Genomic DNA, 288,358 nt, shown 5'->3' with positions numbered 1-288,358 from the left:
TTCTGCTGGTATTTATATTCATTTCAAAAGACTGCAAGTGCTCAGCTCCTTATGAAGCTAGTTCTTATTGAAGGCTGCTTCATCTCAGCTGTTCCTGTGGAAAACTGAAATATAGCATAATGATGTATTTTGCAGAAAGTGTCTCCGGACCAAAGAAAGCATATATTTTTAACCAAAATTATTTGCCAGGGGAAAATAGTTGTAGACTTTTCTTCCAAAACTTTGGGGTTTTTTTTCAACACATGATAAAAGTTTGTTCTAGGTAGGCTTTTCTTTTCTTTTTCTCACAAAAGTTTCGGTTGTTCAAGGTGAAAAATACTTTTTCTCAACCAGCTCTATCTTCACAGTATTAAATAAAAGCATGCCTTTGACTTCTGTGAATAACAGTAAATTAATAGATTCTGGCTGCTGCAAACATTTCTGTGGATGCATGTTCTACTTCTGAAAACTGAGATTTTAATAAGAGGATATAATTCTTTTTAATTATGGCAGACTACTGAAAAGAAAGAGATAAGAACACAACTCTCCCTTGCACAGACTCTTTGCTGAAAATTAGGTGGCAGTCTTAAGTTTCAGCAGGACTGACACTTTCTTCAGAACACTATCTAAGATGACTAATATACATTCTTTCTCTCCCTCTGGCCGCAAAATATAAATGCAAGTTAGAGATGAGGCGTAAAGGATCTTTTTGACAACTTGACTCTAAACAGTTTGGTAGAGCTACCATAGTGCTAAAGAAATGATGGGACCCAGAAACTGGGAATGGGAATGGGAAAGAAAATAAGTTAAAATTATTTTCTTTGGGGGAGTGAAAGCTGGATTGTTTTTCTTTTAATATTTCATATGTATATTGTACAACTTGGGTTTTAGAATTCCCAAAACTCCCAGATCTGTCTAGGTGTATGAATTTTCTGATCATCTGATAGAATCTTACCTTTCAGTCTAAGATACGTCTAATTAGACTTGAAGGCCACATCTGCTTCATGGCTAGGGCATGATAGCACTTGTGGTTATTCAGGAACACAGACTACTGTCTGCCACTTAACCACTGCAGTCTGATTTAATTCAATAAATGTTGCATTATCAGCCTTTACCCTAATTAGCAATGTCTTGTGATTTATTTCCTTTAGTCCCATATACTATCAGAATTGCAGCAAAGAACAGTATAGAATTTTCTGCATACAGTGATTTGTTCTAGAAGACTACTTTCCTATGACAGGTTGTATCAACTGAATACTTGCCTAAGCTCATTACCTTTTGGAGCAAAACTATTAAACTTTGCTTTTTCCTTGTTGTTCTGTGGTTCTACAAATTATAATTAAACTATTAATTATGGTAGCTACTTAAGTGTGACAAATTAAGTTGACTATATGGCAAAGTCACTCAGTACCCTTGAGAAGAGCCGCCTTGGTTTAAAGATATTGCACTGAAAATGGAATGTTTAACAACAAGCTCCATCCCCTGGTGAAACTGTGATTAAAAAACACTTGCTTCACACAGTGCGAGGCCTACACATAACCTCTTCCTCCTCTTTACTCTTCTCACCTACCCTGTTCTGCACCTCGATCAAGATTTTCTAAGCCTTTCACGTCTTCTTACAGCTATTTTTAAGGCACAACCAACAATCTTAAGAGGTTAGTGTACTGAGAAGGTGACAGCCAGATGAAAATCAGCATTATTGCATGGAAGCAAGTTAGAACAAAAAATTCATTTTCACACATGGACAACTGTGGATTTTCATGTTTGTTTTCTTTACCATTTTTCTGAAAATTTTGGCAAGACTTTTCTCTGTAAAGAGATCAAAATTGGTACAAATTGCAAAATGTAATACTATTTGCTTTTAAAGAAAGGAAAATTTTAAAAATTAGATTTATCTTTATGTTCTTGTAATTAGTTCTGTTTTTCTTTGAACAGTAAGGACACAATCACTATGTTTTAAAAATAATGAAAAAAACCCCAAACATAGTTCCCAAAAATGGGAACAGATATTTTTTGGTAATGTACAATTTCACTGTACTTTTTTAATGTCTGATTTTCAGAGGCCAGTAGAAATCTGTGTTACAAGTTTCTTCATTTTTTTAAAGGAGTTGGTAGCTTCAGTATTATCAAAGAATGTGGTTTGCAGTAAAAATGTTTCCTGCAAACATTGTGTTACTTAATGTGTACCAAGCCTGAAAAATAAGCTCCACAGAAGTAAGAATTGTTTTAAACGCTGTTTGCTAGGAGCCCACACTCCACTTCTACTGACAATTGGCATTTATCGCTTTGGTTTGATTGCATTCTTTGCACTAGATTCAACGTTGAATTCAACCTTGATTCAGCCTCAGGTCACTTCTGGAAAGGCACTGGACCAAGATTCAGTTCCAGAAATTCAGTTCTGTGGTTTAGTTCTGTTATCTTTTGAGGTTCCAAATATAGCTTTGAATCTCTCTGACTCAGTTCTCCATCAATAAAGTTGGTTGATGGCTTTTTGTTTTGTTTTTTTTTTTTTTTTTAAAAAGTAATTGCTTAGATTTATTGTATTTTTTTAGGAGGATTTTTTGTCTTGAGTAAATGTTCTCATTTTATTTCTGTTCTCTAAGTGTCTGCAATAGGAGTTTAACCTGAACAAGGAATGAAGAAATTGCTCTGTTTTAGAGAACAATTTTTAAAATGGTTCTGTTATTTCTGCCCCATTTAAAGTTCAATAAAGCTGTTGAAGTAATTTGATTTTCAGCTGAAGACGAGCAGAAGGCTTATACTTGGACAACAATATATCATTCGGTAATTGTTACTTTATTGAAAATGCTGATTATATGGCACTATCTTACATGTTAAAGTCAGAGAGGAAAAATTCATCTTTTTACTTCATAAGTATGTAACAGAGCTCATAAATAAAGAAGTCTAGTAGACAGCTACAAAATACGTCACATTTCAAATCTTATCTTTCTCTAGAAAGCATGTAGTCCAACCACCCTGCTCAAAGCAGGGTCAACTAGAGCAGATCAACCAGGACTGTGTCCATCCAGGCATTGAATATCTCCGAGGATGGAGACTCCACAATCTCTCTAGGCAAAATATTCCAGTTTTTGACTAAGTTAAAAAAGGTAAAATAAAAATAAGAAGGTGTTTCTTATGCCTAAATGGAATTCCCTGCTTTTCAGTTTGTGCTCTTGTCCTTGTCGAGGTGAGGCTGACTGGCCTGTAGTTCCTCAGATCCTCTTCCTTGTCCTTCTTTCTTTCTTTCAGTCCTCAGAAATGTCCCCTGATCTCCACAGCCCCCTGTGTTTTCTCTTTAGAATCGGTAGCCAACTTCTGTTTGAGATAATTTCTCCTGATAGGTTAAAAGCTCTTCTGGTACTCTGGGTATTCATCCACTGTAATCGTGCTGCCTCTTGATCTTCCGTTTGAAATCATGTTTTTGAATTTCAGGAAAATTCATGTCTTTTGGGGGCAAAAAGGGGTGGAGGAGTCAATCCCAGAATGTTACTCTTCTGGTTTCATGCTGCCAAGTCAGGAAAAGCTCCCACTGACTTCAGTGAAATGAAATGTTTTTCTTTATGGTTCCATTCTCTCCCTGAACAAGTTTGTCTGTCATAGTGTTAGTCTAAATTTGGATTTCTATCAGCAAAATCTGTTTTCTTCCCTATTCCTTTTGGGTGACATTTTTCGGAATCTAGAATCCATGAAATTTTGAGGCTGGTTGCCTTAAGCCAAGCACTGTCATTACGTGTAATAATGATTCATCATCCCCCAGAAACCTGTAATATAAACATCTGTCTGTTAATGAATTGTTTGGCTAAGTCACAAACTTATCAGACAAGATGTGAATCCTTTTGTGGTTAGTTGAGTAATTAAATTCTTTGTTCACTGCACAACCCTCACTTAGCTTTTGCACGTCAGAAGTCTAAGCAATGCCTTCAAAGACCTCTCAAAGAATGAATAGCCTGGGATGATATGTCAGTGGGATGGAGTATTTGTTGAACCATGCCTAATATTTACATAAAAAGAAAACAAATAATTACAGAAAACATTTATATAAAAAGAAACCAGAAAGGATACCATTAGGATTAATCAGTTGACCAGTACATGCTTGGGGCAGAGCATAAGTGGATGAAGGGAATAATCTGTTCTGTTTTTCCAGTGTTTAAGGCACCGTGTAATGTACATTACAGCCAGCCTTAAGCAATCCAAAGTTATAACATTGTCTTTTTTAAAATAGAGCATTTAGGATTCTTTCTTCGATCAACTGTAAGAGTAGGGGGTTTTGTCTTCTTTTTGGTAACAATGAGGGTAGAATACTTTGCCTTGGTTTTAACAGAAGGATACCCAGAAATGGCCTTAATGGGGTAAAAGGCCATGATGTTGACAATGAAAACAATGATCAAACAGCCTTGGAAAGCAATCAAAACACTAAGTATTTGATCCTCCATTACTGAATGGCAAGACGGTGTACATATGGGGGGGGAGCTGCTCGACTGTTTCAGTGTCTGACAGTGGAATCACAGTGTAGGAACTGACTGGCTAGAACCATGTAATAATGTGTTGGTCTGATGTATGTTGGGAGGGAAAGCTTTAAAGTCACAGTGTGGGTGAAGCTCTGCTTGCCCACACTAGTATCTCAGTGACTGATACTTTACTTGTGTTGGTATCATTCACAAAAGTGGCATGTTTGATTTACATGTTGCATTCTGCTTGTACATTCAACCGAGTTGTTGCATGGCCAGGTTTGTTGTTTAACTATGCACAATTCTTACACTTCACCTTTTAGAAAACCTTTCTTTAGATATCTACACAGTGTGACATCCATAATTGTATTTCTATTCAAACTTCTATATTGATTTAGATCTGTTAGATAAACTGATGTTAAACTGAATTTACTTAAATTTGTGAAATAAGTAATTTCAAACAGACACACATTACTTACTTGCTTATCCATATAGTTTCATTAAAGAATGCAGTGGATCAAATTCCCTTCTCACAGAAGCAGTAGCAAATTAGAATAATGCCGTTTAAATCTTTGAAATAAATAAATCTAGCATAAATAAATCCCCAGGCCAGAAATACATCTCTGAAACCTGATCTTATCCTTTCTTTTCCTTGTTTAAAATAAAATTAAGCAAATGGTTGAATGCCTTCCTCAATCAGGGCAGAAGATTGAAGTCTGATCCACTTAAGCTACTCGTGAGGGTAGAAGTAGAATATCTAGCTTCTTTTTCAAAGTGGTAAGTCTATTATGAAAAAGGAAAAAAAAATATTTTTTTTTTTACTTTTTTCCCTGCTTAATTCACTGTAGGTGTTTCCATATAACATATTCTTAGCATACATGTATGTACAGAAGTGAATGTTTGTATCTGTGTTATCCTATCTAGTAAGAAAAGGCTTTTATTCCTAAGAGTGAATTATTCTTGAGGGAATCTGACATCTTATAGGAAACCTAACTGGCAAAAGTAATAAGTAGTAATAAAACAGAATGAATCTTTGTAATCTCAAGATTAAGGGATAAAATGTTTATGCTGAGGGTTCTCCTCATCAACAAACTGCTGTTTCCACCTATTTGCATTTTAATGGTTACCCTAGTTCTGAAGTTAAAATTACAGACTTTTCCCAGCTGCTCTTTAAATGCTACATTATAATTTTGAGGAAGCATCATACGTAATTATATTTAATAGACACAGAATTGATTGAAACACTTAACAAAAACAAAAAGCCCAGACCTAATTTTGTAAACATGTTATTGTACAGTAACCCCCAATGAGTTTATTCTTAAATCTCCTAATTAATTTTTAATTAAAAAGCTCAAAGATGCTGTTACACTTCTTGTTGTAAATGGCAGCCTTATGTAAGCATAAATGACTTAGCTGCTTAGACAAATATCTTCTATTAAAATCCATGTTAATGAGAACTCCTGAACACAGTATTTCAGAGATTTAAACAGTGGCAACACTAAAATAGCCTAAATATCACATGGGAGTTTGTTCTTCTTTATTGCTCCTTTCTTTTTTGTCCAAGAGATAGGTTTGTACAGAACATAATAAGTTTGCACATGACAAGCTGTCCGAATTTCCACTTAGGCTCATCAGTCCTCTCCCCATTGCTACTACTGGACTATATATAGCATTAACTAGCAAATGATAGGGCTGATCCAATGAATCTCTACTTATGTGAGGGCAAATGGGCACCATGTCAGTAAACTTTTATGCAGATTTGCTTCATTAAATAGATGAACACTCCTTTTACTAATGAAACACTAATCTACTGAAGTAAAACACAGACTAGCCAATTCCCAACCTCACATGTAAAAAGGATCTAGCTTTCCATGATTTTAGTCCATCTTCTCATTAGAACCAGCCAGAGGATCTAAGCCAGTAGCTGAAACACAGTGTGTTGCTGTGGGGATGGGCTGATGTCACAAATAGAGGATTATTAATAGCATAAAAACAGCAAGTGCTCCTTTCAGAGAAGCATCTTTAATAGCAGGGGGAAAACACTTCAGACAAAATCTCATTTGCTATGTTTTTCTTACATTTTTAACCAAGAAGGGATGGGAGGTGGAAATGGAGTGATTTCTATGGTTTAATTATGTCTTCTGTATGATTATTAACGCTGCACAGAGAAGAAGCAGAATTTAGAAGGCTGGAAGTTGTAAGCTCAGTTTTGCAAAGCTGCAGTTTTCATTTTAAAACATGCAAAGTTTTGTTGTTAGGACAAGGGATTAAAAATAGTGATGTTTCCTCTTCAATTCACAGTAGCTTCCCCCTCATACGTTTTCTTATCAGGTTCTTGATATTTTAGAAACGGAAGCTGGTGCAAAAATCACTCGGGCTATTTAGAACCAGATTTTTTTAACCATACCAGGAATAAATGACAATACATACCTTCAAATCCAGGAATACTCATCCAATTAATTTAATGGCAAATATCAGCTCATGCTCTCCTTTGGGCACAAGCCAATATTTATTGTAATGTATGCCCCTATTTTTAAAAATTACTATTTTTTAAAAAATTATTATTATTTCTCTTGCATGTCTGTTTTGGAGTGTCCACTTTGGGGGGGGGGTGGTGGTGGTGGGGTGTGTGGAACCTCAGACCTGCATTCTAAAAGTGAAATATCCCATACAGTCAGTTTTCGTGCAAGATCTATAGTTCCATTTTTTGGTGTTGTCTGGAAATAGACTGTTGGATCATCTTGTGGAAAGTAGCACAAGGAGGTGAAAACAAGGTGACGATAGTATCTGCAAGGGAAAGAGCCCTAGAAAGTGCTGGTCAACAAAACTGCTGTTTATATGTATACAAAGTACATACCCAACACATTTTTTACCTTTTTGCCCTATTTGTAAAGAGAGGGATTCTCTTTTTTGAGCAGATTATTTGTACTGATGCAATAATCAATCCAACTGCTATGCTGTGAAACATGTCTCAGAGATATTTAACTACCCGATAAAACCTTTTAGCATCACTACTTCATGGGTGATTTTTTGTGTCATTCTTGCTTCAGTAAAAAAAGTTGAAACAGCTGGTTTAATCAGTTTCTGTGCGCTATACATTTTCATTTTGTGCTTGACTGAAATATAGTTGTATTGGTGACTTGGTTGTTTTGAAAAATCATATTCAGAACATTTTTCTGCTGAAATTAAGACTTCTCTGGTGTCGAAGGTAGCAGTTCCAAAAACAGTCAAATCTTTTTCAGTTCCTAGAATGCTCCAGCTACTCTGATATAGCTCAGTGTTTAAGATGTGATACTATAAATCAAATCTGTTACAGTAAATATTTCTAGTTGCTAATGTCAGGCTTTTACAACCATGAATAGTTTCGTCATTTCATATTTTTGGGGGGTTAAGATCTGTAATAGTTACAGATCATAAGTCTGAGATGTAAATGCTATTCAAATTACCTGTTCTTAAATTACCCACAGGAGATGTGTGCCTTGAAGAGAGCTTGATTATGAGAGCATATAACTCATCGCACTCCAAAATAAAATTTGTCCTCTCTTTTTCAGAAGTTGCTGCAGCAAATGCAAGTAAACCAGTACTAGAATACTGTGTGCTGTAACTTGACTGTATTTTAGATCTTTATGAAATTAAATTGGCTTACATACAGAAAATCAAATCTTTTTATCACTTCTTATATTATCCTAGGCTCCTACAGTTCTGGAGATTTGTAATTCTCTTCCTTAACAGACCTCAGACAAAACTTTTTTTCTGTTGGCAGAGAGAGAGAAGTGAAGCAGGAGCCTCACAGGTGCCATGCTTTGTACTTTCCAAACACCTTAAAAACCCTGTTTCCCTCAACACTTCAGGACTTACTTAGAGTCAGTTTCTCATAGTCCTGCTCTTTCCAGTACATAGATAACTCTGAAGAAAAACAAAGGAGATCTGGGTGGGGTGCTTTTTTTTGACTGTTTCTTTAGCTTTTCTCCTGTTTCTCCCAAAAGACAGACACTTGTCATCATTAATCTGTGCACAGACACTTGGGTTTACCACTGCAGGCTTTCAGAAAATCCTTAACTTGCATGGCAAGCCAACTACAAAGGCTTGTGTACAATTGTGGTTTAGATGGTGGCAACTATTTGTTGTCTGTAGCAAAGATGTTTAAGTTTCTAAAGGAAGGCTATTTTGGATTACATTTAACTTGTAACAATGCCTGTTGCTAATCTGTGTGAGAAAGAAGTTCACTTCCCATCTTTCCATAGTAGAGGCCAGAAGATGTGGTGAAAATCACAGTAGAGTAGCAGCCAAAATACTTGAAGTACTGTGTATTCACTTGAGTATCTCTTCTTTGCCAGTGCTTAGAATCCCCCATAAGAACACCAGCTGTGCAACTTGTCCACCCAGCTGATAGTACTTCAAATCTGCTTAGCTTCAGAAATTACTTGCCTGTGTAATCTAATTTTACCCAATGTTCTGTTTAGAAATAAGTCCATTTACCACTCACAGATTGTTAGTTTCCTGATTTAATAGTGAAATGTTGAAGAAAAAGCCGTGTTTCTCCCTCATAACTCATGCTTTCATCCCACTTGTTCATACTCCAGTAATTGAAATTATAGTCTTATAATTGTGCAGACATTGATGATTTTGCAAATGGAGGATTATTAATAGCATAAAAACAAGAAGGACCTCTTCTCAAAATGTAATTCCAGCAAAAAAGAACCAGAAAAATATGCTTGATTATTTCTTCATTTTTTTGTGCATTCTTCACATTTTAATTAGGCAGAAAAAGTAGATAAGATTTTCTTTCATCAGCATGAATATTAGTGAATCATAGCGGAAAAGAATCTTATGGAACATATGAACTTAGATTTTTGTAAATTCTATTGACTTTAAGATTTTAAAAAAACTTTTTGAGAAAAGAAATACAAACTGGAACCAACTCTTTGTTAGTGTTTCAATATAAATTGATTTTTTTTTTTACATTTAAGTAAAAAATATGTACTTTGTTTAATTTTATAGAAAAGAGAAAATTTTGCAGGTATTTCTGTATATAGATGCTTTTACTGTTAGTTTACCAAACCTGACTTTCCTATATACTTTGCAACTGACAGGATCTTCTGCTAGGATCTTTTGGTCTTTTAGCAAATCACAGGAGTCATATCTATGTATTTCCTAAGAATTTGAGTATACACTTTCAAGTGAAGAGCTGGACAGGAAAACTTTGCTTCTTACTTTGCTTGGGAGATCTTGGGGCCACATCACAGCTTTGGAGTTCCTGTTTGCCAGTGGTGCTGCCACACTGTCTTGCAGCTGAAGGTCCCAGCTAAGCACCTGCACTGGAGATGCTCCTGTGTACCTCCTTCCTCTCTGCACAAGCCAAAACCCTATGCCACAAAGTGGTTCAGAGGAGACAGTTTTTTAGAGTACAATGCCTGAACTACTGGTTAGAATTAGGTGAATAAGGAACAAAGAGCCGGGGGACAATGAGATCACCAGGATGCAGTTTTAACACAAACGAAGGAAGTATTTGTAACACATTGCATGACTGCACTGAGAACTAAAGGAGCATACTTCCATGAGAATACAGTAATGATATGGATGCACTTTGTGGCTCAGCAAGTCCCGAAATTGCTGACACAATTAAGAGAGAACACCGTGGAAATGACCACTTTTCATACTTGCCACGTTTCTTATACTCTTTTCCTGAGTATTTACTTCGTTGGATACCGGATACAGAGAGAAATGGAATTTTTGGCCTAAGTAATTCCATTCTTAGGAATGCAATTTTACTTTTCCATTGTACTTGAGGTGGTTTTATCTTTGTTTTGTACGTGTATATTTAGCAAAAGCTTTTAAAAATCAACCATGCTATGAGCATCTCATTGCTAAGCAACAATGTATTCTTCCCTCCTACATGCCTTCTTGCTGTTCCGTGAAAAATAAGTATAACAAATGTGTAAAGAGTAGGGTGCTATCCTCTTGATAGAATAATCCCTGGAGAGGCTTAGCACTGAGCAGTTCTGGTCACTTACTTCTAAGACACTATTGCTGCGATCTGGTTACTAGCTAAAGCAGTAATGGTCTGTATTTACTGCTGCATTCCTGAAAACTTTTCTTGAGATTTCTGCTTGGGCATAAATTCTTCTACACAGAACATTTTTGTAGTTTATATGTATGGTGACCATGTACGGTTTGGGATGCTTTGAGATGACCTAATACTGTGTAATCTGCAGTATAGGAAGGTGGACCCTACTTCACTTGCAGAAGAGGAGGCTTGTGGCAGCTCTATTACGAACACACCTTATAAATGCATTGGCACACAGCGTATTGTTTAGAGGCTCTCCTTGTGGAGTATTACTATTAGCTCTGTTGTTTTCACGTTGATCAGAAGACAGTAAAGTTGTGGTGGGCAGGGGAGGGGGAAGAAATGTGTTTTGTCAGCTAACTGCACTTCTGGAAAATGTTTGTCAAACCATCTGTTGTTTTAGTATCATTCTGGAATTAAAGCAGTTTTAAAGCTCTACAGTTCAACAGCCTTAAATATTTTTTTGGTTTTCTGTGGTGCTGCTCTATTGATTCAGTGCTCTTGTGAATGCCTTCAAAAGCTACCAGTCTATTCCATGAATTGTAATTTTACTTTGTAATATTAGTGTTGTCTGAACACCACTGAAACTGCTGTGGCAAGGTCACTTTGTAGAACTAAATGCTGGCTAAGTGTTAAATATGATCATGCAGTTGTAGAACAGATCGAACTAGAAATACTCCCTGGCTTACAATTTGTGCCTGAACTCCTGCTATACATCAGTTTAGGAAAGCTGTAGTAGTTGTAGTCAAGGGTCCCATAGCAAACAACAAGAAAGCAAAACAGTTGCTGTTTGGTGACCATCTCTTTCAGAGTACTTGGAGTGCAAACTGGTCTTTCTAACATTTTGCCAAGATTCTCCTATGCTAAGATACATCTAGCTACCTGAATTTTCAGTGGTATCGTCTTAAAGGCATCCTCAATTTCCTCTTTACCACAGAGGTATGTAAAGGCTGTTTAGTTACATATATCTTAACTCTTTTAGAGGATTGCCTGAATTCCTTTGTGAATTCTGCTTATCTGTGTGAGAAAGCAGTTGTGAAATGAGCACGGGTGTGAACTTGAACAAAATATTGCACACTAAGGCTTGATGTGATTGTCCTTATTCCTTCTTCAAGGAGGAAAGCCTTTAGGCTGTTAATTAGTGTAGTGTGGGATGGCTATTTCAAACCTATGTTCCTTTTTTGATTAGTCATTATAAACTTAGATGCAATGCAACAAACCATTTAAGACATTGCTATCCCAAAGATGGCAGCAGAACTATTCTGCAGTCGAAGTGACACATTTTGTACCTACGTACTTCTCTAGCTAGAAGTTCCTGTGGTAATACTAGTATTGGAATAGTAATCTTGCATAATGTAATATAGAAGTCAGTGGCAAAACACAGTGATCTTTTCATGCACTGGCTTTAAGATCAGATTGATAAACTACCAAACACTTGCATATGTGGCAAAAGATTGCAAAGACCATGCTGTACTACTGTGTGTACTTTTTTCACGGGTGGGTAAAGAGCAGGCAGGCAGTTAAGAAGTAGAGAGTCATAGCTCCACCTAATGTGCCAGGTAACAACTGAGTTAACACAGCATGGAAGTAGGTTGCAGAAGAAAAGATACATAATTCCCTTCCCCTGGAGCAAGGGAGAAGCAGCAGCCACAGTATTGATCTCCCGTTCAGAATTTATTCCTCAGTTGTTCCTCCCGTGCAACTACATAATGCACTTTAATCAGAGCAAATAGTTAATATTCTGTTTAACCTACAGCAAAGTAAAAAAAATGTCATGTGCCAACAAGGATACAGTCCATTTACCCATAATTCTTCTATCCACACTCTTCTCATCCATTTTTAATGATCATTTTATGTTTTCCCCTTATTTCTTCTTCCTATATTATTATATACACAAGGGGGAAGAATGAACAAAGTTAAATTGTTTCTTGGGTTTTGCTGAGCTGCCTGGTGGGTAGATAAAAATAGCAAGTGCCAGTGGCAAAGTCTCCCAAAAAGTGCTAGCACATTGTGAAAGTGCTAACACATTGTGCTATTGAATCAGCACTGAGAAATCGGATTTTCCTCTCAATGTTTCCTTTAAACTTAAGGTGACCTTTAGGAATGCATTTGCATCAATGTAGAGAACCTTGTTACTTTGTCGTATCAAAGAGTAAGCGCTGTCATCCCGAAAAGAGTTCAGCTATGGGTCCTGGAAACTCCTCCTTTTTTTCCTAGGCTTGATAGGACATTTTTGATTCTGGTACCAGAACAAACAAGCCACAGACACAGAGTGATGAGAGGTATTGTCTTTGGGAAGATATTTTTATACAGTAATTAATAGTTCAGTATTGCAGAAAATTCCTATTTATGAAAGGCTCCATATCGTTTCTGAAAACCATTTCTATATACTTGAGAATTCCACCTGCTTTCCTGAAATTCCACAGAGCCTAAGGTTATCTACAGCAAAGACACTGATACAATTTTTAAACAGGGTTTAGGGCAGCAGAGCTATCTTGGATATGGCTGTTGTCTTGCATATTGATTATGTAGAAAAAGTTTTACCTTATGGGGTCAAATTCTTAAGCTCTTACTTGTGGATCAAATTAACAGAGATTGAGAGCTGCTGTGCCACCTATTGATTTTGAAGCAAGCAAGAATTGCTCAGAACTTCTTACAGGCAGGCCTGAATTGATCAAACTTAAAGACTTAAATTATTTTACACAATAACCCTAATCCAAAGCTTACTGAACTCAATGAAAATATTATCTGCTTCCATGGACTTTGAATGAAGGTTTATATTGCAAGTTAGACCCAGAACAGGTCATGACCAATAGAATTGGACAAATATGTAGAAACTTGGGTGCTAAAAATTAGACTCTCGAGTCAAACACGGTATCAAAGAATGAAATATTCACAGCAAGATAGAGGAGGCAGTAGATTGCCAGTGACTTTGAAAACAGTAAGACTTAAGCAGCTGCTTAAATGTGGAATTTAAAGAAGCCAGAAGAAGGCTGGAAATGTGCATTTTTTAATGCATTTTAACTGGTTTGTATGTGTTCTCTGTAGACCAAGGGCAGAAGGAATATGATTTTCAAAAGGCAAAGACATGTTTTCAGCACAGCAGGTAGTGGTTCAATCCCTGTTGTTGCCCAAGATCTCTGTTGCAATAATGTACGTGTGCTTATAGTATACAGTAAGAGGCACAATAACATCAAAGATTAGCATAGAAACAGCTACAGTGAGCTGGAATAAAATTGTCTCTAACTTTTATGAGACTCCCCATGCAATATTCCTTTACTCAGAGATTTTATTAGTATATTTTGGTCTAATATGCAGAGCAAAACTTGCCCTGAGAATTCACTGTGGGAACTGTATATGTAGCAGTTACTGATCCTATCTCAGTCTGATATATTACTTTAAATAACCAAATAATAGTTACAGAAGTTTAAAGCAGGTGGCATCAACATTTCATCTAATTTGTGACTAAAAGCCACTGCATTTTGTATTTCTATTTAGAATTCAATAATACCATTACTGACTTGTAAGAAATATTGATGTTAACAAATCAGTATTTTTCTTTGTCAAGACATTACTTTTACACTGATCAGGGCCTCTTGGTTTCTTGTTTAGTGATATTTGCTCCTTTTTCTTTCTTGTAGTTTAATTCAAACATTAAAAAATTAATATATTGCAAATATATTAGTAAGTATTATTTTTCAGTATCTTCAGTTTATTCAGGAAATGGCAGATATATTGAACAATTACTTAGCATTTATCTTTACAGAGCAAAACAATGATTATAAATAACAGTGAAAAGGCTTATTGAAGGCAGAGGAGGTATGAGTACTGAATTATCTGATGATCAGAGCAGTTGATGAATAATTCATTATCCTTGGCTTTTCCAGGAGCCAAACTCATGAGCAGTGGCCACTGTAATTGCGGACACCAGGTGTCATGTTATTAAGCTATTAATTTGCTTATGCAGTGTCATGCCACATTATATCACGTCAAGTCTCTGTGTGGCCCAGCATAATAGGGATATTTAAGTGTTGTAACGTGGTACAACGCAACAGGGACACAAATCAAAACCAGCAGCACTTCAGTAGATCAGCTGTTCTGTAATGTGTATACAGGCTATCACTGTGGACATCCATCTGTAATGAAACTGTTAAAATAGAAGTGGAATGGAGAGAGAGCTGTCTGCTAGGCATCTCCATTAAACTCTGGTACTTTGGCACATCTCTAATTAAAGACACGGAGTCTTGAGTTCCAATTGACAAACCACTAGATCTAGACAACATACTCTCAAGAGTGCTTGAAGGAGTAATGCAGAGATCTGAGGTGCTAGTCTCAATAATTTCATGGGTGATTTCTAATTAGCTTATACTTGAGAGGTTAACTTGCAAGTCTGATGGGAAACTGGCCAAAGAATAATGTAGTTTCCAGCACTGCAAGTGTTGTTTGTATGACCTTACATGGATTTCATGCTCCTGAAAAAGGGCAGCCTGCCATTTAAAGAAGGATGTCTTTGCCTGATCCCCTGGATTGATCAGGAACTGCCCCTCCTGACACAGCAGACAAGCAGCCATGTTGTGCAACTAGATGCTGTTAAAGAATAGACATAAGTCAAAACAAAGCCCTAGTTCTTTATTTAGTAGGGAAGGTAAAGAAGATCTCAGGATGTTATTTTGTTCTATTCTATCACAATCTAAATTAAGCCTTTGTCAATTAGCACAAATATTAGAGTCTGTGACAAGGACTCTGTAATAAGCATACATAGGCAAAACATAACTGAGAAGCTGGCTTTTGCTTATACAAGTGTTTATAATCAATAAGAACTGGAATCGTATTGTCACAGATGTAGCTGCCTCTAATCTAGTACAGGCATTCCAGTAACAGACCAGACACCATGTGTAAATCCTAGAACACAGTATGCTGAAGGTAGGAATTTCACCCACAATTCATACTTTCGGTGTAGATTTTTTAATTTCTTTCATACACGAAAGAAATAATGCTGCTTATGTAGAAATCTTTCAGATTTGAGTGAGAAAATAAAGGCTTGGAAAATTGCAAAAGTTGTGAGAAAAGTTTATTCATGTTAAGTTTATTGTCATGGGGAAAAGGAGACTTTATTAAAGATTTAAATTTAATAAAGTAGTAACTCAAGGAAGAAATAAAAATCTTGATAAAGTTGATCCAAAAGAGCCTAACAATAAGAGGACTTAATCTGAAGGCTTACGAAATCAGAAGTCAAATACAAACTATATAGAGCAGGTTCATGTAGCAAGTAATGAGCCTGCACCCCTGCGTAACGATGTAAGAGAATATATTCAAGATGCATCAGGATGTAGATGAAAGAATTAGATGAGATTCTTGACACCAGGGATTAAGGGTTGTAGCATGAAAATAAAGGGATCTGAATCAGTGAACACGTGATGCATCTTGAGCCGATAGCTTTCTCATTCTTAAGATTTTATTTATTTTTTAGTACTTACTTTCTTGAAGGTAAAACACCATTGTGGTTTGTGACCAGGCTTAGCCTACTGCCTCTTTTGCTGTCTCTCAGTCCATTTTCCTGATTGTCTGGGGCTGAGTTCACTATTCTGCACCACAAGATTTCTTATTCTTCCAAAGTTACCATTTAGGGAAGTTAGCTCTAAGTCTGAGCACACTGGACCTTATTTTCAGAGGTACTTATTGCATCCAGATTCTGTAGGAGTCAGGCTTCAGAGTTTCGTCTGAAAAGAAAGGTGCCAACAGTCAGAGAGATCTAGTTTGAAACTGTTCATGCTGAAAATGGCTATTGTGTTACCTATTGATTGAGCACCTCTGATCCCAGTCTGTCCCTTTCCCTCCTTGCATTTTTCATTGCACTCTTTACATTTGCCATGGGAGAGCTGAAGTGGCTCTGTGGCAAGGATAAACCTGCATCTTTTTCTCTGTGTGCGTCTGCAAAAAGTTTACAGAAAATACTTGACCTTGAAATATAAAGATGTAAAGGAAGTGGATGAACATGATTTCCTTTGATTTAGATTACAGTAAAATTTTCAAAGCTTCCTGACCCTTCTTTCTTGTGGCTCTCCCAGCTGAGAAACACTGGTCTGCATGAGCCACCTGAGACCTGCACACTGCTAACTCAAACCACGTTGCAGGCATAAGAAAGCACATTTAGAGCAGTTTGAACAGGGCACAGTTTTTCCTGTGTTGAGTGAGGGCGAGAGTTAATTAAAGCTAGTCTTTCAATGGAAATTCTTTTAGTGCATTTCTGGTATCTGTGGAGATAGTGATTGATGAGGACATAAATAGGCTGATTTTACTGCAAGTTATTAACATTCCAGTCCTTGCTGCATCACCACTGATCCCGCTCAGCAGAGACCACTCTCGAGTGATGTCACAGCATATTTCTCTGCACAATCAAATCAATAGGTAAAGAGTATGATCATTGCAATTACTACTCTGGTAAGCCCACACCGCTACTTGAGGTAGTAAAAAATAGATGTTTCTTTCGCCTAGTGGCAAATCCTCATTGCCAGCCTGTCAGTAGCAAGGAAGCAATATTTATAGTTGTCTTTAGGGAGCTCTATCCCATCGTGCAGTTAATTATGATAAACTGTTTTATTTGTAAAAGAGCTTAAAACTGCTTTGTATTGCGGCAATGTGTGGCTATAAAGGAGCTGCTTAATTAGGATGGTCAAACCAGCAAATGTCTATTGCAGTATGGCAGGAAAAACATCAAGATGTGTCTACTCTGAAAAATAAAGGTGTGATTCTAGCAGACTCTGATAATACACTTGCGTAGTGACAACTGAAGAGAAAGGCAGAGTTTTCAGTGTACCAGCACTGCTAACTGCACAGAGCAGGCTCACATTTTCTCAACAGTGTAGGCAAAATTGGATTATGACTCCTCAGAGGAGCTAAGGCCATCACGTGGCAGGTTGAGACATGGGCTTTCACCTGACAGGAGTAATGCAGAGAGTGAGGCAGAGACCCATGGAAAGCTGGATTGTCTGTATGGAAATCGAAAGATTGATGGTGGCATTCACTGATGCTGGCTGATGCTCAGCCCCCTCCCAGTGATAGTGGGTGCCCCCGCAGCACAGTCCATATGGATGTCCTGGTTTCAGCCGGGATGGAGTTAACTGTCTTCCTAGTAGCTGGTACAGTGCTATGTTTTGAGTTCAGTATGTGAAGAATGTTGATAACACTGATGTTTTCAGTTGTTGCTCAGTAGTGTTTAGACTATGGTCAGGGATTTTTCAGCTTCTCATGCCCAGCCAGGGCACCTGACCCAAACTGGGCAACGGTGTATTCCATACCATGTGACGTCCCATCTAGTTTAGGAACTGGGAAGGGGGGGGCAGGGATTTTTGCCGCTCGGGGACTGGCTGGGTGTCGGTCGGCGGGTGGTGAGCAATTGCCCTGTGCATCATTTGTACATTTCAATCCTTTTATTACTTACTGTTGTCATTCTATTAGTGTTATCATTATCATTATTAGTTTCTTCTTTTCTGTTCTATTAAACCGTTCTTATCTCAACCCAGGAGTTTTACTTCTTTTCCTGATTTTCTCCCCCATCCCACTGGATGGGGGGGGAGTGAGTGAGCGGCTGCGTGGTGCTTAGTTGCTGGCTGGGGTTAAACCACGACAATGGACTATGTCCAAAGCCATTTGGGTTTGCCTTGCTTCCCGGGGCTCTAACACAGACAAAATAGGTAGCAGTATCACTGGAATTTTGTTGCTTCCTGACACCTGGCTCCTGCCCTAAGCCTAGGGGCGGCCCTGCAAGTGTCTTAGCTAGACTGGGTGTGCGAAGTCCAAGCTGAACTGGCATCTCCATTTCACCATAGATCCACTGTCATTGTTTAGACTCTGCACAAACAAACCGCTGAACTCGTGTAGAGTCCATGGATCTTAATGCAGAACCAGTTTACAAACATGGATTCGTGGCAGGATCCAGGCATTAAGGACTGCTACAGCACCCTCTGAAACCAGTGTGAGTCTTTAGGCTGACTTCAGCAGATCCCAAAATGTTCTGATATTCAGCACGAGCAAACAAATGGATAATTTATGGATGTTATAACGGAGAGTCTACATGAGGGAGCTTGCTAGGGCCTTTTATTGGAGGAGATTCATTAGCATTTATACAGTAATAGTTGAAAAGCCCCAGTACTGCCTCTGCTGGCCCACATCAGTGTCTTTCATCATGACAGTGCAGAAAGGAGGACTTGACAAGCCATCTAAATTAAGGCTGTGTGAGCAAAAATATTCTTTATCTTGGGGAAAGAAAGAAATTATATTAATATATAATGCCCTACATTTAACATTCCCTCAGTACACTCCCACTTCTGAGTTACTGTACTTGGAGATGTGATGATATATTAAACACTGCGAATTCAAGATCTTTTTATTTCTGGCAGTTTGTCTAGAGCTATTCTATAGAATGTGTTCAGCTTTTATATTCATCTCAAAACTGAAATTTATTGGAATGATATATTGGTTAGTATGTCTGGGAATATTTGAAAATATTGTACTTTTACTCTTCTCTTTTTGTGTTTCATATACCTGTCAGAGGAGCACATGCACAGACATACGCACTTTCCTTTGCAGTCAACAATGAACTAATTAGAGCATAATTAGAGCAACCATTGCTTTTCATTGCATAAAATCATAACATCTCAAATGTGAGTCACAAGCTGTCTAGTATAAGATGCGCAGGTAGCTGGGCCTGTGCTTACTGGTGGTTTTCCTGAAGCTTTAATTCAGGCTTCTTGCTGGCTCTGGGTTTCAGAAATGCGAAAGTAGAGTTGTGGACAAAGGAAATTGTTTTCCTAGTCAGCTGCTAAATCAGGGACAGAGCCACAAACAGGGCTGTGAACTTAAGGAGTACAGTCTACAGCCCAGTTTCTTGGCCCTTCAGTTATAGGCAATCACAAAATTAAGAAACTTTATAATGCTGCAAAGGAGCACTTTTAAACATAAATATTTGAGTTGTATTTTCCAAATACTGTTTAGTTTAAAATACTGGTACAAGTTAGTATGGGCCCAAAAACATTTTGGAAAGTATAGGAATTAGAGATAGACTTTCCTTTTTATGAAGAAAGATGAGGTAGATAGACAATGAAAAGTTAGGGCTTCTTCATAAAACTGTCAAAGTTTATGAGGCTGGCTGTCTAGGCTAGATGGGATTTAAGAGTATGTTACTGAGCTGTCTGTACAGGGTAGTATTTAAGAAAATCAACAGCAAGAACACATTTAGAGGACATGTCTCTTCAGGTTAAGGTGCCAGACTAGCTCATGATACAAAAGAACTTGGCACAAACTCAGGTTGGACTAATCTAGGGCAATTTTTCACAAGGCAACCACTTGCATGGCTGCAGTGATATAGAGAAAAAAACCATGCTGAGATAGTCCAATTAAAAACTGTCTTTTTTTAGGGGAAAAAAAGTATAAATCCAAGTCAAAAGAGAAAGGGTAAAGAGAAATTAATTTTTTTTTTAGCTGCATGACACTTGAATGGCTTTGAAGGGCTCTGTGTGCACAGGCAAAGAAAAGAAATTAATCTTACATAGCAATGAATATTTACAGTATTGGAAATTCCATGTAGGTCCAGCTTTTGTTTCCTGTGGAGACAGATGCATAGTTTGTTGTAACAAAATAAACAGTGAAGTTGTTCTGGAGATGTATTTTCTTTCAGTTCAAATAAAAATTGTATCAGCAAGAGCATAAAGGTGTAGTTTGGGATGAGTGGGAAAAGCCCCAATTCAGCAACCCACCACTGTGAACAGTCTGCTATTAAAATGACTTCAGGTGTAAGCATGTTTCAGTTCTTTGCTCAGTAAAGATAGATGGAAGAATTTACTTAAATAACTAGCTGAATACCTGGGGTCTAGTCACTTAGAATCATCCTTTCATGCAGAAAAGGTAGTTTTTAAACACTCGGCTAACAGTGGCTGGGGTGAAATCTTAGTTTGTTCAGTACTCATTCCATGTTAAATATTAACCTTTGGAAAATGGGCTTAACTTTACAAAAGGTTAAAATAGTTCCCTTTCATTAAACGTTGTACTAATGCATTTTTCCAGCAGATATATGCAGGACTAAAACTTCTGAGATGAGCTTTTGAACAAAAATGAGCATGGCACTGAATTGTGAAAAATTGCGGTTTAACACTCGATTAAAGAGATGAACAAACTATATGTCTTAACCAATCATAGGCATTTCTCCCTCTTTTTACCTATCACTTGAATTTCGGACAATGAAAAGGCAGTTGTAAAGTTTTCCTTTTAATAAAATTATAAATTAATTGCACCAATTAATAGCCAATATGAATATGTTACCTTGTTAAAAGCAGTATTTGTTATTCCATTCATTGGGCATGCTTAAATAACTTGATACCATTTCTATGAGTTGGATTTTATTATAGTTGATTTATGTAGGCTTGCACACAACTTGACATGCACAGGAAAATGACAGGCAAGGGAAAAGCTAGAAATATTTTTTTTTTATTTTATCACTAAATTATATTACCTTCTTCAAATCAAAAATTCTCTCCTTCTCTACCCTTTAGCTCCAAAATACCCTCTCACACCAAATATATATTCCCTAATTACATGCAGAATCTGTTTAGTTGTTCATTAACTACTCTGAATCAGTATATTGGACCTTTTCACCTGAAAAAAAAAAAGTTCTTATGTCTGAACATCTCAAAACTCTTCTCCTTGAAGCTGAGAGATCCCTCTGTAAGGATTTAATACAATTTTTAGATTTATTCCGAGACATCCCTATCAAGAATGCAGTTGCACTTCCATGTTAGTATGTAGATCCTTAGAAATACCTATGTGAGATAAATTACAGGATCATTTAATTAACATTATTGTCCTATTACCACAATTAAGAGCCATGCATTGAGCAAAGGTTAATACACAATAAAGTTGCCAGCTGGAAGTTTCTGATTTATGAAACTATAAGCATGCACAGCTTTGCAAGTATCTTGTTTAAAACATATAGCTATGATTTCTTCTCTAATTGTATTCACATTTTACATGCTTACCAGATCCTGTATTGCCCAGGATATTTACCACTTTCTGCTAAATCTGGTTCCTTACATATTTTAGGATTTCTGCTGCTGTCCTGTATATGAACAGCTGTGTGGTTCATGGAATCTTTAGGTTCTTTATATGACCAATGGAAAGTTCTGTTATAGCCACATAAACCTATGAAGTATACACTTCCTTCTCAACTTGCCATGATGTGGCTTCACAAAAATTAGCATTATTGTAATCCTTTCAGACTACAGAGAATAAGAAATAATGCAAAGAGCTCAGCTGTCTGCATCATATGGGATTCTCCATGTCCTGTTTTTAATTCATTTTCTCATATTTGTTGAAGATGCTTTTAAACCAGCATGAGTTATAGTCTGCTCAGCTTCGACTGGGGAAGTAGCTGGAGCAAAGGGCAAGTCTTTGGAGATTTATATCATGCTGAAGACTCCTTTGTAAATCCCTAATTCCCTTTACTCTTAGCGGTAGTGAAATCCAGTTGGCGATTATGATATTTAAATGCGAATGTCCTTTTCCTTTCCGTCTTCTTCCAAAGGGATGGATCACATGCTGGGAACCTTTGTATAAGAGAAATAAGGATGGCTTTGATATTAGTGATGCAAAGATGTTTTGTGGTAGGATACTGCAGTCAGCTGATGCCTCACTGTTTTCTCACTGCAAACTGTGTGTATATTTCTCTCGTGACTTGTTTTCTTCAAGCTTCTTGCATGTAATTTGTCAGAGTTTTATGAAAAGACAATTCAGAAGTTTAAATGGTCAGAAACTAAAGTAGCACAGGCCAAAGTTAAAATCCACATGCATCCAGTTGCACAGTTGATCATGTAGTGCCAGGACATGACTGATTTGCAAGTAGAGTCGTGACCATCAGTGGTTACATTCAGAACGCAAATAAAAGTCCATTTGTGAAATTTTGGCACATCAGTGCTCTAATGACATACATGAACATGAAATTAATTTGACAAACTAAACTGTACATGGGATGCATGTTGACTGAAGTCCTAAGACAGGCTTCCATTACAATGATGGAAGCTGAAAGCATGCTCTATGTTTTACAATGTTTTATGGAACTAGAAGCTATATATATATATACATATATATATATTTGCCTTTATGAGTAGGTATGTTGTTCTTATAAACATTTGCATTGCTAACTATGAAATCTATGGTGAGCCAGGGCATTTATATATGTGTATAATTTCTTTTTCTCACAATGAAAAGGCCCTTCCTTGTCTTTAAAATCAGGTAGTCTTCACACCTTTCTCTCTTAAAATAACACATCACTATTCACATTCAGTGTAATTCTGGAACTGTTTAGTCAGACTGAATGGATATGTGTATGTGTGGGAGTGTATGTGTGTATGCATAAACTTATATACATACATATAAAAAATTTGATTTCAGGCATTAGGAGAATAAACACCAACTTGGACGACATTAATCTCTTTTTTTTGGTATGCAGTGACTACTTCCACCTTCATAATCCTCAGCTTAAAGTGTAAGTAAGAGTTGCTCTATCTCTTGTAGCAAACAATAAGCACAAAAGGATTCAGAAAGTAATAACAAAGATAAATAACTTTGCAATAAAATTTCAGCTCCAGTAATTTCCCATTTATATTTTCTCACTGAATCATGTAGTCCCAAGCAATGCACTTTTTTACGTCTGGGCTGCATCATACAAAGTAATTTTATATCTAATACTTCCCAGTGTGTCCAAAATGTAACATCACATGCACAATGCATGACAGGGTGGTCGATGAATTATACAGAGCCTTCAAATAATATCACTGTGAATGTGATTTCATAGGCTTTCTAAGGCAATCAATCTTCCCATATTATGAGGAATGAATTGTCAGTCAGGGGTTTTTTTTATTCTACCAGGAAGATTTCAGAAGCTGTTACTTAATGCTACTTATTGTTGAAGGCTGCCTGCTGAATATGTTTTTCCTGTGTGAAATTACTGATGTGTTCTGTGTGCCTTAAAGTTTAGATCTTGGTTAGCATAGCAGTTTGCCAGAGTGCATTACCTGAGGCTGTAGGAGATGTTAACAAGTGAAAGGAAGTGGAAACTTCAGAGAGAAGGAGGCGGAATTAGTAGGAGCAACAGAAGAATAGGTTTCGTGTATGAAAAGCTTGTCTTTGTCTTAGATAAGTGTAAGTTCTCTTATCTTTCCTCGTCTCACACATACTCACACACAGCCTGATTTAAAATATGATTTGAAATGACAGCTTCACTGTGTCTTCTGAGAGCAAACAGATGAAGCTGGGCCTCCCTCTTTTTTCCATGTGAGTGACTGGGATGTTTCTCCATATTGTTCTTCAGACAGCTGCAGCAAAGAGAATACCACACTGGCAGAGATGTGATTTAGTCTTAGTCAGGTTTTTCACTGGTGTTGCTTTCATTGTGGTCCAAGTCAGCTGAATAACCGGTATGAGATACCTGTGTGTTCCTGACACAATCATGAAACCCTTTGGGGTTACAGCTAGCTCATTTTCTTTAACAGAAGTTTTATCTGGGTATTTTGAGCAGTTATAGCTGGGCTCAAGACTACTGATTCATTTCCTATAGACAGCTGAACAGATGCTCTCTTCACTTAATTATTAATGTTATCTAGAGATCCCGTCATGTTGCATCAATGAGCCAAACGTAGTAAGACAAACATGTCAGTCTTCAAATTTGGCTCTTCTGAACATTGATCATTTCAGTCACTTCTCATTCTGTATTAGGTATTCACCTGGAAAGAAGTGAAGGCTTTATTGACCTCTGAAAACCAGACAGTTTCACAGGCAACTGATAGTATCCACTCACCACCAGTAGATTTCAAAATAAGAAGTAAAAGTGACAGAGGATGAACCAGCCAGTTCTCCATCTCATGCCAGCCCCTGGAAATTGAGGTTGGGGTTCTAATCTTCTTTTAGATTCTTTTCCTGAATTGAAAATTGATTAATTGAAAGGGAAAAAAAAAAAGGATAGCACAAACTGTCAGAAAACTTTTTAATAAAGATGATTTTTTTCCCAGTGGGGCAAATATAATCTTCAGCTGGTTGCAGCAAGCTTACAGATTACTGAGATGGAAGAATCCTGTAAGTGTGAAATTCTGCTTAGTATTTACCTAGATGCTGTCATCTTATTCTTTCTCTAGAGAAAAATGCAAATGTGTGCCACAGATTTTAAATATGCCATTAATTACTGAACACTGCTTCCCTTGCACATAGTCAGTGAATTCCGTAAGTTCTCTTCAGTGTAAGGGATACAGAGAAATCGTGCCAACATTTTTCAGTTTGCAACTTACCGTCATTTCTGGAATCAGCTTGTGACAGCAGATGTTAATTCTCTGCTCAGTAGAAAGCCTCAGCACTGGTAAGCAGCAAAGTTAGCAGGAACAGTTGTCATAGTTCAATGCAATCTTAATGTTTCCAGAGTCTTTTATATTCCTGCTCTATTGTACAGAGGGAAATTTAACCTTGTAAATGGAAAATCTGTTGTACCAGCACCAAAGACACAAAGCTAACCCTAATACTGGCAGATGTGTGGAATGCCTATGGAAACAAACAAACAGAAATTAATTTAAAAAACCAACCAAACAAACAAACAAAATCAGAAACCAGAAGAAAACATTCACAGATTTAAATTATTACATAAAAGCAGGACATGCTTCAGATGCGTATTATAGTACAATCTTTACATGTAACATCTTTCAGAAATGCTTTCCCAATTGCTTTTTATTCTATTTTAAGGAGTTCCTCCTTACCTGCTTCCAAATGTTTGTCTCAAGCCCACAGCATAATGCTGTTCAATCACCAAGTATCTCCTATTTATTGCTGGAGGAATGAGCATTTTAACATGAAGACATTACTTTCATCTAGCATATTCATTGTTGTTACTTTCCAAAACTGGAGTATACCCCAGTGGTTTCAATACTTGCACCATATATGTTGCTTCATTGAACTGCCCGCTGTTGACAATATAACACGTAATTTCAGATATATTCTGCTTTTTCCCAGCCTCCCCCAAAATTACCTGTTTCACACTAACAGGCCACATCTCTGTTAGCCTATCCATTCAGAGCAGCAGTGCAGTTTGTAAATGAATGCTCCCATTGTCCACACTTGCCATGTGTTGGTTCAGTTGCAGAATGGTTTTGGTAAGTCCAAACTAGATTCTTTTCCGAGAAAAATAAATCAGAACCTCTGCTACTGAAGTGGACCACATGCCATCCAACAATCGGTGGGGATGCTAAGTCCAGACCAGCACTTGCTCCTTTACATAGCTTCAGTCTATGTGCATGGTGGGAGGGATCCAAAAGGTTAGACTAAATTCAGTCCAAAGTAAAACCCCAAAATACATACAGTTTCAACAAGTGAACCTTAACACTGACAGCTTCATTCTGCTGATGCTTTCCTTTTGCACCCAATTATTTGTTGTATAGACAAAGCCCTTGTAAGCAAATAACTTTTAGTAGTGGTAGAGGGGAAGGGATGGGGAAGTACTGCAGGAAAGTCAGGTAAACACCTTGGTCTGCACAGTCTTGCAACTGAGAAGATATGTCATCCTGCCTCGTATGCAATGCACTCTTAAAGACAGGGTGATCTCTCTGATTCCAGAGGGGCAAATGGTAGGCAAGTGACCTTTTTTTTTCAGTTGAGGTGCAAATGTTAGTCACTACGGTGCCTTTTTGCATATATGTTGTAATATAAAAAGCTATGTAATGATATAAAATTGGACTGTAAAATCGGACTGTATTTTTTCTTTCTTCATATATTTCCTTTAATCTGATTTATGCAGTTTACTAAAGAGTGTACCTTTTCTTTGGAAAAATGACACAAAGTAGTTCATCAGGCTTATGTTTAAGACCCCTTGTTAAGTAGCCAATATTTGAGACTGATGTTCTGCCTCTGAAATAAGTGTGTTATTTTCTAATACTTAAGAATTGTACATTTTGCTTTCAAAGTGCATTGTGTGCAAGAGGCTTCTGTTTATGACGCAAAGCGAAAAAAGGCCAGATTGTGTATCTAGAATTAATTTCAGTGACTAGAAATCGGGACCTATATTTTCCCCCAAAGCAGAAATACTTGTTTATTTCACACACAGTTACACTATACACACAAATATTCACTAAAACACACTATCTGTCATTTGAATTATTTTTCTCCCTCTTCTTGTTAAATAGTCCTGCAGATGTGCACATATTGAAGTAATATTTGGCTGCTAGAACACAATAAGAAAATATGTAAATTATGATCTAGTTTGAATTAAGTATACTCAAAACTTTTAATCTTATGCTATGAATTTATATTGGTTTTATAGGCTATATTTTTACATGCTTAATCTTCTGTTAGGTTACATAAGTTTCCAAGTCTTTTTTAAGAGTGGTTCTGATGTTCGAATTTCCTTGATCTTTCTTTAAACATTTTGTATTGATCTAACATATATTTAAATAATTACAGTAATCACAGGAACAAATGCACAGTCATGATGTAAGAAGTGTTGCTTAAACGTCCAATATATTCCAACAGCCTATTTCATACTCTTATTATCGGAATAATATTTTCTTCACATAAATGAAAATGTGCAACATTTATTGTATAATGTATTTTAAGACACTTTAATATGTACTATTTTCCTTGGTGTTAGACCTTGGACTTAGACTTAAAATAAGATAGCTTTAAAAATTGCTGGTTTGAATATTTGCTCATTTCTCTAACATTGGAATGGTCTTCTGAGCTCAAACTAGTTAATTTAAATTCGTTAATTTGAGTCAATATTTAAGTATTATTTATTTATAGTATGGTATCATTAACCCAAGATTATTGCCTTGCTATCCTAAGGTCAAGGTATAATGAGAAACACATCAGGCTCACAGCATCATACAATCTAAGTAGTCAAAAGAAATAGAGGGCAGCTGCCTTCACTCATGGGCGAAGGCCAGTAATAGCCGAGCCCAAAGCAAATTTAAGCTCTCCTGAATCTAATGCTAGAGCCTTCTTTAATATTTCATTCTGTCTCTCAATAATTTTTTTTTTAATTTCTACATTGTCACTCTTAACTAAAAATGAAAGCATAGAAGTCACAACATTGCTATCCTTTCTGCCCAGCTGTAATTAAAAGTACTGGAAATGTCACAAGGAAACACAGTTTCACAGGGCATTGCCAACCTAGGTTTGTGAACAAGAGTTGTTCAGACAGCACTGATGATTTCTGAAATGCAGCTCAACATTTTGTTACTCACGTGAACAGGGCAATAGCTTCAAACCTGCAGAGATTTCCCCATTGTGCCTGCAAAATACGGAACGGTAGCAAGACAGAAAATGAAATAATTACAATATTGAGTCTAAAAAGCTTCTTTAATATTATACTTTAAAGTTGATATACTATCCTTTATTGGGGTTTGGAATCTGTTTGAATATCACAAGATAACTGAAGATTCCTGAGGTATAAAAGAAGGTTATTTCAGAAGGTGAGATGTGATTTTACAGCAGTTACATTAAACTGAGTGGACACTTCAGAGTGGATACACTCAATGCAGTATAGGAATATCTCTTTCAGCTTGGAATATTTCATTAAAGAAACCAATCAACCAATAACCATTTTTTCACTGGAAAAAGGGAGAGAAGGCAGTTCTCATACACATACAGCTGTACATATAATAGTGGTTAATCTTTCCAAAACAGAGAATATCCAAGGGTCAGAGATCATTCATCACTTTAATAAATATTTTAAAGTACATTTTCAAATTACCATTCCTGGGAAGTTACTACAAATAAAACACTAGGTATTACTTTGCATAATTCAGTGGGGGGTTTGTATCTCTAGAGCATTCTCTAAAATAGAGTTCAGGATACACAGACTAACATTCAGATCTGTCAGGTTTGCTCTTAAACCTTAGACCTCAATATTATTAGGATTCACTGATCATACTATGTGACCAGGCAGTTAAGAATATACTGAATACTTGGGGGTGTTTTAAAATAGCTGTGCCTAAGTACTGACTGTATCAGCTGTATTACTCTTTCACAAAAATTGTTCTTTCATTCTTTTCAGTCGTAAAAGACCACAGATTACTGAGCGAGATGACACTCTATCAGATGCAATCCATTTTGCTGTAGCTGTTTGCTTGTCAGATTTATTTGTAGCAGTATCTCATACCAGACAACTCGTACAACTGCAGTTTCTTACAGGGACGTTTCAAGAGAGCATGATGAATCTTCATGGCAATTTATATGGATCCAGATGCTGGGTATTTGCACTGTATTAGAGACAAAGTAGTTCTCAATGGGAGCACCTTTTAAGAGTACAACTTCCGTATTGTTTCACTGAAGGATTTGAGGTTTTTTCTGTCTATTGGCTATTTGTAATGTGGTTTCTTACCATAAAGTTAGGGAATCCTGAACTTGTTCTCAATTAGATTGGAATTATTTCAGGTTTCTAGATTTGAAATATAATGTATTAGTGAAGGAGTTATCATATGCTAAAATTGGTACAAATATCAATTTTAGCAAAGCGTACTCAGTACCACTCGAATTTTAAAGTGTTGAGCACTGTTGAAAATCTGGGCCAAACTACTTGCTACTGAAACACTTGCAGGCTGTAGTGTCCAACGTTTCATCCTTCACCCCAGCTAACTGAGAATACTTTATACACCTTTGTCCATGTGGAGAATTTTATCTTTATCACCAGTTTTTAGATATGAAGAGAGTTGAGTACATGAAGTACATTGGATTTTGATTCCCATTGTACAGTTAGTTACCTCAGAAATTATAGGCTTTGCCTTTCCTAGTCTACACTGTACCTGCATTCACTAAGAGTTCGGCATGACAGCAGGAAAGTTATGTCACTGCAGTGTATGTCTGTACACTATTTGGATTGCTGAACAAATTCATGACAGTGGTTAACATGAAAACTGAAGCAAATGCTTTTGTTCTCTGGATTCATAGCTCCAAAATTACATGGAACTATGAATTGTAGGATTTGTCTATATTGTGCAAAGCATTTCTGTCTTACAGTTCTCCAAATTAGCTCAAATACCAGAAGCGTGGTACTTGATGGCAACTTTGATAAGACAAATTAGCCTGCTAGTGACACCATGCTGACTTAACTGTACTGCTTTTGTAGCTACACCATAATATTCTGCAAGGCATAGGTATGCTCATAGTCCTATTAAAATCAGGTAAGACTTCATGGGGTCTCGCACAAGATAGCATTTTTAACTGCATACAGCGTGTTATAACAACCGTCATTAGTTCAGCAATGAATCTACTTTCAGTTCAAATATACAGCACCAGTCCTGACCTCTGCCTCCATATTCCAAGATCGCTGGGACTGAACGACACAAGCCATGCACAAATCTGTAAGGGTCAGTCAATTCTGAGGAGTGCTGCCCAGCTAATTTATCAACAGTTCTTTGCCAGATTGTGACAATGCAAACACTTTTGTCCTGATTTTTTTTTCCTAACAAATACCATTTTAACCTGAATCCTGAATACAAAAAGTGCTGAAAATTACTCACATCCATTATATGCAATACCTTCTAAATAAGTAGTCTCTAGACAGACACTTGTAACATGATTTTAACTCTGCCCAGCAATTCTACTAAAAGGTATGGTGCAAGAAAGAAACCAGATTAATTAAAACTATTTCCAAGTAAAACAGGAGTGGGAAATAGATAAGGCATAATTATGAATAATAGAATTGCTGTTTCCTACCCTACAAAGAGCAGCAATACAGACCATTAGCATGAACTGGCAGGACCTGTGCTTTGTGTTTTATAGACTTTGCAATTTTTTCCCAGATACAGATGAGGCAAGGAGATACTGAGTAACCTGTTGTGGCATCATGATTTTCTTACTGGACCTGTACCAATTCTGAACTCAACTTGAAAACTTCTCCTATTATTTTTCTTTTGCACTGCTTCTACAAAACTCCCCTGGTATTTTCCATGGACTTGAGTATGCACTGTGTTAAACTCCATGGAAACCGTATTGATAACAGCTGAAGTGCTGGGGCTCATAATTAATAACTTGTGCTACCAAACTAGAATGGTTTATACTGTGTCCAAACAAGGCAGTCAGGGTTTGGGCCATGAGGGTTTCTCAGAGAGTTATTTCCCAAAACTTTACATTCACAGGCTACCTCATCACATTTTAATGAAGGTTCTGTTTTTACCAGTTTCAAGAATCTCTGAAACATTAAGGAGAGGAAAAAAATTACATGGTCATTACAGTCCATCGGATTTTACTCTGTCATTCTTTGTAAGACTGTGAAAAATTTTGTTCTTCAAGTAGAAGCCTGTTGGTGGTATAAAAAAATGCAGTTTGAGCACTTCAGTGGATTGCTGAGGTGCCCAAAGGTATGTGCATCCGATGTTGAGAACCCAGGAGCAATTCTGACCTTTCTACCTAGAACTGGGTATTTCTTCAGTAATGGATTTTCCCCCTACTGTTCTGTTTGGTTTTTTTATAATAAAGGGAATTCTTTGGTCACACTGGCTAACATTAGTTGCTATAGAAATGCATAACTGTTTACAGGTGCGATATTGAATTGTGCTTGCTTCCTGGGACTAACAAGTTAGTTGTATTTATCTGTTATGGACAAAATAGCCTACAGCATTAAGGAGAATAGGGGACATACAGGTTAAAGGGGACAGAATGCCTTGAAGCTATTCATCTGCCTTTGTCTTTAAAGATAATGTCTTTTCAGCTGCAATGTCTTACACAATTCATTAAGAAACTTCAGCTATAAGTGCTCCTAAAATGCAAGCTTCACACTCATTGATCTGTATATATGAAGGAAAGAGCACAAAGCTTTCTAAAGTATATGTTTGCATGTGTTCCCTGTTCCACCCACAAGGAGAGTATGTAGGCATCATTTTTCACGGCACATAGAATTGCTGTTCGTATAGGACCATGTTCTTCTATGTACTTCTGAGAGAACACACTACAGATAGATGTTGCAAACTTATTATTCCAAACTTTGTTATAATGGAAGCATATCTTCTCCTTGGTGTTCAAAACATATTTAGTAAGATGTTAGGGTTACATTTTAGAGCCCAACAGTCTGTTTCCAAGGCTTCAGGAATCCACATTTGATGCTGCAATGCAGTTGCTTTCCAACCACAGAAGAATCACCTGTTACTTCTGTCTGCCAAAAAACACAGATTGCTTTCCTATACCTGCTTAGTCCATGATACATTTCAGCTTTAATGACAGTAGCCTACTGCCATATAAAAATTTGTACTTTTTTATGCAATCATTTTTCTCAGTTCTTTGGGAAAAAAAACCCCTACTGCTTGTTTGGCAAAGCTGTTGCTTTTAAAACACTATATATGTTTAATGGGATAGGTGTATGCTAAAAATTATGCAAACCATGTATGATTCTAGCATAGTGATTTTATAAGCAAATTCTTAATAACTTTAATTTGATAAAACTTTGAATTAATGTCTCTACTCCACAGGAGGTATTTCTTTTAAATAGGATGAAACTGCGGATCTGGTCCTTCAGAGCAGTTAATCGGGTATTTAATTTTTGTACACTGAGTTGTAACAAAGAGCTGCTATCAGTCTGTAAATGCCCCACTAAATCATATTTAGGAAAAAAGTAAGCATATGTAAGCAAGGAAAAGTGTGTCCTCCAAGGATTTAAATACTTTTAACTGAGTCATATCCTGGACTTGGCTGTACAAGGTCACCTCATCACTGAATTCCTTTTTAAATATAAGGCTACAATGGTACATTTTATTTAAAGAAAGTCCTTGAAATAACTGTACCTGTGCAGATACCTTGGCTCAGTTGAGACAGTTGAGCTGATCAATTCATGCTCACAATATAGTCTCTTCCACTTGGCAAATGAACTCAGTTTTACCAAGGTAACTAACAGACAAGCCACAAAGTCCAATGTTGCTTTCCAGAGAAGCAGGCAAAAGCAAGATCTCACATGATCTGCTCTGGTTGTTTGCTATGTCACTTTTATTCATGCAAACCGAGAGGCAGAGGTCCGGGTTTGATCCTTCCTCTTTCTGAGAAATCAGCTTGATTTTGGGGACTTCCCCCACTGTTTTTGTTATCTACTAGTTTCTAACTCTGGCACGTTTCCTTAGTTGTATGTATCAATCAGCCTGTTCCTGCCTGTGAAGGACTTCCGAGTACGAGCTGGGTGTAAGAGCAAGGCACGCGATGGGAATACCTCGATATCACCTCAGTTAGAGTGAGGACTTTGCTGTGTAACCAGTTAAGTAGGTGCCTACTTCCAAACGGAGAGTTTGGAAGCTCACAGAACAAGAATCTAAACTAAGTTTGTGATTTATGGGTTTCAGGAGCTTAAGTTTTAAGTTTTGATTCTGCATTGTATTACATCTTGTTCGGTCAGCCACTAAATGACACCACCAAGGTGGGAAGCTTAAGCTCCTGGTGTTCCTCAGTGTCTCATATTTAGTGTGCTCAGTCAGTATTGCTCCCAGAATGTAACACTTACATGCCCACTCCCACACATGCATAAAAATAAAATGTAATGTCTAAATCAGTAGAACAAATGTAACTAGAGTCTTGGTATTTAAATTCATCTTTCAAAGTTAGGGTTTTTTCATATAAAAATTAAACTTAAGGTAATTATTTGCAGAAATTCATTTTGCAAAGAGCAAAATGCCATAGTTAGTTACACAGTCAAATATAATAATTTCCTTTTTTCTTAGTTTAGGTAGACCAACAAAGTTATCTGACAGGAAAAAAGGTGAGGGGATTTTGATCTTTAGGAGCAACTTAGCGTTAAAAATACTGTAACATGACAGTTGATGCATAGTTTAATTTCCTTTCTCCCCCCAGTTAGGACTTTTCCATTACCAAACTGCCAGGAATCACAGAAATGCAACAGTGCCATCTCTAGGACAGACTCAACAACCTTTTCATTGTAGGATATGTCAAGAAAGTTCAGTAAAAGATGATAGAGGACGCATATGAATTCACCCTTACACTTTTACAGAAAAGTAAGATGATTGCAAAAAAAAGGCTCATGTGGGGTTTTTTTTTCCCCACTTGTTCTGAAGTCTGATGAAAGTGTTCAAAGTTTCATCTGAGCTTAGCTTCCCAGACCTCTTGGTCTTTGTGAGCCCTTTGCATTCCCTGGGTGTTTTCAATCAGTAAGAGCAGACCTGCAGTTTTCAGAGCAAATCCTTCCAAGTGTTTCAGAATGCAGCCATGGATGACAGTGAAAGGGAAGCCCAGGCTTATTTTTCACATTCAGATACAGCTAAAACACCACAAATATTGTTGGACTGACATGATTATACATCCTTCCCATCCCAACTCTGTTCTTTAATGGTTTCATTAGTTTTTCCAACCAGCATTTTTGTTTGTTTGATTAGAAAAGCAAAATGGCTGCACTGCAACACCAAAGTATTTGATCAATTCTGTTTGAAATCTTTAATTTCATTTTCTTGTAGTATATTTTTAGTTTTCCTTGCTCTTTTATAAACTGTGTTATCAAAAGTAAATACAATATTTAAAAATAAAATTCAGAGTTATGTGATGATAATTTTTATTAAGTATATGTTTGCAAAAAAATTTAATTTTGAAATTGATATATGAAACAAAATTTATTACAGAAGAATCCATAATTCTACATTTCTTTATCATTCAATGGATGGATATATCTGCACTACTTCTCTGTTAGGTTCAAATTTTCTGTTTCCTACACTGTGCACATTATTTCAGAACTTCTGACACAGATTTATAAGAATTCTGATGCTTATTATCTATGTATGTCCTCAAGTATACTCTTGAAATGCCCTGCCATATGCTTAATTTAGAAATGGTGTAGATTTCTGATTCTAGGCAGCCACTTTCTTAAAATTCAATTGCCATGGTACTAAAGAGCACATTTGCTGTGGAAGCTACAAGAATGTAGGACAGTTACAGTATCACCTGCATCGCACATTAAAAAGGCTTACTTGCTTGAAAATACAAATGCTGTATATGGGCTAAAAAGAGAATAATTTGTATCTAGGTGACTTTTCCCACAGAGAAGGTAGATGATACAATTAACCTCTCATTTACTGTATATGGGAAGAAACAAACTTTGAGCAAATTATATTTAAGAAAGATAATTTCTTACTTGTCTCTGTGTCTGAAGAAGTTGCTCCTGGCAGCTTTGCAGACAGAATATTGTGCCAAATGGACTCCTCTTCTGGAATTCCTCTTTTCTTACCTGCTCTAATCTACATCCAAGAATAATAAGTATTCCTTACAGAACTTCATATTGTTGTTTTTATTTCAAGAAACGGCATGAGAGAAAGAGTAACGAAAGGAGTGTTGACTCAGTGACTGTATAGAAAAAGTATATAGTAAGAATCAAAAGGTGAGACCAAACAACTATTTCATAGGTTCTCTTAAGCTGCAAAATGTCTTAAGAAACAGGAAACTAAGTGTTGTATAAAACATCTCGCTATAGTCTTGATATATACATATGCTTATATAATATATATGTTTCTCCTGTTTATAGAAAACTCTGCTAATTTGTTTGAGAAGTAAATATTTCAAAAATTAAATAAATTTCCTATATAAGCTTTTCTACAAAACTTGGAAGCCTTCCTATTTAAAAGTGAGTACTACCATAGTCTATCTGCCTTGATTTTAAACACTTTTTAAAAAGAAAAGATCTTGATCATCTCAGCTCATCAGTCCATCAAAGTCATTCCCCAGTTAAACTCTGCAAGGACTATGGAATATTCTTGTAGCCTTTCTTTCCTTGGAAAGAAGAAAAGAAGGATTTGTTTCTGCTTCATCTAACTTTTTCCTGCCCTTAGAAAACTAAAGCATACTGGTTTCTCCTCAAAAGCTTCTATTTCTCCTCCTTCCTTCTATTAGTATTCTCTTCAGTGAAAAGACTTTTTATTTTCTCCAATCAAGTGGACCAGAGAAGACTAATTTACTCTTCATTTACTATCTTTTTTGCTGAGCCTTGGAGTCACAGTCTCTTTTATTTTTTTTTTTCTTTTTTGACATACAATACAAAGGGAATACAATTTGTTCCTGGTCAATACCAAGAACAGGTTATTGGATCAGAGAGTTAATTCATCTCTATGACACCACTCCTGTTCCATCTAGTTCTGCCTCTATCTCACCCCCAAGAGATGGCTCTCATTGATTCATCTCTTGTTTAAAAACACCATAAATGAAAGAAAAGGCAGACAAATGCAGTATTTTAATCTTTTCTCTTCTGCCTGATCTTAAGGAGGTGGAGAAAGAGGTTATGCGGCTCTCTTCCATTTCTGAAGAGCACTAGCAGAATCCAATCAGGGTTCTCATCTTTTCTTCCCTTCCTCCCACCCTGCCTTTAATTTAGTGTTATTTTGTTGTACAGAGTCCTGGTTTCTGGTTTGCAGACTTATGACCACAACTATATGTGACAGCCTGAGACTACCCAGACGCATTCTGTCTTATGCCTTTAGCCAAACCTTAATACAGGTCCTATAGTTTATTGTGGATCTAGAGAACTTGGAGGACTTAAGGGCATTAGAAAAGGACAATGCTGATTTCCTCTGTCTGAAGGATTACATTAATATTTTCTGCCAGTAACAGATTAAAGTGTTGGGAACACAGAAGTGTAGTAATGAGCTCAATAAAACAGAATTATTCTATGCTGCCTCAATATATTAGAATCACTGCTGACTGCCATTTGAATGTTACTTGGGCTATGTGCTGACAAGACTTCTCCACAAAATGGATGAGTTAATTGTTCCTTCTACCTTTTTTTATTTCTGAACTGGAATTCCTTCCAGACCTCACCATTCTTTTATGACTTTCTGTATGTTTCCAGCCATGCAATACTGGCCGATGTGTGTCTTTGGTAGTCTCATGGTTGATCTCGGTCTATAATCTAGTGTCTTTGTAAGCTTACAGTTCTGTTTTTACTGTGACGCTTTGTCCATTTATTTAAAATGTTTCTGCACAACATCTGTCCCCTTATTTTTCCTTCATCTTTTACTCCAAACTGTCTAAGTGCTCATTTGTCACTTGGTTACATACCATATTTTCATATGCATCACAATAATTAGTGATGCATACAGGGGCATGAGCAGTCAAGCTGTATCTGAAGAAAACATTTGTATGTGTTATTGACAGTAAAATGTTATTTGGACAGCTCTCCAAATACTTATATGCGTGCTTAATTGCCATGTGAATTTTATTTTTTCTGTCAGTTGACATCAGTGGAGCTGTTCAGGGTAATGAAGTCACATGAGATTACAAGTTAGGAGCTAATGAAATAACAGGGTTCCTGGCTATGCAGAGGGATGCAGGCAGTGAGCTCTGCACAGTCCGCCCTTTCTCCTTGCCTGGAACCCACTGAAGTGTCGAGTTTGCCCATATGACAATCTGTGTGAAACCATAGACTCAGACCACAGCAGAAAGAATTCCCTACCTTCACTGGGTATACATACCTTTACAACTATTTGGTGGACAGGATGGTCTATGTTTTTCCTGGAACAGTTGCAATGTCTGGACCAATGAACAATGACTTTTAAATACTTTTGACATCCATATAATCTTGAACCCTCAGCAGAAGCAGGCAGTGATGGTGACATGTCTGTATAGCATCTGTGGGATGATCTTTTTAAAATGCATATTTTCATTATCTTCCTCTTCTACAAGAGCTTTCAGGAATTAGTTTGAATGACAGTGTACCAATTTAAGCATCTAAATAGTGTCATGTGAGAGTTAACTGTAAGTTCATTGTAGATGTTAAGTAGAACACAGAGAAAATGTGAACTGTGTTCAAATCTAAATAAAATGAGGCACCTGTGTGATATTTTTGGTATAATATTTGCAAAGTCTATGTAGTGCTTATTACTCTGTTATGTCCCTTCGCTCTCCTCTACACATGAATTCCTAGCTTTTTTGGTACTTAAAATGTTTCTTCAATATCAGGAGGTTTTGCTGACATGATGCTGATACTCTTAGGTGAAATTCTCATATTCTACTAGTAATTTGAAAGTACAAGAGAAATGCATCTAAATCATTGCAAAGAAAGCTATAACAGTGCATCCTGATGGCACAGATGAATGCAAAACTTAATTTCTTATTTCTTCTCATCTTGCATACAGCACATGCTATGTTGGTTTCCACTATAGTATTTCATATTGTCATGTTCTTCTAAGGTCTAACAGACCCTTCAAACAGGAGAAGGAAACATTCTGCACTTGCATTTATGTTTGGGGGGGGGGTGACCCTGGCTCGACACCAGGTGCCCACCAAAGCCATTCTATCACTCCCCCTCTTCAGCTGGACAGGGGAGAGAAAATATAACAAAGGCCTTGTGGGTTGAGATAAGGACAGGAGAGATCACTCACCAATTACCATCACAGGCAAAACAAACTCGGCTTGGGGAAAATTAACTCAATTTATTACAAAGCAACCAGAGTAGGGTAATGAGAAATAAAACCAAATCTCAGAACACCTTCCCTCCACCCCTCCTTTCTTCCAGGGCACAACTTCACTCCTGGATTCTCTACCTACTCCCCCCCCCAGCGGCGCAGGGTGACAGGGAATGCAGTTTATGGTCAGTTCATCACACGTTATTTCTGCTGCTTCGTCCTCCTCAGGGCCAGGACTCATCACACTCTTCCCCTGCTCCAGCGTGGGGTCCCTCGCATGGGAGACAGTCCTCCACGAACTTCTCCAACGTGGGTCCTTCCCACGGGCTGCAGTTCTTCATGAACTGCTCCAGCACGGGTCCCTTCCATGGCATGCAGTCCTTCAGGAGCACACTGCTCCAGCGTGGGTCCCCCACGGGGTCCCAAGTCCTGCCAGAAAACCTGCTCCGTGGGCTCCTCTCTCCACAGATCCGCAGGTCCTGCCAGGAGCCTGCTCCAGCGTGGGGTTCCCACAGGGTCACAGCCTCCTTCGGGAACCCACCTGCTCCGGTGTGGGGTCCTCCCCGGGCTGCAGGTGGAGATCTGCTCCACCGTGGACCTCCCTGGGCTGCAGGGGGACAGCCTGCCTCACCAGGGTCTTCACCACGGGCTGCAGGGGAATCTCTGCTCCGGCACCTGGAGCATCTCCTCCCCCTCCTTCTTCACTGACCTTGGTGTCTCAGGGTTGTTTCTCTTACATGTTCTCACTCTCTCTCCGGCTGCCGTTTCTGTCTGTCCCGCAACTTTTTTTCCTTCTTAAAAATGTTATCACAGAGGCGTTACCACTGTCGCTGATGGGCTCGGCCTTGGCCGGCGGCGGGTCCGTCTTAGAGCCGGCTGGTATGGGCTCTGTCGGGCACAGGGGAAGCTTGCAGCAGCTTCTTACAGAAGCCACCCCTGTAACTGCCCCCCCGCTACCAAAACCTTGCCACACAAAGCCAATACAATGTTTTACATGTAGAATATGCCTTCAAAACCTCAACACTTTAATTTTACAATTGAAATACATATAGGAGATGTCATCCATGAAGGGTGAGTATTATGTTTCTTTCAAAAGTGTGAAGGACCTGTAACTCACAAGACCCTCAGGTATGAATGAATTATGAAGGCCTTTCTCATGAGTGAAAGAAACATAATCACTCTTCAAGGGTGAGATATCCTATTTACTCCACAGGTATTCACTTTAGTCTATTTAAAACAACAACAACAAAAAAGAATATCTGTTTAAATTCCAGTGTGTGTCTTTAAGGGCAAAGGATGACAAATAGGTTAGATGCATCAAAATATCTTTTTTGCCTTTTCTTTTATTTTTGAATTCCTGAACACTATGATGGAAGCAGTGGATTAACCAGGTTTGTCTACTGAATTAATACAAGCCCGTTGAGATGGACCACTGACTGACATGAAAAAGAGGAGCTGTGTTTTAAAAATAGTTATCTGTATCTTGTACCACTCATGAAAATATGATGGTGATATTGGGCTGTTTTCTGAACTGGTTTAGAAATTAGCTATGTTGGTCTAGATAAATTTAGAACCACTGATGCACTAAGAATTTATTTGTTTTTATCTTGGTTTGATTGTAATTTTGTTTGTTACAATAATAGAGGTGCGTTCAGCTACCTGTAGACCAAAGAATATGCATATACCTGACTACACTGAAGATTTTAAACTATAATTTTTAGTCTCATTCTACAGATGGGGAAGGTAAAGAACACTTGATTGACAGGTGGATTGGTGTCAGAGTTAAAAATAGATTCCAGGTCTCATGTGTCTTTATCCAGTACATCACACACCAGACCACACTTTCAGAGGAACCTTAAAATTGAATTTAACTCTTGTTGGTACTAAGCATTTTACATAATGTAGAAAATGTCCCAGCTTTGTTGTTGTTAGTGGAAGTTGCCTTTGCTCAGTCATGGATGGAACTGATCTTTAATTGAACATAACATAGAAAGAAATGTTAAAAAAAAAGATGTAAATGTGCAAACAAGTGATTTATGAAGGCCATGAATTTCATAATCAGAGTCTTAGGGAGGATCTTAAGGCTTACAAGACTTCTGCCATTCCGCAGAACATCACAAATCCCAAGGTGTTCTGCAGTTTTGAGAATCAGACCCTTAAATATGTATCTACAAGCTAACAGTAGTTTCCTAGTACTAAACAATTTAACCTACACTGCATGGTGAGATCCCCTTCCAAGAGTGATGACAATTCTGTGAAGAAACCTAATCCTATTCCGTTTTATCCAGAACTTTGTACATCAGTACCAAATTAATACAGAATGAGTGTAAAACTCTCGTACACCTGAATAGCATTGATTTACATATGGTTTGTAGTAATGAAAAAAGTAACAACAGAACAATGAATAAAAGAGTCCTCAGCTTTTAAAGCACTCCATAATCATTCATCTTAAGTCATATGCGATGTACATACTATGCACTGCTCAGTTGTGTGTATGACCTGCTTATAAGCTACCATGTTGTTGAATGATGGGTCATAAAACTCCCAGAAAAGGCAGCAAGCTCATCTAAATCATCTCTCTGTTCTTAGTCTAGCTAAGACCATGTAATAGACATGATTTACAACATTTTGTACAATATGTGCGGATTAGGAAGAGGAATCTTCATAATTATATAGGCTTGCTGTTATTTAAATATTTACCAACATTAAACACCAAAGGGGCTGTGCAAATGATCCAGGGGATTCATATTGTTCTAAGCTAATATCCGTTGTACAATATTATGCAAATTGCGTAAACTTTATTTTGTTGCTTCTGCTCTGAGCAGTGTATCCCAAGGCAGCTATTCACTAAGTTGAAACAGATAAAGTTTTAATAATAAATAGTGATGATGAATAAGTCAGAAAGTTTGTGCAATGCTAATGTACTTCTTGGCCCCAGGGTAGTTTATTAGATAAACAAGTAACATTTTATAAGTTGCCTGCACATAAGTGGCTTTTGTTTTCCAGGAAATATTTATATGATAAATTATTTCAAAACATTAGGTGTTAACGAACAAATTGTATTCACTTTCAATTTGCCACAACTTTCCTGAGACTTAAGATTTAAACAGAAAAATTCTACTTTTGTTTTTCTTTATCAGAATGATAGTAGCATGAGAAATTAAACTTTGCTATGGCATGAGGGACAAACTCATTCTGCTCTTTAATGCAGAATTCTTATGCCAAGAAACAGAGCTGCAGCTCTTTTCATTAGTATTTAGGGCATTTTCAGGACTTAGGATCACAGGATGTTAGAGAGAGTAAAAATTAGATAAAATAGTCTGAGGAATACAGAAGTCCCAGTATGCCTGTATTATACTTTTGGCCACTTGACAGTATTGACCCATGGTAGATCAGCTGTAAGGCATTTGTATGATTGGGAAAGAAGCCCCGCTAAATTAAAAAGGAATGAAGCATAAACAAGCTTATTTAACCAGCATGTTGTAATGAAAAACCAGCCAAATGTATTAATGACTCTTTCTACTCTGTGCAGTATGTTCCTGACCCATATAGGGTTCTCTTTCTAAAGTACATTTTGAGCATCTGCATTCTAGTTATGTTGAAAATCCCCCTGATGATACATCAGATCTTAATAAACACAAATCACCATCGTTTGGATCTTTGCTGGATTTTTTTTAATGTAAATAACAAAACAATTTTATATCCTTGCACAGAAAGAACAGATGGTGCACTGGTGAGAAGGGTCTCTCATTACATTTTCTTGGATTTTGCAGCAGTGGTCTATAGTCTGTCTAGTTACTGCTGGACTGCTGTGAATCAGTCATGGAAACGCTTATGACATGGGACATGGCTGCAAGGTTTTTGGAAAAAGACTGTGTTTCTCTCTACTTGCTGTCTTAGTCGACAGCATCAGTCACAAATTCCCTTCATTTCTACCATTCTTACGGCTGGATGGATTCTGAATCACTGCAAAATTATCAGGAATACAAAATCTACAAAATGAGTCAGAAAAACAAATGGATAAGCATTAGGTTTAATGGTTAGAATTTTGCACTACAGGAGACAAGACTCCTATTTCTGCCTCTGCCAGTTTCTCACGACTAGTTAAGATAAGTCATTTGAATGCTAGTGGGTTCAAATAATCGTGGGGTATTTTTTAAGAAATATGTAGCAGAAATCACATTTTAATTTTAAAGAAAATTCTTTTAGCCTCATAGATGAGAAGTAGCATAGAAAAATCCTCCTTTTGGCTGTACCTCAACACACCTGTGCTCAAATTTATTTCAGAATGAAGTATAAAGATATGCAAAAAATAAACTAAAAATATGGATTAAGTTTTTTAAACTCAAAAACTGTTTGAACTTCATAGAGTTTGGGCATAGTTGTCAGAACAGTGAAAAGGACAGATAAAATTTTAAGTAGCTATCTGCTATCTGTTCCCCAAAAGTAATCTGATCATTGAGATATTTGGCTCATGCACATATTGGATCCAACATGTAGCCTGCTCTCCCGCTATGGGAAGCCTCTTTCACTCACATCCCTATTCTACACTGAGGTGAAGTACCTGGTGTTCACATTCTTGCTATATAGAGTGATGTTTGGCTTAAAATTAGGACATAAGATTTCTATGAGAGCAGGAGCTGAAATTGGTTTTGGGGGGTTTTTTTGTTTGTTTGTTTGGTTTTTTTTAACTTAAACAGTTGAGGAACTTCCTATGAGGTCTTCTAGAATATCACTTCAGTGCTTGTCAAGCGTCTTTTTTCTGTTTGAATTTTCCACATTAATGGTTGTTGCTATGATACATCAAGCCCGCTGGTAGCAGCATACAACATGATTCATTTCATGGGCAGGAGATCCCATGACAAAGACTTATCGAAGCGGGAAATTAGAAAGATGCTGTTCCTGAAAGCCATTAGCATAAGAATGCACTTAAGTATAATTTAAAATAATTTACCCTTAGAAGAAAATAGAAACATTTTAGGTAAAAGAAGTCTGGAAAAAACATATCCAACTTGTTGTACTTTTAATATGTGTTGTGGAAACCATCTTTCACCACACTTGTGCAGTAGATGAGCATTAAAAATTTCTTTTGAAAACGTTACATACCCAAATTGTTTCTTCTGGAACCTAAGTATCTTCTCTGAAGAAAATGGAAACTAATTATGCACTTCCCCCTACATTCTTTCAACATTACTCTTTGTTGGTAAAAGACATATCACTTTCATTCATCCATCTTCCACATCCTCCTAACTACATTAAAATAGTCAATTACAGTCCTTAATTTCTAGAGTGAAAGGTCCATTAGTTTGCAAATTTCTGCAGAACAGCTGAGCATACTAACTTTTGTTTTGACATTTGAGAAAAAGATGTTCTTCAGCAGATAATGAACCAGATCCTCAACAGATATATGTCAAAATAATTGTTTGGCATGAGCAAAAAAGAGGTGGAGGGTATGACATGGCTTGGGTAATAAAGTGAGGAAACCAGTATTTTTAATGAAACTAAGATGGAATTAAAAAGGTTAAACAGAAACTGAATAGTGAGTTTGCACTGGAACTAGCAAAAGATTGCTCAAGAGATGGCCACTCATAACATCTGAATGGATATAGACTAACCTAGATCTTCACCTCAGTAGTGTAATATTTTCCAAAAATGTCTGTGGATTTTAAAATATGGTCCCAATACTTGATTTCTGGTTTGTGACCTTGATCCTTTTCTTGTTAGATCACCAGTTACACTGTGTGTATTACATTCATCCAGCATTGCAGTTCTAGGAAACACATTAGATGGTTACGTGTAGCAAGGAGTTGACTTATTCCTGAGTTAAACCATAATTCTCATGGTTTATGAAGGTTATAATTTCACCAAGAAATAACATAATTATGTAAAATAAATGTGTGTGCATGCTTATACAGGCTTACGTGTCCATGACCAGTATGCTTATAGACACAAGATGAAGATAAAGAACTGCAAAGAGAGTTCTTTTCCACAGCACTCCTGTAACAGCTGATTAATTCCACTTCCTTTCTGCAAACAACAAAGGTGGGGGTTTTTAAATATATAATATTACAGTCTTTCTGTGACCTCAGTGATAGGAAGCTACTTAGACAAATTATCTGAGTGCCAGTTTGCACAAGGCTGCTAACTCCACCAAGAAAAAAGGGAGTTTACAATCTTCTTCAGAGGATTTACTCAGCACTCCAGTGAAAGCAGATAAATTTGGGATTAGAATTCACATTGTTTTCACTAGTGAGATGCACTCTTGAAATAGCTGATAAAATGTCAGTTATGCTGTATTAAGTGTAGTATATAAATTGAATCAATCCCATACATAATTGCTCCCTTCTTTCAAACCAAACGAAACATGTACAAACCTCAACACCCGGATGCATGCCTTAGGGCTCTGTTTTAACAGCTTGCATGTAATTTGCATTTAGCAAGCATCAGCTATGACAATTTTTGCATTTGGAAATACCACGAGACAAGTACACTGGATAAAAGATTCAAGATAAATTAGCACATCTTACCAATGATACAGCAATAAAACCTGCATTATGTCACTACCCTACATGTGGTACAAAAATTTAAAGCCATTTTTTCAGCTACTGTCAAGATAGATTCTTAACTTACTAGCCAAATCCTTGTTTCCTAGAGTTTATATGTATAATCCAAAGAAGCACAATCAGACTGGCGTAACTGTTTGACTACCAGATTTCAATGCACGAAACTAGCATAGATCTTTACGATCTATATAATTTTAATTATCACAGCTACCTTCACAAAGTCCTTGCTGCAGAGAAAGATATTCTGCAATTTTGGGCTGTAATTTCTCTTACAATACACTGGCCTCTCCCAACATGCATGTAGACTTATGAAAGGAGAAATTCAAAAGGCAATGTTTTGAAAGAGAACCTACTGAACTTGTGTATGGAAAGAATGAAGAAGAGAAAGAAATAAAAATTATTTAGTAACTGTAAAAGTTACATAGTTTGAATTCTCACTTTGCTGCAGATTCTTTTGTTGTCCTGGCAAATTGGAGGGGTAGAGATGGGGGGCATCCTCAGAGATACTTAATCCATGCATCACCCAATTCTTGCTGTCCTGCCCAGAACAGTCCACAGGCAAAGAGGTAATGTTCAGATCTCAGCTTTTTATTTCTTGCCTGGTAACCCATCCCTCTGCTCTTGCTCTTGAACTGTGACCCTCACCAGAGCTAGAAACTTAATTTTTGCATTTGAAAAAAAAAAAAAAAAAAAGAAAAAAAAAGAAAAAAAAAAAAAAAAAAAAGAAAAACACCAAACTCATCAACCACAAAATTCAGAGAAAGCATGCAACTCCATAATAGTCAATTACTTAGTGGCTAAAGAACTACTGAAGTTTACACTGACTTTTTTCCTCTTAATTAATGCAAACATCAAATACAGGTAAATGTGTCCTTGCAAAGAGTTCTTTTGTGTTATCAATGGGATATCTTCTGCAGCTGAACTTGATTGCATCCACTAGTTTGTACAATGCTGGTATTTGTCAGTGGCAGCAGCATCTCATGGTCTGTGTTATTCATCCAAACTGAGTAGTAACTTTGGGGTTCAGTTCTGCATATAAACTTAATCAAGACAGCTCCATTGGTTTCAGCATATACTGGATAAAATATTGGTCATATACCTTTTAAGAATGTTTCATTACAGTTTCGTATCTTCAAATGATTCTGTTTCTTAAAAAGACCTTTTTTCCCTTGGGAAGTTACATGTGAATTATTCCTCTTCCAGTATTCATTCTTCTGCTAGCATGGTTTGCATGAAAACAACAGCCACAATATTTATAAAGTGCTCTTGTGATAGTTCTAGAAAAGCCCAGAAAGGCCTGGCAGTTATATTCACTACCAATAGATCATCCATGAGTAGGTTACGATGAAAATTAGTTCATTACAAAATTATAATGTCATGGTGAAAACAACATCCTTTTCTGCATAATAAACTTACAGCATATGTCTAATGTGGAAAATGCAACCCACAGACAATCACTTGCAGAAATCTGTATTGCATATTAAACAACCAGAACTGCCTCCTTCTGGGCTATGTGTAAATAAATGATCACAGTATTAGGCTTCAAACAATCTGACTTTAGAGAAGAGAAAATAAAGGCCGTGTAATGCTGACACACAAACCTTACAAAAGGCTCTTGGCTCAGCTCAGATGCAGCCTTTTTACTATTAAACCAAAATAACTCCAAAAAATCGTTAGTGGAGCACGGTTCCCTGGTGGCTACAGCAAGGCTCTTAGGGCTCTGTGAATAATTGATTTTTTTGGTTCAGCTGCCAAACTGAGGGGAAAATCAATTCTGCTTGGATTGACCCTAAATAAAACTTTTTTTGTTAACATGGAATATTGAAAAAAAAAGTTTTATTTCCACCCATGAATGTTTGTTCAACACTGCTTGGGTCCAGAATTTCAGTGCTTTAGTCTCTACTCTGACTCCAGAGCTTACCATGTGGCAAGATACTAACATGTGGACAAGAAGCAGGATAAGCACTGTGTCAATAGGATGTTGAAATGGTAAGAAATGTGAGTCTAGGCAGGTAAGTGGGAGTAGGTGACCTGTAAGACTACATAAAGATTTAGTGTGAGCTGCACAAAGGAGCAGCACTGCAGCTTAATATTTTACTATTATTTTCTGTATTTCGTTATTATTTTTATCTTTTGAAAAGTATGGGTTACCTTGAAATGAGGCTGCTTTATATTTGGACATCATAGCAGTTTGTTATCTATATTAACTTACTAATGCTGCTGTATTGATCCTGGACCTGAGCTGATACTGTGTTCTAACATGCCAGCCACTATGCTACCATAGTTGCCAAAAGTGATGCTCTTTGTGTACTCAGAGCTATACACACTTCAGTATAACCTCAAAAAGAGGACTGCAATCAAGTTATTGATTGATTTGCTGTATGATTTTGAAACTGATTCTAAATAGAGTTTACTCAGTTCATTGTCTTAGGTACAAAGTATGACAAGTATCATATAGTTTTAGATGTGATTTATTGCCCAAAACTGGTCTATAGTCATACCATGTAACCATTGTAATGGCAAGCTGTTTTCTAAGGGTGTCTAAATACAGAAAGGATGGCAATAGCAGGATATCTCCACTCACTGCAATTGCTTCATGATATAAAATTTGCTTCCAGACAGTTTCTTTTAACCAGCTGATCAGAAATTTGTGGCCTTTGGTATAGATTGTGAAAATGGCAATAACCATAATCACCTCTATCAGAGGATTACATGTCCACAAGGCCATATTCTCATTTTGATGATACTGGAACAAAGCAGCATTCAAGACAGAAAGTCCACCAGAGGGAGGTTAAAGTAGCATCGGTTTGGGGACCAGCATGGGGATGCTTTGATTGATCACATACACATTGCAGCTTCTACCCGCCAGGCTCTTACGTCCCCAGTAGAGGGAAAACCTCTTTATCCTTCAAAGTGTTACCCTTCTGAAAAAGTGACTCTGTAGGGAAAACTCTACCTTCGTGTTTGAGCAGTTCTGAATCTAGCTGAAAGGCGAAACATATATGTCCTTCCTTTTTAATACCAGGTTTAAGAGAATACTAAATGGAAAAGGGAAATTTCTGAGCCAGCAAACAGAGAAAGCCAGATTATCAGGCTGGCCTGGTTTGATCCGAGTCATAAAAATGACAGTTGAGAATGACTTGATGTTCATGGCCTTGTAGTGTTTACCTAATAATATTTGCATGTTTTTGGAATTGTGAATTAATATCAAACCTACTATGTGATTTTACAGTAAAGTCCTTCCTTTCTGCCTCCCTTTCTTCCTCTCTCTCCCCCTTCCTCCCACTGCTGACTCTCTTACAATCCTAATAGCTTCCAAGACACTCCTTCTCCCTCTAGATCAAAAATGGATCCCCAATATTGTTCCCAAACCTAACAGGGCACATCCTATTGTGTGCATAGATGATTCATATCAGAAGTTTATATATGTCATCTGCATGTTCCTTTGCACTTGATAACGTGCACATTTACTGCTTGCTGGGAAAGACTATCACAGTGTTTTTCACCTTTTCACAGCATCTCAAAAACATATTAAGCCAGAATGCTCTCACAACAACCAAAAGGCTCTTTTCATGCTGTGACGTTCATTCTCATACCTTTCTGCACAGTGCGTCCTGTGGGGCTTGTCTGCTTCACCTGCAGTGATTTGCAGGCACTGCCCCTTTTGTGTTGCTGTGGTGGGAAGAAAGCATGAAAGTGAGAAGTTTCATGTGCAGTACTGCATATTTGTGATTTTGATACAAAGAAGCTGACAAAATCTTACTGATACCTATTTATTTTGGCAGAGGGGGAAGACTTCTCAAGCTGTAAGAGCAAAACAGACCAAAAGATCAGCAATTGTCCCATTACAGATATGTCAATATCAACACTATAAATTTCCTTTCAGGGTCATCTGCAATCTAGTGTTTTACATAGCAGATAAGACTTTCCCAAGGGCTCATCTGTAGTGTTAAAGGGGAATTTTCACTTGTCCAGGCAGTAAGTCACAGTGATCGCGTACATGAATACTGCATGTTGTTGCTTTTAACTAACCCTGAGTAATACTTAAAGATTCTCCTAAACAAAACACTGCTATTTCCCAACATGATGTTCTTCCTCACTTCCCCACTCACTTTTACCTTTCTCTTTTGTAGAGAGAAACAAGTAAATCAGGAAAAACATAGCACTTAAGTGAGACTGAGATGAATCTTTGTACTTTGTTGGTTTATTCCAGAACGCTTACACAAAGGAAAGGACTTCTTGAAAGTTATATATAAACCCATCACTTTTTCTTCTTTTACAAGGCTTCACTTGAGCAAAACTAGAACTAAATGTAACATAGAAAGGCAAATAAAGTGGAGGAAAAACTGTATCTGAGAATGGAAATAGAAGCTGAAAATTTAGACCAGATCCTAAGTTTGTAAACCACGATCCTTTTTTTCCAGCTAGTTTGAAGTAAATGTTATAGTATTCATATGGCTGCTAAAGAAAAGCAAATGTCAACAGAGAGTGGAGGGAAGGGAGCGACAAAGGCAAAAAGAGCCTTTCACGGATTTCTGCCACAGGATCCTCTCCCAGAACACATTCATACCACCAAAGAGGATTCATGCCCATACTTCGAGAGCCACTGTTCAGAAACTACCATTTTTTAATCTACTTCCAATTCCACAGTAACCTGCAGAGGGATTCTTCAAATAGTTGGGGGGGCCGGGGGTAGTAGAATTGATTGCTAATATGTAGTATTTTAAAACACCAAGCTTTTAGAAAAAATGCGTCTGCAATACCATCAGGATTTTTTGAACATTCCCCTTCTCTCCAAAGTTAATGCCTTTCCTCCACACATATCGACTTCAAACTCCACTTCTCAGTTCTGTATGGGAATATCTCAGTGACACTGCATTTGAGGTCTATACTCCCGTCTGTCACCTCTTGCATGTTCATAATGTGTTGGCCCAGGACAGGTCTACCTTGCTTGGAACTCAGTACCATTACACTGGAATGCTTTAGGTCTCATCTGTATGTATAATAAGAATTCAAAATATGAGAGAACATGTAGATAGCTAGTAAGCATAGTCTTCTACTTTTCTTATTTATCAGCAGTTTTACTGTTTCCTTGAACTTTGCCATCTACCTGTCTCTAGTAATTTCTTTTATCCACTGTTTAGATTGCAGACTCCTTGGACACAGGTGGTTTTTCTACACTTATACAATAGCTAGTGTGATAATGTTGTAGCTCATGAAAGGGTCCCAACCCCAGGACAGCACAGATTGTTAAACAATATTTTTATCAAAATTTTTACCCCAGGTGTGAATCTCTTTCAGTTTCCTTGAAACCCAAATTTTACTTTTCACTTCCCATACTGCAACAACCACAGCAGGGACTGAGCATCAGCTAGTCCTAATTTCTAAATTTACTTTTCATTCAGCTGGTATAAAATTTTGTATGGTGGCCTTTCCATGTCATAAATATTAAATGTTAATGTGTAAGCTCCATCTGGAAGACTCTTCATTCTCGAATTCTCAGCTCTGTTTCCCCACATAACAACCAATAACAGAGATCATTAAATTAGAAGATTTTTATTTAGGAACACTGAGAATGTAACATAGAGTAGGCAACATATGCAAAAAAATGAAGGAGTAATGTTTTATTGACCATTTTTTCTTTATTGCTGCTTATCTATGAAGAAACAAGAAGATAAAATCATTAGAGTAGTAAAACAACTACCATACCAAGTATACTGCTGCAACAAAATTTACTTTACTTTTTTTGTGTGCTTAAAGTATAATAAGGAAAATATGCATATAAAACATTTCTTACTAACTTCTCCAGTGTTGCTTACTGTAATATGGAGCTTTCAATATCTTGCGGTCCTATTTGACACTAATTATTCCCCTTAGAATGCTCCATTATGCTCAGTTTTCTTTGCATGTATATGTGCTTGCATGTGTGAAAGAGATGTAAAGTCTGTTGTTCACTGTAAATTTTATTCAAATTCAACAACATCAATTTATAATCACTTGCATTTACAGAATGCCTTTCATTCTGGATGATTCAAATGCGCTTTTCAGACTTCTATATAAAGAAATGAAGAATGCAGCCAACTTCATGTGAATTGTTGTACTATTTGGTAGCATCCAACAGTATTACACATATGGTTTCAAACTGAAAGTGAGTATCCAGTAGCAACATCATTGCATGTTTGTAGGGTGGATATAGCACCTCATAATTTCCAAGATAATGCCTTTCTAATACAACTACTAATAAGTAAGTCTTTAGTGGTGATCGTACTGAAGGTGTGACTTCACAGCAAGGACTAAATTCCCACAAATCACTGCCAAGAAAAGCAGAAACCTCACTAATCATAGATTTTTTGTTCCTAATCACATACTTCAGCAGTGCTACCTTTATATTGGCTGGGATGCCTATCTACCCCTTTGGTGAGCCAATCAAGTTCACGGAGCTAATCCAGAAAATCAATCCAAAAGGAAAAAAAAAAAAGTATAATTTTCTGTTGGTTAGGTGAACTGAGTTAACTCACTAAAGGTCACTTAAGAACTGCAGCCAGGACAAGAGGAGCCTGACTGTGTGGCTGGGAGCCAGGGGAGGGGAAGCAGCACATTCTACGTGTGGGGAGCAGAGAGCTGCTAGATTGGCCTGGGTTTGATGTCAGTCTGCCTGGAAGAGTACCTGCAGCAAGGTATCCTTTTTAGCACCTGCTTCAGAAATTAGACAGTCAGGTTCCTATCTAAAAATCACCAGAACTGCTTCCTACAGCACACTTGTCTTTTTCTGATGAGCCCCCAGTAGACAGATTGATTTTACTCTCCTTTGGCTGCAAGATCTTCTGTAAATGCACAGTGAATGCTGAGACACAGCTGCAATGGAATCATAAAATATGTGTCTTCAGAGTTTAAGTCCACTTCTCATAACCACAATGATCCAGATATCCCACTCCAAGCAGTTCTAGTGCAGAACTCCAGTACCAGCGTGGCTGGGGAGTGGCAGATGAAAAGGAATACACTTCGTGGCCTTATGAAAAAATAATATTTATCGTATTTTGGTTTCTCTTGTAGAATGAAGATAGTTTTTTGAGGGAGAAAACTGTCACTCTGATGTAGATTTATCATTTATCTTTGTAAAAATTGAGTTCTTCTGAAGCTATTATATAAAATTCATTATTTTCTAATAGCCATATCTAGCTGACAAGTTTTGCAAACTCTTCCTAATACAAGATCAGATATTCACATGAGCAGGCAGAGCTATGGAAATTAATGGAAATATTAATAAGACTTGTGGTAAAAAAGGACTTTTCTCAGCCCAGAAGAGCTGAGATCTGATCATATTCTAAACATCAACAGCATTTCTTTTTGTTTTGGGAGGGGACTCAGGAGATATTAAAAGCCATATTGTTTCCTTACTGTTTATAAAACTATTATATCTGTAACTCTAGAGGACTTCTCCAAGTCTTTCAAAATATTTGAACGTATGTTATATACAATCATATAAAAAGTCCTTTTGAAGAAAATGGGGCTAAATACAGGCATGTGTTAAATATGGTAACTGCTTTGTTGTGGAATCTAGTCCCACCATTGATTGTCTTTTTAATTCATATATTCCTTATATGTTATTAGTTGCATTTATTTAGAAGCAGAATTGATGCCTTTTTTTCCTACTGTTTTAATTCATCCTCTTTACTTTCACAGAAATAAAAGCAAATAGAAAGCAACTCCTGCTGATTTTCCAGTGGATAGACTACAAGTGTTTGTCATTATTTTTTCTAAATATTTTCTGTAATTCCCTGGACCAGCTGTTAGTTTTAACATACATCACAATTCCATTAAGCATGACACATAACTGTTGCAAACCACCCATCAGGCTGATGTTTACCTGAAGGCCTTTGAATAGATTTTGTCAAGATCAAAAGTAATTACTTTGTAAAGTTCATTTCCCACCCCGCATCTCTTTTCTGCTGAATAAATATTGCAAGAGGATGAAATATGGATGGGTCGTTTACATCCATCACTTTTAAATATTAGTGCTAGGCCTATGCTGCTCATTGTTGTGTAAAAATCATTTGGATACATTATTCCAAGTTGAATAACAGAGTATTTCAGATAAAGAACTAAAAGAAGGCTCTCTTTGTCATCTTGTATTGAATAAAGCAAAGGAAAGGGACTGTCTATTAATTTTATGGCTAATATATCTTCCCTTTAAATGGCTACACCTTGTAAACATTTTTGTTAACAAATATTATTAAAGTGCATATCTGATTCAAACACCTCTTATGCCTTATTAAAGTAAACATACTAAATTACCTACAAGGATTCATAATAATACATCATTTCATTCAACTAATAGATATTTTAAAATTATACTCACTTTCCATTTAAAGACTACTTGGGAATGTAACTTTCCTCCAAGTTTTGGGGGGTGATTTCATTCTTGAAGGCAGATGAAGGCATCAATGAGCAGTCTCTAGTGAAGTATTCTTCAGCCGTGCTATGGAAAAGCAGAGAGAGAGGATTGGGAAAGTTTAATGCCAGCCATTTTTGTCCATTTTTTTGAAGTTTAAGATCATTTCTGGAAAAGTGTCTCAAGAGGAATCATAAAACTATCAATCAGAGAGATATGGCAGAAAAAATTTCTCACAAATCACTAGAAGGTTCTTCGGCTTTATTGTGCTGTTGTTTTGTTTCCTCTAACTACTCTTATTCTAATAAGCTTGGAGTCACTTTACTCTCTTCCATGGAGCAGTATTTATATGTATTTGTAAATTAAGTCAAACAGTGGTGGCACTGACATGACTGGCTTCTAGGAATTGCTATATATATGTCATGACATTACAGTGAAATAATATAAAGGGACTAGATAACTATCAATACAGTTTCCATCTTCAAAATGTGTTCATAGTTCACACAACTGTATATTCAGCGTTTCTGTTATGAATCTTTTACTAACATTAAATCACTGCTTTCTACTAGAGCTAGGGAAACCTTAGTCTTTGTGTGGTTTTCTCAACATACCAGCTATGGTTAGTATATAGATCTGTCTTAGGTGGAAAAAATTTTGCACTTCAGCCATCAAATAATGCATTTCAAATAGGGGAGCTCAAGGTCTACGGACAAAACAGTGTTCATTTTGCTATTTCAAGCTCTGCTTGAAAACAGGGAAATTGATAGGATTCTGAAAAAAACATGACATGAAGTGGTCTGAGAGGGTCATTCAAGTCTATACTGCTGATTCAAAGAAAGATAACGTGTATCATGGCCATTTGAATTTCTAGAGCCAAAGAGTAATGAACACACAGTGGAATGATTTGAAGGTTCACACACATATCTGCTTTAATTTTTTTTGCATGCAGACTTCCAGCATGATGTTGAAATTTTGTTTTCACTTTAATTGAGCTCTAGATGAAGATAACCCAGCAAAACTGATCCTAAAGTGTTTGTAATGGGTTGTCTTCTTTTTTCTTCCCTCCAAGTTAGACATTGGTGTCTAAAGTAAAAATAAAAATGCCACTGGGGGAGGGCTAGAAGGATATTTTATGTATGAACTTGCTTCATAAATATCTTCTGAGAGATTTTCAAAAACCCCAAATCATGGAGGATTTTGCACATGTTCTGTCTTATAACAAAAGGTTCATCCATAACATTTGTTAATCTAGCTTGGTGTGACAAATTCAAAGTGTTTGAAAGTCTCTCAGGACAGTTCTTTAAAATGTGTTTTGCTCTCTTTTTCATTAAAGAACTAGGCTCCTATTTGAAGACGAATCCTCAGCTGGAAAGTTACTTTTAGTTTTAAATGGAGAATTGACAGATTTTCTTCAATTAGGTTTTGGCTGCAATCCATCCTTGTCTATCAACCTTTCCAGAACTCCAGTTTCCTTCTCTCTTATCCTTTTCTTTTTGAAGAGAAGGGTTTTAAATTAAATAAATAATGTGTGACATTCATGAAAAGGTAGACTAATGTAAATTTTACAGCAAAGGGGAAGAATTTTTAAATTGGAGAGTGAACAGTGCTGAGGAATGGTCTGTTACAGCAGTCTGTGCTTTCAGAGTCTAAGTATCCTTAGGGAAATTAGAAGTCTTGCCATGTTTGATATCCATATCCAGAAATACAATTTTGTCTGCGCAAGCATTAATTAGCAATTTTGGGAATGCTTTCAACAAGGCCAAGGATTGACTGGAACACTGAATTTATCCATTCCCATTAAGTGCTCTGGTTGGGGAAAGAAAACATTATATGCATACTTTTTCCTGAGTTGGGCAGGAGCCAAAACAAATTATAGTCTTCAGCGGGCCGCCAACTCAAAGTAGGTTACATCTTGTAGGTTGTGGTAAGACTTTCCAACAAACCCGATTCTGGGTAACAACAAACTTCCAAATGCATAGGAATTCAGATTGAGCTCTAAATTAAGTGTCTTAGCCTGTCATTTCTTGCAACTAAAGGTGTGGACACAACAGTTATTGGATTGCCAGGAGAATTTGAGGCTTTCTTCAGCAAATTCTTTGTCCTTTATTGTCTCTCTCTCATATACATACAGTAAGCACTTCTGCAGAGATTGGGAGAAAACAAAGCTAAAACTGCTAACTCCATAGATTTCTCTGCTTCATTATTAAACAATTTTGGAGCTTCTTGGTTCATGCAGTTTTGACTGAAAGTCATTCAGAGACTTCCTTGTCTCAGTTGCCTCACTGACCGTATATTCATCTATTACCTGTTTTGTTTTCTGCTGACATATTCGTCTGTCCAGCCTGAAGTAAAATGGTTTATCTTTAGTCATTACATGAATTCTTATAGCAATAACATTCAGAGGAGCCTTTTACTGGGAAATAAACTGTAGGCTAAAATGTCACAGAATTTTATTAGACAATCTAAACTTAATTGCAGATAAGTTGATGCACCCATAAAAGATGATGCAATGTTTCTATTAACTCCAACATATGGTAACTATTCATGGGAGGACAGCAAATAGAGTTATCACTAAATGTTGCTTTAAAACGATCAAATTAGGAAGCTAGTTATTTTTTAAAATAGAAACATCTAACGTATTAATTACTAGTGAGACTTTACCTAGCATTAGAAGTATTCAGAGGATGTTGCTTATTTAAAACTGTGATAGGAATTTGATTATTCCTGCGGAGGCATTGGGTTATTTAGAATATTTTCCCATGATCTGGGATGGAAATGGTAGAAGAGCTCTGTTTCCCTGAAGAGCTGCAAGGCTTACTTAACACAATGATCTTTCAACCACAGTAATAAACTACGGTGCAAACAAACAGATGTACCTGTTTTGGCATTTCATCTCTTAGACAATATTCAGCAGAGTTATACTGATGATTCTTGAGAACTGAATACTGCAGTTAGAATTAAATGGCCTTTGTTCACTGGAGTGGTAGGTTGGACTGGGAGCTATGGATTTTGGCTTCTGCTCTCACTTTTGCCACCAAGCTCTCAGATAATCACGTTAACCATATAAGCTCCCTGTGTTTCAGTAAAGGTCTTGAACACATTTCCCTTCTTTCACTGAGGTTCATGTGAGGTTTAATTAATTAATTCTACAGTGAATGTGATACTTGTAGGTAGAAAATATTGCAGATAGCATAGTTTAATTATTTGTGTCATTACTGCCCCTATCTTTAGAAATTTTAGTGATAAGCCCTAACAATTAAATGAACTATATTAATTACAGTGCAAACTTTATTCCATCTTCTTCTCATGCTGACGAGTTCTGTACCATCCCACTTTGCCTTGACGTACAGCTTAAATGTGCCGTGGTGACAGGTTAACTTTAAAGCTGTTCCGAGTTAATCACATGCTGCTAGAGACCATTGCACACAGACAAGTCCTGTGCTAGCAATTCTAACAAAGCATACACAATTATATTTTGTGTTCGCCTCAGCTAAGATATCGACTGAATAAAGAGTGAGAACTAAAGCCAGCTCCAAATGCTGCAATCAGTAGATGGTTAAGCAATTTCAGGTTTTTTCTTTCATTGCCAAAAATCAAGATGGTTTCTGAAGACATTTAAAGTCTATAAAGACTTGGCTAAATTACAGTTGTTCTACAGCAAGTGTAATATGTAAGGGAGGACTGGAAAGAATCCAGGGAGCTTGTTTTCACATCAAAGATCCTTTATAGGATATGAAATCATACTGGAAGGGCAGTGTGCCCTGGAGGATCAAACACCATGGTGTGAGTTCATATCTGATTCTGTGATTAGTTTGACGCTGCATAATATTTACATAGCCACCTCTATAGGAGTTCTGATTAAAGCTCTCAAATTATATCATAGATGTATTCAGCAGAGCGGAATATCCCCAGTCTGAACAATTGTGACCATGACACACTTGAGTTTTCTCTTTGCTTACCCAAGTAGCCAAAGGACACCTTTAAAAGGTTTAATAGAGTACACCAGTAATGTCACTATGGAAACATAATCTTTTAGAGACTGCTACTTTAACAGAGCACCATCTTCCCTCATGCAGTCAGGATTTACAAATCCTGGCTGGAAATTCCCTGCAGTGTCAGTGAAAAGTATAGGATTCAGGACTGTCATAACCATACAGGGAAAGACAAGCTCCAGCAATAGGACATCAGTGAAAAAGAGTACTAACAAATGCTGACCAAATCCATTAACTAAAAAAAAAAAGAGAAGTAGGTTGCTAATGGTATGGGGTTTTGTTACAAAACAAGTTCAAAGGGCAAAAGAAAAATTTACAAGTTAATGGATGGTGCGGGAAGAATATCTTCCATACTCATGCTGAGGAAGAGGATTGTAATCCTTCAGGTAGATGGTCAGCACAGAGGATAAAGAGCCTCCCACAGTTGCTACCTAAAAGATTTATGCCCTTCACTCCACAGGTAGTCATACTCTTGCTACCAGGGGCCAAAACTCCAGTATCCACTTCCAATACATGTTTGTGTTGTCCCATGTTTGTTCTATTAATAATATTTATCATGTTCAGTACATACATGTTTCTGTCATATTTCTGAAGAAATACTGTATTTGGAAAGTTTTTGTAGCTCTTGAGAAGCACTTTCTGGACTACGTCTTTTTTTTTTAATTAGTACAAATAAAGACCTTAGATATTCTATGTCACTATGGAAAGAGGTTAGAATTTCGTAGCCACTTTTTGAAAGTATTCTCTTTGAATTTATAAAACAATGCCTTCCATGTAATATATGATAAAATATTATGTGATCTGGAATATAAAGCTCAGAGATTCTACTCCTATTCACATGTGTTAGGGATGGGTAAGGCTGTTTCTTCTGCTATGCTCTTTTATTTCCCTACCTAGTCTGTTTGCATGATGCAGTGTGCCTCTTCTTCCTCAAATGAGACTTGTGCAAAGGTACTGAAGACTAGCTGCATTTGAATGCAGCTAGGCCAGGTCTAGTCTGCTTGATGCTTAGGTAAACTGCTGAGAAGTTGTGCTTAATGAGGCTTTAGTTCATAACCTTTCTTAGGTCAATCAATGCAAGTCAAAAACACTTAGGCTTAGGTACGTTGTGTTCAGAGGGGAACCAAACAAGAAGCTATAAGCTGAGTTATAGTTTCAGTTAACTTAGCATTGGAGACAAACTCTAGACAGGACACTTGTATATAAAGCCCAGCACTAGAAAACTCATTTAGACAGGAAAGTCACTTGATACTAATCTATATGAATAACAAGCAGTTTTCTCTGTGGTGTACCTGCATGTCTTCCAAGAAGGCTTGGTTTTTTGTCTTGTGTGCTCCTGGAGCATGCAACTGTGCATCACCATTACTCAGAGCAGATCAAGTTGTGTTGTTGCCCCAAATTCTCAAACAAATACCTGCAAACATTTTGGTTGAAATAGGGCATTCAGCTATTCAGAAAAAACCAAAGACACATACACAACTTAGTGACAAGTGATTAGAAATCAGTGAAGCAAAGAAAAAGAAAAAAAGCAAGCTGTTAGTTATTAATTTAAAGTGACTTCTAAAAGCAGTTGCTGCACCTCTAGTGATATTTTCTGATACCCACCCAGGCTACAGGTGGTTGGTAAGTACTTAATAAAGCATCTGCTCATCAATTCAGTTTCTCATTATTTTAACTAAAAGAAATTCACTACAATAATTTAAAAACAATTTATTTTTTTAAATGTCCTGCCATATGTTTCTGTACAGTAATGCCTGACTGCACAGAAACTATAATGGGCAAATGTTCATAGTTTTCAAGTGGATTGTTTTAATAATTGATCCATCACTATAGGCCTGGGTTACTGTGAATAAGCAAAAAAAAATAATGGATCTCGATCTTCCACTGTGAGACACAGGTCTCAGGCTGTCTCTGCCTAATCTGCAAGATAGTACCAGCAGGATGAACATCTAGAAAAGTGTCTCATTAATGTAAAAATTATAATTAGAGTTGGTCAATTTATTTCAGGGGAAAAATGGTTGCTTTTAACAAAAACATATTTTGCAGAAACATTTTTTGTCAGATGTTGAAATTAGAAAAATAAGGTTTAGAAAAAACCCTCAGTTACTTTCCATGTTTACCTACTTTCTACTGAGAAAATGGGTAAGCAAGCTTTTGGAATCAACAATTTTCATATAATTTTAAAAAAAATAATGTAAGTTTCAAATGAAACAAAATCATGATTGTTTAAAAGAAAATTACAGAGGAAAGAAATTCCAGAAGTTTTTCTCATCATTAAGTGTAAGACTGACTCTAAAATAAACCTTCTCTCATCATGCTTTATATCCAAAGGTTGGAACACCCCAGGAGTCTTTACTAGCTGAAGAACTGAGAGTTTACCTTTTCCCCAGGAGGAAGAAAAGTGGAAGAAATTATGACACAATCACAGTATTCTCCCTTTTCTTCTGGATAGCTACTTGCTGGCATGGACTTCAAACCTTTTAGTATTTATGGCACAGGAGCTAGCCAATGACTTCGTAAGTGCAGGGTCACATCCTCAGTTCAAACTTAAATGTCATTTGTAAACAGAAAGGGTATTTCACTTAAATGGTAGAAGGATGTGAGGAGGAGGGAAATGGTAGTAAAAACAAGAGGAAAATGGAGGACAGGGAGTACCAACTATTATAGCTTTAATAGTGTGCCAAGATAGGAAATTGATGTCTACATGACTATGTAAAAATACAGCAAGTAGAGATAAATTAAGATGCCAGAGCTAAGGGCAGTAGTGACAGTCATGATAATTACTATTATTGTACTACTTCTCAGTCATGCCTGAGCCAAACTCATTCAGTAGAGCAGCATGAGGCATAACCTGGTGTGGATAAATAAATAGACTTGAAATGAGCATACATGCACCTAGTGAGAATTTTCCATAAATGTTTGTAAACGTTGCTAAGTAGTTGCAGGTAGTTGCCAAGAGTGCCTGCTTTTGTTTAATCCTGTTGTGTTCTCAAGATACTGTGTAGGTCGTTAAATTGACATTTCTTTTCTTTGAATTACAGGTAGAACATAGCTGGTATGATTATACTAGATCTGGGCAGATACTTTGTCACAGTTCCTGCCAAAGCATCACTTTCCCCCCCCTTCTTACAGAGTAAGCACCAGGAAGTGGTTATTTCCCCACATTACTTAAGTTGCATGTTTAGTGAGGCATTCCTAAGGAAATACAGCTAATGCAACTACATTGTATCTGTGTAATGTGAATTCATGACCCCTAGTAACTTTTGAGTCCATTGTCCAATTTCAACAGAGTGACAGAGGAATAAGGTTGAGAATATCACTTGTTGGAAGCTAAGAAAATATACTGGGGGAAGCATCTTTGTCTTGCATTGTTCTTACCTTCTTCCTCAGTTGCTTATTATTGTTCACTGTGAGAAACAGAATACAGAGCTAACTGGGCTTTGGACTGGACTGGTAGAGTTTGTACGAAAGAATCATTTGCAGTTGCACTTCTCAGACTGTGGAGCAGTTGTTTGTAGAGCTTTGGAGTACTTTGAGCAATTTTTACCATCCATTCTTTTACTCATCCATTTTCGCCCATCTCTTCATTGTTAATTGGGTATTTTCTAGCTAGAGTTAAAACACAGTCTCATATCCCAGTTGTGCATGCAGGCATAATGGTCAAAGTGCAATAACATACATTTGAAGGTTTCAGGTAAGTGAATGTTTAGGAGAGGAAGATGAGTTAGAGCCTTGAGGTCCTAGTGGTTTGTCATGTAGCTCCACCAACAGACCATCATGTGCCTCAGTTACCTCTCCTGTAAAATGAAGTGTCTTTCTTATCATCTTTCATTAAGGCTTTAGAGATCTATGCAATTTGTATTTGCTATTGCTCTTCTGCCCTTCACTTCTGTTATCTTTTCTTGTATTTTAAAAGCAGAAGCATTAGACCCATGCTACTCAAGTAACTACAGCTTTTGAAGGGTCCTTCACTTGCTACTGATAATAAAAAGTGAAGTAGTGGATATTTTGATTCTGTTCTGTCTTGATAAGGTTGCTGTGATAGGTGAGTTAACAGAAAATAAGTAGACCAGATGTAGTAATAAATTACTATCCTGACAGATTTGACATATCTCCACCCATGTACTGAAGATGAGTTGAGAGATGTGTGTATGATTAACGTTGCTTAAATGGGTGGTGTCTGAATTAGCATATTGTGCTGTAGGCGCTTGGAAGCTTCTATATTTTGTAGTAATACTTAGCAATTAAATTGCACTTTACATCGTCAGAGTGCTCAGAACTGAGAGATGATGTTCCATTAAAAACAGTGATAGATTGTCCATGCATGGGAGACAAAGAAAATACACAATGCTGACCATGAGCATCGAAGTGTTAGTGGCAGAGAGAGATGCTAGAAAGACACTGCAGTTCAATATTTTATTTTTGATGGTGAATATTGTTACACAAGAGTTGCTTGGCTGTTGAATGTACTGTAAGGAAGAGCTGCTTATTCTGTCTAGTCTGAGGAGTAGTTACTGCAAACATTTAGGTATGTACCTAGCTTAACTTTAAGCAGAGGGCTACTTCCATTTGATTTCCACAAATATGAACATGGATCAGGGAGAGAAAGAAATGGGGGGGTTCTTTTTCCTTGATATGTGCACTGAATGCAACACATGTAAGTAGCCAATATGCCCTAACAGAGACAGACAGTATGTTAATATTTTTTCCTTTCAGATTAATTTTCTTTGTGTTTTGTTTGTGCAAGGTGTGTATTTTTTAATTGCTTCTTTGTGTGGTCTCGCTCGGTTTCTTGATTTATGAAAACAGGACTGCAAATGTACTGTCAGGTGTTGTAGCAGCCATGTCTTGGTGAGGAGAAAGCATGTTTTGGTAAATTTAAGTGGAATCCAATGGCAAACTGGTAGACCAGGGAGGAGATAGTGAGCTGAAGAGGTAAAAACAAGAGTATAAAGGGGATTTCAGATACCTTATCTACCCTGGGACTTTCTTTGTCTCTTTTAATGGTATGTACCTAGCTGCACAATAATAAACAATGTGATGCTGTTTGTTTAAAATAGGGTTATATCGTGTGATGCTATGTAGTGCACCTACACAAACAGAGGGAATCTGGCTGACTGTACAGTATAAACATGAGACAGGCTAGACACAAAAGTGCTGTCAAAGGTACAAAGTCAGCTGACAGGCACAATAGATAGTTTCCCCTTTTTCAATTTCATTTAGGGTAGATATTGTTTGTAACCATAACAGAAATATTTTTTTGAAAGAATTGCAATTTTAATCATTTCTGTTTCTGTTGAAATATTTCATACCAGCAAGCATCATTTCAAACAATATCATGTGATTTTAACCCTGAACAAATGAATCAGTGGACAAATCTTGAATGATTCTAAATATTAGCTAAGAATCAGCAACTCTCACTGCACACAGTAACACTGCAGGAGCTCAGCACTTCATTATGTTTGAGATCAACTGCCTTTAATCCAGACCTATTTCTGACACAGTTTTAATAGAATCAGTTACTCTAATAGACGAATGTATTGCATTCTTTTTTCTTTACTATTGTTTCCTATTTTTTCTTCAAAGAAACTTTTTTTTTTTAGGTTTACAAGAAAGAAACTGAAGTTCTTTGATCTCTACAATGTATGTACTATTTATACCAGAGACAGTGAAACTGCTTTTGTCTAATTATTTTTGACGTCTTGCAAATATTTGCAAAATTCTTCATGGGGAGTAAAAAGATCCACAGAGCTCAATCTCTCTATGACAAAGAAACAGTGTTCTCAAAAGGCAAAACAATTGTTTGTTTGTTTTCTCTTAGAGACATCCTAGACATTTATCTTCCAACATGGCACATTTTATCGGAGATAGCGAATGAATGCATCCCATTTTTAGAAGATCACTAAGTTTCCATAAATAGAACTGTTCATTACAAGATCAAAATAAAATAGTGCTAAAAATGGAGTGCATTTGGAAAACATCAGTTCCAACATTTTAGAAAGTTTGACTCCAGCTTTGTAGAAACTCTTCTTTGCAGAAGCTCCCATTTCAGCATGCAATATCTTTGAGCTTCTGTTAAGTTACTTACTAGAACAAAGGTTGTACAGCCATTGATGCTTTCCCCTCCATTGGCTTCCAGAACATCTATTAATTTACATGTATTTATTTATTTATGCAAAATTAGTTCCATGTGAGTAATTACACTTCCACTTCAAAAGAATAGCCAGGGTTACCAACTCTCACTATGACTGAAACTCATGATTTTGTTTCTGGGTTGGTTTTTTATCCCTAGTCCCATGAGTCAAGTGAACGGGGGGTTTATCAGCTTTCATGAAAAAAATATTCTAGTCTTCACAGTTTCAGAATCTTGAGAATATGGTCCATATGATCAAAAAATGAGTATCTGAAGTTCATTTTTTAAAGCTCACTATTTTTTGCTTCCTTGTGGAATTTGTAACGCTTGGGATAGGCAATAGTAATGAAGTCCACAGAAATCCCCTAAGACTAGGCAGGAGGTTGGGAGAGCATAGGGAAGCTATCAGATAGATAGGTGGTCTCTGTCAGGAAACACTACCAAAGCCAGGCAGAATTGCCAGTGGGTGCTATCTTGGTTAAGAGTACTTCAACAGATTTGGAGACTACTGGATACTTTCCCCAACTTTCAGCTAGGTTTTTTTTCTCTGCTGAATTTTCTGAGAGGTTTTGTCCACTTAAACAAGTGTGCACTGACAGATCATAATAAAATAATAATATACAGTTTCCCATTAGTTGCCAAAATTGTCCTTTTAAAACTATTGTACGAGGCGTGGAAAAATTGAGTCATAAGTGGGTTTGCACTGTGGAGTAGATATTTTGCTACCTTCTTTAAAACTTTTATATTTTATACATGGAATTGAGAGAAGCACTATAAAATTAAGATGTTTAATTTCTTTAATAATACAGACATATAGACTTTATTTCCTTAGTAAATCTTTTCAGTTTCTTAGAAAAGTTGTGTTTCTTGGACATGACATGAGTCATACAGTATGAGCGCTGCAGCAAATTCTAGGCAATCTATTAAGAATGTCACACTGTGTTCTTCATTTCATGTCCTTTCCAAGGTGAACAGAAGTGTCATCAGCAAGTGGTTTGTGAAGGTGTCTGTGAGTGCTGGCAGGTAAATAATTTTTTTAAACCAAAGTTAACAGTCCATGTAATCATGTGCATCAATCTGATTTCTGTAGAGGCAGCTGTTCTGCTTAGTCTGCTCTGGTAAGAAGTCCAAAACGTGCAAGATGAATGGGAGCACAAGGCTGGCAAAGGAGCATAGTGAGAGCATTCAGTGAAGCAGGAAGGAGGTGTTATAAACCCTAGAAGTGTGTGAGATAGAAGGGCTAGGCCAGATCTATGCAAAAGGAAGGAAAGGTATCAGAGGCCTCACAGGTTTGCAGGTGGCTGTTTAGATAATTCTCCTATGATTGTTGGAAGAGCTATAATGCTCCTTTCAGAGAGGAAAAAATAGCAAAATATCTAAGATGCCAAAACTGTGTACAAGAAATCTAGCTGTAAATGCCTTTCAATTCTGATGTCTGCATCAGCTGGTTAACGTGAATCTGGATAGGTGTTTGCTTAATGACAGTTGGGTAAGTAGAGCCAAATCCTGCAGAAGAACAATCTTAGCTCTCATCTATTTTTAAGGGTTCCTTTAGGCCCTGACTAACTTTCGTTTGTGTAAGTCATTAAAGGGGAATCTTCCTTGGCATAATGAGTCTATTCTGCTGCTTTGAAAGGGCTAGCATAAACTACACAGCAGTCCCTGATATTTCTGTGATGGTGAGGTGATTGAGGTGATGCGTCACATCTTTCTAACAAAGACCACCTTGAAGAAACTTCCATCACTACTATAAGAGGTTCCTTCAGCACCAGGCAGAGTGCTCAATGTTATATTCTGTGATCAAATAGGTTCTAATGGCAGCCTATGGCTATGGATAGGTCCATTGAGTCTTCCAGTGCATTTTTACAATCAATTGTATTAAAAAAAAAAAAAAAAAACCATTTCATATCTCTTCCTGAACCCTAATACCTTGCACTAAAGACTATTCATCTCTAATTAAGGTCCTTTTTTTCCTCTTTGTATACTACCTTTCAGTAGCACAGTCCTCCTGTTATGAGGACTAATAGCCAAAGAGACCACTAGCATCTCATGTCCTTTCGGTGGATTTAGACATCTCTCACACCTTCTACTGGCAGTCTACATGAAGACTCAAAACTCTTAACACTGTTTTGAGAATCTGTTCTGCTATACTTCAGATGACATTTTGCTGCATTGCCTTCAGCAGAACTGCAGGGCTTCAATCTCCTCTTGCAGCCCATCAGAGCTACAGTTTGTGTGGCTTTTACAAGTGAGTGATGGCCCAGTGCTGTCACTCTAAGGATGTATTACTCACTCAGGGTATTTACATCTTGAGCTGGACTGACAAGAAGATGAAAAGGAGGCTTGGTTGCTTGGCCAGCTTTTGTTTTATAATTTAAAAGAGCTTTTGTATTCATGCATTGCATCCCTGTTGCAGAGTGTCTCTATTTCATCCAGGAGCTGAAAAAATTTATAGCTCCCAGACCTCACATTGTCTTTAAAATACTATGTAATAGTCACAATCAGGACACTGATAAAGAACAATTAATAGCTGTTTCTTATTAACCACTTGTAGTTTAAAATTGTGTATTTCAATAGTAGGATAAACTAGGCACATGGAAAATATAAGAAAAATTAGTTTTGCCACTTTGATTGCAAGCCATCCAGGTCAAATATTTCACATGATGTCAGAAGTTAGTAAGATTTTCCACAGATGCTTCTGTTTTCTGCTTGGAAGATAGATACCTAAAAATAGTCTAGATTCATGCTTTGTGAAAACCCAGTGACTATAGCTACTGTTTGTAGTATATCCCACTTGTAAACCATCAAGGGCCCAGAGATCATTGAGGCCATTTGGAAAGGCATCAGTTTCGTTTTAAAAATCAGTGAACAAAAACCTGTAGTCAGTCATCACTTGTACTGCAGTAGCACTCCAAGGTTCTGCTAGTGCTCAGACTCCAATATGCTAGGTGTGCTGTGAGTACACAGGAAAATGTGATCCATGCAAAGAAAAGGTTGGTGTCAATAAAAAACCCAAAACTTTTCACTTTGTGGTATGTTATATCAGCAACTCGCACATTTTTGTAAACATTCCCCGAAAGTCTCCTTGGCATAGACCATACAAATGCAGAGAGCAGCAGACGGCACCCAGCAGGTGTCTGCATGAAATGCTGCTCCTGAAGAGATTTCCAAAAGCAATTGCACTGCCTTTACCTTTGATCTTTTCCCCAACCAAAAGCATGTTATGCTTTTGTTTTATTTTATTTTTTTCCCTCTCTTACTATCTCAGCCTCAGCCACAAATGCATTTTACAGAATTCCTGCCCTTCATGTTTTTCAGCTACCATGAGGTATTTGAAATCTGACTGGCAAGGCTAAATATCTTATTTCATTGTCTATACACCCATTATTTACAGGAATCTTTTATTCTTCAAGTCATATCGCATGGCTCTGAATATTAACACAAGACCACAATCTCCTTGTCAACTTCCTGTTACTGAGTAGCATAGCTAATTTTAATTTAAGATCATGACCTGACCAATATTCATATAAAGTTCTTACTAACAAAAATATACATTCCTGTGTACTGAAAATCTTCAAGTACTTACATAAAAACATATGTCTCATGGTACGCTTTAGGTGTGCCATCTGTCCTGCTACCTTGTTAGCAAATACAAAGATGCAATATCTGCTGCAAAACATTTACCATCTGAAGTCAATAAAGAAATTATGGTAGTAATGTGAAAGGAAAGCTTGTCCACACAGAAGGAAAATCAGGTTGCAAGTACTGGAGAACGACAGTGTTTCTCCTGTGTCACACATCTCTTTCTTCCCACAGCAAGGGCGAACTGCCTGCCCACGTTTCTATAATGAACTGAGAGAGAATAACAGGCATCAAGCTTTGCATTTAGGTTAATGTTTAAAAAGAGGTGGTACAGAAGTTCTCAAAGCCTTGATCTTGATGATGGCACTATTTTACTTTGTTTCTGTGCATTCATGTTCATCATGGTAATGAAGAGTCCATTTTTTAATTGAAACAACTGGATTTTAAGTACCACCTTCTTGGCTGCTTTTAAGCAGCTGCTGTAATTGCCAGAAACATCTGAACAGTGTCTTCCCAAGAAGAAGGGAAAATGTAGTCCATGCAAGGAAAAATAAAGAAATAAGTGGTCCATCAGAAGGTTTTCTAGTAAGAACTGAGCCATGGTATGAAAAATGTGACAGCACCCAGGATGGAAAGGAAGGTAACAGGTTCCAGATGACAGGGCATGCAAATAAGTCTCTCATGCTTTTAGGCACCACAGTAATTCTCATTTTTTAATCCAAAAAGAATAGTCACTCACATAATTTCCTTCCACAGCAAAGAGCTGACTTGATAACACGAGCTTGTACTACCGCTCAGGTCACAGATTCGCATAGGCATTTCCTTCCTTTCTTGTTCAGCCCTCATGCCTTGCCCTTTCCCCATCAGCAGGGAGTCCAGGTCACTTTACAAGTCCCTTCACCTTTCCTGAAGACTGCCCAGTGAGCTGTGGTCTGCTGCTCCTGTTTCACCCAATTAATGCCTCTCAATGCAGCATCTCCTGTCAATCATTCTCATGCCAGTAGTGTTGCTCCCAGCAATGCCAGTTCAACAAAGAAGAGACAAACAGTCTAATGGTTGCCGGCAGCTGAAGTGAAGCTAAGGCAGAAAAACTGTTTCAAGTATTTTAGGCATTTCTGAAATCACTATACATGTATACGAATGGCAAAATGACATCTGAGTTTAGCTCTTTGGTACCAGCTGTAGTTCATTCCTGTTGCCAGCGGCAGGGATGTTCACTAATTGAATGGAAAGCTTCAGGATTTGTCTGTGCATCCTCTCCTCCTTGGAAGCCAGAGTCAGTCAAGCACAATTCCATTGCAATGACTTTCACAGCTCTTCAGGTTCAGCAGGAAGAGTGCTGTGTGGCAAGAGGAGTCACGCTGCCAGTCTGGCCCACAGAGACTGCAGGGCCCCATCGCTGCCATCAGGTCATTAAAAAAGAGGAGCAGCAGCTGTTTCACATTTAAGAGACAGAAATTAATCATTCTTGGAAGGAAAGAAAAATAAATGAGTCTCTGAACAAACCCACCGGCAAACACCACTAAGTGCTTCACACAGGTTCTTGTTCCAAGCAGCCTCTGGGCTGCATGATATGCTGTGAAAGAGATGTTACTTCTCTGTTTCTGCAGCTCTATTGCACTATTTAACTTGTCAATTTACAGCTCCAGCACAAACTTTTGATTTCGTTTTCTTAGAAGTGTCTGATGAGAAAAAAAGTGTCTCCTACCTTACCAAGACTGACTTTGACTCACTCACCTGATATTTAGGGGCTGACACACTCCTTTCTTCCTACATTGTTTAGAAATTCCTGATCGTAGACTCCCTAACTAGAACATAAATTCTGAAGATAGGGTGGCGGTGTCATACATTACATGCTGTCTCACACTGACATGCAATCCTTCATCTTCAGGCATGCAAATTTCCTGCAGATATATGATCTGGTTTATGTGTGTGCACACTAAAAACACGGAAAAGAGTTGAGTCACTGCTGGCAAAAATCCATTCAAAAAGTTAAAGAAAAAAAAATCCCCATTGCCAGTTTCCTGTCCTAACAACAATTTCTGATTCCTAACATTTATTTAACCTATGTTATAACTAGCAGTATGAAGTCCACTACCAATGAAAAAAATCTTTGCACTAAAGGACATCAAAAATTCATCTTTGCTCCGGGATTCCATATTTAAGCCACTTGTAGTGGCCTTGCATATTACAGGCAACTAACAGTTTGGGTACCTGTTATCTAGTCCATTCTCCTCACCTGATGATCACATATATGTTGACCATTCTAACCACATGTGTTTTAAATTATTCAAAGATGATGATTCCACTGTATCCTTAAGCAATCTGTTCCCATACTAACATTAGAATTGGAACCCTTTTCATTTTCCTTTAATGAAAGTGAAATGATATACTTCTTGTCCTAGTCTCCATAGACAGGGAGAACAATTCTGTGGCAACATATTTGAAAAATGTTGTCGTCCTCATATCTCCTTCAGTCTTCTCTTTACCTCAGCAAACCGGTCCAGGTGTTTTGTTAACATCTACTGCAATTTTTGTCCCTCTCCTCTGGCTTCTCTTCATTTTATCAACAGCTTTCCCAAAGCATGAATTTCAGATCCAGAGATAATATACTTCAGCTGAAGCACTTCTGCTAGTTGGAAATAAATAATTACTACCTGTATTCTAACTAAATTGTATTTTTTTTACATTTTTCTGTAATAACATGGCACTACTGGCTGCCACATAGTTTATGGTCCACTGTGACTCCCACAAATCCTCTGCATTATGATGCCTGGTATATACTTTTCTGACTACAATACTTAGCAATTATTTGATTGGATATAATCTTTTACTTGTCTTGTATATGACTGGCCAATCATTCAGAGAAAATCTCAGCCTCAAACTAAAAAGCTGTATGATATGTAATATCTCACATGATCATGTTTGCTAAGGGAAGGAAATTGGTACAGTAATGGTACACCTGATATGAAAGACTTTGGATTTGCATTCCAGAATTCTTAATAATTTCCTATTAGAATAATACTTAGAACGAAGAAAAAGATAAATATTAAATGCTAATAGAAAGTGTTACAACTTATTTGGTGGAATGTGGCTCATTGACCTGGTTAATTTTATATCAGTGTCAATATATGTGGGATTCTGAAGCATCATTATATACTGTATTCCTGTTGATGCTTCTCTACTTATTGCTGTGGTAATACATTTGGCACAAGGGACATATATAATGCTAACATTTCTATGATATACATACCCAATAAAAGCTTTTTCAATTTCATTATTTTGACAGGCAGATTCCATTAATACATCCACAACAATCATGTTCCTTTTCTTCAGAATCTGAGAGTAGAGGATTATTAAAAATTACAGACAATACCCCTATACACTTAATCTATCCAAATTCACTTTACAATTGCTGTCAACATCAATAATGTCAGACAGTATAATCAGGTTTGTACAAAACATCGAACTTGGGTATTCTCCAAAGGGGATTTCTTTCCCCACCTAACAGTACAACTGGTGGGGGTTTTTTTCAGTCAGAAAAAATGCTCCTAAATTCCTGTGGAGAAGATATGTGCTGTACGATAGCCAGGTTGCAGCTCCTTCATCTCATCCCATTCTCCATACTGTACCTTTGGTCCACCTTTCCATTTCAAAAACCATGTCATAAATAATGAGAGGAATAGGTCTTCCAATAGCACAGAAGCTTTTCTTTAGGAAAGGAGAGAGCTTAGAGAATCCATGTGCTGCCTTCTTCAGCTGTCATAAGTTGCTTGTGAGTAGCAAGAAGCACAAGGCTACTAGCCAGTGAGGAAATTACTTAAGAGTTTGTTGAGAAATCATTTGTTTGCACTGCTGGTTTACTCCACAATATAAGATGGAAGTTAAGCAATATCTGTATACAAATAATATGGCAAGTAATTTTTTCCTGGTTTTAGTATGAATTTTAAAGAATGTTTGTTGCACTGATATTAGGCTTTGTATTTACAGTTCATGAAAAACATTCTTATCACCGACAAGTATGCTGCATGTCCAGCAGCTCTAGTGGCATTCTTAAACACAGTTAAAGCTGGTAGAATTCAGCTCTTAGTAATTTTGATACACAGAGCAATTGAATCCTTTTGAAAATCCACATTTTCATTAAGACATTCTGGGAAAAAGAAATCATATTATCTTCATGTACATTGCTTTTAAATCAAACTATGCCTACTGATTTAATCTTTATTTTTATTGATACTAGCTTTTCAATATCAGTATAAACTCTCATTCTGACCAACCCTGTATGAAATATTTATAAAATCAGTTTCTGTCGTGACTTTGTACAAAACAACTGTGCACACCCATACCCACCAGGCTTATCAGTTAATCTATCAAACAAAATACAATTTAGTTTTTCCATTAGGTTCCTGAAAAGTCAAGCTAAGTGTGAGCAACAGGAGTTTGTTACTGGTCTCTGATATGTTTTTCCAACAATTCTATGAGTTATCAGGCAAAGATTACTAAGATACAGAGGTGTTTGTATCTTAAATCAAAAGTGGTTCAAACTGGGAAGTAACATACACTGTTAAATGTCTGTACAGGTTTCCAACAGTGCGTTGTTAAGTAATGGTTGCTTAACGGCACCCACTTTATATTGAACAAAGGGCTTTTATCCTTTTATATTCTGGTGTTGTCTAAATTTATTGCAAGTATCTCTGACAGGGGAGACATATAACAGAGAATGACTCTAATGTTTGAGCAATAATACAACATCAATAGCATATATGTTTAATAAATTTAACATGAATGGTGACCCCTAATCCCAGCACAGTCAGGGCTTCAGCCAGATATTCTGATTCCTCTTTTCTTAATGCCCAGTTTGTAAACCATAAGATAGGTACGTCAGATACATGCATATGGATATAGATCAAAAGGGTGACTGCACACGTTGACAGGACACTAATTAAATTGATCCACAGTTAGTGATTACCTATTCTGAGCTGTTAATTTTGCAAGTGATAAGATAGGCTGCCTTCTTTTTTCTAATTAAAGAGGCACTGATACTGTCTGTCTCCTCAAGACAGTGAGTGCCACCTACTGTATACTCACTGCCTCAGAACTGCCAAGAATTCATAACCTGAGTACCTGAACAAAGAGAATACTCTGCAGTAGTACAAAAAAGTGCTTCTTCATCAGGTCCAATGTCTTAGTTCTGACCTACAGTATGCAAATCATCTCATAGAACAGATAGAAAATAAACTGAAATTTCTATGCAAGTGTATGGAAATTTGATAAGTAATGGTTCTTCCATCAGCTGTCCTACATGGTCATGTGAATGTTTTAATAGAGGTGAAGAGCTTCAGGGAACATAAAAGCTGTGACCATGACACCTCCCAGTACCGAGGCACTGGGTTTTTTTTGCTAAAGGTGCCATAGATATCCTGTGGTCAAACCTTGATTGAGATCAGAAAGTAAAAGTACTGAAGTAGTTGACAGTGCTGGTATTTAGAAAAATAAAACATGGTTATATTTCTGATAATCACCTCAGTGAACCAAAGCAGGAAAAAGAGATTACAAGGCACCTTGTCAAAAATTCCTTACCAAGAGAAACTTCATGGGTAATTCTCAGAAAATGTGCTTTGGGGGGTTCAACAAGCCCTTAAGTGACTGTGTGAAGACATAGTAGAAGAATACTGTTAGGAGAAACTGGATTTAATAATGTATTTAAGATTCTGTAATATGCCAGACAGAACTATCATTTTGCATCCTTAGAAAGAGCACTGTTGTCTCAGAAAATAATACTGAGAGGATTTCTTGACAAACTGTTACCAAAGAGGTTATGCAAATGCACAGTGGTTTGCATGCAGTTCATTTTTCACAGCAAAATGGCATCTCCTTGCCAAAAGGAGATAGGCATGACTTCCCTGATGGATGGGACAGGACAAAGTGATTCCAATCAAAAGGCAGAAATGCTGAAGTTTGACTAAAATCAAAACAAATTCAAGAAAGGAATTCTAGTCAGTCCATTGTCCTTTGAATTTCACTCCAGTGGGAGATTAGAAGTGAAAATGTACTTCAAATGACTACACAGAAAACTTTGCAACTGTTCTACAAGAGGGATTTGCCCGTAAGCAAAAAGATACAGGTTTACGTACCTTGCTTAGAGTCTGAGCCAATGACCACAGAATTAATAATATTATTTTTCACATTTCAGAGAGCTTTGATTCAGGTAGTTGGCAATAAAAAAATTTAAAAAGTGAAATTAAAAAGTAAAAACAGTTCAAGGTCAAAAGATTTTACAAGTGATGAGCTAACACAATAGAGCTGTGTGTATTTAATATATATTGATCAACATCTCATGAACAAAGGATTTAGGATGGATCCATACTTTACTGCAAACCTTTCTTTCAGTCTAATAGATTTTTGTGTTTATAGGCCAGATTTGTAATTTAAGGGAAGGATTTACAAGAGGAGTCTGAAGGATGTAAGCACTCAGCTGTTTATGAAGTTCAATGGCATTTGAGTGTCTGACTCCCTCAGGCTCTATTATGAATTCTAACCGTAACTTATTGACAATAGTCTTTCAGTTCAGAAAGCACAAAATGGTTACCCTTTACAATAAGAGAATTTTTGTTTTGTAGCCATAACAATAATCTAGTCTGTCTTCCAGGGACTATTTTGCGGTCAAAATCAGGATAATTGACGCAATTTACCTCAATGGAAAATTCAGCTTTCTGTACGTGGTCCTGCTGAATTTACTATAGATTTAGAATCACACATTCCTGCCTAGAAGATGTTATTGCCTGCTCCAGCTTCTCACATCCGAAAAACTTTTCCCCTCTTGTTGCTCCCTGACCACATCTATTCAGCAGACCTTCAGCCCAGCCCAGAAATGCTTCTTCAGCATCTCTAACCTGGGCCTGATCCAAGGCCTCACAGACTTTATTCCCAGCTCTCTTTCCCAGGAATTGGTCTCATTCCAGAAAACACCGCAGTCCATTATCTCACTGCTGCTGTCCAGCTCTAAGAGTCTAAATTACATGTTAGGACATAAACCCACAAGTTAGGGGTGATGGAGATGGATCTGGAGTGTTAGGTAAAGATCCCGTTCATCTTGCGGTCTTTATAAGTAGATTTTGCATGAGCAAATTCTAATAAATACCTGTATTTGCACAAAAGGCAATCTCCCTCTGCAGCTGAGCTACACTTGGTGTGAGGTCTGGAGAAAGGAAAACAGGGCTTAGAGACGTATTCTGCTGTCCTGATAGTTGGGCTGGCCAAAGGCAGGGACAAATGCCTGTTTTACAATTCTTCATGTTAGATAAAGGATATTAAACTTTATAGCTGTCATTGCATAACATTCCTTGACTATTAAAATGTCTGCTAAAAAGTGCAAAGAGACAGAGAGGAAATTGAATGCCTTTGCAATAGGGCCAAAATAAGGATGGTGGTAGCTATTACGGGAATACTTAATAAGGCCTCTGAGTTGCTCTAGCAGCTCAGCATATCCTTTTGACACAATGCCTATAAACAGTGATTACTGCTTGACTGAGGGTGTGAGGAGGGAAATTCTAAGACAAAGTTAATTTACATCTTAAAAGAGTTTCCTCTTAAAAAAACACACCATGGTAACAAAATTTCAGTATTGTAATGATTAATGTCACCACACTGTACTGACTCTACTGCCTCATAATTAAATAGAAGATATTCAGTTGTGTAGCACTTGAATATGATAATGGTTTATGTATTAACTTATTCACCTTGCAATTTCTTGACCTATTTTTCATTTTTAGAGGCACATAAAGATGGAACGTATACAATTGCATAGACTCTGAGAGCAGTGTCTGAGTAGTCATGGGGGAAGGAGAGACACTGTTGCTACTGGCTTTACATAAACCTTCCTGAAAAACTGAAATCAAAACCTGGAAGTACATTTTCTGAGGACTTTATAAGTATTCCAATCTAAGTAAGGGACTGGATACTTAATTCCCAGAATATAGTTCTAAAAATTTTCCCCAAATGACAGCTGAAAGGAAAAATGGGAACTATGCTGTTCCTTTTGTTGTGAATTGCCACTTGTTGATTGTAGGAATTGCCTTCATCTAGTAGAACAGAGAAAACACTTAAACTCCTGTTCAAACACACCTTCCCCAGCCCTCATTAATCCAGAAAGTGCAAAGAATGTAGTCTGCATTTTGAGCGTGAGATAAAATTCCCAATAATGATGTTTCTCTGCCAAGTTAAAACCACCTACATTGGAAGATCTTGGGATTTTAAATCAGCAGATGTGTTTGTTTGGGGGTTTTTCCTGTTTCTGTCAATGTCTCACTCTGTGATGTTTGCCAAGTATCTTACATGAGCTATTTGAATGCCTAAAGTTAACCGTTGAAGTTCAACAAGATACTGAAATAAATCTCAATTTTTCAGAGTTGTTGAAGTCCCACACTCTCCATTCAAGTCAAGGACATAATTGTTTCACCCTTATCATAGTCTTTTTACCAAATATCCAGCAACCTCATAGCAGGGTGTCAGTTTTCCTCCTCATTTCATGATATGACTAGCTTCTCTACATGAAAGCACAGACTACAAATAATATTGGATCTATTGCTTAAAAAATGCATATCCTGATGAATATTTATTCAGCACATTAAAAATATCATCCATGCCTGGCTTTCATTTGGCTCATAAACCTGAATATTGCGAAAAACGTAGACAACATTTATTCTGCACATCCTGCATAGCATCAGTTAAGGAAAACTTCATATTTCTGTTTATGATACTTACATGCTTCTTATTACTGTCCTGTCAAAACCCTTCATAATCTTTGGAAGTATTTCTTTGAGACAGGAAGGACTGTTCCCATTTCACAGCTGGAGAGAGGCAGCAGACAGATTTATGACATTTAATTTCCACTAATTCCAGTGGAGGTAGATGCTGAATACTTCATTAAAATCGGGCTGCAAGTAACTTACTCAGGATCACAGAGGAATCTCGTGAAGCATGATTTTCAGAGTTGCAGATCAGCAATCAACATGTTGGGACACCTAGCTTCCTGATTTTCCTCTTATGCTGAGGGTACTTGGGAGTACCATGACTAGGTGTATACAGCAGTATTAGCTTAGGTTTCCAGCTCCAACTTGAGCCAAAAACTTCCCCATTACCCATCATACCATAGTGGTAGCTTGCTCTCTGGCTCTCTTTTGGAGTAAGCCACCTGGATCTTCAAGCAAGAAAACTTAGATTATGTCTTTATTATTGGCATTGGTAGTGCTTCCCAGCTCCTGTAATGGGCTCATACTCCAGTTACCTTTTACTGTTCTTTTGGAACAGGATGCAAATACGAACTGCCTCCTCCACCTGAGGTCCTGATTTTCTTGGGAAGAGACACTGCTGTGTCTGGAGATGGATTTTGCAGTCTGAATATTCTTCCATGTATGAAGTTGCTCTAGAGACACAGCACCTCTCTAGTACAATTATGTCAAGGTTTGCATTACACCCTTCCCAGTACGGTGCTCTGCTAACAAGCAATGTTAAGCTGTTTTAGCTTTAGTGTTGAGACACTCCAGAATTCTTTATTTTTGTTCATTCCAGTTTGGATTTGAAGAGATACTGTTTTACACTGTGATTTCCAAGAATATGTGAATAAAAGTTGCCCAGATTCTACAGTGCAGGCTTTCTCAGCTTCTGACATCATTGGGAAAGTTTACCTTGTTTTTCCAAATTCCACAGTTTGTCTCCTTTTGAATATATACTTCCCAAAACGTCCTCTCTTCAACAAGACGTATGGTTCTTCCTGTGTAATGTTGGCATCTGTAAGTAGAATGTCCTGGATACTCTGACCAAGAAATGTATGGGGCCCCATCCTCTCCATTTGCTTAATTTGATCATACTGGCTTTACTAGAATCATTCTTGATTTTCCCTAACAGAAAGAAGGATCAGGCACTGGAGTGAGAAATTCTTTCCACTGTAGATGGAAATAGGAATTCACTTGTCACCACTGCTTTCAAAGGGATTTCTAAATGAAAATACCTTTTATACTGTCAGTACTATAACACAGAGATGACGGGTTCTGTTGGTTTTCCATCAGTTACAGCCTGTGTCAGCAGCTTTTTAGGATCCAGAATACACTCCAGTTTCTACACTAAAAGCCATTTCTTTATGTTGACTTTTTGCTAGGAACAACTGTGAGTGCTAGTGCGTTGTAATACATTTGTTATTCTTTTTTTCATATAAAAATCTGTAACACGTTCTTTGGAATATTTGTTGGTACAGCTTCCACAATCATCTTCTATTCTTTTCCATATCTCTTCTAAATGCAATTCAATTAAGTAGGTTGATGGTATTTGTATTAATCTGTGCATCATTCTTGGCCACATGACAAGCTGAACTGGACTGAGTTTTTGTGGGTTTATGATAGTCCTGACCATAGCTGATGATTCTTAAACTAAATATTCGAAAACAAAACCATGGATTTTTTTAAAAGTGAGAGTCCTATCTCTAGTTATGTAGAAGCTATTCTGGGCAGGAGGCAAATATTACAAGATAAAAAATATCCTTTCACAGATACCTTGCAAAATATGTTAGAAAAAAATTCAAAAGCACAAATAGTAGTTCTGTGTCTGACTGTTAGTGCTTTTATTGTGGAAGCATCTTGGAGTCCTAATTAGGGACTAAAATCCCCTGTTTCAGGCTCTATCAAGGAATAAAAGGTGACTCTTGCCTATACAATATGTAGGCTAAGATTCATTGATGTTTGATGGAGATCAGGAAGGATGGTGAAGCGATGGTTTACAGCTCTGAAAGAAATTGGCAAGTTTAATATTTTTTCTTCTCTCATATTAATATGCTCATCTCTTCTAATCCTAGACATTCTACCTTTATCACTTCCTTGGAATTAATTCAGAACTTAGAAATGTGACGCTTGCCTTGCCAGCTGTTTACAAATCTCCCTACATAACTAAACTATTGCATCTCAGAGCTGATTTACAACAACTCTACTAACTCAACTCTTGGCGTTTCATAAGGGGAGGCTTCAGCTGTGACCTTCTGTGGCACTTTGCAAATGCCTAGAAAAAAAGATGTGAATGCAGAGTCTATCAAGATCACTTTCAGCATCTGCGTAATCAGGATTTGACCCAAGGTCCAAGAAGCATTGCTTGTTTAATTGCATTTCTCTGTGGTTTCGCTTCTGGATAATAACTTCAGTGTGACAGCAGATTTCAAGTTACCAAATTTCATACTAATCCCAAGTACACTTATGTTGTCTGACATACTAAAGTTCGGCACTATCAGGTGTCTCCCTGAGCCATGATTTAGGCATTTAAAAACACTGAATGAAGAGAGGAAAACTGGTCTCTCCTAATATTTGTTTCTTCTTTGAAGTATCAATTACTGCAGTGTGCAGAGCATCTTTTCTGTTTATGGGATTTATAGGTTTGAATACTGAAAATATATATTGGAATATGTAAACTGCTCATGTGGGAAGTTACATATTGAAGGCCAATTGCAAACATAAATCCCCTTTTTGTGCTCGGAACTGTTCATTTGCTGGTGTAAATGGATTCTCCCATATGCCCTATACTTTTAGAAATTATTTGAATAAAACTTTGGAAAAGTAAACAGAATGAAGTGAGTTAGAGTAAAATACAGATACAAAAATACAGAGATATCTTTCTTATCAGTCGTTGTTGCTGTCTCTTCACCAAAAGAAACAGCGGGCAAATAGAAAGATTTCTATATAATGGACATAGCCTAATGGAAAAAGACCCCAGAACTCATAAATATCTGCTTAAGATTTTCATATTAACCTCCTCACATTCCTTTTTCTCAGTACTGTTGCATAGCTATTAAGTGGTTCTTTACTTGCATGATGCTGATGAGGAAAGGGCTATGTCTTAAGAAAGAAAACTCCTCTTCACTGACCATATCAAAATAGACGTTTTTATAAGAAAATTTGTTTTAAAATAAGGTATTAGTAAGCCTTCCTTGGCTTTACTTCTTGGTACTGGAAGGTCGCTAACTGGCCTACTTATGCCATCTTCTGGACAATTGCAGAACTGCTGTTACATAGGGAAGGCCTCTATCAAGCATTAATTATTACCAGTGCCTTGAAATAATTTGCTAATTGAATCCCTGAAGTAATTTTCTTCCTTATTTTATAGACACTAGAACAAACCAAAACCTACTGAATTATTAATAACATATCATATTCAGCTACTATGAATAATCAGTAGATTGTACAAAAAAGATCTTTATAAGTGTGGACCTAACAATATGGATATATTTAGTGAAGTTATGTTTTACGAAAACCCCACTTTTTTATAGTGATATTTTACTAATGAGAGCCCCATTTTCTCAAAAGACTGGGTTTTCATCTCTTGGGGATTTTCAGAAAGAAGGAATAGACTTCAGTCATGTTGCATAATATGTTACTGGAGATAACTGTGCTGTGTGACACTCCGTTACTATTTTGATGCAAGGGGTAGAAGAACCTGCAAAGAGCAGATGATGTTGTATGAGCTTCTGGAAATTTTAGCTTTGCTAGTCTATTTATTCACTTAATCACTCTTGCCAAATCTCACATTGGGTAATTACATCTGTCTGGAGGAGAGGGAAAAAGGCTGAAGGGCCTCTACTGTCTTCTGTAGCCTCAGTTTGCTTCATTTTCCATAGTATAGAATGGTTATCTTTTGCAAACTGGGGTTTACTGCAGCGTCCTCAGCAGGAGAGAGGTGGCACAGGCAGAGCAGATGAAATGTAGAGATTTATCCTTCAGAGTAAAAAATGTTTTGTGAGTTTGATTTTCAGTTCACACCTCACAGGGTAACTGGAAATAGTAGACTCCTACCACAAGTGTTAAGCAAAACAAAGTGGGCATCTGAAATATTAAATATTCACATTTTTCAAGCGCCTTCTGTTTCTTGAGAAACATACCAGTCCCTAAGAAATGTGCATTCAAGATAGGATTAAGTAATTAGAGTAGACATTGTGAATTATGTTATTCTAGACATCAAGAAAGTATCCTGGTCAGATCCAGGTCAATATGTGCCATGTTTCACTAAGAGGGTTAGCACAGGAGAGTAGATGTTTCCATTTTGAAGACTTCTGATCACTTTTGAACAGTGTGAAGTAACGCTCCCATTATTTCACTGGTTTTCTGTGAAGAGCAGAAATGGCACAAGGAAGTGATGGTACAGCATCTGCTTGCCTGTGTTTTGCACGTGTCTTGCCTCACTTTTCCCCAATCACCAGCTTTCCCATCCACGTGCAATTACAGGCTAAAATGGAAAGCCACATTGGAATGGCATAATTCTCTTCAGCATCAGCATATGTTAAGAAAGAAAAAGCCCATTTTCAGTTTCTTTGAAGTTGATACGAGAAACTTTGCCACTACCACAAGTGCTGCAATATCTGTTCCCTGCTTGCTCTCAGAAAACCTTGAGAAAAGTCCCCATCTTGGCCTACAGGGTTTTTTAAAACACTAATCTAACACTCTGTTACTAAGCGTTTAATTATTAGGATTGTGAAATACAGCAACACCCAAGGCATTAATAGAAGGAACTCATTATTGCCCACTCAGCACGTGGTTTACCCTTCACTTGTAAAATCTCTTGTCATTTATTTGTCCTTTAAATGACTTCTTGTAATACCATAATCAGGACAAATGGATCCTTCAGAAGGGAGAAAATGACCCCAAACTGGCACAGAAAGATTTGATTAAAACTTATACTCCTTCTGTGGCAGCCTAAAGATCCCGGGAGATCTGCCATTGCTCAGCAGAGTGGAGGAAATAGCAGACAGGGGAAATGCTTTCTGTCTGAGACAAAAAGATTTTATTGCTAACATGCTGACATCCACTCTCTGTAGGACCATCCTATGATCAGTCTCTCTTTTTTCCTTTAAAACTCCGTGTCAGAAGTTTGGTTCCAGTGTGATTAATTTCCCCTTTACTGATTGCGTGTCATTTACTTTTAAGTAAGATATTTATAAATGAGGCAAAACAAAGACAGAGATGAAGGTTGTGCGGAGATAAACATTTGTGCTGCTGGGACTCCTACTGACTTAGGCACAGCAGGGGCCAGAAGTAATGGGGATTCACAGGCATCGTGATTAGACCTCTCACTGTGAACAGGTAATTGAAACACTATAGCCCATCACCAGCATTTACAAAACAGCAAGCCATGAAGGTACTTAGTTTAAAGCAGACCCTGAACAAACCAGAGACTTCACACACTCCCTCTGCCATTACTTAGGAGCAAAGCACAAGCCGAGGCCACCCATAATATATACTTGCATATATATATGTGTAAATATAATATATACTTGTGTAGACAGCACTCTGACACCAGTCCTGGTGGTGTCCCCTGAGCAATGGCTATTTCTGCGCGGTTCTGTGGGCGATGCATGAGCTGTCTGCCTGGCTTTGTGGGGAGGGGAAAAGCACCAGGGACAAGCAGAGGGCCCTTGGGAAGAAATGTGGCAAGCTGCCCTGACTAAAGGTCCTGTCCCTCAGCCCGGGTTTGCTGCAAGGCACTGGCGGAGAAGGGATATGTGTCTCGCAGGGGCCTCGCGTCAACCTTCATGTGAACATTTGAAAGCTCCCTCAGTGACTGGGAGTCTGATGGTTTGCTATCACCCTCAGTGGAGACAGGGTAACAGCAGTTTTGAGGCCCAAAGCCTGATTGGGATATCATCGTAATATTCAGTGTGTTGTGTGGCAATTACCTCTTTGTCTGTCTCCTGCTGCAGACCTCAGCCTCACAGGGTTTAGAGCCATTTACTGACTACCTACCTGCAATAGTGTTTTTAAACATGTGATTGATGCAAGTATATGATGTAGGTGAGCAATGCTCTGATTTATGCCTCATTTTCACTACTTACTAATCATTGTGTCTCATGAAAGCCTCTAATTAAACCTTTTTGATTGTAGTAATTTAGTAGTGGAGGTATATCTCATCAGCCTAGGCCTTTCTTCTGCCAAACTCCACTAAATGTTCCTGGTGTCTCAAGCAGATGTTTCTAGTTTCTAAGACAATGGGAGATTAATAAACTAATTTAGGTTTCCTTCAGCCCCATTTGAGAAGAAAAAGCAACTCAAACATTATGCACAGATGGAGAAAGAAGTAATTTTCATAGGGAGCTGAGACACAGACCTACAACACTAGACTTTCTGGATCCTCTGTTGAGTTTTGCTGTTGTCCAGATACCCCCAGTTGATGCATGACAGATATTGTCCATATTTTGGCAGCAGGAATCATAATAACTTTCAGCAGTTTGAGTGGTTATTTAAGTGTTTGTAGCATGCTTTGTCATTCCTACATAAAAGTACTCATTCCTATTAAAAGGCACATAGTGAGGTGTAAAATGTTAGAACAATCATTCAAATGAACTGAACACCTCATTATGCACTTACATGGTATATACAGCTACCATAGTTAGATAAAAAGATCAACGAACAGTGTGATCATTAACAGGAGTTCAAGTGTCACATCACTAAATTCGTGACTGCAAATGCCTAGTGAGAAAAAGGAGGACTATTTTTTGTCCAGGTAATTGCATAAATGACAGGGCTTGACAGGAATTATGAATATAATGATACCTCAATGATTACACTGTAAAAGGGGATTCTGAAAATCTAGATCCATTCTGCAAGTCTCTTTTTGATTATGGGAACTGACAGGATTTCTGTGCATCAGTCCCTTATCTGTAAAATAAAGGTTTTAATTATTTGTTATTTCCATCACTGTTTGCTCCAAGACTGTATATACTAGAGATTTTGTACTGTTTTGATACAACCAAAGCAGAGTGCATATCCCTCAGGTCTGGTCAAAAGGAATGGTGTAAAAAGCTGCTGCAATGGTCAACATTATTGGTGAAAGGCAAGATACACATGGAACACAATTGATAAATGCCATTCCTTTGTTTGCTGCAAGCTCTCTGTGTGACTGTGGTCAATGGAGGAGCTCTTTCAGCCTAAATTTCTGCTCTTTAAAGTGTAAACACTACATCTCTACCTCACAGTGATGCTGGCAAGCTGTATTAGCTTAGTGTGTATAAGTCTTCAAAACCCTTTGAAGGCACTGAAATAATGAATGTTACTAGCCGTATAGGCACATTGTATATGATTGTAAGAACCTTCAGTGAATATTCTGATTTGCTATACCACAACTTTTCATTAAAACAGTTCTTTTTTTTTCCATGCAAGAGACAGACAACTTTTTCTGGCATTAGCAACTGTGGGTCTGATCACATTTAGTGTTTTGGCATTGGTAAGCATAGTGTGCTATAGACCCAATACAAGTTTACACAAACAGTAAACACACAGAATACTTTCATTATTAATCTTGCATAATTTTCAGAAGAAATAGAAAAACACAGCATAATTCTAATCTGACCAATACGGTTATAGTTTGTAATAAAAAAAGTCATCTGGGTTATTAGCAGTGCTGTTAAATCACTGGCCTCACTTGAAGTCTTCTATCTGGAGTTCTAAGTTAAGGACAGTTTACCAGAGTAGTGATTTATTGTGTAAACAGATCTTGCTGCTGGCGTTTAGGAAAACTTAGCTGCCTACCACTCAGCCAGATTCTTTAATCACACTTGACTGAAGTTTCCAGCCTTGAATTATCAGTTAATAACATCTGAGCAAAAGCATAATTTGTTGTTTAAGTAAACTTTAAAACAGAAGAACAGTGCCTTAGATACCAGACTTAGTGCTTGCCTCAGGGAAAACAATTTTTTTTTAGCACAGAATTGTAATAGAACAGAAGTAAGATTTGTGACTAATTCCACCTCTTATTGAATGTATAACTTACCTAATGGCAAAATACTTTCTTCTGAGCTATTCTTTCCTCATTCATGTATTGTAACACCATTAGCCATCATGCTATAACTGAGCATAGGTCAACTGTATGCATTCAGACATGTACAAACCACAACGTTTAAAAATAAAGTATCTGTGGTTTCCACATAGGGAAATTTGATACCATACTTTATTATTTCGTCTGTCTTATGGGTGCTTGAGGAAACCCATGAATTTCCTCATCATGGTCACTTGTAGCTAATTTAGAGAAGGTAGTTATTTGAATGAAAGGAATAACCATACCTTGTCCTCTGTCAACAATTTCTTAGCATTTAGAGTATTATTTACAATAGTGTAATAATACTGACAGACACCAGATGCCAGCATAAGCATGCAAGCACTACATTGCCTGTTTTACACTAAAAGGCAAGGATGGTGCAGATCTCTCAGGTCATTATGTGGTTACAGTCACACTAAGAGTAGAAGTGCACTTTCTCTTCGATGTTTCACTGAAAACATATAGAAAATAGAAAAGAAAGTCATATAGAAATAAAAGATCTGATCATCAAGTCAGATCCACATTGCACCGTACTAAAGTTAATCTTGGATTTACTGGAGAAAGGATTGTATCACTGGCCTAGCTGGTAATTGCCTTCTCTGTTCAAAACTGGCTTATTTCCATATGGAACTTTGACTGGAATTTCTAGCCTAGTAGATCTGTTTTTTTCCCTTTGCATAGTAAATTGAGGATCCTTAATATCAGATCTTCTATTTGCATAAGTCTGCACAGAATATGCCAAAATCACTCCATCATCTCTGCACAGTAGGGTGGACCTTCCAGACACGTCACGTTCTTGGCTGCAGGCATGCAGTGCAGGCAGGAAGAATAAAAGGCCAGGTACTCATGGTTCAAACACACTGCAACACTTTCAAGTGCAGGTGGTTCTTTTTTTCTGAATTTGTCAGTGCTTCTGCCAGAAGCCTTTGCAACACCATAAAGTAGTCACAGCCTTCTGAAATTAATTGAGTGATGGAAATCGCTTCTGACAGATTCCTTCCAGAGCAGAAAACTTTGGTCCCAGAGTGTCCAAAAAATCAACAGGCAAGTCCTCACTGCCAATGGAGACAGAGCAGAAGGAGTTACTTCGCTCTAGTTCTCCTTCCTCAGCATATCTGCAAGGTTCATCGATGGCCCCGTAATCTTCCAGTGTGTTTTGGAAATACAGTTTCTAAAGAAGGGAAGAAACAATGCAAATCATCATGGAAGATCCTACTGCCCTTTTGGAAATTAAAGGAATTCATAGTATGCAAATTAGGCAGGTAAGACAGGAGATTACAATGATGAGTATGAGTCTTTCGCTGAAAAGGAAAAGTTTTACTGAAACTCTCAGCTGCATAAGCACCACAGCCTGAACTTCCCCTGGAGTACAAATGAAACAGAAAAGAGCATTTGATCTGTCCTGGACCAGACAGCTATCAAGTAAACATGACTGCGTGGAGGCATGCAGTCTGGCCCAAGGAGGCATGGAGGACAGGCCAGTCAATATGCAGTGGCCAGACAGGACATGGCAAGAGGAACTAGGATTTCCTTGATAGCATGGAAGTGAAAGAGCAGGCAACCAAACTTTAACCCTGCACAGCAACAGAAAGCATTTTAGCCCCACCTGAGCATCTTGAAGGATTTGTCACAGGTGATAGACCCCAGCCTTGCAGTAACTGCTGGGTGACCAGCCAGAGGCAGCAAGAAGTCTATGAGACAAGGCATTTTCAACAAGGAAGAGTCTTGAATGTTTTCCCATCAAATATATCCCTTGCCTTCAACTGTAATGCTTCTTAGATGTGGGCTGAGACAGTAGCTGAAGCCATAGCAGCTTTGCAGTTTTGCAAGCCTTTTTTCCTTGCCTTTCCTTTCCATGCCAACTTGACAAAGGAGGGATTCAACATTCATTTCTTACCTGACCCAGTATTTTGTCCACTGTCTGTGTGATGCAATCAAGGTGTCTTACTTGGAACGTCTCGTAACTAGTGCTTTGGCCATCCTGGAAGACAGACATAGTATCTCAGGTTTGACCAGCATAAAGTCACCTACTAACATTTCTTTCTGATACAAATAATTCCAATTATCTTTCTCTGTTACATCCATTTCTCTTGTGCTGTCTCCTCCGGTTACATTGCAGCTTTTTCTGTTCAGGGACTGTTTCTTCTTATCAGTACATGCTCCATGTGTACATGCAGTCACCAACTGTAGACTTTCTTAATAATCTCCAGTAATTGAATATGTTTCTTCCTCTAAATTTATTGGATTTCTTTTCATTAATGGCACCAAACATGACCTCAGAACTTTATAAATTCTACCCACACAGGTAATCCTAGCTCCTAACTATGGTCTTAAGGATTGTGGAACTGGGTTCTCACATGCATAAAAAAGACTATTTTACATTTTCTTTGCCTGCTGTAAGACAGAGATTGTTCTTAGAGTCTCTTGGTGATCACTACATACTTATGAACAGAACACATGGGAGTCACCTACTGATGTAGACCAGAATTTCGTTCAGGCATTCTTTACAATAAAAATAGACATCTGTTAGAGAATGCAGTACAAAAATCCACAGAATAAATTCAAAAGCCTTCAAACCCCCAGAAGTACATCTTCTGGTCATAAAAATACTCATAAATCCTGTCCACACTTTTATGATACGTTAAGTAGAAGATGTTGACCAGCATGTTTTGGTAGGTATCTGAATAATGATGGTTCCATTTCAGTTATGCCAAGAACTGAATAAAATCTTGTGCATATCAATTCAGGTACTGTGATAAGAATTTTGGGAGAAATTACACTTCCAGATATTTAGAACAATAACTAATGAAAAGAAATGCCAGTCTCAAAAGCTGTTAGAAAAACATAAGTTGTCAACAGTATTTTAAATACCAGTTGAGTCTCCAACAAGTGACACTTATTTTCTAATTGAAGTATATTGCATTATTCTTCCCACTATTATTAATACCAAATCTCATTCTTGGGATTACCAATTTCTGTGGTATAAAAAAGGGTATTTACATAAGGAAACAGGCAGTTACCTCAGCAATCACTTCTTTTTCAGCCTCCACAGACACAGGTGGTAGAGCAGCATGATCTGTAACATCCAGCATAGCCTGCATACAGGGAGAGGGATGGTATTAATAAGAACCTGAACTAGCCTGTGAAGTATGACACTTTTGCAGACTATTCCCTTTTTCGCTTTCATTTACTTCTTTGTTGAAAACACTAGTATGTGCAGCGTGACAAGAGATGATGTGCCTCCTCATCTGTTAGATTCATCAGTAGGATGAGACACCTGGGAAGGTCCTGCTGATACTGAGAAATGGTAGAAGTGATAATGGTCTGTCCCCAGAGTAGGTTTATCCAGTCCATGCAGAACACCACTCCCCAGATATGCTTAATGGCAAAAAAAAAAAAGCTTTATTTTGCTCAATACAAAAACCAGAGGAAATGTAATAAAAGAGATTACTAGTACCAGACTCAGCCACACAACACTGGTGGGGTAATTGGAATATATGCTTTTCCACTTACTTGAGATAAAGACATTCTGCTCTCTTCATTATAGTTTATTAAAGTCTGTTCACCTCCTTGAGCTGGAACAATGGCTTTGCTTTTAGATCCCAGCATGTTAAACTGGCAAAGCAGAATACTGGAAACTGTTGAAACAAGAAAGGGAATGGTGAAATGGGCATTGTGAATAGATCTGTATGGCTCAATACAGTGGGTTGGTGAGGTACCCAGCCTAGTTCCAAAGGAGCTAACTTGGAAACCTCCAGCAATGTAGTTGTGCAGACGCAATGCTTGGCCTGGAGCGGTTAGCCTGCTTTAGAAAGCCAAGCTGTGATCTCCACAGAGCACTGCACTGAGCAGGCAGACATACGAGATCACTCACAAGTAACCAGAGGAATAGTGGTCAGATATTCTATTAATTTTTGCTTCAGATAAACAATCAGTAGTTCATCTCTTCAGCAGTAACCAACATGAGCTGTTACAGAGGAAGCAGCTTTATAACAAGCAATTACCGAGTTCTATGGGAGAAATTAATAACTTCCAGTTATCCAGTACATGGTTAATGTCAAAGAAGTGAAGTATTCGATTTCATTCAATGCAATCAAGAATATTTACTTTGTTGCACTAGAGTTCAGCTTAACAACACATTTACATTTGCCAGTCATCTTGTAGCCATAATGTAATCATGATTTTCACAAGTAACAAGCTGAAAAATTCCACCTGTTAACAGTACATTGCTGTTTTTTCAGTTTAGATATTTTCTTTTTTCCTAGGTTACATACTTGTATTTATTGTAGTTCATACAATAGTATTCCATGCATCTATGTTATCTTCCCTTTTTTCACTTGTCTATAATACAGTCCTCACCTTTTCACATCCCAAGTACGAGTGCAGGTAAGTTTCACTGATGTTTCTAGTGTCTTTTACCCTGTGTTGTCAGCCTTGGATACCACATTCCTCTGCATTACACATTGTATCATAGTGCTTAGTAATTTGAAAGTTTTCTTGGCTACCAAAAAAAAGGTCTCTTCGGTTACTAGATGGAACTGGCAACGTCTTGTGTTGGAAAACTAAGGTCTTCCTAAGATTTGAAGAGAGAACGGGTCATGGACCATGACATATGGATGGAAGCGCCATGAAGAGTGCAAGTGTTAACTGCTTGCCCCTTGACTACTCTCTAACACATTAAGGCCAATGCCTTTCTTGTTAAGGCTGCTAGATTTTAGCACACGTTCATGAACTGCAATTGCAATGAGATCCAATGGGCAGATGACAGGCAACTTGCACACATAAGTTAGGAGGTTACTTACCCAGTAGTAATAAGAAAGCCATCAGTATTATTGCAATGGCACCACCTCCAAATCTCACTACTGCTTGTGGAAGTGGTGAATCTTTACATGTATGTCCATCTGGGCAAAAGCAGAGCCTAACATGCTGATTCTGCCTTGTAGAAAATCCTTGCCTGTCCTGAATAATGACGGGCACCAAGTAGCTACCTTGTGGAATGCTTCTTAGCATTAAAAGTTCAACTGACTCCCCTAAAAAGAAAAGAAGCAAATTATTTCAAGACTCATAGAAAGAAGTGTGATATTCTACAGTCCCTTCTATTGATAATCAAGGGGAAACTCGTTTGCACCCCAATTACAAATACTTTCTCCAGCCTTAATGCACCATAGTAAATAGGACAAAATGACATCCCACTTTATGACCTTGCTGAGCCTTCTGGGCAAAGAGATCTGTCCCAGTCTTGCTGCATTCTGGCATAGATGCACTGAAAACACCTAGAATTCATTAGGTAGTTAATCAAATGCAGAAGTGGTTCCTCAGCTGTCTTATCCCCCTTTCTGCAATTTGAGCACATTGCTTCTGGTCCTGTCCTCAGCAGAGATGAAGAACAATGTAACTTTTTTTCAAATTGCAGTAACTTTATATTTTGAAAGCTGTCCTTCCACATCCCTTCAGTTTCATTGAGACTAATCAGTAACAAACCATGAAGGTAACAGACAGTGAAATAACTAGAGGGCACACGACTGACAATAAACTTCTCATGAAGGACATGAAAGGAAGAGCTCACCAAAGTTCCGTCCTAATTTCCAGTTATGCTTCACATCTTCAGAGTCTTCAGCCAGCTCAAATGTAAATGGCCCAGAATGTGAATGGACTGGAGCAGACTTAGCTTTCATAATGAGAGGCATCCCTTCTTTTTTGTCACACACATCTAAAGAAGGAGCCACTAATTTTGGCATATGATCATTAATGTCAGACAAGTAAAGCAGGATGGTGCCAGTACCAGTCTGTGATGGAATACCTAGATAGGAGCAAAAGAAACAGAAAAACACTCACAACTGGGTTGTGAGTCCATTGGCACAAAGCCTGTCCATTGGCAGGATCTCAGGTTTATCCTACTAGTCACACATAACAAGTTTTAAACCTTAGAGTGTTCTGCATTACTACTCTCCACTTAGATCCTTAGTCTTGCTATCATTTCATATCTAACATGCACCTCATCTCAAACAGTCAAATACTGCTTGACTATTTTTTGACTGGCTACATACCATGATCAATAGCATGAACAATAATGGTGTACAGGCTGTTGTTTACATGAGGGGATTCTTGATCAAATTCTTTTGCCACAGTAAGAATACCAGAATTCTCATCCACCCTCAGCCAACCATCTGGGTCATGGGCTAGTTCATATCTTTAAAGGAAAGGTAAAAGTTACAAGTTACAGTCTTGAATGGATTTTGAAGAATAGAAAATTGCTACTGCATCTTTCTTTGTCCTTTTGAGCTCTGTAGGTATTTTTACTTGTTAGTGATGCTTACTTTTGTTAACTCTATGACAAGCTGTGTGTTTTAACACAGCCAGCAAACAGTTTCCCATACAAGTCCCCATACCCTGTACAGGCCCATCAAAACTGTTCCTAGGGTCTAAGAAAGTATCTAATTTCCACGACAGATTATCATTCCTACAGCCAAGCATACCTTAGTCCTTTCTATGGCATCAAAATTTTGTCATCAAAAGTAAAATATAAATAATGTAACTTCATTTTAGGCAAAACTGTTTTGAAAACAGCAGAAATATTGAGCAACCAAGAACTGACTGCACCTTTAAATTGTATCTTACAGAGCCAGTCATGGGGATCTGCAGTATCATCAATAGTAAACCTGCACCTCTAATGTATATGTTCATATAACTGTAAATATATATGTGAATGCATATTCATATATGTACATATACCAAATTAAACTCGAAAACTTCATATTCCTAAGCTATTTCTTATTCTTAGAGTTAGAAGCATCTCCACTTACTTTATCTTATTTGGCACATCATCTAGATATGTGGCAGGATACCTTCTAAATACTCTCCCAGGCTTCATTGAATCTTCTCTTTGGACAATAAGTGTAGGAGGATGAAACCTAGGAGCATGTTGTGACTCTAAGACCTTGATGTTCACAGTTGTACTCATGGATTCTAGGCCTGAGATCACCACAGTGCCATTTTTACACAAAAAGAAAGGTTCTTCATTTGATACAGAAATGACAAGTCTCATCTCAGAGTCATCTTCATAGCTGAGAGGCTGAAAACCCCAGACAAAAGTCTGATTAGCAGTTATAACCTTTGGTTTGGCAGTCATATCTATATACCTGGAACTCAGAGGTGAGCTGAGTTCATGGAACTCAGCTAAGATGCTAAGCTATCAGTCTTGTAATCAGACTGCCCATGCTACACAATGCCATGCTGTAGCTCATCTATTACTGCTCCTTACCTTGATAACACTTAAAATGCCTTCATTTGTGTCTGGATCCGTCTCAATGGTGAACTGTTCTTTCTCATTGCCTTTCATTACTCTGTATTTTGCTCTCCAAGCTGGAGTGTTGGGAGAGTCTTTATCTTCCACTTGGAGCCGTAATACAGCTGGATGTTCTTGACCTGCTGAAACCTGTAGCTGGTACTGGGAGGGGAAAGGAAAGAAATAAGGACTATTTCTATTCTCCAAGAGGAAGAAGCTTGTTAGACAGTTCTGAGCCAGACCTCCACCACCAGACCATGTGGAGCTACGTTCTGCACACACTGTCATTGTCTGCGGTGGTTCATGCATCCCCACTCAGTGACAGAGAACCCCTATGGGAGTTACAGAACTAACTTTCCTCAAACACATTCCCACTGACTTCATAAAGAACTTATTACTAAACCTGATCTTCATCTAAAACCAGGAGACTAGTTGTCTCTCCTAGTACTGACTATAGTAATAGGCCCATAAATGCCACTAGGGCTTTTCATCCAGGATTGTCTTCTGCCATGTAGAAGAAATTGGTGCATACAGGCTTAGGCCAGAACTAGTCTGCAGATGTTACATACCTGACCTTGTATAAAGCAAGTATGTGTGAGATTTTAGGTAATTTCTTCACAGTGGTTTAAGTTTTTGATGGTGCAATGTAGTCACCAGCATGCCTAACCAGCAGTCCAAAGACAGGCTAAGAAATGCCAATTAAATCACCTAAGGCAGAAATACGTCTTAAAACATGAGATGGTAATAAAATGCAATTTGTTTGTGTTTATTTTCCTCATGTAAGCTGGTCACTGGTTGAGACCTGAAAATTCAGACTCTTGCCTTCTAATATGTAAACAATACTGTTCTTGCATCACAGCTTTTAAAAATGCTGTGAAGAATAATACATGTACTCAGATAGAGGGAACAAATCACAGCTGTGAGAAGGCTCAGAATTTTACTAGACTGGAGTTAATGATAATGAAGCTCAGATTTCCTGTATAAACCTGTTTTGGCAGATTATCTATTATCTGTGGCTTTTGCTTTACCCATTAAATTGTCTTTATCTCAACCCACCAGTTTTCTCATCTTTACCTTTCCAATTCTCTCCCACACCCCACTGCAGCGGAGTGAGCCAGCGGCTGTGTGGTATTTAGCTGCCAGTCAGGGTTAAACCACAACAATGTGTCAACATGCAAATTACAAAAACAGTCTTTCTGGGACCTGAGCTATTAATGGGACCAGGGCCTGAAAATGGATAGCTCTTATCTGAATTAAGCATAGCTGTCTATCCATTCACAGTTTTTAACTCCTCAGAGCCCTCTTCCTGCCAGCAAGCTCAATCGCTCCCATTCATACAGCAAATGCTCTACAAGCAGCCTCACAGAATATGACAGCAGAAGCATTGCTACCACACCTAACTGCCCCATTAAGATGTACTGAGTTTGCAGGCAGGCAGGTTTAGGGCCATTGAGGTCTTCAAGGACCAAAACTAGGATCTTTCAAGAGTAGATTGTAATCAGCACCTTAGCTTCTCAGATGTTAGAATAAGCTAGTCTGTCAGCATCCTTACGCTAATAGTGAGATGAAAACCTAGTGCTGTACACAGAAAACTAACAAAGTTTATAACTGTCAATAGTCAAGCATTCTCTTACTGTCCACATTTTTAAGACATATTTCTTCTAACACATAAAGCTCATTTGCACATGTTTTGGCCTGATTCCGCATCTGAGGGTTCCCATTTCCACTGCTGAGTGTATTTAGCAGTTTGAAGGACTGAACTATATTTAGAAAGGCTCAGTAAAGTTATAATGTTTTTCCTTACATTATCACTAGTAAATACAGGGAGGTGGTTGTTTGCATCTTCAACCACTACATTCACTGTTGCAGTAGATGACAGCTGGGGTGTTCCATGGTCACTGGCTTTAATCAGAAGTTTGAAAGAGTTGGCACTCTGAAAAACAGAAGAAAGGAAGCTCCAAACTCAGTTCAGAAGCGGTTCCTGTATTTTGCCAGTCGCAGCTACAAAGCTGTATGTGAGACTGTCCTTTCCCTTATACCTAGTTAATGTGTAGTGAACATGTATCACACATTAAATGATAAGAAGCTGCCATATGTACATCACCTTATAATCCAGGCATCCTGACAGAAGTATTGATCCTGTGGTAGGATCAATATTAAACATTAATCCATCTGGAAGGGGCATTCGCATACTTAGAGAATAGGACACCTGAGAATTCACAGTGCCATCTTCATCTTTGTCCAAGGCAGTAACTTGGAAAACTGGCTCATCTAGGATGAAGAATTGAGACATTAACAGAAGTGTTTAGTCTCAACATGGAGTTTCTCAGGCCTGTCTGCAGGCTCTTGAACACACAAGTCCTAAGAAAATCTTTAACTTCTCCTGTGGCTATGGTTATCCCTGCAAAGACTCTGGCCACCACCTCATTTGGGTGGCAAATCTGCCTAAAGTACCATTAGACAATAGAGTTACTACAATTCTGAATTTACTTTATCAAAAACATTCACTAATTATGCCAGCTCTCAGCCAGCTCCTGAGGAGTTGGCACCATGCCCACATGTCTGCACACCCAGATGAAGTCTTATTTCTAAAACAGTGCGTCTGACCACCTTCTGTGAAGCAGTGTGCATGTGCAGGTTCCAGATCCACAGTTCAGATTAGTCTGCTAAAGTCTTGGCTTGTAGTAGGGAAATATCTTAGTAGTTTTTCCAGAATGTCTCCAACATTATGCTAGTGTACATTGAGGTTAATCAGACAAGAAGTCAAGAGGTAGGAAACAGTCCTTCACAGGAAATAGTCCCTAAACCCATGAGTGTTTAAGTAAAAGCCAGGGAGAAGAACAAATGTAGTAAGGAAGGAAAAAAGAAAGACAATGGAATTAAAAGAGAGCAGTCATACACAAACCAGTAGTGTCCCTTGTTTGGATGGCACTTACCTTTATTGTGGTTCTCTCTTATCGTAATGCTGTATTCCTCCTTGAGAAACTCAGGTGCGTTGTCATTAATATCTTTAACCTTTATCTTGAAGAATAAAGGTTTGTCCAATGGTTCACCAGTTTTTCTATACACAATATTGAAACGTATCTAAATGAGTAGCAACAGAGATATCAGAATGGAATGAATGGTATCATTTAGACATCAGAATGGAACAAAAAAGTTTCAATTTTGAAGCTTCTTCAGTCATATTTGGCTAGCATTTGGCTTTGAGTTGCATCACTAAGTCATTATTTCAGCTTTCAAAGGTAGTAGATTGATAATGGTCATTCTGTGCATTAAACAATACTTTAGAAAAAATCAGTACCTGGATCTGGATTATTTGAAATGACTGCCTAATATAAAATACATAAATATCTTTGGGGCCAGACAAAAGAATGCTTTCACATATGCTTCCCAATTCTAAAGTATTTATTGAAGCAGTACATTCAGTTTTCTCTAGCTGTATTTCTTTGATGTTTTGGCTCCATATCCATGAATGTGCAGGGGATTCAATTCTGAATGCTGAATTCTCCTTTGCTACACTTATTTCTGCTTTAAAACCAAGCCCAGAGTGCCTGCCACAGAAAAGCCATGTGCCTAGTGAGGGGGAATAGAAAGGTCCCAAAAATTTATCTTTTCATTATTGAAGGCAAGACCTTGCACAGAAAGCCACATGGAACAGTAACTATCAATTGGGTACAGTTAATCCACAGAGACACAAATAGAAATCATCACAGAATAAACATAAGGAAACCACAACTGAAGATTTTTAGCAAGAGGAAAACAAACCCACACTCACATATTTCATTCATACACTTGTTATCACATTTCTTTCATTACACTTACTGCTTATGAGCACTTTTCTGCTTTTTAAGGAGAAACATATGCTTACTCTTACGTAAAATTACAGTAATACAGTATTATCTATTTTTTTGTAATGCATAACTATTTGCTTCCATTCTCTTGATTATAGGAGTTCTTGAGTTTTTTCATTTTTTAGATTATGATCAAGGGTAATACCAAAAAGATGACAGAAAAAAAGTGTATAGATATTTGTGGAAATCCAAACATGCCACAAAGATTTATAATGAATAGTGATGTGGAAGTTACCTATGGGTCTCTGCTGAGACAATCATCTTAGCATTTACTTAGAGGTTCAAAATAAGGAGATCATAAAAATTAACACTTAAAATTCTTATAGGTGTGTCTCATTCTTGTGAAGCATTTAGCCATGAGAAAGCAATTAATATTTGCAAACAGTTTTAAGTATTTTTTTAAAGTGCATTACCTGAAAAGTTGGGGTCTTTTCTCTGTCAATGCTACGATGCACATACACATGTCCATTTGCATCATCTTCTATAGAAAACAGTCCAAGCTCTGGAGATTCATCTACTCCAGGTCCACTGATTAAATATTTTACTGATGTATTAAATGATTTGTTATTGAACAGCTTTTGAAAAGAGAAGTAGCACAATGCAGTATGAGTAGGGAAGACGGAACAGAAATAAAAAGACTTCAGACCAATTCTCTTCCTGCCCACCTTCTTTTTGCAGATGGGGCCTTGCTTGCAGGCTTGGTCTCAGCCAACTCAACAGCTTTCTGGGTTGCAGCATCACAACTCTCTGCACAATGTGCAGGTACACAGCTCTGTGCAATGACTCTCTCACCTCTTCTACTTTATAGTCTTCTTTCCCCGAGTGTGCCTACAGCTGCCCATAAAAGGAGCAGTATATCCCCCACACCACAAAATTCTACCCAACTCTGTGTAAATAAGACAACTTTGAACAAGTAAGTTTTTTTAAAAGTTGCTGTTCGATGCACAATTCTTGACCTCTCCTACCTTTGGTATTTTATTTTACAATCTGTTGTGATGAGTACTTTACTGAGGTTCAGGAAGAACTTTTAGTAAAAGGTTGTTTGTACCTGTCCAGCATATTTTGGGAATGGTCCTTTGTCCTCCTCTTGAATGCCAATGGTGGTGATAACCCAGGTCCTTTTTGTACGCTGTAGAGGACGTAGACTGTCTAACTGATAAGAATCTATCCACTATTGGATAAAGAAGTGTATTTAGTGTCACAGTTTACATATTAACAGTTGTATATCTGTTATTACATAATATTGACAACAAACCTGAATACTCTTCTTTCGGATGGCTTGTCTTAAACTGAAATTTTCAATTTCATGAGAAAAACTGTTGGCAGCAGTAATCTTGTGGAAAAAAAAAAAGATGATTATTGGAAGTGTGGTTAACTGGAAACCATTGATATGCTGTCTAGGAGCAATTTGTCTTCACAGAAACATATTGATCCAGTTTTGACAGCATTGCATTAAATTGTATCTAACCCTGGAAACTCCACGAATATCATCCATCTTATTCCAAATGAATTTGCATGAGAGCTTGGATACAGATTTCCCTGGTCAGGTGATGCCAGTCCCAGAAACATGCAGACACTGCATCTAACAGTCCCTGGTATTATCTCTATGGCTTTTCTCAAACCAAGTATCTCCAATTTTTAAAACATTCACCTCTGTCTTTCTGTGTCTAGTGCTTCTTTAGAAGTTGTCTCATATTGACAGGACATAAACGTACTACTGGAAAAAAGTTAAGTATGGGAAGTATTTCAGGTTCTCAGAGACTCTGTTATGTGACTCTAAGTGTTCCAAACATAGCTGATCTACCAGAAGATGAACACTGGCCCAAAGTCTCTAATCCCGATGCGTAAAATAAATTGTTGAGAATGGTAACTGCACCCTAATTGGCAGGATTTGCCCTTTTATGAGTACAGGCTTCCTGCACTAGCTTCCAACACTGCTTTTTACTTGAAATCTTTCACCACAAAGGAGTACGAGAGTACTCAAATTACACTATTGCCATTAGCTCACAGGTAACTTGTACACATTCCTCCTAGTTCTCACTGCTTTCGTTGGAAAGCTTGAGGTTTTATGACCCATTCCATCAAATGTTTCCAGTGGCATTTAAATTATGAAACAGAGCTCCTCCTGCCTAGACTTGAGCAAAGGTCGGGACTTTACCCCATGACGTTTTTCTGAAGAAAGAAAATAAAGTTGCCAAGGTTATGAACTTGCGAAGCAATTGTTCACCAGTAATGCCTTGGAACTACTCTGTAAAGCTGTTGTATAACCCAAGGAAAAAACTCTGTGATGTAAAAACAGCAAGCAAGGCTTTAACCTGGCATTTGTACATAGTATTTATTAGCTTTGTTCCATGTTCAGCTCTGCTGGACCTCCTGAACAAGCTGCTTTCCCGTTTGTGTATGGGTAGCCCCTTTTCATTATATTGGAAGCTTTGTGTATTTTATGGCTTCCACACTCCTCCATGTGCACCAGGTGTGCAGCAACAGCTCAGGCTATTGCTGCACCCATTCCAGCCATGGGCACTGCTGAACCCAGTTCAGGACCACGAACCCCCCAGAAACATTCGTGGAAATGCCCCTGAATTACTGTGGGGGATCGTTAATCCAGCAAGGTCAACACTAGGCACCAGTGTGCTCTGCCAGGCGTGAACGCCCTGCTATCCCTAGCAGGAGGAGCAGAGGAAAACCCCTTCCAGGAGACCTGAGCCCAGTATCTGGGGACAGAGGAGCCATTCCTCCTTGGAGATGAGAAGACGAACGATGCCCACTCCATACAGCTGGAGCCAGGAGGGGAGCTCCATGCCCACAGCCCCCGCAGCCCACTTACCTGCAGGAGAAGCAGCATGGCCAGTAGCTCCATGGGATGTGGGACGCGGAGCCTGGGAAGGTCCCACTGGGAGCTCAGGGCAGCGGCAGCAGTCCCTGCACTCAGTTGCAGCCGAGCTTTTTCCCTGGGAGTTTGTACGGCGGCTTATTGCTGGCCCAGTTTTTTTCGTGAAGTATTCACCTGTGGTTTCACTGGCGTTTGAGCTGTCCCAGAAGACAAGCAAGTATTTCTGCCTCGTCACACAAAATTAAAAAAAAAATGAACTGTTGATTCTGTAATACTGAAATGACTGAGCAAAGCTCAGTCCTCCCTTAGTGGTTTTCTCAGTTGGTTGGCAACCGCCACGTCCGGTATTGCGCAAAAGAAGGGTGCCACTACTGCAGGTTTATGACCATTATACGGCTAGAATAAAACATGCAGCTTTCCTTGACAGTTACTTGGAAGTGCCATTTCCTTATCACTTCACAGTTGTTTGCAAAAATGCAAACACGCAACTTCGTATTTCATGGGAACTATTTTTATCTGCCATGCCCAAGAGTGCTGCTTTTATATTACTTCAGCCTATGAACCAAGAACAAGTCCTGTAAAAGCTTACTTGAAAGCTGATATAAACAACACTTAGATTGTCCTGTTCAACCCAAAAGCCATCAAGCGTGAACTTGTATACCTGAAGCTGAACTTCCCACCCAGCTTGTGAGAAATACTTTAAATAAAACTACACAAAGAAGCAGGAAATAAAAAATTAAGTCTTAGAAAACTGTGTAAATAGAAGACTGAGTGGCAGAGAGAATGGGGAAGGTCCTGGCTTCTATGAAAACAACTTTTACAGCATTTTCCATTCTCCTGTATTGCTTTTACTGGGATAAGGAGGTTTATTCTTTTTTAGAACTGGAAAATAATTAATTTAGTGTTCTGAAAGTTGCGAAAGGAAGAGTTGGGGAAGAACTGATCTTCTGTTCAGGGGAGAAGAAAAGCAATACATCACATCAAATAGGCCACAATGTTTTAAGTAACAGTGAGTGTGGGGAGGAAGGCAGGCAGATGATCTTCTGAGATTCACTATTAACAAGACAAAATAACAGTAACAGGCTTACATAGCAGCACAGGATAGGAAGGTTTAGACATCAGGAAAACCTCAAATTACCAGAACATTCTGATTGCAAAATTCTTTTGTGGTATCTCACAGAGTTTTGTAATGCTTAATATAAAGATTACAAATATAAAGATTTTCAGCAATAGGAAATGCCATTTTTTCCCCTTTGAATCTCTCTCCCTTCATTTTCCTCCTGATCAGTCTCAGCTGAACATATGAACATGCTGTGTGAAATTAAACTAAACATACTTATTCATGTATACTAGCAACAGGAGAATGCGGTTCTCTGCAAGCATCTAGCCACATGTCTTTGCTGTTCTCTGGATCATGTTCTAAGTGTCCTGGAGATTATAACAGAGAATGCAAAACTCGTTGCTTAGTGCATTTAAAAAAAAGAAAGGTATAAATATGATGAAGTAAGTTTTTCCTGTTACTTTCACCTATTATGATGCCTTAACACAGCCATTACAGAATTGACTGCCACATGGAGCAGAAATAATCATACAGCCTAGCTTGGCCATCAGCATCAACATAGCTGCGATGCGCTGAGCTACACGCTCTATCCTACACTGCAGTAAAGAAATTCTCTAGAAGAAAAATTCAGAGGTGCCACCTTGTGGATAATGAAAAAAATACAACTAAGTAACAAATAGGCAGTATCTCACTTTTAATATAGTAAATATACAGTAGCTTTGAATTACAAGATCACTTTCCAATGAAATTACTAGCAAATATATCCACAAAAGTTCAAATAAATAAGAACACATGATGACCAACATCAAAACCTGGGCTGCAAATTCTCAGTTAATAGAGTTCCAGTCTTTCCAGATAGATTGGTCTGTTTAATTATTTTTCAGAAGAAAACCCACTAATGCCAATGGGAGCAACAAAGGCTCAATACCTTTAAAACAAGGCAAAAACATAGTCCTTTATAGGCAATTTCATACTGTAGAAATTTCAACAATAATATCAGCTCCAAAAAAAGTATCACATACTGACTGAAAAAACTCTGGCATAATACTCTCAAACTTCTAACAAGATCCTTTAAATAACATATGCAAGATTAAAGCTACCTCAAACAACAATAAATGAAACACAGAAAGGACACAAGCAATAATGGGATTACAGCATAATTAAGCAGCCTGGAGTCAAACAAGACAGTTTAGTCCCATGAAATAAGCATAACCAGCCCGTGCAGCATTATACCCCTCTGCCATCACCTTGGGCACAAGGCAGCAGCAAAAAGCAGAGAGGCACCGGTAGCACACAGGCAGCAGAGCTGGGAGCTACGGGCACAGCATCCAGGGAGAGGGGCATCGGTGGGAGGCGAGAGCTCCCTACTTCTGGCAACCCATTTGCTCTAAACTCAACTTTCTCAGAACGAATACTGCTGAGTCTTTTTGCCTCTGTGAGAAGCACTGTCACCCCACTACCCTGAATTTGTACCAGCAAACGTAATCTCTCATTTGGAAAGAAAATTACAGTCCATCTTATCAGCCTTAACAAGGAGACACCCCATGATTTAGGATACTGAACCAGCAGTAGGGATCGAGTCTTCCTTGCAAGGCTCTTCCACTTGAGGAAGATGTGAAGCCCCTCTTCCCAGAATGGTATGCATTGCTCACAAAATGATAACCCCCCTTTGGAGCATAAATTCTGAGTAAATGCAGAAGCTGTGCTGCTAACAGAATAAGCATCTGGAGGCATTGTGCAGAAACTTCAGAACTGCTGTATATAACTGAAAGCTACCACAAGATGTGAGGGGGTGTGGGGGAGGTAAAACTTTAACTGACCACAGTATTTCACTGCAGAGGTGCAAGTAATGGAGAAAAAAAGAAACACATCAAGAAAAAAAACAATATTGTTTTAAAGTTCTTCATGTTATACATTAAAAATACAGTTTAGCATTACTGAGGAAAACAGCTTATACATATTAGAGTAAAATTCTGTTTCTTCACATCTTTGTAACAGGGTAATTTCATTGAAAACAACAGAGTTCAAACTTTATACTAGCATAACTGAAGTAGAATCTGGCTATTTATCTAAAATGCAACCTGAGCGTATTTGTTCTGCAGGTAGTACTGCAGAACATTAAACCTTTAAATTATTTAGAAAAAAATAAATAAATCACTGTTTAAATATCTCACATCACAGTAAACTTGTTCTTCAAGAACCATCATCAATGCTAGGCTTAGACAGGCATATGACCATATCGCTAAATATAGTGAAAAAATATAAATAGCTACACAAACACTGTGCTGTGGAAGTATTTTAATTCCAAACTGAATGTATTTGATGGGATAAACTTTTCTGCTGTATTCAGAAGTGCTTCTAAAGACAATACCCATCAACACAAAATGAAGGAAACAGAAACCATAGTCCTCTTCATAAAAGCAGCTCTTTTTATCTATAGGCCCAGAACACAGTCAAGTTAAAATGGAAGCAAAAGTGCTGCAGGATAAAACCCAACCCCTTGGAGGTCTGCCACCCTAAGAGCTGTTTGTTGAGGCAAACACAGAATTTCTATTTCTGTATGTGAACAAAGACAACTGTGTAAGAAGTATGAAATCAATGAAAAAAATTAGACTTGTGTGATTATCATGTGAGACAAACTTACTTGGCCAGATTGCAGCCAGAGCTTAATGATGAACAAGTACTCAGACTTATTTAAGTGGCATCACCATCTCCACCTGCGTAACCGTTTAGTCTCCAACAACAGATTGATGTCCATTAGATCACAAGGGCTACATTAAAACAAAACTTTCCTAGGTCTGTGAGAAAAAACTTCTCAGTGCCAATCACCTTTGCTCTGGTCAAAGCTAACTGAAACACTATTTATTTATTCTTTAAGAAGTGATCATGCAAAATGTGCCTGTATGCACGTGCCCTCCTTATAACCTAGGAAAGCATCGATATAGAATAACATTTCAGAGGAAAATTTAGCAGACACTAACATTCAGTGCTACAATAACATGCTAAATTAATTACTGCATCTAACAGAATTTGTTTAAAAAACCTGCTATTCTGACTATTGACTTGATCCTGCTCACCTTGCTTCTGGTGCTTGTAATACTGCACTAAAACAGTGTACTAAAATTGTGCACTATAGTGGTGCTTATTGGCAAGAGCAGTCCTACTGACTTTCACTACTGTTAATGTGAGTCAGGAAAACTTGACTAAGGAAGGCTTCCAGAATTCAGCCAGAGCTTGAAATTCTAGCACTGGATGCAAGAACCCTTAGTCTAAAAAAAAGCTGAAATACATAAGTCTGGAACAAAACAAAAGGATGAAATAGCAACAATAGAATATGCTGGTCCTCTGCAGTTGCTGGTGTTGAATGCCATCTTCTAAGTTTCACCACACCTCTGACACAGCCAATTTATTTGATTTTTGAGCATGTCAGATTAAGTTTCACTTTAATTGCATAGAGCTGAATGTACATGCAACTACAATTCATTTTAACTGTAACTTCACAAATACTGAATTTGGAAATATAATACTGTATATTACATTCGCTTCCTTTATCAATTTAAAATTTCACATTTGGTCTCCAGTAGACTACGAAAAAACCACTAAAAATATTTCTTAGACTATTCCTGAGCAACGTTTTTATGTACTGTAAAATACTCTAGTTTATTACTACATTTATTAATATTCTCACATTTTAAACTACATATAAATCCATGCTTTGAAATTTTACAAAGCTGAAGATCTGGTAGGCACAATGAAAGAATAGAAACAGCTAAGCATCTTAAAACCAAGATGAGATCAACAAGAGAAGTGCAATTTAACTATATACATAATGTACTTTTTAGTATTTGCTACTTTTTCATTTTCTATCACAATGTAAAGGATCTACTTGTAAAATCTGGTCCATAAGACCTCAGCTCACTTCTCATAAAGAGTTCCCTGTGACTGGTGGCCAAGGATGAAGTTAATGCTGCTCAGTATTTAATTTTAAAATGAAGGTACAAAACATCCTCTAGAATTTCATCTTTAACAAGCTCATGTCCCTGGCTGCTGTGATTGATTTGAAATTGTAACAGATGAACTGACACTTGAATACTCACTGAACTATCCTTCATATTCTCTTGTATCTCACAGACACAAGAGAAAACAGAGAGTCCGAGGACAGGACCCGATCCTGGTTGTACAATTTCTTTCCGTAGGGTATCTTCCCATGTCACTTCACTAAACCTTGAAACAAGAACCCAAGCTAACTGAAGTAGACTGGACCATGGGATAAATAATAGTCATCTCGGGTGACTGAAAACAAGTATCTTTTGTATCAAAATATACCTTTACTTGAACTTACAACAGCCTTTAAATTCATCCCCCAAGAGTCTATTTTTTAGGTTTTGAGAAGCTACCAGTTCTGCAAATTAGGCCCAAGAGTCTCTAGTAATACCTTCATTTTGCATTAGTCATATATATCCATGTGCAATTTGAAATTTGGTCATTTCCTCTAAATGACAAAAAGCATCAAGGCTTACAAAATTAACTTCAAGGGAAGTTGTCTGTAAACACAGTGAAGATTTCTGGGTATAAAAATATGCATTCCATTTTCCTAATCTGTCTCTATGGAAGCTGTCTGCTCCCTAATAATTTTTTGTCTTAAAAAGAATCCTTTCTGCATTAAAATATTTCAAAACAAAACATTATCTGCATTCTTCTTCTTATAAAAAAAAATCTAATTCATCAAAAAATTTCATCATCTTCTGTGAAGAATTAGTTTGACTTTGCATAGATAAGCACACTCCATTATTTTACAAAAACACTTCAGCCCTTTTCCATCAGAAAACACCACCATCAAACCTGTCTCATAAAATAGCACATCTGTTCAAGAAAAAGAGCATGGATCCTTTTCTCTCAAATACACCAAGCATAAGAAACACTACAGACTTCAATGGACTTCAACTGGTGCAAATAGGAGGACACATTAGAATTATACATTTCTCTCAACTTTCATACTCTGCTATTGTTATCTTTATTGAGCAATTGTAAATATTTTTGAGGAAAGACCAATGGAAGACACTTGCCTTCAGGGAAAAGATTTCCTGCTGGCCTTGCTGGCTTAAGATCAAATGTATTGAAATGAACAGTGCTGACTTAGAACCATGCATCAAGAACATATTTTCTCGGGATCTTCCTATGAAGAAAACATGACCCTTCTGCATTAGCCTAATCTTTCTAGCAGTCAAGAACCATCAAAATTTACTAATGAATTTTTCTTCATTTAAATTTGCATGATGTTTGTTTCGTGCCATTTGTTTTTATTTTCCTGTCCCCTGTTGGTTTTTTAGAAGGAACATAATTGTTGGCATTGCCATTTTTCTTTGGATTTGTACATGCGTATGTTTTTAAGCCTTTGATGGGAGCAGCTGAACCATGAAATACTGGGGTTTGCTTAGGGGGTCTGATATTACCAACACTTTGAATTTTAGTACTGTTCTCAGGGGGCTGCATATTGAGAAGCTGTTGCTTTGCAGCTGGTTTTTTTATCTGTTCACTCCTTACTTCACCAGATTGTCTCTGAGAAGACACTGCACATCCCACTCTCTCAGAAAATTTCAGGTGACCTGGATGAGAATATAACTGGCGACTTTCTTCACAGTATGAATCTCCCCTGTGACCTGCATAGCTTCTGGGCAGCTTTGTAATACTTTCTTGGGGGACCACTTGCTTGTTAGGCAAAGAGCTGAGCAATGCTTTGCCTTTGCCAGGACTTTTTAGGGTACGGATGGAGCCGGGAGCAGTCTGTGGCCTGGCTTTGGCTGCCTTTCCTTTCTCATTCTGTACAGTCTGCATTTGCAGCCATTCCAGCTGCAAAAGGCGATCAATGTATTTCTCAAGAAATCCTGTTGGCTTTGGTCGAAATTCAGTTTTACCCTCTACATTAACAAAGATGGCTAATTGCTTCAAGTTCCAAGAGTTGAAAGGGGGTGGGAGGAAGTCTGGGTAGTAATATTCTGATTCTTTAAAACCCACATCAGAGACATGTTCCAAACAAACTGGATCAATTTCTTCAGCTCTGAGAATGAGCTCTGGTGGTGTGCAGGGGGACGGGGGAATGGGAATCCTTTCTGAATCAGACAGATCACTGGCACTATCATCTTCAGCATCTTCTTTAATAATTTGTACTGATTCAAAATCAAGAAACATTTCATCTACAGATGCTTCTTGCCATTTAGAAGAGCATGGACCAGCTTGAGCAACATGTTCTTCGTGATTCTTCTCCAACTGTTCTTTTTTACTGCAATAAAAATGTTGCATTGGGACATCTTTAACCCTACAGAAGCTACCTTGTGTGCTGCCCTTTATGCTAGGAGGGATCTTGTGCAGAAAAGATTCATTTTGCCTTCTTTCTGGGAGACTCCTCTTTGGTCCTTGTACTCTGTGCAGTGATGTGCAAACACTTGTGATCCTAAATAAAAAGATAGATCATATCCTGTTAGAATGATTAATGTCTTTGGAACATCAGTTTACAAAGGTCTTGCTACCCCCTTCAAGGACATGGATCTACACGAATTAAGCTAAAATTGGCATGGAAATTTGGTAATGAGGTAAAATTAATATTTGCTGGCAGAGATAACACCGCCTAGTACTGTTTTTTTTCTTTTATTTTATTCTGATTTTGCCTGAGAACTCACTAAGGCAGGATAGTAAGTTTCCATACCAATAAATTTGTTGTACTCATAAATGCTGAATTCTGGGGCCAGTGAAGTCAAAAGCAAAACAGAACCCATGACTTCATCAGAAGCATTTTATATACCAGTTTGAAATGACTACAAACTAAACACACAGTCTTAACATAAAACTACCTTTTTGACTGAGAATAGTCATCCAGCTGGTTTCTTCCCTTCTTAAAAATACTTGGTTGGTTACCATGTTGAGTGTCATGGGAAATCTGGAAAGATATGAAAGTATGTGATGTTATTAAGAAGCTGACATAAATAAAGTACCCTTTTTCTGTAAACAAAAAAAAATAGAATGATATACCTTTTCAGTGGCACTTGATACATTTTTTCCTAATCTTCCAGGAGAAGATTTCACATGAGAAACTGGTTTATTTAGTCCTTTGGTGCTTGGATGGCTTTTTCCATTACTGTAACTAGGAAGGATTAAACAGAATATCACATATAAATAGCAACATATACAATCATCAGAACAGAAATACAATAAAAGTTTAGAGTGCAATTCAGTTTTAAAAAGAGAGAGAGTTGATTGCAACTATTCTTAGACTTAAAGTTCATCAGAACTATGCTACGGTCACTTTTTATTTTTTATACTACTAATGCACTACTATATTTTTAATACCACTAATGCAAAAGTGAATAATTCAACCAGATGATATAATAATAGAAATTAGCCCTTATATAGAATCCTCTATCAGAGGATCCCAAAGTTACTTTGGGGATAACAAATAGTAAATATGAGAGACTACATGTTTAACTACTGATTTCTATAGTACCTGGTACATGGTCCTACTGCAATTTAACAAAATTAATTATAAAGTACAATATGAAGGCCACTGCAAGCCAAATCTTGCTTGCCTTTCTCATTTGCATACTCTTAACAAAATTTAAAGGATTATTCCTATGAAGTTAGCAGTGGAAGTGAGCAGGGAGCACAGAGTCTATTCTGATATTAATATAAACTACTTCACAACAAAGGCATAAACAAAATTCACCATTTCATGTTATGATGGGTTGTGGAAATATTAGTAGGAGAAAAACTCATATGCAAGCAAAAGGAATGGCATTACTGATCTGGACAGGTTAAAGCTAAAATACATATTTCCTCAATTAAATCAGATACATTTCTGTATAAGCACACAGAACCATTAAATCAGTGTATTTTGTAAGAATCAGAAAACAGTGTTTCTTCAACAAACAAGAAATATTATTAATTTTAAAAAGGAAAGCTTTAAAATGTCATTTTAGAACAGGAATAAGCAAACTGTGTCCTCCCGGTCTCATCTAGTTTGACTGCAGTTCAGTTAATTTGCCAGGCTGTACATCTTGTTCACAGTTTTTATGTCAGTATAGTCAGATTTTGCTTTTAAAAACATGATTTCACCAGTTCAAGAGCTTGTAAAAGAATGAAAATAAGTCTTGTGCCTCCAGCATTGATGCAGTCAACTCTGTCACTTTACAACCTGCATGATCATACTGCACAATCGTTTCTGTTGCTGTGGATCAGAGGAGAGGATGATGACAATCTGAACAGGACAGCCATGCACTTATTAACTTATCTACAGTATTTAGAGGTTTCTGTAACTAGAAAGAGAGAAAATAATTTCCTTACTTTACCATTCCTTTGTGGTTTTCATTGATTTGGCTTTCCTTTTTCTGTGTCTCTCTGTGCAGTAATAAGGGATATTCTTGAATGCCTGGTCCCATTATTATTCTTCTTAAAGGGTATCTGCACCTTTATTTTTACATAATCTTCAAACGACTCCAGTCTTTTGGGTTTGTAAGACACAGCGTATCAAATGCAAACATCATCACCACGTCCTAGAGATGCAGTAAACAAACACCATGCAATTCCTCCCGGCGTGATTTATTTATAAAGCAATAAGATAATCAGCTACCAAACGGCACTGGAAAACACTGTCCCCTCCCCCAGTGCTCACTTAATGGGAACCAGCATCATTCGCCTTAACTATTGTCGATCCACGCCGAGCTGCCATCACCCTGGGTACCAAGAGGAGAGCCGAGGGGCGAGGGCAGCCCTGCTCCCCCTCCCAGGGGCACAGGTTGGCCACTAAAGCTGCAGAGCACAGCGGCCAAAGCCAGCCAAGGGAGACAGGCACAGGCTTTGCTGTGGGAAGCCCTTGCTGCTGCCGCAGCCACCGGGCACAGCCCGTCTGTCAGCCCCGGTACCGCATCAGTACCGAGGGAGGCTGGGCCAGCTGCCCCGCAAAGCACCGAGCTCCTGCCAGGAGGTTTAAAAGCCTGTCCCTGAAAGATTGTTGGTAAAACACAGGAAAATATCTGGAGGTACAGCAGCGTTAGAAGACCTACTTTTCATTGTGTAACGTGCTCATCATCATTTTGTTCCTCCTGCGCAGCATTACATGTATTGACTGGAGCCGAGTATCACAGTCAAATGGTGGTGGGTGTTTCTGCTCTTAATTTAACAAGAACAGATGATCAACCACCTGCGTTCCATGCATGTTGAGTTGTCCTTTTTGTGTCAGAAAATGCGCTCTTCCTGTATTCATATATGCAAATTTTGTATCAAATACTTAATTTTTTTCTTTTTCCACAACAAATCTCTCAGCACTCACAAGCTCCTTACTAAAAATACTCAAAGAGCAGAATTCGTAGCGTTCTTTTACTTTCCAGAAACCGCATCCCCCTACCAGGGGTGCGGAGACACGATCTGCAAAAGGCGACAGATGCCCCGCACCGAAATACCTCTCCCGACCTACCGTGAGTTCGGTTGCGGCGCTACCCACGTACTTAATATTCCTATCTCTATGTATTTACACCTGATCCTGTCCTACTTCCTCGGTGCCTCCCTCCCGCTCGCCTCCCCGCCACGGCCGAGGAGGGAGCGCAGGACAGGGCGGGGGTTTGTCCCCAGCACCTACCGGATCCCGACGGACCGGGGCCCGGCGGTTTCGGGACCGGGGCAGCCCACCCGCAAAGAAGAGCCGGTGGAAGGCGATAGCGGCCGCAGGCTCCCAGCCCTCCGGGGAGGCACCAGCCGTTCCCGCCGCCAACTGCCCCCGCGCTCCCTAACGCCAACGACCGCAGGGCAGCTCGTTCGTTAACGGGCCGCCTCCGCGCACCTTCTGCCTTCCTGTCTTTCCTTCCTTTTCCCTCCCTCCCTTCCCCTCCAGCCCTCCGAGCCACTCGCCCGCCCGGTACCTGCCTTCGCCTCAGCCGCCACCGGCAACTAAGGGCAGGTCGAGGGCAGCGGCGTCCGGCGCGCAGTGCGCAGGCGCGCGGCGGCGGCGCGCACAGGCCCTTCGGTTCGACAGGGCGGCCGGGAGGGGAGAGACTCGGCGCATGCGCCGTCCGTGAGGGGAGAGGACGCGGTCGCGGTCTGTGCCGCGGGGCGAGTGTCCCGTCCCGTCCCGTCCCGTCCGGGGCCGGGGCTGCTGCCGCCGCTCTGCCTGCCGCCGGCCCAGGGACAGGCCGGGCATCGCCTCGCCTCGCCGCGGGGCGGAGGGAGGACCGTGCAGCTGATGTGGGCTGCGAAGTCTCCAAACGTGGATCCCTCCCCCTCCGGCCGCGGTACCGAGCCCGCCTCCGCAGCCCCGCCCGACAGCCTCCGCCGCGACAGCCCCCGAGCTCCCTCCAGCCTCTGCAGCAGCCCCGGCCTCGGCTCCGGCTCCCTCCCGCTCGACAGCCTCCAAGCCTTCCCCAGCCTCGGCAGCCCTCGCGAGTCGCCCAGCATCCAGTGTGACAGCCTGGAGTGTCCCTGCTGCTGCTGCTGCAGGAGCCCGGGCTCGGTCGGCGTCTGCGAGGACAGCCTGCAGGCCCCTCAGGCCGTGTGTAACGGGCAAGGGTGTTTCGGGGCACATCACGGCAACCCCCGGGCATCCAGCGACCTCTCCGACAGCCTGGAGTCCTTCGGTGTCCAGCACGACAGCCTCCAGTCGGTCTCCAGCCTGCGTGAGAGCTTCAGGTCTTCCAGCATCAACGGTGATAGCCTTGAATCCCTTTCCAGCCTGAGCAACGGGTCCACCAGCCAGCACAGCGGCCTCGAGTTTACCAGCCAGTGAGACCACCTTCGTCTCCCCGTACAACGTGCTAGCCTCTGGTTCGCTTCCAGCTATTGTGAGAGCTTCCAGGTTTCTGACCTTCGTTCAGAAGGCTACGTTGTTCCAGTTGATTCTTGCTGCGTCCAGTGCAATAAACTCAAATACTTGCTGTCCGTGGCCGCCGTTCCCAAGTTACGTGCTTTGGAGAGGCACTGCTCATTATTACCTGCAGTGTTAATACTGATTTTTTGTCATCGGTTAAGAATGGAGGTACGTGGTCCTCGGAGGAATCCCAGCTACCTCTCTGATCTCTATCAGAACATGTTACGGGCTGAAGAAGCACCGGGAGGAGGGCAGCAGCAGCCCCCAGCAGTCCATACAAGTAGCAGCCTGACTCTTCGGAGCAGTACCCCAGCCAAGGGGGGCCCTCAGCCAAATAAGCTTCAGAGCAGCACTTCCTCCAGCTGTGATCCAGCATTACGGCCTATCATACGCCGCCGAGCAAGATCTTTGCCTGCATCGACCGAAAGAAGGAAGCTTGCAGCAGTGCAGTGTCAAGTTCCTGGATGCCAGAGTCGTATGAACAGGGTGAGATTTGCTGATGCTTTGGGCTTGGAGCTCACTGAAGTGAAAGTCTTCCAGACTGGGGAGGATCCATCGATCCCCTTGCATGTCCTTTCCAGGCTCTCCATAAACTCAGACCTGTGGTACAGCAGCTCAGACTTGGAGTTTACTATGCAGTGCTTGGTCCCTGACTTCCAGCAGCCTGCAGACTGTATGGATTTCTCATCCCGACTTCAGGAGCAGCAGGTGTGTCTTGAACGAGTGACCAGCTCAGACCTGGGGCTCAATGGCACCATCCAGGTTCGCAATGTTGCTTTTGAGAAGCGCGTATCTGTGCGATACACCTTCAACCAGTGGAAGAGCCTGCATGAAGTGTGTGCTCATTGGCACAGTAGCATCCCTGAGAAAAACGGGCAGGATCAGGTCGATGTTTTCACTTTCTTTCTCCCTGTGCCTCCTTTCCTCCTTCAGCTGTCCTCTGTAGTCCAGTTTGCAGCAAGGTACCAAGTCAATGGCCAGGAGTACTGGGATAACAACAGAGGCAAAAACTACAGTCTCACCTGCCGGTCTCACCCCCTTAAGATGCCTAGAGAATGTGAGGAGAGCTGGATCCACTTCATCTGAAAAAAGGAAGTGGATGCAGAGCAGCTTGTCAGTAGTCTCGGTGGCACTCTTTTCCTTGGCCCAGCTCTCTGCTCCTATGGCAACAGTCTCCTTTTTGAAACCTGCCAAACCTGGCAAAGTGCTCTAGGGCAGGGAAGTAGCCAATGACCCGTACAAACTGTTCTACACCTCTCAGAAAGTAAAAAGGGCCAAAATGTGTATTGAGTTACATCCGTTGAAAGCCTGTGTGATCATTTCTTGTAGCTTAGGAGTCATTGCAGAATGGTTCCAGGGCATGCTGTCAGACTACCAGCAAGCAAAACAAGGCATTTCACGTTGCTAGTAATATTCTAGGTTACATAGAATATTTCTAACTGATCTATTTTACCATTTTATACTGTTTGTTTTCTAAATGGACAGTGTGGCTTTACTGGTTTTGTTTCTAATTTTGTTTATATTATCTCACCAAGTCTGGGCACTATTCCGTTTACGCATAATTTGGATGGCAGACACTGTGGGGAGTACTTATATATATATATTATTAAGACTGTAACCATGTTAAATATTTCCATTAATATATGGGCTGGAAATTAAATGTTATTATGAGCAGAACATACGTGAAAATGTGCCATCAGCCCCTCTGTTTCCCTTAAGAAAAGGCACCTTTTTTTTTTATTTTTTTTTATCTCCAGTGTTTGCAGTAAGCAGCAGGAATGATTGTTACCAAAGTGTGTGTAAGTTCTCATCTTTTTCAGGTGAGGCACAAGGTTTTTTCATTAGGTAGTGGTGCAGGAATTGTCCTTTCTTTGTGCACCTGTTTTTACTAAGGGAAACTAGAGCAATTTTGCACTTGGGTTGCAATTGCAGTTGAAGATCTCAAAGCACTGTATGAATGCTAATGATCTTACCACTATTACTGGTAAATTTATAAATCAAGAAACAGATATAAGATATATAAAAAAGGAATAAAATATAGACAATACATGGAGCTGGTTACAGAGCCTTAGAATAGCATGCCAGAACCCTGAATCCTGGCTCTCTGTTCCCCAGTGTCCCAGTACTACTGCAGTAGTACTTTTGAATTCTTTAATCAACTACTTCTCATTATAAACGAGTTGAACTCCAAGGCTGCATCCTTTGCAACACAAAGCGGGAACTTCAAAGCAAAATGTTTATTTTACTCGTAAACTGATACTTGCATAGACCCATAAACAGAATCCCTTCTGCAGCAGGGAGAGCACAGTAACACTGTTAAGATGCGGTCTTCCCATGTTTCTTGCTCTGCTTACTTTCATTCTGTGGTTTTAGTGTGATTTAAGATTGGCAACAGGCTGAAATCTAGTAAGTAAAAGATTGTCCATGACTTTTTTTCATACATATTCATAACTGCATGGAAAGTTTAGCTTTATATGTGTAGCATGAATTTTCAAAACTGACTGGCTGGATGGAGGTATTAGACGAGCTGCTTTTTTAGGACTGTAGTATGAAAATCAGGCCACTTATTCGGGCATCTTATTTTGGATTGCTGCTTATTCATGAAAATCACAAGTTTTTAAAATCACTGTTGTAAGCAACCCACAGCCAAGTATATATTAGTCCAAAAAGTCTACTGAGTAATTCTGGAAGTGCAGAAACCCCAAGAAAATTCATGTGTCTGGAAACTTAATGTTACTCCTTAGTTGTGATACCCAATTAGCAAAGCTAGGATTTCAAGTGAAGAAGCTGCCTGGTGCCATTAGTCCTTGGCTTTCAAAGGGACTGAAGTCATGAATGAGGATTCTATGAGCTGCTGAGCAACTCTTGCAGAGTACTGAGAAAACTCAATCCTATTAGAAACCATTGAGAATTGACTGTGTTGTCTGCTTTAACTTTGTACTGGAGCACTGTGAAGCTGAACGTTTAAGTTGAAATTATTTTGAAGGAGTAGGTGAGGCTGAGGTGTGACTGCCAACTACAGAGAGGAAAGAGTGCTGCCTGCTTTCAATCCACCTGCATTATTGTCTGTATCTGGGTTAGAGGAGTGACCATGACCAATCCAGCAGCAACTCTTGTCTCCTAGAAAAATTAGTGCAGGGAACTGGAAGTCTAGTTGTCCTCAGGTGGCACAAAAAATGAGAGCTCTGTGAGAAGGGGTGCTACCTAACTGCAAGGTTTTTTGCCTCCTATGGTGGGCTTCATATGACTAAATGACATTATGACAATATAGGACATAATATATCTGAACTACTCAACCTATACTCTTCATAGTCAATGGAGATGTTTTCGCTATCGTTAGCAGACTACATGTGGTGTGACAAACTGTATCATCTCTGCTGAGTGCAGAGAGAACACTGCGGGACTAGTTCTGCCATACTGAAATTCTCAGCATTAGTGCAGATTGTGCCAAATTCTGCCAGAGTCTGTAGATGTCAAGTTAGATGAGCTGAAACACACCTTCAGTGACTGCAGAAGAATCTTTCTTGGTATGAATTGAAATTGCATACCCTTACTTTGGTGAAACTTGCTCACTTAAGGAATTCCATTAAAGTTTATCCAGTATTGTTAAAGTCCATAGAAGCAAAGTTTTATGTACTTGTCAGCAAAGTAAGAAGAAAACGAACACACACAGAAGCACTGTGCTGAATAAAAGGCACTATTTTAAAGTATTGTTCCCCCTCACTCTTTCCCCCTCCCAAGTTACTGTATTTCTTCCATCAGCAAAACCACTGAATTGCCTCTCAGCACACCATAAAAATTCCGTCTCTTGTGAGACTGGTATTTGACACCAGTTTACAATGGATGTTGCTGGAGCCCAGTGCAATACTTGGCTTACTGGCAGAAAGATGCTGTTGCCATCTCCTGGGAGAGACTCTTTCATGTTCTAGCAAATGTCAAATATGAGTGTTATTTCAGGCAGGGACAGATTATGTAAAGCTGAGGCTGTCAATTTAAAGGTTAATGTCATGTATACCACAGTGTTGGAGACAGGTGAGAAATTAATGTCTCGGCAATATGAGTTTGGCTTGTATTGTCTTCCTTCTGCAACCTCTCAGGGTATTTACCTGTGCAAAATTTTGAATACTAAAGTATTATTCCAAGTTTGCCTTTTCTCTCTGCTTGTCTTGCACTGCTGGAGAAGAATTAACAGTAGCTGTTACTAAACCAGTTAGCTGTCTGTGCTGACTGAGAGTTGAGCAGGCCGACCTTATAATGGAACTGAGAGTGATCTCTGGGTTAAGCTGTTAAACATTCACACGAGTACTGGCACCTGTCACATGAAAAATGAAATTTGCACTTCTGCTTTCCTGTCACATTCAATACTGAACATCAAAGGATGCTAGCTGACAAAAAAGGGATTAAGCCATTAAGTAGTGGTAATACGCACCTGTTGTGAAGGTAAACTTATGACCACCTTTATAAATTCTCAGGAAAACTTGACTGCTTGCACTGTGTTCAAACTGAGCACTTCCCTTATAAATGAGGATTTTGTAAAAGTGAATTCTTCACAAGGGTTATTGCCATATCATGCACTTTTAAAAACCTGTATTTATTATAGTCATACAATAACTTCATATCTAGTAGTCCACAGTTTCAAGGTTCTTTCAGGTGTGTTTTTTAAAGAAACATGGAATCCATGTAAATGAAAAGGGGTTGTCTTTCCTGATTAAACATCTTGTCCAGAATAAACTACATTACACAGTATATCAATAAAGCACATGTGCTAGACAAAAGGTCATTTTGTTTTAGTGGAGAGTTGTACAATTGCAAAGGGCTTAATTTTAAAAACAATAATAAAACTATGGCTATTGTAATACAAAAGATTGTAATAAAAGCTTTTCACATTTTTATGTTGTTTTTGTCAATGGTACTCCTGTTAACAGTTAAGAAAACTCATGAGGCAACTTAGTGCTGAGTTGTCACTTACAGAGCAACATACTCATGAAAGTAGGGTGGGATAGAGTTGCTAAAAAATGAACAGCACTTGATAAAAATACAGTGATTAGTCTATATAGCTGCAAAAATGACCAGGCTGCCACTTCTTATGTGGAATTTGCTGTTATTTCACCTCAGTTCTGTGCATCCAGCACCTGCAGGATTAAGATCTAATGTTGAAAAAAGGCACACTGCCAGTTCATTCTAATATGGTTTCATGGAAAAGAAGAGAGAGGGGTTTTCTTCTAATAGCACTTTCCAAAGGTGTGCTAGACTGTACTTAACACATTAATTTCTGAGCGTCACAGTTGTGTTATTCTTTGTTCCATTTGTTGTTTCAGTTTTCATTGCTGCAGTCTTTCCTCTCAAACCATGTTCTTTTCACTCAGGTTTCTTGAAAATGTATCTACAAGTGGTGTGTTAAGAGAGTGTCCATCTCTGCAGTAACGGATTTATCCTTTATATGAAATGCATCTCCATCAGTGTCAAGCATTTACTTGATATGCTTCAAGATACGAATAATCTGTTGCCAGGTTTCTTCTAAAGCAAAATGGAGACATTAATGAAGACATATATTACCAGTTACTTTTTAATCAGTGTTAAAAACTTCAACACTGCATTGTCAAAGTTGCTTGGGGGAAAGATGATTGTTGCAAATCACAGTTTAAGTACAGGAAAATGTCTATATTATGCTAAGTTGTTTAAGAATGTCAGTGTCACTTTTTATTACAAAGCATACAGATTATGTGTTATATGCATGTAGCTGCATAAAGGAGGGTGCTTTTAGAAAGCATGGTCTTATAATATCCTATCTTTACAACTCTTGTTTTTCTATTTTCCTATACTACTGATCTGAATCAGAACTAGCAATACCACCTTAATTGTCGTAAATTTACCCACTAAAATAGAGTATTAAGCATCACTTGGAAATAAATATGGCAACCACAGTGTAGGCTAGCCCAGAGACTGCAAAGGATAAATATAGTGGTATTCAATAACTCACTTGAAAACAATGTGAATTTGTTTTAGCCTCGGGTGTGGGGGTTGGGATGCATGTAAGAGTATTTAATACAAATACAGGCTGGGCAATGAGTGGATTGAGAGCAGCCCAGAGGAGAAGGACTTGGGGGTGTTGGTTGATGAGAAGCTTGTGACCCAGCAATGTGCGTTTGCAGCCCAGAAAGCCAACTGTATCCTGGGCTGCAACAAAAGAATCATATTATATACTCTTACGCACATCCCCACCACCATCCCTGAGGCTAAAACAAATTCACATTATTTTCAGGTGATTTGTTAAAACCAAAGACCACTATCTTTATCCTTTGCTTCCTCCCCAGGTCGAGGGAGGTGATTCTCCCCCTCTACTCCACTCTCGTTGGAGTACTGCGTTCAGTGCTGGGGCCCCCACCATGAGAAGGACATGGACCTGTTGGAGCGAGTCCAGAGGAGGCACACCAGGATGATCAGAGGGCTGGAGCACCTCTCCTGTGAAGGCAGGCTGAGAGAGTTGGGGTTGTTCAGCCTGGAGAAGAGAAGGCTCCGGGGAGACCTTCCAGCAGCCTGCCAGTACCTAAAGGGGGCTGCAGGAAAGCTGGAGAGGGACTTTTTACAAGGGCATGTAGAGATAGGGCAAGGGGTAATGGCTTTAAACTGAAAGAGGGTAGATTTACATTAGACATAAGGAAGAAATTCTTCACTGCCAGGATGGTGAGACCCTGGAACAGGTTGCCCAGAGAGGCTGTGGATGCCCCATCCCTGGAATTGTTCCAGGCCAGGCTGGATGGGGCTTTGAGCAACCTGGTCTAGTGGAAGGTGTCCCTGCCCAGGGCAGGGGGGTTGGAACTAGATGATCTTTGACGTCCCTTCCAACCCAAACCATTTTATGATTTAAGAGAAGGACTGGCTTTTTCTATGAACATCCAACCATCAGGTTTATTTTACAGGTAGTTAGTGTTATTTTTAACATAGGTCTTATTTTTACATTTAGTTTCAAATTCATAGTTTCTTTGTATTTATCTTACAAAGAAAAAAATTAAATTCCATCTTGTAGTAATAGTAATATGCTAACAGTCAGTTGTAACTACAGTACTTAATTTAGTGTATCATCAGTGCTCAATAAAATGTTACATGTACTTTACAGCATTGCCTGGTAAAGACACAGAACAGCAAGTCTAAGTGATTAGTCATTTGTCAACATGAGTCTAATGTTAGTACTGACTTCTTTCCTGATTTGGCTTTCTCCTTATGATCTCAGATCTGCAACTATTTCAGCTGACGCTTGATATTAGAACTGTTGGCATCAATGCTTCTGACCCTTCTCAGTTCTACATACAACAGCAGCTGTGCCAAAGATTGATTATATTGACCAATACCATGTTTTCCAGTACCTGTAATGAAGGTAGATATTTCTGCTGCTGTAGTGAAGAGGGGTCACTGTACATAGTGCTACCTTACCCTAAAGACAGTTTTGCTTCCATTTTCTCTGAATTTTTTAAGTGTAGTTGTTGTATCTGTGGCCCAAATAATTTCACTGTTTGTTCCCATCTGTTTAATGCATAACCATGAAAATTCTGCTTTCTGTTGACCTCCCTTCTGCTAAACCAAATAGACATTAGAGAATGAGAAATGAACATACAGTAGTCTCTCAGTCACATCAGCGTACCTAGTGCAGGAGGAAAAGGGTATGCTCCACTCCTGTACTTTATGACTTGCTTTTCTTTTGCTATGGAATGAGTAAGGCTGTTTTCTTTATAAAACTTGAAAATCTGTGGATAGTCTAAGCCTGTGTGTATACTAATGTGACTGGTAAGGGAAAGCATTGAATGCAAATTGGCTTTTATTACTTCTGCTTCATATGATGAAAGTAGAATTCAGAATTCAGTTTTTATAGAAAAATTCTGATGCTCCAAGTTCCTCATGCAAAGTTTTGTTCCTAGTAGGTTTCTCAGTAAAGCTGTACTTCTAAATCTACTTCAGATTACCCACTGCCTTCTAATAAAGTCTCCCAACAGCAAGTATGTCAGCAGCTAATGCTGCAGCTAATCCCTTTAGCCGACCATGCCTCCTGCAAAATGCTCAGCACTACTCACGCCTATGGGATCAACTCCTCAGTGGAGATACTCCAATTCTCATACCACTTTTCATTTTCTTGAATTACAGTGACATCTGGTGGTATTTGAAATGCTTTCTGTATAACTTTTTTGCCTTTTATAGCATTGATTTGTTTTCTTTCTTATTTTAGAGAGTTGGTGGTGTTATTTTATTTACAATTGCTGCAGGTTTATCTGCTGTGAAAGGCGATTCTTCTAGCCACTCCACTGTTGGTGCTTATTCTAGGTATGAAGGGAGATGCTTCCCGATACTCCACTGGATCGTGTAAGATTCATGCTAAGTTTTGTCACTTGTATTTGTGATAGGTCACCTGTGAGACAGGTGATAGATCCACCAGTATCGCACCAGTACAGGTTAAGTCCCACTCTGGAACTGTTGGGTTTCATTTAAATGTGTTACCCAGTTCCCTCTGTATAACAAAGAGCACAAATGTCAGCAGAAGCCCTTTATCCTCAACAACAGGTCTGTCCCTGAGCCTTATCCATCCCACCTACTCGGGCACTTGATGGGAGTGAAAATGTTTCCCATGTAGTGTATGAATGAATTACTCTGGTTTAGCAAACTCACGCTCAGTAACTTCTGTCTATGCTGTGCACCGAAATTAGCGCTCTCAGTACTGGTTATCAATAAAGACAATTTGTAATCATAAAAGAGCGGGGGTCCTGCATAGGCAGCTGCGCTGCTTTGAGAAGGGCACTGCATCGCCCACCAGCAAAACCACCCCGCAGACCTCTCATTCCCCCCCGCAAGAGGGGCCTTCCCTTTCCTCCCGCTGCCGGCATCACTCGGCAAACGCTTCGTGCCCTCCCTCACGACGGGCCAGCCGGGGCGGGAGCCAGGGGCGCCGGGCCAGCAGGCCGCCAGCCTCGCTCGGGTGAGAAGGGCAGGCGCCCCACCGGGGTTTTTTATAGCCGCTGGGGCGGCTGCGGCCCCAATCCGCACCCCCGCTCCCGACCGGCACCAGCAACCGGGCAGGCGGGAGGCGCCCGCCGGGCCTGAGTCAGCGCGGGGCGGCCTGAGGCGCCCGGACGCTCCCCGCCCCACCGCAGCGCAGCCTCGGCAAAGCGCCGCCTCCTCCGCGGCGGATTGAACTGAAACCTCTGTGAGAGGCTACCTCACGGTACGGAAAAAACCCTCCTTCTGCCCCGCGCCTCCGACGGCGATTGGTCCGCGTGTCGCCCTCCCGGGCGGTGATTGGATGTAGACTACCGCCGCTGGGAGTGATTGGCCGGCGGGAAATGGCGCTTTTTTTTTCCCCCCCCTGCTCGGGCGGTGAGGTGAGGGTCGCCAGGCTGTGGGGGGGTTTCTGTGCCCCTCTGCGGCCAGCTGCTCTCCCGGTGTCTGCCCCGCTGCTGAGGTGGTAGGGGGCACTTCGGGGAGTTTTCCTCTCAGTAACAGATCTCTTGGGGGAGATGCTAGCGACTGCGTGTGTTTCGAGGGCGGAGGTCTCGCACCCTCGTCGAGAAGGAGGCACCTGGAAGGGGGTTTATATTTTCTTCTCTGGCTTGTCTGACTAGGCAGGAGACGAGAGATCTGTGAGGTGATAGCAAAGCCTTCAACGTAGGCTGTTGTGTTCTTGAATTGGAAAAAAATAATTTAAAAACCCCTCTGTATTTGTTATTTCTGTATTACTTAGGAGTACAGAAATGACTAGTGTGTGTTCCCAGCTGCTCATTCTACAGAAGTAATTCACTATTTTTAATCATTATTTCCCTTTGCTTTCCTTTGTCTAATTCTGTGTAATTTCTGGCATGGGGAGACCAAAACTGCAGATGGTAGATTGGTCGATGTAGATTAATTCATGCAAAGCATGAAAAGGTTTGTTGTTTTTTACATGTAAACTCTCAAAACAAAGAAAATACTTTGTCTGCTCTTGAGTATTAATGTTTTGAGAAAACTATAATTTCGAGATCTTGGGTTTTGGTGGTAATGGTCATCTCGGAGCCCATCACTGTATAATTAAGAAGGCTTTTTCCCTGCATGCATTTATCACATTTTTCTTAAATGATTTAAGCTACCATTTTTTAATGAGGCCCTTCTGGAGTTCTGCAGTTGACTTACCTATTCTGAATAACCTGGTGTTGACAGTATAATTGGCCGCCTTCATGCTCTTTTCTCGCTGAGAAATAATGAGAGACTGCTGCAGGACTAGTTGATTATTCCTTCCACTCTTATTTTAAGCAATTGTTTATCCATATAAGGATGTTTCCTTATGTCCCCATTTAGTTTAATTTCTTAAATAGTATTTATACTAGGCAAATTTTGGAATTTGTAATGTATTTTGACTGATTACTGACGTGTTTGCAAAATCTTTTTGAAGTCTATGTCAGTGAATTGTGTTTTGGTCAAGTGAGGATTGTTCCCTGCTTATGCAGCTGAGTAGATGAATTGTAAAAATGGCAGCCAGGAATGAGATGCAGGTATGTGCTTATAGACCAGAATATAAGTATTGATTGTTTTAATTACTAACTTAAAACACTCCTTCTGGTGTTTAATTACAAGTAAAATTTGCAGTGTGGCAAAGAATGTGGTAGGAAGAAATTTTCCTTTGACGTAGGTTAGTGCGAAGTAGCTGGGTAGAAAGCAAGAGGAATTGGAAGTTGTTATTGATTAAAATAAATCGTATGCATTTGACATAGGTGAATCAGTTGGGATGATACTTAAGGTCAAAATGTTGAAATCTGGTTATAACTGATTTAGAAAGAATAGAGTGGCAAAATAGTTGAGGAAGGCAGTAGTCCTTGAATACATTAATATCTTGTAATGTCACTAATAGATAACTTAGAAATGTGAAATATTAAATGTACTAAGGAAGGGGTATTAACACAATGAGCACTTATGTAAGCATTTGTTTCTAGTATGAGGAAAGAAAAATCAGTTAAGGAAAACAGGCAAATAATTAAAAGCTCAGTGAGTTAAGTATTTGCATGATTAATGTATTAGATAAGGTGTTCTGTACTTTAGGTTTTACATTTAATGATTTTGTGATTCAGAATATTTGCTTAGAGTGCAACAGATGATTGTGTAAAACCTAAGTTAAATCTTGTAAAATCAGTATCGGTGTTAAGCATACAGTAATACAGTTACTCTGTTTTCTTTGATTGTTGACAGTTTGAAAAGTTAATTGATGAAGCTACAAGAAAAAAAGATTTCCAATTATTAGAACAATTTCTGGCAGCAGAAGACTGTGAAAACATCTCTTACAAATGCAGCCAACAGTTTGTCAACAAATTAGACAAGCTTCTGTGTCGGGTAATGTAATCATAACATCAGAATCATCTTTACTGTCATTGTAATAGTCTGAAAAATACTTTTTTCATTTGGCTTGGTTTATACCAGCAGTTGATTTGAAAAACTGAAATAAAATTTAAGAATGACATCTCTACTTCAAGCTGCAATTAAAGTGGGTTTTGAGAACAAAAAGGCATCTGGTTGATTAAATACAGGTTCTTCTAGAACTGTACACTAAAGCTTATGTTATAATTTCAATTTCAGGAACTTGACAAACAAGAAGTCAAAAGCATTTCCACTTTACTAAATTCTATTCAGAAATGTGGGAAAAAAATCAGCATAGCAGGAGAAGATGGGCTCCCAGCAATGATAAAATACGGTCTTATTGGAAGGATAAGTAAAACCATAAAGCATATGTGAACGTCTAAAAAAAATTAAATATATATAAAAATTAATAAAGCATGCATAAGTAATGCTTCAGTGCTGAACAGCTTAGTATTCAATTTGGTCCTTGATTGTTTCTGAATTAAAAATTTCCCATAACTTTGCAACAAACATTACTCAGATTTAAATGTTCTTTGACAAGTAGCTCCTTATAAAGTGATACTGCTCCATCACAGTGAAGGTTTTGCAAATTATGCAAAATATAATTAATTAGATATGCTTACGGCAATTACAACAAGATGATACCTTTTATATGACCTTGCTATACTGCTTTTGAGTTGGGAATTGGAGGTTTCTGGTGCAATTTAATAATTTTTGTGTTAATACTTGCAACGTACCCATTCTTTCAACAGATTATAGTGCTATTTCAACACTATAGTGCTATTATTTTGTGTTATTTCAACCCGCATGTTAAATGCATTAATAATTTGTAACTCAACATAATAAACATACTGAAAAATAGACACCACTTCCTTATTGCTTTCACCAGAGATTTCACTGAAGAAAATTAATGGCAATGTCAGATGAGTGTTACTCAATTGCCTTCTCAACTGCTTTAATTAAAAAAAAAAAAAAAAAAGGTGGTGGTAACTTCATGCTTATATTCACACCTGCTAACACACTTTTTCATTCAGCCATTATCCATTTTCAGCTCTTTTGTCTGTGATGGGAGATGTAAAAGTAGATCTCTAGTTTTTGTGTTAGAAAGTCAGCTACAGAAATTACTTACGCTAGTTTGAAATCACCTACATTTGTTTAGTGTGAGTGAAAAGTTTCAGTCTGGAGCTAAAGTATGCTTAGCAGACTGGTAATGTTGGTGCTGTTGTTTTAAATTTTATATAGTTTGTATAATTTTACTGAACTATATAATACAAACTATTGTCCTTTTTCATGCTATTAAAATAGATTTACTTTTATTTTCTCTTTACATGGTTAATTGGTTTGAAAAGGTAAAAGGAATTTTGATCCTCAGAGGAAATGAAAAGAATGAAATGCTTACAAGTCTGGCTGAAGATTTCTTCAATGTGTTGCTGGTAAAAATTATATTGATAATAAAATCCATTGTATGTATTTGTCAATATAATTATTACTAGTTTAGCAATAAAAATGTGTTTAGCAAACTCAAGCTCAGTAACTCCTGTCTACGCTATGCACCAAAATTAGCGTTCTCAATACTGGTTATTAATAAAGACAATTTGTAACATAAAAGAACAGCTTTTCACTTTCAAATGTGTTTCTATTTAATATTCTTCTAAAGTTAATGTTAGAATGATTTCTGAAACGGATTATGAGTCTTTCTGGATAAATAGTTTGCCTGTATTCATACTTGTTTTCTGTTCATGATTAGTGTCATGAAATAAAATCTAAAAAACAGCAACGTAAGTGTTCAATGAACGAAAAAATTTCATCTTGCTCTAATTTTGAATACATAAATTATTGGTATGCTAATCCCGGGACCCCAAGTTTATAAGATCTGTGAGTTTTCTTTTGTTGTTGGGGAAATAATTTCCATAAATTTAACTGAAATATAATTTTGGGAAACCACACTTGGTATTAGAAGTAGTCTCTTATGTTCTTCATTAAGGATGAAATAATTTTAAAATCTTAAATGCTTTTTGATTATTTGCTTTAGGTACATGTTACCTGATTTTTATGCTGTAATATTTACAGTATCACAATTATATGTTTTGTTTTTTATTGTAGGCTATATGTGATAGCAGACCTGAAGGTGAGCTTAAAAAAAGTGTACACTAGATATGACAGTTAAAGTGCTCTGAAAGAGACATTTTGAAGTTATCTGTGTTAAAATAACTCTTACTACTTGTGGAGCTACCTTGAGGCAAAGTAGTTCTGAGAAGAACACATATAATGAGGGTGGTACAAAGTTTCTTGATCTAATGTAAATATACCATCAGATCTATATGCTTCAGCTAATAAACTGTAACAGAAAAGAACTTATCCTCAAGAGGGCTGTTCTGCGCACAAAGGACTACATTTCTCATGCATGTGAAAAAAGCTTGAATGTCAACTGTAACTTTGATTGTTTAATTTGAGGTTTCCCTACTGACAGATTTCCTTGTAACTTGCTGATGTTAGGAATAAAAAAGCAGGATAGTCTAGTCTCCTCAGAGATGGCAACTGAACTGAGTTTTTCCTAAAAAGAACATTGTTTCTAAGCTACTGTCATAGCTTAGCATAGCACAGTAGTCCTTCTTTATTGACCCTATTATCACGAATATCATGCTGCTCTTACCTTTCAGTATAGCACTAGGTAGAAAGTCACTACAGACCATTATGCTGTCACAGTCAAAATGAAAGATTCATTTCCGTGTCCCTGAGAAGATAAATTCCAGGGTCTGAATTATATCTCAGAGAGCGAAGTTATAGAATTGATCTGATTAGATTTTTAAAATAATGATCTCAAGCCCAAGGGACTTCTGCAGTGATGCACAGGAATAGAAACATCATAAAGAGTCATATTTACTATAAATTGAAGTAGCTATTCTGTCTTGCATTTAACCATGAAGCTTAAGATGCTTATTTTTAAATATCAGTAATCCTGTATGGAAAGGAAGGCATACTATATTTTATTTCTAAATGAAAATTAATCTTTTTTCAAATGCTGGTGAGGGGGCACCCTAATACGCTCTTGATAACTCTTTAATTTAGTGTTTTCCTGTTCATTAGGTAAAATGCGAATACTAGAAAATTTTGTTCTGAGAACATGTACCCTCATCGCCGATGTAAGAATTAGTATTTATGTTCAGCAGGAGGTAAACATTCTTCTTTCTAAGCAACAATTTAACAGACTTTGTGGAGATAGTAGTTTAACTGTATAGATGCTAAAAAAAAAAAAAAAAAAAAAGATAATACCGTAGTGCTGTAGTATCAGAAGAATGATTTAATGTTTCTCTGGGAATGTTTGTTGTTGTTTATATGTTGGAGTTTTGGTTGGGTTTTGGTTTTTGGTTTGGATTTTTTTTTTCAGATTACTGACCTATAATTTTTGTTTTGGACAGTAAATTACAAAATAGTGGTATTAAGCTTCTGGTGAGATAGCTGTATAAAAGCATAGGAAATAATATGCTCTATTACAACTGCTATAAATAGGATTAAGTTTGTTGGTTGTAAATTCTTTAGATACTTGCAGGAAATTTGTATACCTTCTAGTATACTCCAAATTTCTCCTATTTATTTTAGTAACCTCAAGCTGTCAGGTTTTTTTTTCCTCTCTAAAGAAAGGTAAAGTTACAAAAAAGTCTTCTGTAAAGGCTACATCCCCGAAGGAAAGGCTTTTTAATGCAAATTTAAGGTACATTTTAGCTCAGCAATCAACTGCAGACAGAACTCTAGCTTTGAAAGTTTTTTTTCTATATCTAAACCTGCAAATAAGAAACACAACCCTTTAACAACTGATGTTCACATTAAAGCTAATGTAATTCATTGAAATTGAGGTAGTTATATTACGGTAAATGCCTTTTAAGGTAAGATAGAACTCATTGTCTTTTCTTGTTTTGCAATTGTTTAAGCATGTTATTTTCTTCAGTGGTATGAAATACATTACAAGGGCCCAAAATAAGAACTTAAACCTTAACTTATTTTATATTTAATCTTATTCCCTTTTTTCCACTCTTCTTAGGTAGTAAGAAAACTTAATTTAATGCTTGACAACATACCTCGAGATGCCAGGAAAAAGATATTTTCTACAAAGAAAATGTTGCTTGTCATGTAAATAATCTTCAGTATAATTTTTATATCGTTACATCATTTGCATAGCTGGGAAGGCAGTTTTTACTAAGGCTGTTTATAGTGCAGATTGGTCCCTCTTTAACTCACTGTTGCATTCTCTGTTGTGTTGCCAGTGGCAGGTATTCTCATGGGTTATTCTCCATTACAAGCCTAAATTTACCTCTTTCCCGATATGGGTTAGGCTTCTTCTTATCCCAGTTGTCTTAAAATAATTAAACTGGTATTTATAAGAACGTGTGTAAAACACAGTGCATCAATCACTTGAAGGATAAGCTGTTCATGTTGGGAAATTTTTTTACAGCTTTTCAAAAAATAAATAGAATTAAAATTATATATATCAGGTGATTCACTTCCCCAGTAGTAATTTCAGATGTATATCCTTAGCATAACAGACATAACCCTTTGAAGTCTAAGTTTACTTGAATCAGGGGTTTGTCTCATACATTGAAAGCTTGTAATTAAAGAAACTTTTCTTCTATGCTTTGTGTTCCTGTCATATTTTGATGAAACATTACTTTGTTTGGCAGGAGTGACATGGGGAGGAGAATTTTGGATGCTGGAGGTGAGCATGGGACTTAATAAACAATTTAGTACTGAGCTTCTTAAAAATTACATGCAGACCAGTTAAAAATCCAGAGAAGACATTTAGAAGCTGTACAATGTTGCGATTACAGTCCTCTGAAAAATACAAATGCTGCATGAAAACAATCTGCAAATTGGAATGTTTCTGATGTATGCAGTGCATGGCTAACTCCTTGAAGTTTTCAGTCCTTCTCTAGAATATAAGTTTTAAAATAGCAAAAGCTCATAATGAAGTGTCTTTGAGGATAGTGAATTGCTAGCCATATATAGTAGTACTGTAACTTCTCTCAGGGATCAGTTTGGCATCCAACAATTTCCCAGTTCAGACAGGTGAAAGCTGAAAAATTCTTATCTCTTGCTTATATACCTAGTGTTGCTCTGACATTCCTTGAAAGTTTGGTTGAAATTTCATTTTGAAACGTAAGTTGTTTAGTCATCCTTACTCCCTTAGTTCTTTATCTGTATGTCCTTTATGGGTTACATATTTGGATATAATGTGATACGTAATATGAAATGTTCAGCAGTGCTTATAGCAGTTTCTTACGTAATAATGTTTTTTTCGTATCAGTAGTATCTTTAAAACTACTACTCCTGTAAAATATATTGTTCTGTAGATTATGACCTGCAAGTAGCCATTACGGAAGCTTTATGCAGAATGATATCAGAGAAACAAAGAGGAGAACTGGCATGCCAGTGGTTTTCCATGGAGTTTGTGTCCAATGCATTTAAAGGAATTAAAGATTCTGAGTTTGAAACAGTAAGTCATATGAAAAATATTTCCAGGGACGTAAACTTTCATTTTACAAATCTTTAAGAAATTTCTGTGTTTTAATAGGATTGCAGAAAATTTCTTAACCAAGTGAATGGCATGCTTGGAGACAAAAGAAGGTAAAACTGAATTTTTTAAAGCTAATATATTGTCTTTTTTGGATTTTATGGCCATTCATTGGGAGTAACCTTTGTATCAAAAAAACCCCCTGGTTTTAGGAAACAAAGATAATACAAACAAATAAGACTAATTTTGCTGTGGTATAAAGTCAGGGAACCGTGCAGAGTTAAGATATTTTTGAAATACTCAATTTCTTTATTGTTTAATAATACCATCTTTTGGCACATTGTCACTGATACTGCCTTCTCTATCAAGATGTTAATTTTATGTAATTCCCATATTTGGAAAAAAGACAAATATAACGTATGTTTCAGATTATTAGATAACAGCTGGAAGAAACTTTGCTAAATAAAGAACATTCATTTGAAAAGATTCTTAAATAATGTAAAGCTTATGCTACACTTCCTTTAATAAATGTTTATAAGGAGCTAGTTTTAGTATTCTATTTAGTTCTGTTGCAAAATCCTGAGATGCTTGTTAATTCAATAAACATGTAATCTAACAATAGCTAGTAATCTGTTGGTATATATTCCTTTATTGATTTAGGATATTTACATTGAGATAATGATCAATGAGTATATCTGCTAGAGAAATAGGACATGAAAAGGAAGAGAAAATTGGAGATTTTTCTTGTCTATATGATTACATACTCTGCATGTTACTTTTATATGTCATGACAGCAAAGAGATTATCTGGTATGTCTTTATATCAGGTGTATATTCAGTTTGAATACCATTCTTAAAATACCAGCAGATAAGCTAGAAGTGTGAACATAGTGACAAGAGGTCTGAGATCACTGCTTTAATCGTGAGGATATATAATATTTCATGTTATCTCCTTTGGGAAAGAAGTGCAGGCAAGTGACTGCTCTTTTGATTGCTGTGATCTCTTAGTCTCTAAAGCACACAAGTTTTGTGCTGAAAACACAATCCAGTTGCTGTGTTCAGATATGCAAAATTTATTTACAGCATTTTAGGATACTTGACAAAATACCGTTTTCTTACAGGGTTTTTACATATCCGTGTTTATCAGCAGCTCTTGATAAATATGAGGTAAGTTACAGACTTAATCATATATCCACAGATATTCATTTGTGCAACTGAATAATTTCTTTGCCTTCTAAGAAAAAGTAAGGATCAAGTGAATTTTTTTTTTTTTTTCAGGAGTATACAGATGTGCATGTATTTAAAGTTTGTCACACTGTAACACAAAGCCTGTTAGCTGGTATAAATCATTGCTCTCAGCTCTTACTCTTTTATCTTAATTTTTTTTCTTTTAGCTACAGATACCATTGGATGAAAATCTTGAAGCATTTTGGGTAGATTTCAATGTTGGTAGCAGAAGTATATCTTTCTATGTGGCAGCAGATGATGCAGTAAGCTAATTTTTGTCTGTCATACTAGATTGTTCTGAGGCAGTAGATACACTTGAAAAAAATGTGTATCAAATTTGTTTTCCCCACATCAACATGTGGAAGTTATGTGTGCAACTGTAGTGTCAAGGGGAAAAAAAAATCTAGATTTGGTGTATGTATTTAGATCAAATAATTTCAAAGTAATGACTTTCTAATACTGTTTGTGAACAGTTTAACATATGCACACGTGAATAAGAAGCCATGTACAAAATTGCAGTTATAATTTTTGTAGATAAGGCTCGACTGTTTAGATTAATGTCTCTACCAAAGCTCTTCTGAAACATTGTTCACTGTTGCCAATGAAGCATACGTTCATTGTCATTCCTTGTAACAGAGGATTTAAAAAGTGGAAGATTTGTCCTCACTGAATAACTTTCTGATCACTGCACTTCATTTAATTGTAATATAATGGTTTCTAGCTTTAAAAATATGTATTTTTCATGTAAGGATCATCAGTGGGAAACAGTCATTATACCAGAAGAAGAGGTAGACCTGTACAGCCTTGAAGGTACTGGCACTCAAAAATGTGACCTTTTGTTACACAGTAACTTGGATTTTCAAATGGATTAATGCTAAAGTACTGACTCAATTCTCAGCAAAGCAAAATTCCCACTTAAAATATTATAGGTACTGTTTTTATCAGGGATAAAATTGCATTGCAGTCACATTTGCATTTTAGGCATGCCGGTGTGATTTTATTAAAATAATGTCTTATAGTTATTTCAATGCAAAATAAGGCATAAGACAATGATGTTTAATAATGTTTCTTTTAAACTAGTTGGAGTAGTCTTGTAAATATCTATAATTTCTCTGCAGCTATAGTAAATAACCTTTAAAGAAAATTCTACAGGACAATATACAGAATAAGTACTTCTAAAAGATTGAATCTTGAATTGTTTCACTAATAAAATTTATTGTAGGTTAGAGTGAATTTAAAAAAAATATACATCTTAATAGCTGAACTAAAGAATACAAGTTTCATGTATTTACAAACATTATACGAGATGTTAAATTGTAGTGAAGCTACTTTTCAAATGTTGTTTTTGTCCAGAAAAAGATTCAAAGAAATTACTAACAATAGATCTAAAAAGCCCAATGAATGTGGGTAATCAAGAAGGAGAGAAATTTTTTTTATATTTTGATTCTATCTTGGAAATCAAAGATGTAACCGGAAAGATTTATGGATTTAGTAAATGTAAGGTAAGATTGAAACACCTTTTCATATAGTTTTTAATTGATTCAAATGTCTCATTGCCATATAAATGTTGTCATAGCTGTGATTATTGGTATCTATTTATACCAAGAGTTTCTAATTAACATCGCCACTACAGAACAGCATTTCTCCCATAGTATGTTAAGCTTCGGAAGTCTTTCAGAAATTATTCATTAGCTAGCCGATTTTGCAGTACACTTACCACTCTTACAAATTTACTCATTTAGTAAAAAAATTTTAGCAAGCCATAGCTTATTCCTTACTGCTTGTAACAAACTTGTTCACCCTGAACACTGACTGACTGAGAAACTTGTGAGGAATGGAACTGGAATGAGCTTGTAGAAGCTATTTTCCCCTATAAGCTGATTTCAGACACTTGTGATCTCTGAATTAAGTATTTTCTTTGTTTCTTGTTTAAAAAAGTGAGCAAAGTGTATATTTTACATGGATGGTTACTTACTTTGTAGGGCTTTAGTAAGAAGCAGTCCGCATCAGTTGCCAAAACGACTGTACATGTCATCTTTGATGAAAGTGGATCACAGGTATTTTACTTCAGTATGCTCTGCTGGTTCTTTTCTTGCTTTTTTATATTTAGTCTGATTATTAGCTATTTTATGATCATTCACCATAAAAACAAGGACTTTTAAAATGCCAATAAGTAAAGATAACTGTAAAACTAGTTAAGTGATTTCTGGTAAGTATGTATTGTATATTTGGGGAGATAATAATATTAATATCCAAATAGAATGCTTCAGACAAATATACACGGGGGAAGTTCTTTTATGTGAATTGTGATTTGGTAACCCATCCTTGTTAGCGAAAATAATAGTTAGGTTGGATGCTTTTCAAACTATAAAGTATATAAGCTCTGAACTTTATCAAAATCTACATTGAGGAATGTGTTACTTAGGGTAAAGAAGTTGCTCTCTGTGTGTTTTATAAATATAAAACATAATAAAATACAAATATTGTATAAAAATTTTAAAAATCCAAAATGTTATATAGGTTCTGGTACCAGAAAGTCAGTTATCACCATGTTTGGAAGAAAAATCTGAAGAAGAGGAGAAACTCAGTACGTGCAAAACCCAGCAACTTCCTGGAACTTTAAGGACTCTGAATAAAAATAACCATCAAGAAAAATGTAGAAGTGGTTCCTCCAAGGTAAGTAGGATTATCAAAACAGAAAAGAGTACATAAATAATACAAGTCAATTTAAATATTTATCATATTTTGTAATATAAAAACCCTGTTATTTTACAGTTGGAATATAATTAATATAGGGTTTGATCGTTTTTCTTACGACTTGACCCTAAGCTATATAAATCCCTTTGCAAAAAAATTTCTCATTATTATGTATTTTGAAACTATAACAATGTGAGAAAAATAAAAAAAAATTGTTAACAATTAACAATTGTTAACATCTAATGTTAGACCATTATACTCTGAGAATTCTCTGTAAAAAGAAGTGTTTTCAAGACATGCCATGCTGAGATCCCTTACAATATGTGAAAATCTCATATAGCCTCTGGAGACTTACTAATGAACAGTAGTAGCTGTAATTAGAGACAAGTCCGATAGGCTTGGCATTCACAAAGGCTGATGATTACAAAAAAGCACATGGTTGTCAAGATGAATCCTATATCGTGGTTAATCAAATCAGTTTCATGGGACTGCTCCTATGCATAGCTGATTCTCTGGTTTAAACTGAGATTGAGCCTGGAGTTTCTTTTGCCCCACAATCACTCTAAAGTTATAAACGTATTATGGTTATGCTAGGACTAACTACAGTTATGCTAGGGATGGTGGAAAAGATGAAGCAGTGTTACCATGTCTTCACTGCGCAATAGACACGCAGTGCATGTGTTGGTAGGGGTAGTAAACCTGTTCCTGAGGTTCTGCTGGTTTACAGCTTATGTGATAGCTTTGCAGGAACTCCTGCGAATCATCTTGGTTACTTTGATTGTTAACAAGGGACAGGATTTGTCCATACTTTATTGAATTAATTTAGAAAACAACAATCGCTGATCGCAGTTTAAAAACATTAAAGTATTATATAAATCAAGTATTTTGGTGAACTTTCTCTAAAAAGGGAACTGCATAAAAATCACATTACTTTGATGTATGCAGCAACAGCAACTGATATTCCAATAACAGAAAGTGTCAAAAGACTCTTGGCAATAGATTTTTAGTTTGGTTTTTTGTTTGGTTTTTTTCTAAAATCTTGTGTTGCCATCCTTAAATCTGTGTATTACGGTCAAGTTTTTTCCATTCCTCAAGATACCTACATCTTGTAAAAGGAAAGTATCTGAAGCATCCGTGCTTATTCCTGGAACTACAAGATTTTCCACAAGGAGTCCACTGGTATTTGTTAGCACATGTAAGTTTACAAGTACTTTCAGGGTAAAAATATGCTATAAATTGTCTTTGAAATACAAGCATGAACTGTGATCCTTTGCAGAACTGGAAATGAAAAGTAGACCTTATGGAATCTCCCTAGCAAGTGCTTTAAACTTGAAATTTTTAAGCTAGGCCACTTGCTACTGGTCCATAAACATGATGCAGGATAGTAGCTGCACATGCATTCCAAGCAGCTGAAAGCCACCTATCGTTTTTACTGCTGCTGTCAGTCAGCTGTTTGTGCTGGAGCAAGCTGACAAGTCAGCTACCAATTAGAAGACCTAAAACATGGGTGTTTTTTCATCTCTCTCATCATATGCTCTTGGTTTAAAGAATTCTCAGCAGTTAGTGCTTTTATAGCAGTTGTGGTGGAAAATAGCATTCTCCAATGTGTACATCTCACTTGCATTTTACTCTTCTCTAGAAACTGCATGTATTTCTTCAAGGGGCAGTTGATTTTATGGCTAGTGAGCAAGGTGGGATCCGGTGCAAGGTTGAGTCACAGGTCCAGTGCTACTGATGCTTATGTCAGAAGTGCTTCTTACAGAGAAAAGGATAAGGAAGAGACTTTATCAGGAAGAGGAGTCATCACTTTCCTACTAATAGTCTTACTGTAACAGATATTAAATATGTTTTACAAGGGAGAGATTTGTAAGACAAAGACCAGTAGAGGCTGGAGGTGCAACTAGTGGCAGTACAGCATGACTAACAAACTTAATTTTCTTGCTTTAACTGTCTCAAGTGCATCAGTATCCTTAGTTATATATATATATCCATGTATCACATACAAATTAAGAGTAACAGAGGCTAGAAAAGATGGCATTTTCAGATTAGGATGGAAGAAGACAGAGAACTTCTGTAACTTTTTGATTTGGAACTCAACCACACAGTCTATTCCAGCAAAAATATATTACAGTAAAATCTTTAAATAGGTGACTAGTTTTCTACCAGAGCCAGGCTGTAAAAAGCATTGCTTGCCTCCAGACATCCAGTGTCTATGGGCTCATTAACCTCCATGTAACATAACTGAAATCAATGGAATTATAAAAGGTGCATGATGAGTTTATATAAATACTAGCCAACTTTTTTTAAAGTTTATGGAATAGATGTCATCATGGGCAGAACTCTTCATATTGATGTCACAGACAGCGTAGTAATTATAACAGAAGAAATGGTAGAATTCTAACATGTCTCTGGTTTGTTTTCAGCCACTCCTTGTAAAGGACGATTTAAATTACCTTTGGAAATGATGAGCTCTGCTGAAAGGTCTAACAATAATGCAATAAATGAGACCAGAAAAAAGAATTTCTATCAAGAACCTACTGGAGTATGCATGTCATCTGTAGCTAAGTCTTTTACTTAGAATAACATTAATTTATATTCTAATTTGTTCCTAATTCATAAGAATTTTGCAGTCAGCACCTCACTTCTAGAAAATAGTGTGTGTTACTTTATTGCATAATGTTTTCTTGTCCTCTGGGTTTCAGGTTTATTATGTCTGAAGTCAGACTGAATTCTCACAAAATCAGCTAAAATTTGTATTCACTCATCAATTCTGACCCCAGAGTTAACTTGCTTTTACTAGAACCACAATTCTTCCTTTGTGTGTAATATGAGAATGGTGTATACACAGAGTCTCAAATTAATTATGCAGTGTTGAAATACTCTTAAAAACATATAATACATTCAGCTGTAATTATGAAATGTTAATGTCTTCAGGTTATAGCATTTATTGCATTGGTTTTAGTGCATTTTTGATTAGGCATTCACTAAAATCAAACAAAACTACATAGGTGTCACTGAACTGCAGTTTGAGTATATGTATTTTAGCTTCTGTTCCAGTTGAACAAAGACTTCAAAGTAACATTTTTATTTTATTTCTGGTTCTAGGTGTCTTTCTGGGTCAGATTCAGGTCAAATCCTGGACTATGGGATTCTGAAGCATTTTTTTATATAACCATGCTTTAGAAAAAGGCTTTAACTTATAGAATGTGTAGTTAAGAATATTTCAAGTATTACTTTCTGGGAGAATTTTACTTCTTTTGCCTTTACCCCCCCCCCCCAATTGTCAGTGTTACTTACTGTGCTTTTTAGAGTAGGCAAAGATGTACACTGGACAATGAATTTTGTGAAACAGAACAGAAGAGGAGGAAGTCAGATATTAGAAATGAGATAAAACTACCTGAAAAGGTAACTGGATTCAGCACTTCCATGAAATGAAAAAATAATTTCATATTTTATTAGGGAAAGTACAAGGTTATGAGGTTATACTGTTTATAGTCTTACACTAGTATTTCCTTTTGGATGTTATCCCACTATAGCAAATGTGTGCTGAAGAAGTTTTAGAAAGGATACAAGAGGCAGAAAATGAAGGCACACAAAAGCAAACGTTAGGCAAGTACTTTTACAAGTGTTGATAGTCCTTTTAAAATTATTTTAATTTTATCCATTTCTTTTGTAATAATAATTGATACCAAATTAATCTCTCATTTAGATGAAGCATTAGATATTGTTCCTGATTCTCAGCCAGTAGGGAGAAGCCACAAACCTTTGTAAGTATTGGGAAAGGATACCAAGTCACTGTTGTTGTCACTCACTTTGAAGGGAGTATTTTCAAGTATTGCCAGAATTGAAATTCTGTTGCATAGTTTTGGAAAATGCCAGAATTTCATTATCTTGTCTTCCCTGAGAGTTGCATTAAAACTGTTGGCTATGTAAGTAAGGTCACTTTTATTATGTTGTCTTATTCTTTTATTCTGAAATTCATGGCACCAAACCAGCAGTCTTATATGTATTTGCTAAGACTACTTCATGAACAATAGTATTCTGTTGTCTTAATCAAAGACTTCAAATTGGTGAATCTGTTTATGAAAATAGTACTCATGAACAAGTTCAGAGTAGGAGTTTAAGTTAGATTTAGTAGTAACAAGGAGAGTAATTCTTTCAGATGACATCAGAAGGTAAAATACAGATGACATATGGGTTTACATAAGTGAACTGTGCCATAAAAAGTAGATTTGACACACCACAGAGTTATCTAGGTTCAAGGTTTGATGGTGGCCATAGGATATTGTTGCCTTTTCGAAGTTGACTTAAAAATGTTGTTTCTGAAGCTTTGCCATTTTATAATGTGTTGGTTAATTGAACAATGGTAGCAGGCTTAGGTACCAATGTAAAAGGCATTGATACCTACAAGATATTATTATTTTCCTATTTTGTGATGCATGTTTATTATAATTAAGATTCACTTTCTGCAATTCACTGGTAATGAGATGGTATTATTTTTGTTAGGCTGTCTGGTCTTTTGGAGAGTTCTTTTGATAAAACCAAAACATGGAAAAAAAGAGCATGTTCTGTTCCTGAGAAGAATATAACAACTGGTGACAAACAAAAGCTAAATCCAACGTCCTATCCAGGTTATGTTCACACTTTGTTAACTGTTAGTGTTAAAAAAGTTTAAGATGAATTTTTAACCTACAGTTGTGCTTTTTTTTCCTGTATTAGTTTCTATTGTTAGTGAAAGAGCTGTGAAACAAAAAGCATTTACTGAATTTTTTGAAGTATATCTCCAGATAAACAAATTAGAAAAGAGAGGAAAATTAAATTGATACCATGAGGGAAGAGAACTGCAAAATACTTAGTGGACAGTCAGAGTGTTAATCATTTGGAACAGAAACTGTGAAGTACAGAAGGGAAAAATATTTAAACTACTGCTGAAACATCATTTAAAACATTTATTTCAGCTAAAGCGTCGAAAACATCTTTGCATTCTGATTTTACAAAAGAGGAAACTGATGTTCTCTTTAGAAAAGAGACTGCAAATCCAAAACAACCAAAGATGGTGAGAGTTTCTTACCTTCATTTCTTTGACTTGCAATTAAGAGAACTGTCAAATTTTCAGTGTCTCAAAATTTGTGTTTTACTTTCATTTAGTCACAAACTTATTTTTAATTGACTTTCCACTAAGACCAAGTGAATTAACTAATGTCGGCTACACTGTTTACTCTGTGTGACCTGTTTAAGATTAGTTTACTCTGTATTTCTTTTTAAAAGTCATCTTTTTAAAAAAGTCCCTAAATAAGCACCAACTTGTGCTTTCCATGCACTTCTTCATTCACTTTTGAATGTTATAGTACACAAAACCACAACACTTAAAATATCTGCTAAACTGATGTTTTATTGCTCACTGTTTGGGCAATGCAAGGGAAAATGGTTTTCAAAGGAATGTGATTTAGTACATCTAGAAGACATTTAATGAAGTTTAGGTGATTGTTGGGAACCTGTAGTTCTGTTTGCAGCTTTGCCCTTCTGTTGAACAGGTTCAAAGTTGAGTCTTAAACTCTATTTTTATAGAAAACAAAGCCTAAAGAAATGACAGATGCAACAAAATCCCTAATTAGTAAAATCAGTGACAGATACAAAGTAAAGACTGATGAAAAAGGCAAAGCAAGAGACTCCTTGGGTTTTAACAGGTATGATGTGAACAATTTACTTTTGTGCTTATTCTTTTTGTGCATGTGGCTTTGTCTGTGGTCTACTCCTCTGTCTACAATTATTTCATATCCTGCTTTAATCTGAATCATTTGTTCACTTCTGATAAACCCTATTGTACTGAGGAGTAGGAGACTAGTAGTTGAATGGTTCTAGTAGTTGAAATAACTACAAAGGCCGTTAGAAACTCCATTCAGTGGTCTTTCACTCATTCAGTCACAACATGTTTTGTGGAGAGAGATTAACTGGGACAGTTCATGGGCACTGCACCATCCTATCATCATAGTTTGGGGGTCAAACTTGGATTCAGTTATCAATTTTCTGATCATCTAAAGTTCCTAGTTCTCTCTTCCTGAAAGAGTTGACTGTTAGACAGTTTAAATTTAACAAATTCTTAAATAAGAAAATTAGTCTTACCTTTCTGGAACTGATGCTTGGAGATACACTTTACATGTAGTTACATGCTCTCCATGTTTGATTGTAACTGGGTGACAAAGGACTGGAATAGTTAGGCTACATCACCTTCTAAACCTTTTGGATAGGGATTTGGAAGACATGTAGAACCTGCAGTATAGCTAGCTGTGTGATGTGGAATGAATTTTTCTAGAGTGCAAAAATGAAAGGGCCTGATCTCTTTTAATCCACTTGGTTTTGTATTTAAATGCCTGAATAAATTTGTTGTGTTTGAGAAGGCCTTTTTTTATATAAGCAGTATTCTAATGCATATATTCTAATTAGCATTTAACAAAATGTATCCTTATGTTTTAGGCTGCATTTAAATAAATCCTGTGTCTCTAAGGTAACATATTATTGCTTTTATTAGAAATTTTTTCAGAACAGATATATGTACATATATGGTGGTAGCGAGTAGATGTAAAGCGAAAGTTCAGAAATATCGCTGAATGTTAAATATCTGTAGACATTAATATTAATTATGCATTGACTATATATACTTAAAACACTTTTTATATATTTACTTATGTAGAATAATATTTTTACAGGCAACTATCAGCCAGTGAAACCCAAATTAATTTCTGTTTACATATTATTTAATCGAATCTGTTCCTTTTGAATGTGGCAATGCTAAATATTTAGAATAAAAATATTATAGTAAATGAGATTATAGAATCCTTAAATGGGATATAGCGAGGACACAGGAATTAGTCTTAATGTTTGGGGGGAAAAATTCTGAGGTTTTGTTGATATCCTTAAAGGATAAATTCTAAAAGATTTGGTTTCTGCTAGCTCTTGTCCACTTTTGCCATATTGTACTGTTGCTAATCAAGTGGAAGTCTGAGCAGCTGCTAGGTTTTTTCATATGTTCATGATGAAGAACTTGCTTTTTGTGATGACATTATGTATAAATGCATAGTCCAAATTTGACATATGAGTTAACTTTTTATTTATGTGTAGGAAGAAGTTCAGGATAGAAACCTGAAAACCACTACTTTTCTTAATACATCTGCTGGTCATATTATGTAAGTAGTTAAAACATTTTCAAACAAAATTTCTAATTGCCCGTACCTAACTCTGTGAAATGTTCATTAATTCAGTCACAAAATTGATCTCTTTCTCTGTTTGACAGGGATGATGTCTACAACTTTAACATCAGTGGGTTTGATGAGCCTACAATAAAGCTTGGAGTAAGAATATAACTGAAATTGATATGTTATGAATAGAATATAAAGGAACTCAGTCAAGTTAAATTATGTCTCCTGAAAGTATAGTTAACATCTAAAAATTCAAATTACATCACTGAACTAAGTGGGGAAAAAAAGTTTGCCATGTAAATACCTCCATCACTTTCAAATGTATAATGATACACACTATCCTAAGGTTCTGGCCACTTAAAGCTATTACGATGTTTTCCTGAATTAAGAATAAACCAGTTTGTTAGGAGTATCATTATTGTTAAATTATTCTATTATCCTGAAAGTGTTATTGCCATCCTTCCAGTCCCCATTGTAAAGACATCTTTGCCCAGCTGTTTGAGTAAAAAGAAAATCTGGCTAAGATAAGAGCAAAAGACAACAAGAGAGTTTTGCTTCTTATGGTTCAGAGAAGCCTGCTGAATTAGTGAAGGTAGTGAAGTAAGTGGATGGAAAGTAATGTATTAGTTTGAGATAATGAAAGCTTCAGTCAGTTCCAGTTGGTTTTAACTATCAGCTCTGTTCTTAAATAATTTCTAAGATAGAAATTAATCATTGTAAGTTAATTGCTGAGTGTAAAAACTGAGCAGAAAAGCCTTTAGCTGTTACTGTCTGGTGGCCTGTTTAACTTTGTTCAAATTGTATAACAAATTAAAACCTTCATTTGTTTCTTATTTATTTACATTTTTAGATCCAAGAACTGCATGTTACTGAACTGAGTGTTCATACAGATCCAAACAAAAAAGGGTAGGGATGTTACATTGTGTCCTAGTCTGCTGATTATCAAGAATAGTACTGTCTGCATTCTCCAGCATTCCATTATGAAAATCCAGGGAATGTATGCACGACAACAATATCTTGACTGTGTTGTTTTTTCAAGCAATAAACATAGCTGCAGTGGTCTCCTAGGCTGTTTGATTATTTTCCTTTGGGAAGCTTACGAAAAAGGAAAGAATGTGTTTCATGAAGAAAACAGCTTTAGTTCTCTTCATGGAATGCTATGGGGATATAAACTCCTCAATAGAGGGGGGTAGTTCTTTGTTAATGATCAGCCTGAAAAGGGACATATTGTTACTCTGTGTTCTTACTGATCCTTAGCAAATAAGCACATCCACTAGAGTTTAAGGTAAACGGGTATATGCAAAATGGATGTGAAAACAAAAGTAGGTACATTTGTTCGAATCCTTAATCCACATATCGCATGAACAGTAGGAAGATTTAGAACAGGTATTTTTAAATGTATCATTTAAAGGTGTTTTTTCTTTTCTAATTAAGGAACACTGTTGACAGTAAAACTAGCACTGAAGTGAAAGGAAGAAAAAAAGTAAGGCTCAGATTTTTGTGGATCAGTGTATCTTGTCTTCCTACCTTTAAATACCAATTATGTAACTGAAAGGTATTAAAAGTAAATCAGTAACTTAAGAAATTTTTTGGTTTTTGTAGACTAGAAACAATCAGAACAAGAAGCATCTCTTTAGTGACACAGACACAGAATACAGAGGTGATGACAGCAAGACAGACATTAGTTGGCTACAGGAATCGAATAGAAAATCTAAAGCCCAGTTAATTGATTACAGTAAAAATAAAAAAATAGGGAAACCAATAAGTACAAACAAAAGTAAGAAACATTTTTCATATTCCTTAAGAATGCTACAATAAGTTTGTCCATAGATATTAACTGCACAGCATGTAATGTTCTGTGTTGGAGATACAATATGTTTTTGTTGTCTTATTTCCAAGCATAAGGAATTTTCAAACTAGTTCTAACCATTTATAAAGGTTAATTTCCAAAAAGTCTGTATTTTAATGTGTAAAAGTATTGGAGGATGGGACCGACAGAGGTTATTGTCAACCAAAAAACCTTTGGCTTTTTAAAATAATGTGCTGAAAGCAGTTTACTGAAGCAGTAAGTTGGCGGGCATAAAAGTGATTGTATGATTTTACAGCTAAAACTCTAAACGTAAACATTTGAATATTTTGCTGATTTTTATAACTTTGTGTATTATAACAGCAGATAAATTCTCTGAACCTGCTTGCCAAGTGGATAAACCTAAAGGCAAAAATGCAAATAAGAAAAAGGTAAATGTAAATTTGCAACTAGACTTGTAATACCTATTCAAAATATCTTAACTCACTACAGAAACTGTTTTTAAATATTTTTTTATGAATATGTGCCATTTCTCCATGCTTATTTCAAGAACATTTGTTAAATATGGTTTGTTCTTTTCAGGTACTATATTCTTTTTATGTAGTATTTAGCTAGTATTTCAGTCATAATACTAGCTATGAGTTAGAGTGATTATTATATATTGATGCTTTTGTAAGTTTTATTACTTAAAATAATTGATTTTGTCTATTTACTACTTAATAGCCATCTACTCCATTGAATATGCCGTTAGCTTTTCAACGAGTTTTCATGTGCCTAATGTGCTTAATTTAATTTTAATACCTTTGAGATTATAATTTCTTTAAATGAATATATATAACATAGTAAAACTGCAAACCAAAAACGTTATAGATGTTCAGAAAGAATAATAATTACAAAATATTGTAAATGTATTAACGTTGGGAGTATAATACATTATAAGTGATTATGAACATGTTAATGGCAGATGCTTGTAGATGTTTGTAAGCCACAGTTTAAAAAACAAACTGCCAAAAAATCCCCAAACCTTCCCCTGTCCCCTCCAGACTACTCTTTGGTCTCTTAGACTGTACCATAATTATTCAAATCTATTTAATGTTAGTAGCTTAAAGCTACGTGCGTGCATTCAATGTAAATCATGCATATGAAAATATGATCACCACATGTAGGTATTGATGGTCATATCTAGCCCATGTAAATCCAAACTGAAGAGGGCTTCAATTGCCCAATTTTGAATCTGTCTACTTACTAAAATGTGTCCTTTTTTAGTAGTGAAATTCCCTAGATCTACCCAAGCAAGTTCAAAGTGCCTGCTTTGAGGAGGTAGGGTTCCACTACTGCATAGACTTAGATGGAGAGCATCTGAAGCCCAAGAAGTCACTAATAGACTTGACCCTGGAGATGACGAAGCTAGGAAAGCATGCATTTTGCATAGATCACTTTTCAAGACAGTAGGAGGCAAGAATGCTAATCTCTCCTAGTCTGAGGGGCATTGCACTTGAATTTTACATCCCTTCTAATGTCAGGTCCCTGGGGTACTTTCAGTGAGAACATGCTTTGCTCTATTTCTGAACGTTGACTGCTGTGTAGAGAAAGTGGCAGTAGTTATGATGCAGAAGGAGGACAAATAGAAAGGAAGATAGTTTCTAGTCTAGTGGTTAAGGTAACCAGTTCAGACGTGATGATCAAGGATGCTGGTTCCTGCTCACTATGCAGGCTTCTGGTTTTGTTCCATTTCAGACCACTTACAGTCTAATTTAAATGTGCACATATTTCAGAGAGCAAGCTTTGGAAACCCACTTCACCTTTGCTGTAGTTCAAAAATGGTATTTATTTTGCCTCTTTACTTTTTTGACTCTTACATTCCTGACTGCACTGTGCCCTATCTACAGTGAAAATTATCTTCCCAAAATGCTTAGTAGACTGATGGTTGGACTCTCTGAGCTTTGGTAACGTTAAACTCTTTTAGTTGTTTTGAAATAATGGATTTCAAGTAATTAAACCAAGTTGCTTGCCATTTAATGTATTTATTTATTAATCAGTCTGATATATACTGAAGATGTTTTTATTCTTCCAAAGATAAACAAATGTAAAAAACAGAGTTCAAGAACTGATGAAACGATAGAACAAACCACCAGGCAAAAACTACCTCGAAGGGCAGCATTAGCAAAAAATTACAGAGAGCCTTCCAGTTCAGAGTCAGAGAGTGAAAGGAAAGCATGCAACTCTAAGGAGAAGAAATCAAAAATACAGGTATACAGTTGCATTTTATTCTTAAAAATCCACTTCTGCCATATTTTTCAAAATAAACTCTGGTCTGCTTTGTACTTAATACTCCTGAATTTTAAGTGCCCAACATAAGCAAGTTGAAATTAATTTTATTTATTATTTATAGTAGTGCCCTTTTTTAATATGAGTATTTAGCTGCTAAGAAAATCAGTCCCAAATAATCTTCTCAGTCATAATAGTATTTCAGTTTCTATTTATGAAAATTATTCTGCTGCAAAGAACTACTGTGTCCTTTATTTTAAAAACTTAATGATATTTTGAAAATGTCTATTAGATGGGAGGTTTTAGTAAGCCAAATTTTGTTCTTTTAGGTAATGTGATTTTGATAATGCTATGCCTATTCTGTGTACATTACAAAATGGTGACTTGATAGAGGGTATGTCAATACATTTGCTGAATATCCAAATAGGATTTTTAGTAAATTAAGCAATGACATTGGGTGCTAAAATGTTTTCATTCTTTCAGCATAACATTTCAATGTATATGGATAGGTCTGTAAACTTCATTGATTAAATCCTGAAGCATCGGTAATTGCCTCCAATAGTTAAGAAGTTCATAAGAACAGACGTTTGGGTGCTGAATTAAATTCAATGCTTATTGATATTAGAACACCTGATATCCTTATGAATTTAAGTACTTCCAATGATGTTCCTTTTTGGATCTTCTGCTTGTTCAACAGTACATATAGATAATATGCTCTTTACCTGTATATATATATACACTTCACTATATTTACAAATTATGTTTATATAAACTTTGTATTTTAATAGAAACGTATGAATGGGGAAAACAAGGATGATAATCAGCAAAAGGAACTCCAGAATATTTTATCTATGGAGCCACAGAGAGTAGCTAACTGTGTACTTAAAGCATTTATTGAATCAAAGAATTCTGCAGAACAGGAAGTTGAAATATCTTCATCCGAGAGTCCTGTATCTCTTGAGACAATGAGATGTAGGTATTTTGACTTTTAACTTATAGCAATACTGTATCAAAAGTCAGAGGTTAAATGAGGATTATCACAATAGTACAGTTTTACATTTATTTTATGCTTTTAAAATAAGAGATATCCCCTAATTCAGTGTGTACCACATAATTTAAGGAAGTGTATTAATACATTAGTAACAGTTTTATAGGCTGGTGCAGTTACTTGACATCAGCATGATACAGAAGTGCAATACATAACTGTTAGAATGAATCTGGTAACCACTAAAATAGTGTGGAGTGCAAAAAGTGCAAGTGTGGCAAGTCATATGCCAACACTTAAAGTAAAATTCCATACATCTGAGGCTTGCAAATACCTAGAGTTGGAAGACTTATCGATATGGGGCTTTAACTTACCTTTTTTAACTTTCATTCCTCATGCTGACAGTTAAGTAACTGTTTTCTAGGTGCTGAAAGAATATCAGAAGGAGATGTTACTCAAGAGCATACTTACAGTGAAAGGTCACCTGGGCTTCAGGAGTCAACACCAGAAAAAAGGGAAATGTTCAACTTTGAGAAAGGAATCTCTCCCAATAATTTCTCTCCACAAAAAAAGAATATTGAAAGTATATGTCTAAATCAGTCCCCTGAGATGACTGTTAAAAAGTTAACATTTGGAAGTAAAAGTTTCTCACCAGTTTTAACTGAAGCATCTTTGGTAAGAATATTACTCTACAGTTATTTTAACTGAAATCGTTCCGTTCAGCTGCCAACTGTTTTATGCTTTTGTACATCTCCTTTCAATAATGATTTTTTTTGTTAATGTGTAGCTCAGCTTAAAGACATACAAAACTGTCAGTGGAAAACATGCAAAGGGATCTGTATCTGAAACACGTGATAATAATGAAGATTCAAGTTTCAGACATTACTTTTCAGACACAATTTCTATTAATGGGAAACTACAAGATATCACTAAATCTATCACCAAAAGTAAAGAAGAGGTATGTTCCTAAATCCTTTTGCTCTTCAGAAGAGAGCTGCAGCTTTGGATCTATTTTATCTACTTTACAGATGGTGAGGTTTAAGGGAAATGCATCTTTCTTAATGTTAAACAGTAGATATAATGTGTACTTGTGACCTGCTTGGAAAATCCTACTAGTTAATTTTTAAATATTTGAGAGAAATTAGTAAATTGTTTATCATATGGATATAAGGAAAGAACTGTATCCCAGATCAGTTATAATTAATACCTTAAAAAATAACAGGGAGTAAATATTTTCTTCCTGACTTTCAGTAAAAAATAAATTATTGTTTACAAATTAAAGAATTGCAACATCTGTATGGAAAAATTCTTGAGGTGAAAAAGTGCTCTTATAGTTTTGGCATTAATGTACTACTCAATATAACAACTATTGTAACATTGGCAAATAAATAAAAACTGCTGTATACCTTCAAACCACTTCTCGTAAGTACTTTTTCTAGTGAAAAAAGCACTAGTGACTCCTTTAAGAAAAAATTTTGTTTGTGTCCTATTGCAAGAAACAGTTAGACCTTATTGGTCATTTGACTTAATGCTATCAATAATTATTAATTTGAAGAATTTGTTTATTCTTTCATCTAGTGAGACCTAGTAGTAATTCATGCAGTGATTTTTTAATTTTTTTTTTTTCCCCTAACTGTAGTTGTGTTCACGTCCCTAGTTAAATGAAAAGCAACATAATTGTGGATTTCAGATGAAGATTTCTAAAAGTGCTTTAATTTGGAAGCTAATAAATCAGTGACTTTTCTTTTAGGATTGTGTACCACCATCTCCAGCGTCTGTTTCCAGTGGAAGTAAAGTACAGTCTTGGAGTGAGGAACCTAATGGCCCCACACATGAGTCAGGTATAAACATTTAATGTAAAGCAAAAGACTTTCATTGTGTCTCTGTAAAGGTTAAGAAAAATGTTTATTTGGCATAAAAATATGGCCCAAGTTTTTAAATCTTGTTTTCTTTTATAAATTTTCAGTATTATTCCATTTTTACTGTTTTTCTCATTTTTCTCTGCTGTTCTAATTACCCCCTAAAACAAACAAACAAACAAAAACCAATAACAGAAAAACAACAAAAAATGGGCTTCAAAATGCAGTTACTGTAAAGAGTTAGTTCCACTCTTGAAGAGCAGCATTCCCACTGACACTGGAAAAAAGTGGGGATGACGGTATTATCAGGAAAAGAGGGCTTACGATGAATCTCTTTAATGAGTGAGTCTTGCATGGGTCAGAGTTCTGTGTTCTGTTGAAATCCTGTTGTTCATTTACATCAAGTTCTCATACTCTTCTTTATCCTCCCATGTCATTATTCTAAATAATCCTAAAATTAACCATTACTTTCATGTTCATTAAAGGGCCAAATACACAGACATTTCTCAAACGAAGGTACCACAGTGATACAGAAAGCAATTCTGATGAAGTAGAAACAAGCAAAGAGGAGGGAAAAAAAGGAAACAGAAGAACAAAGTTACAGCCTAGAAAATTATTTAAAACAGATGATGCTGTTACTTACAGAGGTTAGTTATAGAGTGAAAGTTGACTATAGTTGTGTGAAAGTTTGAAATAACATAATGAATTAAAGTTTTAACAAGAAAATATAATATACATTAAAAAGCATTTTACATGTTTAAAAAAAGAAATAAAAAGAAATGCTAAATCTTTAGAGACTATAAACATTTAAAAAGTCAGGTAATTTATATGACAATAGAACCTAGTCTCAGCCATCTAATAGGTGAAATTAATCTCTATATAACAAAAGCTGTTCTAGGCCCTGTTCCAACTCCAAATGGGATTTTTTTTCATATTGAATTGTGACATTATCTTTTTCTACTTCTCTTCAGTGTCTGAAAGCGTATCTACTGTATCTGTAAATGATCTGTCTGGTTTCGATGGGGAAATCTGGGATCCTGGTTGTTCAACTATCAGTATATGTCAGAATCTCCAAAAAGAATTTACTAAGAAAATTGAGGCAAGACATTTCATATACAATACTAGTTGTCTGTGTGGGTACATGTGCATAAGAATGATAGCTTGTCTTACACCACAGAATTTGCTTAAAAGGACATGAAAATAGCTATGTGCATAGAACTTCAAGAAATGACAGAATTCAAGTTTCCTTTTATGCCTTTTTCAATTCCTTTATGTACTTAACTCTCCAAGGATTTTCTTTCCCAGGTCTGTTTTATTTTTTATCCTGTCTGTTTTTTCAAAACAAGCTTATGTATCTAAAGAGTGTAGAGCATTTTGATTTTTTCAAATTATCAAACCCATGAGTGAAATTTATTTGCAAAAAGGAAAACTTGAGCCTGAATAATGCCTTTGTTCATCTAAGACAGCTGTAAGCACACATCATTCATTACATGTGTACTTTCTCTATTTTGAGGAAATATATTTTTCAAATAATATACTTCTAATTAAGTTAGGTAGAATTTTATCAAAAACATAAACCCATGTTTATTTACATTTCATTAGCAGAAAGTTTATTGTTAAAGGATAGAGAGATAATTTAAAAAAAAAAGTTTTTTTGCTCAGTATGATCTGTGATACTAAGCAATTACAGTACTAAATGTAATACAGGGGTTTTTCTCCTAAAGTGAAAGTAATCTGAGTTTAATGTTAAAACAACCTTATAGAGCCGCTCACGGAAAATGGATCATTTTACTAAGCAATCATTAAGAGCTGCCCATGAGCATTTGACAACAATGACTTACCAGCTTCATGAATGCAGGTCTGTAATGAAAGATTTCTTTAAAACACCCTTAAAATGCAATTAATACCTTCTAAAAGTAACTCATTTTGTTTTGGTAGGATCAGGCAGCTGGACAAATTTCATTTTGCTCTTCTTGAGGAACTTGAGAATTTTGAAAAAGATTCTCAGTCCCTGAAAAACGTGGAAAAAGAATTCTCGGTTTGTATTTTAATTGCTTGATCATGGAGAAAAGTGAATTCTTATGGAACCCATAGATTATTCATATAATCTTTAACTTTAGATCATTAATTCTGATTTTAAAAACCTTTATCATTTTGCTTAAAGTTGGGTCAAATTTCAAATAATGAATTTGAGGTGTTAGGATTGGCTAATGCTATGCTCTTAGAATTTCTAGCTCACTGCTGTATGTTTTTCTTCCTAGAATAAACTACTATTACTACTTTTAATGGGCTGTTTACCCCACTTCGTGAGCCTTTTTTTTCAGCTGGCCTGTATTTCAAGAACAGCATGTAGGTATTTAACCTTATTTGCTGTGTGTTCTACAATGAGCCAGTTGACATTATGGGTCTTCTACTTGCTGTAATGTAAAAATCGATAAACAAATATTCATGTAAACACAAGACTATATTCACCTTTTTTCTTTTACACTGAAGGTATGGCTTAAATTATATGGAAAGTCTGGTTAAAATGCTATGGGTATTCTTTTTCATTGTTTTGAAACTGTTATGCAGAACAGACTTTTGATGAAACTGGTTCCATGATAACAGAATTCCTTAAGTGCCTCATCCTGCCAGCTAAGCTTATTATTTTCTTTCAAGTTTCTGTGGTGACTGTGTAACTCCTACGCATTCTGTGCTGAGTCTGTCATTGTAGGTTATTTTATTCATATTAGATATTAGTCAGTTTTAGTTCAGAAAATATTCCTTCCTACTGATTATCATCTATTAATATTTTTCTTTCCAGACCTTTTGGAAAAAACATACACATACTTTTAGTACATACATGAAAAATGAGCAACAGAGGTTAGTAGGCTTCATTAATCCCGGGGTGACATTTGTGTTATGTTCATTTGAGGTATAAGTTAGGCCAACTAATATTCTCTATGCAATTTCTGTCTTCCATAAAATAGAGATAGTAAATGAGATGAGAAAATGAGATTAAAATGTTACATTAGAGGAAGAATGTAATTATTCTCCATCTAAATTTCTCCACATACCTGAGGGACTATTCCAGTAGTAACAATGATGGTAATATTTATCCATGCTTTTAAGTACAAATAGAGTACAAATAATGGGATATATTAATGATGTGTGTGGAAAGTTCATACGTAGCAAAACCATTTGAACTGCCTTTTATTTCTTTAGAATTCAGATTCTTAAAACTTCATTTGAAAACAACATCTACCATACTGTTGACTATGAAGAACATATTTTTACTTCAGAGGTATGATGAACTTCTGTTTCTTTCTTGTTTTTAATAATTTTTCAATTTTACCAACAGATATCAGTATTGACTTTTTTCCAAAGAAAGTAGTTATCCTCAGCATTGTATTAATGCCACATAAGTGTTTTTATAGTTTTTCATTGTCATAAAATGTCCTATAATGTAACAATACTCAGTGTTATAGGCCTAGATTTCACCCATTAGAAGGTGTGTGCAATTATGGGGAAAACTGCTGCAAGATTTGTTCTGTATTCTGTGGCTTTGTTTACCACTGTTAATCATCCAAGAAAGAACAAATTTAAAACACGTGTCCCTTTCCTTAGGCAGGTGGATGCATGTGCACCTGTGTCTTAGTTATAAACCATTTAGGGATGTAATTGTCTTCTTGAAAATGGGTTACCAATTGTGAGCAGAGAAGATGCATTCCGTATCTTTTTATAGATGCACCTGATGAAAGAAGACTTAAAAGGACTCCAAGAGAAACTTCTTAAAGAAATGGTAAATGAAGTTATCTTGTCCTCATTTCTATTTATTGTGTAAGTATAGCTGTTTGAACACTAAATTACTAAAAATTCTAATTTCTAGTCCCCTATCAAAAATAAAAATGAGTCAGAATCCAAGTATCACTGACATGTTTTACTTTAAACCTTATCTGGTTGATAAAAGCAGCAGGTAGATATAGATTTACTGTTTTAGTTCTGAGTCTTAATATGTTGAATATTGACATGGAAAAGAAAAGTATCATATTTGATATGTTAAAAGCAGCATACACTATGCACCAGAATTACAAAACTTAAAAAAAAAATAAATAAAAAAATTATATTTAAAGTATGTGATAAATGTAATGCTTTTTGCACAGCAAGAAGAGGAACTGTATAATGTTCGCAGAGGACTGCAGACATTGTTTCAATCAGAAGATAGAATTCTGAAGTAATATTTTCAGATACCTTCCTGAAATTCAAGGTGAATATAAACACTCTTTTATAACGTAAAATTTGACAACGACTTTTTCTTTTTTTTTACACTCAAGAAAACTAGTGTAATGAAAGCATATTTTCATTAGTAATATTAAAATCTTTGTGGATAAGACTTCTCCTTTTATAGGTGATATTTGGAATTATTTTACTGAATCTGCTAAAATGCAATATGTAAATTTTTGGATTTTTAGTACATGCTATTTTTTAAGAAGTCTTTAACAATTTTTATAGGTTATTTAACTGACTTTCAGAGAAATCACCTTGAATTTCACTTTGAATCTATGTTTTGGGTCTGTGGGTACAGAATACCCCTTTTGTCTTATCCAGAATACAGCAAGAAATTATTTAGGGATCAAATCGCCTGTTTTGATCTCAGTCCTATTTGTCTGTGGTGTTAGACTTCAATAGGAGTTTCTAAAAGAAAACAAAACTCTATAAACACTTGTGGTTGAACTACGTTGCAAATAGTTGTATTAAATATTTCAAGAAAAATATGTATTGTCTGGTTTTGGTTTTGTTTTTTTTTTTTTACAAGATGATGTCATTACTATTTTGCTTTAAATTGGTAATACGTATTTGCACGTCAGTCAAATAAAACTTACTGCTGCGCAAATATTTTGTGTAAGACAACAGATAGCAAGAGGGTCTGCTATCTGCAGCTCAGAAATACATTTTACATACTAATACAATCTATTCCGTATACTTAGATTTCAGAAGATTTCCTAAGAAAATGACCAGTGAGTTATAATTTACACTTCTCCTTTGTTGCCATGTATCAACTAGAAGGTTTCTTCTGAATATTTATGATGCGCAGCTTCTAAGCTAATATTTCTCTTAAATTTGCTTTTAAATTGAACAAAAAAACTACCTTGCATTTTCTAGTTCCTTAGCAAACTTTTAATCTTTTGTAACTTGCAATCCTGCATGTATATACTGTAAACTTTTCAGGCTCAGAAAAATAATATCTTTCATTTAAGTTCTCGTAAAAAATGGGGATTAAAAACTTACAGCTGATCAAGAAGTAGCAGTTGTGGAGAGTAACTCCTAGAATGTGCATGTCTTGGAGCTTGTCTACATTACCACATGCAGAGCTGCCTCTTTACCATGGAACTGACTCCAGATTAACACTCCCAGCATCTCAGGAGCCTGAGCTCACTCAGCACTGCATTAACACAACTTTACAGCTTCTGGAGCAAGGCTGGAGAGGGTACATGCTTGTCTGTAGCTGATGTTATGACCACAGAGGTCTCAATATATTAGCCAATTTCGGGGTAATAGCTCTTCACAATTTAATTACTTTATAGCCCTTATTTTATATGCCGTTATACTTCTTATTTTGTCCTTTGGTTGTCTTTAACATCATATACGCTTCTCTGTCATTTCTTCTGTTATCCCCTCTACCTGCTGAACTCTTCTGTTTCTCCTGTTTCCTTTCTACATTCCTAATACTACTTTTGTTATCAACACAGAGACCTTTACTTACAGTAGTGTTCTTTAATATTTTTTCTCATATGTTACTGAAACCACTCAGTCTATATCTCTCAAACTCTTACTTATGTTCATTCCAGCTAGTTCTGAATGCAGCTGTTATGCTATATTGCTATTATTATTGTCTAATATTTTTTTAGAAGTCTAATAGACTGGCTTTCCTCATTCTAAGTTGTTGGCTGTTATTTAGGTCTCATGTTGATTTGACTTTCTTCAAACCCACCAATCATTTTTTCAAAATACTTATCCAGTGGAATTTCCCTGCTGAACCTTACCACTATCTGCATCTTTGGTGACACTTAACCAGTTTCCTTTTATTAACTTTTTGTTGGCTTGCCCATACAATCTGTCTGTACTGCAGGTCCTTCATATATCTTTGAGTTATCCTTCATTATTTCTGAGAGTAACCATCTCCTAAAGTTTATTTTCAGAGAGAAAAACAGCAGGATTTAAAATTGAATTTTAAGGTAAAGTTAAGGTAGAAAACTCTTTGACAGAGGTCCTCAAAGAAAATGGGAAACTCTATTGATTTTTAAATTACTTCTTAATCTTTATATTAATATTGTCTTTAAATTAAAGAAAAAAGAAAAGTCCATACTCAAAGATTGTAGCCTGAACTCAGCACTCACCGAGCAACCTACTGTAATTTCAATTTGCCTCACTCAGAGCATGGGGTGGGACCTAATGACCTTGGGAAAAGACCTAGGTTCTTACCAACCTAAATTAACCTATGACTTTATGAAAAAGATTGCTTTTATCCTTATTGAAAAATACCATCTTTAAAAACCAACTTCTTAGATCAGAAATGGATGTTACAGATTTCTGCCTAATGTGCACCGAGAGTAGAATGCAGAGTAATTGGTGTTCTTAGACTTCATTGATGTGAAATGGTTTATTGTAAACAGAAATAGTTGTAAATGAAAAATATTTCTTACAATTTGATTTAAAAAACACACAGCTGTGTTGTGTCTGGAAATTATTATATTGAAATTGACAGTAAATAATTTGGTCACTTATCCCATCTACATAAGTGTACTTAATGCTTTTCTAATTTTTCTGAGCTCCTGATTTTTGTTTGGTTTGGGTTTTTTTGAGCTTGTGATCACTGTCATCTCCACTAGATGGACCTAATGAGATGTTAAACTTTTTTTTTTTTACTGGTCTAATTGAATTTTATCTGTATATGAAACAGCATTTTTCTCTTAACTGTACAAGGTTTTAAAAAGAGCACTGCAAGGCCCAAATTTTTTTCTTACAGTGAGTGCATATTGGAAAAATAATACAATTGCTAATTTTAGTGAGGACTCATGATAAAATAGAAGTATGACATTTTTCTGTCCACCTGTCAGCCTTTATCCCACCCCACTAACTTCTAAAAACTTTGAACAGGTACAATGAAATACGCTTCACACTTTTACATTTGTTGTATCACCAGGGAGTATTCACAGTAGCTAAGTTCAGGACAGGGAGATTGCTTTTTCTTTTAGTTTGTGGATGGGAAAGCCCAGGGGTTATTCAAAGCAGACACCTAAATGAAGTGATAGGATTTGTGCACTGCAGGCCTGTTTCTTTCTTCCATTGGCTAGAAGCAGCACACAGAGAATAACCTCCCTAAGCTAAACATGCCTTCAGTGGATGCCATCCTAAGTTCCAGCAATAACTGAGCAGAATACATGGCCCAGTGAATGCATGCAGTCTCCAAGATAGACTTGCCCACCAGTAAGCTGACAGTAGTTAGCCAACAGTGATTGTGTGTGGCTCTGATGTAGTCACAACGTTCTTTCTCTTGCGGACCAAAGCAGAAAAAAGGCTGGGATGCTTGTGATGGAAGGACAGTTGAGAACATGGGGAAGAAGCAAAGTATATTGCTGCATAACTACAAGATGGTTAAGTCACATTAGCAATACAGCTCATAGGCATTGTTTGAAATTTGAAAAGCTGCTCTAAGGTCCCTTAAAATATTTTTCTGTTTATTATCTTTTTCAACATCACTTTCATGTGTTTTATACAGTATTTTTATTATCAGTGAAAGTATGCATCACTGCTAAATAGGGGTGTTACTGTCATGGATTATTAGCCAAGTTTGTAGTTAACAGGGTGTCAACCTGCTGTTTAAGAACCTGCTGTTCTTAAACTAAAAATGGTTCTTCTGCTGAAGAAACTTTTCTCTCCTTTCTCTTTACCCTTTTTGCATATTACACCTGGACTATCATTATATTGTTGTTTAGAATTAATAATATTTTATTAATAATAAAGTTTAAATGATTGATAAATGTAATTAACAGTATGTTAAAAGGCTAGTTATAATGTTACATACTCCCGTGAAAAGCCAGCAAGTTATAAAATTGCAATAAATAGGAAAAAAAAAATCTTTGGCTCAAGTAATTGGGTAATTCAAGTCTTCAACTGATAGTCACGTAAGTCAAACATTAAGAAGTTGTACAAAACTACAGCTAACTACAATGAAGCTAGCAAGCTTCATTGGTCCTGGGCACCACATCTCCCATGATTCCTCAATTTCTTCTAGCATTGCCCTTACTGACATGTATCTTAAGTGTTGTCCTGTATGGTCTTACCTTCCATTCTTAAATGTTAGTTTATCCAAAGAATAGCTCTGTATTTATGTTATTTCATACCCACACTGAGCAGCAGAAGAGAATTGAAAGTTAGTCCATCCACTGTTTGCATTAATTCTATTCATGACCTTGCAGCAATTTAGTAGTAGTCTATACAAACAATTTTACATACCGTATTTTCTTTATTATTTTCACACTTCATGGAGATCATCTCAATGAAGCTACAAGATCGAGAATGCCTTTTTCAAGTTTTTAACATTGAATTACTTCCTAAAAGGATAGCATTTGAGACTCTTGCAGAGAAATTTTTGTCTTGTGAGTGTATGTGCCATTTTGTTGCTGTTTCGTCAGGCATGCTTTCCAGCTATCAGTGTATTATTTTTTTTCTAAGTTTTTCCTTTTAGTAGTATTTTGAGCACAATTCTCAGATGCTTCTACATGTCAAGCATTACTAGAATGGCTGGCTTCACATTTTTCTGAACCAGTTCTATTTGCTTTGTTATTAGTAACTTTTTTCTTCTTACTGTCAAGAAACCATTAAAATCATTTGTTTGCTAAACATCAAAGTACATTGTTACATTTCTGTCTATGGTTGTCCAATTTAGTAATTTTGAATGAGAATAACAGTGAACTTAATTGTCATTCTTTAGAGGGCCAGAACCTCAGCTAGTCTAGAATGACAATCATGTTATGCTGGTTAGGATCTGGTCCAAAACATTGACATTCCATAAGATGGAAATCCTTAGTTAAGATCATCCTTTTGAAGACTCTGTGTTGATAAAGAAACAATATGATCTGGTGCATAATAATTGTAATCTCTTCCCTTCCCAACTGTCCCTGGGAAAAAAAGAGCTTGAGGAAACATGTTCATTTCCTGCAATAAGTAGTCATTTAATTAAAGAACAAAAGTAACAGGAATCAAAAATGCTTGCAGCTGTGATTCTGTTAGACATTATATAAAAAAGAATGAAATTATAATACATTAAATTAGTTTTTAGAACATGAACTTAAGTGTTTTACAAACTAATTGTGGTAAGTTCAAAATGTCTTGTCAACATAATACTGAATGACAGTGTGTCATGTCCATTTATGTCAGAGGCCTTGGAATGGTAAAGCCTGTACATGCACAACATCTCCTTTTCCAAGATAGACTGCAAAACAGTTTAAAACAAGTGTTAAAGGAGAGTAGTAGGTTCTTTCAAGTAGCTTTACTTCAGTCTTTTTCAGCAGATCGTCCCACTCCACAGGCCACCACTCTTCTGACTTCAGAGCGAAGTACATCTCTGGTGTTTCTTTCTGTACGGAAGTGCTGCAGAGACTTCATCTGCAGAGTCCTTCTTTCACATAAACATCAAGGTACCCTGGACTGAACTTTAGGGAAAGACTTATATATTCCCTGATGTGTGTTCAGCAGCAATATCAAAAAAGTAAAGACAGATTCTTCTCAGAAGAAAATTTCTATGGCCTGTGAAATCTAGGAGATAAAATATATTTGAAATAAGCATATATATATATATATGTAATTTTTAAAATATTCTATGTTAGATTAACAAAAAAATTGTTTTTTCTAAAAAAACCCACAGTATTCGTTCTGTTTAAAGGTACAGTAACAGTACTGAAGAATATTAGCAACTTTAAGTCTTACAACACATTTCCACACCTATCCCTTGACTGTACTGCTGTTACAGTCCTCAGGGCCTAGTCTAACCAGTTTACAGTTATTTGAGAGAGCAAGTGCAAATGTAGGTGTGAGGTTGATTTTATTTTTCTTTTAGGAATTAAGCCACAGGTTGTCATTGGTAGAAATATTCTTTATTGTGCAGTGATCTTGTTATTTTGTAAGAGTTAAGCAACGTTGAGCTGATGCTTTGGAAAATACGAGGACATACTGTTGGTTTAACGTACAATAGGGTTAAAAGTCTGTCTGGAATAAATATACTCTTGCTCTGTAGGCTTGTTCTTTTGGCTGAGATATGTAATTAAAGTCTCAATCATTTTTTAATGCCTTAGCACTAATTGTAAATTGTAAGCCTGTTTACTCCTAATATCCTGAACAAATTTCAAAATATATCATTATAATCTACTTAAACTCCCCAGGTAGCTTCAATTAGAGAAGGTATATCTCACTTTCAAACTGCAGCCATCCCTTCCGCCCCCCCCGTATTTCATTCTATCAACGCAGCGATGTCTTGCTATAAACATTGAGTCTGAGTCCTGTAATGTTAAAAGGGCCCTAACAATTGCATGAACAGTCTATACATACATTACCTAAATATAGCATTTAGATCAATGTACATTGCATTTATGGGTCAAGTGTATTTGCCTAGACAATCTTTTCACTGAACATCTAAAGGTCAGTTAAGCTGGAATTCATTCCAAGTTCAGAAATAAGCATGGAAATGTGGGCCCAGGCACTGCTGAAGTGAGCCTTCCAGAATGCAAGACTGCACACCAAGTTCCTTAGTACGATGTCAGGCAACTTATTTTAGCAGAGAGCACACCTGAGAACGCTTACAGACATGGCAAGAGTACACTGTGCTCCCAAGTAAGCCCTAAAGTTGTGTTTTAAGAGCAATTGGACCTGCCCAAGAGACCTGACAGAAATTGTAGGAAATAACTGATTGCTATTTCATTTTTTCTCTAACTAGCAAGGTCTTTTTGCAAGTAATAATGGCTGTGGAATCAGCCTCTCACATTTTTTCCCACTTAAAAAAGAGAAGTGGATGTTTTCATGCATGTTTAAACATAGTACCTGCCGTCAGTGCTGGCACATGAAGCAAGCACTAGATTGACTAGGTTCACACTGGCCCAACCACTCAGAGGGTGACATGAGTCCAGTTATCTCTCCTGACCTCTCTGCTGGACTGCCATTAAGTGTACTTTGGGGGGTTGCACTCCTTCCAGTAGCAACTGGACCGACATTCCAGGGATACTGAAATCTACAGGCTGAATCCATTAGAACAAATCCAATTACAACAAATACGTTACAGGCATTATGTATGTCTTGTTACGGTATGTAGAATTTTATATTTCTTAGGGAAGTTGCAATGTTTGTGATAATAAGGTTGCACACTCAAGTACATTTAATTCAAAAACCTTTATATAGTGTATTAAGTTGTTCGTTTAATTTTTAAAAAATCATATTTTTTTCTATGTTACACCCTACATATAATTTGTCATAGCTTTTGAATCTTCAGTGCAAAGAATGCAAGCTGAGTGATGTTCTGGAGAAGGTCTGGGGGCTTCTCAGTGCATGTTAATCAAAGCAAAAAAAAAACAATCAGAAAAGCCAAGTTCTGAACTGGGAGAGAAATATTTCCATTTTCTTTTAAAATAAAGCTTTCTTTGCATATTCTTCTCCCACATCCAGCATGTAAGAGCAAAATCTACAGATTCAGAACTCAGCAGACTGTTTTTAGCAGGCAATGGAAATAAATAGCTGGAAAACTGACCTTGTCAAATGTTTGCTTGATGCATGTACCTCCATTTCATTACTTTTGTATTCATTTAGCTCTTTCCGAATTGCTGCCTAGGAAATGAAAATAGAAGAAGTTTAATAATTTTGTATCTATAAGCATTGTAAAATACTGGACTTGCAGAGCAGAACAGAAGTTTTCTAAAGTAGAAATAATAGGTATTGGGTATAGCAAAGCATACTATGCCAGTAGAGATGCTGAGTATTTAGGTTGTATGGATTGGTGACGTGATACTTCTTTTCATTCATTACTGATTGCTAACAGGGTCACTTTTTATCTAGAAGCAATTCTGACAGGAGAATAAAACCACAGTGCTTATTGTCTCACATCTAGTAAGATTCCAGTTAAAATTTATTAAAGATTAAGAGAAGTTGCTGAGAAATTGATCAGCTGGTCAACTGACTTTTATGGGAATTTAAATGTGTGTCATTTTTTAAAATAAAAATCAGACTGTTTGCCTTATCAACTTGCAAATACCAGTCCAGACTGTGTTATCACCTGTATCCATAGGATTGCCGTCATAAGTGAAGAAAAACATTCTCTTTTGGTGCTTAATATAATTAAATTCAAGACTATAAAAGTGAGAGCATTCTTTCGTTTAAATGGCAACAGTGAGGGAACTGGAATGTACTGGTGCTTTCACAGATTCTTGTATATTTGGTACTTTGTAGTTTAGCTACCTAAAATTATGTACCCATGTTCATGTTTTATATCAGAGATTTGGCTTATAAAAAGAAAAATGAGGAAAAATAATGTATTTGTCTATTCTGAAAGAGAAGTTTTTCAGTCACAAATGCAGTGGTCGAACTCATGACCCTCAATTCCTGATGTATGCCACCAGTATATGCAATTGAACTCTGTCACTTTCTTTTTAGCTTATAAACCTGTCTAGTTAGCAATATAAAACCAGTAAAACTAGGAAAGGCCTAGTTTTAATACACACCCAGTACATATATGGAAAATACAGAATCACTATTCCATTGATTAATGTATAACAGCTTATTCACCATTTTAGTGAGCTCAGGAAAACAGCTACTGTAGTAGAAATACATTGTTCCTTTTCTATAGGAGTCCTCTAAAACCATTTGTTACACTTTTTACTGGGGAGACACTGGAATGGAGAATGAAGCGTTTGATCTGCACATCTCAGAACAAAGCAGTAAGTAACAGTCCTGTATTTGCCATTTTACCTAGTAATATCTCAGCATCCCTACTCGTTCTGCTTGCTGTAGCCCTGAAACTTCAAAACTTACTCAGCAACTGTTCTGTCTAGAATCACGCTGAACTAGTTTTCTTACTACTCAAGCACCTAAATGTGAAAGTTAAATTAGGATGTAAATCAGCAACGTGGCAGGTATGTGACGGAACAAAAACAAGTGTTTGTTTATGCTTGTGAAAATGTAGGATCAAGTGATTCCTTGAACATTCAGTAGGAAACAGGAAAGGAAATATTTGCATGTTTGGGACAAAACTTCCAGTCTGAGGATAAATGTTAATACTGCATTGGCTGGTAATGGTTTTGAGTTGCAGCCCTAAAGCATTAAGAAAGATTCTATCCACCTTTTTTCTTTTTTTTTTTTTTTTTTCCCCTCCTAGTTGATGGGCTGGGTAGAAGCCCTTATAGTACTAAATAGGCATTTTTAGAAATAGCATTTTTTTATGACAGTATGCATTGGTCAGTGTGGTTTCAGCATAAAAATTAATGGTAACATTTACAGAGATTAAGTGTCCCAGAGGTTAAATGTCTTTGCAGACTCTTATGTATCACTATAGACAAAGCAAGTAGAAAGCGGTAATATGTCATTTTCATTATGGCAGTACCTTATCTGCTGCTGATAGTCTTGTCCACGGTTTATCTGCTCGCCTGTCGTAGTCCTGTGCTTTTGCCACCTCCACATAATCACTGAATCGAATCAGGATTTTTCTGTCTCTTAGTTCATCAACTGTAGGTCTCTGGTTAAGCTGTATTAAATAGTTTTGTGAAATAAAACCAGTTTTAATAACAAACATATCAGTAAAATGTGCAACATTTTCTGCTTTCCATCTTAGCTCAGTCTGCACTTATGTGTATGGGAAAAAAACCCCAACCCTTGGAAATTCCAGGGAAACACTCAATCTTTCAGAGGATTGTTAGGAGCGTAATAATGGTTTAAATGGAGTTTTGCACTACAGCACAGTGGCTTTATAATGGACAAAAGAGGAAAATATTTTAACCTGGATATTGATAAAATGCATTTACAATAGGTAAAGGAATCATAACAAATTTATTATGATCAATGTATAATATCACATGCTGTAGGGGTTTTCTACTTTAAGTAGAAAGTCAGCGGCAAATTGCCTGTGTTAGTTTTTCAGGACTGGACACATTATAAGAATTTCAATTTGGTTTTAACAAGTTATCAGCATATTTGGCTAATAATTCCAGTATGGATTCCTAGGAACAGAACAATAACAAGATCTAGTTCTGATTCTGAGAATGCCTTAAATGCAAAGAGAAATTTATTGTGGGAGTACACCTGGTACTCAGCAGGGAGTCAGCTCTGCTCCTGCTTGCTACAAAGAATGAAGCAGTCCTTTTCTAGCAATACAGTTGCAAAATACGCAGTGTGCAAGCAACTATCCATGTTCTGATTTAAAGTTTATATATAAATATTCTACTAAGTTTCGTGTAGCTGAAATAAGGTAGATATTTTTATAATTTGTATTATGAGATACCACTACCTCAGACACTGCTGAGAAGGGTGTATATTAAGGGAGGTTTTGTGTACTAATGACCTCTATGACTGGTTGATGTTATATTAGCTTTGCTAAATTTCTAAAAACTAATAGAAGGTATTGCAAGATTTTACCTTTCTTGTCAGTCTCTGTTTGATTTCCCTTCTTTCTTCCTGTTCTGTTTGATCATTTCGTTCTGCAGAGAATATGAAAAAAAAGATGACTTTCCTCATGAGGAGGATTGGTGTTTTCCAAAGTTCCAGCCAATAAAAAGCAGAGCACAGAAAAACTAGTAGCTGGTTCTTAGTTGTATGTTTTGTAGTTCAGTGCCTCTCTCTGGTTCTCTATTAGAACATATAGTTAGTTCTCTGTAAGGACAACGTACTGGTGCCAATGTCAGCTCCTCCTGTGCTCTGACCTCCAAAGAGATTTAAAACAACAACAGCAGCCACACTAACTCTCCAATTGTATAAAATTTAGAAGGAAAATCAAAATAGTCCATAGTTAATCATAATTTTTTATTCTCCATATTGTTGTTAGCTGCTGAAAAGACTGCAGCAGCTCCAGGGAAAGTACGTTCTTTCCTGTGTAACCTTATTCTTGGGCTACATCTTTAGATGGTCACACTGCCACAGCAGTTATCTTTGACTTGCATGCTTTTTTTCTCTGCTATTCAGGATATGCCACTGACATTAGAACCTCTTTATCCTCACGGGGTTTTCTTTTGTAGTGTTCCATTCTAACCTAAGCCAGCTTGCTTTTGTGTGTTGTGCCTATTAACATTCAAGCCGTGATAACTCCTACACACTGGGTCTAAAAATAGACTAGAGTGCTGTAACACACTGTGAAATATATCCTTTGCCTTGGGAAACAAGTTAATGGCGTTTCTATTTCTAGTACTATCTGTTACTAAATTAAGGCGTGAGCCTATGACCTGAACAAAGCTGAAGACCTAGAGAAAAATGTTTAACCATTCAGAGATTCTCTAGATACTACTAAGTTTATTATACCACTTGCATTAGGTATTTCCAGTGTTAAAGCACACACGTGATTTTTTTAATATGCCTCCAAAAAACACTAGCACTGCAGATGAGTTTCCGAAATTATATTTCTAGTAATGAAGTATTCTTCTCCCTTATTTTTACACTCATTAGATTACACTGAAATGCAATTGTAAGTATCTATTTAAAATAACATAGTACTGCATAGCTACAACTGGCTATAGTAGAAATGTAAATCAAATTAATCTAAAATGCTGTAATGCGCTACATTACAATTTGGTGGCAAGGCACACAAATTTAAAAGAGAACAGGACAGCTAAAATTAGTGCTTTGTCAGGGATGAGCAGCTATTTAAGTCTGGAATGTTTAAAAAGAGAACAAGCTTTAAGAAGTAGAGCGTATTCTAAGATGTACAGATACCTGCAAGAAGTTACTAATATGCTTCATTCAGTTTTAATTCACCCCTTTTAGACTAGATACTCCTATCTATATATTTTTATTAAAAGAGAATTTTCTGTGGCGTAGTGCCTTTTTAAGATATGACTGTGATATGCACTGAGAATTCCTGAAGAAAAACCACAAATACACATTTCTGATCAAAAAATGCTTTTCCAAATATAGTAAACGTATAGCAACCCATTTCTGTGAGACAGTTACTCAGGTTCAGTGCTTATTCCCAGCTTCAACAAATAAAATAAATAGTTCTTTCAGAAAAAAATAAAACAAGATTTGATAGGAAACGCTAGCAAAGGCATTATAAAACTCAGGCTTTATTACAGAGACAAACCAGAGAGGTTTTTCCCATCAGCATCACTCTGCCTACACTTAGATCCATTCATTAGTGAGGGCTGGTTTTATAAATCTCAGTAGAGAGATGCTCCCAATTATGAAGTGGCATGTGCAGTACTGTAATTCATATTGCTTCTCTGTGAGTTATCCAGGGAACTCTTAGCTGTGCGTGACACTGAAACAATTCCTGGTGTTAAGAATGAACCAGGGATTGTACAGTGTGATTTAAGAGATGTTGCCTTCTTGCATGTGAATGTCAGCTTTCTGTTGATTACAGAAAAAAACATGTTGGAACACCTGGGTCATGATTTTAGTTCAGATGCTTTTCATGCTTTATAGTAAACCAGCAATGTTTCTATAAAGTAAAGGACTTAGAAGATCAACAAAATTGTAAGAAAGTGTTGGCTTTAAGTTTGCTTTTTAAGTATTACTTTTATCTTGGAAACATCTAAGTCCCTTTTTTAATCTGACTGAAATTTGTTTTAAAATAACGTAGTAGTTGCACTTAGGCACTTGCAATATGCTTCTCATTTCGACAGAGTTGTACAAATGTGAATTACTGGTCCTTAAAACAGCTTTGGGGGTAGCATTGCTTCCGTTAGCAGTATGTATTATGAACATCAAAGATGTTAGGAAACTTGCGACGCAACTGTACAAACCCTTACAACCTGGAGGAGGTTGCAGTCATTTCACTGAAGGGCATTTATACTGCTATAGTTTTGCATGTCAGATCCAATCCAGGTGTTTTAAAAGTCCATAACAAGAATGTCAGTATCTCTATTAATAAAAGGAGACTTTACTAATTTCCAAATTCACTCAAAACTGAGACTGGAGTTGTTGCATCTGTCCAGCCTTTTAAGATAACAACTGACACAGCTAAGTGATGACCTTAGCTCTTTACAAGATACCTAGCTTTTTATATAATGGAAGACGTAAATAAAATAGAAGTGGTTCTGATCCCCGCTGAACCTGTATAAAGCCTGAGCAACTGAACTGAAGTCAATAAATTTGCTCCATGCTGGGAGCTCTTTAAATGAGATACAAATCTAGAGCAGTATGTTTAGCTGGCATTCAGGAAATATCTTTAATTCTGCTTTATCTTCTTTCTGCTTTATCTCTCTCTAAGCTCATTATTTGAATGTATTCAAACTTTTTTATATTAAAGCTGGTCAGTTTAACCCAGATTAAGGATGTAACCAGCACACTTCAAAAAGTAAACATAAAGGAATGGATTTTTTCAGTAGAGATAGGCTCTTTCTTAGCCAGGAAAAAAAAAACAAAAGAAGCAGATTTTCAGAAGTCTTAGGTACTGACTCTTGAAAATCTGGCCCCACTTATTTCAGAATCTTGGGTTACTGCTTTTTCTTGTCTCTTGTGCTAGATGACAGGTGAAGTTAGGCCAAATTCATCCATTCAAATTTGCAAAGAATATATCCTCTTTCTCATTTAGCTATGTGTTTAGATACATCTAACTTTACCATGTGTGATATATGCATTGGAACAATACTGAAAATACTGATAAATATAACTCGATTGTGGAATTCCTTTCTGTTAAAACTGAAATGAAATCCCCACTAATTTCGATGGAAGAAGCATAAGGTTTTTTCTATGAACTACTAAGAAAGTTCTGAGACATTAAGTTTTAGGTAACAAAATGTAGGTAACTTTTTTCCCTAGCAAATTACAATCACATTAATAATTAAATGTGAATTAAATAGCATAGGCAGCATTGCTTGTATGACGTAAACTTATGTGGCTTTATGTTTTATGCTTGTTTAATGAGAAACAAACTATTGTTCACATAATTCTGGGTTTTGTCTTTCAACACTAAATAGACCATGAAAATAACAGAAGCAATATACTTTTCCTTCAAGCAGATGGCCTCCCCCTTTCTCCTGTCTGAGACCCATAATGGAGACAATTTCTAAGCTCTCTCTCACCTTCCCCTAACTTAGAGGATTCCCATCACTTGTAAGGAAAGGGCTTATGTTCATCACTTGTTTGATCCCCAGGTCAGAACACCAATCTTTAGGAAAAGAGTTGCAAGTTTATGCCTTGTGTTTATTTGAGAGATATTGAGAACGTTCCCCTGTGGCAGCACCTATAACAGGGCTGGAACTGTCCCTCTAGTAATTCTAGTATCTCAGAATGATTTTTCTTTGGCTTGTCTTTGGGAAGGTCTCTAATGATATGAACAAATATACTTGCTATGAGAATCGCACCTCTGCAAGGATGCTTTCTCCCTTCCACTTTAGCCTTGGGTGGTATTCAGTGCACAGTTTGCCATGACAGTCCATGTCTTGAAAAATGTCAGTCCAATTCTCATTGCACTGTGTGACACCAAGATTGTATTCCCCTCTTAGACATCCATAACAGTGTAATCAGAATGAAAATGATTTGAAAGCCTAAATTGGAACAAATCATTCTTTTCTGTACTAAATTGCATGCCTTTATCAAGTTGTAAATTGTGATTCCTGCAGTATTTGAAACTCAGGACATGTGAAAAATTAAAACTTTTAGGTACAGAAAATAATCCCTGTGAATGACTTTGTCTATTTAAAAATAATATGCTCTAGAAATGCAATCACTGGTTTCAACAAACACATATAAAATACTTAGGAAAAAAATACTCACGTTTAAGTATATTTCTTCTTTCTAGCTCCTCAACAGCAGGTCTTTGGCTGAGTCGCCTGCGGAAAAACACCAAAATCACATTTTGTACCATGCCTGTTCTTTGGAAAGTCTGCAGTATACTGAGTTCTGGTTGGTGTTTTCCTCAGGGAAGGGACTACAAAATCCCTCTCCAGGCTTCAGGAAGAAAAAAATACAAGAATGCTGGCACCAGAATGCTTTCTTGTATTATTTTTCCTAAATGTCAGCAATGCAGGTAGAAGTTCTCTTCTAGTTTGCTCTGCTGTCAGTGAAACGCTTCCTCAGAACATACATCCTTTTCATCATACTTTCCAGACAGTCAGTTGGAACCAGTGCTCTCCAACGGTTAAATTCACTCTTGAGGAGGTATTTAAGGTGGTTATCAAATGAGTTTCACAGTGATCTTCTATAGCTATCACTGCCTCTACCTTTTAATCTCACATAGCAGCAGGCTTCCTTTTTTCTAGTAACACCAGTGGTGCATCCTGACAAAATGCAGACTTGCCAGAAATAAAGCTTTCCTGTGGTTTCCTGACTACACATCTAACAGACCAATCCAGCAGCTCTCCTCCTGCCTGCTGAATAAAATTCGTGTGCTGCTCACAGCCTCATGCTGTCTGAACAGAGTGTCTTATGCAGTTTCACCTCCCCTTTTCAGTAGTGCTGCTTCAGGATTGAGTCTTCAAATCATATGATCGGTGCCATAGTGATTTTATTCTGCATACTAAATGAGACTTCCCCACGAGACACTGCTTATATCTGCAGAGAATCTCAGGTAATTGAACCCCTCCCCTAGGCAGACACACACACATGCTGCATTTGCTAGATTTCAAGTAATAATCCAGCAAGCAGATCGGAAAGAGTTTATGATGCTTTCTGGCCTGCGTTCTGGCAACGTTAAGGATTCTCATCGTCTCCTCTCCAGCAGATGTTGCCAAGCCAGAGATGAAGTTACAGAGACAAAGAAATACTCGGAGCAGGGACCACACTGCAAACCACTGCTGCAGTAGTTATCCCTCTACTGTGTATAGGAAATAAAGGAATGATTATAAAGTGATGCTATAACAAGATCTACATTTTATCAAATACACAAGAGATTAAAAAAATGGAGTAACTGTTAACAGACTGTAAAAGAACCGGTAAAAGTACCTGATTCTAATTTCTCTTTGTTTTGTAAGCCTTACCAACTATACCTTCAAAATCAACTCCGTATTGATATGTTATCAGACCAACAGCTCAAAATATGAATACAAGTCCTTATCCTTTTTTAATTAATCTCCCTGAGATCACTGGGAAAGCCCTCATCTTTGGCAACAGAAAGGCATCACAACTACTATACCAGTTCCACACCAACAGAAAACTTGTAAGATGAGCGCCTGTGCTTAGAAACACCTACAGCCTAACTCTCGTTCTTCCTACCTAACATTTTGTGTCACCTAGGGTTTTTTTCCCTGGTCTCTGGATTTCTCTTTGGAGTAATGAGTTGGATACTCCAGCAGTGGAAGTTGCAATAATCCAGACTGAAACAGGAATGATGCTGAAATGCCCTACTAAAGGCTTTAAACATGTACTTTTAATTCCTGTTACCCTTGGACTACTCCCTCCTCACTCATTTCCCTGTAGGTCTCAGAAATGATACAACTCTGGCTAGGTTTTGTGTGAAAGAGATTAATGTGCATTTTATAATATAAATCAGGGAAGAATGACTTACTCAGAGAGCTTATCTGCAAATGAAAGGTCCACCCGACCTGCTGCTCACGTGCCTCTCTCTCAAGCCATTCTTAATTACAGCCCTTCCAAGCGAGATTTATAGATTCTCCCAGAATCTGTACATTAGATTCCAGAGGCCCCTTTTAAACTGGGGGATTAAAAGCGTAACAGAAATTATTAAAGCAGTATGAGAATGCATATGTATATGAATGCTCTGTATATTTTTTATATATACATAGTTATAATATGTGTGATGGTTAATTATTTAAAACCCTGTTTCCCTTTTGGCTTTCATAAATACATAGTAGGTGCCCAGAAACAACAACATATTTCTGTACACACCCTCAGCTTTACCCACAACAGAAGGAAAACGTGCAGATATACACAGGCGTGTATATACGCATGAGAGGGCATTGCATTTTTTCCCCTGAGTTTTTCAGAGAGATGGACTGCACTTCCAAGCTTTTTGTCATAGTCATGAAACTAGATGTGGACTTTTGTTTAAAATAAAATTCTAACAGGATTTCGGGAAGCTGGGAGTGAAAACACCCAATACGGCAAGAGTCACGATCAAACAAGTGGCAACACTACTGACATCATTGCTACCAAGGCGTAGGGACATTTTGTTTCTATCTATTATTTTTTTCTGTTCCGAGAAGCCTCTCTCTGCCCAGGAACCCCTTCTGTTTTCTTTCTCCGCTGTGAGAGCTGCGCTGCACAGTGGCTGGACTCCGGGCAAAGGGGAAACGGCACATGTCGGTGAAGGTGAAGGACTCCAGACGCCTCCACCGAGGGCTGCTGATTGTAATGAGGGGAAGCAGCTGTGAGCACGGCCAAGCCACGCGAGCGAGAGCCGGGGGGGCCACGCATCTCCGCTGAGCTGCGCTGGAGTCAATCAGGATGTGAGAGGCCCTTTCTGCAGGAGGGTCTTTTCTACGCCCGGAGAGGAGCACGCCTGCTTGCAGAGCACACTGCCTTGCCTGATCATCCCTCACTGCAGGAAAGTAGTTGCTGCTGTGCCGGTATTTACTGTGGGAGCAGAGCCCCATCGGAGCAGAGCCCCGTCCCGCCTGAGTTGCTCAGCTGCTTCGGGAGGAGGCTTCATGCCCCCATAAGGGTCTAAGCAGCCCCAGCTGCGCTTTGTTTCCTCAGAAGGAGACTCGCAGTCCCCCTTGATAGGGCCGACTTCCCTCAAAACTCGCCTGCAGCTGGGCTCAGAGCAAGATACGGACACACATGTTTCCGAGGGCTCCTGTCAGGCCAGCGGCTCGGCGTAGCGCAGGGGAAGCGGCAGGTTACCCCTGTCAAAAACACATGTCCACTCTTGAAGAGAGCTTTTAAATAAGAAACTGTTTCAGATGAGTTTGTGCCTCTGCTTGGGTGAGCTGTTCTCTGTGCACTGAGAGGCTCCATGTGCTCTCCTGAGCAACAAGTGGTCTATTTTAGGATATTTATTTCATGTTTTCCTCTGAAGCCGTTAAAATACAAAATCCTGCCTCAGACATAGCCAGAAAACACCTCCTGTGCGTTGAGCTCGGTGTGTTTCCTCAGAAGGCGGCTGTCCGGCCCTGTGGAGAGGCAGCGCCATGGCCTCAGAAATGGCGCCACGCCTCAGGGAAACCTGGCCTGGGGAAATGGCGGCCGGCTCCCCTCACACTGTTGTTGGGGAGGGCAGGCCAGGAAGCAGGGACTGAGAGACTAAGATTCTGGAGAGGGGATGCTCAAATTTCCTATGTTTAAAGGAAACAAACTCCAGCTGAATTATGATTATCGGCAGACTGCATCGCAGCAGGGGAGTTGGTGTGCGATCCCAGAGGATGAAGCAGGCACTTGCCATGAAGGAGCCTTTGTGAAGGCTAAAAACTGAACTCTCAGTGGACTGTGGATGATCTCCACAAGCTTCGCACAGAGAGGATTTTGTATTACAGAGCTGCAGGCCGTTTTGAAGCAAAGCCGAGTCCTGGCTTGTTTCCCGTGGGTTCAGCAAAGCTCCTGCACCTGAGTGTGGGCGGTTGCAGGGCCCCACCCTGGGGCCAGCCTGCACCCAGCCTGGGCGCCATGCTGCTCTGTAGCTCTGGCTGTAGGAGCCATTTGAAAGTCTGAGGTGGGCATGAGGCTCCAGCATTGCTGCAATGCAGACGTGGACGTGGCTGGGTGAGTCCTGTGCTTTTTGTTTCTGTTGTTTTTTTTCACCTGGGGACTCACAGCCCCATATAGGACTCACCTCAGTGAGGTGACTGTAAGCTCTACTGCGAGCACTAACATAGTGCACCATTTCTGTCACAGTAATGGTTTCTTTTTGGTTGATTTAAATTTAGATATCTATTTCTTGCTTTGGGGAAAAGCATCCAATTAATGCTGTTGTGTTCTTGGGTGGTATTAAAATCTAGGTTTGGGTATTTTTGTATTGTCTGCTCAGGCAGGAGTGCTCCCTCTGAGCACCTCTGCAGAGCCAGCCATTTTTGGAAGGGTCTTGAAACTTTCTTGAAATCTCTCAAGTAACTCACAGGCAAGTCTTATCTCTGTCCAGATCCCCTATGATGTAAATGCATTGACTGTCATTGATATTGCCATGGTCTCATGTTAAGAATATCTAGCTACTCTAGTTATTTGCTTCCTCATTAGCTTAAACCAAAGGATGCCCAGAGCAGAAGTAAGCGGAGCTGAACTGTCAGTGCCTCAGTTGAGGCAACTGCGGCTCCCTCAGGAAAACTGAGCAGACCTGGAGGCACCATGTTTCTTCTCTGTAAATGATGTTTGGATGCATTTCAGATAGAGTTTACTGTGTATGTGTCATTGATGCTCCAAGTTTATATAGAGACCAAAATCTGAATGTTTTCTCATAATGCTAAAGCAGTCACCATAAGTTGGGGGAAGGGGGGGAATGACACAACACTACATGGAGAGCTATTTCTTAAGTTCAGAAACATACCAAAGTTTTTGTGTTATTGTTGTTCAAAGCAAGCATAAACCTTCAAGCACTAGGTGTTCTTCAGCTGTTTGAAGTTTGGGGAGTGTTCTGGGGCTATTTTCAGATTACCTTTAGAATGTTTTCTCCGGTAATTTAGGCTCAGGAAGATACTTGGATAAATTTATATATTGCCATCTCTTAGAAGCCAAAGACTGTGCCTGCTCCCATGTCCTCTGCAGTGTTACTCCTGAGGGTGAGAGGACCAGGTCATTGCAGGTTAGCTCAGTCACCTATGGTTTGCCCCAAGAACACCCTGCAGTTACGGCCATGTGTGCTCTTGGTCTCCAAGTACCTCAGGTGCTGAGAGTGTGCACGTGGCCTCAAGATAGTTGTTTTCTCTGTGCAATGTGCACATGGGAATCCTGTGACGGTCATGAGTGCTCCATGCTGGCTGCGAGAGGAGCAATAAATCTATGTGTGTCTGGCTGTTTGCCTTAACGTACATGTGCGGTGTATGATTGTAGCAAAACATGCTGCCCAGGGAGATAATAAGTACTGCCCCTACCAGCCCAGTGGGTGAGGAAGTCTCTGTTGGCTGGTCTGGTGGAGTGGGCTGCAGCTCTCCACAAGAGTCCAGTTTGAGGTCCTGCTAACTAACGTGTTCAACGCACGCACAAGTGCAGATGCTGGAGTTGGCTTCGAGGGGAAAACCACTAATTGCTTGTCCCCTCTGGAGCAAGGTCACATGTTCATGAGCCCAACGACTCTCACATGTGCCTGTGACTGCTGTTCAACAGATCGATATTTACTTCACACAATCAGATTGTCTCCTTCCCATTCAAGGAATTAATGTCTTGGGACCAGCATTACACCAAGGTTGACAGTATTGGACTGTTACAGGTGACTGAATCCTCAGCGGTCTGAGGATTTGCGTGTCACTAAGATCTCAGGGTCTGCTATCAGATGGCAATGCATCAATATGTCCTACAAGCAGGAGATGCTGCCAAGTTCTCTGTCCTCATAGTTAACCTTAGCAGTGTCTGCTTTGTCCATTGTGGGAACCGCATCTCAGCAAAGCCACAGCAAGCTACAGGCTTGCAGGTAGGGGCACAGAATAGCTGATGAGAGACAAATTTGGAGCAGGTGCAGCCCATCTCTATGTGTATGGGGCTATGCTGACTTCCCACACCTCAGACAGTCCTTGCTTTCTAGCTCTTCTTACTAGCCTGCAGTCTCACCTGCCTGGCAGACCCTAGCAAGTGTTCAGCAGAGTCCACTGCAAAAAAGCTCACGTTCTTGGTTCATGGGGGGTTTCTTATCTGTCCCAAAAACGTGTTCGTTTCCCAAATATATTTTTGCATAGAGTCTGTTGCACAGTATCTGCATGTATGATTGTCATAAAACTGGATTTCTCTCTGATTTGTAGCTCAAGCCAAAAGACATACTTTGGAATCCTGTTCTGCTCTTAGATCCATGTGATTCTGATAATCTTCTACAAAGGGAGGGGTAGGCTGGGTAGAATTGGACACGTGCATGTGCCTGTGGAGTCTGTACTGACAAGTAAGCAATCAATCCAGTCTTCAGTAAGTGAGCTGTAGCCAGCGGCAATTGCATTGATTGTCTCTTGTGACAGGTAGTTTTGCAGACAGAATTGGGAAGGGGCTTGGTGGGGAGGAACCCTCTCAGAGAAGAGCTCCAGTCCAGGCAAAGGGAGGAGAAAGGGGAGTGCCCTGTGCTTGGTCCTCGTAAAGCTGCTTGTGTCTGCTGCCCATCAGGAGGCAAAGGCTCTGCCTTTTAAATTGGCATCTCTATTCCCAGAACATCATGTTCAATTCAAGAAGAAGTTTATTTTCATCCTTCCTATAAGTAGCTGTGAAGAAGATGTGTGCCAGGGCTTTGAGTCACCCACGCACTTCACTGTGGCAGTGCAGTACTGCTTACAATGTACAATTATGGGTAGTAGTAAATCCTTGGTAGGAGGGACTTGCCTGTTACTGTCTGTACAAAATTAGAAGGCAGACACTGAGACACAAACTTGTTTTTACCCCAAGGTAATTCTGGAGCATGTAAAAAGTGGTAGCTGAGTGACATGCCAGCATTTCCCATAACAGGGTAACAGTAGTTGCTGTTTTTCTCTGATAGTAGGAGGCTAAAGAGCAGTATGAAAAGGGTGAGTTGGTATGGCAGATTCTGCAAGTTGCATGCAAAAACTTTACTGCTTTAAAATTGCCCAATAATTCATAAACTATTTTTTGCATCCAAATAAGAAAACTGCCTTTGGGTGTCCAGTAGATGATACTGGATAAATGCAGAGGTCGTATATGTTGCCTTAATTACATATCTTATTCATTTGTTTGGCCTTCAGTTCAGTCTGGATTTTTAAGGCTGCAAATCAGCAAGAGTTCAGTTAATTGTGTTGTCACTCATCTCCCAGGCAATTACAGTTGTCCATCATTATAATTTCTGTGATATAAGCCCTGCAATGAGGAGTTCAGATTTCAGTTGGAATAAAAACTACATACTTGCCCAGTGTGACCCTTGTGTCATAACCCACTGTCCCTGAACAACCTACATCCTTGTGACAGGTTTGCTATTGCATAGTGTCACTTAGTGATAAGCACCATGTGGGCTGAAATAGACCAATGGAGCTAGAATCTAATCACGTGACAGGATTTGGATGGAGAAGGCTTTACTGTAATCACTGCTTTCACCACCTGTGAAAGCCTCACTGCATTTGACCTTTGGTTTCATAGTTTTCTCAATGTGTGAGGAAGAAAGGCCAGACACAGCTGGAAACCAGAGCCTGTCTCTCAGTTCAAAGGCCTGCTGCAAAGTTCAGTGAAGATGCTGAGTATCCTTCCACCACTTTCAGAAGGCTTTTGCTTTCATATCTCTCTCAACATGCAGTTAAGGACTCTTGAAGGATGTTGTGGCACGTTCCAGGACTGACATAACATAAGGTTTTCATTTTCACTTGAGCTATTAGTTAATATACAAGAACTAACGTGCCTACATTAGGGTGTAAATATAATAGCTGCTTATTTTGGAACAGGAGCTTTCTCCTCTCCCTTCCATCTGCTCCCCCGCTCTGTGGTTTAACAGAACTGCTAGATAGTGGATCTGTCCTGTTTGTAATAGAATTACAGTATTTAGTCATTAGGGTGACAAAAGTACAACTGATTATTCAGCCAAAGACATGCTCTGAGTCTGTAGTTTGATGAGTGTTTCTTTTGGTAGCGATGTCAGTGTGAGCAGCACTACTGCTTGCTCTTGCTTCTGCTTTGCCTCGCAGCTGGGCAAAGAACTGGTTTGGGGAATACATTCAAGCTAAAAATAGCTCAGCAAGAAAAACTGCTGAAAGAACATGCTCTTCAAGTAACAGTGCAAGTGGTGCAGACTCCTAGTGCAACTCCTCTGCTGAAGGCTGATGAGGGCTCAAGGCTGTGTATTAAAATGTATGTTGAAGGGTCTTCCAACTGAAACCACATGCTGGTTATGATCTGGGTCACACTGTGCAGGTCACTGAAAATGGTGAAAAATGTTTCATTGCAAAGCAATATTTTTTTTAATGTAGGAGTAAAACTCTGGAGCCCTGTGTTCCCACGGAAGAAAAAAAAAAAGCAATGTTGTATCTCAGATTTGGGCAAATTGAGAACATTGTGGGTTTGATGTTTCAGGACAAGCAAACAAAAGGAATTGTACAAATCCCAGGGGTTTAGTTCTATCCCATTATGTGTGTATTACCATTATATTATTTAAATAAAGACATCTGCCACTGCTTGAGCAACAGTAGGGAGTCTGAAAGTCAGTCACTAGTAGACCAGTAGCAAATCTTATTCCAGTGGTGGGGACTGCCACTTTATGGAGACTTCCCAATACTCCTAGTCAAACAGTTGCATACTCCTGGGTGCTTACTGGTTAACGATATGTACAAAAAGAAAAAAGAAGTTAGGTTTTAACTTCACTGTATAAACAATGCCTAATATAATGCTTGTGATTGATCTCCTTCAGGGAGACTAAGGCTGGGCCACCCCTGAGCCCTGTAAGAAATGAAGGGTCTGTAGGCTTATGACTCAACTTGCTGGGCAGCCAGGAACACAATTTCAGCCACTGCAGTCAGAGGGAACAGGGACAGGAGGACAGAAAGACATGTCAGTTTGGACTGTAGCACTAGCTACGTTTCAGAGTCCATCAAGTAGAAATACTGTACATGGATGGAAGTGTCCCAAAATGTCCTGAATTCAGCTACGATGCTCACTGTTGCACAGCTAGCATTAAGATCCTGCAATACTGTCCGCTTAACCTATAAACAGTTGCCCCTACCAACAGATGCCACTGCAATGTACAACTGTGGGATTTGGGTCACTGGAAGAAACCACAGCTGGATTTGCAGAGAGCAGACAAAGAAATATTGGTATGCATAGCTTGTCAGCCTGCCTCTGCTGACTGTATGTAAATTCTCCTCCACCCCCTCATTTAATGCAAAATGATTTGAGAATGGCCATTCTTGCCATGGATACAAGCTGCTGAGAATTTCCCCATGCAATGTGAGCTCTGGAGAATATACTTTTCTGTTCCCTGTAACCTGTATTTGTATATAAAGGATGCTTTGGTGGCAACCTGCAAAGTCTGCGAAGTGACAATAAACATCTGCAGGCATATTCGCCGTTGCAAGGTGTTGCATAAAGCAACAGCAAGGATTTAGATTTACCCCAGAGCTGGTGGTATCAAGCTGTGTGAGCATACTAACCCAGCAGCTTCAAACCCTAGCAGGAAAGGGCATGCTGTTGCATTCTGCAAACTGGTGGTAATGTCAGGCTTTATGCCAAGGGACAGCTTTCTTAATTACTGAAGTAAATCAAGGAAAATGCAGTGCTCTCTTGGCTTTGTGTAATCCCTAAAGAAAAAAACCCTAAATGATAGTGATTCCTAAAGTTGCAAATGCTTCTGGGATAGACAGTCCCAGCTGGGACCATATGTATGACTGCACACCTGCTATCAGATTGCAGGAATCTCTCTGGGAACACTCTCCCTGGCAACGCAAGTACTTTCTAATTCTCGCATGTCACTCACCCACACAGCATCTCCAAAAGGATGGGATATCCCTGCCTTCAGATAGCGTATCACCATCTGTTGTGCTATTTTCTGTTTCTCTTGTGCACACTATTGTTAGCCCAGCATTTTTCAGCACAGAGCTATACCAACAGCTTGCCCTCGTGTTGTTATTAACCAAGGCTGGCCAGAGCCACGCAGCCTTTGCCCACAGCATGCTCCGACTCCTGCCTCTTTACTGCATTCCCATTTATTTTATTTTAATCTTTTGCTTTTTCAAAATTTCTCTTGAGGTTATCTGTTGATTTTCAGTGCAAAGAGTGTTCCTGCTACCAGCATGCAGAGTGAAATGAGAAATTCCACTGCAAACTCAAAGATGTGGCCTGAGCACTCTGTAAATTACAGAGTGTGAGTGCCCTGGTCATGATGACAGGAATAATCTTCTATTTTGTAGTTATTTCACCAGCAGATCTCACAGTGCTCTGCAAAGCTGGTCTATATGGGTATCTCTATTGTATAGAAGAGGAAAATGTGCCAAAGTGTGTTGTCTGGAAAACCAGACTTGCAGACCCTCCAGGGATTTATTCACTTCCCACTGGAAACTGGTATTTTAGTGATTCTGTTTTTCTTTGTTTTTAAATTGGGCTGTGTGAGCAGTATGACTTGTCACTTGATGCCACAAAGCGTGACACTAAGCATTACAGACAGGCTAACTAACATGAAAATGCAGAGAGAATATGAATTTTAAAATGTCATCCTCATATTCTGTCTGCTCTTCCCCAAAGCTTTTTGGGACCCTTCTTAGTTCCGTTTAGGATCCTGTGTTTAGTTATGGTGGTGTATATCCAAATAGAGGTTGCTGGCAAATTTCAGGCAGGACAGAAAGTTCTGAGCTTTTGAAATCTAGGTTCCTTGATTGAACAAAATGTAAGAATTTAATTATGTAACATTTCCTATTGACCTGAGCATTTAAGTTTTGACATTACTGCTATGATTTGTTCTGGTACAACATACACTGTCTTTTACTGTCAAAGTGCAAGGCTGCAACAGCAAACCTTTATGAGGTCTCTGTGTTCTTGGGAAAGGATTCAATTTTACCACGTCTTTGTCTCCTTAGAGTTGCTTTCTGTCTGCTGAGTGACTGCTAGGATATGGGTTACCTAAGCAGAGCAAAGTAGGGTGGCAGTGACTTCATCAAAGCTAGAACAGGCCTTGACTCTCAGCAAATGACCGCCATCATACACTGGTTTTCTAGGCTGTTGTAGTATGGTTTTTTTCCTTTGCAGCTGATGCACAGCAAGTCACAGGTAATGCTGCACTTGAGTGCTGGGCCTCTAGCCCACCAGAAAGTCCCTGCTAAGCCTCAGCTTCCTGCTCCGATCGTCCTTGTAGATCTAAGCTTGGTATTTCCCCATACCTATCATTCTCTGTTACCTTTTAGTTTTATGTTGTAAACAGGCTGCAGAAAGACTTCTTTAAACTTAATTGCATAATGCCTATAAATACAACTTTCCTTACCACATTAGTACTGGTTTGTTTAACCTTTTCTTGAGAAGGAGGGTTTTTCCCCTATTGGGTGGTATTTGGAAGTACTGTAGCCACTCCCTGTGATAATTATAATAATAAGGCTGCAGTGTAGCCTGGCCAGAATATGGCTTTTGCAGAAACCCTCAAATTAGCCTGATCTCTTTGCAATACACCAGCTGCTATCTGGAGAGACTGTTGTGAGATTCTGGCTTTCTATTTTTTTTTAGCATGCTTTCTGAAAAACTAATGAAGTATTAATTAATTCAGAATTTAATTTGCTTAATGAATATGATCATCTCAAGCAAATGACAATGGTTGTTCATCTGTGAGTCATGTAGTCTTGATTTTGAGGGCTTTTTTTCAACAGTGAGGCACTCGTGTTTTTATCCTGGTGTTTGTCTCTTGGCCGAGTAGTATTTTGTGTAATTTTAATAAAACAAAATAACTGTCACATTTTTGTACAGCAACGGACTAACTAGATTGAAGTAACCTGTTTCTAATGTGATTTAAGAATCAGATTTTTACCAACATGCCAGTTCTTTGAGCAGGTGTGTTTCCTAGTTGCCTTGATACAGTTCTCTGCATAAGTGGACTTTTCAAGAGAAGAAGGTCCTCAGCCTCCAAAGGTGTTATCTGTTTCTTTTTCATTTCACAGGATAAATACTTGAGCATGGATTGATAAATCTGGGACTCCTTTTTTTGTCTTTTAGCATATTACATGTGACAGCTAAAGAAAATATAGAAAATGAGAGTGCTTTCCAGGGAAAAAAAAAAAAACTCTCCAGAGTCTGGAGAGGTCAAGGAAGTGTGCTGGCCACTTGGATGAGTTAATTATCCTGAAAAACAGATACTGGTGGAAACTTGTGGTGCTCTGTTTGACCCAAGTAGCTCCCAAGCTACACAAACAAACAGGAAAACCCCCACAAGACCTGATTATACAGCTGCAGCTTGCAAGGTGGGCACAGGCAATGGAATCAAAAAGATTTAGCTAGAACTAGATTTTAATAATTGATATGACTGTACAATATTTATTAAGTAGTGTTTGATTAAAAACAATGACCTTCTGTTCTGACCTGTGTGTCCTCCCCTTCCCCCCCAAGTGTCTAAATATTTATTTCCTTCATTTTCCACCCCCCTCATCTTCTCTAAGGTTATTTCAAAAAGGTGGAAACTGTGCTAGACTGACCCAATTTTTCTATATGAAAGCAGCAAGCCCAAGCTTCTGATTCCTGGGAGAAATTAAGATCTTGAATGAACCAGGTTACAGAAGTTGTGCTCAGAGCTGCAGAAGGAGGAAACTGTAGTAACTCTGTAGTAACTGTATGAATTGCAGTTTCCTTGGATCACATGTGGTGAGCCAGTTCTTACAAGAGAGTCCAAAAACATGTTTAAAAGGTGCAGATGACTCATCTGACAACACTGCCCCATAAATCAGTGATAATGTACTGCTGTGGTACTAGCCATATGCCCTCCAGGTACGGTGTATGCAAATGTGACACCACCAGTAGGAAAGCTTTGTCTCTTCCATTCCCCAAACTAAAAGCCACAGTACAAATTTTGTGGGAGAAGTGAATTCTATCCACTTAGGTATTCTGCAGGCAATTCACAGCAACGGTTACGGTGAAACTCATTTATAGCCGGTCTGCATATAGATTTGGTTAGGTTTAAAAGGAGGACGGCGGGGGGAGAACCAACACAACACCAGAACTACCCCTCTCTCTCTTTGGTTCTTACATGCTTTCGATGGCAAGTCTGAAACTGGTACATTGAAATGGAAAAACATGTAGCCAAACCCCTTTCTGGCTGAGATTTTGCTTATACCAGTTCATAGTCTTCCAGATACACACTGTCCATCCTATCTTGCTTCTGTTTCAACTACAGTGAAGTAAGTGCTTGGCTTTAAGTGCATAAAATGTTTTTCCTGAATTTAATTAACAGGTCTAAACCAAAAAAACTAATCCTAAATAATCTCAGTAACACAGCGACCATCCCCACAAATGGTGAGGGCTGCCACCGTGAATGCCTGAATCCATGTTCAACCCTTGAGTTATCAGTAGCTCACAACTGCTACAGCACCTTGTTCTGGTCAGGGTTTTGTCATAAAACAGCACAAATGGCTGTGACAACCAGAGCAGCTTACTTTGGTCTGTATCGATTAAGCTCTGCAAATTAAATTAAAGTAATTTCTTTCTGTAATTACTTGTGCTGCAGAGCCAAACTAGCTTAAGGACCTGAATCATAATCCAATGTAAGGTAAGGCATTACAGAGCATTATTGGCTTTCTGCGGATTTCCATTTTGGTTTATGACTGCTTGTCACTTTACAGGCCTAGGGCCCAGATCTTCAGGCGTGTGTAGATGCCTAATTTCCAAGAGAGGATCTGAGCCTGAACACACAATGCTATTTGTAGGCAGTTTGGCAGGGCAAAACAAATGCAGTATTTTCTTCTCTAAAATGTTTTTTCCTTATTTAATTACACTTGCTTTAGCAGTTTTCCTGCAAGTTTATTTACATAATTAAGCTCCCTTATGATACATTACAGCTTTCTGAACCTTGATTTTTTTTATTTCTAGTTTCACATGTGCCATTTATGCCAGAAGACCTATTCCAGGAATTGACTCTGTGTCCCAGAAAAGGCCCTGGATATTCCTCTCTGTGTTTACACCTGCTGCTCTGCTTTTGCCTTCCCTGCAATGCAGTGACCTGCTGCCCTTGCCTTCACTGTGCTGTGGAAAACATGTTTGATTATGAATTCCCAGCACTGGAGCCAGGGAAGTAGAACAGAGCAGTGTGAGGAATTAGTGTCTTCCCAGAAGACAATCTCTCATCAGCTGTGCCCCAGACCTGTGAAACTTCTTGTCCCCGGGCAAAAGTAACTGCCCTCTGCAATGACACTGCCCCACGTTTGCACAAAGTAATACCCAACGTTTTCAACAGGAGGTGCATGCTGAAACCTTAGTGATACAAACCTGCACTGAGAGCAGCTTTGAGTCATGTGCATGTTGTTCAAATTAAAAACTAATTCACAGGACTAAGTCCTCTGTGTTGCAACCCTTTATAAATTAATTAGTGTGTGCAAAAATTCTTGCCAAACATGCTGTGGGCTCATCTGAGACAGCAAATTGCTCTTTCTGGTTCAGCTGCAGATCATGGCTCTTGCCCAGAGCTGATAGGGTGCTCCATAATTAATTGTGCATGCACTGTGCTTCATTCCTGAAGCAAGTACCGCTGGTTAAAGAGCTTCAGTCCAGCGGGTCTGTTATGATCACACACCCAGGTTGGTTAGGTTTGTTACTTGCTGGCCAGGGATTCACGTTAGTGAAGTTCGTTCTATTTTTGCAAGAGTAATAACTGAAAGGGAAGAAAGGCTACCTTTCTCAAGAGCTCTTCAGTCCTTAAGAGAAAGGGACAGGGTAGTCAAGGTATGGTATGTACAGATGTACTTGAACCTCTTCTAATACACATAGTTGAGCTGCACTGCAGCTGACTTGGACCTGAAAAGCCCTGTAAACAGGAGGCTAAACTGACTCACTGCTTGGAGATGTTAACAAAACTTTAGCTTTCTCCCTTTCCTCCTGATTTTTATCTTTGAAGACTCTCAGAGTAACTGCGGCAGCAGACACTAAACCTTAGCCCCCTTGACTGTAAGGCCAGTGCTGTCTGTCAATGGGTACATAACAGGGTTTCCAACTGTGTGTCACTGCCTGACACCAAGGAAGGGCATAGGGAGTATTAATGCCTATGGGATCCGGACATCTAAATCCTGGAGTCGGCTCCAAAAAATCTCAGCCATCACTTGCACCTCCCCCATTCTTGCAATCCTTCCCCTCCATCCCCCACAATATTTTTCTTTTTTGTAGCCTGAAAAGCTGAGCCTGTAATAGAAAAGGGACAAAACATTAAAAAAATCCCAAATCCTCACACAGTACCAGGTTTAAAAAGCACTGGGGCACTGTGCAAGCTGTTAATAAAATACTGCAGCCACGTGCAAATCTCCAACAGCAACCCTCCAGCTGGTCCCTGCTGCCAGCATCTTATCTTGCTGTGTAGTGCAGAGCAAGGAGAAGGAGAAACTCCCTTGCCTTACACACACGCCCACAGATTTAAATTGTAGCTCTATATATAGCTCCTGTCTCATGTGAGGAGCTGAGGCTTTCACAGACGCCCACGCTGTGCTCGCTGGGGTTATTTTTAGCATCAGTGACAAGGTTACCTGGATGATTCTTGCCAAATAAGAATGAAATGCATTAAATTGTACACAGCTAATTAGCAGTGACAGCTGATCTTTTCTTTGTGCCTGCCACTGCGTTTCTGTCTCTAGAATAAATCTGTGTCAAGTCTTCCCAGCCTTCTGAAATCAGGGCAGTTACCTGATTTCTAGTTCAGGGAGTGGGAGCTTGAGCACGGTTCATCAAAAAACCTTGATAATCTCCAGGTGAATTTAGGCTAGTGTCTAAACTGGGCTCAGTTCATTATCTACTTAATTTCTGCATTAGGGCTACTAGTAGTTTGTACACACACACCCACACCCTCTTTTTGCTTCAAATTCAAATAAGATGTTCCCCAAAGTTCTGTGGATCCTGCCCAGTTTCCCACTGAATCTCTCGGTCTGGAGTGCCGATGCCTTTTCAGTGAGCAAAACCGCACTGAGACATTTCTGCAAGGAAGTGGTACTGCACATGCTGTTCTTGGGAAACAGGGCACAGCTTTTCTTTCATCAATAGATAAAATTTTCCTTTGTGATTGCTCTGTGTTGAACTGTCACGCTTTATGCTTTTAGGCTGAAAATCTGAAGTGCTGTTTGCTTGGTATTGTTCTGTCTCCAGCAGCACTGTGAACTTCACGCTCTGTTACATGAGGCTGAGGTACAAACCAGGGTTTAATCTGGGTGTGCATTTAGCTATGTCTGCAGTTTCTGGGCAAGTCAACTCGAAAATGCCTTTCCAAGAACCTCAGGGCAGCACTAGAACTACAGATTTCCAGATGTGGTAAAGTACTGAATAAAGCTACCTCCTTTTCACTTTACATTGCCAAGAAACCTTGCCTCAGCATGATCCGCATGCCAAGATTTTCAGTGTGGTGAAGATCAGTTTTAGGTGCTTGAGTTTTTGGTTCCACTCTCTGTCCACAAAAAGTTATTCTTCCTCACTCCTTTGATGCCCACATTTCTATATCTGAATTCCCGTCTCCATAATCTTTTAAGTGCTGCTTAATGCATCACGTCGTCTTATGCAAATATCCAAGGAGGTGAAACAGAACATGAAGTGAAAATTACAAGTATAATCTTTTCCAGGAATTCATGTTTTCATTGAAACATTAAGTAATAATGGAATGTCTTTAACTGTGGTTATACAAGGCATACTTGAGAAGTACCAGCCACCCAGGCAGTTCAAACATTAACTTTCTAAACAGTCATGTACCAAATTTAATTAAACAACCTTTTCCTGCATCACTCTTCAGTCTAGCAACTATTTCACTCCCCCAGGTTTCAGCTTAAACCCTGTCTTAGAACAAAGTGAGTCTGTAAGGCAGAAAGCAGTTATTGCAAATAATCGTACTTGCAAATGTCTTTTCTGCCTCTTGACACAAAGAGCTCTCAATTCACTGAATTCCATTGAGGTCTTATTATCTGCACTCCGAACACATAATAAGGGGAACCAAGACCTGTTGGGAGCCCTGCTGCCTAATGCACAGTAGAATATTGCAAGTGCGCACCATGGCCTGGGGCACTGGGGATGCATGAATGAGTAAGAGAAACACTACTGTAAAGGGAAATCTGGGGAAAATGGAATACTGCCATTTTGGATGGAGGAGGAGGGAGAAGTGCATGTTTCCACGGCAACAAGTGGTAGACTAAATTGGCTGGGAGCACGAAATATGGGAAATAGGCTTTTCAAAAGCAACAATGCACATAAATGAATACTTGAATCTCTACTGACGTTGCTGTCAGTCAATAATAAACCTGAAGTCAGTGTACCTGCACTGCTGTAAAAGTAGAATCTGGCCCAAAAGGTATAACAGAATTCCTCAATCTCTCTTTCAAGATGGAATGAGTGGGAAAGTGAAAAAAAATAGGGATTTTAGCTTTGACTGAATGAACACTCATCAGCGTGGTAGTAGAGAGTTGGTTTTCTCAGCAAGTTCACAGCTACTGTTGAAACGTATGACAACCAGAACCATTTAAAAAATACAGTGGTTTTGAGAAACTGTTATTCTTTTGTCTCCCCATTTTTGAAGTTACATAGACACTATTATTTGGTATATTTTGCATATTATGTATGTCAGCACAGCTTTCCCTCCAGAGTACAGAGCCAGGCTGTGTTAGCTGTGGGACTGAGGCAATTTGCTAGCCAGCTATAGAGTTTCAAATCCCTACAAATGTGCTGAAAAATATTGATCTTGAAAACAACTGCCTTTTACTTGCTGTTCTTATGCAGCCAGCCATCGAATAACTACTCACTAATCTGCCCATACATTATTCTTTTGTGCTAAAGTACAGGTCTATAGCCTGATGGTATATGTGGATTCATAACTGAGCTAGCAAGTCCCGTTGCTGTTATCAGTGTGTTACTAGTACAGCAGCAGCAACATGCTCTTACCTGCATAGGTAGTAGCAAAATCATACAGAGAACAGACATTTCTATTGGATCCCATTTCCCAGTCAGTACTTCACACCTGAACGCTTAGCAGTATGTTCCTTAGCTATAAACTTCCAAGTTGTCACAAAGAGACTGTGCTGCACAAGTACCAGTAAAATGAATGAATGTAAAGACCTCAAAATCTCATCTAAGAATTTCACTCTTCCCAGTGTGGTTACATTTCCACGGTACTGCCAGGTTGTGCTCTGAGCAGCGACTCTGGGGTGGTCTGGGTTTTGTAGGGTGAGACCTAGTCAGAAACTACAGAGGGGTATCTCTAGGGCTTTGACTCTTTGGCCTTTACCAGTACCCATTTTTATTAGGTTTATTTTTTGGGGACATGTACTTGCTTTTTCTGGTGTAAATATTTTCCTGCATGCATCCATCACCTGGGCTTGTTTGCATGGTCATGTTCTATTCTGGTGGATGAGTTAAGAGCTGAGCTGAGCTCTGCCAGTGCACATATGTGCTGGAAGTTGTGTGGGAGATTGCTTCGAATCTGTTTTGCCATTCCTGGCTATTCCAGCAATCTCTGCACCATCTGTTCCCTGAGATGCACTGAATCTTCCATGTTCCAGGAGGAAGGAGCTAAATGAAAGCCTGTCTTCTAGCACTTGGAACAAAGATGGCTTTTAGCCATGCTTTAGACATTACCAATGAGACTAATGGCCTGCACTACAGATTGCTCCATAAGACCACAGCAGACAGTATGGAGGCTTCCTTCACTGCATTTAGCTATAGACAGTACGTTTCCCAGCTTCTAGTAATGACCAGCCCTTTTCTTCACCAACACAGCGGTTTCCTTTTTAAGTCCTTGTGCTAGCACTTCACTTTAGGTATGCCTCCTTTAAAATAATTCTTTAGGCTCATTATTAAGCAAGCTAAATAGTAAATGAAAAGACAGGGATAAAGCCTGTAGTTACACCACCTGAAGCTGCAATTGCATTAGACCTTTTGCATTAAGAGAAGTCAGGTTGTATTGAAAAAAGATGTGACCTTCTCTATTGCTGCCCTTTTCAGCAATATGAGATGTGGCTGGATATGAGATAATCTCACTCAGTGAATACTCTGTGATGGTCGATCTTGGTTTTAGGGATGCAGTGGGATGGAAAGCATTTTTTGTGTATTTTAGAGCCATAGAATTAGGCTCCTGACCTATGAAGACATTTCACGAGCAATTGACTGACCAAAATACTGGAATTAACAATATCAGAGTGCAGCTTGAAATATTTCCCTGAAATGAATACACAGCTTGCAAGGTCAAGATGATCGAGGCCATGCTCAAGGTCCATGGCACTTTCCTTCCTAAGACGATGGGTATTAATGTGGCACATCTATGATTTGCTCTGCCTGTAACTCTTGGAACTTAATGTAAATTGTAATGTAATATTTTCTACTTGTATGGCTTGTACTTGTTTTTTGTGACAGGGACTGTCATCTGATCTGTCTTGTGCAGTCACTGGCACAATGCACTGTTCTCCTTTGGGTGTTAAGTGCTACCATGCTACAAAGAATAAACAGCAATCCCTGAGACTGAAGGAAGGTGATTATTCCATCTCCAACGTTGCAGGGGCATCATGAAGTGCACCCAAAATCTCATCTATGTTCACTCAGCAGCTCATTTCTTAGCTGAGGGCAAGTGTGGTGATGGCAGTGATGTTTTCCTCCATCAACTCTGGTCCATTAAGACTTGTGCTCTGATCCATATGCGTGCTTCTCATTCCCTGTCCCCTGAGGTAAAGTTTAATCAAATGCACACACATGAATGAGCTAGTCTAAATATCAATAAATGTTTCTTTCAGGAGAGGCTTGAGATATTTAATATTTAATAAGCCTTGAAAATGAACTTCTATTCATGTTTCTCAATTTAATTCCAAGCATTTTGGCGGCAAGCAGTGCTTACTGTCCCAGTGTGGGCAGGCGCAGCACAGATTATTTAACAATCCACTTTGTCTCATCTAAAATATTCATGTTTGCAGATATCCAAATGTAGCTCTTAGAAAAAAACCACACACACAAAAACCAAATGGTGCAGTCTGAGCCTCACAGTTACCTTAAATCTTTGCTTTAGGCTACACACTACAGTAATGCTATTTCTTTCATAGCTCTATCCTGTTGCCCTGGTTACTGATCAAAACCAGACCATCCCTCCTCCCTGCAGCTGGACTTACAAAAACACCTTACCCATGTGAGGGCAGTGCTGCTGAACTTGCTTCCTTCTTCCTTAAAGCAGAAATACAGCCACCAGTACATACAGCAGCTTTCCCTTGTTCAAGTAAATATGCAGCTATAACAATTGCCTTTATCCTCACATTCAGCTAGTGCTGACAAAGAAAAATCGGGTAATAAATAATTATATGATTATTTTTGTTAAAGCACTAGCCTTTCTGGAGGACATAAAAATCTTGATTACGTCAGTGGAGATGCAGGTAGATTTGGCAGAATTTTGTCTCCCACATTGACTTCTGTCTTGTTTTCTGTTGAAATCAAGAGAATCCTGACTGAAGAGGGGTTTAAGGTTTTTTTCATGTGTCTGATTGACAGCTAAAAATGTGTTGTATTAGTCTGTGTATGATTCACTGCAGGAAATGGACTTGGGGGTGGGTGACTGTCTCATCTGACAGCACTCAGAGGACGCTCAATTGTAAATGGAGGTTCCTCCCTGTTCTTAGATAGACTTACTTTGAGAGTTTCATTTCAATTTGCTGCCGGATTTCCTGTCTTTCCTCATCTGTCCTCCTTGGGAAAATATTCCTGTCTTCCAGCTCCTGCTTACTTGGTCTGTTTCGTAGTTTTACTGCCAGCAGTTCTTTCTTGCATTTTCTTGGCAAAGTACCTGGGGCATGCATTGAAAAGAAAGTTATTAGAAAGACAGCTCCTGGAGATGAAATATGAACATATGAAGAGCGGGAAACCTACAGAGTGACAGCAATCTGTATGTTAGTGTGCAATTAGCATTACACATAATAGAAGTAAGTAGCACTACAGTTGTGCAGGGCTCAGACACAAAATTGCTTACAAATGCAGAAGGATTATATTCCTCTGTTATCTTTGTTAAGTAAGCAGTGGTCTCAGGTGAAAATTATTTGCAGCTGAGACATGATTCATGTCACTAATTTAGAAGTCAAAGGCTGTGCATCTTGCCTCAGTCCTCTGAGCATCCCTATAGCCCAGAGCAATCCCTATTTCCTGAACCATTTAGTGGTTCCTTTGCAGAAGGACTGGATCGCTCAGTGGCAGGAGTGGCAGGGGCACGTACATCTTCCTCTCTGGGTCACCATGTATAACCAGGAATAGAAAATGGTAACTGGAACAATCGAAGCTGTTGCTTGGCATGTGTGTATATACGCACACACACCCCCAAATATATATATAAAAAAAAATATGTGTATATATAAAATGTCATTCTGGTTTTCTGGCATTAGAAATTAGAACATCAGAATTGTGATCAGACACCACGTGTAACTCTAAAGCTAAATGTAAGCCATTATGTATGTCTACATCCTGTCCAGTGTGACAGTGTGTCATAACTTCTTTCATTTAGCAATCAATACTATACTGCTGACATTAGGTCTCTCCCTCTGAAGAGAGCGGGGTAAAATATTCCAAGGAATGAAAGAAAAGGCCAGGTTTTATAATGATTTGCGGAATGCTTGCAACTGAATTGGGCATTCAGGGAATAAGAGACACAAATACTTACTGTGATTGCATGACCTGTTGTGCTTATTGTAAAAATATGATAACACATGTTTTCCATCAAACCAGACAATGTAAAACATTGCCATTACAAAAGAACTGTTCATGGGAGAACATGCAGCAACTGTTCTGAGTGGGAGTCTAATGCTCTTCAGTGTGCTGGATGTTGAGTCCTTGATGCTGCCCCTCTGATGACATTAGAAACATCCTTTCACTCTTACTAGAGCGAACTGTGTTTGAGCTTAGGTGTTTCTGTATCTTTTAGACTTCAGCGGGCTAAACAAATGAAAATTGGACTCCTGAGCTTATAAAACCATTTTGCCATGTGTTTGGAAAGGTACGTAATAAAATGGCTGTAAAGTAGAAAGCCATCTTATTTTCAAATGCAGACTGAAAGTCTAAGGTGATGTCCGTATCTGATGAGGGGTAGCTTGCTAATGATGGGGGGAAAAGAAGAGGAAAGTGCTATTAAAACCAGTGAGTCATACTGGTTGGACTGCAGTCTTCAGCAATGATGCCACAGGTGGGTTGTAAGTAAGTAAATTTACACCAGATCCCTGCATGCCTCTGCTGTGCTGTACTGGCTTTTCTGGTGTCCAGTCCAGGGCTTCAGTGGAGTCTAAAAATTATCATTACAGAGTAGCACGAGTCAGATGGGGTTTAGAGTATTGTCAGAGTATGCAAGAACTACAGTTAAATCTTTGCATTTGTTTCATCTTGGGAGTGTGGTGTGTAAGAGGAGGTTATTTTGTTTTGGTTCCTTTTTATTTTAAAGGTGGTTTTTTTAATTTAGTGCTTCACCTTTTCTAGAAAAGGTCACCTCATTTTTAAAGAAAATGACATTTAATTGGTATTTTTGTTTGGCATTTGAGATAGGATTATAGTCTATTTTTTAAAGAATGCTCTGGGGGTTGGCAAGATTCTAAATCCTAAATAGATTCTTGTTCCCAAATATTGGGGTTTTATTTGCTAGGGATCTGTGGACCAAGTTATTATTATCACTATTGATCTAAAATTTCTTTATGCAGAGGGGAGGAGTCTATACCACATACACACATACATGTTGGGAAGACTGGAGGAGAGAGTAGTTATGGCCTCCCTGTGTGAGCAGGGACAAGTCTCTTGATAGTTGTAGTTGTCTAAAATTAAACTTTCTAGAAGCCATAATCAGCTCAAAAACTCACTTAGAGCCTAAAAGCTGTGCCCTTGTTTAGCACCTTCCTCCTAATGCTTTCAAAGTCTGTTGCAAACATTAATTAAATTAAACCATACAGCCCTCTGTGATGTAGTAGGTATACATTTAACAGATGGGTAAAGAAGTTAAATGATTTGGCTGATGCCACGCAGAGCCTTCTGCTAACTGAATATATGACTCCATCAGAAACATTTGGCTCACAAAACCACAGACTTGGGACTTTGTCAAGTTTTTCAAGCCTCCACCACACTGGGAGTGGGTGTAGAGTGGGCGTTTGCAGTGCTTGATCCATACAGCACAGGAACCAACAGAATTCCTTCTGGAAACAACGTGAAGCACATTTGGGGCTAGCAAACTCCCAGGTATCCCTGAATATGTTCTCATTTTCACCTGGAAATTTTAAACAGGTGGTAAGAGGAATTTGGTCATGTCAGGAGATTGCTGCAGAGAGACTGCACATGCACATTAAGCCCAGTGTCTCCAGAACATGATAGACGTACCGCCCATGTGCTGGCCATCTGCGTAGTGCATTTGCAGGCAGTTCAGTGCATCTTGGGTGCACTGAAAGCAATATATGTATATGCTGTACAGCACATGCATATGTCTCTGTCCAGAACTGCTTAGAAGGAAACAAGGGAGCTCATGTGTAGTAAACACTTTTCTGGGGGAGATGCACCGTAACGGTTATTCTCCCATTCACTGGTAACAATTAAGGTAGGAGCATGCAGGACTATCCCTACTCCCTTCAGGCTGTTATAAAACTGCTTGCCTAATCTAAAACTACTCTACCTAATCTTTGAATTGTGGGAGGACAAGGACTAGAATCACAGAATTAGCTCAGATGAGGTCAGGGCTCATTTTCTGCTGTCCCTCATCTCATTGAAGGACAGCTGAAACCAATGCTCTGCAGTGAAAAGACTGAACTTTTTTTCAAGAAGTCAGGTTTTGAAGCTGATGTGGAGACATTGGCTTAAACTAGCTCAGCGTATGCCCTAGAGGCTTGTATTTCAAAGTGAGACAGAACAATGCAATATTTTGCTCAAAACAGAGTAAAATGAAGCTGTTCTTCAGGGCCTTGACTGCTCCCAGGCTGCTCTGCTGCACACTTAGGAAGAGTCTACTACTTTGTGAAATTAAAAACACAAATCATATCTAGAAAATCTCAACTTTAACCCAAATCCTGCTGTTGTATTAGAGGAGTGGAGAGCATATAACCCACTCAGGATAATCTGTACTCACTTCATCCAGATGTCTGGATTTCTAAAAGGCTTATGCTATAGCCACTCCCATGGTCCATATGCACTGGGCACTGATTAATCTTTAGGGTCTTTCACCAAATAAAAACGCAAGAGATCTGTATTAAGCCGATCTGCTAGTCTAAGGAGCTGTTCCCCATGCCTGACCAACTGAGTTAATTCCTGAAAAATAATACCTGCCCAACAAAAGGAAAAGAGGGAGATGATGTTATCCCCTTCAGGAAGACATGCCAGAAAACACCGTGTAATTCTTCTGTTTTCACCTTGACCGGCCCACTGACGGCCAGTTCTGTTATTCCACCTGCTGCAGAAACCCATATCTGATGTTTCAGAATTCATAAACGAATGAAACCCAGAGAACAAAGAGGAAATAAAGCCCCAAATTAGTTTTCCCCACATCCATTTTCAGCACCCTGAGGTAAATTCCTTCCTGATCACTATCTCAGTAGAAAGTGAACCTTCTAATACCCTTCTGTAAGTATTTTCTTCCTAAAGGTTATTTTTCCTGGTCAATAAGGCATGTTCAATGCTGGTCTGCCCCATGACCAAGCTATCTTAGGCAAGATCTTGGCTGTGGCTTGTTTCATGATTTATGGCAGCTCAGCTAGGTCAACAATAAATGCTTTGAAAATTCACACCCTTTTCATGCTTGGTCTGCAGATTCCTGACAAAAGTTCTTGTTTTAATTCAGCTGAATCATGACATTTAATTTCCTGTATGTTTACTGTTCTTTCTATCAAGCAACAGACAAATCCTAATACCGCATGCTGATGGAAAGACCTTGCTTGCAGCAGTTATTAGTTGTGGGCTGTGTGCTAGTTATGTTATTTTTTAAGCTCATGCACAAGACTATTGTCTTGCCTTGTGTTTTTAGAGGTTTTGGAGAATGATTTATTGAGTAGGGTGCTCATGGAAAGCCAAGGTACAATTCCTCACTTCTTCCAGAGTTGGCTGTAACCTGTTCCAATCTCCCTGTAATCATGGGGCTGTTGCACTGATGCACTGTTCTGCATCACAGTGGCAATGGCAAAGTTGGTGACGTACTAAGGCAGTACGCTAATTGTAAAGCAACTTTGGATTAATGGATAGCTTTAACTACTGGCTTGCAAACCAGCCCAGATTTTTTTAAGCTAGAAAGACTCTGGAGCTTTTCAGGGAATTATTCTGATGGTATCCCTGGCATTACTGCATCTCTTGTTCCTCTCTGAAATGCAAACGGGTGCATTTGAATGAATCCTGGCACAAGCAGTGCCACCCAGTGTCAAGACCAGAAATGCTTTGCTTCTGTCCCAGCTTGCGCTGAGTAAATGGGCAGTGGTCACATCCTCAAAGCTGTTGTCTCCTCGGGGCTGAGGTTATACCACTCCACACCAGGACTTCTGTGGTTTAAGCTGCTCTGTTGCCCAGCTTGCCTGGTACCTGTCCATGGCAGCCTCCTTAGACATCAAACAGCTGAAACTTTGCATGGCCTGAGCTTTTGTTGTGCCCCTAAAATGTACCTGAACTTGAACACCAGCAGAGCAAGCACCAAGCTTGTACAAGAAACTAGGTCTTTTGTAAATGCATGTTTACAACGTGCAAGGACAAGGCAATCAACAATGATCTTTAGCCATTTAAAATAAAATTATCTTATGCATAAAGCTCAAGTCTTATGATGATTTGGGTAAGTTTTACCATATATGGAATGGGCTTCTTGATGCAGAGACTGAAGATTAGGTGTGAAGAGACTTGAATGCCAAGGAGTGAGGTAAATTAATTATGAGGAAGAAGGCTGTGTAGCTACAAAGAAAGAAATAAGGGAAAATTCTTCCTAAAAATTATTTTTGTTGATGTTGGAAAGTGTGTTGCATGGGAAAAGGGGTTGTATTCATATCTGGGGCCTCTTTATCAAATGATAAATAATCTTTGTTTGCTCTTTTTGCCCTTGATGTACATCTGCAGGTAAATACTAATCTGTATATAATCACCCCACTACCTAATTTCATAACAAACCTTTGAGTTTTCAGCCTTTCAGATAAGGCATCTAACTGGCTGTCGACATATCTAGATATGCACTTCTATTATTAGCACACCATCATGAGAACTGGGGAAGCAAGTCTGTATGTCGTTCTGGCCCTTGACATTTTAAATTTGGGCCGTTAATCTTATTCACTAAAACATTCAAGAATGTATCAGCCCCACCTCATTATATTCACCGATTAGTCCTATAAGCTTTTCCATCCATCTTTTACATCTTTGTAGTACTCACATATTATTAAAAAATGTATTTATTAATTTTTCTACTATCAGATATTATTTTTCTAAATTTCTAGCAGGCATGCCCTACCCAGTCATAATACATGACCAGTCATGCCCAATACATAAGCCACTGTGTGAACTAAGATTTATACGTACACATAATATTTTCTTAAATCAAATTATATAGTTAAGAGGAAAAAGGTTTCTGTTTAGTCTGATTTCTTTTTATTTCATGTTGTGTAGCCAGTATTTCAAATGGCATATTTCAATATCTTCTATGCTGAGCAGCAGTATTGTTGCAGCTACAATAAAGCCAAAATATCTTTGAAAGAGGTCTGTTTTTCTCACCATCTCAGTTGGTCTAACATTGCCCTATAAAACTTACTGTGTTTAAACTGTTCTTAAGTCATCACCAATACAACTGTAGTGTTCAACTGTAGTAAGCAGAAATTTTTCAGAACTTTAACACTTACTATGGAAAGCCAAGAGCTGCTTCTACATACCACTGAAATTTGTACAATAACCAATGTCCATCTATCATCGATAATTATTTGTTAAATACATAGAGTATTCATCTTCAACAGTAAAATATTCATATTTGTTTTTACTAGTAGGGGAGAACATATTTTTTGCCTGGCTGCCTCTAGCTCTTAGAATTTATAACAAAGGAGACCACTTTTATAATCAGAAACAACACAGAGAAAAAAATAGGTAGAACTTAAAAGGTGATTTTTATTTTTTAAATGCATGGCAACTATGTAAGGGATTCTCTTTTCTTTTGCCTTATCTCAGTAGTCTATTCTGTTACTAGGCATCTTAAGACACAGGAACAGAACTCATGTGTCCTGTCTGCTGGCTCATGCTTTCTAATAGCCACCTTTTAAAATTAATCCTTGATCTGTTATAACAATTACTTTTGATTAATTTTTCTCTGCCTGCCTTTTTTTAATTCATTGATGAAGAGATTGAAAGATTCATTTCAGACTGAATCTTTGTCTTGCTAACATGGAAAACATAAAAAGCTTGAATGAAAAATAAATTTTCTAATGAGAGCTGATTATTTTGCCAAAGCCCACTTAATTGCTCAGGATTATACAATGCATTCTGCATGTGTGTCAAGAAAGGGGGAAATGGACCAAATGGAGAGCAACTTTCTTCTTTAAGATAATTTCTCTGGATGTTTGTCCTTCCTAGATTCATTGGTCTCTTCCACTTTTCACTGTACCATCACTGCACTGGAATAATAGTCCTAAAATAGGATGCTTCCAAAACATCCACAGCATTGGCACCAGGTATACAGAAAGCCTTGCCTACTGACACTGAGATGTGTCTGCAAGTGCTGCCATTCATATGTAGTAGTGCAAAGGGTACATAAGTAACTGAAAGGGTAAAGCATACCGATACATTGACTTATCAACATAACTCTCAACGTCATCTTAGTATGCAGTAACTACCAAGACAAACATGATCACAATCACTATGACTGAAATTGAACTTTAGGTTTTCACCAGGGTTCCTTGAAAAAGTTGATGTGACAATACAGGAATTCATACTGCTCAATATTTTCTGTTGCATGCTGCCTTGTTTAGAGCATTCCTTTAGGCTATTATATGATATGTTTATAATATAGTAAGTGACTTTCCTTACCAGAAATAACGGAGTCATTCAAAACTTCCTCATCCTGATAAAAAACAGAGTCTTCCTTGAGCTCTGAGTTCATGATCATGTTTTCTTTGTTCTCATCCGACTCTTTAACTGAGTTCCGCTTATTTTCTGAATCACTGCTGTAACTCAGTGAGTTCTCCTTTTCTTTGTTGCGCTCAATGCTAGATGTTCTGGATGGACGGACATCCACTCTTTTTTTTGGAGAGCCTTTGCTTTCTCTTCCATGGAAGCTGTGGGTGGAAGGTGCACAGCCCAGTTTTTACGAAAGACTGTTTTATTGCCACAGTAGGAGCTTATCTTTATACGAGAATGAACAGAATGTCTTGTAGCTCATAAAGGCCAGGGTAGAGAGTTCAACATGGGACAACACAGGATGGCATTCTCAAAACTGTGTTGAGAATGGCTAACATGGATCTACTTTCCTATCTCCATCATAAAAATAAGGTATGGAAGGGTGGTGACGAATGTATTTCTTTGATATATAGCCACATGCTGTACTGTACTGATTAAAAAAACCACACAGCACGTCCTTCTAATGTAAAACATACATGGCATGAAATATTACCATTCTGATATTTTATGATCATGACAAAGGTTTAACAGGGCCTGGAAATAATATCGTATGAATCTATTCCCCATGACAATAGCTGTTATGGAATTGAGAAATGTTACCAACTTAACTCCAAAGCTCTATGATGGAAAAGGTTATCTCTGTCCTCCTCCAAAACACAGGATGGCTTATAATGAAAACCAGACAAAGTACCCAATGTACTCCCACACAAACATTTGTATTAAAACTGGATACCGTATATGCTCATGTATAAGCCAAGAGACATATACTGAAATAGTAGCATTTCTCATATGTAGAGTACTGATATTTAGAGCAGGATATGCCTTAGCTACTCTAACTTGGTGTCTTGTGGGGAGATTTTCTTTTGCACTAGGTGAAGGATTATCAAATGATTCTACCTGTTTGAAAACCTACTTCCATGTCACAGTAGCCTCCTTATAAAGGAAGAAAATACTTTGGAGTAACTGCCAGATTTAAGCACCTTAACCAGAGGTGGATGTTCAAAGTAGTGACATCAAGAGGAAGGCAAACCCAAGCTGTAGGAATAAATAAAATGCTAATAACAGGGTAGGAACATTTACCAAGAGAAATGGTTTAGTGGAATGACTCTTCTCATGCACCCATATAGCCAAGAGGCTGTAGGTACCTGTCCTGCCGGTGTTTGGTGGCCAGAGCCCTGTGGAGTTCTTCAATGACTCTGCTGGGAGGTAAAGGCAGGTGGACGGCAGCCAAGTGAGGGGAACCAGTTGGCGTTGTTACCTGTCCTCTGACATGGGGATCTGAACTTTTCTGGCCAGAGGGATGGAAGAGGGCAGCTTGTCCTGAGATTTGAGAGGAACCAACAATGACATAATTCTTCAGGATGGTGGAAGGAGGAGATTTCATGGCTGGGTCATCTATTTCACTTCCTGCTGTCAAAACACAAGAGGGTAAGAGGTTGTGCAATGCTTCTTATTTTTTTGCGCTCAGAGTCTGCACTGAAGTTAATTTGTTGTGTTGAACAGAGGAAAATGGTGATGTTTTGTTCTTGCTGGGAGGTAACTAGTTAAGCTGAGTAAGTATCTGAATTCAAAAGGCTCATGCTACACAGATCCAGATCCTTGATCTAGCAAAATAGATGCCTCCCCCGTTTCCCCTCTTTCCCACAGTATCAGATTCTCCTTTTTCCCAGCCCACCAATGCATTCTTGATTGCCAGTACTGTTCCTCTTAACCACCAATGGCTTACACTGTGGTGGCTTTCCAATCTAGCGCTTTCTCTGCTGGACTCTGGCAGACTGTATTAAAATTTATGCACTGTGGTTCTCAGTCTGGACAAAATGTACCAGTGTCTATTATCTGCTCTTCTGTGACTGCTTCACAGCTTAGACCTCTGTCTTTCATATGCCAGTTGAGGAAATGCCAAAATCATTATTATATGAGGATAAAGTTTGCATAACAAAACTTGCCAAATCCAAATGAAAGATGTGGTATTGAGCACTAAGAAGAAACAAGAAGGTTGGGACAATCTAATCTTTTTTTACCCCCAGATTCAGATATTTTTTATGCATTGTAAGCATTTGATTGGAAATTAGACTTTGATATATACATTTCTCTAGCACCTGAGTCCAAAAGGCAGTGGACATTTCCCTGGTTGGAAATTTGGTAGTTTCACACTCTTAAGATAACTGAATATCTGGCCTGAAAAAGATACTGATTAGTTTTTCTGTTCTGCAGTTCTCTTCACCTTTCCCCTTTCCCCTATATCTCTGTCCCAAGCCTCTGGCATACGGCGTGGTTTACACCAATAGCTCAGTCTGTGTGTAAAAAGGCAACACGAGTTCTTCATACAAGAGAATATATATTTTCTCTTGTTGCCACCTAGTGTTTTAAACAGGAATTTAAACTGACACAGCTTGTAAGGCTTTCGTATAAACTTGTTTTCAGAGATAATTTTTACTTTTTTTCACTTGTGAGATGAATCCCTCAGTTCATAGCAGAGAAAAATTTCTGCTCAGACCAGGATTATCCTGAAATACCCATGTAAAAAGCGCTTGGTTCCTATTAGCATGGTAATTTACTGGAAAATTGGAGAGGACAAAAGTAGGTTTGAATATTAACTTCAGTTATTAAATATTTCCTCTCAGATCCAGCATCCTGCATAATGGTTATCAACTACATGCCACTGCACAGTGAGAGAGGGTGTCCATGTTTTCTGAGAGCAAGAACCCTGTGTTCAGCTCAACCCTAAAGCAGGAAGGGAGGAGACTTTGTTTCATCTTTATACCTGCTTGTTCCTGGAACAGGTCAAGAGCCAATTTTGTCCTCACTGCAGCTTGGGCCAATATTGAGAGTTGAGAGTTTCCTTAGATCACACCTTATTTGTCCTATTGACAGCTGTTCAGTGAATAATCTTGCAAAGTGATGTCTTGGCACCTTGCCTTGTTCCCCCTCTCTCTGTGATTAATTTGTGCTTGGCTTATTCCTCACTCCTCTGCTAACAGCATCTCTGACATCATTAAGGGGGGAAAAACTAAACACAAAAGAGCTTTTCTCTCTTAATCTTCCTTTTCTTTCATAATCGTTCTTTCTCTCTCCCCATACATTTGTATTCCCTTTCACCCATTGATAGTATTTGTTTAGTCTTAACTTACCACTGCCTCCACGTCCACACAAAAATAAACAAATGTATAATCACTATTGAAAAAGGGTCTATAGTTATTGCAGTAATTGAGAAAACCAAGAGTTGTTCCTTGTGGATAATTTAGATGAGAATGAAATACCAAAACTCAGAATATCTTAGATGTTACAGGAAATACTTTGGTTAAGCACCAAAATATCTAGACTCAAAATACTGTGAAGTGCCTGGTGGAGCTGTGATGTCGTTACCCTCTATGGGTCAGGTTTTCCAAACAGCCTACATCTCGTGCAGAGCTTGGCCTTATCATCAGTTGAGCAAAGTCAAAGGGGTGTCCTGGTCGTGCCTGTTCATGTTGGAAGGTGGAAGGGGCAGGCTAGAGCTGGACTCATAGCACAGAATGTTGAAGAAATCTGAACAGCAGCTCCCAAGGAGCATTATGATACCATTTTGAATCCAGCTCCCACTTAAACTCTTATGGCTTTTAAGCATGGACAAAATAGGGATATTTTCCATGGGAAACAAATACTTGTAATTTTCCTCAAAAAGACTGAAAACCTCAATATTTTCTATGAACCCCAGTGGTCAGATCACAATGGCCCTCTGACATTTTGTTTCCTGGTGACTTTGAAAATCCTATTCATTGTGCCAGTAGATCAGTGTGGATGCAAATCTGGGCTGAGATAATGGCTGTCATTTAAAAGTCTAAATATCCAACAGGTCTGACATTTAGATGTCAGGACTTGGTTCTAATTTGCAATAAGGCCCTTTTAACTGCTTTTACCATATGTAGGGGCCCTAAATTGGCACAAACTAAAATCATATTCACTTTAACACCCTTTCTGCAGTGCCAGAATGTGGGAAAATGTAACAACATTGGCAATACATTAGAAAACCAGGTCCAGATGAATTGCTCTTGAAACATTCAGTGAAGTCTGGCACAGAGGGTTGCTTTGTGGGAGCCAGGTGTATCACTTCTGTGCGTTTTGTGTAACTAGACCAGATTTCATAGCTCTAGTTTAGACCTACCCTAGAGAGCAAACCCTTCAGATGGAAACCTCTACAGAACCTATTGACTTGAACTTGATTTTGGCTGTTGTACTGTTATCCAGCGGCAGTCTAGGTAATGAAAACATTTAAATCTTCCTTGTGCTTTATGGCATATCGATATGAACATTTGATTCAGCAGATGTTTGCAGTTGGTTTGATTTTTTTTTTACATGTGTTTAGTGCAACAGACTTGCAACAAATAATCCCCTGAGAGATTCAGATAAAAACGTGAAGTACAACGATTAGTGCATTGTTATCAGGGAATTGGACCGCTCAGTTCATGGAAATCATTAGCGTTCTGTTCACTCAATATAACCAGCCTGATTCACAGCAGTTTGCAGCAATAGGCTTAAAAAAGGATGTAAGAAAAAAAATTATATACTATGCTGTATAGGCGAACACCACATAAGGGATGGGAAAGTCTTTACTGACCAGTAATGACTGACCTGTTACGCCCTTTGTGATTTTGGAGATTGCCTTAGGTGGTGGAGCTGGGAGCAACGGAGGGCTGGGAAGCTGTGCTGGGTTTCTTTCTGTCTGTTTCTGGGGGGAATCTGTGGATTCACATACAAGTAAGGCTTGTGGACTGTCTTCAGATGCTGGCAGGCTGGCATCTTCTAATTCTTCCGTGGGTGCTGAAGGTTTCTTGGCTAGTAGGAAGATGAGTAAAATCAATGGAACATGAAGTTAATAATAATGATAGGCCAGGGGACAATGCCAGGAACATTCAGAAAAACAGAACACATGGCACACAGCTAGAAGCACTTCTTTTCCATAGTGAATATAATTGTTGTGTGAAATAGCCAACGAGCCAAGGCAGGTAAAGAATAAAATGTATGAGGATATTGAAGAAATGTTAGTTTTGATGTTCCTGAGAAAACTGCTGAGCATCCCTTACTTCCCTAAAGCCTTTTTCCCTTTCCTTTATTAATAATGAATACAGCAAGGCAAAGCAACTTTTGAGAACTGCAATGAATTTTCTTACAGCATGCAGCTGCAGTGGCACAGTTACTGAGTGAGTACTCTTCTGTACTAGGAACACACAGCCAAAGGGCAAAGAGTATCAGACCAGTAATATTACATGAAAGCTGACTTTCCAATTGTTTGTTGTACACATTTATTTTCACAATTTTATTTTTATCTTATTTAATACATGACTTCAACTTGCATCCCAAGTCTTCTGTTACTGTACTTGACTCCAGAACTGCTGAGTCTTTCCTGAGGTTAAAGTTGATAACCAGGAAAAGCCTGCCATAAAAAAGATTTGCCATTGGATCTCAGCAGCTCGTGCGAAACAGAGAATCGGTGAAGTACTTAAGAAAAACTCCATTCACCAAAGCCTTAGTTTGAGATGGTGAAGCAGTGCTCATTTCAGGAGTGTCTCATGAAAGATGGCAAAAGCACTTAGCTCTTAAAGTTAGTGCAGGCTGAATCACTGAGCAGTTCATCAAATTGACCTGGCTGTGATGAGGGCACAGGGGAATAGACCCAGAAAGGCACGAAGATGAAGCAGGACATAGGTAAAATTTCAGTGGTGAAGTCCAAAATTAACATCCTTGAATCCTGCTCAGATACCAGCTGACTCTGGCAGTGCTTAAACTCTCACAGTGCCTCACTGTTTGACTTTCACACCCTGTTACATGTCCTGCTCTCTGCCTTGGCATATATGGGGACCCACAGAGAGGCTTGAGACTGACTCTGATCCAGGACCCCAGCCACAGCTAGGCTCTCTCCAAACTGCCTTTCCAGCCGCTATGGACTCAGTAGTAGCCATGAGGGTTATTTTTCTTACCCTAGCAGGTGAAGCACTCATCCAAATGGGGAGATCAGTGTTTAAGTATCTCCTCAGCACAGAATCATAGAATAGTTTGGGTTGGAAGGGACCTTTAAAAGTCATCTAGTCCAACCTCCCGTGCAATGAGCAGGGACATCTTCAACTAGATCAGGTTGCTGAGAGCCCCATCCAACCTTGAATATTTCCAGAGATGGAACATGGCCAACCTGTTCCAGTGTTTCACCACCCTCATTGTAAAAAGTTTCTTCCTTTTATCTAGTCTAAATCTACCCTTTTTTAGTTTAAAACCTTTGTCCTATTGCAACAGGCCCTGCTAAAAAGTTTGTCCCCATCTTTCTTATAAGGCCCTTTTAAGTACTGAAAGGCTGCTGTAAGGTCTCCCCAGAGCCTTCTCTTCTCCATGCTGAACAACCCCAGCTCTCTCACCCTATCTTCATAGGGAGCTGTTCCAGCCCTCTGATCATTTTTGTGGTCCTCCTCTGGACCCGCTCCAACAGGTCCATGTCTTTGCTGTGCTGAGGACTCCAGAGCTGGATGCAGTACTCCGGGTGGAGTCTCACCGGAGCAGAACATGAGAGAGGTCCAAACTGCTTGGGCTGGATAAATGGCAAATCCCACTCCTTTTAGCATTTTGGATTGTCTAAACAAAGTACATTTCCCTCCAAACCATTCTAGGGCATCTCCTAAAAACTCACAGCAGTGGGCACCCACAACTGCCACATCACAAATCTTTTCTTGGCTCAGTTTTATGTCTTGTTTGGAATACAAGCTCTCGGTATTAATGAACATTCAGCATCTTTGTGTTCAGAGTGTGTGGGGAGGCACCAGAGCACTTAGGCAGTTGGAAACAATAGCATTGGCAAGATAATAGCATTTAATTTGTTGACAAACAGATTAATAAGTATGCCTAGAAGAGGAGGAATGAGTATTTATCATTCAAAAAAGACAGGAAAGTCAAATAAATATGCATCATTAACAGGAATTCTTGTGAAATTTGGCTTGATAGGAAAGCTGCCATATGTGGTAGTTGCCTGAATTATAGAAGAAAATAATTTTCTTTTAAATATATTTCTAGGGAAATGCATTGTATTTTTGTGCCTACTGCATAGAAAACAAAATGTGGAATAGAGAAAGAGAAAAATAAAGTCACTAATGGGTTACATTACAGAAGGATCAAGAGCTCCAGTAGATGTTAGTAGCTTGATAGGAAAATTAGTCAGATTTGAGTGCATTCCCCTGAGTGGAGCGATACTTTCTTCTGGCAGTAACTTCACTGAAATCAGCAGACCTCCCTGTGACATAAAGCGCTGTTTGACACGAATGCAGAGGAACAGTCATAGTGGGACCTTTCCTATAGAGAAGGTGAATCCAAACCACACTCAGCCTCAAACATATCTTTTTTTTCCTGAACTCCACCCTGTTCTGAGAGTGGTATCATGAAAACAAACTGGCATTGTGCAGTGTTGTCTAAAGAATGTCCATTTTATATTCCCTGCAAAGAATGGTTTGCTTCTGTTTTTTTCTGTGGTTGTTTCTGGTAACAACAGCACATGTTTGACTCAGTCTGAAGGCAGACCTGAGTCTGGAGTACACAAACCTATTAACAGATTTCATACTGCAGAGTGAATATTATCCTGCTGAAAATATTCCAAGTGCTCAGCACTAGACTCCTTGCCAGAGTAGCTAATTATTCATGGAGTGCCACTTGTCAAAATGCCATCTCACTACTAGGTAGAAATCCTCCCCTTGGGACTGCCCCTAAGCCCATTGGCTAGGTTAGGTGGGAAAAACTGCCCTTTTTCTGCTTAGGCTGTTCTTTTTCTGTGTATTAACCAGACATGAAGTCTACATGTATTTCCTTTTGTTTCCTTCTCTTTCCCTTCCTGGCCTTCATCCCACATCCTCAGGATGAAATACGACATATTGGATATAAAGCAAATATATTAATTTTGTTTCTAGCTGGTCAAATATTCATATGAATTTGTGGAAAGACACCTACTGCACTGGCCCTGGATTGAGCCCAAGGACAAGCGTTGTAATAAACTCAACATTATAACAAACTTAGCAATACAGTCTGACAATTTTGAAGAGCTTTCCCACCCCATGAATTCGTTAAGGTGGACTCAGTAGAGATGCGAATGCTAGAATGCACACACAGGATTAAATTAGCACATAAAGACTAGATCGACAATAGTTACTTTAAAAGCCTAAGGCCACTGATGAAAGAGGTGGGAAGATTTCCAACAAATAGGAGTGGACTCTTGTAGACCAGGGAGACAGGAGAAGGTAATCCCGCTGTTAGTTTTTGGAACCTGGAGAAATGACACCTCAAAAAATGAAGGAAAAGAAATACAGAAGAGAAGAAAGGTTGTGCTAGGGAGACAATAAAAGGAACTAGGATTAGAGAAAGAGACATAAGAAATTGGGATGATTTTGAAAGCCTCAATACGCAATTTTGAAAACAGTGTAAGGTAACTTTTAAATCATCGTACTAGGTTTTGCGGAGCCATGAGGTAAATACATGATACGTTATTAGTGCCATCTTTCCAGGATAGCCTTTCCCAGTGATAAGAATTAGAAGTTCAGAGAGAAATTTCCTTAGTGATATGGAATGAAACACTCTAGAAAAGAGTAAAAAAAAGACCTGAAGAATTCTGGTCAAGATCTTGATCTGGTTGTTCTAAGAACAGGGAGATGAATGGGTTTTGCCTCAATTAATTTTTAGGGTGATAAAAAACCAAACACAGCCATAAATGATCGAGTTTGAAGAGAAAGGAAAACAGCATTAAGGGCATGTATTAAGGACACAGAGGCTCTCTGTGTCCACTATGTCTCTCAAAATAGAAACAAAAAAGAGAGAGGATAAATCTTTAGAAGCCTATGTACAATGCTTTGGGATATTTCTTGATGAAATAACACATGTACTTGAAATGAAGAAGGTGATGGATGATGGAAAGGTGTTGTTAAGCTTACAAAAAAATCCTTGTGATGCGCAAACATGAGGAGAGATACTCTTTGGGAGACAGGTTTCTGTTGTCAAAGCAATTAAGAGTGAAGTGGAGCTACAAATAGGTCAGAAAAACAATATTATACACAAGCAAAACAGCAAAAGGGAACAAAATTACATGAATCATGGGGATGGAAAGGACAGGAGGAAAAGGAAGTGGGAAAGGATAAAGCAAAGAAACAGAAAACACTGCAGAGAATGTTTTCCATTCCATCTAACCTGCTAAAACAGGTTGAGGGTGTAAGCAGGCAGCATTGCTTAGCAAACCACAGCAGGTAGGGGTGGGCTTGGCGAAAGTGGCCAGGAGCTGGAACCCCAGAGAAAGCAGGGCATGAGGGGGTGGGATGGAGAACAAAAGGCAACCAGGACAGATGGAGAAGGTGTAAAGATTGACCAGAGGGCAGGAAGATCTGTAATCACCACATGGCAGTCCTCACGAACTTAGATAAAGCATTATCTCTGCAGCTTTGCATTTCTTGGTTGTCAGGAAGTGAATGGAAACCCTTCAGCTCCTGGGTTGTGCCTGGCTGATCTGGTCCCAAGGAAATGCTGTCACGGATGAGCTCTGCCGGAGCACAGTTGCATGAAAGGAGCTTGGTTTAGCTTATCTGTGCTCCTGGTATTGAACTTCACTTGTATTTGCAGTGTGTTGTAGACAGGGTTGTGATATGGACAGTGTGGGCTGTGTATTGACATTGTTCTCCCGAGCCAGGACAAACAATTTCAGGCTTGGCACAGAAGTTTAAGAAATGTTTTTAGGAGACACTTGTTTCATCTTCACAGCAGTCACTGCTAATACCAAAGGGGCACCATGCCAAGACTGGATCAGCTCATAATCCAACTAATCCCATTATGCCAAGCTTTGTGTGGTCCCTCAGTTTGGTAGCAGTCTCAAAAAATCACTGTTTTTAAGTACTGATTGCTAACTTAGTATGGGCTGACCTGAACAAGGTGCTCTGACCCTTTAATGCACTGACATATTTCACTCTTCATAAAGCAGCTTAGCAGAAATATTTTTTTAACATTTTTTAATTTCTTGAAAACATTTTAGATCCAATACCTGCATCTTCTTTCAGCTCATCCAAATGCAGCTCCTCACCAAACGAGGTCACATTCGTTGTGGCTGCTATTATACTCTCTTGCTGCACGTCTTCTGAGGCAAGTGCTTGGCACGCGGGAGGTGGAGGGTCACTCTGCATTGCTCTCGTGGCATCGTCACCAGTGCAGGCTTTGCCTTCAGTATCTAAAACACCAAATCATTTAATCTTAACTAAACCATGAGCAGCAAAAGCTGAAACTCCTGCTATCCTCTTGAGAAGAGTGAGTCTCAAAGCTGCTAGTGCTCAGGGGACTGAGATTTGTCTTAGAGCAGCACCTGATCTCTAACAGCGTTAAGCATCTGTAATGCAAAACTTGTGGAGACCAGCCCATCTGGATACTAATATCCACCCAGTCTTCTCAATGGGGCACCTTTTCCCATGGGCATCCAGCAGCCTGGGCAAATGGCCATCGTGCATGTACAGGAAGGCCCCTGTACCCTGGAAGCATCTGCTATGTGGGAGATGAGCACAAGCATGGGAAATCAGAGGTCTCTGGGCAAAGGCAATTCCTTGCACAAGCAGAGATCATGGTACAGCGTGTTCACGGGTTGGTCTGACACGTCTGAGTTGTGTCAGGCTCCGTGCATGACACGCTGCCATCCAGCTACCCCAGCAGTAATGTCAGAGCCTTACTGAAAACAAGGCTGCTAATATTCCCTACCAAGCTGTAGGTTTTGAGCATAGTTTTAGTTACTCAGCTTTGAAAAGCGTGTTCTGTGTGATTGAGCTGATCAGAAATTCAAATCCCTCTTCATGCAGACCTAGAAACTGCTCCCTTTGCTTACTCTGAAAGATTTTTGTGCCAGTGATCCCTGCAGCTGTATGCATCTTGATGACTGAAGCTTTTCTAGTACTCTCCTATTCAGGCAAGAGTCCTCAGAATACAAACTATCCTTTTACTTCACGACTCTCTCGGAATTTACAAGATCTACATTGCTGTTGCAAACCAAAGAAAGCAATTACTTCCTGCTCTAGCCAGCGCTCCATGCTGATGGACATGTCTGCTGTCCACCCCGACCTCCTAACTTGTATTTCTCAGCCTTAGACACTCCTTTCTGGAAGCTCCTGACAGGGCTATGTTTTCTTGCAATGATATCATGACAAGTTTCTTGAACATTGATTTAAAATAGCTAGCATCCACAGCTACCCCTTTTTAATACTATTTGGACAATCTGGAGAGTAATTTATTGTGCTTTTGGGTAAGGGTATCAGATTTTGGCCCAGAGATGCTGTGGAAGGGATGCAGTATTTTTGTACGCTGAGCTCACGCAGTCTGCCTCATAATCACGTTTGGTGAAAAGTTACTGTTCTTAAAATAGCCCTTGCAGTAGCACAGTTGCTATGATACAGGGAAGGGGAGGGGGAAAAAGTTCATTGCCTACATTTCAGCTCATTGTGAAGGCAGCCTATACATAATCATCCGTGTATTAACAACTGCCTGCATTACTTGACAGGCAGCCCTTAACTCTCAGTGCTGTAAGTACAGCTACATCTGATCAGTTCTGTGCTCACAATGGGGAGAAATACTGGGGGAAGCTCCCTAAGTGTTTTCAAGGTAACTCTACGTTGCATGTTCCTCACATCCTTTGGAAAGGCAAGCTGCTGACAGCTGTGCCACAGTGAAACTGCAGTCAGAGACACGAGTTCCTTCAGATCCCGGCCGATGGAAAGTGTAATGACTAATGAAGTAATGACAAGCAGAAGACAGCCCTGCTGAAGAATTTCTGTTGAGGAGCGTCTGAGACACACAACAGTGATGCTCCTGGTCAGAAATGATCAGCTCATGCTTAGATCAAAGTGAGTGTGCTGCTTTGATTGGCAATGGGTCACAACACCGTATTTTAGAGATCATCCGGGGACAGGAGAAAGCACAGTGCTTAGATCCACTGGTAAGGAAAGCAGCAGAGTCTTGAGTATTGCGAAGTAATCAGATGAAGTAGGGCTGTAATTTTGTTGGGAATGAATCCCACTGTACGCCAGACCCGGCACCCTGTAACTTCTTACAGAGTGCTAGTTGGTTCTCTCGAGTGAAGATGTATTTTGGGTTCAGTTTTCAAGGAGCAGTTTGGCATCTGCCCCATGCGAGCAGACCTGGAGAGGAGGGAAGGACAGAAGGGGCCCAGGCTGTGCAACTGTGCAGCGTGTCTGGGCAGCTGGGTTTTGGGGTTGTGTGAGGAGAAAGGGTGACATAACCTGTTAGGATGACTCATCACCAAAAAGCAAGGACAGTGCAGTTTCATCCTGGGCTGCTCGCAGATTGATGCAGATTCAGTGCTAGCTTTGTGGTTTGCTCTGAGCCAAACAGTCAAGTTCAAAATGCTGCTTGACAGACCTTGTGCTATAAACTGGAGTGTGACATGGCTATTGTAAAAGCATGAAGCGGATCTAGAGGTTTCTCAGACTACAGCTTCATCCCAGTTTGAGCTATTTATGAAAGTGAGCAGGAATCAGGTCTGTGGAAGTGGAGTAGAGCCTGATGAAATAGACGGATTTTAGGATTTACTGTACTCTTTTAGCGTAGTATTGCTGCTTTGACAATTGCAACTTATTGCATAAACGAGGACTTAGCCTTGAAACTGCTGCCACTGCAGCTCAGTCCAAGTAGGGCACTAATCATTTACTGAGAATTATTTGGGTCAATTTTTTATTCCAGTTAATAAGCTGCTTCTACTAATAATATAATAAAATAACCCTGGAGATTCACAATACTCTGTAAAGACAAATAACTTGCAGGCAGCTGCAATGTCCTTCAACTGACTGTTAGCTGTTCTTTCCTTTCTGGGCAGCAGGGTGGTACTGAAAATTTGTTTGATATTTATAGGAGCTCTATGCAACTTTATTGCAGACAGGTAAGCAGTCTGTTTGCAGCTGCCTTTTTAAAAGCACAGCTTGTCATCACTCCTCACCAGATTATATGTATTTATTTAAACTATTTTAATTTTGTTAAAATGATCTTGCAACTCAGCATCATCTGTTTTCCTCCCAACCAGTTCTTTATACATGCAAGAGGTTTATTGATTCATTATTATTATTACCTTTTAATGTGCTCTACAGAAGTTTTATTTTACTGTTCTGTTGCAAAGCTTTAGATATGCATGTCTTCAAATTCATGGATTATGGGCAACTTTCATACTGCTAGCAGAAATGGGGTGTATTTTTCTAGCCAATAGTGCTAATATGCTAATAGGGCAATTAATCATCTAGAATTATGAGAGACACAAAGAGTTCAATGGGCAGGAATTAAAAATGAGCTTTCTAAAAACTTCCATTTTAGAATAAGCTGATGGTTTGATAGATTATTTTTTTTAACTGGAACATAAAACTCATATTCAAATAAATCCAGTAAAATAATATGAAAATTGCTTTATTGCAATGAAAAAAAAAAAATCCTGTTTAAAATGCTCTTTTTCTGACTCTTCAGTTGCTCAGTTACACTCCAGCATAGCATCACTGAGTATTGTCCCACAGGCTATTTATAGGCATGGCATTTGTTTTATACAAAGAAACTCAATTATTAGTTTCAAAGAACATAATTTCTATCTATCAGATTGGTCAAACTCAAAAGGCCAGTCGTTCTTCATGACAGTACTTTCTGCTGTAAAGTTTTCAAAGTAAAGATGGATTTACTTTTTTTATCTCTCTTTAGGTGGGAATGGCAATTGGGATGTTGTCCATAACATTGGGAGCTCACTTGACCTCACAGAATAGTCACCTAGATCTCTGTCTCCCCTGAGCATCTGTCAGGGCTTTGGAGCAGGGATATACAGAACCACAGTCCTTTGTGCATGTGTGTGACACTTTATCATCTTTCAGTCAATGACTTCTGCTGAACCTGGTTTGTACTCGGGAAAGCTTTAAAATGACACTACCAAATGCTTCACTTTTCCATGTGAATGAAAAACAGGCAGAATGGTAATATGTTTTGTCACAAACTTGGTTTACCGGAAAGACAGCTGGAAACATCAGATTAGTATCATTTTATGAGATTTGGATTCATGGGTTGTACATGTTAGCTGAATGCATCTGTATGTCTAAGTTTATATCAGCTTTAGCTGACTTTCTTGGCGGTAGGATTTAGCTAGGTTTAGAGCAATTGCATAAAACATACGTACCAGCTCAGATTGCACCATGTATAAATCAAGTGAAGATGGACTTGCATTCAAGATAGTAAAACATCAAAAATTAAACTGCATGGATTGATTGCAGCAGGGAGGAATTTGATGAAAGACATGCTTAATTCAGATACTGAATTTTCCTCTCAGAATTGAAGGTTTTCTTTTTCATTCATTTGATTGTTAGGTTTCTTCTTTTCCAGTTATGTGTTTCCTATTGTCCTGAAAAAGACTTTGATAAAAAAGGTGAAGAATATTTACTTACCTTGTTCCATCATCTCCAGAAGGCCTTTCTTAATGAGTTCATCCCGACCTTGCCGTGCTGTCATCTTCTTCTCCAGCACTGAACAAAGTAGTAGCATAACACAGCACCAGTTAACAACAGAGTATTCATATAATGGAGTGAGAAAGATGCAATGTGGAAATTCCTTCTAGTCTGAACTGCTCTGTGCTTGGAAAGAACTGCAAAGATTTTGTTTTGGGAAGCATGGACTGGTCAGCCTGTTTGTGCCTTTTCCTTTGTTAAAATGGCTGTAAAATCACCTACATGTAGAGCTGAGATTTATGATCTAACCTACTGTCTGATCACACTGAGTGCAGAGTAACGGGAATATTAAAGCCTTCACGCTGTTTTATGCAGCATGTTGGAGTTGCCTTAGGAAGTGGTGTCCTTTACTGTGACACTCCACAGGATATCGGGGCAAGTGAAGGGAATTGCACCATCCTATCCTAGGAAAAGGCAAGTGAGTTTGTCTCCTTACTGATCTCCTGGGACATCCCTGGAGACTAGAGGGAGCGTGCAGCACTGTGTGCTGGGCTCCTTCACCACAGAGACAGCTGCTTGAGGGAAGGCATTTTACAGGCTGTATCTCCCTCCTGTCACTTTTCATAATGTTACTGTGACCTATATAATCTTCACCCCTAATAAAAGGGGTGATGATACTTGGGGCCATAAATGTAGCCTATTTTGGAGAAGGGACAGCCCATGAAAAGCAGTCTGTGTTGAGGTTTGTGCTTTACTCTTGTATTTTGACCTTTTCTTCTAAATGTACTATATTGTATTATATAGGAAGTCAGCCTATATGGGCTCTTTCTAGCGTTAAACATTATTAATCTGTAATATGCTGAAATCTTTGAATTAGGTTTAGATCAGGTCACCATTAACATTTTCTATGTAAGCAGATTTCACCCAGGCTAAACTTTGCTCTGTGCAGCATCACTCTCTTGTTCTCATCCTACCTGCAGATGTCTGCTTTAGCTTCTCATTTTTCTTTTTCCGCCACTTCCATGGTTTGAAGATCCTGCCCAGTGTTGCCAGTTTGCTGTTCCTCCTCACTGGCGGAGTTCGAATCCCTGAGACCAAGTAGTCAGAACGCATTGCAGGGGACTGCTCCATCTCATCTGAGCGGGGAAAAGAGGAAAGCCAGCTGTTAGACAAAAAGCTTCAGCATAGACTTGAAAAGGGGAGGCAAATGGAGGCTCACCAGCTAACAAGCATTCAGTCTAGCCACCAAGATAAGCAGTGCAAGACTTTGAAAGAAAGTCTCTGCATTGCTGGAGCCGGCAGCCAGGCTGAGGAACGCCAGCCAGAGAGGCATTCAACCTCACTGTGCCAGCCCAGTGCTTCCTACCAGCTGCTCTCTTGAATCTGGTCTTGCACAGTGCCTGTCTGGATGCCAAATATTTCAGTATCTCCACTGCTGCCATCCCTCATGGATTTATCAGGGCTATTAGGCCCATAGAGAGGGGTGTGTGCTGAATTTGTACACTCTATGCTTTATTCCATCGCTTTCCTACCTTTGCCCATGCCAGGTACTCACCAAGGTAATGGTGTTACTCCCCCTCCCAAGGGCTGTGTGTAACTGCATTGCAGCCTTCTGAAACATGGAGAGCTGAGAGCTCCCAATAGCTTTAATAGGAGCAGTAGAAATTTAACACATCTGTAAATCAGGTCCACACGGCCTCCAGTTAATCATGTAAATGTAATGTTCATTTAGAAAAATTCAGACCTTTATGAAAAGCTGAGAGGAAGTCTGAGAAAGCTGAGGTCCCTTCTGAATTTCCAGCTTCCAGTTCTGTTTTCAGACCACAGGATATTGCTGCCTTTTAAATGAACTCTTTTCATGTAAGCTAACACAGAACACACCGACTTGTGTGAGCTAATGCAAATCTTTTATATAAGAATAATTTGTTTAATACCTGCTACGTAAGTAAAATCTTAGAACTATTGTGCAAATTTATTCCTTGGAAGCTAAGGGGAAAATTCTTTCCCTTTTGTCCAGCCAAGCCACAGAAATTCAGAGATAATGCTTCAGCTGGAAAAGCAATTTAGGTATTTTTAATATTTTGTCTTGAAAATACACTGTAAGTTTTGCTTATAGGCAAGTCTTGCACGAAACAATACATACTGACTATTCACAGTTGTGTGCTAGCCCGTACCATGAAAGAAAGTAGCACAGTTCCATAAATGGGGTTATTGATGTCTTTACTGAGATTTGTGTTCGAGCCCCAATACAGTGATTGTTAAAAGAGAAGCTGCCATCAGTCATCAGACATATTACATGAATAAAAACTAAATGACAATTTGTATTAGTCTTTCAACAATCGGTTATGATTTCAATGAGCAATGTGGAGCTATGAACATATGTACATTTCCAGGTAATTTCATTCTGGAACAACAACATTTATCATAAATTGCTTTATGACTGCAAGATAAAAACTATATAGCATCTTCTAGGCTTTGTTTTTAAGTTAACAGGGTGAAAATGCTTAAATCACAGCATGGAGGTGGGGATTTCCAAGTAAACAGGAAACAATTTTTGGAAGAATATTAAACACAGCAGGCGAATGAGCACATTTCTCCTCTTCCATTTAATTTTGAAAATACTGGTAATTGAGATGAATCATTCAGTGGAGACAAACTAAAAACTTGGCCACATGAACTATCAGAACAGAGAAAAGGCTGTAACAGTTCCCCCCCCCCGCCCCATTGTCCATGCCCAGTGAATTTCTCTTTCTATGTTCTGAATTTAGAGCATCTTTTGTCTCATTTCACAGAGTTTATCTTGGAGTTTAATTTAGAAGAGATTTAAAATGTATGTAAAAATGTATTTTTGCCTTTGAAAGAATGGTGTCTACCCAAGGTGATATTTATGATTTACAGTTTGGAGGTCAATATTAAGTTGAGAGCAGAAACTAGCAATGAGCCTAGCACAGAAGGAGAGCAGTAGCCTATAGACCACAGCCAGAGCATCAAGATATCATGCTCCTTTCCTAACTGCGTATTCAAAAATGGGGAGTATCGCAGAAATAAGCTTTGAAGAAGCAGACCTACTCTTGATTACAGAGATGGCAATGACAATGGTAAATGGCAGGGTAGATCTGCTATTAATTTGCTATTATGATTACTTCAAAGCTGTAATAGAAGCCTCAGAAATTAGCATTTGGCCATTTCTTGTGACATCCCTTGAGTGGGAATGGAAACGTTCACAAAATTAGCTTATCTCAAAAGAGCTGTAGATCAGACTGTAAATCAGACCCTTGTCCCTGGAAGCTACAGTGGAGTAGGACAGCCTCAGCTCAGCGGTCCCTGGTCCTTGCTTATAAGACTGCACTGCTGCTCAAACACTTCCTACCATCCCAGGAATTTCTCAAGCATTAAGTGAAGATTAAATAAGAAGCTGATTTAAAGCAGTACCTTGGCAAGTTACTTACCCTACTGCATTTCATTCAGGATGTAGGTGTCTGCAAAGTGGTTTAGGCATCATCCATGTTTTGTTTAACACTGGTAGCATAAGATCATTTTACCTTTTTTTGCCAGATAGCAGTGGATGTAGACAGAACCAGGAAGTCATTCAAACCCAAACCTGTGTGTCTCTAGCAACGCTTATTATTCCAGAATTTCCCCCTAAGAAAGAGAATGGGGAGATATTGCAAAAGCACTATGAATTCCCTAAGTGCCCTGTAGTGATCAGTGCTTCTGTAGTTTCTACCAGCCGCCCTGTCAGCTGAGTTTCTTCCATTCCCTTCTGCCCTCTTGGTTGTGGAAATGTAAGTATTTTATGCCTTAGACTTTGGTTACAGATAAAATACAGACAGAAATCAAATGTCAAAGAAGGAATAGTAGCTAAAACAAATGTTCCAGTGGAGGTTTTCGTGGGCTTTTAAACTTTATTAATGCTTCTCATATGGTACAGACAGTTCTTAAGCAAATGGTTTTATCACCTGGTATATTTTCACCATATGCAGTTCCTACACTGTGCATTTGGAGAGATGGACACAAATAAAAATAGATGGAGACACAGCAAGACAGATGTCCTGAAGTCATAAATAACAAGGAAATGGTCTCACTGGCAATAAGAATCACAAGAAAGCCCTTGGAGCTCCTCATTTCCAGTCAGTTCATTTTTTCTTGGTTGTGGGTTGGCTGCTTGGGAGATAAGAAGTTGACAGCACAAAAAGCAGTTCCCACGTACAGCAATGAATACTGAAGGAGAAGGCGCGCCTAAATATCAGCCAGTTCCTGCAGCCAACATGCTGCCAAGACTTGCCAACCCTCCAACCACTCTGTGAAATATTCAGCACTTTTTTCTAATCTGCAGTCAATATTTTAATTATGCTAACTGTTCTGTGGAATAATGCGGTTATTTCTCCCAGAGCCTGATAGCCTGAGGCCAGGCCATGCAATTACATAGAGGATATCTGGAAAATATAAACAGCCAAGAGCCAAATCAAGACTCTCCAATCAGCAGGGAGAAATGAGCAACAGCTTAACTAGCTGTGTAATGCAGAAGGATGAGGGACAGTCTTTATACAGGGTCAAGCAAGCACAAGCCTAACCCACAGCATGGGAACCTAACACTACCCGACACAGGGAGGCCAGGCTCTGCTTGGCCATCACTGCTGAGACAGACCGATTGGTCCCACACTGTCCCACAAGGAGACAGTCATCAGCCCTGTGGGGCCAGAGGATTCTGTTTATATTGAAATTACTTTCAAGTCCCTCCTGTACTCTCAGAGGGCAAAGGCTTCTGTGCTGGAGCTCCAGATCGAAAACAAACTTTGCATGTATCACACAGTTGTCATCTGCTCTGTGTGTGTCAAAGGGGTGGAAACGAATGTGGCTGTGCCCCCGCTGATGAAACTGGGCAAGTGCTTCTTACAGTGCTAGCTGGGGTAATTTCTAGAGCTCCTAACAGTGGTCAAGAGTGTGAATGGTTTGATGTCTGAAACATCCAAAATCAGATGAGGGAAGAAGTTCTAACCTGACAAGTATTGCTCTGCAATACTGCTCTGGGCTGCGGAATAAACCAGGCAGCAAAGAAAGAAACCAACCATAATATTCATTACATTTGGCTGCAGGGTCTGACCCCTCAGAAAGTCTGAGCATCTGCAGCTTCTGTTTACATCAGTAGCAGTTGTGACAATCAGTGTTTCTGAAAAATGCCCCATTGCTTTCTTCTTTAAAATACTGTGGTGACATAAATAGACTGTTCTTCCTGTTAGTCCATTCTCTGTAGGAATTGTGCATGGATCGTGAAGTTTTTCTGCAGATAGAAGCTCTCCCATTTACAGATGTCAAGTCTTGACTCTATCCCATCCAGCTTCCCACAGAAGTGGGGCAGGTTTGCTGGGAGCACTGTGAAGTTTGTGTCCTGGATGTGTGATGGAAGAGCGCCCTATGCCTGCACATAGCCTTCATTTGTACAGCAGATGGTTTTGGTGCTGAGATGATCATGTCTTGAGCGATAACAGTGTTGCAAAATTGAGTATTGGGTTCAGTCATTTGGGTCTACCTTTTTGGGTTTTTCATGATGAGCCAAATCTAGCTTGATGCCTGGGTGGCTGATTATAGCAACTGCAGGCTGCACTCTGCAGGCTGATGTATGGGAGTTGGGAACATCAGGAATGCAGAGCCAAGTTATACTGACCTTGCCACAGAGAGAATCTGTAAGAGATGTACGATGCCCTCTTGTGAATACGCAGATTGCAGCAAGAAGTTTATGGGAAGATGAAGGATGCTGAATTGTAATGTGCTGGGAATTTTGGTAACTTAAATTCATGGTAATGGAAGTTGTGCCTTGCTAAATCCTCTGTGTACACTGGTAGGAGAAGGACCACTGAAAAATCTGCAACCTGCAGGCAGTTTAAAAATAACACAGCAGACAAGAGCTGCAGGCAAATTTGTAAGGCAGGCGTGCTCTGTTTTCTGATGAATCGGTTTGTAATGCAGCTCTGCATGTTTTCCCCTTTATTGTCATTGCATCTGTCTTTGCAACTCAGATACAGAGTTAGAAAAGGAAAAAAGGTTCCCTTTTGTCCACTCCAGAAGGTAGAGACAGTGAGTGGAAACAAAATGACCTTTTTTGCTTTTGGGATAGAGATGCCTTTACCAGTACTAACTTTCAGTGCTGCCTAGAATTAGTGTTTACCTCTAAAAAGGATGTTAAGGAGAATGTCACAGGGAGAGCTGAGCTTTTAAAGGGTTCATGTCTACAACTGGTCAGTCCCGAATCATGCAAGCCAGATGTTTGTGAGGTTAGCCAAGAAACAGTACTCCTCTACAAAGGGTGCTCTATGCAGAGGGTACTTTTTATCTAGTGAGAGAAACCTACACGGAAAAGAAGGCAGAAAGGTTGTCTTGGTTTTAGAGTAAGGTCTATCCTGAGCTTTGGGAAAGAGAATTAGCGGCAGGAACAGACCCCTTTTTCCTTAGCTTAGCATCCTAAAAGAGGAAGAACTGATCACATTGATTGAATCTGCAGGATAGGGGTAAATTGTTTGCGTCTAGGAGCCTTTGAACACTTCTGTTATGTTCCAGAGAAGCAGATTCAAACTGAAGAGCTTTTTTATTGCACTAGTTAGATATTTCTTGTGATGGAGCTCTTCCCTGTTCTAAAAATGTTTTCTGTCACCTGCATTTCTGCAGACATGCTCTCTTTCTTGACTGTCTTTGAAAGAAAACTGCAGTGGAATGTTCCAGTTTGAAGTTTCCATTTCAGTTTTTTAAACATATAGTATTTTGATTTTTCCAATTTTGAATGACTGTTAGCAATTAGAAATTAAAATCAGAAATGAGAAAAAAGCTTTTGATGAACCTGAAATTTATTTAAATTTTGAAGGACTTTGAAGCTGTGAATGTTTCAATATTGTTTTGGTTTGGTTTGAAAAAATTTACACAGAATCCTTTTTAAAACAGAAAACCTAGTTCCTAACAGGTTAGTTATTTAGAAAAGGCAAGGTACCTGTAGTACATTATTGAATGTAATCATAAGCTAATTTTGGATGCACAGATGCTGACATGACACAGATTGTTGCTCTGACACATCGTATTTGTTACACAAGAAAAATATTGAAACAAACTTGGGAAAATTACAGGATTGAGGTGCAAATTCAGTCATTTACCTATCCAAATTTTTAAGTTTTGTATAGCCAACAGTGTAGCTATAAATGGCTTGAATTCTTATCTCTGTTCTCAAAATTGTAACCCTTTATGTTTATGACTTCCTGCCTTGGATTTCATCTCACCCTATAGTTTAATCTCATAAGGACGCAGATGGATAGTGGGCCAGGTTCATCCACATAACTACGTCATTCATTGAGTTACCTTGGGGGAAAAATCTGGCACAGTAAATTTGTGCAAAATTCAGACTCGCGGAGATACATGAAGGCAGGGTGAAAATACTAAGATAAATGGCAGAATGACAAAGGGGAATAGAGTCCTTTATGAGCACCATACCCAAAACATACCTGGGTTCAGCTTCCACTGAGTACAGGCTGGTCTTGGGCTGTATCACCTTTCTTTTAGCCAGGTGGTATGAATCTTGATTAGGCTTTTATACTTTCCTGCATGAAAATGCAAGTTACTGTGCTTTCTTTCTACCTTTCGTGTGGTCTCCAGAGTCTGAGCTTCCGTTTTCACTTCATACTCAAATGTTTGCCACCTATCCTTGTTCTATAATTTTGACTGCTCTTTATTATGTTAAATTATGATTTAACTGTTTTTTTTTAATTGAAGGAGGAAAAAAAAAAAACCCACCATAATTTGTGGGTGGTAGGAGGGGGGCTGTGCTTGCCAGGGAAGTTTTTTTCCATTCTGTCATGCTGAGCCTCCCTTCAAAGTATTTGGATTTTAAAACCAGCTTTAGCTAAAATGAACAGGGAATCAGATTATACTTATCAAAGGAAAGAGAGCAGGGAAGTGGCAACTCCAGCTAAATCTCTTAGATAAATATGCACTTTATATGCTTGAGATTTGTGATTTCTTCCAGAAAATGTTCCTTCGGGAAGTTGACGTATCACCCAACAGCATTACCGCCATATGAGCCAAGGTGCAAAGAAATTAATCAGGAACGCTTCATGCTTTTGGATCATTGTGTCAAGTCCCAATAGCACTTCCTGTGATTTACAATGCACAGTGTGACATTAGCAATTCGTTAACAAAATAAGTTTTTCAGTGTTTGCGTAAAGGAACTCACAACATGCTTTACCTGGATAAGGAAGAACTAAATAACAGTAAGAAAATGAGTCTAATGAAGTATTGTTGTAGAATCACAGTTAATTCAGTTACCCGAGCCTGTACAAGATCTTCTTTTGAGAGGGGAAACTTGACATTTGCATGCCTCTCACCCAGTGAGAGCTTGTTCAAGCAGCAGACAGAGCAGCGTCTCCTGAGATTCACAAAAAGTCTGTTCAAATAAAGTCAAATGAGCACTGCCTCTGAGGAGGGCCAAGAGCCAGACTGTGCACCAAGCCTTGTCCATCCTGCATCTGCAAAGGGTTTTGTACCACACACATGTTACAAATTCTGTGTAGTTTTCCTTGGCCTCTTTGGAGAGATGCTGTTCTGCAGGACCCAAGGAGGCCAACCCCAGGAAGCACAGCAATGGCTTGAATTAGGCTTTCCATGCACTTGTAGTCATAAAGCTGTTGTCTGCACTGCAGGACCAGTGTTTCATCACCTGCAGTTGTTTAATTAGCTGTAGCCTTGCTGCAAACCTGTTGAAAGGATGTTTTTTATAGCTTCTTCAGGGAGTCTGCAGACTGAAACACACCCTGTGCTGTCTCCAAGAGGCACCTTCAAATCCATTTCAGTGCACCTTATCCCTGATAGCAGTTACATTTAGAGGGACACGTAACACCCAGGGAAGTCATGGGTGTAAGAGCACCGTGCTTGCTAACAGGGAACTATGCATTACTTTTTTCTGGGATTCATGCCCCAGAATTGACCTGTTTAGAGTTTCTCCCATCTACAGGAGTCTGTGTCTGTCAGACATACAATCAGCTCTCACTTTATATCCATCCCAAACTTGTATATTAGAGAAATAATCAAATCCTCATGTCCTATGCACTTTTATGCCCTTGTAATTTAATGCATAATTTCCTTCTTCCTTTGAACACATCACAGCTCTCTGTTGGTGCTCTGTCACTGTTCAATAACACTACTGCAGACAGAAAACATTTGTTCTGCTTTGTGAAATGCAAGAGCATCTGCCTTTTTTTTTTTCCCCCTTTATCACTACTGCTGCTTTGTACTTTCACTTTCCTTACAGCCATTGGCAACAAATACACATTAGTGAACAGTCTCTGGTGCATACTCCAGGCCTGCTATACAGAATAGGACAAAGATGCGGAAGAAGAAATACTTGGACAACAAAAATATGACATAAACCAGAACAGCTACAGAGAAAGGTAGATAGAAAACAGGCACAGTGACTGAATTCAACTTTTGTGTAAAGGTTATGCATCCAATCTGGCTCCTTGTAAAACTGTTACAAGCCACTAGTGATTTCTACATTTGGTTGGTATGTAAATTGTGATGAAACCCTTCTTAGGAGGTCATATCACCTGAATGTATGGTTAAATACTTTCTAGAGATGGCTTGGTCTGCTCCACATAACATTCTGTAAACAGGAGTCATGTAGGAAATACTTTGAGGGGACTATTGTTTTTAAAGATCCATTTATCCCACTGTCTACTAGCATTTTCCAAAGAGGCAGTTATGCTAAATACTCAGCAGTCTTCAAAAGACAGCAAGGTACCACAAATACTCTGTTGTCCTCAGCATCCTTGAAAAGGCACACATGTATGTGCATACACACAAAGCAGAGAGTCAGACAGTACAAAGTCCCCATGGGCAATGGCACTTCTCACCTGCTAAATCTTGTGTTAAAGCTAACATTGTCTGCTCCTTACCATGGCACTATCTCAAGGCTCAGAGAAGGGCTTTAAAGCACTGATCTAACAAAACTCCAACATGCTTAACTGTAGAGATCGGAGTATCTTTAAAAATTAATGAGTTCCTAGGAGGTCCATACTCTAAAAATTGAGATTCTGCTTCCACATTGATGGGCTCTGGTTAACAGTCTTTAAAGTGCTAATAGAGCAATATGCCTTCTAAAATGAAATTCTTTACTGGTTGAGGGCCAAGAGAAATAATTGCATATCAGATTTACTGCAGCGATTATCCCTGTTTGTCTGAAACAAGACCACAATCTATTCCTAATGGGAATGGCAGGATCTTCAGGGCAAGGAATGAACATGGAAATTACTCAAAATATATAAAACTGTGTCCTCTGCAGGTCTTGGAATTACTCCATTCCAGGTTGTTTTCTTCTTGTATTGTAGGAGCTAGGAAAAATAAACTACTGAGTTGTAATCCTTGCCCTGTGTAAGAAATAGAATAGAGAGACAATGTCCCACATGGCAACAACAAAATGAGAATTTGGCAGGAGAACAGTGATCTCTGTCCATTAAATCTCTATGTCACCCAGCAGCCAAGCAGGGAGAACAACTATGAAAACAACTGCTGTTCCTTTTGCTAATGTAATATATTGGTTGCATCTACATTAGCAAGTAATGCAGCCCATTAGAAGTGGTCTATGAACAGCTGGCACTGAGGACTCAACATCTTCTGGCATGCATTTAAGTAGTGTGATCTTGTGACTCTAACTTGACAGAGAACGAGCTCTTTCCTTACAAAGTGCAAAGGAAACAAGATTCTTCTTTGAAACAAAAATGCCAACCAAACTAAACAACCATCCTTCCAAAAATGAACTAAGAATTCCGATATTTTCTTTCCAGAGGAAGGATAAAGATCATTATTTCTCTTACTAACTTATGAGATTCAAAAGTCCCTAAACACACACGCAAATTCGTATGAGTTGTTGGTACTGAAAGTCACTAACTTTCATCAAGACTTTGGCTCTTATATTTTTGGTAAAGTAAAAATTCCTTTGTATTGTGTTTTAGCCCATATTACAGCTTATCTGAAATGTCCATATACTACACTGGTCTGTTATATATTCCTATGTCCAGAATGGCATATATCTTCCTAGAGCCCTTCGGCAAGACATTTTAGCATCAATTAAATTGCTATGCATAAATTAACAAAATGGATATAATGACAATTTCAGACTTGCTAGAATGATGCTATGGTTGTGACAGAAAAAGCAAATTTACTCTAATGTACAGATGGACGAGTTTCTTTTCGCTTGTTCTTTTCTAAGGTTTATAGTGCACTCAATTTAGTGGAGAAAGGGCTTTGCATTTAACCCAAATTCTACTGATTTCATTAATTGGAGTAAGTCTTTATGCAGTTCAGTGCAAGAACTGAGTTTTGTATTGATTTTTGACTTCATAAAACATTCTTTCCACACAAACTAGACAATTGTTGCTAAAAACAAGTCAGAAAATGCATCAAAATTTCTTCAAATGGTTACATTTGAAAGAAGGGGAGAAAATACCATTTTAATATTCATGTTATTTTCAAGGAGAAACTTTGTGGGCTAGTTAGGTTGTACTGCTTACAACAACTGCAAAGGTCATATAGTAAACCTCAACAATATGTTTGCAGATGGTTACTATCTCTAGGAATATTAGGCAATAATAGGTACAAGTGTGATGTGTAATGACTATAGTGCTTACACCATCTTGGAAAGAACTACCTTAAACTGAAATAAACAGAGGAGGAAGGAGGTAGCATACAAACATATGCAAATTAGGTACAAAGAATGCCATGAGCTAAACTAAAATGTAAATGATAACTGCTGAGAAATGGGGTTTTTGATATTTTAAAAGTCTACTAGCAGCATCTGCATTTAAAAGTCTATACCAGCATTGGTAAAGTTTCCCCACAACTGCCTTTAAGTGCCTGGATGGATTCTGTGTCACCATGTGGCTAATGCATCAGGCATTGTCTTCCTCATCCTAGATCAGCCTGCAGATGAAGCAGGAGAGGCTATAGCAACTCTGAGTTGCACAAGATTTTCCTACTAATCAATTTTCCCATGGCTTTGTTAAGGCAACTTAGTGGTCGAGGCCAGCACGGTGGATGTGGAGCAGCTTAAATCTGCCTTGGTATAACAAACCCTCTCTGCACTGTGTTTCACATACATACAGAAATTGCTGATCAAAATCCAGTTCTGCATATTTTGTCTGAACAGGTAAGATTGCTCCGGTTCTACATTTACAGACTTGGTTTATGATGTAATGTTGTTAAAAAAAAAAAAATTTAAAAAAATTACAAGATTTTACGATATTGCGAAGTGTCTAGGGAACACGTGATTACACTTCTATGCTGCTGGTCGGTGCTTATGCAAAAGAACAAAAAATAACTACTATTTTCAAATTAAAAGCATGTCAGGAGGCTCTGTCTTTGTATAGACAAGCTTTGTTAATTTTACTGGCAACAAGTTTTAAATTCACTTTTTTTTTTTTTTTTGATTAATAATCCCAGGTATTTCTTTGGTCTCCAGCTCTTGATTTTCATTTGGGTCAGGTTTTTGAGAAGGAAACACCTAATGAATGTTTTTCTAGCATTTGCCTTTCATCACCAAGAATATTTGGACTTCTTCCTCTTGTTTCTTTCTCTTTTTTTTTAAATTTTTATTTTATTATTTTTTTATGCAAAGGGGATAACCAGATCTGTGACAAAACTTTCATTTTAAAACCACCATAGAATATGAACTGAATTTCTATTTCAATGCATGAGGTTTTTATTAAACAAGTAAATGATAGTCTTGTTCGTTTCAACCATATCCTAGGCCTGTTTTTCTAAGTCTTACAAAGCCCAAATAGCATGGAAGGAAAAACAGCATGGAATATTTTTACCCTGTCTGACCTAAATTTATGTATTTTTCAGTTCTTCCAAGAGAAGGAGAAGTGGAATAACTACTCCCTCTTCTCAGTTTCTTTTCAGCTTTCATATTTTAACTGTGTTCTCAGCTGCTTGCATGAGTCATGGAGAGCTGGAAACAAGACCCCCCCACAATATTATAATAACTGCTTCCTCATGAGGAAGCCTATGTGCTTCCTGCTTTAGGAACCACTAAAAAGCCACAAAAATCTCCTGAAAGCTTCTTTGTGCCAGAAACCTACATGAGAACTAATAAAGGAAGTGACAATATCATAGCTGCAAAAACTGATTACTTATGAGTGTAATGAAAACTAAGATATTTAAAGATTTCCATATCACTCTGCCTTGAAATTTATGCCATTGTTCTTCAGCATTTGCAGAGATTTCAGACTGCCGTTGACTTTGTGGATTGTTTTGTATAATGATGGTATTGAATTTCACTCGTCTAGGCATAATTTGGATTTGATCCTGTGATGTTCCAAGAAACTCTGAAATCTGCAGGCTTTTATGAGAACTGGAAGGGTGTTCAGTGCTTGCCACGCTGATCCATGCTATTCCAAACTAACATGTTCATCATTGCCTGTTCCGTCCTATACAGTGTAAGTTATATCCAAACTAAGTCTCTGTTTGAAGCTACCTTTAGAAACAACTATTTAAAAACAACAGGGGAAGCTCATGGCAAAAAAACATTCTTCATTCTGAAATCCCATAACTTTGTTTTAGAATAAGCCAGATTCCTCATGCTTTGGCTCATGTCTAGACTGAGCAGAGCATATCAAACCAGGTCAAGGATCTTGTGCAGTAAGAGAGGAAAAAGAAAGAAAGGTCATCTTACTCAAGCATAAGTCAAATTCATTGGCAGGTCAAATAGATTCATACGGCAAACATAACAGTAAAAAAAATGTTGTGAAACATATTAACAGAGGATATTGGTATCAAATGTGCTGGTCAGCTCTATTGCATTTATACGCATATATTATTATGCCTTATACTGCCCTGTTTCAGTCATGTTAGCTTGAGCTTATCTGCCTCTAACAAAGAGCTTCAGACCTAAATTCCTGAACATAAGGTCAGACAAGGAGTTTGTCACACTGAAATTACATTTCCCCATCAGAGACTATTCCCTGTCTCACTAGGCTACCCTTCCTCTTCTCTGTACACATTCTGCTTTTACACCCAATTCTGTTTTTTGCTATCATTTCACCATTTGCACAGACCTGACTACTTATCCTGCAGGCAGCCTTCTCTTCCTGCTCAGTACAGTTTACTGATTCTCTGGACAATAAGAGTCTGACTTTACTCAAGACTGTGCAGGAAAAGCCTTCCTTCTCAGAGAAAGCTTCTAGATGTTACAAGTATCAAGGATTCGTTTACCACATTGGGTAATGAAGCAGAGCTAAAAATACCATATGTTCCTTTGACATTGCCCATTCATTACAATAAATGACTGAAATCTCTGTGACTGTGGAACAAAACATGTTTTATGTTTTTGCTTTTAAGTGAAGCTGTGTATAAAGCTCTTTGCCACTTGGAATATCCTCTTGCTGTTTTACATAAGAGGATAACAAAGTTTATTTGGAAAAGGCAGAGAAGCCTACGGCTTGTTTTCCTCTCATTTTCTTAAATGAATGAGGAGAGATCTTAGAATGTGAGATCACGGAAGTGTAACTGGCCAAATTTGCTCCATTTTGAGAAAATATAGTAGGAAATTTGTTGAAACTGCCCTTCAGAACATCACCTCTTGCTGACAATTCACTGCACCAGATAAGCAGAAGTCCCTTCAATCATCTTCAAGTTTCCTATGCAATCTGTGTAAGTCTGTTTCAACAACTGAGATGGGATTATCAAAGCATGAGAAAAAACTGACACATAGGACCAGATTGTTTGAAGATGTTTATTTTAAGCCATTTCACATAGTCTCATTCACTATTTTTGTTTTTTGAAGTCAGAGAAAGAGAGAGAAATTTTTTTCTCCAGTAATTAAAACTCTGAAGGCGGACACTCTTGCCTGCACAATAGAAGAACTTACAATATTTTAAAAAGTATTAAAAAAAAAAAACATAAAAAACTCAACTAATTTCTTCCTTTCAAGTGCTGAAATGATCTAATGCTATTAATAGAAGATTCTTTCTCTGTGGAAAATTTATTCTATTTAAAGCTACTGGGGAAAAGCTTGAAAGAACAAAAAATTATTATTCTGACATCTGGCTATCAGTATAGCCTTTGGATGATGAGTTCAGCTAGTGGCTCTAAAATAAGTACATTTATTTGGAAATAAGGCAGAATGATCGACAAGACATCCTTTCTCCACATAGTAGCATGCAGTGGCTGCATACTTGCTAGAAGCCCACCCAGCTTGTCCCTTAGTGCTGAGGGAAGCAAATCTGAGGATACCAGATTGACAACACTGAAAAACACAGATTTTTCTTCATGCACAGAAATAGGCACAGCTAATGAAGCAGCATAACTTCCCCATGCTGCTGATCAGCGAAGCCTGACCCTGACCTAAATGGTCCATGATTAGCAGAGCAGGTGTTGGTCTGTCCCTATGATCTTCCTGCAGAGGTATGAAATTGATACTAGCTGTGATGACATTTCATGTGGGCACAGGACTAAGAATTCCTGTCACAATAAATCAGCAAACAGAATACCTCCCCAGGAGTTTAAAGAGGACATTTTATACTGAAGAGCTCATATCCTGCTTCCAGGCACCTGATCCATTAGGCTTTACTTCTTTGACATGTGCTGGTGCTCGGTGGTTTTGTGCACATGCTGACCACACAGCCCAGGTGCCGTTCTAGCAATTTACTCCGGAGTTATGAGAGTTTTGTGTCTTGTGCTTTCCTGGTGGGATCACTCAGAGATCATATTTGCAAAAACACATGGGTATGTTACCCAAAACATGTGATTCACAATAAAACCACCAAAACCAGAACAGAATGCTTAAAGCTGAAAATTCAATAAATGTTATGATTTTGTTCTTTCTTTGTTTAATAAGGAAATGGAAACAAGAGACGTTTGTAAAATGTACTGTGAAGCATTGTGCTAGGGATCTTTGAGTAACCCAAACAAGCCAGGGTGCCTAAATACCACTGCAGCATTTGTATAGCTATGAGCATTAAAATGGAAAGCTAAGAAGCACCGTCAGTCAGCAGGGTGCTGAATGGGAGGAGTTATATATTTCCATGATCTATACATGGCATTGAATTAGATGCAGCAGCTCAGATTCCGTAACACGACTTTTCTTCCACAAGGTAGATAAACCTTTAGAAGACACAGACACGAACAAGTAGGCCTTGGTTTACAAAGTCTTGGGCTGGTATCCAATAAATCTAGTTTTAGGGCATTTAGTATCAGATCAAAACTATCATGGTCACAATGATACAAAGCGCAGATCCGGTAGAAATTCATTCTGCCCTCTCAAATATGTTAAAAAGATGCTGATCAGTCAACTTTGTTCCTGCAAGCTTTTTGCTGGATCAGGTATCATTTGTCTGCACCACTTGCACTTTATACCATATCAAGCATTGTCTGTCTTCCCACAGTTGGCATCAATCTGGCATAAAAGCACAGAGCTGGCATAAACACTGTATCGCAGCTCTGGCTGATTTGACAGAAATATGATCATTTGCCCATGCCTGATCTCGATGAAAGCTGTACTGCTGTTAAAAACAATTGTGCACAGATCTGGTGTTAACATCAGCCTCTCATACGACGGCAGAGCCTGTCGGTGCCAGAAGGTGATGTGAAACTAATGGAACGTCTCTGCCTGCCGCCCTAGCACAGAGGTCTGGGTGGCAAGAAGCAAAATGAGACATCACATGGTGGCTCTAGCCTCTGTATAGATCACTTCTGCTCAGTGACCTCAACTTTCAACAGCAGCTACGTGCTACACAAACAGCAAGGAGAGTATTTTCGCAGGGCATGAGTCTATGCTGTGCAGCTGCATCCAGCAATGCAGCAGGGTGAAGCAGCTCCATTTTCAGAGCAAAATAGACCACTCTTTTCCTCATGTTTGCTTTTCTTTGGTTTTGGCTTTGGGCTTTTTGCTTACGTGCTACAAATGCATGCATGCTCCACCCTCCCCAAATTCAGTAGATATTCTATAGTGTGTCTGTATCTACATAGTATATCTGTATGGTATATATGTATGCATGCAATATAATACATTATATTACATAACTACATATTTAAAAATCTAAAAAAATTCAAGGAGTCTGCTGGTAATGTGGATTTGATTATAAAATAGCTACTTCTCATCTAGGTCAGAGTGAGAGAGGGTTTGGGAGCTTGATTTTAGGGTGGCATAGTCAGCATCAGAGACCTTGTAAATCCAACTAAGCTACGTAGCAGATGTGCCCTAGCAGAACTCAGTGCAACGTTTGACTAGCTCAGCCATGCTGTTTCTAACCCATTCTCAGTAATGCACCTAATTCATCCTAGTAGCAAGTATGATGACTTTCAAATAAAACAAGGTAAGGCACAAGTTAGAAGTTAAATTTCAGCATCTATTACAGTGCTGTCTTGAATGTTCATATTTATAACGCTCGAGTGCCTAAATGCACAGTGAAAGGATTGTGAACAGAGTTGAACTGCAGTTCCCATTAAAGGGTTGTTTAGCTTTCCTCACCTCTCCTGGTATTTTTTTCCTTGATTTTTTCCTCTGATTTTTGTCTTTCCTCTTTTATTTCTTTTTCTACCCCACCCCCACCCCAGATTTGACAGAAGGGCAAGGGGAGAAGGGCAGTGCTACTTAGTATTTAGTCAACATTAAATGTGAAAAGCTTTGACAGTTAAGCATCTCCCAAGCCAAAACTGGCAAAGCCAGCTGAAAAAAAAATAATGTTCCTGTTTCAAATTTCAAACTTTTATTTGTTGAAAATGTTCCAGGGTGGCTGCAGGGTACACTGAGCCTGCCTAAAGTCAGGTTTAACTTATGTTTTGACCATTTAAGAAGGAAAACAACTCTATTCCTCCACAATGCACTTTGGCACTCAGCAAATAAATTTTACCATGGCAACTGTAAAGCCACTTGAGACATACAAACTCTTCAGTAAAGTGGTCCTTGGTATTTTGTTCTACAAACTAACCTGGATAATCTATGGTCATTAAAATTTATAAAAACCCCACAAGAAATAGCTTAATATCATGTATTTGTATCATGTTTTCCAATTGTTATGTTAATATAATAGCTGAGTCTTACATAACACTTTTTTGTAAGTATATACCCAAGTGCTTTACAAAGGAGGAAAGCTAAAACACAATCTGTAGTGTGACCTGTCTCCAGTTGAACCAGTGCTGGAAAGAGAACCTTCACCTCTGAAGATTGGTCCAGCACTCTGCCTTTTAGCTTCTTTAGCTAAATCCTACAGCCCAGCAAATTCTGAATGCAGCCACAGGCCGAGAAAGTTCCACTGAGTTGCCCAGTGGCATGATATATCTTATCTTGCTATGAACATGAAAGAATACAGAAGTTGTGTGGTCAGCACTATGTGGAGTGAGTTCAAACTGAAGGTACACAAATGGATAATGTACCTGGTTTTTTTAAACAGACGTGAATGGTGTGTAGAATGACTGCACTGACAGTCACAGAAAAATATTTTCAATGACTGTAATGTGCAGCTGTACATGAAGTATGTGCATATTTAGACCTAATTTGATATATAGTTGCCACAGCTGTATGTATGAATCATATAATAGCTGTGTTCTTGGCCAGTTCTGACTATGTACATGTAACTGCTCAGTTACACAAGCAAAACCAAGGATTGCCAATATACGCCTTTCTGCAGACTCATTTAATCATCTGTCTTTGACATTGTGGCCTTAGATTCAGTGCAAACAGAAGGACAACTTCACAGTTCTCACAATTTGCAGAATGAGACCTTGCTATACAAGCATAATTTCTTGCCATGATTTTTCTCAAAATAGATTAATCTTTGTAGAAAATGAGAGCAGAGGCTAATGAGGGTTGAGGCACAGATGGGGTGGCACCAGTAGCTACTTCATATAAACACAGCAAAGTAATAGTTTCTAGCATGACATTTAATAAAATCAAGCCCTACTAGGATACACAGCTACAGGAGAATTTATTCTGAAGTCAAATATGATGCTGCCTGGCTGTCTTCAGTGGAAATACATGACACATGGTCTATCTCATCTCGACTTCTTCAGTTTAATCACACTTTTAATGACCAGAAACACAAACAGTTCCTTTCGCCTCTACGATAATGCTAATTTTCTTTCTACACCGTTTACTTTGAATAACAAGAGTTCATTTTTAGACTCCTGTTCAGTATTTCATTCAAAGAACTTCACAAGCATCATCCAAATGCTATTTTGAAGCTTCAGCAATGTTCATTTGTGTACCGATAAGCAATGCAATTTTCCTGGGATTTTCTCCCCTCCCAACCAGAGCTCTGTCTTTCAGGACAAGGACAAGGGTTGTTTCTTGGTTTACTTATGAATCCAGCTCTATTCCCAATTGAGAGAAAAGTGAAAGCTACATAGACCAGAATACAGTTGGACTGTGGGTAATATATATATATTGGCCCCTCATTTACAGGTGGTCCCTAAAATCTAAATGTTATTCAGGGATGTGTTGCCTTCTATTATGAATTCTGAATACTGAATAATGAACTACTCCGAAAAAAAGTAGCCCAGTGGGAAAAACATCAAACTGTGTTTTAGTAGTTATGGAATGACAGATACATGTTTGCATCTTGATATGTGTGCGCATAACAGTAACTGGCATTCATAATGGCATTTGGTTAGTTGCCATGCTATTGTAAACTTGGAAGTAAATCATATGGTGTGTCTTTTGGCATAAATTGCCTTCCAAATAATCACAGAAGTGCATATCCACAGTAAACGTCTGTATTAACGAAGGCCAAACCCAGTTTCTTCGCCTCAAACTATTTAAAATCATGAGTCAGAGATCCAGAATCACAAGATTGATTGACTGATGGATTGACTTTGGATTTTATTTTGCCTTCAAGGATGTTCTAGCCTAATGGCTGCCTCCTCATTTCTTGTCTGCAGTCAGGAAGATTAAAAAAATGTTCAGCTTTTTACATGAAAACTGAAGATTCTTTGCAACTTCCTGGCTCCAGAATTTTATAATCCCAAATTCCAAATGTGATAGTCACTATAAAATTACACTAGTTGACAGCTCTGCAGATCCAAAGGCTATGAACTATGCCATCAGTTCATTTGAGACAGCAAAAGCTAGAGCTGGAGAATATATTATGGATAAAATTTTTCAGTGACACCTTTGAGTGGAAGAGTATCCTTACCCTCTCACCACCAAAAATGCTCTTATTAATATTTTTGTTATGAATCTATTTTTTTCAACTTCCTTCAATTTATCAAAAGATGAAATGCTGAACATTTCCTTCAAACTGAAATTTTAAAAATACTTTTTCAGAACTGCCAGCATAGTAAAATATCAGTTATTCACATAGTTCCAAGGATCTCTGGATTTGCAGATTGTTGCAGTTGCTCTCTCATTTTATTAATACAATTGCGTTTTACTGTGCCAGTCTCTCTGGAGTATAGCATTTATCACCTTCCAGATGATTGTTATATGCTGTATTGAAAGGGAATTATCACCTATCTTCCATCTGCCTGAGAGAAATAAGAAAAACTGGGAAAAGTTGTCATTATCTGGGGTAATGGGAGAACCAAAAGGATCCTGCTGTTTTTCTCTACTTTGTGCAGCTGTTTGTAGCTGACTTCCAGTGGCAGCGCAGGTGTAACATGACAGTTGCAGTTGACAAAGGGCACTGTGCCTGTGCCACACGAATAGGCCCTGTCCTATTTCTCTGGCACTGAAAATGAGGGAGAAGACTTTTGGCTTGCTGACATAGGGAGGGAAAGAGTCCTTTGCCTGTATTACTATTGGTAGGTGTCTGAATTGTAACATTGTCTTGAAAATTGCATTCCCCCCCCCCCCGCTTTTTTTTTTTTTTTTTTTTTCAGTGGGAGAGGGACAAGGGAACTGAAGGAAATTCTGGGATTTCCTTGGCTGTCTGGTTTTTGAACCATTAGGGTGCATGTGGATCAAATTTTCAAGGCTTATTCTCCAAAAGTGAAAATCAGAATTTTGCATTCTTAAAGTTTCTGATACTTGAATGTATTTGTTCATCTTCCCAAGTACTGCCTAGGTAGTATGGTGCTTGGTGATCATGCCTGGATAATCTTGCAAGAGGCTGAGGTCTACTTTTAGAGAAAAATATAGTGCTGCAAAAATAACGTTAGGGTCTGATAGTTCAGTTTTCTGTGAGTGACAGAGCTTATTTCTTCTTGAAGAACTTTAATAGATTTTGCAAATACACAATAGAAATTAATTAATTTTCTGGCCCACATGGTTATTCAGAAGAGCTTGATAAAGTGAGTCATAAAGGCTCAATAACCCATGGTTTAATTTAAGTTACCTGACTTCTAAGAAAATCTCAAGATTATCTGGGGAGGGAGGTGAACTTGCTGTAGAAAGAATTAAAGAACAGGGAAGCACTGGGGAAGTAAGTCTGAGAAAGCCATCACAAGCAGCCTCAAGGGAAGATGGGATGGCAGTAACCCATGCTTCATATTTGAATCCTCTCCTTTGTTTTAGTTTTTAAGTAATACTTGGCAGCAAAGTTATAAATAAACATTAGCCAGAAGCAGAAGGTTGAGAGGGGGTTGGCTACATTAAATATTACAAGTAACTGTCAGATTAGTCATATGTGGCATTTTCCTCTTCAACCACTGTGCAACGGGTGAAGCTGAGCGTTTGTTGTACAGTTAACAAGTTATGGGATATTTAAACAAACCGGTACTTTCATCAGGTCATGTTTCTAGCATTTCATTACATTACTTTTGAAACTGACCCTGATTTTGTACTGTAGGCCGTTATATTCCCTGAAATACATTCCTCTGCATATATGGAGCATGAAAAATTAATTCTATTAACAGGTATTCTCTAACTAGGTCTCCAGAGTTCTGTGAGCCTGAATTATGCTGCATTTACCAGTATCTTTTTAATTTTGCATGTTCTAGGTAAAAAAGTTTCCTTAAAAAATCATTGCCCTCTTCTCTATAATGGCAACAAGAAGGGAAGAGGATAGCAAAAATTTCCTCATCAGCATAAATAAATTAAAATCCCCACTTCATAGAAGCCAAGAGGAATGAAGCTGCTATTAAATGTTTTAAGAGGAAGCTAGTGACAGAGATGACCAAAATGAAGCTCCCCAGACTAAATATATTAGCGACTTCTCTCCATACCTGTATTTTTAAATGTGAAATAATCTACGGCAACTGAAACATCTTTGAAGGTAGTGTGGCTGGAGAAGGGATTGTGATACAATGTATTTAAATAATGGGAGATCACATTTGCAGTTCTTCTGTATTTGCAGGTTAAAGTTCAGCTTTCTGTTAATAAGGCCAGTCTCGTAGTTCTATCACAACTGTCTCAGGCTCCTCCTCTCTTTTTCATCTATTTCTATAGTTGCCTGATGATACCTCATTTTGCAGGGATTTCAAAGGTTTGCAAAAATTTCACAGCAGTAACCCATGTGTCATCCAGCAAGGGAGATCTATGTACACTACTTACAAACTCATAAAGTTCTACTTGCTGCATAATAGCAAATTCATGTTTAATTAGATATTTTTGTTTTTTCATTATCCAGCTTGCATGTATAATTGTAATAACTGTGCCCATGGGGTAGATACACAGCTGTATATGTAAACTGGACTGAGGCATCTGCTTGCACAGCTTCTCTGTAAATCTGGACCTGGACATGTAAAAGCAAGTACATTACAGGCAGCCATGATAGGTATAAGGAAGCATCACATGCACCTACATTGCAGAATGGAGAGCAAGAATTCCTCTGCTCTGGCCCCATTAGGAGCTGAGTGACACTGAGCAGGAGAACACAAATGACAGGGCAAAAGCAAAGAGGTGCTTCCAGGAGCTGCTATGGCACAAGGTGCATGGATTCCCTTTCACAGAGCGTAGTGGTTTTGCACTGCATAAGAGGCAGAAAGGATGTGGTAAAACTGCGCCTGACCTTTCAGCAACTTCTCATCCTAGCAAATGCCAGCAGTATAGCTCCCATGACCTACATTGCTTGGCAGTGGCTGGTGGGGAAATAGCTAGTTAGGGTGGGGAATGGCTATGGTGAAGTTTTCACAAACAGTGTGCTTCCCCCCAAGCAGCACGGCTATCCAATGGGCAGTGTTGCAAGCCAGAGAGATCTTGTGGGAAGACAAATCTGTAATGCAGGCAGCTGATACCGTAAGTGTGTGGCAGGGACCTGTGTAGGCTGTACTGCCCTGCCCACTTGTCCTGCTGGGTAATGTCAGGTTTTTTCTCTGCTGATGTGCAGAGCCTCCCCTTGGGCTTTTGGTCCACTAACTTTTATGGTTCATGATTTTATTGGGGAATTAACAGGTTTTTTCTTTGCTGGATGCTGTTACACTATCAGGTTTGTGTTGTTCCTATGGCTTTTGATAAGCAAAAGCTCTCTGACAAAGTTAATCATCTTTTCGGCACATTCTGGGCTGGAAGCTGCTCTGTTTATGACAGTCCCCAATGACAGCTTGTGGCACCCTTCTGCAGGTTAGGTTGCCTGCCGACCAGGTGAAATGATTCTAACAACTCCTCATTCACACTTCTCTTACTTGTCACTTCAAACATGCATTATTTGTTTGTAATGACATGTGGCAACACAGTTGCTAAATGCTTAGCAAAATAATTATGGTGTTGCTATGACTGAGAGTGGTTCATAGCAGAACTAGCTTTGGTGGATATATCAGGAAAAAATGTTGCTAAGGGGCAGCTCACTTGTTTTTCAGTAAATCCTTATCAGGAAAGATTAATTATTATTCTAACACACCCAGTGTTGCCAGCTCAGGATTCTACCCCAAGTTTACAGTATTTGTGCTTCAGTGTAGTTATTTTTTCAGACAATTATCTATAAATTGGTCACTATTTACATTTCTTGACTCACTTTTCATAAAACTATGTGCATAGGCCAAGGTATCCCAAACCTGGGAGTACTGTTGATTTTTTTTTCTTAGTGCAGTCCTGCCACTGACTAGTCTGGTGGCCTTGAGCAATCTGTTTCCTCCCTCTGGGCTTTATTTATCCACTTTGAGTAAAAAGGATACAAGTAATTTAATTTACTGTGAAAGGTATGACTATCGTTTGCAATGTCCATTGGATTCTTAAGATAATAGATGGATGTCTGTTTAATAAAGAGGACATTCCTGGCAGTTGCTTTGGCAGGAGGGTGCCTTCCCTGTGACAAGAGCTATTCGGCACCATTTTAGGCAAAGAGAAAACTGATGGCTTTAGAATCATGCAGTGCTAGCGAGGGGGCAATGAGAAAGATGCACGGAGTTTCTAAGATGGTCCTGTTCTCCTCATTTGGGCAAACTTTAATTTTTGAATGCCAACCTTTTCCCTACAGTATCTCCTTAACTTTCTCATTGCCATTCATAGTATTTTAGGACAGCTTTATCTGGAGTTACGGGCATATATTTCACCTGGGTTTCAAACATAGTATGCTTTTATCAGCTTAAAAGCATCCTGTAGGCATCTTGCTTTTGGGACTATTTCAGGGGTTTCTTTTTTACCTAATCACCTCATTCTTATGTAGTACCTTTTCTAGAAATTAAGTACCTGTAAGCTGGATGCCCTGGGCCTCCTATCCCCCCACAACTGTATTTTGGCTGTTACCCACTTAAACCCTTTTGAACTGAGTCCTGAGCACCACTCAAGATCATATTCAGAATGGTATCTCTTCTTGTGGGTTCTATGATTAGCCATTTGATGAAGCAGTCATTTACTGTATCCAAAATTATTCATCCCTACATCACGTCCTGAAGAGGCAGTGACCCAGGCTATATGAGGGGACTTGAAATCTTCTACTATTGATACTTGTCTGTAATTTACATCTTTTCCTTAACATTTCAGCTCCTGAAGTCTTACAAGTTCTTTTCACTGAAAACTGAAATTTCCAGAGTCACATTTAGGTGTATTTTATTCGCTCAACATATTTTTTCACTGAGATGGTTATGCAAATATTAATAACCTCTGTAAACAAGAACAAACCACACAGGAGAAACGCCTCCTTAACCTGGTCCCTGAAGAGCCATTTGGAACAAATGCCTGTGTGCATAATACAGTTTTTTCTAATTAGCATCTCTGGCAACAAGCCACTTGGGTATATTTGATATGCTTTTATCTTAAGATGAAATTTACATTTGCTGCTAGGTAGCTCTGACATCTTCATTCTTGTTTTAGATCTCTGTCATAACATGATTATTGTGTGATCACTACTTGCAGCAAACCAGCCCCGATTTGTATAAAGTTCAGGCTTATCTACAGTGATGGGCTCTAATCATGCCCAATAAGGAGGTTTTGGTTATTCAGATTTTTTTGCAACTTATCTCTTAGATTTCAAAAATTATTGTTGTAAAAGTTGCAAGGCAGATTTTTTTTTTTCCCTTGAAGCCATATAACAACTCCAAGATACAAGCTGTAAAAACAACCAAGAAAATAACTGATAAATAAAAGTGTCTTTCTGAAGAGACTGCAATTTAAATATTAAAAAAAAAGGGTTAGGCAAACTTTACAAGACAGACTGTGGCACAGACTTTTCCAAAGTTTTGACCAACTGGATATAGAACAGATCCTTTCCTTAGTCCAGTATTCTAACCACAAAATTTTTTCCTACCACAGAGAGCTAAGTCCTCTCAAAAATAATTTTTCAAGGACAGATTCACAATCAGTATTATAAATTATTACAGCTTTTATGATATCAGTTGACCTACCATTGCATATATCAACTGAGGATCTGCTACAGGACCGTCCAGTAAAAAATAAGTAAGTAAAAAAATATACATCAAATGAAAGCACTATCATAAACATTAGAAATAGATAGTAACGGGATTTCTTGTGCTATGAAAAATTCCATAACTTTCAAAATTATTATGTTAAAATAGATCCTTATTTTTCAATTCTTGGAAACAATGAGAAAATTTTCCCAGGTCACAGTAGGAACTGTTGTCTAAATCAGAGCAGTCATTCAACTAATTCAGTTAAAGCATTTTCACTATTAGGTTCCTTACCAGCTGCTTTAGTGAAAACTGAGTCTTTATTCTGAAGTGGAAAAAAGGATGGAAAATGTCATACCATTGCAAAGTTACCTCTCATAGACATCACTTTCAGAGATTAGAAATAGAAAAAACAAACTGCAATAATAAGGTAAAGTGACTGCTACAAATCAAACGGCAATCTAATTCAGTTCACCACACAGGCCTTTGGGATTTTCATACCTTATGTGCTTAATCACATTTCAGATTATGTCCATTCTTTAAGAAAAACATTTCTATTTCCCCAAGTTAGCAGATTTCTTCCTCCAAACAGCTTTGTACTCCGTTCTCTCTCTTTATCACAAGAGCCTGTTAAGTGTTTAGGTCAAAACCACAAAACAGGAAAGCACTAACACAAAATTGGAAATCTTTTACCCACTGTCAGTTGAGATTTGTACACCTCTAACACCACAAGGAGAGTAAGGAAAAGTATTCCAGTCACACAAGTCTGAAGTTGTACTGGGCAGTTGTCACTGTGACAAGACCATGCTGAAGTAAATGCTACCCATGATGCTACCCATATGAGGTCTAATATAAATCAACTCCTTTTCAATCCTCCAAAAACTACACAAATCACATTCTGTTAACTCAGGGTTGCTTTATAATCACAAAATAGTGCCAGATTTCAAGCAGAAACAAGGGATTGGTGGTGGACAAAATATTTCCACACATTTGAGATCCATAAATTAATCAAGTATAATTTATCAACTTGTAATATCAATAATAATATACCATTCATGGCATGCTCTTGTATATAACATTTAATGCTTACAACATATCCACTACAGATTATTACAGGTATGAAGACTGGCACTGCTAGGAATTACACATTATAGATTTAATCTATTGACTAACACTATAAATCCAATGGCAAAAACCATATTGATCTTTTAAAGGGAGATTAAAATACTTTATCTAGGTTTACTTAAAAAAGATGTTACCCCCAAGAGCCACTGAAAGTCTCCTTAGCCCTTTAATGTGTATAATTTCACTTCTTTTTTAAAGGGAGCTCTTAACCTGGATTATTTCAGTGCTACACTTCACAACATTGCCTCAGAAACCATTCAGTGGGCAAAAATGAAGGACAAGCAGTTGAGTGCAGGATGATGAACTACATGTGGGAATGGAAATAAATAGCTAAAGGCAGAACAACTTCTTAATTGGCTTTACCTTCAAAGCACGTGTCCTAAAATTCTGTCCCAGGCTTAGATTTCGGAGAAGAAAAATTGTGCCTGGGAATGGTGAAGTGTAGGATTACAATATGAAAGAGAGAAAGATCTGGAGCCAAAATTTCAATAGAGACAAAACTCAGCTGGAGAGATTTAAAGGGAAAAAGAAAAGTTAAAGTCAAAGCACACTACCATCAACAGCCTCAAATGGATTCCAAGATTTTGGACCACTGTTTCTCTATTGGAAAATACCTAATGGGTTCTGGTAAAGGTTTCGTCTTCATTCCGATCTGCTGGTTCAGTTCAGTTACCCTGTTACTCTGTGCAGTAGATCTACTGGCTGAAATACTGCTGATGAAACAGTGATGTTGATCTGTGTGGCAGAAGGTCTGGGGCTCTTTTAATTTAGATCCTGAAGTCTTTACTAGAACTCGTACGTGCATGCTGGTAGCTACATAATCTTAATGCAATATTCTGTAGTCATTCACTGAGAAATATTATCACCACTGTATGGTGGCTTTGCTGCAAAAGTTGTGAATGGGTCAGGGAACTGTGGGAAAAGGTAGATGGAGAAGGCCTTGGAGAACTGGGTTCTCACTCCTACCCCTGCCAGACTGCTCCAGGGGGAAAGGAATAAGTTATTTAAACAGGGTGCTCATCTTGAAACTACAGTTGACATGCAAAACTTCAGGTAGGTAAGAATCCACAACAGAATTTAGTAGACATTATTCTCTAAGCATATAAAATGCTGCTTTATCTAATGGTTCTGGAAAATCATAGTATACATGTCTCAAGTGAGGCAGTCAAAATTAGTATTTTTAAATCTCTCTCTGATGCTCTGCACGCTCATCAACTATGTAAGGTGGACACACCAGCCCCACACTACTTAGGGCTTTTGTGGAGCAGGTACTGTAGTGATAGGCACTACAAAAAAGCTTCTGAATATATTAATACTTCTGCCTTCATAGTTTACTGGAGAAAAATGTATGTGATCATGCACTTAAAGGCTGCATCATAATGCGTATGCACAAGGAACCAAATGAAGGTTGCGTAGGCAACCATGATTCTGGCATTTCCTAAGTTTTTAGTGCTTGCCTTTAAAATCTTAATAATATGCTCTTAATATAGTGGCTTTCTGGTATATAACATGTAATTATCTGAAACTACGTATGTGATGTTTTCTCAGTATCTGGAGAACATTTTAGTTTGTGCTTTAAAAGGCTCCTGAAGAATAATCATTATTTAACTAAAACATCTTTGGCTTTCTTTTCGTGTTGCTTTTGTGTGGAAGCCACTGAACAGCTTTTCACATACCAGATGAATAATGTGTAGGAAGAGTGAGAGAGGAAGGGAATTGATGGCTTTTTTTTTAAGTATGTGAATTTAGTTTCACCAGGCACTTTATTTTAATCCAAATTTATTAAAAAAAAAAAAAGGATCTCCTTCTGAATGCTTCAATATGTTGTTTTATACATTATTGAAAAAGTTCATATTTTACAAAAAAATACATTTCTTTTCAACTGATTTTTTAAGTTGTAGGTTGAAAATGAATATACATCAGCGTCTTAAATACTAGGTAGCATTAAAACATTCTGCAGCTTCAAATTATATAGCAAAATGCAATCATACGCATGCTGGACAACTGTTAGATTACCTGAGCAGATTTAAAGGTTTCACAGAAATAAACTTTCTTACACTGTTGGACTTTTTAGAGAAACTCTTTTTCTCATCAGTGCCAGGAGGAAAGAGACCAACTATCCAATACATGTCTAAACTAAAAAGCATTGTGACATGCAGTGGGAAAAACTCCCCATTCCTTGCCCCCCCCCCCCAACATAACTGTAGACATAAATCCCTCTCCCTACTGAAAAAACTGTATATATCAATATTGAAATGAAGCACGTGTAATAGACAGTGATGCAATTAATCTGCCAGCACCATCACTTATTCCTAGTTTTGGAGGAATACATTCATGGTTATGAAATGTATGATTTTTGGAGCACGAAGTATGAAAGAACAATCCTACTTTTTCAGCTAAAAGATAGCCAATGGATTTTTTTTTCCTATATTCATAATGATCACAGAGATAACACATTCTTGCATATTATATCACAAGAAAAGTATCATAGGATTCCTAATTCCTTAATGTTAAAAGCTAGCTGCATACCCTCAACATAGGATCTCAGCAATATTTAAAAAATGCCCAAAGCTTTAGGGTACATAATGTCCACTCAGCTCAGTTAAAACTCCAAGTAAATATGATAGATCAGTTTAACAATATAAGGCATCAGTAGCAAGAAGTAAGTATTTATCAATTTTTCTATTCATTTCTTTTATTACTTGCTACTTACCCCTGAGTGCTGCTGTTGCTCGGAGCACACAGAATGCAGCAGCTCAATCCGAGGAAGAAAACGGTTATTTCCTTTCACCTTCTGTTACTGTTCTCCCTTGAAACTCCTTCACTTTTTCTCTTCAAGTTGCATAGGAATACAAGGATAGACCCTTTGGGCTCTATCCAGCTCTGTTTATATTATGTAAAACAGATGAATGCATTTCCTATTTTAACCATGAAAATCATGTCTTCACTGACAGGCGCCTGGATCATTAATAGTATACTGTATGCAACTGTGAAAACCCACGTAATGCTCAGAATTCGGCTCAGTTTTCTAAATGAAGAACCAGATGAAAATCTGCAAATCAACTTCTCTTTGTTGCAAAAGTTTCTCTTTTTGTCTCCTGTAGAAGAAGCCAGAAGTCACTGTTTAACCAATACAGATTTTTCATTGGAAATGCTGGAGAAGACCTCTAGACTTGGTTTAACACCAGAAACAAAACACATTGGAGATGTTTTGGTCATTAAAGTGCCTCTAACCCCACTGTAACTTTCGGTCTGCTACCACATCAAACCTGTGATTCCTTTCTCCCAAGGCAATTTTGACTTACAGCACTGTCAGCAAACTGCTTCAGCACTGTTTGAAAAGATTCCAGCTTAAATTATAGTAGTGAAAGCCTGTTCTGGGCTTTTCCCTTACTATTTTTTCTAGAATATTTAAATTTCATATTATTCCCCACCCAGTCTTAACCATACTTCCCAGAATTCAGGAAAACAGTCTTTCCTTCCTGCAATCCTAAATGCCTTCATTAGGGAGACTTAACATTGAAGTGTTTTGGAAAGGCAGATGCTCCAGATTTAAAAGAAACAAGAGAGGACTCTCAGTGAACAGCTGCATTGCTCTGAGCTTCGAGCGAGCTATATCTCAGAATGGTTTTGTACATTATTTTGTCACTGGGAACATATTATTACCATCTAAATTTAAAAACACTGGCTTTCTTGCATGAAGGCAAAAGCAGACTTAAAACCACAATGACTGTTCTGTTCAAATATTCTATGCCAATGATGCAGAAAATAAGATCAAAGTGAAAAACAGTTCTTGTTTGAGAAGATCTTTGCTTGCAAGGTGTTTGTACAGAACTGGCCAAAACCACAGGTATAGGAATTCTTCTACACTTTCAAATACAATCTCTATCCACAGTTCTGTGCTGAAATCTCATTCTTTAGCTGCTTCGGCTCTTTGTTGACTGCTCAGAAATATCTTGTCCCTACTATTGAGCAGTATTATTTTACATCTGTTAGTAGATTGAAATGTTGGACATTACACCCATGTTCCAGAGTTATAATTTTTCAGTTCTAAAGGAAAATATTTTTAAAATAAACCAAGCACTGTCTGCTTCTGTAGATATTAGGTCATATAATTCTTGAAATTGTGTTCTGGCAAACGATTCCACTTTGGAGCTCTGAGCATACCTCTTGCTCTTACAATGGCTAGTGAACTTTCAAAATCCAGGGAGAAAATTTAAACAATTTTAAAAAAAATCTTATGAATTTAAACTAAATCACAGGGCTTTTTTCCCAGTGAAATATATATTAACAGTTTCTTTCTCTAATTAAGTCTTCTTATGCATCTTCTACAACCACCCACATTTGTTTTCCAGAGTAGTTTAGCTGGTGACTGCATGATCCATTGCAACTCAGGTAAATTGCTTGTTCTGAAAAAAGTGCACTAATCATATGGATAATATAAGATTGATTCATTTTAATTCAATGAATACATGTAAAACAGAGACAGACTTTCAGTCACAAACAAGACTTCAATGGACAGCCTGTTACTTATTCCCTGAGGGATACTTTAAGGAACAAGTTGAATGAAGTACTGTTTCAATGACTATTAACATCACTGGGAGTCTTTTCAGTAATGTCAATGGCATAACTTAGGTAAAAAATTTTGTATACATATATATATAAAATATATATATATGTTCTACCTAAGGACTTCCTTACATTTTCTGAGTATAATTTTTGCATTTCAGAAGTTTCTGATTCTCTCTAGAAGGGGAGCCAGCCCAAAAATTTGGGAACTTTGCTTTTTGATAAATCTGGGTTTCCTGATTGTTTTTATGTAATTATATCTGTAATGTGACAAGAGATTAAATAACTTAGAGAACTAAATGCAATGACAAGATGAAAAAAAAATCCCATTTTTTCTTTTAGTATTTAGTAGAAGTTTGCTAGTGAGCATTATCCTGACCCATCAATCAGTGCCTGGCCGTTAATCTAACTATTATTCAGTAAGTTCTTCCTATTATAATCTCTCAGGCATGTGCTTTAAAGTCTAACAAACTTTCTGTGTTGTATCATAAGAGAAAGAAGGATGTTGAGTCATCTTGTAAGTCTCCTCAGCTTGTTGCTGGCAAGACTAGCCTTTTCTGAATGATTCCTGAATGGAGGAATGCTAAAATTGGGCAGGTAAATAAGGCTCTGATCAGAATATTAGACAGCTAGGTAAAGTAGGGAAAAGTGTAAGATAAATTTGAACAAGGAAAATGACAAACATCCTCATATCTAAAAGCATATTTCCTTGCTTGTATTGAAGTCCTTAGTTGATTAAAAAAAAAAAAGACAATTACTATCTCACCATTCTGTGTACAGAATTCATGCCTTCTACTTACTGAAGTTCTGGAAAAAGCTATGACAACCAAAGGTCTAACTTTCAAATGTAAATAAAAAATATTAAGCAAAATCTCTATCAAAAATTAAAGAGACTAACCCAGCAAAGTTCCCAAACATGTGCTTAAATTTAAGCACATAGTCTTAACAGGGTTAATAGGATTCCTCTGTCAGTGAGATGCCTTATGTGCAAACATGCTTCTTTGAGTTTTAAAACCAAGTCTGCTAAGCTTCTAAATACTTGAAATTTAGGCACACAAGTTTGAAAATCTGGGAAAAGCTTCTTAAATGTTTTGCTGGAAAATAAAACAGATCTTGTCAGGTTTAGAAGTTTCTATGAATCATTCCTCTTTAGGCCAACCAAACTGGTTGTTCAGCAATGGAGGAGTTGTGTCATGGCCAAGCAGGTAAATGTTGGAGGGCTTCTGAGGCTGACTGCAGCGACCAAGAGAAGCTGAAACTTTTGATACAGGACTGAGCTAACAAATGAATGAATGTACTGAGAAAGTTGATGTTTCGTACTCTTGCTGATAGGCAGAATTCCCCAAAAGCTTGGAATGGCTTAACTTCAGATTCAGATTTTCCATTGCTATAAATAAAATAGAACTTTTCCTCCTTAACAGAACCCAGACTTTAATCTTACCTTTTTGCATGAGACTCAGAACTCTCATTTTTACACTTGCATATATGAAGTGCCTCTGGCAACTTACACTGCAGGAATAAATAATATCTACAGTGAATTTATGCCTTTTTAAAATATCTCTTTAAGAATCTGAACTCCCTTCATACACTTTGGTGTTCCCTATATACTGGAGAACTAAATTTTTGTTAAGCTTTTCTTAGCAAACATACTTCAAGTATGTGAATTTTGTAAAGCATCCTAAAAGTTTCATGTAAAATTGTGTGCATGTGGTAATAGTTTTAGATAGAATATTCTACCTTTCAGCTGTCAGTGCATTTTTATGTTAGAAGACATTCATTTATTTATGAGATCATAGATCTTCTTTGGATTACAGCTAAAATATAAGATATTCTTTGCTGGTATCAAATGGTGACCCCTGTCATTAAAGCTGGGCAACGTTCCATCTTCCAATGTTTTATTGTGCAGTTTGTTTAAAAGTCTTTCAATAAAAAGAGACTAAATTGTCAAAGTTACCATGTAATGACTTGAACAATTGATGTAGCACAAACTTGGCATACAAAACCCTATATGGATACTGAAAAGCTTATTTCCCCATTGAGGAAGGGGTGGGTGGGGGGAAATTGGCTAGGTTACCTCTTGAAAATCCAAGGTAGTTTGCTTCTGATTCTTGTTTTTCAAGAAAAAATGATCATGTGAAAATTTGTCTGTGTATCAGAATGCTGAGTGCTAATTTTAGAACTCTTCAGATAGAATCAGCAGACTCTTTGAAACACACTGAAGAAGAATTGGCATTTGAGGAACCCCTCTTAAACAGTTTCTAAATTAGGTGAAATTAGGACTATAATTTACTCAGTATTTCTTAAATACCCATAAAATTTGTTTGGACTCAATTTTGAGACTTTCTTCTATCAGATTTAATGCATACCTATAGAAGAGGCATATTCATAAACATTGGAAACTACTCTTTAAGCCAGAAACTTTGATATTAGATTTAGAAAGATTGTAGAATGAAACATTTGTTCTATTGTCATGAACCTGAAGAAATTCCTCTTATTTTAAAGCTTGTTTCATTTGAATGCACTTAACGTGCTTGGATTGCTTTTGTTACTACTTCCGTAATCAACATTTGTAACCTTTTCTGATTTGGAATTGATGTTATAGTAGAAAAAGAGAGACCAGATATTCCAATATATTCCTGGAAGTGGCTTTAAAATGTCCTAAAAAGTATTTCCAAAAGCTACAAAATTAATATACCACTCTCCCTTTGTCTCTTGATCAGCTCTAATTAGGATATTTTGGGGTTTTAAATGTGGCAATAAGTTCCTTTTGTTTCCTCAGTAAGGCCTTTTGTCATTTTTTATTTTTATCATCTGTCATAAAAATTTGTTGTATGTGTAAGCAATTTAATGGTTCACTGAAAAGTTGTTATGCAACTGAATTGTATAAAATCCTGCCCCAGCCCAGAAATTACTGGAAGAGGGAAACAGTGAAATGGTGAAAGGCTCAGAATTTAAATATGTTTTCTGTTTGTATTTATTACTTTTATATGTGATTTTGTATAACTACTCTCTTTGTTACCCTGTGAGTGTAAGAGGGAAAAGAAGATTAGGTACCTCGTGTTGAGAGATCAGGAATAAGATAGCTGCTGCCTATTCCTAGCACAGTCAAGGCTCTAGAGTCATAATTTAACCAATGGGGAATGTGTAATACCATATTTGTTCTACATAGGTCTGAAATGATTATTTCAAGAGTATGCCATTGCTAGCTGCATTTCATTGTTAGTTTTTCAAACATTTCAGTGTAATGCTGAGCTATTATTAAAATAATTAAGCCTGGACTTAACATTGTAGGTGAAGAACGATAAATGCAGTATTCCAACTGCACTAATGTCAGAACTCAAGGGCTTTCTATCAATACTCATTACAATCCTGTAAATTAATACAGTGGATGAGAAATATTTTCAATTGGTAAAGCTGTCATTGATACAGCTTATTAGCTACTGTGACAGTATATACAGCTATTCTGACTGTGTGGATCAGGATGCAATTAATGCAAAGGGAAGATTCTGCCAGTATTACTCACTCACGTCACTAAATCATACATATTTCTGTTGACCATTGTTGTGATTATCTACACAGCAAAGCGTTACTCTATGAATGAAAGCTGGATAATTTGACTCTAAACTGATTATACGTAAGTACTACTCTAAAAGGAGTGAAAGACCTAACATTGCATTTTTTATTTCACTGGCACTGATTTCCACAGGAATAAGAGCTGATCTTAAGGTATTTGACAGAATAAAGAAATGTAATCATGCTATACACTTGTTTCTGCAATCACAAGATATAACTTCATAATTCAGTTTATTTTCCAACCATAGCATCCTCTGAGAAACTAGAAACTCTTTCTTGCAAAGAACCTTTGTATTGGACCAGGTGATCTTCTGCTATCACTTCCAACCTGAATTACCCTATGGTCCTATGATCTGTTTATATAACCCTTACAAATAAAATCCATGTCCACATCCATCAATTATTTACCTACATTTTTACAGATGTCCTAAATGTATGTTTTTGACCTTCAGGCAGAAACACTGAAGCACAATAGAAAATTCCACTTGACCAAAGATGGAAAAGCTTAGAAGCCTATAAATTATCCACTACTCTAGACTGCTAGAGTAACTTGTAAAACAAGAAATAGCAAGTCAGGTTCATTTTGGCTCAGTATTAAAAATGCAACCAGCGGAACTGGAACAAGTGTTGATAACCAACAGCTGGTATTGTTTAACTTCTTGGTATGAATTTTTGTATTTGCAATTGAACTTGCTGGTTTGAGGTCCAAATAAATTTTTGAGGCAAGCTTTACAGATGTTACCTAATATCACACACAATATGTATTTCTCTTCTCACCTGTTAAAATAACTTCTAACATTCATCACTGCAGAGCATATCATGTGACATATGGATGACCATTTTTTCACCAGCCAACATTAAAAAAAAGTGAAAACAGCAATGTCAAAAAGCAGTAGCACTGAACTGCAATTCTCTTTAAGAATTTCTCCTATCTCTTCTCACATTATGAGCCTTACTTCACAATTTCTCTTGCCTTTTCATTTGAAATTGTGATGATCTTTCTAGAGTATAACAATGAGAAGGCAATTTGCACACTAAAAGTATGTATTTTGTTTGCAGTCGGTTCTGAAAACACAGACTTCTGTCCTCCCTATACACAATAAATCATTAAACAACTGAATATAAGCATACTGTCCATTGCACAGGCCATAGAGCCTTGAAACCATATTTTCATTGCTCTGAGGACTAAAACTGGCTAATGTTTTTATGCATATACGTAGATCCAAATTAGCATGTCATGAATTGTTGAATTTTTGTCTAATAATGCTTTCATGGACTGCTGTTTTGGGCCTTGCTTCATCAGCCTCCCTCAAAAATTGCTATAAGAATTTGAGACTGGCTCTACATTAATCAGCTAATAAGAGTAAGATATACCAACATGACACATATCCTTATACAGATACGTCTATCTCTAGCACTGGGTGTACCAGTGATACATTAATGCGTACCAGAGAAAGCCACTCCAATATTCAGCACCAAGGTCAGCTCAGGACTACACACAACCAATGGAAAAGGACCTTGATTCATTAGAAAGTCAAAACTCCCATCAAAAATATAGAGCAATCTTGAATTAATAAAACACTTGTTGGAAATAAGCAATCTTGATAGAGAAGATTTTATATGAAAAAATCTAAACCTTAAATTTTACTCATTAACTATATTCTTTATAGCACATTCTATGTGGAATATAATGTAAATGGTTAAATGTGAGATACAGTTTGTATCTTTACTCTTAGTAGTGCACAATGCAGCGGCCTGTATGTGTGGTGGAAGAAAAGCCAGATGAATTGTGTGCTGCACTTGCATCTATTTTTCTTTGAATTGCCTATATACAAAATATGGGCTAAATTGTGCCTTTAGGCACAGTCTTGAACAAAGATCATAAATTGCACAATCTCAGAAGGCAAGATATTGTAGCACAAATCCCTCTCTGCTTCATGATAGGCCACGCACAAATTAACTTTTTCAGAAGCAGTCTACAGCATGTCTGCAATGTCTCAGATGCACTCACTAACCAGGGCATTGCATTGTTACAACAAAAGTCTACTTCTCTTCCCACTTCTCCTTGTCTACTCCTCAACTTCATCTTCCAAATAAGAAAAATGTCATAGGTAACAGGCTGCATGTATGCCCCCTTATATCCAGACTGTCATGAGACAGACATAGATTTTCACTCCCTTAAACAGATGTATGTAGTCTTTCACAAACCTAGAGATTCTTTTTGTGTAGGTTTAGCTGACTTATATTTCCTTTGAGTGTGGACTTCCAACATGGAGATGCATTGCGTAGATTGAGATTAATCAATTCCTGACCTTAAACTGATCTATGTGCATGTGAAATGCTAACTCAGAAGGCCTCTAGGTATTTTACACATGTAAAAGGGCAAATGAGGTCCTACAGGGTTTATTATGAATCAAGCCGAAGAGTGCTTTCATTTTTAGAGAATGAATTGTCATAGGTTCTGAACAAGACTTTGGCAATCCACCAGTGACAACAAAGCTACACTGACAGTATAAAACTTCTAAAAATTCAAAGTGGTTGTGTAGATTATGTGTTGTGGTAGTAGACAATTCTGGTACATAGTCCAAAAAACTAAAACAGCAGTAAGGTTAGAAAATGTTCTCAAATGCAGTAGCCTGGAATATGTAGGATCACTAGAGAGAACATGGCAATAATGAATATGGGAAATCCCAAAACAAAGAGGAAAGTCAATCACTGTACATTTACTTAAGTAACCAGATGATACAGTACTGCACACAAAGACATTTCAGCCTAAAAGTCATCCTTTACATGAATCTAAGGGGCTTTTTTACATGGCAATGCTAACAAAATCTAATCCAAATTATCTAACTGTGTGTGCTTGGAGTAGTTTAATTAAACCACACTAAATTTGCATGAATATTCTCTCTTAGAATTAAAGTAATCTTAATTCAATTTAGGTTCATTTACTTTGGAAAAGAATAAAGCCAAATTAAATTGAGCTTACTTTAATTCTCGACATGAGTGTCCACATAGATTTTAATAGTTAGTTAATCCACTGTACTCTCATAAATTAAACTGCATGGATTTTCATAGTCCGTGTTTATGTAAACAAGCTCTAAACACACTCTTATGTTATTTCAAGACTGTTCTATTTTCTATTACACTCCATATGGGCTAATTTAACAGTCACTAGGAGGAGCCAAGTATTAGCAGATTGTTCTTAACTGAGTCTGTATTTTCCATCACTGTATATAAAAGACAATTTTGATATATATTCTCTGAATTACAGTCTTTAATATAGCCCTTCAGGTCTTAAAGTCTACTAATGATGAACAAAAGAAGCTATATATGATTCTTTAGGAAAAAAAGAGTATTTATTTAAATTCCAAGTCTAAAAATTATATGCTTAAAGATGTTCCTTTGAAAAATAGCTTATAGCATAAGAATTGGATTTTCTAGATAACAGATGCGCTAAAACCACAATTTGAAACAATTTTTGGACTATGTCCCAGCGCAAATCAATCTTATGGATTCTGAAAATGCTAAGACAGATCTTGAAATGGTAATTAATTTGATATGATTTTGATGTCAAAGAAGAAACTCTGATATATAGCTGTTAAGGCTCTAACTCAACAATTATAAACAATGTTTTTTTAAGTTTCACTGTTCCCAAACTTGTTGGGTCCCCTCATTACTTTCAATTTTTTAAATGTTCTCCTGTTCATGGGGTGAGAAACTCTATCTTTGGCTGCAACTCTGTTCAAATCACAGCTTGTTGGGCATGGTTCGTGTTAACTGTGATTTCAGCTGGCAGGGCACTAGATTAGCTGTTGATATCAAGCCAACATTTAATTTTGTTTTCTTGAGTCGTCTGTTGCCAGTTCCCATGACAACTGATCTTCTAGCCTTAAGATTTACTAGAGAAAACCATTAAAATGGCCAGGAGTACGTGTAGAGATTCTCTGAAGTAGATGGAAGTTCAGCTGTTTTCTTCAATGGAAACTAAAAGATTTTCAGCTTTAACTTTAGCAACATGTGACTTCTGTTCATGAAAACACAGATGTTCTTGTATTAGAAAAATAGAGTGAATGGTAGTTTTTAACAAGAAATGTGATTTAGCATCTTTCTACTACATTTACAGAATGAAGGTCTTTGTGTCTAAAATCATGTGATGCAGAGGATAGGCAAAAATATTTTTCTATTCTCATTTGCATAGCAGTAATGAAAGATGAAATTTAACGTATGGATTCTTTTGATCTTCACTAGAGTCCCTGTACATTTCAATTTCTTGTTTCACAAATGTGTGACTTAGGTAAAGGAAGTGTCTCAGGAAGACATCATCAGTGCACTAAGTCAACCCAGAGGTTGTAACAGATCAGAGGAAAAGGCCAATCAGAATGCTATGGGAGCTTCTTGAAACAAAAATACCTTTGGCTATAAATAGTAGTCAGTGTATATAAAATATGTACAACCCATATACCCACAGATTATGAAAGCATAAGAAAAAATTAAATAGCATACTGGATCACAAGCAGTCCTTCTAGTAGAATGTTAATACGCAGTGGTTTTTACTAAGACCATCTCCTGTTGAGTTTCACAAGACTCTATGCAGGAGTGGTTTCCAAAGTCTGAATTCCACATTCCTCTTATACACTGTGTTTGAAACATTGCGAAGCACTAAGCACCCCTAAATCCATTTGAAATAAATGGAAGCACAAATAGAATAGAAGAAGGTACACAACTGGTTCAAATACTGTTAGAGACTTCAGAAAAAAAACCCAGGCTGTCTCTTTACCTCTTCATTAGGTAAACATTTGCCTCTAGCATATGGGAAGAAAAGAAACAGCTAGACAACTTTGTCATTTGATGTGGATATTCCTCACTGCCCAGGAGCTTGTACTAACAAGCATTATTTGCAGGAGGATGTCCTATTACCCCAGACCTCCACAGAAAGTGCAGCAGGCACTGCAATGCTTGCAAACTAAGGTGCGGACACAATATTAATGATTGCATTCTAAGAATTAATGGCCCTCTGCAAAGGCGATAGACTAGAAGTTTTTATGTACCCCATTCAGTTTACGTTTCATTATATTTGGATGACTTTTCCAGGCTGGTTCTTCAACAACCATTCAAGATTGCTTTCCTAAATGTGAGGGTACATAGGCCTATCTTCTCAATTAAAACAGAGAATAAGGCAATTACCCTGACAAGAAGCTACCTTGCTTCTCTTCTCCTCCTCTGCCCAGTAGATGCAGTTAAAACATTTTAAAGATAATGGGGGTGTATGTGGGAGAAAGTGAAAGATAAGAAAAGAGAACACACCAGTTCCTCAGCTTGAGTTAACTATCCCTATTCCACTGAAAACAGCCATTTTTCCACCAGCTGAAAATCCAGCCCATTAGAAATCACAGGTGGTCAAGTATGTTTGGTACCAGTCATACTGCATATAACTAAGTGGCTTCCCCTCACAACAACTTTTCCCTCATTTCAGTATAAAGCCACCCTTTGCACTGGACTGTTGTGACTGGTAAAAACTGGTGTAAACCAATGACAAAATGAAGCACTGTGGCTGGGATGTATGATTGCCATCTGTCAATACTACAATGGAGATTAAACAACTGCATACGTTAAATCTGGCAGTTTTTGCTGTAATGGTTCAGGCTGTGAATGCAGGCTCTGTGTGATTGTTTTAGAATGCAGTTGGCTCATGAATGTCATTGATGCAGATGCTGGCATACGTTCAAAATGCTATGTTTCATGTTTTGCTTTTATCTTTAAATATATTTGAGTAGGTTTTTCTCTCTTCTAAACCAGCTCACATAATAGGTAGAACTAAAAATGATCTAATAGCTTCAATGCCTTAGAGCTACTGCCATGCATGAAATTCAAACTGTGACTATAAAAAGAAATAAGGAGGGCTTTCTCTCCAATTCTAATTTTTAGCTATTTCTGTATTTTTTGAGAAAGATAGAACTTGTTCATGTTTCAAGTCAGCATCAGTTAAATAAAATGCAATCTGAAAGTTATTGAAGGTCATCTGGGGAACTGGAGGCAAAAGTCTGGGGGTTTTTGACTGGTTGAGAAGGCAATAAGTTTAGAAAGATTGGTAGTTCCTAATTAAGGTTACAGCATGACCCAAATTTGGTTTTACAGCCCTTACTCTTTTAGCTAGATGCAATGATATCCATTATAGCTGAGCAAATAATTCCCAATGAGTAGTATATTTGCACCTTCTTATTTTCTGTCTGCATATTCCCTTTAATTGTATTACAGTTTTCCTGACACTATCATCAACTTGTACTTGCTAGATTATTTCTGCAGTGTTCAAAATGTGTATTGTATGAGTTCAGCAGCCAAATACAAGTGGCATTGCTCAGTTCTAGTCCAATACCTTATGTCAGTTCACTCTATGACTGAGTGCGACTCTTAATTAAGTTTATTTGCGTGTGTGCAAAACATATGCTTGGTTATTCAAACCTTGCTTTGTACAGGTGTTGCCTGATTTTGTTAAATGGGAAAGACCACTATAACTTTTAGGAGAAATTAGCCAAATTAGAATAGATTGAACCATTTGAGTGTGTTCCCAGACTAACATGACCATTTGGTACCTTGCTTGGGAGAATTTAAATATTGTATCTATTTGCAAATGCTTAGAAATAGGAATTTGTGATTTTTAATAAACATGGATTGTTACTGGGTTTTACTGCATGCTTCATTCCAGCACAGGCTGACTCAGTGTGTTCTGAGACATATGCGTATTGAGACACTCCTGGAGATTGATTTTAGATTGAACCATAACCATCATGACTTTGGACAAGACCACTGAGGATGCACACTGTGGATAGCTAGCTGGTCTGTCCACCAGAGCATGCTTTAATTATGTCATCGGAGCCTTGGGTCATACTGTACAGAGGTAGACTATGTTGTATCCTCTAAACCTGTTCAGTTTAATCAGAGACTGATATATTTATTATGAATAAAAGGAACAGGAGGATACTAAGAATTTCTTCACAGAGGCTTAATTGATAGTGCATTGGGTAATGAATGACTAATTAATAAAATGAAAGCAGAATATAATGGATTTGTACTTTGTTTGTACACAAAAGGCATCATTAGAACTATTCAACAATCATTAGCTCCGTCTCTTCTGCAGTGAGTCATTCTGCTCCCTGAAAAACGTCTAGCTGCATTCTAAAACTGCCAAACCATATAAATGATACAGCTAAAACTTTCTGGATTGTCCTTCTATGAAAGCTGGTTCTCTGAATTCAGGGGACTCTACCATTTCTTTTTTTCCATTTAATGATGAAACAGGTTTGATACCTCAAGGCTAATCTCAGCATAATTTTCCAAAAGTAAAGATATACAGAGGAAAAAACCTTTACCCTACCAAACAGTCACATCAGCTATGGTCTCTTGGAGGACTCTACCTGGCTTACTCTGGAAAGGAACTGGCACATCTTAGGTGTGGCGAAACCAGGCGTAAGTTAAAGTGGATAAGCTTAATGACAGCTCCTGTGTTTCTGGTTCATTCAGACAACCTGGGTGCCACTCAGACTAAAATTTGGCCCTTTGTAAATGGGAACGAGAAGACTTTGTTCTCTTCTGCTTCTGAGATGATCACACCCTAGAGGTATGCAGCTCCAGAATAAGCACTCCCTGTCTTAACCAATGTACAATAACTTATATTTACCAATTCAGAATCAGTGCGTTTGCCACATTTATGTGGTGGGTTGACCCAGGCTGGAGACCAGGTGCCCACCAAAGCCCCTCTATCACTCCCCTCCTCAACTGGACAAGGGAGAGAATACAACGAAAGGCTCATGGTTGAGATAAGGACAGGGAGAAATCACTCACCAATTACTGTCATGGGCAAAACAGACTTGACTTGGGGAAAATTAATGTAATTTATTACCAATCAAACTAGAATAGGGTAATGAGAAATAAAACCAAATCTCAGAACACCTTCCCTCCACCCCTCCTTTCTTCCCAGGCACAACTTCACTCCTGGATTCTCTGCCTCCTCCCCCAGCAGTGCAGAGGGACGGGGAATGGGGATTACAGTCAGTTCATCACACGTTGTCTCTGCTGCTCCTTCCTCCTCAGGGAAGGACTCCTTACACTCTCCCCCTGCTCCGGCGTGGGGTCCCTCCCACAGGAGACAGTTCTCCATTAACTTCTCCAATTATGAGTCCTTCCCACAGGCTGCAGTTCTTCATTAACTGCTCCAGCGTGGATCCCTTCCACAGCGTGCAGTCCTTCAGGAACAGACTGCTCCAGCGTGTGTCCCCCACGGGGTCACAAGTCCTGGCAGAAAACCTGCTCCAGTGCAGGCATCCCACAGGGTCACGGCTGCCTTTGGGCATTCCCCTGCTCCGGCGTGGGGTACTCCCTGGGCTGCAGGTGGAGATCTGCTCCCCCGTGGACCCCCCTGGGCTGCAGAGGGACAGCCTGCCTCACCATGGTCTTCCCCACGGGCTGCAGGGGAATCTCTGCTCCGGCACCTTGAGCATCTCCTCCACCTCCTTCTTCATTGACCTCGGTATCTGCAGAGGGGTTTCTCTCACATTACACTCCCCTCTCCGCTGCAGGTTTCCCCTCTTAAATCTGTTCTCCCAGAGGCGCTACCACCGTCGCTGATGGGCTTGGCCTTGGCCAGCGGCGGGTCCAACTTGGAGCCAGCTGGCATTGTCTCTGTCAGACATAGGGGAAGCTTCCAGCAGCTTTTCACAGAAGCCACCCCTGTAGCCCTCCCTGCTACCAAAACCTTGCCATGCAAACCCAATACAATTTAAAACCGTTGTGACAAGATTAAATCAAGTGACTGTTGAGAAACTGAAAACAGAACTTAAAAAGGGATGGAATAATCATAAGCATGACTTATTCAGTCTTAAAAAAAAATTAAAATAAAAAAGGAACATTGAAGTAATAAAATAAAACCAAAGGCAGAAAAGCAGTCTGGCAAATTCTGGCCTCTGTGCTATCAACTCTTCAGTAAGTAGGTTCTTCCACAGGTAGACTCTCAAGAAAGGCCCCAAAGCCACATAAAGGGATTTTTCAAAGTTCAGTTACAAACCCATGTTTCGAAAATTTGTGTATTTCTAGTAAATAACACAGTCCTTGATCTATGAGAGAACTAGACAAACACATAAGAATCAGTCTTTGATTAACAAAAAAGCATTATTCATCCAATCTAGTTAAGCAGTCAGTCAGTTACAATCATTTGGTTGAAATATGTATCAGTCATACTTGTGTGCTTAAATGCTTTGAACGTTTAGTATAATATATTGTGTAAAATGAAATAGGCATGGCAACAACATATAAAAGAGAGTTCTTTTACATACAATGAATAAAATTTGTAAAATCAGATGCCGAAATACACAAATCATTTGTATGCACAAAAATCCCATGAGTGCATATGGAAACCACTTAATTATGCCTGTTAGTTATTGTAATTGCCATTAATATGTGCAATTACTTGCTCTGCATCACAATTCTATGTGAATGGTTAAATCAGCTACAAAATTAGGAATAGCTGAAAAATTCTGTTTCAGTCCCCAAGCCATTTAATTAAATCTCTTGTTGTATAGTAAACAAAGTGCATATCACAAGTAACAAATTGCAAACTATACTTTTTCTTGAAGTAACTGTAGTATTCCCAGAAGAACTGAGGTTCTGTTGTTTACAGAACTAGAATTCCACACGCAATGGCAGTGTAATTGTCCTTCCAGTCTTTCCCATCAGGGCTTAGTCACATTATCAGGATGGGTCAGTTGGGCCCCTTCAGACCTTGGGTGTTCTGTTAGGGCTGTTATATCCTTTTTTTTTATGCTGTCTGTGATCCGAGTATTTGAGCACTTTCTGCATAAAACCGTTAGCAATAACTTAGTTACTTACAGACATAATTGCCCGGCTCTTCTCTTTTTTGAGGGGCCAAACTTTGGTTGGGGTTGGGTTTTCTGATGTCTTCAGGGAGGGGAGGATAAGAATATTCTGGAAACAGAATGGGTGTTACAACTGTAAATGTAATTTTTGTTGGAAAAATTGGAAAATGAGGATGGTTATGTAATTTTTCTCAAGGACTATCAGACTAGATTTTCCCAAGCACTTCTGCAAGACTGTTCCACAGTTAAATGCTCTTGAATCTAAAAGCTTTGTTCTCAGCTCTTACAATGGCCAAATGGCAACATCCTTGGCTCTGCATTCGAAATTTTTTTAGAGAAACAGCTCTTATAGTAGTACTTCATCAGCTGAAATTCAGTTCTAAATATAGCTGAAGTTTGCGCAACCTCTTATGTATGGATATTAGGGCCAAAATTGGTACTCTAAGTTGGCCTCTCCAAAGCTCACTTAGAGCTAGTTTGAGAATGTGACTGCAGGCTTGATGGATTTGTAGTGACAAGAGCCACGAAGAAAGGAAATGTGGAAAATCCAGACTACCCTTTTGGTTGTGCTTTTCACCTAATATGTTGACAGGAAAACACACCAAAATATAAAGGTAAACAGGTGACAGCTCCCACCACCTCCTTACCTCTCCTTTTCCCACACCCACCCCAATAAAGGCTGCAATTATTCTTTTTTCAGCAACAGTGGTAAAACCTGAAAAATTAATAAAACCTAAGGGCTACCTTCCCTTATCCTAGTTTATCCTAGAGCTTGACCATAGCTGCAGTGCAAAAAAATCTAGCTACATACTTTTAAAATTCAGATTCAAGCAACAACATCAACAACAACAAAACCCCAAACCCAAACCCCTTCCTTTCCCATCAGGACTTGGACCACATGTAGACTGTAATTACCAGAGTTATTGCTGTGGAGAGACCGTACAGAATGCAATTATGCTATTACGACAGGGTAATCAGAATAGCTTGCTTATTAGAGAAAACCATATACTTGTCCTATGCTATTATTTTCACTTATATAAAATAGCCTTCTTAGAAGATACTACAATTAAACAGTGATTATGCACGTCAAATCAATTTTCGATGGATATGGTTTATATGATAGCACAAGACCTGAGAGAGAATCACAGTTTAGTGTCCATGCATTTAAATAGTGCAAATAGTTTTGCAGTGACACACCAGTTTAGATGTGCAACTGTGAGTTTTCATTATCCTCAGTCAGTCAAACTGATGGACAGTGGTATCACACACAGACATGAAATGTCCATTAACAATATGTAGTTAGAACTGTTAAATTTCAGACAAAATTCTAAAAAGAATAGTATAATTACTATTCAAACATCACTGTTATTGGAATCTGATGTTGGAGCCACTTTGAATTCGCTGATTTGCAGATAAATGGATAAGACTAAACAAATACACTGTGATACTTGCGATCCCAAAGCTGCCGACAATTTATGAAAATGATACTGTGTACATCTTTGGGAAACAATTGCTGTAAACAACCCATCTGTCATGAGAAGTAATCCTAAATAACAAAGTTGCCACCTCAAGTAGATTTAGATGGCAGTGGAATAGATGAAGCCTTCTTCACATCTCAGAAGGCAGAGTGTGTTACGGGCAGAACAACAATGAAATAAAGCAGCTACTTAAAACCACTCCAGACACACTATTTTGGAACAGTTGCTTTGAAGTCATACCTTCTGAAAGCTATTCAGATGACAAGATGAGAGCAGGAGCACTGGGTCAGTCAGGCTTGTTGCAATGGTAAAAAGCCTACAAAGGAATCTCAGTGCTATTTCTGGAGGATACAAAACATCCAAGTTATCAATGATTGTGTTTTGTGCACAAGATGTATGTTACCCAACATTTTCATGACTCAATACCAACACCTGTAAAGCTGATACAGGCTTCTTGGAAAAGTCTTTGAGAGTTGTATAATGGAAGAGCAAGATCTATGTGGCAAAACAGCTTCCAAAAAGTTGCCAACCACAGCAATGTGGAGAAAAAAAGCAGCCACTTACTATAGCTATATAGACCTTGCCTAGTAGCTGTTCTTTCAACAACTTATATATGCAATTACACATCTATTCACCATCATTGCAGGTGCAAGCTGAGCAACAGCATGTGTATAAATGTGTGTGGGTGTGCAAATGCTTCATTATGGTGATTTGTTTGTACAGTGAGTGAAGCTTTGTGTCCAATGAATTTGTAAATCAGGTGCTTAGCGTACTTCAGTGGAAAACAGTTCACTCCTTAGCCTATCCCTCTCAACAGACATTGGAAAAGAAAGTAGTTAGGTAGTTTCATTCCCTGTCAAAGTAGCAGCTTCCATCTAAAACCTAATCCTGCTTTCTTGTGCTGTCCTCAGGTTTCTAACAATGAAGAGAAGTGAATCTTGAGGAATTAGTCATGTTGAATGGTATCTTAATCATATGCATGATATGCTCCTATATAGCATTAGAATAAGAGGTGTCACATCTTGTGTTGTCATTTCTGGGACAGAAAACTGAGACTGTTAGCTAGCTTTAAATCATTTCTGGCATTAACGAGATTCTGACCAGAGGCTCTCTTTCATGTTCAGGATATGCACTGCATTATTTTCTATTATATCACAATACGTTGCAAAGGAACAGCTAAGTTACCAAGACTAATCCTTTAAGTCTTTCTTTCTTTACAATGTCAGACAAAATAAGACTATGCCATATTTCCGTAATCTCCCTTGTATTATGAGAATATTATGATCTATAACAACAACAAAATCCCTAAACCGCACGCATTCCCATTGGCTCTCCTATGCTTAGACTTGTCTCTTTCTGTCAGAAAAGATATTCCTAAGTCTGTATGATTTCATTTTAACAGACACTATCAGGCTAAAAATCAGATCATTAACATAAAGCAGGAAAAAATTTTTTTCTGGTATTTAGAAGTTAGTATTTCTGAAAAGACCTACATAAGGTTCTCCCCTTTCTTCAAGAATACTTAAAATGAAAGTCAATTTTGAAGATCTAGGGTATATACTGCTGATTTTTTCCTACTTGGATGTGTATATTTAGATTAATCTGTTCAAAAGTAGTTTTTGTTCTCAGACAACTTTACATCACCTACCAAGATCTAAAAAAGATTTCTGCAAGGCTGTGATGGCAAATCACAGGGGAATTTCTTGAGGGAGGGTGGGAGGGGAATTAGAATTAAAAAATAATTAATTAAACCCACCAGAAGTAGCCTTCCATTTGTTTTAAGAGGATAAGGGAAAGAAAATAAAGGTGTGTTCTCCTTCTGAGAGATCTGTCCTTTGGGATAGAGTGAAAACATCATCCCATACATACCTACTCAAAAACTTAGGGTGTATTTCTCTGCTGATATTTTCATGATGTCTAAGCTGCTAAGAGCATATTCAGTAACTTAACTCTTTTAAAATCACTTCATTAGAGCAGCCAAACAAACCATGATCTCAAAATGCACAAGCTCTTGACAGTGTGGTTTTTGTTTGGGTTGGGGGGGGTGGGAGGTGGTGTTGTTGGAGTTTTTTTGTTGGTTTTTTTTTTAATAAGTTACTGCAAAATATGTCTAAAACGCTCAACAGGCAATGAAATAGAGGAATAGATAAATAATAAATTCCAGTATGGGAAGTGGAATGAATTTTCTGCAGGTGCATGACACAAAAGAGCTGATTACATAAAACATCATCTCCCAAATAAAGTAGATGAGTAATGCCCCAGGTCATAGAGCAGGTTTTTTCGAAGAGGTTGGTAGAACTAGAGACCTTTGATGTGTTGGAATAAAGCCTAAACACATCCTAGAAGTAGTGTTATGAGAGCAAGAGTGAGAAAAATATAAATGGAACAGGAAGTTACTGAAAACAGCTTCTTCTATTTTTTGCTCCCAGGTTCTTCTTTCAGAAACAATGATTAAATAATCATTTTTTATCTCATGTCACCCACAATAACTCTGGAGCTTACTTGCAACTTTCAACAAAGGATATAGTTAATGAAAAAAAGACATGAGTGACCCTGTTGAGTATTACCTGTAGGAAAAGCCTCAGTGTGAGGTCAGTTTTGCTTACGCACCAAAGCATCCACACAGGGGAGATGCTGTAAGTGCCCTAAGAGAGTAGTTTTCAGTCAGACTGACACTTCATTAGACAAGAGGATCCAGTCTTAAGTCATAAATGAGATTTTTGACAGTTTAAGATCACACTGAAGACTGAAAATGCTGAAACTATGGGAAAGCAGACTTTGTTGGCTTCTCTGTTGTTACAGCAGTAACACCCATCCTATTTCCAGAAGAATAATTTGGGAGAAAGGCATCTGGAGCAGGGGGCTCCTGCATTTGCTAAGGCAGAAGAAAAGTGCTAGCTAACAGAATGAACTCAGACTAGATGGCAGAAAAGTGAAAAAAACTGTAGAGAAAACAGACTGAAAAGTAAAAAAAAGTTGCAACAAGCTCTACTCTTTCACAAGAGAACAAGAGAATGCAGGAAAGCACCAACCCAGTGAGTTAGGAGGAATGCCAGTTTTCCAGATCAGCCTGTGTTGTCTTCAAAGATACTTTCTTGGGCTAAAGAAGAGCGATACAGGATACATTTCTATTACAAGTTAGGGCCCCTTCTTAAAACGTTTTCATTCACGCACAATATTCTGGAGTTTTGAAGGATGCTTCTTTGTACTTTTACTTGTTAAAATGTTCTCTTTTACTTGGTTTCCTTTCAGTTTATTCTTCTGGTTGAATTACAGCAGAAAGTGTACAACATAACACTAAGAAGTCTATTTGCTATGTATCTTGACAGCTGTTATTCACATACCCTATGTCTGCCTTAAGAAAATACGCATCTGATCATGTCATCTGTTAAGTTAACCACTGCTGCAAGGGTTCAGGTAAACTAGCCTCAGGCAATGGCTGATATTTGCTCCCATTACAGATCTAGCAGAGTCATGGTTTTAGTGAGGATGTAATTTTTTTGTATCATGCCACTCAATTCTGAATTAGTATCAGGAGTTTACAGTATAATAGTATGTTCTTCAGGACCTCTGTTATGTTCCAAAATGTAGGGGATTCCCAGATGACTGTAAGTTCATTTATGTTCCTCACTTGCAGGAAGAAGTGTTACAAATTGCTAGGTTCTCTAGAGTTAAGTATCTCATATGTGAAATCTGAAGTGATATATGTAGTTTATCTCAGTTCTGATTTTTCCATTAATTTTCTTGAGTTAAACAAGAAACTAGGCGCTTAAAACTCATGGTGAACAAGTGGAGAACTTGTATGAGTGATGGATTAGCTCCATTTTCTTTTTTCTAGAGCTTTCTCCGCATAGTTAGTATTCTAAGACGAGTACTTATTCTCTGCTTCTAGGCATTGTAACATAGAGCAAAGCCAAATGAGCAACTGGTACAGAAGTAAACATTTTAGCTGAAGCTAAGCTGAACTGCTGTATCTGAAAATAGGATGCTTTTCTCCTTGAAACCTCTGCAATCCCAGAAAGCTGCTACCCAGTCCGCATAGCTGCTATAATTAAAAATAAATAAATAAATAAACAAACAAATAAATAAATAAATAAAATTTCTTCTATCATAAATGCAGAGCTTATAAAATTATAGAAGTCCCATCTGCAAAGCATGAACTTTAGAGAAATCCAGTTAAGTCAGTGTTACATACACTATCATGCATTGTGAGCAACCCAAAAGGGGCTGAGGATTTAGGCAGCTGGAGAGAAGGCAAGCATACAGAACTGAATTTACCAAACAGTCTCAACAACTGTGATTTCCAAGGTCTGCCAGTGAAAGTCTGTACAACTTTTCTCCCCTTTTCTGCAGTAGTTCGTGAAATCCTCCCTTGCTCTGAGCCATTGTTAGAGGTGACTGGCACACTGTTGAGTGTTTTTCACTTGTACTGTCATTTTCTCTCTGCTGCTGAAACAATTTGGGATGGTCAAGATTTCAGGTTCTCAGTCCACCTGTCTCACTCTGCCATGCTCATTCAAAATGCAGGGAACAAATCATTGCAATGCTTACAGTAACTCAGTGATCCTTCAAGTGGATGTTCTGCAGTGGCCATTATATAGCTGACCATAATGTGCGCTGGCTAAGAAGAGCCTTTTAACTATTCCCTTTCTCTGTTCCCTCACCACAGTTTCTCAAGTCCAGCTGAAATAATGTTATGACACTTAAGTATTGTGTGGGAAACTTTCCAGGCTCCAGTGCTAAACTTGCTGTCATCTTCTCCATCTCTGCCCATCATACATAACTGAAAGCATTTTAACTCTGGAGGGTGAGGTATTCTGGCTTAGACAGTTACTTCTTGCAAAGCAATCTCATCACATCCCTTACATGGCAAGACCTGGAAATAGAGAAGAGTGTATAATTCTTCTGTAGAATAGTGGCTAATATTTCTGTTGAGAATGTTTGCTCTATCTAAATATTCTACACAGATTCATATCATTCATGATGAAAGAATTAAAAAGTACTAGCAGGAGTCAAGAAACTCTCTTGGAAACTGATTTCTACTAATGTTTTGTCCGAGTTCCCCTGAGAAAGCAGGGCTGGTTCTAGATGCTGACTGAGCAAACTTGCCCAAAGCATCAACACTTGTGTATGTTATTTCAAGTCAAACACAGAAGATTGACCCTGAATATTTCATTTGGTGTTCACATGTGTTCATTCAGCCACCTTTGCTTTGTTCCAGCCTGTCTCAAGGCTAGGCACGTATGCTTTCCCTAAATAGCATCTTCTACTGCCCCTGTCAAGAACATTGTCCTAGACTGGGTGGACCACAGTTCTGACCCAGTAGAGCATTTCTTATGTTCTTATAAGGATAAAAAAACCCAAGTCTTGGTGCAGGCTGTTTAGTTAAGAGGTAAGATGGACACTTCTGTGAGCAACGGAATGAAATGTGACTGACATTCCCAACAGATCAATATGGGCAAGGCATAGGGAAGACTGCATGGCCTGAGGGATGTAGCACCCCTCAGAAAAGGTTGAAGGCTTCACTGGTTTGATGTAATGCAGTGATCTATGTCCAGTTGCTGGTTATGCAGCAACAGAACAGTTTGAGGATGTTAAAAAAAATTAATATATAGAATAAGGAAGTTAACACATGAACTGTCTCTTCATTGTATGCAACAATCATGAAGAGCTTTATGCATAAGGACATGCCTTTAGTCATAATCACAGGTCTGCATGCATGAACCATGTATGATAACAGGATATTGCTGTAGTACAGAGAGCAACTTAAGATACCCTTTGATTAAGATCATCTTACTGAAATATTTATGCAGACTCAAGCATAAAGCTATTGACCTGCATCAAGTAGTTATATGATGTGCTCTCTAGGGCATGTATAAATTGTGTATACATTAGACCATAAATCAGCTTGAATTTCAAACAAAAGCATGGGATTTAATGGGCACAAAGAAACCGTTGTATTACCATACAAACTCTAGCTACGTTTAGAGGCAAAATGAAGGTATCATATTTAGCTTTACTTACTCTTCAGAATTTATAGATCTGACCTGCTTAGAGAAGCCAGGGTAATTAATTCTACCTATTAAATTTTAAAAATACAAAGCCACAAATTTGGTTGAAAAATGCCATAATGTTATAAATAAATAAATGGTGTAGCCCATTTATTACAGCATGAATTGGGCAGTCTTGAAACAGAGTTCCAAAACTAAAGATTGTGAAATATTAATACTGCTACTTAACTGCTCACTAAAATAAACAGTTAAGTTTCTGGATAAACATGACTCCCAAGCATTATATAACTCACTACATTTTCAAAGTGTGGTGCAGACATTAATTGACTGACTAATCTTAAACTATCTTTATTCATAGCTAAAGTGTGAAGGTTTTTTATTATTTGACAGACTGTCATGGTTTAACCCCAGCCAGCAACTAAGCACCACGCAGCAGCTTGCTCACTCACCCCCCCAATGGGATGGGGGAGAAAATTGGGAAAAGAAGTAAAACTCGTGGGTTGAGGTAAGAATGGTTTAATAGAACAGAAAATAAGAAACTAATAATGATAATGATAACACTAATAAAATGACAACAGTAATAATAAAAGGATTGGAATATACAAATGATGCGCAGTGCAATTGCTCACCACCCGCCAACCGACACCCAGCCAGTCCCTGAGCAGCAATTCCCCGCCCCCACTTCCCAGTTCCTATACTAAATGGGACGTCCCATGGTATGGAATACACCGTTGGCCAGTTTGGGTCAGCTGCCCTGGCTGTGTCCTGTGCCAACTTGTTGCGCCCCTCCAGCTTTCTCGCTGGCTGGGCATGATAAGCTGAAAAATCCTTGACTTTAGACTAAACGCTACTTAACAACAACTGAAAACATCAGTGTGTTATCAACATTCTTCACATACTGAACTCAAAACATAGCACTGTACCAGCTACCAGGAAGAGAGCTAACTCTATCCCAGCTGAAACCAGGACACAGACATATGAGTTTATCTCATTTGCACAGAGAAGCAAATAATTGTGCGCGCAATTTATTACGCGTGCAAATTAAGTCTGAGTACTTGTACTTAATGTATGCAATCAAATTTGGAGTTTACTTTGGTTTTAAAATAAAGCCTGTAATATTAAAGAGAGAAAGATAAGAGAGGGTTTCAGTACTCCATAGACTAGCTGATTGGCTGAACCATTTCCATTCTGTTCAAGTGCCCATTCTGCCTAACTTTGGAGATGGATGCTTGTTTACTGATCTCTTCTTTCTTTTTTTTTTTTTTTTTACTTGAAATTCTGTCCTTACTGAAACTGGTATACATATACCTGCCCAAAGCTGGGTGGCAAAGTGTGGACAAATACACATTTTCTGATTTAACTTTTCTCTGTCAAGTTCCCAACTATTTCTACTTCATATCAAAAAAGTCATTAGAAGGTAAATTAATTGCAAAGAGGAAGGAGAAGTACTAAAAGGTAATTATAAATCCCTGTCCATATTTCATCAAAAAGCCCATGCTTTCCCTTCTTTTCCTACTAGGTGAAACAATATTCAGCACAAAGACTGAATCTCTGAAGACTTTTAACAAATAAAAATTCTTGCCCTAAATCTCCGAGTGAGAGACCAGACTTGCCTGTGATTTTAAATAAACCTTCCCAGTGTAACATTATGCAAAAAGCAGAGTTTCAGAATTTTTTTTTCCTTAATTCACCAAATTTCCTAGATGTACTTGCCTAAACTGTTTTCTCCATTATTAGTAATATGAAACACTGGAAGCCATAGAACAAGAAACTGCAGCTACATTTAAAAAAATAAAACAATAAAAAAATCATAGTTCTCTAACCTTACAATATGAACAGATTTCCTCTTCCATACAAAATATTTTTTCTTCTCCGTTTCAATTTTTTTAGTAAGTTGACTAGTAGACTCTGAAACACCTAGGTACATAAGCAGCATGTATCACAACAGTAGTACTGCTGTGTATGATTTCTGTGGTTGAGATATGGGACTGAGCACTACAAAATCTGGACTCAACTTCCAGTTGTGCCAATGGCTTCCTACAGAAGCTCAGAGAAGGCAATTAATTATAGCTCAATTCCCCATATGTAAAAATGTAAGAAACACTTGGGTTTTTTCAATGTTTTCTGTCTTTTTCAAATTACATTGCAAACTACTTTAAGTGGGAACAGTTTCTCTTTATATGCTGCACAGCAACTGGAAGAATAATGCATTATTTCAGATATAGCCCATAGGTATTTCTCAGATGAGACATCTGTGTTTGGAGAATCTGAGCCTGAATCTTTTTTGTAATCTGTGATAGTTCTTCTGTGATGCATGAAAACATCTGAAGAGTTAAGGAGGGAAATAGAAATGCCCTTTGTAGAGAGTATACAAGAGACCTGTAATACTTTTCTGTGTGATGTATGAGATACTGCAACTCTGAAAAAGCCCTTTTTCACTCATACCTCTTGCTTTGGTGGTTGTATACTTAAGACCTAAAAATTTCTTCAATAACATGCAAATGCATTTAGATATCAATATAAAAATAATAAGTAAAAAATCAATCCTCCATTGTTTGCACAGTGTGCAATGTCATCCCTGCTGCTTTTTATGCCAGAGTATAGCTGCTGCAACTAAATGTAAATGTGAAGAAAGAACTTGTGTGCACATAACTAGGTTCCTCCTGGTGCCTGAGAAAGGGTTCCCAGGAACTAGAGGAGCTATAGTATTTAAGACATTCTAGAACTAACAAATTAATTCTAAATCAACAAGGGATAATAGAAACTGTTAGATCAGATAACTAGTGAAAAAGCTTTTCACTGACATGTGATAGACTACCTAGTCTAACTCTGATGTTTTTAGACCTAATCCTTTATGCGTCCCAAGGGTTTTGCTAGTAGCACTGAGAATAAGAGAACCAACAAGCATCTGGAGTATCAGAATAGCAGTGCATTGGGTCTCCGTAATGTGGGAGCAGAGTGCACATTTGCACTGTGTGATGGTCCCTTAGGCTTCTCCATTTCAAAGTGAGATTCTGCCCAATCTTTCTGCTCAGAACCCCAATCTTTCTGCTCAGAACACAATGAATGCAAAGCTGGGAGGAAAACAGGACCCTCAGTTATTACTCAAGGATGCAGAAGTAAAGTATTTCCGATATGATGACCTCACTCTCATAAATCTGGTCTAGGTTATGATGGTGTATAATCAGTATTTCCACTTCCTGGATTAAGATGTTTAAATGTTTTAAGTATCTTTTCAGCAACGTTCAGACTACTTGCCAACTTGGGATTTAGGAGAAAAGAGAACTGTAAAACACTTCCTCCCCACCCCCCCCTTAAATGTCCCTATTTCATTTACAGAACTCTAATATTTGGTTAAATACAAATCTCCAAACACTGGGAACAGTCAAACCTTGGAAAAGCCTAAAAACAATGTTCAACATTAATAGCATACTTAACTAACTGATCTCATTTAACTGCTGCAAAAGTAGCATTAAAATATAACTTCACCAAGCTCTCTCTGGAATCCCAAAAAATAAACGAAGTAGTTAGAGTTTCAGTAAGTAAAATACCCAGGCAACAAGCATAAAGCAGTTTGTGTTAAGCATGCATCTTGTTGAGTAATATGCAACATAATGATACCACACCATTGTCACAAATCTAAATATATGCAGTACCAAAATTCTGCATTCAGAGCAATAGAATCTAGTAAGTCCCACCTATGCAGCTTGCCCAAGTGCACTGTGCCCATTCTCCTCTCCAGAAATGGAGAGATTACTCTCCCCTCCTGGAAAATGCTGGAGAAGAACTGCCATGCATATGAGATGAGTCATGCACCAGGGAGAAAGGCTGCTGGGGTAGGAGGAGATTCTCTACTGCGGGACAGAGGAAAAAAAAAGGAGTTCTGTGCTACCAGTAAAGTTTCTCTGCATCACAGGGACTTGGGGTTCCATTAGATCAGACCAGCAAGGGACTGGGGATTTGATGAGAAAGAAAAAGGCCTTCCCAAAAGCACAATGGACCATTTGTTAAAGTATAACTTGCATTGCAGTACTTGGTAATACAGTGATCATTTTTCTGATGCTGTGTCACAAAAATCCTCTAGCTCTACATTCCCACAAATAGCAAATGTTCTGGGGAGCCTTATAGTACTGAAATTTGGATTTCAGTGTAAAAGGAAATGGGATATTAAGTAAACTAACATTCTGCATGTTTCTAGTCCCTACTGAGTATTCCCGAGTATATTCCCCATTATGTGTGGAACAGTAAGTTTCTGCTGGGAGCCCTTTGGTTGGATTTGAACAGAAGCATTCTGACTTTGAGTGAGAGAACTTAAAATATCACAAAGCTTCATATATATGAAACATAGGGTTAAGCCATAAACTGCAGCAAAAGCACTGACTAGCTTATTTAATTTTGGTCGTAAATTAATAGTGTTGGGAAAGGATGTAGAAGACCTCGTATACTTCTTGTTTCAAAAGAAATATGATGCAGGCTAAACAAACTCTGTTAACAGAACAGACTTGTTGATATGGGAAAATGAAATGGAAACCAAAATCTTTCTGGTGAAAAAAAAACATTTAACACATGGCCTGGCTCAAGTGTTAGCATCAAATTTGAAAATTTATGCAGCAACTAAAGACATCACAGATAAGCTTACAAGTCCCTGATGCAAGTTGCAGTGATCTAAACGGCCGCAAAGGGATGAGAGCACCAGCCAGCTGACAGGCAGGGCATCAACAGCATCTTTTTCTGTCCTGGCACTCACTCCGCTATCAATTTCCTTGTGTCTTAAGCCATTGTTTTAAGTTAAGCACGTGGTTACAAGATTTTCTGAATTATGGGCCTGAAATGAATAGATTTACACCAGAAATGACTAGAGCAGATTCCAAAGGTGGCACCAATCTATCTACACTCCACTTGTACCCCTGTTTCTCTTTGCCTTCCCTTTGTTCCATTCAAGCATTTGCAGCCCAAACCTGCTATACTTTACTTTTAATATGCTTTTGAGTTTTCAAACCTCCCCTGCCAGTAGCTTCCAACATCATGCAGTTTACCATTGTCCTGATGGTTAAGGAGGAAAAGCATAGCTTTCCAATTGCTAGCAAGCACCCTAACACTATGCACAAGACTCAAACTGAGCAAACTTGTTGAAGGAACAAATATGTCAGCAACAAGTGTTAATTAAAATCTTTAGCAGCATAAATCAACCCTAAAACATTATGAGAAAACAATGATAGGCATATGAAGGGAGTGGCACAGTCTATTCAGGCTAGGTTACAGCTTTAAAACGGGGGCGGGGAGAGGGGGAAGCCCTAGTATAGAGTATTCCTATAATTGATGTTTTATTGCGTTACAACTTTCCCTAGGCATTACTTAGATGGCTGATGTCCTTATATTGCCTGTGAGGCCCTGCTGGGTTACAGGTCATCCTTCAGCCCAAAGAGAGACAATATAAAAGGAACATAACACTTTGATTCTCTTCTTAGCATCCTAGAACACTTACAAAGATGTTTCCTGCTCTAAAACTTTTGAATTATGATAACTAGAAACATGATGAAGGAGCTTTACGTTTTATGCAGTTGTTCTCTCCTTGAGTTAATTCAGTGCACAGTGCTGCTGATTACACATGTTATCAATAGAAATAAAAAGGGAATTAGTGTCTGGTAGCGACACAGTTGTACATCTCTGGAACAGCTATTCTGAAGTAGCTTTAACTCGTCAGATCTTGAAGTACACCACAGCAAATAGCATAGAGGCTGAGAAGCCCCCTTCATCAGTCTTTTCCAATGAGAATGCTAAGAAATTATGTTAATATAGCTGTTAACAACATCTAACGCTACTGCTTGCACCACAACAGCTCCTCGCCTTGGTACAGATCCTACACTGGAGGAGAAGGAAGACATGGCGGACCTCTGTCAAGGTCCAGCTGAAGAACTCAGTAATACTAATCTTGAAAAAGCATTCTTTAATTGCATGGTGCCAGGAGGAAAAGTAGCAGCATGGAGAGCAAAGCATGATGGCACCGATGAATACTTACACAAATCAAACTGGATTATCCCAAAATTAAGGGGGGGTGGGGGGTTGTGTGACATTTTCACACATTGTCATGGTTGTCTGTATCTCCTCAAGTAATACAGAGTTTTGACATGGTGTGCTCTTCTTCAGTCTGTGGAGCCCTGTCTTTTATGACTACAAATCAAATGAGATTGTCAATCTTTTCTATGCCCTGTGACTGCTGGAAGGATATAATGAGAGCAATATTTTGGCTTCCTGCAACTGTCTCTCAAATAGATGGTGATACAGAAATCTGTTCTGAATTTCATACCCCTGCCCTCTTTAGACTCTGCTTTCTCTCTTGATCCTTACCTGGAAGGATGGAGGAAGGGAAAGAGAAAGGGGAAAGGAAAAAACTATGATCTTTGGAACTAATGAAATCCCTCTTTGCATTACGTTTTCTTAAGTGATTGCTGTCTTTTACCATCTAAATCATCTTCCATCACCTTTTAATTCTTTAAATTAGAACTTAACTAGTATTTTATAATTTTTAAACTTTCTTAACTGCCTCAAAAAATTCCCCTTGATGTCATGGCAGAATGTGGTATTTTTTAGAGTAGTTTTTCAGCTCAGAGCTAACCCCAGATCTACAATCAATTAACTTGTTTCTTTTTATACAAAATTTGATACAACTGGATATTCTGGCCTTCTCCCAAGCTCAGTGAAAACAATGGGACTTTGAACAGCCATCTTAATGGTAGCAGGGAAGGATGCTGCTGGTTTTAGAAATCTTTCCTATGAGGATTTCCAAATGAAAGTTTTGTTAATTGTGATTCTTCTCCTGTGAATCCAGCATGAAGTCATAGCACAATAAGAATAATTAAATTCAATTTCTTAATAACAACACAGTCTAGAGACAGTCTATAGTTAAGCAAGACTTAAGTATTTTGATATGTGTTTCTCAAATTCAGGACGTATTCCTTTTTAAGGCTTGCTCACTCAGTGTGACAGTGTGCTTAAATAAAGACTGAAATACGAAGTCCGGTGTTCGCTGTACTATAGCAATCCTCATAAAATATTGCTCAGTGGCCATAAAATAGTTCACTTAAATCACAGGCTGAAATGCATTATTTTGTCTAAAAAGAGAAAATAACTGATTCAATTAAAACAGAGAAACATTCATTCCTTCTTATCTTTCTTATACTATTTCCAGTATTCTCTACATTACCATTAGGAATTATATGCACCATTTATATGCTGGAGGAAATTATCTATTTGTCAGTAGAGTCTGCACAGAAAACTGAAGTCCATATTTTCTTCTCGGACCATGACTGTGGCATCTTAATTGATCACTGTGAGGAGATGCTATTTAATTAAAGTTGCATTGTGAAGGATCTAAATCAGTGAATTTGTATTCCTGTTTTAGAATAAATAGCTATTAACTGCCTCTAGTCGAGTTTACTGAATACCTTGTTTATCTTGTTTACTACAGGAACATTTAATAAGATCATAGTGGCGTGTGTTATTTTTTAAGTTTTTTACATGTGATAAAATTCACTGTAGTCTGTAAAGATTACATCTGTTCTAGTAAATCAAGGTTATAAAAGATCTTTTCATTTCTACAGTGAATGCTTTGTGAAGAAAAGCACACTAGAGAGAAGAAGTTTTATCGTGAAGCCCTGATTGTTCAAGGCTTGGAGTAATTGCAGCTTCTGCTGGCGTCAGGATTGTGAGTGTCCAGAACTTCTCAAAAATCAACATCTAACGCTATTTGAACCAGCCAGTTACTTAGTTATTCTGTGCTCTTGCTGGAAGAAGAGGGAGTCCTCTCTTAAAAACAAACAAACAAACAAACAAAAAACGTACAACAAACCCACAAACAAACAAAAACCCAAAAAACAAACTTCAGCTTTGTTCTCACATGGGAAACTCCCTTTGAGATTTGACCTCAAGCAATAGTTCATGAAAAAAATTGCAAATGAAAGCAATAGGAAGGTGAACTAACACTTGCCATCTGCAGTCTATTCATCCTGAGTTCCTTGAACCTGATGTTTACATTACTCAGTATCAGCTAAAAAGGGATTATATGGTCCAGTGACAGAAGATTCTGAACTTCTGCAAGACAGCCAGCAAGTCTTGTAACCATGCTGTGTATGGTCAATACTACTGTTAAGCTGGCGTTTCAAAAGAGAAAGGAAAATGAAGCACTGCATCAGAAAATTTTCTTAGGTAAATACATGAAAAGCTGTATGCTGCCACCTCTACATTCTCAACTATGTCACTGAAATTTCCTGTGTAAAGCTGGGCTAAAAAAAACAACTGTAATTGTATAGGTCAAGAAGAGGAATATAAATTATGTCTTTAAACAAACCCACATGAACACCAGAAAAACCTTTAGAGTATAGGCTGGCTTCATCTATTACCACATTTTCTGCCTCGATATACTTCCCTACACTAGACATAGCCAAATGAATTGGTGCATAATAATCCTTGACCACATCATGCATTCAAGAAAATGTTGCAAAACAAGAGTGCATCTCCAGTAGGAATATAGTATCATTCAAATGCCATATAAAAGTAGGAATGTTTTTGTAGTGATCAGTTATATCCATATTTTGTTATTGGCTTATTTGTCTCTGTAATTTAAATGCATGACTTAAATGTTAATGAAAATTAATTTAGTTATTAAATTAACAAAGATGCCTACATGTTCAAACTTACTTCTCTACATGGTTTGTCTGCAAGCAGGGTTGGGATGTAAACACAAACTTTGTATGTATCATTTAGCGTTCCTAAGACTTTCTTTTGACTTAGAGTCCATAGATAGTTATGTTGGTATTATAATGATAATGATAAAATTATTTTCCAGAATGGTAAAATTATTTTCCAGAATAATAAAATAAGGTAAATTACAGTTACATCGTCTAGCATACATAATTCTTACAATATATAAACTGTATTTCAGTTTTTTGAGTAGCCGATTGTATAAAATTGCTCGTAGTAAGTGATTGCTTACAACACTCTTGGGTAAAATATTATTTAAATTAAGTCATTTATGTTTATTTTATTATCATTTTGAAGCATACAGATGTTCAATACTACTTGATAAACAAATTTAAAACCTGAAAAGCTTACCAAATGTGCTAACTCTACTACTAACTATTTATACCTACCTGGACAAAACCCATATGTATTTATCACCTTTTGTTTCTCTCCACATATTGTATGTATAACACAGTACGGTAAAAGACATCTTTTCTTGCATATTAGTATAGCTTCTGCTATGCAGTGGGACACTGTCCTATCTGATGAAGTCTGTATTAGGGGAAAAAAAATGCTACTTAGTATTGATAGTTCTTTCCCCTTACAAAAAGCACAATAATGTTTATATCTTTGTCTATTTGTCAGACACGTTGTGTGCTTTCTTTGTTGTACATTTCACAAAGGCCAAAATAATCAATTAGCAGAAAATAATATAGAGGAATTAAAATTGAGATTGCATATGCCTTCCTTTCATTAGTCACTTCTGCTTCCAGAAATCAAATGGCAGAAACATACATTCCTCTTTCAGTCAAGATTGCCCCTCTGGGAGTGAGTCGAGCAGTTCATGTTAGAAGCGTCCTTTGTTCCCTTCACTTAGGGTATCGGAACACTTGGGCATCAGAGATAAATCATCTACTGTTTGCCTTAATTTAATTTGTATTTCACTCCAGAGCAAGGTGCTCAGAATTGCTTGATAAGACAAATAAATAGAAGAACTTGAAATAGTTACAAATACTAATATCCTCCTTGGCTCAGAAGGAAGCAGTATAGCAGGTGTAGGAAAATAGCCTGGAATATTTTATTTATTCAGTAATCTGAAAAAGGCTGGAACTGAAGTTCAATCCAAAATTGCATTCAGGGACTGTCTCTTTCAGGCGGATAGTGCCTGACCCAAAACCCAAACCCATTTCTAGGTTTAGAATTCAGTGTAATGGCCAGTGATGGTCAACACCCCATTCATTGTCTTAGGCTGTTTTGATTACTCCTCATAAAGAAACGTTCCAGTTCTTGTATGACCATCTATTCAGATAAACTGAGAGTAAACTGGCTCTTAGCCTTTGCTTCCAGCTTGTTGTTGTGCCTTTCTGTGCAATCACATCACATCAAAGTGATGTGGTTATTTGTTTCCTTTTTTTTTTCTACAGGGGTCATGATTGCTTAGATTCTGACAATCTGAAATTACTGAGTCACCACCAACAGACGTTTAGGATTATTCCTCAAAGTGAAGTTAAGCTGAAAACACCATTAGCCATTGTTCAAGGGGAGAAAAAAAAAAAATCTAATCACAATATTCTATTTATATACTAGCGATTCGGCTGCGTCCCCCCAGCACCACCTCCTGTGCCCACACTTCATAAGAAGATTACGCTTCTCCCTATGAAGTGAAAATTACCTTCTTGTGGGGAGAAAGCGTTTAATTACGACTCTGCTTCCCCTTGTCTCCATGGTGATCCCCTGCAAACAGCCTGCTTTCTCAGACCTCCTTTCCCCCCACCCCAGGAAAGTCATCCATTAGCTGGCAGCGAACCTCGGCCGCCGTGTTACCGGCTGCCCCGCCGGAGCCCAGCGCCCGCCCGCGGGCGGCCCCGGGGACCCCGCCGGTTGCCCGGCGCCAGCCGCGCCCCCCGCACGCTCACTTTGCGGAGAAACGTTTGCGATCGCGAAGCCGCGGGAAGAGCTCCGCTCTTCATCCCCGTCGGAGCTAAACCGCTGCATCGTTTCAGCGCTGGCTGCGGAAAACACGATCCCGGTTGCCTGCCCGGCCGCGGGCGGCCGGGCTAAGCAAATGGGCCGATGATCCCGGCGCGCCCCTGCCCGCCCCCCGCCCCGGGAGCTGCCGGGGAGAGAGCCCGGGGCCGTTACCTGGGTGCTCCCCGGCGCCGGGGCCCGCGGGGTCGGTGAGGATGCTGGGGTCACTCTGCGACCTGCCTCGGGGGAGAAAGCAGCCGGTCCCTTCTTCCGACGCAGCCATGAGGTGGAGGGCGGGAAGCTCAGAGGCGGGGGGAGGAGGAGGCGCTCATGGAGCCGGAGGCGGCCGGGGGACAATGGGGACGGGGGTGCGGCGGCGGCGGCGGCGGCGGCGGAGGGGCGTCAGCCGGGCAAGACCAGCCGCGGCAGCATCTTCCCCGGCGCCGTGGGCAGGCTGCGGCGGGGCGCTCCGCCGGCACCGGGCACTCAGGGGGCAGCTTCGGGCGCCTCAGGGAGGGTGGGCCATGCTGCCTGGCGGCGTGGGGAAGAGCCGGGGCGCGGACCGCCGGCCCGGCCCCCCGCCGCCCCCTCCCGGGACGTCCCCTCCCGGGACGCACCCCCGAGCGTCGCTCCCGGAGTCGCCTCAAGCCGCCGCGCTGCTGAGCGCATCCGTTGGAAAACATTGGGATTCTCCCATGGTGCCCCGCGAGCGGCCGTGTGACGTCACGGCGGGGGGGGTCGGGGGGGGGGGAGAGGACGGGCGCTGCACCTGCACTGCACAAAGGCGGGGGCCGCCGCAGGTGCGCGCGGCTTCGGGGCTCCGCCCCCACCGGGAGCACGTGACTGGGGGCGTGGGGAGGGGCCGCCCCGCCCTCGGGATGCGGGGCGAGGACAGGACCCCCCGGTCCCGGTCCCGGTCCCGGTCCCGGTCCCGGTCCCGACCCTCGCAGCACTCGGGGCGCTTCGCCCAGCGGGAGGAAGCGGCGCGACCCTCCGGCACGGGGGGGGGGGCGCCGCCGCGGGGCTCGGTGTCCGTGGGGTGTCTCCGCCTGGGGCTGAGGGCGGGTGTCCTGTGCGGGGAGGGGGGTTCCCCTCGCGTCAGATAGCGCCGGTTCCTCCGCGGCGGGACGCGCGGGGGTCGCGGGTGTCCGCTGCCTGTGCCGCCCTTTGGGCTGGGGGTGGTCGTGTGGGAAGGGAGGTGTCTCACGGTGAGCCCGGGGACATAGGGCGTTTCGAGTCGGGCTGAATAGTATGGTTTGCGAGTTCGTTTAAAGGGAATAACTGGTCTTATGGAATTTTTCTTTAAATGAAAGGTGACACCTCCTCATCTTGCAGTGGGTGCCAGCAGAGGGGCTGCTTGTGTGTACCCGGTGGTCCGGGTAGTATCTTCTTGGAGTTTTGACCTGTAAAAACCAGGGACGCTTTTTAATTGCTCTCCTAGTAAAGTCCTATAGAACGCTCAGCCAGTGCTTGTTGGGATCGTGTGGGCTCTCTCCGCGTTTGTTATAGCAGGGCACCGTTGAGGAGCGTGCGTTGAACATCGCTTTTGTCTTTGTATGGGATTAGCACGTACCTACAAGCAGATTTCTTAGGCTGACTCAGGAGCAATGGTTATACATGAAGCTGACCGAGTTCCTATCGTAAGGCAGGTGTAAGTTTGACAGATTTTAGGGATGAAACTTTGTGTCAGAAAATTTTCAATTAATGCAGTCATTTGTTCATGTACATGGTTGTTTTTACAGAAATATATGAAAAACATTTTGCATATCTTATATAAAGCAAATGTGTTTTAGCCATTTCTGAAAGCACGGGCAAACCACCCAGTTCTGTGGGGTTGTGTCTTTGTTGTATTTTGGGGGGTTTATCACATCCATCACGCTGAGAAGTGTATTTGCCTTTTTTCTTCAAGCAGGAGTTTCAGCGTTAATCGCCTGCACACATCTCATTTGGGAGTCACCTTTGGGCTATGTATTCCCTGAGGTTTGGTCAACTTTGTCACCTTTTGAAAAAAAGAAGTCTGTGGGCCTGCGTTTAACGTAGAGCTTGATAAGAAAATTCTTCAAAGAGTCCATTTGAATGAGGCCTGAGTGTGGCTGTTTGGTAATGTCTGCCCATGGCTGGGGTAAGCTGCTGCATCTAACGGTGAGTTTGAACATTGTCACGAGAACAGAATTTGAACAAAGGGTTTAAAGCAAAATATCAAAGAGTTTCTCATTCAATGAGTACTATCCCTTCTTGCTGTGTATAAGGTAGATCCTAAGGAAAAAGTAGCATGTGGTAGTGTAATCTAAGCTGTATCATAATACAAAGGAATACATTAAGGTAGCAAGGGCATTCTCTAAGTTGGGTTTTTTTGAGAGCTTAACATTGCTATCTTGACACATTTTCAGTGTCAGTTTTTGTAATTTCTTCTAAGCTTTGCAAGTCAAACAGCTCATCATAATTCCAAAAAGACAGCTAAATGAACCATTTTTATCATGCTATAAAACATTCCCAAGGAAACAAACAAACAAATAAATCCAAAACACGTGTTTAAGGGATGCTTTAAAGAGATCAGGATGAATTTTGTACTCCTTTCCCCCTCAAGCTAAGCTTTTGAGTTGCCATGACTCAACTTTGAAAGGGAGTCATGAACTCTAAAAATTACTTATAATGGTTTATTTTTCTGTGCAAATAGATAGTGCAGTCTGACATGAGTACTGGGCCCAGTTTTCAAGTAAGAAATCTCCCCTTCATAGTGAAATAATAAGTCAAATCTGGTTTTAGTCCTAAAAAGAGAGGTTTTCCTCTATAGAGCTTTTAGGTCATGCTAGAAAATGCTGATGGTTTCTAGTGAATTCTGTGAAAGTCTGTTTGTACTAATTGATATACCTGCCTTCTGCAATGAAGAATGATACTGATTTCTTGTATTGAATATATAGTTGAAAAGTTCCATATCAGATTTCAGCATTCGTACAAGATTGAAAATATTTTCAACCCAAGAAAATATCTCCAAGACAGCTTTAGTATCCTATAGAAGCACACAAGATAAGACTGATGTATTTTTAACCAACTCACATAGGTATTGCCTCCATAGAGAACACTTTATAGGGTTCCTTTGGATCCTAAAATATTGTCTGATAGAAATCAGTCAAACAAGGCTGGAATCTGCCTTGCTGTTTTGACTTAGCTAAAACATTTCATTTTCTCTCATTCCTGCCAAACCAAGCATCGAGAGACTCAGTCTTGGAATAAATCCTAGTTGCTGTGCGTGACAGCTGATGGACCTGCCCCTAGGTCACCTTGCTATTTCCAAATGAACCATCATCATGTTTGGGGGAGGGGGTACAAGAAAAAAAAATTGTATTAAATTGTTTAAACCTGTGTTGCTAAATAATGTGTCTTGTGTAAAAAGTGTGATTATCTGCATGTCTTTTACTTTGAAGTTTCACATATAATGATGACGACATGTCTGTGCTTTTCATTTCCTTACATTAAAGCAGGCTCTGCATTCCTTCTGGGGGGCAAAGCTTTTGACAGGAAAAATAAATGTGAAGCAAAGTCTCTTCTTCACATTGAAGGACCAACGCCAAAAGGAATGGAGCATTTTCACAAAAGTAAACAGAAGTCGATGGAGGCGTGCACCAACCAATATATTGTAAGTATATTGATTTGTAAACACCTCTGAAGTCGGAATGAAACTAAGCCTGGTTCTAGCTGTGGGTACTAAGCACCTGAAAAATTGTCCTTAAGTTCCCTTTTACTACTTGATACAATTCTATAAATGTCACAAACAAAAATGTTTGCAGGATCATAATAACTATTAGTAGAAACATGATTCTCCTTTTATTTGGTTTATTTTCTCACTATAGCAGACTTGTGGTAAACAAGTTTGCAACATTTTCCCAGTAAGTACAATGATCTGATATGTTTATTTCTCTCTCAGAGGATTTCTAGCCTTTGATATTTATGATGAATAGTTATGATGAGATTTTTCTAGCTAAGTGGCAGATATTTCTGCAATTGGCATCCATTCAGTTGCAGAAAAATACTTCTTAAAATGAAATATTCACACAAGGACACAAAAGAAAAAAAAAAATTTATTTAGCTTGGTGCATGTTCCACAACCAAACCAATACATGTCCATTTGATATGCCTTCCCTTGATAAAAATTTTTAAAATGCAATTATATAAATGGTATGCATTATTTGATTAATTTGCTTTCTGTTTGATCGACAGCTGAACTCTTGTTTCATGGCCTAGTTATATAAAGAGAAATCCTAACTTGTGTTAAAAAGGAATGATTCTCTGAGGAGAAAGAAAAGAGGTGAGTCATGTCAGTGCTGTTTTTCTCGAATCAGCAGAATATTAAACAATCTCATTTTCATTAATCTGAAGCCTGCATGTGATCTTTGAGCATAACGCTGATGTTCCTGCGCTGTTATTTAGAAAAATAAGTTCAGGATACATTTGGATTGACAGTATCAGCTTTCATGTTAAAATTGTTTTGATGACCAAGGGACAAATAGCCTTACTCAGAGCAGTTTTCTTAGATACAGCAACAGAAAGCATTTGTTCTGTGGCTCGCAAGTCTTAACCTAGTTTTTTAGATCTTATGCCAGCTTGTTGTAGTTCAGTATGCTTACAGTAACAATAAAGATGAGCATTGCCATGCTTAAAAGGCTCTTGTCTCTATTTATTTTGTGACTGGTTTTTTTTCCCCTCAGATGCTTTCTTGGTAAGGAGGACATAGGGCCTATTTTGAGCCTTTATTTGTCAAGAAGATAAATGCATGTCACTGAGAAGAGATGTAAGTATCATCCAGCAGTCACAACTCTGTAAGTACAAAGACTTGAAAGATGTCTTCTCCAAGGCGTGCTGATGTAGTTGCTACTATGGAAGGCAAATAAAAAGTAAAAAAGGATCAGGGACTTGTTTATTGGTGGCTTCATGTACACATTCACATTCAACATCTCTGATACTCAAGAGCTATTCTAGGAATCACCCGTCTGATTTTCATGTTTGCTTTCTCGCACAGCTCTGGTGCTCGCTCTGTCATAAGTGAAGGAGCAGGAAAGGAAGAGGCAGGGAAAAATGTAAAGGAAGACAGCTCAGCTGCCCGCCTTCTTGACAAAACAGCTCTACTCACTTAAGTCCCTCTAGGTAGCAGTGCAATGGCAATGAGAAGGGGAACATCTACTCTTATGTCAGTTATTCCAAATTATGCAGCTTATACTAGTAACAGCAACATATCAGTTTATGGGGAGGGAACTCATATCTGTGACATGCCAAGGCCAACAGAGAGTTACAGGGATGTGATTACTGTGCATAATAATCGTGCGTAAGAAGCAAGGAAAAGGCAGCTGTGTGTGGAAGACAGTAGAAGACTCCTGTGGTGCTGTCAAAGCCAGCGAGGCTAGAGGTGATGCGCCGTGTAAGTATTGTTTGTGCCAGTTTGAACCCTGAAGGGATGAATCTGATTTTCCTCTCCATTTTTTTGTTCCCCTTAGACTTCAATATGTCTGAGGGAAAGGGGCATAATATCCAATTTCCATAGCGGGTCCAAATCTTCCTCCTTTCTGCATTGCCTTTTGGGGAATGAACATTCTCCTATACAGATCTTTCTCTTTTTTACAGGCACAGTGTTCTTATGAAGACATATGGCTGGAAGGTCCTTATTATTCTCCCTTTCATCCTGAAAGCATTCCATGGTCTCAGATATCCAAAACTATGAAAAACTGTGGACATGGGAGGTCTGAAAGCCATGTCCAGTGTAGCCAAGACCCTGCAAGCTCTACTAATTAGTATGGGAAAAGCCAGTGAAGTATTTGTTGTTACATTGTAACATGAGTGGTACAGGTTTTAGGCTTCAGGATAATAGCAGTAGCTTAAAGAAATTGGTGCGTGTTTGTAAACATAAAAAGTGCAACATAAGGTCCCAGAGAAAGTTTGCCACCGGAGTTAGGAAATTCCACTTTGAATCATTAAATTGTCCTTTCTCACATTCAAGGGCGAGAAAATACGCCTGATCTGTGTTTTAATGGGTGTGATCTGGCCCGAACCGCAAGGCCTGGAGGCGTCCTCACAGGTGCGAGGTCATGGCTCAATACTCTCCGCTGACTTCACTTGACCCTCAGCTTCGCTTTCCCCGCAGGGTCCCCACGCGTGTGACCTCCCCCGTTAAAACGCTTTTCGCCTGAGGACCGACCCCCGGTTCCCCGGCGGGGCCCGCAAAAGCGGCGCCCGCCCCGTCTGCACGGCGCGAGCGGCAGCGGGCGCGAGCGGCAGGCGGCGCGCGGCCGGCGGGGACGTCACAGCGGGTAACGGTCGCCGGCGCGCGAGGAGCCGTCTCCCCTCACAGCGGCGGGGCCCCCGGGCACCTTTCCTAGAGCTGGGGACGGTTGGCGCTGAGGGGAAAGCTCCGCCAGAGGTACGCGCCCCACGGGCGGGATTTTTTCCCTGCTTTCCCTTCAGGCTTTCGACGGGGTTTAACACAACCTGCTCAAGGGCCGGCGCTTCGCCGGGGCTTTTGCCCCGTCCATCCTGTTGGGCGGAGGCCGAGGAAAGCCTCTACCCAAGAATCCCGGTCCTGCCCCGTGTGTAAACGCTGACGGGTTTCACCAGGGTTTGTCCCAACTTGGCAGGTGCTTGACCCTGGAGTTTAACTTCAGCTCCATAGAATCGGGAACCTCACTTTATGAAAACATTGTAGGCCCATATAACACTGTATAAATATTGTGGGTTAATAGTTTGATCATATCAACTGTTTAAAGACTTTTTTTTCCCCTTCCTGATTTAATAAGGGGAGGAGGGATGGCTGCTTTCCCAATGATTTCCAAGCAGCTGGAAACAGTGGTTTATGTTTAGACCCTTGCTTGCTAACAATCCACAGGTGAATGTTTGAGTATGATCTCAATGTATTTTGGAAACAAATCCTTTAACATCTTTATCCAACAAGTAAAATGCAGATCTTACCTGTCATACTCTTTCAGTGAGGTCAAATGAATGTTTGAGTTCATAACTGAAATTTGTAAAAATCTAGGACTTTTCTTCACACTAAAAATAGCCAACACAAGCTAGTGAAGGGTTTCTAACAGTCTTAACTTGCCTGAGTACTCTTAAATCCAGGCTTGGCAGTATTAGTGAAATGAGTGTCAGAAGGTGTTGTAGAAAGCGTGCTAGTCACCTTCCTCACTTCATGTGCCCAGCAAAGAAGAAATACAGGAGGAATAATTTGCATTCAATTGAGACTTCATTAGGAAAATCACTGTGCTCCGTTTCATGCTTCTAGGGCTGCGATCCTGAAAGTGTTATGGGCATTAACAGGCGCTGTGGCAGATATGCTGCTATCAGGCTGGTCTATTTAACACCTTTCCTCATTCTGCCTGGCTGCAGTATGTTCAGAAGCTTTTTCCTTCGCCGGTTGTCATCTTGCATGCCAGGCCTGAAGTACGTAAGGTCTTCACTAACACAACCCTTTCATTGAGCAATTATGTCTGTCAGCTTTTCTTATATAAATTATTTTCTTTCCATTATTTAGGTTTCAAAATCACTTGAATGTATTGAAGAGAAAAAATGATGGAAGCTACTTGACTTAGTATACTAAGTGGGGGAAGTTCACAAATGGCTAAAACTTGGCATCTACTACTAATTGATTTTTGGATTATTAAAAAAAAAAAAAAAGACTGCTTGCCACTTGCTTATGAAAGTCTTATTTAAGTGATTGTGATCATTTTGTCCCAAGAACAGGTGGGCACATGCCTGGGAAGGAATTGTGGTTTGGAAGGAAGGTGGAAGGCTTCGTTCTAAACTGCAATGTGATCCACTGTACTACTGGAGAAAGCATGAAACTGTGTTTACATTAGTGCTAGAAATTAACACATCACTTAGGTTTATCCATAGTTGCAGTCTAGGCCTTTTTTTACATACTCTGTCTTTTCTCTACTATGAAACAGAGACTCCTTAGGATGTATGGAACAATGAACAGCTGAGTAAATTGTATTTGTACACATGTATTTCAAGTACTAGTAACCACCATAAGACCCCTACATTTAGTACATTATGTGATTTTTTTTTTTTATCAGCTTGCTTCAATGAGATCAACATATGCAGTATTACTACAATACATACAGTTTGCAGGTTGCTGCAGCTCCTGTGCTTTCCATGTATCTCACTCACATCATTGGATCGTGGGTTCCATCTCTCAGAGGGTAAGCAATACATGACCACAGTGCAAGAGAGACAAATATATTGTAATTATTGTAGTTTTATTGTATTTTAATTGTAATTATTGTACATTTGCTTTCTCCTTGCAAGTAGTAAATTGCTTAGAAAATAAGTAGACTTTTTTAATAACTATTTTGAGCACTTAAATTCCATTAAGAAATAAAATATATATGAAAAGAAAAACCTTTGTTTTGCTTACACTTTGCTGTTGGAAGTGTTTGTATTTTAGAGGCAACATAGCTCATTTTTTCAGGGATAAGTTTGGATAACTTGTACCCTTATCAGAGATGTCCTTTCTTTTTATTATGTATTGTATTCAGACAGTACCTTCTGATTCAGATCTCATCTTGCTGTTACCCAATCTGAAATAATTTTGATGTATAACTTTTTCAAATTAATTCAAATAGTGAAGATCATTCAGTTGTCAGCAGAAGCAGAAAGGGAAAGTTGGTGTTCTGTGCTAATTAGATGAGAGCTGAGGAATCTTTGCTGTAGAGTTGCGGGACAAAATTCTAATTCCACTCATGTTAGTCTAAGTTTCAACATTTACTTCAATGGCATTTTGATATCATCTGTATATCAGTTTCATTTCTTGTGTAACACAGGACTTTGGCTGGTATTTCACACACTGACCATGACACACAAGAAATTTGGCAGCTGGAGAGTTAAAATACTTTTGGGGCCAGTGACACATGAAACTAGTGACAGAGCTGCCTTCAGTAGATCACAGTTTGCAGTTCTTGGTGACCCGAAATCTACTGAAGACCGTAATAATCAGGATTTATGAGCATCTCACAGAAGACACAATCTCATATAACTCGGAGCTAAATTGGGCTTGTCTTCATGGGAGGAAATACAGGAAGTCTAGAGTCGATCAGCAGCTGAAGGCAAGAGGCTGAAAGATCAAATTGATTAGAACTCATAATAAGCAAGGTCCGGGATAGCAGAACAGTATCTGTTTTGAGATTGAAGTTGTGTATTGCATGACTCCCCAGAAGTCATAGCCACTGGTTCCAGTTGTCATACTCAGGTGCTACATAGTGTAACAGAAGAGTCAGTGGACCTGCAGTGTGCAGAACTGATTTAAGAGAATTAAGCTTGCTGTTTGAGCTTGCCCAGGGAGGAATGCATTGATCACTCCATGGTACATGTTCCTACTTCTCTGAGTGCTTCTGTGTGTTACCTAGGTTTATATGTGTCTGGGATAGAGTAAACCTTGGGATGGTTCCATCCATTCAATTTCCTGCTCACCAGTTCCTGAAACAAGACTTGAGAAGGGAAGCAGAACAGCTATAAATAAATTCCAGGAAATTTTAGTTTAATTTTACGGAAAACTAGGACTGAATACCATTCCTACATAGTAAAGTTACTGCTTTCTGAGAGATGAACTAAGGATTTATGTAGTGTTTTGCGTCCTTATTTAGGCAAAATACGGATGTGCAGTAAGATTATTGCTGTGGAGGTTGTGCTTCTGCTCTTTTGCAGATGTAGTAAGTCTTCTTGAGAAACCATTCTTCAGCAAAAACTGAGCTAACTTTTTTCACTTTTTAAGTATCATTTTTTTGACAGTTATGTATGTTGCCATGACAGGAAGCAATCTTAAAACAATCTGCTCATCTACTCTATGCTGTTTCTTAATGGTGCAGATGCCATCTTGCTGCAAATTTTGGAAGGGCAGGCTTCTTAGCAATTTAAACATAACGTATTTGATGGACAGAGGTGGTGGCTGTTTTTCTAGGATCAGTCTTAACAGTAAACTTTTAACCTGAAAAGTTAGCCCAAGACAGAATTAGACGTATTTTCTGTTCGTGACTTCAAAGCTGGAGACTATGGCATTATCATAAGCAAAGTCAGAACAATTTAATCATGGAAATTTCTGCACTGTGGTTCTATTGTACAATACACTCTTTGCCAGCCTTGCTTCCAAACAGGAGTAGACTGTAATCAGGTGAACACCTTCAGACTATGCAGCTTTGATCTCATGTATTTTGGAAACAAATCCTTTAACATCTTTATCCAACAAGTAAAATGCAGATCTTACCTGTCATACTCTTTCAGTGAGGTCAAAATTCAGATGGTTGTTACAAAGCCCCTTTCTAGGTCAAGTGCCACACTGGAATAAAAATGCAAGTAGGATTTTACAAACACTATTTCTGATAAACTTATTAATGAGCCAAATTCTGAACTAGAATTTATGAGCATGTAAGAGTTAGTTAATTAGTATTTCAAAGGCAGGAGTCTTTTTTCACTAGGATTACTGCATCTGTTAAAACACAAGACTCTCAGAGTACAGTTACATGACACCAGTGACTTCAACAGTAATTTGATTTCAGAGGTTCTGCTTTGGCCTGCTTGTTCAGTACATTGTCTTTTGCTGTCTCCTTCAGTTGTGCCAATATAGTTGTGGGATTGTGGTATAAACTGAATCAATAAAAAGATAAAGGTTGAAAACCTATCCCCCTCCTTTAGTGCTGCTTCTAACCTGGCTTAAATCAGTGATCAGACTTTCCGTCTGGTCAAATGAAGAGTTGCATCAGCACAACTGACAGGGTTGCAACTTGTGAGTAGGGTGTGTTGTGCAAGGATGAGTTATGGGGATTTTGTTGGCAAAGTCCTCTTCTCGTGTAACTACACCAAAAGTGATATTCTAACAAAGCAGTCTCATCACCCACCGATGAATTCAGGAAACACTTTGAAATGCTGTAGCGAGGAGTGGATTTAAGGAAGTATTATGCATGTATTTGAAGGACATTGGATGTGGCTCTGAACTTGTACACTGCAAGGTCAACAGCCCCAGCTGCTTCCAATGTTTCAAAGCTATTAGCATAATCTAATGTGAAGCCAGAGCAACAAGGAAAATCCACGTACTATCGGACACTTGTCTGACAGTCATGTGTTTGTAAGCACTGGAAGGTTTTAGTCATTTGAGTACAGTGCAAGTGTACAGCAGTGTTAGGTAAATGGGAATGCATGCCAATTTATACAGGAAACAACACCAGGAATGGTACTAAAAAACAGAGATGTGGGCAAGCTGGAATATGGAATGGGCTTTAAAGCTTGATCAAACCCCTCTGAAGTCAATAGAAAGAGTCCCATTGTTTTCACTTAGAGGTTGTCCCTAATATATGCCTCTAATTGTTATACAAATGTATACTTCTAGGGCTAGATATAAAACAAATGCATTGGAAAGGAATTCCCAAGATCAATTTAATATCATCTGTGAACAATATCGATATTTTAGGTGCCTCTCTTGTGAATTACTGCTGCAATGTCATGTCCTTCCACTTTTAAGGTCTGGTTGCAGAACTAGATTTTTTATTAGTAACATGCACTCTAAAAATATTTTATTCTGACTCAATGTGAAATACAGATATCTGGAATGCAAATTTTTGCTGAATTTGCAAATAATTATGTACATGCATGGCTTCCTGGAAATCTTGCTAGTCATTTGTAGGCATATGTATTGGAGGTGGATGTCCATATATCTAAGGACTGTATGACCCATGGTATTTATAATTAGGTAATTATACCCTTGCTTAGTGAACTAGCAAAGAGGGTTTTTTTGCTGGTGTTGGTGTGTGTCCATCCTCCGCCCCCCCAAAAAAAAAGATTAAGTTGGAAATAAGTCTCATTAGATCAGTCAGGGAAGATGCCAGTAGGTTTGCTTCTTCAAAAGTCATTCAGAAGTCATGAATTACTTTAACATTTTGTATTCTTTCTCCATTGGCTTTGTGGCTGTTACAAAAATTCTGTTGTTTAATGCATCATGAACCAAAGCTGTCAAAATTAATCTTTTTCTCCATTTGTAAAGATGTTATATATGTGCATCTGAATGATACAGTATGTACTTCTTAAATTTTCATGTGAGCCTCCTACTGGATTTCCTGAATAGAAGACCAGCTGACCGTAAGAATGTCACAGCTTGTGTATTCTGCCCAATGCAAACGTCATATAAATATTGTTTACAGAGATATTTCCAGTTCTGTAAAACAGAGTTGCTAGGACCAGGTTTGTGTCCATTTTAGGTTACTCTTGGGTTTTAACCTGCATTTTCCTATCCAGTGCAATGAGGAGCTCTGCTTAAGACCATAGGGAGCTCTATTTAATTATAATTGGCAGTCTGCAATCCTTTGTGCTGTCAAGGAAATCATGGAGCTAATGGATGATACTGCAAGCACTCGGTAGTGGTTTTATGCTCAGCGATTTGTGCTCTATTTGGCTGAATAAATATCTGATGGAGCTGAGAGAATACATTGATGAAACATTATTGTACAGAGGAAATTATTGGTGTGCCTACCAGGGAGCCATGGGATTTATGTAATTATTTTAAAGGGTAATTTTGCCATCTAGCCTTTATTGGTGGATCTGAAGTAACAAATATCAAAGTATAATTTATACTTAGTAAGACATTTTACAACAGCAGTGTTAACGTGCCAATGGTTACAAAAATGTGTCAGTTACTCTGGGCAGAGGATAATAGTCTCCTGTCAGACTATTATACACCAGGACTTCAGAGGTCTTGAGAAAGTCATCTATGACAGAAGCAATTCTTCATTGCATTAGTATCCAGGAATTTCCCAAACTATTATGGGGTTATATTATTGTGATGATGGAGTTTGAAAAGCACTGGCAGACTTAGCAAATTTTTGCTTTATCTAGGATTCTAAAGACATAGATGTTTTCTCCACCAGAACACCCTAAATTACCTATACGGTATGTTTTGGATTAGAATAGTAATTTTTAAAAGCCAGATAGCAATCTATCTTCATCTGTAGGCATTCCAATGAGTTTAGAAACCTTCTGCTCCTGTCGCAGATTATGCAAGAAGACTGCAGTGAAGTGCAACAGAAATTTCCAAAGATTATATTCTTCCTCTGTAGTGCAATAGTGAGTGAAAGCACCTGTTTTTGCACTGCGCTATTTATAAGAACAGCCCTGCTGAGTCAGAACAAAGACCTGCCTAGCCTAAGTGTCCTACCACTAGCAAATTAAGCAGATACCAAGGATGAGCATATATGATATTTCTACCTAATGCTTCTCCAACTATTTTAATCTTCCCGTGCTGGAAGTGTACATCTTGTCGTATATCTGTCCCAAATTCTTGCCTGGCCTCCCCCTAAACCCTTGTGAATTTCCTGCATCCACAACATGCTCTGACAAGGAGTTCTGTTGGTTTGCCACCTGTTACATGAAGGACCACCACCTTATGTTTGTTTTGAACCTGGCTTTCGCTAGCTTTACTGTCTTCTAACACTTCTTTTGTTTGAAGACACTTTGGGTTTGTTCATCTTTGTTACTCTTTTGCTTTTTTTTTTCTCCACCTTTTTCCATTCCGTTTTGAGAGGAGGAGGTCCGGCTGCACACAATATTCAGGGTGATGGTGAATCATGAGTATATGGAGTGACAATATGTCTGTATCTTTCTTAGTAATTCATGATTTGTTTTTTTAACCACTATTCGCCACTGAGCTGTCGTTTTCCTAGTTACATCTCAGTCACAACACATGTTTCTATAGTGGTAATGATTGCTCAGTGCCATCAGAATTGGTTTTTTCCTAGATATGTTGCTTGACATTTATCTTCATTGAATTTCATCTGCCATGTTATTGTGCAGTCAACTCTTGCACATGGTTTCTCTGAAACTTTTCACAACTGGTCCTTGTTTTTGTTATCCTGCATCATTTAGTATATCATTTGTAAATTTTCTCCCATCTTTCTTCACTCACTTTTCCAGGTTATTTATGAGCGTATAGGACAACACAGATCCCATTTCATTATTTTGAGATTCTTTACATCATTCTGTAGGAATGTGTACCCAATTTGGGAACATGTGAGCAGGGGATTGAGCCTCCTTTTCAGACTAATATCATAACCACCAGCCTGCCTTCTTGAGAACTAGATTTAAATGCAAATGTCTATGTTTATGCTAAATTAAGGTTGAATTCAATAGGAATCAAATAGAAAGGCATTATAAGAAATAAGGGGTAGAATAAAATATTGTAGAGACAACCTTTTGTTTTCTTTCAATATTGTAGGATGATATTGGGCGAGTTTTGTTTTTTTCTTTTAAGACCACTATTTCCTTAGGATCAATCTAGAAAATTCTTCTCAGAGATGTACCCATCTTCCCACTACCCATTGTGAAAGAGCTATTATTTCCTGGGTTCAACAAAAGCACTTAAACACCTGCTTACCATCCCACTGATAGCAATTGATCTATTTCCTCTTGATACCTGGCAGCTGCACAGCTGTTACTAGACAAAATAATAATTTCATCAAATATTCTGGTTTTAAGAAGGATATTGAAGGCTAGGAAGAGTAATCAGTAGTACTTAGTAGTAAGTGAAAGATGTTGAAGGTGACAGCAAGAAAGGAAGTAGTGCTACCAGGAGAAGAGGTATCTTTGCAATTATATGATGCAATTCATGGATATATTGATAGACTTCCTTTGTTGTGTGTTATTAGTTCAGTGTTCTCTGCAGCCATGATACAGTGTTTTCCTTTCATTGATCAGTACCTTAAAAAGAAAATCTAGGTCTGAAAGTACTATAAAGGAGCTTTCTGCTTTTAAACCACTCTTGTAAGTCATAGTTGGTCCTTATCCAACTGAACAGATAAGTCAAATAGTTGTACTACAGGCTCAGTCTTGTGAGATATTGAAGACCCCAGTTTCATAGATTTTTGGACACTCCAAGCACTATAGATTCAGTTTTTATCTTTTGGCTTCCTGCTGTGAGGTTGGAAAAGTTTGTCTGAAATGCTGGAAGCACTACAGGTGGTTTGGGTCTTGGAGGCAGCTGAACTGAACATTTCCAACAAAAAGGAAAAGGCACCAAAATGAAAAGGGGGTGATAACTGTTAATGCTATGTCTGGAAGAGGCAGGAGAGGTGTGGTGCATGCAGATTTACTGAAGTAGCAGGTATAGGATAGAGATACAGGAAGAAAGTACAGAAACTAAGCTAAATGTGCATCCTGAGACTCTGTCACTCCAATTGCGGTCTCAAGTTTTTCCATACATAGCAATGCCATCTATACTGAAATCCATACTGTACTGATGAACTTCTTGCTGTGCTTATAAGAGCTTTTGTGTCCTGTTTTTCAGAAATTTGTGCTGTCCATGTGTAGATTCTGCTTCAAAACTTAATACCTTTACTAGAGTCAACTCATGCCACTCTGACCACATTGCTTTTATTTAATGAACAGACACTCTTAAATTACTGTTTCCGTGTTGACTTGTGTACCTTCAGTGAGACAGATAATTACGTTCCTTGCCCACTTTTCCTAAAAACTAAATAACAGCTGCTATATACTTATACTTCATATATTAGTCCATAAAGGGGGGGTGTCTTCATGCCTGTGTCAGTGGTTCATATGTCCTATTACTGCAAAAGAAACAAAGGAAGATAGAGATTAACCAGTTTTGCTTATTTTACTCTTTAAGGGAGTACAAAAGAACCCCAGTTTTTTTTGGTTTGGTTTGGTTTTTTTGTTTTAATTCTGGATCACTAGCAGTTATCAGACTAAGTTTTTAGGCCTTGATCCTACGGAAATACTGTGCTTAATATAATGTGAATAGTTCTTCCCACTGCAGCTTGTGTGCTATGTTGGAATTTGTGGGGGTTTTCTTCAGGACTGATCCTTTGGTGCTATTCCAGCCAAGGATGCAAATCTTGCAACATATTACAGAAAACTCTGTGGTTTGTAGTTTCAAAGTAGGTTTGGGTGGAATTTTTTTTTTCTCTCTGTCTTGCTTAGCAACTTTGAAACATTTGTGTAGCTGTCCCCATCCTTTCCACTCCTGGAATTTTACAGATCACAGGAAGAACTGCAACTTTTAGTCCTATAGAAATCAGATGTTCAGTGTTGTTTTGAACATATATAATTATATGTAACGATTATAAGAGAGCATACTCTGAAGCCATTTTCCTAAATAGTATCAACATGAAAATAATATCAAATCAAGTATCTTATCTGCATTTACTAACACTTTAATCACTAAAGTGGTTTCTTATGGTTTTCTTCCATTTGTCCCATTTATATTTTTTTAAAATACATCATTCATCTTTATTAGATTGATCCATTTCAGATTTTTTTTTCTCATCAGGTTCATGATGTGGGGCTATTATTCTTAGAGCTGCTTGTTGGATAATTTTTTTATTCTTACAGACACTTGTAAGTCAACAACCAGAACTAATTTTCAGTTAAATCTTAAAATATTTAAAGAATATCTATTCATATTGGATTTTTCAGATCTTTTAATTATGTTACAAATCCTACAGTGTGGGTAGAAAAGTAGAAATAAAGCATATTTTTAAAAAGATGTAGAGGAAAGCTTTCTGAAAGGTTAAGAAAATAAAGTTATATATATTAAAAAGAAATCACACTGGAGTGCTCCTTAATTTTATTTTCTTCTTGTTCACAACGCTAAGTTCAACACTGGTAGCAGCAGAAGTCCTGTGTTTTTATATTTTAGTGTTGCGCTACTCTGAAAATAATTCAGGGTATTTTTTTTTCAGAGTACATTTCCCTGAACTCCCACTCTGACTTGGCACTGAAATGGAATGTGGGTTAGTTGTCTGGGATGCTTCATATTTCAAAACTAAAGCAAATTATGGTTGACTTGGATGCTCCCAGAATTTGCCTTTCATTTTGTTATTCTGACCTGTTGTACTTTTTGCACTCAAGAAATGTACTGTGAAATTCTTAGAGACAAATATTTGGCCATTCAGTTTTGAAAATGTACCTAAATGTATTTTTCTTAAGGAATCCCTACATAAAAATTCAAGTAAGCAATTTTAACAGTTACTTTTTGTCTTGTTTTCGGCTGGGGTGTGGTATGTGCAGGTTCCAGACAGCTGCATTTGCTGGCTGTATGCTGAGCTGAACTTCCTGAAGAGGGTCAGCCCAGTGAACCAGAACTGTCCATATGCGTCACCTCTGTCTTCAGCCTCACAGAACTCAGGATTTTCCCTGGGCTCTGAATTGTCTTCACATGAAGCTCCTATGTGGAAAGCTCAAGGAGAGGGAGAAGACTGATGGCCCCAGGCCTGTTTCATGAGTCGTGTAAGATAGTACAGTTTTAATAGCCCAAAATAGGCACCCATTTTGCAATGCAGTTGTCTCAACTGGAAAGGCTAGATGGAGCAGAAGGGAATGGTTTTCCCCTCACACTGCCATTCGTAGAATGAGGAAGAAATCTGGCACAACTGGAGTTTGTTAAAGAGCAGAAGGTCCCCTGTTTTGATACCAACCAGTGAGACACCTAGTATAATAAAGCATCACCAAATGTGTTAAATTTTTTCTGTATAGTTCAAGACACATCAATATTTTTGCACTTGTGTTACGGAATTCAGTCCTTAAGAAAGAACAAGACTTGGGTCAGTGCAGAAGGCTGAAGCAAACACAAGTGCTTTCTCCCTCCCAAGACTTAGTAATTTCTTAACAGATAATTTTACAAACTCTGACCCCAACTCTCTTCATGCCCACAGACCAGCTCGTGTATCTGAACAAGGTGATAAAGTTTGTTGTTGAAACAGCTTCACAACAATTTATTAAACATGCAGGAATGTGATCACACTCAGCAAGGGAAGAGAAGGAATGTAACTGTTTGTTACTTACCTTTTTCTCTGCATCATGCGTTACCTGGATCTGTGCCTTAAGTCACTATCTACTCCTCAGTGAGTTGTTAAAGACGTAAGATCAACGAGTCTGGAGACATACTAAAATGCTGAATTTATTCTCATTTAAACAGAAAATTTTTTACTCTCTGATTCACATTCAAAATGTGAGCTATTAACTAAATTGTAAAAATTGTAACTAAAGGCGTTTCAAGCCCATTTCTACAAGCTGTTGCAAACAGACAGGGCTATGTGTGTTCTAGGTTTGATCCTCTTTGTCAGAAGCGCTGTTCTTTCAGTGACTCGTGGCTGACTACATGGGCAGCTGAGTATTTTGATTATTTTGTGTGTTTTTAAACCTGGGATTGCAGCCTGCAGAGGTTTTTTTAACTGATAGCCACTAGAGGGCACTATGCGATTGTAGCTTTTCCAAAGTAGGGCGTGGTAGCCAAATGGAGAACTACAATGTGAAGTTAAATATGATTAAGACTTTTTTCATTACATTCCTAGAGAATCCCCTTGTGTTTTGCACAAAATAGAGTATATTACGCAAGGATTTTAAGCACCTTTGGCATTTCATTTTACACAATTATTACTCTTGGTGAGGATTTATTTCATCAACATTTAATTCTTGTTCAGTAGATTTTCACAGGGATCTGTAATGTAGCCAGGAAAAGTCCACTATAGTAATTAATGTATGGGCTGTTTTTACCATAAGACTGAATGATGAAGCTTTGATGTATGCTGTATAGGTAACCTTTGGTGAATCTAGTTCCATTTTAGCTTAGTTCTTAGAAAAACTTTTCCTTCAAATCATTATGATTCAGCAAGCCATGAATGGGGTGGATCTATGTAAAACACATAAGCAAACTCTTAGAAGTGGTGATTCAAAGGGAAAACGCTGCATGAATGAATCTGCTCCTTTCTTCCGAATCCTAGTATTGGATGCTTCCTTATCTGATCAATGCTGTATTTTTGTAGATCTCATATGGCCCGCTTTCCATATTCCCCCAGAAAAGAAAATTGCATTATTCTTTTCTTTTGAAGTACCTGTGCCATGAGGTGTTTTTTCCTCTCTTTTCATACTCCCTTCTGAAATCAGCTGTCAGAGACCTTGGTACGTTTATACATTGTCCTTTTAAAGCTTTTCTGTGTTTTGGGGGAAGACTTTCTCATTGAAGTCATTGGTATCTTTTGGCTTATTGTATAAGCAGAAGGTGGAAAGGCTGTAGCTTAAAACTTGGCAGTAGTTGTAGAAGAAAACATATTCTCAGAAGATAAAGAGCCACCCAGAAGTCCCAAGTTCTTATCATCAGGTCTGCAGTTTTATTTACAGCAAGTGATTAGTGCACTTGTGGTCAGCAAAGGGATTGTTGCAGAATGGTGTTTCCTTACTTAATAAATTGGTGCTGAGAGGCAGAGCCACTTATACTGAAGTGAAATTTCACTACTTCTGTCAGCATTATTGAGTCAGAGCAGCTGTAGAGGAGTAAACTGAATTTTGAAGAGATTAAATGTTAGGGCCAGCTGTGTAAATGGAACACCTGGTGATGTGGAAGACCATACCCATGACAATGATATTCATCACATAAGAACCTAAATAGACCAGACTAAAAAAAAAAAACCTTCCCTTGAGTTGCAGATTCCCAACTTAGTTTGCCAGTGTTAAACTTGAAAACTTAACTAGCAGGTTTAGTTTGAAGTCCTTGGTGACAAAGCCCTCATTATTTCTATGACAGTTGAACCAAACTATTAAAAAGAAAATCACAGGTATCCCTGTATATTTGTTCTTTTTTGTAGTTGTTCTTCACCAGTTATGAAGAAAATTCATAAGAGAGACTATATTTCTATCTACTTTTACAGTACCAGACTGCTTAGCTGGGAACTCATTTGGCCATATGGAAGGTGTTACTGGCTTTAAATCAAGTGATGAAATGTAAAAATTACTCAAACAATTTGTTTAAGCAACTTAGAATAAACA

At 38.3% G+C, this 288,358-nt stretch overlaps 4 protein-coding genes and 1 long non-coding RNA gene across 11 annotated transcripts; 2 read left to right on the top strand and 3 right to left on the bottom strand.

The window, feature by feature from the left end:
* Positions 1 to 84,354: 84,354 nt before the first annotated feature.
* CDH26 (cadherin 26) lies at positions 84,355 to 97,389 on the bottom strand. Its single transcript, XM_075022584.1, has 16 exons — positions 97,357 to 97,389; positions 95,785 to 95,862; positions 95,578 to 95,700; positions 94,943 to 95,104; positions 93,615 to 93,762; positions 92,783 to 92,949; positions 92,483 to 92,611; positions 90,655 to 90,840; positions 90,197 to 90,465; positions 89,441 to 89,583; positions 88,960 to 89,193; positions 88,196 to 88,423; positions 86,907 to 87,031; positions 86,414 to 86,488; positions 85,291 to 85,374; positions 84,355 to 84,564 (listed from the first exon to the last, which is right to left on the bottom strand). Exons 1-16 carry the CDS (start codon positions 97,387 to 97,389, stop codon positions 84,355 to 84,357), a joined length of 2,394 nt encoding a protein of 797 aa, XP_074878685.1.
* A 1,717-nt stretch (positions 97,390 to 99,106) lies between these two features.
* On the bottom strand, positions 99,107 to 108,396 carry FAM217B (family with sequence similarity 217 member B). 6 transcript variants are annotated; one of them, XM_075020321.1, is made up of 6 exons: positions 108,328 to 108,380; positions 107,476 to 107,661; positions 106,757 to 106,965; positions 105,449 to 105,560; positions 105,271 to 105,356; positions 99,107 to 104,873 (listed from the first exon to the last, which is right to left on the bottom strand). In XM_075020321.1, the coding sequence occupies exons 3-6, from the start codon at positions 106,849 to 106,851 to the stop codon at positions 103,682 to 103,684; spliced, it is 1,485 nt and encodes a 494-aa protein (XP_074876422.1). In that variant the 5' UTR covers positions 106,852 to 106,965; positions 107,476 to 107,661; positions 108,328 to 108,380; the 3' UTR covers positions 99,107 to 103,681. The 6 variants fall into 6 exon arrangements, with proteins under 6 accessions (XP_074876422.1, XP_074876464.1, XP_074876430.1 ...); XM_075020363.1 differs by having other exon boundaries at positions 106,762 to 106,965; XM_075020329.1 differs by having other exon boundaries at positions 107,476 to 107,665; positions 108,328 to 108,365.
* Positions 108,397 to 108,491: 95 nt separating this feature from the next.
* Positions 108,492 to 148,889, top strand: SYCP2 (synaptonemal complex protein 2). The gene is made up of 44 exons (XM_075020309.1): positions 108,492 to 109,976; positions 120,468 to 120,608; positions 120,852 to 120,980; positions 121,961 to 122,065; positions 122,736 to 122,760; positions 123,720 to 123,805; positions 124,672 to 124,760; positions 125,309 to 125,343; positions 125,978 to 126,120; positions 126,199 to 126,251; positions 127,259 to 127,304; positions 127,532 to 127,627; positions 128,114 to 128,174; positions 128,718 to 128,866; positions 129,347 to 129,421; positions 129,885 to 130,040; positions 131,157 to 131,256; positions 132,485 to 132,603; positions 133,371 to 133,466; positions 133,598 to 133,670; positions 133,771 to 133,828; positions 134,568 to 134,692; positions 135,020 to 135,117; positions 135,630 to 135,748; positions 136,536 to 136,566; positions 137,181 to 137,245; positions 137,353 to 137,410; positions 138,108 to 138,163; positions 138,692 to 138,740; positions 138,860 to 139,034; positions 139,428 to 139,495; positions 141,141 to 141,314; positions 142,121 to 142,304; positions 142,742 to 142,992; positions 143,105 to 143,275; positions 144,068 to 144,158; positions 144,662 to 144,823; positions 145,148 to 145,275; positions 145,940 to 146,034; positions 146,115 to 146,214; positions 146,980 to 147,038; positions 147,381 to 147,459; positions 147,901 to 147,957; positions 148,319 to 148,889. The coding sequence occupies exons 1-44, from the start codon at positions 109,431 to 109,433 to the stop codon at positions 148,391 to 148,393; spliced, it is 4,851 nt and encodes a 1,616-aa protein (XP_074876410.1). The 5' UTR covers positions 108,492 to 109,430; the 3' UTR covers positions 148,394 to 148,889.
* Positions 148,890 to 153,370: 4,481 nt separating this feature from the next.
* On the bottom strand, positions 153,371 to 268,854 carry PHACTR3 (phosphatase and actin regulator 3). Of its 2 annotated transcripts, none has more exons than XM_075020279.1 (13): positions 268,730 to 268,854; positions 206,512 to 206,673; positions 205,538 to 205,615; positions 201,121 to 201,303; positions 195,705 to 195,908; positions 192,239 to 192,503; positions 191,004 to 191,251; positions 183,654 to 183,807; positions 163,116 to 163,171; positions 158,826 to 158,887; positions 157,798 to 157,938; positions 155,953 to 156,029; positions 153,371 to 153,974 (listed from the first exon to the last, which is right to left on the bottom strand). In XM_075020279.1, exons 1-13 carry the CDS (start codon positions 268,836 to 268,838, stop codon positions 153,959 to 153,961), a joined length of 1,755 nt encoding a protein of 584 aa, XP_074876380.1. In that variant the 5' UTR covers positions 268,839 to 268,854; the 3' UTR covers positions 153,371 to 153,958. The 2 variants fall into 2 exon arrangements, with proteins under 2 accessions (XP_074876380.1, XP_074876389.1); XM_075020288.1 differs by having other exon boundaries at positions 192,239 to 192,500.
* Positions 166,265 to 274,034, top strand: LOC142026866 (uncharacterized). The gene is made up of 5 exons (XR_012648941.1): positions 166,265 to 166,997; positions 270,468 to 270,697; positions 272,038 to 272,192; positions 272,774 to 272,861; positions 273,262 to 274,034. It is a non-coding gene; the product is annotated as an uncharacterized LOC142026866 (long non-coding RNA).
* The last annotated feature ends 14,324 nt before the right edge of the window (positions 274,035 to 288,358 follow it).

This window comes from Buteo buteo, chromosome 2, assembly GCF_964188355.1.
Source record: "Buteo buteo chromosome 2, bButBut1.hap1.1, whole genome shotgun sequence".
Classification (NCBI taxonomy): Eukaryota; Metazoa; Chordata; class Aves; order Accipitriformes; family Accipitridae; genus Buteo; species Buteo buteo.
This window is presented reverse-complemented; position numbering and strand designations above follow the sequence as displayed.

What these genes read in the sequence shown, in the direction of transcription:
- CDH26 (XM_075022584.1), bottom strand. Translation starts at nt 97,389, where the DNA reads ATGGAGCTACTGGCCATGCTGCTTCTCCTGCAG. An exon ending in TCCGAAAGAAGAGTATTCAG is followed by an intron (nt 95,701 to 95,784) that starts GTTTGTTGTCAA and finishes TTTATCCAATAG; the next exon opens with TGGATAGATTCTTATCAGTT. An exon ending in GCAGAATGTCTTTATCTCAA is followed by an intron (nt 86,489 to 86,906) that starts GTAAGTGGAAAA and finishes CCCTGTATGCAG; the next exon opens with GCTATGCTGGATGTTACAGA.
- FAM217B (XM_075020346.1), bottom strand. Translation starts at nt 106,851, where the DNA reads ATGGGACCAGGCATTCAAGAATATCCCTTATTACTGCACAGAGAGACA. An exon ending in TATCAAGTGCCACTGAAAAG is followed by an intron (nt 105,357 to 105,448) that starts GTATATCATTCT and finishes ATATCTTTCCAG; the next exon opens with ATTTCCCATGACACTCAACA. An exon ending in GACTATTCTCAGTCAAAAAG is followed by an intron (nt 104,874 to 105,270) that starts GTAGTTTTATGT and finishes CTTTTTATTTAG; the next exon opens with GATCACAAGTGTTTGCACAT.
- SYCP2 (XM_075020309.1), top strand. Translation starts at nt 109,431, where the DNA reads ATGGAGGTACGTGGTCCTCGGAGGAATCCCAGCTACCTCTCTGATCTC. An exon ending in AATACGGTCTTATTGGAAGG is followed by an intron (nt 120,981 to 121,960) that starts ATAAGTAAAACC and finishes TTTTCTCTTTAC; the next exon opens with ATGGTTAATTGGTTTGAAAA. An exon ending in TTGATGAAAGTGGATCACAG is followed by an intron (nt 129,422 to 129,884) that starts GTATTTTACTTC and finishes AATGTTATATAG; the next exon opens with GTTCTGGTACCAGAAAGTCA.
- PHACTR3 (XM_075020279.1), bottom strand. Translation starts at nt 268,838, where the DNA reads ATGGCTGCGTCGGAAGAAGGGACCGGCTGCTTTCTCCCCCGAGGCAGG. An exon ending in AAGAAGAAATATACTTAAAC is followed by an intron (nt 158,888 to 163,115) that starts GTGAGTATTTTT and finishes TATTCTCTGCAG; the next exon opens with AACGAAATGATCAAACAGAA. An exon ending in AACAGAGACTGACAAGAAAG is followed by an intron (nt 157,939 to 158,825) that starts GTAAAATCTTGC and finishes TATTTAATACAG; the next exon opens with CTTAACCAGAGACCTACAGT.